General features: G+C 43.6%; 3 protein-coding genes and 1 long non-coding RNA gene across 13 annotated transcripts; 2 read left to right on the top strand and 2 right to left on the bottom strand.

Moving 5' to 3' along the window:
* Positions 1-3,926: 3,926 nt before the first annotated feature.
* LOC143819824 (uncharacterized) lies at positions 3,927-41,051 on the top strand. Of its 2 annotated transcripts, XM_077301874.1 has the most exons (5): positions 3,927-4,206; positions 7,287-7,375; positions 8,096-8,124; positions 34,778-34,900; positions 40,391-41,051. In XM_077301874.1, the coding sequence occupies exons 1-5, from the start codon at positions 4,142-4,144 to the stop codon at positions 40,529-40,531; spliced, it is 447 nt and encodes a 148-aa protein (XP_077157989.1). In that variant the 5' UTR covers positions 3,927-4,141; the 3' UTR covers positions 40,532-41,051. The 2 variants fall into 2 exon arrangements, 1 of the variants encoding a protein (XP_077157989.1); XR_013225118.1 differs by lacking the exons at positions 34,778-34,900; positions 40,391-41,051 and adding an exon at positions 20,767-20,858.
* On the top strand, positions 25,993-183,691 carry FYN (FYN proto-oncogene, Src family tyrosine kinase). 9 transcript variants are annotated; one of them, XM_077301847.1, is made up of 15 exons: positions 52,481-52,538; positions 53,090-53,222; positions 93,467-93,539; positions 107,363-107,453; positions 145,950-146,207; positions 146,730-146,826; positions 150,669-150,767; positions 151,785-151,888; positions 156,556-156,705; positions 165,564-165,728; positions 169,756-169,935; positions 172,951-173,027; positions 173,120-173,273; positions 179,535-179,666; positions 182,108-183,691. In XM_077301847.1, exons 5-15 carry the CDS (start codon positions 145,961-145,963, stop codon positions 182,314-182,316), a joined length of 1,614 nt encoding a protein of 537 aa, XP_077157962.1. In that variant the 5' UTR covers positions 52,481-52,538; positions 53,090-53,222; positions 93,467-93,539; positions 107,363-107,453; positions 145,950-145,960; the 3' UTR covers positions 182,317-183,691. The 9 variants fall into 9 exon arrangements, with proteins under 9 accessions (XP_077157978.1, XP_077157928.1, XP_077157954.1 ...); XM_077301813.1 differs by lacking the exons at positions 52,481-52,538; positions 107,363-107,453 and adding an exon at positions 25,995-26,562; XM_077301839.1 differs by lacking the exons at positions 52,481-52,538; positions 53,090-53,222 and adding an exon at positions 25,995-26,562.
* On the bottom strand, positions 46,372-51,910 carry LOC143819791 (uncharacterized). The gene is made up of 2 exons (XM_077301780.1): positions 50,147-51,910; positions 46,372-47,033 (listed from the first exon to the last, which is right to left on the bottom strand). The coding sequence occupies exon 1, from the start codon at positions 51,847-51,849 to the stop codon at positions 50,188-50,190; it is 1,662 nt and encodes a 553-aa protein (XP_077157895.1). The 5' UTR covers positions 51,850-51,910; the 3' UTR covers positions 46,372-47,033; positions 50,147-50,187.
* LOC143819784 (uncharacterized) lies at positions 115,099-120,287 on the bottom strand. Its single transcript, XR_013225087.1, has 4 exons — positions 120,103-120,287; positions 118,529-118,718; positions 116,421-117,439; positions 115,099-115,326 (listed from the first exon to the last, which is right to left on the bottom strand). It is a non-coding gene; the product is annotated as an uncharacterized LOC143819784 (long non-coding RNA).
* Positions 183,692-215,223: the final 31,532 nt, after the last annotated feature.

Raw genomic sequence — 215,223 nt, forward strand, 5'->3', positions numbered from 1 at the left:
CTTCCTGCCTCTTCCTCCCAGCATTCATTTCCTTCCTTCCTTCCTTCCTTCCTTCCATTCATCCACCCTGCTAGCGCCCGCTGTATTTTGGCTACAGCGGGCTTACTATCGAGTATATATATATATATATTTTGGTTGTTTGTTTTAATTTTTTTATGTGGGAACATAAAGTGCAACGGACGTCTATGGATGTCACCTTTCACTCCCCTCATGCCTGAATAGCAGAGTGGGGAGGACAAGGGCCTGGTAATGACAGGCAAAGGGAAGATGTGAAAAGAAGGAGGGTGGAAACACAGGCACCAGACCCAGGGAGCAAAGGTTGAAGGAAGGTGAAGGAAAGGCAACTGGACTGAGAGAGGCAGTGTTCCCTTCAATTAGACATGGTGTGGGCAGGACAGGGCAGGCAAGGGTGGGGAAGCTATCTGGCCTTGGCCTCATCAGTGAATTAGGGAAGGAGGCAGGCTGCCTTCTCTGTTGTCTCCCTCTCTGCAACTCCCACCCCATAACTGAACAGAGCAAGGAAGTCAACAAGCCCCCCCCCCACCGCTGCCATCCTTATTTGGCTTATTCCTCCCATCTCCTTTCCAGTCCTGTAGCAATCAATGGACAGGGCAGGACGGAGGAGGGAGGGAGGGAGAGAAAGCATGTTTAAAGGCTAGCTTTAGAGGCCCGGGGTGGGGGAAACCGCTCTGGATTGCTGAAGGGGGAGCCTGCTGCAATTTGCAGTTTGCTCTCTCAAGCCTTCTCCCGGCCGACGGAGCGGCCTCGCCGCATGTACGACGCGGCAAGGCCGCTCCGGCAGCCAGGAGAAGGCGGCCAGGCCCCCCGCCCCCCGAGGCTCTCTCGAGCCTTCTCCCGGCCTGCGGAGCGGCTTCACCGCATGTATGACGCGGCGAGGCCGCTCCGCCGGCTGGGAGAAGGCGGCCAGGCCCACCCATGTACGACGAGGCCGCTCCGCCGGCCGGGAGAAAGCGGCGCAGCCCACCCCTCACCCGTGGCTGTCTGGAGCAGCCAGGCGAAGCAGCCAATGGGGAGCCGCGCTTCGCTGTTTAAAGATGGGTGAAGTGACACTTTCAGTATACAGGGGAAACAACTGAAGGGGAGTTGGTATACAATGGGTGCATTGAAAGGGAGCAGTGATGTATTCCAGAGTGGGGACAGGATGGGTATGGAGGAACTTCCTCTATCTGCAGCCTTCCTTCTTCCATAATGCCATTCCCAGGATGATTCTGTGAAGAGGGTCAGTCCCCTTCTTTCCCCAGGAGGGCATTCCAGGGCCCATTCTGCACACATTGGATAATGCACTTTCAGTGCGCTTTTTCAAGTGGATTTTCCTGTGTAGAATAGAAAAATCTACTCAAAATGCATTATCCAACATGTGCAGAATGGGCCCAGGATTTTAAGGAGAACATTTGAGAGATCTGTTTTGTGTCTCTCTGCCTGCTTGGTTTTAAAAAAGAAATGTTTATATGCATTTGTACACAGGAGTTTGAAAATATTTATTTACCTGTCTCTTTGAGTGTCTACCTGTTTTTTCTGATTTTTCCAGTTAGCTCACAGCAGCTTTCATGGTAATTCTATAAAGTAAATTAAACTGATATATAGTGAATAGTTTATGATCACTCATTCACTTGCTTAGTGGGGATTTAAATCTGGATCTCCCCACTCCAGATCCATCCCCCTATATGATATAAGATAATAGTTTCATGAAACCTAGACTAATATATATATTATCAGACTAATATATGTATTATATTATATTTTGTTTCCTTCCATTCTTTTCACTTTACGTGAAATTTTATTTTATTTGTTTTATTTGATTTGATTTCTGTACCGCCCTTCCATATGGCTCAGGGCGGTTTACAGACAACATCATAGGGGATACATGGAATGGGTCAACATACAACATAGTCAATATACAACAATAACAACCCAACAGAGCTTCTAAACAACAACTTCAGTGGTCCCAACAATAACAACATACAAGCTAAACTCCCTAGAGAGGTCAGGCTGCTTCAGGCCATAGAGGGGATGTCAGAGGTGGGAGGACCTGTGGTCGGTCTCAGGCAAATGCCTGGTGGAGGACCTCCCTTTTGCAGGCCCTGCGGAACTGTGGGAGTTCAGACAGGGCCCTGATCTCTTTAGGGAGCTCATTCCACCAGGTGGGGGCCAGGATGAAAAAGGCTCTGTCTGGCCTTCGTTGAGGACTGACATGTTTGTTTGGGACTAGGGATCACGAGCCAGTTGGCAGTGGTAGAGCGTAATGCTCTTTTCGGGGTATAAGCAGAGAGATGGTCTCTCAGGTACACTGGGCCCAGACCGCATATGGACTTGAAGGTAAGAACCAAAACCTTAAGCCTGATCCGGAATTCAATTGTGTTATACGTCATAATTCTGTTACCTTGGGGAAGGTTTTTAAATTTATTTTGCTTCTTTCTTCTTGTTATCTTCATGCTCTGTGCTATACCTGTTTTTTTACATTTGTTTTCATTTTAAATTATTTGTAATAAACTGAATCTTATAAATACAGTCAATTGGGAAAATAGAATGTTTTTTTTTTAATTCTTCTAGTTTCAGAGTAGTTATGTTGGAAATCCATGTTGCTTTTGGGCACTTATGATAGTTATGGGGGAACCAATAAAGAGTCCTCTGACAGTCTACATTTTTTAAATGGTTTCCATTGTTTAAAAGCTGCAGCACAAATGAAGAATAAGCATGAGAAGAATGCAAGCTCCTTCACCCACACTGACTAGCTAACAAATGCATTTTATGGAACATAATGGATGCATGGTATACTGTAGTATAATGCAAACAAAAATTATTGTCATCATAAAGCAATAAACATGTTTGCGTGAATGAAATATCTCTCAGTAATTCAGCATGAGTAGTTTTACAGTTCAGTATTTTGGCTATTAGAGCTGGAAGTTTGGGCATGGTCAAGCTGTTCAAACCCCTATTGACTTGAGGCTAACTATGTAAGATTGCTTCGTTTTTTTATTTGCAAAGGTTTAGGATGATTGCATGGCTCACTGGGCTTAGATTCATTCATGAGTAAATCTGGTCCTTCTAAGTATAATTAATAAATATTCCAGCTGATTGAATAAGTTTCACTCACATCATTTTCTAGTACTTTTAAATAGAAGAAGAGTTAGTACTTATACACATTTAAATCCTCATTGAAATATTAATCCATGTCCTCCAATGGTTCACAGATGAAAATAGAGATACTCACGTTTATTTAAGGTTGCTAGCGTTTTAAACACAATGCTGAATATCCGTACTAATGATAGTAATGTACATTTAACTGAATTTTACCACATGGAGTCCTGGAGGGACAGCAATTTTGCATGTGCACACACATACTCTATGTCAGGGGTAGTCAACCTGTGGTCCTCCAGATGTCCATGGACTACAATTCCCATGAGCCCCTGCCAGCAAATGCTGGCAGGGGCTCATGGGAATTGTAGTCCATGGACATTTGGAGGACCACAGGTTGACTACCCCTGCTCTATGTTGTTCCTGAAGGTCTGCTGACCACTCAAAACAAAAGAATTTCCCAGTGGCCTTAAAGATGTCACCCTTTTGACTTGTCCCTTTCATTTCCCAATGCCCTAATGTTAGAGGTGTTTCCTCTTTGGAAATCAAATATGACTATGTTGGGCTTTCTAAGCCCAGAAAACCTGACATGGGCCTATCATGCATGTATCAGTTTTCAACGCAGTCAGTTCAGCAACTCTTTAAAAACGTCCTTTAAAAAAATATTTTTAAAACATTTCCTTTTTTGTGAGACTGCATTTTTTTCCCAGTGATTATGCACCTTAAAAAGTTCCTATGGTAACTCTGAGATGGCGATGAGAGTTTCAGGAGGGAATTCCGTTGCTAAGCAACATCATTCACATTCCAACTATCCACAATTAGCATTTCAATTCAAGCCAGTATCCTTAAGACAGCGAGCCTTGGTCTGAGGAAATCAAGCTATGAAGGACTGATTTTGGGGGGAAATCGCTCTGAAGTGGCTGCCAGAGAGCCGCCCAGAGTTAAGGCAAAGCCTTCTTAAGAAAAAAACATGCAGAACACCCAGGCTGTCCTCGGGCTATTATGGGCAAAGGAAGACTGTTGCATGTTCACGTGATCGCTGACAATGAGGAACCAGAAATCAGCAACAGGGGTCTCAAGACCTCCCTCCTCTCCAGTCATTGATCAGAGGTAGAGCTTTGTAGTTTCAGCAGCGTTTCACTGACATAAATACCACAGGGTAATTTCTACTAATTTACTTAGTAACACGGTTCAGTTGCCAGGGTAAATGGCTTGTTCATGTGATCGGTGATAAAGACAGTGGCAGGCACTCGAACTCCCATTGGTAGATGAAGGACTGCGAGCAGAAAAGGGGGGAAGACCAAAAACATGCTGACATTTATGCATCATTTAAAAAACTATATACACCAATATAGGATGGGGGAGACTTGTCTTGGCCAGTAGTATGTGCAAAAAGGATCTAGGAGTCTTAGTAGACCATACATTGAACATGAGTCAGCAGTGTGACTCAGTGGCTAAAAAGGCAAATGGGATTTTGGGCTGTATCAAACGGAGTATCGTGTCCAGATCACAGGAGGTGATGGTACCACTTTACTCTGCTGTGGTTTGGCCTCACTTGGAGTACTGTGTTCCGTTTTGGGCACCCCAGTTGAAGAGGGATGTTGACAAACTGGAGCGTGTCCAGAGGAGGACAACAAAGATGGTGAGGGGTTTGGAGACCAAGACATGTGAGGAAAGGTTGGGGGAGCTTGGTCTGTTCAGCCTACAGAGGAGACAACTGAGAGGGGATTTGATAACCATCTTCAAGTATTTAAAAGGCTGCCATGTAGAGGATGTAGCAGAGTTGTTCTCTCTTGCCCTGAAGGGATGGACCGGATCCAAAGGGATGAAATTAATTCAAAAGAACTTCCATCTAAACACCCAGAAGAAGTTCCTGACAGAGCGGTTTCTCAGTGGAACAGACTTCCTCGGGAGGTGGTGGGTTCTCCATCTTCAGAGATTTTTAAACAGAGGTTGAATAGGCATCTGATTGAGAGGCTGATTCTGTGAAGGGGGGGTGGCCGGTTACAGTGGATGAGCAATAGGGATGTGACGGTCCTGCATAGTGCAGGAGGTTGGACTAGATGACTCAGGAGGTTCCTTCCAACTCTATGATTCTATGATTTAAAAAAAGACCGTTCTTAGTGCTGTGACATGAGAAAAGTCACCTTAAAGCTGGTTTTAGAAGCCTCACTGATAAGATGCTGCCAGAAGGATGGACAACCTTTGCATTGTTTTCCACTCCCCCGATTACATAGTCTCAAGCCTAATCAGCACCCCCCCCCCCCCGGCTAGTATTTAGTAAGAAAAAAGACTGGGAGCTCTAACCAGATAGTTCCTGGTATCACCTCTAGATTAGCTCAAACATTTGGGAACTGCTAGCCCAGCTAAGCAACCGTAGCTCTACTCTTCCTTTTTCAAACAGATAGAGTAGTAATGTAATGAAGGCCTGATAAGGTAAAGCAAAAAAATTGTAATTCCTGCTCTGTCCCTGGTAACCAAGTCCTTCTTTTCCATGTGCCTTGAAATACATACAAAGCCATCAGGCAACATGGTTTAATAAATCCTGTCTCAAACAAATAAAATAGTTCAGTAGGATTATATTCCAGATATGAGAGTAAAGAAAAAAAAATTCCCTGCACAATCAAACCTAGCATATAGTTTCAAATCCTAGCTTCTTAATTTGTTTGTATATGTATTTCTAGAAGATTCAGGAGTTTAAAAGATTATTGGAGAAGAATGAAAGCTGATTTAACCACAATACCTTCCTGAAAGTTTTAAATAAAATGTCAGCTTTCTTCCAGAAGCTTGTACTTCTCATTAACTAAATCAGCAGACAGGTGAACAGAAGATTTTATTTGTCAAAATTATGGGATATAGCTAATCTGTTTTTTTTTAAGTGTTCTAAAACGTTTTAAACCTCAATGTGAGTTTTTACATGTATTCTGAAGTGTTGGTGTGTGTATCTGGCATGCCCTTTTTTAGCTTCACGTCTTTTTAGATATGTTATTAAAGCAATCATTTGATCAACACTTATATACAACACTTGCATTTTAAAGAGTTGGTTTGTATGGACTCACCCCCAGCTCAAAAGAAAAGATGAATGAATGGTTTAGAAGCTTTAGAAGTCAAATCATGGTGAGGGGGTTGGAGACTAAGATGTATGAGGAAAAGTTGTGGGAGCTTGGTCTGTTTAGTCTGGAAAGGAGACAACTGAGAGGGGATCTGATAACCATCTTCAAGTATTTAAAAGGGTGCCATATAGAGGATGGAGCAGTTGTTCTCTCTTGCCCCAGAGTGGCAGACCAGAACCAATGGGATTAAATTATTTCAAAAGAAATTTTATCTAAACATCCAGAAGAAGTTCCTGACAGTAGAGCGGTTTCTCAGTGGAACAGGCGGGAGGTGGTGGGTTCTCCATTTTTGGAAATTTTTAAACAGAGGCTAGATAGCCATCTGATGGAGAGGCTGATTCTGTGAAGGTTCAAAGGGGTGGCAGGTTACAGTGGATGAGAGATAGGGTTGTGAGTGTCCTGCATAGTGCAGTGGGTTGGACTAGATCACCCAGGAGGTACCAACTCTATGATTCTATGATCTAGGAGTTAAAAACTAAATTCTGAGAACTGATTTAGATCACCGATAACCATGAAAAGCTGTTGCCCATTTTAATCATTTGGCAGGACTTGACTAGCCTAATATATTCACTAGTCATTATATTTTTTGAGTCAACTAAGCAATGTAGTGATGTGCTCAAGCAGAAACTGGCCTTTATCTCCCTCCACAGTTTAGTATTCTGTCTTCTTGTACTGTAGTATAAAGCTAACTAGATAGTGAATTGGAAAGCACCATGGCAAATCCCAATTACAGGCATACAATTTTCTGACTAAGGGTGAAAAGGGTAAAAAAAAACAGATTGTGGACATGCAGAAGCCTGCCAACCAGTCTGTTTCTGGCCCAGCACCTACTTTCATCTGCTTCCAAGATACCTGCCCACTCTTGGCATGAGTATTTGACAGATTTGTACCCTAGAATCCCAGTATGACTTATAATTCTGGTGACAGAAGTAGTTTTTAAAAAAAAAAAATTATTTATTGCTGCATGAACCAATAAGAATAAGTTCTGTGACAATATATGACAGTTGGAATTTGGCAGTTAGGACTAAAAGGTTCTTTTTTGCTGTTCCTATGGCTCTTCACAATTATTTGGGGAAGACATTGCTCAGGTGGAGTGTGTGACCATACAGTGGAAAAAGGAACAGTAAGGAACACTTATGAGAACTGGCCTATTTCTTCCAAGAGAGGTAGGTAGGTAAAGATAAGAAGCTGCTGATAACGATTTAAAGTAGAACTAATTTGTGTGTGCTGTGTTGTTAAGTTGCTTTCAATTTATGGTGACTCTATGAATTAATAACCTCCATAATATTTTATCATTAACAGCCTAGCTTAGGTCTTGCAAACCAAGGGCTGTGACTTCCCTGATTGAGTCGATCCATCTCATGTGTCTTTGGACTTGTGTGAGAGAAAACTGCCTTCAGACTCCCCAGAAGTCAAAGGGATACTGGTACTTTTGGGAAGGAAAAATAGGGGGTACTAGCAGGTACTACCTGCCTTCTAGAAAAGATCAAAGACAGAAGTTCGGGTAAACAGAAACAAAATAAGCCTCAGTGCCATTCTGACAAAGATTTTAAGAAAAGAGGGCTCCCCACCTTCCCCAAAAGTTCCAGGGCTGAGAAAACCCAAAACACAGAATGGGACAGTCAGTTTTATTTTATAATAAAGAAACCACACATCTGAGAAGGAACAACACTTTATTTTGGAGGGGAAATATATCTTGGAGTGAGGAAGTGGGGGCATGGTCCATCATGCCAACTTTCAAACTCATACATAGTAATGGAGAATAATATGGTATGAAGTATCTTAATGTTGATCACAAGTGACATAGCTTTATACTTAAGGGTCTTTGCTGGTTCCTGTATGGCTGCCCCTCCCAGTCTCATTCACTTCTCATTTCCTTATTGCAGTCTCCCTTTTCGTTGATGATGGATCCAAGGTATAGAAAATCTTTAATTATTTCAGTAACTTCATTGTCAACCGTAAAGTTATGTAATTTCCCAGTAGTCATTATTTTTGTCTTCTTGATGTTCAGCTATAATACTGTTTGGCACTTTCTGCTTTAACCCTTATCAGGAATTGTTTCAAGTCTCAAATGCTTTCTGCCAATCATGTGGCATCATCTGCAAATCTCAAATTGCTTGTTTATTATATTTATATACCGCCCTCCCCAGAGGCTCAGGTTAACGTTCCTTTCAGTAATTTTTACTTCACCTTCATCTTCATTATTATTCCAGTTTTCCTTATAATGTGTTCTTCATAGAGACTGAAGAGACAGGGAAATAAAATACATTTTTCTCTGACACTTATGCCAATTGGAGACTGTTATGTTTCTCCGTGTTCTATCCTAACAGTAGCTTCTTAGCCAGAGAACTAATCTACATTACTGAGAACTAATTTACATCTCTGTAACACTTGGAGAAAGGGTCAAGAGTAGCAGAAACTTTCTGAACTCTTGAACATCCTCTTCCTAAACTAATGATCATGCAGAAGACTATGTTTGTTCAAGAGTGAGAAGGGGCATTTACATCCTTGGCTGAAGAAGAAAAAATCAATGTGATGTGGTGTTTATGAGGAATAGCATGGTGATATTGATAGATATAATGATCACTGTAACTTTGGAAGTGATAGATCTGAAAGAGGAATTTTAGATCACCAATAGGAATCTGGCAATCCTGCCCCCACAATCCCTGCTGGTGTCAGGGAGGACCGGGGAATCCTACCTCGGAGATGGTATTAATCTGATGACCCTTACTTTGTTACTTAACAAAGGAACAGGATTTTGATCACTCTGACTGATTCCACACGGAGGCGTAAAATGTGCGCCATCTCCTGTTTGCAAATGTGCAGTTGTAAGCCATGCATCTGCAAGCTTCCTGACAGGAGATCCCTCCTGTGTTTTCCTGCTGCCTTGTTGCAACTTTTTGCTTCCTGACAAGGCAGCAAGGGAAAACAACATGAACTTCTCTCCCTGCTCCCCTGCTTGTCAATCACTGCAAACCGCCAATCCCTGCACAGTGGTTGTATCAGGGATTCAAATTCCTCCCCCCCCATGAGCTCCAAAATTAATTTTAAAAATAATAAAGTGTACTTTCGCATTACTATGGAGAAACGCCACAACAATTAATCATTCCCTCTTCTTTTGGGGATACTTTGTATAATTCTACCAGTAGGAGAATTCCCAGAGGGACAGAAAGAGGCAGTGGTATGCCCGCTACTGAAAAAAAATCTTTAGACCTATGAGAGCCCAATAACTACTGACCCCCTTTTCTGGGGAAGATGGTAGAAACAGCTGTCGCAAATCAATTAACAGCATTCCTGGAAGAAACTTCGGTCCTAGACCCATCTCAGTTAGGTTTCTGGCCTGGCCATGGGGTAGAGACAGCGCTAGTCACCCTGATGGATGACTACCATCACCAGTTGGACCAAGGTGGGTCGGTGCTACTGATATTACTAGACCTCTCAGCAACGTTCAATACAGTCAGTCATGAGGTCTTAGCTCACCACCTCACTGATGCCAGAATACGAGGGACAACCCTTCAATGACTGATCTTCTTTTGGGGTCACAGACAAAAGGTCACAATAGGAGGGAGAACATCAAACCACCAACTGCTTACTTGTGGAGTTCCAGAGGGAGCGGTCCTCTCTCCTATCTTATTCAACATATTTATTTTCCCTCTTGCACAACTGGAATGGAAGTTTGGGCTGGGTTGTCATCAATATACAGTGATATCAGCTCTTCCTCCTGATGGATGGCTGCACTGACTCCCCCCCAGAAGCATTAGCCAGCTGCCTAAAAGCAGTGATGAGATGGCTCAAGCAGAGTTTTCTGAAGCTCAACCCTTCAAAGATGGAGGTCCTGTGGCTGGGTTGGAAGGGTCCATGTGAGGAAGCACATCTGCCCACCCTGGATGGTGTACAACTCACTCCACTAGGAACCTGGGCATGATCCTGGATGCATCCCTCACAATGGAAGCCCAGGTCACAAAAGTAGCAAGGCTGGCATTCTACCACCTCCGCCAAGCCAAGCTACTTGCCACCACCAACCGGCTAATGATCCCTGGCCCTAAAGAAGCCCACCTAGCCTCAACCAGGACCAGAGCCTTCTCTGTCCTGGCCCCCACTTGGTGGAATGAGTTCCTGGAGGACATCATGGTCCTGACAGACGCTGAACAGTTCTGCAGGGCCTGCAAAAGAGAGCTCATCTGTCAGGCATTTGGTTGAGGCCGAGCGAAACCAGCAACATCTACAGGGCCCCTTATCCCTCCCTCCCAGAAATCCCCTGAACCTGTTTGCACTGTTATAGTTACCTCTGTTATAGTTATTAATGTTAATATTATTATTGAGGTGGTTATACATTATGGAAAAAGTAAGCTCCCTGTATTGTTCTACATTCTATGTAAACTGCCCTGAGGCTCTAGGAAGGGAGACAGACAGACAGACAGATAGATGTTGTTGTATAGTGGGTTCGATAGGGAATAAGCGAAGCGCAGTCGTGCATTACAGCTCTTTTTATTTCTTAGAGTGATTTCAGGTTGGAAGTAACCACGCTGATTGGGGACTTGCCTGGACAAGCCCCCAAATATATACACATGGGCAGAGGTGGACACGCCCTTGGCTGAGCCTTGATTGGATTAGCGGATCCTGATTGATTTAAACTCATTGGACCCCACGGTTGGGAACCTGGCAGTTCATTGGCTGTCCTTCGGGGCTACTTGGATTCTGCTCCAGACCCCAGCCCTCTGCTACCTCGCATACACAACAGATATCTCTATTTATGTTCGGATACTTTCTGACAGGCTGGCCATAGTAACTGAACCCCGATAAGTGATTGTGTATTCACAGTAAGGTTTAAAAACAAAGAGCATGGACACCTAGCTGATTAGCAGAAGGCTGCATCATCACATGCCCCCCCCCCTCTTTCCCTGTCCATACCCCACTGCCAGAAAATGCAAAAGGGAATGTGTTTTGGCTGCCTGATCCCAAAATAACCATGCACCATGAGGAGAATATTTTAGTTTAGGAATGTAGCTTTGCAGTTCCACAGCAATGCAGACCACACCATTTTTTTAAAAATCATGATCTGGAAGTGGAGAGAGGAAGGTGGGTGTGAGGGTGGGCAAAATGCTGCCAAGACCGCTGCACGTTTCTCCCTGCACACAGGTTTGCCCCTGTTTGCTCCCTGGATTGTTGCGCAGCAGAAGGTGACAAATTGAGTTTGGGTTATTTTGCTCATTGCAGAACAAATTTGACTAAAACCTGTGACAGTCACTTGAGGTTGCTGCTGATGTCATGTGGAATCAGCACTGAAGCCTGAGAGCAATGAGAGGCTGTCCTGGGAGCGATCGAGGGCAAAAGAAGAAAGGGACGACAGAGAATGAGGTGGCTGGATGGAGTCACAGAAGCAGTCGGTGCAAACTTAAGTGGACTCCAGGGAATGGTAGAGGACAGGAAGGCCTGGAGGATCATTGTCCATGGGGTCGCGATGGGTCAGACACGACTTCGCACCTAACAATAGCACTATGGATCCAACAAGATGTGGTTTGTGCTAGCTATTTCTTTTGTTCTTTATCTGTTCTGAGATAGGATGTATTACATATAATAAAGGTATGTCTGGGTAATTTGTATATATTTTTTCAAAACTCTTGTTTTCTTATTAAAGAAACCTAAGCTTAGAGTATCTTGATAAGTTGCCATGCGTACCATTAGTGACCAAGAACAGGGCAGCAAGTGACTTGACCTTAATCTGGGACTTTGCCATAATTCTTTGTAAAACAACTACTGCATAATCAAGAGGTGCCTTTAAAGAATAACTCTGGATGGTGGTAATGGAAAGGAGGTAAAGGTAGCTGGTAGGGGTAAAAGAAACTCCCTAACTAAATCTACCCCTTAGGTAAAATAGGTAGTAAGAGGCTGCTGATCGCAACTGCTTTCTTTTGTTCATTTATTCATTAGTTAGCTATGTCATATATTTCTATATCGCAGAGTTTGGGAAAAAAACTTGTGAGGGAGCTCACAACAACTACAGCAAAAGAAGCCATTCCTGCTGTTCTGGCTGCTGCCCAGTTTCTCTGTTCTTTGCTTCCAGCAGTATAGACCCTGCTAGAGGTCCTGAGGGGGAGAAGCAGGCATATATGAATAAATAAATAAATAAAATAAACTGACCTGTCAGTCTGATGGAAAAATTTGCATGGTGCTGCCTTACTGCAAGGCTTCCAAGTCTAGAGGCTACACGATGACAGATTACCTCACTGGTTCCATGTTCCTGTCTCAACTAGGTGTGTTATTGTTTTGACTGCACTCTGTGCCTGCCAACCCACCCATCTACCTGCCTCTGCTTGCTTTTACCTTTTAAAGTCCAGCCAGAAGTGAGGGACTGAAGTTTATCCTCTAAAGAAAATATGACCCTTAAGTCTGCAGTCTTTTAGCTGGGATTTGTTTATGGGATCTTATGGGGCACTTCACTCATAAAGGTAAAGGTATCCCCTGTGCAAGCACCGAGTCATGTCTGACCCTTGGGGTGACGCCCTCTAGCGTTTTCATGGCAGACTCAATACGGGGTGGTTTGCCAGTGCCTTCCCCAGTCATGACCGTTTACCCCCCAGCAAGCTGGGTACTCATTTTACCGACCTCGGGAGGATGGAAGGCTGAGTCAACCTTGAGCCGGCTGCTGGGATTGAACTCCCAGCCTTATGGGCAAAGCTTTCAGACGGCTGCCTTACCACTCTGCGCCACAAGAGGCTCTACTTCACTCATAGTTGGCACCATAAAAATTATTATAAAAAATCATGTTTATTTTTTTATTTTCATATACGACAGGAAGAGAAGTGGTAGAAAAGTCTATGCTTTGGAGATTGCACTGAACTCCCAGTAGTTAAGTCTGAATCATTGCCTTGTTTTGAGATTTTTATTTTTTATTATATTTTTTTAGTTATTGTATTTCTATACCGCTCTTCTCTTGTGGCGCAGAGTGGTAAGGCAGCAGAAATGCTTTTTGAAGGTGTCTGCCCATGAGGCTGGGAGTTCAATCCCAGCAGCCAGCTCAAGGTTGACTCAGCCTTCCATCCTTCTGAGGTTGGTGAAATGAGTACCCAGCTTGCTGGGGGGTAAACAGTAATGACTGGGGAGGGCACTGGCAAACCACCCCGTATTGAGTCTGCCATGAAAACGCTGGAGGGCATCACCCCAAGGGTCAGACATGACCCGGTGCTTGCACAGGGGATACCTTTACTTTTACCACTCTCCCATAATGTTCAGGGTGGTTTACATTAGCGATCCCCAACCTGTGGGCCGCAGACCACATGTGGTCCTTCGACTAATTGGAGGTGGTCCCCGAAGGATGCCTTCTCCCCACCCCCCGGCCCTTTACTTTACCCCCCCCCGGCCATTTACAACACACTTTGGGTGTCATTGTCTCCCATCACTCCCAGATGGGACTATCTCGTTGCAGAGAAACAAACTCAGGGTTCCCATTGATTTGTCATTGTCATGAGTTAAAATTTCCATGAAAATAAAATGTTCCTTATGTTCATTGTTGTGGCGTGTCTGTATCTTATTTTGAAGGGATGTTTAAACATTACCATAGCAATCAGAGAGCGTTAGGTCAGTGGTTGAGAGTAGAGGAGTAAACTACCCCCCCATCGGGCCTCAGTAAAAGGCGTTGAGTGGTCCATGGTGAGTGGTCCACGGCATTGAGTGGTCCCCAGTGATAAAAAGGTTGGGGACCACTGGTTTACATAAAACATAGGGAACATTGCCATCATAATAACAGTGGGAACCAAACAGTAGGAACCCTAACTGAGTAACAATATTATAACAGTTAATGGTACAATAATAACATTATCTGCTCTCCCCCCAGTCATCTTTTCCATGTCCTGAACCCAACTGGCCTCCCTACAAGTTCTTGTTTAGAAAGTTATTATTGTACCATTAACTGTTATAATATTGTTACTCAGTTAGGGTTCCTATTGTTTGGTTCAGCCTCAACCAAATGGTGGAGGAGCTCCCTTCTACAGGCCCTGCAGAATTGTGGGAGTTCAGGAAGGACTGCTTCCTGTGAGCTGATGGTGGCTAGATACTCTCTCTCCTATAGCTACCCTCTGTCCACAACCATGGAGAAAGGAGGAAGGAAATTAATCATTTGAGGGTTGTTCCCCATATCTAGGTGTTGGCGAGCCAGTGAGCACATGATTGACTGTGTTAAACACTGCTGAAAGATCTACCCCATCGCCAAGCTAAAAACCCAACTGGAATAGGTCAAGGGCTGAAGTTTCTTCCAAGAATGTTGATATTTGATCTGCAGCAGCCTTTTCAACCAGCTTTGCTAAGTGTGAGACTGGTCAGTAGTTGTTGGGCTTCTTTGGGTCCAGAGATGGTTTTTCGGTAATGGTCATACCAGTGCCCCTTTTAATCCTTCCAGGAATTCTCCTCTTGAGAGGGAAAGGTTGATTATTTCCCGGGGGGGGGGGGGGCTATTATGTTTTGATCCAAGTGAGAGCAGAACTCTGCATTCTAATCATATCTGTATTTATCCGAAGATGTAGGACTCTTCTCAAGTATTTATTTATTCACTTCACGCATACTTCACCTTTTTCCCCAATGTGAACCTAAAGTGGCTGACAACATTCTATTTAACATCACAACATCCCTGTGAGATAAATTAGGCATAATGCGTGTGATTGGCCCAGGGTCGCCCAGCAAGCTTCCATGACAGAGTGGGAATTTGAACCCAGGTCTCCCAGATCTTAGTCTAACACTAATGCATCACATTGGCTTTCAACAGAGTCTCAGATTTTGTTTTCAATACATATATGACACTCCTCAACTTATCTATGACAGATCATCAGAATGTTTATATATTGGTACTTATGAAACAGATAAAATAGTAGTGCTACTGGTGAAGGAAAGGGCTTACACAGTAAATGGGTTACATCCTGCTCTGGATGCAGTTATATTATCATCTTCCAAGTTCCTGCTTCAGGTGCTCTTTCCATATGAGACTAGATGGGTGGCAACCCAAGAAAGGGCCATTTTGGTCAAATTCCTGAATTCCCACCCCAAGGTGAGATTAATTTGATTAATTTGTCTTCCTCTACTGCTGTGTTCTGCCAAATGTAGGGATATATATGTACACTACTAATGCACTGATAGTGAACACAATACACTGATGAAATAGACTGGCAATAGGGCATTGCTGTATTTTGTGTCATTCCTTTTTATATTTTTGTCTTGCTGAAACTTCTACTACATTATTTCAGACTAGAAAGAAAGCCCATTTTATAGCAGAATAAAATGGACGCTAGGGGTGAGGGCCGGTGGGCAGGAACTAAGAGGAGGCCAGGGCTTGTGGGCGAAGGGCGTACAGGGCGGCTACGGGGAAGAAGCAGGATGGTGTGGAGTGGAGGAGAAAAGGCAGGTAGCGGGGTAAGTCTCGGGTGGTGGGTCGTTGTTGTGGCTGTGAGGCGCGGGGTGTATTGTGGCCGTTGTGGGTTCCGGGAGGCACAGGCCTTTGGTGAGGCGCGGCTGCGTGTCGTCGCTTTGGTGGGGTGGAGAGGAGCGGGCATGTAGGTTCGTGGCGTACCTTGTTCAGTAAGGCGGGGAGGTCTGGAAGCAGCCGTCCCGATGGGGCTCGAGGATGTTCTGGCTCCGGCGGGGCGAGCTGGCTGGTCGCGGTGGCATGGTGTGCGGAGAGAGGCATTGGCCGCTGTGGCTGGGGCGGGCGGCGGCGACGGTGACTCGAGCTTTGGTGGCGGCGGTGGGTGGCATTGTCTGGTGGCGGCGCGGGGCGCTCCCAGCTGCGCGAGCTGCTCCCGAGCGAGGTGTGCGTGTTGTGGCGGCGGGTTGAGGGGACCGTTGGAAATGGGAGGGGGAGGGTTCCGCCTCCCTCATCCTGAGGCTGGCAGGAGAAGGCAGTGACGGATGTGAGCTCCGCGGCCATGGCCAGGTTCCCTGGGGTGGGAAAGGAGCAGGGACGCTGCCTCTTCGACACGGCGTCCCTGCTCCTTTCTGAAGATGGAGTTGCTGGGCCAGAGGACTGTCTCGGTGGGCTGCCTGCACGATCTGCGAGGTGAGTCCCCGGCCGGGCAGGCGAGGCTAGGCGAAGCCTGGAATGGACACTCGGAGGAGCCAATCAGGAGGCACTTTGCGCCTCTTGATTGGCCCCTTCGAGTTTTTATCCCGGACAGGTCCCGCCCTAACTCCTCCCCAACACCACTTACTCTTTTATTTAATCCGCTCCATAGGAGCGGATTAAAGATATTGCATATATTACTGGATACATATCATTTATTATTACTGTAGTCTTTTAATTTAACTTTAGATTACATGTTCTATAATTTTATCCCCTGCATTTAATACCTAGCATTACTTTAAATGACATCACAGATTTATTTCTATTCAGCTGATTTACCGTAATCCTAAACTGTTATACCCTTTTAAGCCCATTGATTTTGAAGTATGTACCGTATTTGCCGGCGTATAAGACGACTGGGCATATAAGACGACCCCCCAACATTTCCACTCAAAATATAGAGTTTGTTACATTACATTACAGTACCTGTCATTGTCAACATTGTACGGCCGCAGCGTGAATGCAGCGCCTCCAGCCTGCCCCTGCATCTCCCTGTGACCGGCACTAGTGTGCAAGTGTGCATGTGCGAGCTCTGCATAGACAAGGGGCGGGCTGGAGCGCCACTGCTTCCCGCCGAGCAGAACAGGCCGGTCACACCGAAAAGGCTGGCACCTCTGTCTTGCTGCTGATGCTCGCCACAGCCACGCTGATGACCCGCTGCGCTGGATACCACGCAATACTGGATGGTATGTAGAATGAGGTGGGCGGGCATCGGGAGGCCACTGTGGACAGCTATGTCTATCCCAACTGAAGTGCACCCGGCGTATAAGACGACCCCCCCACTTGGAGGCATGTTTTTCAGGGGGGGGAAGTAGTCTTATACGCCAGCAAATACTGTAACTCTACATGGATTGCATTAATAGTCAGTCTTGACTATTTCCTCATCCTTTTCCATATCTGTATTTACTTATCACTTATCACTCATAATAGTCTTCCACACATCTGTGCAGAATGCATATGCATATAATTATTATGTTTGTGTCCTGTCTTTCTTCCAAAGAGCTAATTCCATGAGGAAGATGAGGTAGAAAGACAGAGTTTTCACTGAGGTCAACAAGTGAGTTCAAGCATCCCCCCACCAAGTCTAGCACCCTAGCCATTGAATCCCTAGTTTTCAAAAAGCTGGGTCCAGGAACACAGATATGAAGCTCCCAACTGTGAAGATCCTGGTGATCTTTTTCCAATAATCAATCTCCTGTAAAAGCAAAGAAGTCAAATTTCAAATTTATTTGATGCAGCACTGTGGCCAGATAAAAAGCAAAGAAGTCTTTATTTACTGGAATAGAAATCAATTACAGACTAGCTTCAGGTCATCAACAGAACTCCCAGACCAGTATACAATTCCCTGTTTTAGAACCAGGCCTATCCCCCTTCCCAAGTGTGTCTTAACTAAAATGCTGAAATGCAAACTAATAAAGCTTAGTACAGACAGAAGAATTTCAGTCTCCATAGTAACCAAGGTCTTAGCTCAAATACCCCTGACCTGCTTATAAGGATAAGGTTGCAACAGTGCAGATCGATAATAATTAAATCTACCCAATCTACCCAAGAATAATTGAAGTCAATAATTGTTATTACCAGATTGTCCACTTTTGTTGTCCTCAAGTTGCCCCCTTCTTTTGCACTCTTCAATGTCATCTTGAGAAATGGGCTAATGATAAGGACTGTTGGACAGGGCTTTTCCATTGTCATCCTTCTCATTGTGCATTTTTTTTAAATAGTTCCATGGCCCAAATGGCCATCCATTTGTTTACCAGCCTGAGCTGGGAAGGATGTGATGAATCTTGCATTTCAGTTACCATACCCTAGAAAGGCCAGTAAGAGGCCAGAATCGAGGGAGTTGCACTATTCATTGGCAGGAGATGAATTGCACATAATAAGAGAGAGGAGATGGAAAAGGAGGGAACTGAGCTGGCACTCTTTTCCAGAAGGCAATCCAGTTGAGACTGTTCCATGAATTACAGAAGTTCAAGAAGCAGCTTCTTGAGATCAGCTCTTCCAAAGGATATAGCAATAATAAAAAAACATCTAGAAATAGGGATGGAATTCAGGGGCTCCATGGCAGATGAATGACACTTTAGGACAAGTGGTGGTAAGGTAATGGTGAGATAATGGAAAGAATATTGCACACTAAGCACATCATAAAACTCACCTCCAGTGAGATAAGATAATAACAATATATCAGTTCATATCGAAGTCAAAATACCTTTACTGGCATAACAAAAGTATTTATATTAAAAGACAAGGTATTTCAAATCCCAATTCGTTTGAAGAAAATCCTATGGAGGAATTTTGCAACAGTTTCAGTTACTTGAGAGTTATGATCGGATAACAGAAAATGTACTATTGTCAAGGGATCGTGCATCTTGTTCTCCCTCATGAGAGGATTTATGAACCGATCTCTAAGGTGGTTGTGCTGCTCACAAAAAAGCAGGGCATGTTCCACTGACTCGGGTTTCTTTGAATAGCACGTACAAAGTCTGTCGGCAAATGGAATTTTAGTGTAGTGACCTTTAGTCACTGCAGTCAGTAGGAGGTTTAGTCTTACAAACATAAAAAAATGTTTCAAGGAAGACGAAGGCAAAAAATACTCTGGGATCCTCCTTGCTGGGGGATAGATTTTTAAAAGATGAGAGAGAATGTTCTCTGTGCTCCAGCTACAATGTTTTGACAATCAGTGCCCAAGATTCATTGCCTGATGATGTTGTAAGCTTGTTTCTCATCAAGATTGTCTAACAGCTCAATAGACAGGCCTATAGAATTTAGATTTTTTTTGTTTATCTTCATGAACCAGGGCGATAAAAAATTATCAGATAATATAAGGTAGACTAAATTCCCCGTTGGGGCGAAGCCAGAATTCAAAGATGTGAAGCCAGGATAGCGAAGACAGTGGGATGACACCAGTCTCCAGGTATCCTGGATAGGAAAAAACACATTTGGGAAGACTCAATAGGTGATGAACAAAGGAAAAGTGCCTTTCAGCCCCCGCAGTGAGGTCTATACCCCATCCTGGTAGGGCAAAGAAAAGTTTCAGAACAAGCATGGTTTGGAAAAATTTTAATAGCGGCTGGAAGGTTTTGACCTCCCTTGGAAAAGTAGAACCTAGCTATTGTGTTTGACTTGAGAATTGTACAGTTGGATATTTGCTTCCAATGTAGGGACTATTTAAGTGTGTAGTAAAAGTGGACTTCTAAATCAATGTAATGGGTGTTTATTTTCCACTTGATGAGCTTTCTGGATTTGGAAAATATGACTATTTTAGATTTGGTGAAGTTAATCTTGAGTTGGTTTTGATTGCAGTAGCTTGAAAAAACTTGAAAAACTTTTAAGCCAACTTTAGTACAGGAAAGGAGGACCACACTGTCTGTGTACAAAAGGAGGGGGACCTGAATGCTTCCCAGTCTTGTGGCATGGCGGATTCCCATAAAGTTTTCAGCTAGATTGGATACATATATGTTAAATAGATACAGGGCTAAAACGCAGCCCTGTTTAACACGTTTGTTGGAGGATATTCTGTCAGAAAGCATTCCATCCCTGGCACTGCAGACTTGACAGCCAGTGTTTGTGTAAAGGTTATGAATGAGATGCAAAAGGTGGGTGTCTATTCCCATATCTAATAATTGTTTCCATAATCAAGATCTTGGGGTGGCGTCAAAAGCAACTTGAAGACTGAGAAAGGTGGCATAGACCTTGTCTTGTTTGGCTTATTTATTTTATTCATGATTCAATTTATTTGAGTGTATTTTGAGTATATTTTGCCGCAAGGTGGTAGAGGGTTAGCGCTATTCAAAAGTAGACTTCTCCATCAGAAAACTGATCTGTTGTGGCCCCACTTTAGTAGCTGACCACTCCACTAATTTGGAGCTGAGATGGCTGGCATAGATTTTTCCAGGGACAGAGAGGAGGCTAATTGGTCTGTATTTGGCTGGAAGGTCACCTTTTCTGAAAATTGGGATGAGTACCACTTCTTTTCCAGGAGGCAGTTCATATCAATAACAGATGCAGAACAATTGCCATGCCCATGGAAATAACAAAAATCATGCTTTTTAAACACAAGATAACTCTGGGGGAAATTAGGAATGCTATAAGGGGTTGGAAGAGCATCCATATTTTCAAAAAGAAATACCTGGTTGGTGTGCTTCCCTCCCAATGTATGGAAGATCCATATTCTCCTATAACCTGTTGATGGCACCTGCAGCCTCCAAGAAAACTGGTACTGTTTAATTCTTTGTTTATATTCCACTGCTGAAGATATATGAATATACTTTTCTTTCTTATTTGTGTATGTGAACTATGACTACCTAAAGTTAGGAAAACTGAAGATTTTAACTATCCTAAAAGTAAGGAAAATAAGAATATTTTTTAAAGTTGCTTAAGATAAAACTCCCCATTATAAACATGTGAAGATGCCTCATGGAAGCAAACCCCATTAATTGTTCTCATTCATTTCAGTGAATCTATGCTGAGGAATTTCCCAGCAGATTATGCCCTGTGATTATGCCCTTTCATCAGTCTTCATGTCAAGGAGGTTTCAGCTTTGGAACAATTTGTACAAACCGGAGCTTATGGAAGTAATATGTAATATATGTTCATTGCGGGTTATTAGGATATCTAAAATAAATTCAGCCCACCAATTTGTGATTTTATAAAGGCCTTTTATGTTGAAATTATCCATAGATTCAGTACTTTCTGACAGTTTTGAAACACTGAGAGGCAAAAACAATGATCAGCACTGTGATTGATGATAACAATGACTTACATAATACAATTGTACAAGAGGTAGCAACTAAAACCATCCCAAAGAAAAAGAAGAAGAAGAAGAGTTGGTTCTTATATGCCGCTTTTCTCTACCCAAAGGAGGCTCAAAGCGGCTTACAGTCGCCTTCCCATTCCTCTCCCCACAACAGACACCCTGTGGGGTGGGTGAGGCTGAGAGAGCACTGATATCACTGCCCGGTCAGAACAGTTTTATCAGTGCTGTGGCGAGCCCAAGGTCACCCAGCTGGTTGCATGTGGGGGAGCGCAGAATCGAACCCGGCATGCCAGATTAGAAGTCTGCACTCCTGACCACTACACCAAACTTGTGTAGTGAAAGCAAAATGGTGGTCTGAGAAAGCTTTACAAATAGCTGAGGAGAGAAGGGACATGATAGGCAACGGAGAAAGAGAAAGATACACCCAATTGAATGCAGAATTCCAGAGAATAGCTCGAAGAGATAAGAATGCCTTCTTAAATGAACAGTGCAAACAAACAGAAGAAAACAATAGAATAGGGAGGACCAGAGATCTCTTCAAGAAAACTGGAGATATGAAGAGAACATTTCATGCAAAGATGGGTATGATAAAGGACCAAAATGGTAGGGACCTAGCAGAAGCAGAAGAGATTTTAAAAAGGTGGCAAAATTATACAGAAGAACTATACAAGATCAAGCTTAACATCCCTGATAACCACGATGGGGTAGTCACTGACCTAGAGCCAGACATCCTGGAATGTGAAGTCAAATGGGCCTTAGGAAGTCTGAGCAACAAGAAAGCTATTGGAGGTGACAGCATTCCAGTTGAACTATTCAAAATCTTAAAACACAATGCAGTAAAAGTGCTACACTCAATATGTCAGCAAATTTGGAGACCAGAACATGGAATCACTGATTGGTTCAAAATTAAGAAAGGAGTTTGGCAAGGCTACATACTGTTGCCTTGACTATTTAACTTGTATGCGGAGCACATCAAGAGAAAAGCGGGGTTAGATGAGTCACAAATTGGGATTAAGATTGCAGGGAAAAATAACAACCTCAGATATGCAGATGATACCAATCTAGTGGCAGAAAGAAAAGAGGAACTCTTGATGCAGATGAAGGAGGAGAGTGCAAATGTTGGTTTGAAACTCAACATCAAGAAAACGAAGATCATGGCATCCGGCCCTCTCAATTCCTGGCAAATAGATGGAGAAGAAATGGAGGTAGTAACTGATTTTATTTTTCTGGGCTCCAAGATCACTGCAGATGGGGACTGCAGCAAATAACTTAAAAGACACTTGCTCCTGGGGAGGAAAGCTATGGCAAATCTAGATAGCATTCTAAAAAGCAAAACCATCACCCTGCCAACTAAAGTGTGTCTAGTCAAGGCTATGGTCTTCCCACTCTAATTTCAAGAGCTGGGTTTGATTCCTGACTCCTCCTCCATATGCAGCCAGCTGGGCCTAGAAATCTTCAGGAAGATGAAAGACAGGAGGAAATAGAGTAATAGAGAAAAAGATAGACGGGAAAGGAAGGCATCAGTTTTCCTGGAGAAAACAGCTGCTTTGGAGGGGAACTGGCCCTCCTACCCCCAACCCATACAACAGTGTCTACAAAGGTCACTACTGTCCGCACATTCCCATCCAACCCCACATTTTCCAAAGGCCAGATCAGTCAGGCTGTGGAGGGGTGGGCTGCCACCTTCCTGCTTTCCACATCTTCCAAAGGCTTGGCCAGGAAGGCTGTGGGAGGGGGGGGAGGCTGCCACCTTTCTCTCCTTGCATTTCCCAAAGGCTAGACAGGGAAGCCCCTTGGCTGAGAGGTCCCTCCTGATTGGGACTAAACTAAAAGGGAGGGCCATCTCCTATTGGGGGAATATTTCCAGGGAGGGGCAGTCAGGTAGGGAGTGATTTTTATGCATGCAATTTGAACTGAGTGTAATTTGAACTTACTGGCTCTCATTGGCAGAGTGATCCAGCCATACTGGTGGCACACCCCCAGGGAAGGCCAATCAGGTAGCGCGTGAGTAGTCAGTTTAGATTTTATAAGGTTTTCTGATATGCAAAACTGCCACAAGCAATTATCTTAGGTAGATAAAGTCTTGTGTTAAGATATAATTGAAATTAATCATATATTTGATTGGGCTGTTTATGACAAATTGCAATTCTCTATTACTACAGGTGCTGATAGTTCACACATAGAAATGATCTAATCCTCTAAATCAGCTAGTTTATTTGTCTAGTTCTGCATAGTACTGGGCTGTTAATTTTTGAAACACTGTTTGTTTTTCAATAGCTTATATGAAAGCCAAAGGTATTTTTCATGCATGGTTTGAAGGCTCACAGAAACTGTCAAAACAGCACGTTTCAAATGATCAAAGGATAAATGTATGTTGCTCTGAAGTTACAGAGAAGAAACTAAGAATGTGTTAAAAAGCTTAGAAATTTTAATTAATTTTGAGATAAAAGAATCACCTATATACAGCTAACAAATTAGGGCTCCTAGGCTGTAGTGCTACAAAAATATAAATACATGCTTTGAAACAAGTCCTATTGAACTCAGTGGGATTTACTTCTGAGTAAATATCCACAGGATTTTCTTGTGCAATATTCACAGTTACTGTTTTTAAAAGGAAAATACATTGCCTGCAACTATTGACTGAAAAAGAAAAGATGAAAAGCAGTGTTCTAATTTTAGATCAGGGATGACTTCTTGGGCTGGATTCCTTCCCGCGTAGCTATAACTTGCCTTCAAAGGTCCAATCACATTTTAATTGAAAAGCAATGTGCAAATTGTTGCTCACACTTCTATTCTTAAGAAACAGTGACTCTTTTATTTAAAAGACCATTTGAGTTATGAGATCTTTCTGAAAGCACACTGTTTTTCATTTTCAAACCTATTGTCTCAAACCATACAATGGCATGGACTTCAGCAACATAGTACTAAGTCATACCAAGTTTATTATACAACACAAATATCCATGAGAAGGGTCAGATTTTTCCCCCTTTTACTAGTGGCCAAAGTATACAATAGGTCTAAAGACTAGTGTCTTAGTCTTCCTATTTACTACTCTGAAGTAAGTTGAAATAGCAAATGCACAGAGTTCTGTAGCATGAGCAAAAAACATGTTTATTCTGTCACTAGAGGCATAGCCCATTGCACCCAGGAATACAACGGGTACTAGCACATACACCTGCACTGTGACCTTCCTGGGTTCCAGCCCCCCCCCTCAATCTTGAGATCCAGTGTGCTGAAGTGGTTAAAGAGTAGCAGACTCCAATATCAAGAGCTGGGTTCAATTCCTGACTCCTCCTTCATATGCAACCAGCTGGTTTGGCAAGTTCCAGCTGGGGGCCTGGAAACCTTCAGTAAGATGAAAGAAAGACAGGATGAGAGAGAGAAAGAGACAGAGAAAAAGAGAAAGAAAGAGAGGGAGGGAAGGGACAAAACAGCTGCTTTGGAGGGAAACTGGCCCTCCTACGCCATACACCAGTGTATACAAAGGTCAGTACTGTCCCCACATTTTCCAAATGCCAGGTCAGTCAGGCTAAGGAGGGGTGGGCGGCCACCTTCCCGCCTTCCACATCTTTAAGATTTATGGATGACGATGCTGATGATGTGTTGTGTGAGTTTTTGTAGACAAGACTCTACTTCAGATGTATGTTGGACTTCATATGAATGGCATGTGTGGTTCGGAAAAGTCAGATTTAAGAGTTACTAAGTTTAGTAGAATCTGTCACATGAATGGATTGCAACATCAACAACACATGGTTATTTTAGCAAAATACTTTATGGTTATGTTGCTGCAGAAGACACTGTTGGGTGAATTTCGGATTTCATAATTCTTTGTGGAGGAATTGCAACATTTTAATGAATTTTGATTTACTGGAGAATAGGAAACTGTTGCTTTGTGCCAGAGAATCCATAGCTAGTTTTTAAAAACATGATGACACAAGCCTGGATTCTTTTATGGCCATTTAATCACTGCTGTGATTAGGATTGCCAGCTCTGGATTAGAAAATACACGCAGACTTTGGGGTTGAAGCCAGGAGAGGGTGGGATTTGGGGAGGGAGAGACCTTAGTGGAGAATACTGCTATGGAGTCTACCTGCCAAAGCAGACTTTTTTTTCAAGGGAACTGATCTCTGGGGAAAAGCTATAACCAGGTTATCCCCAGGTCCCACCTGGAGGCTGGCACCCTAGCTGTGATGTCCATTTGATGGTATTTAAAATAAAAAAAGATCTGTAAAGTGGAAGTTTTCCACTACTGAGTTCCCTATCATTGTTAGTTCTGTTTTGGAGTAAAGAGGACTGCAACTTGTAAAATTATATATTTATTTTAATTTACATAGTTATAGGAGGGCAAACAGCACTGGGTGTTTGTGACCACAAACTTTGATTCACACAAGACAGCTTCCTTAACCCTTCCCGTATCTTGCGCAACCAAAAGGAAATTCACTTTTAACCCTCTACTGGCTACATTTCATGTGGCCAGGCGAACTATTTAAGCACCTCCTTGGCCAGCTAATCAAACCAACCCACACCTACACCCTAATTACTTTGATTCGGATTGCCTCTAGGCAGAGTGATGGGGATGCCAGTGGGCATTGCGGGGCAATATATGCTTGGTGTAGAGGGCATTCCTCACGATTCTCTCTGCTTAGCATAGTATCAGGCCAAAACCTGAACCTGAGAAGTCTGGCTCTGTTCCTCTGTCAGCTTTCTGTTTAGGCGTGTGGCTCAAATAATCCTTTTCCTAACGCAGCGCTGTGTCAGAAACGCGAACACACCCTGAGCTGCTGAAGTGATGTACAAAACGAAGCCCGTTGCTCCCGCCTTTCCAAGGGCTGAGCCTGCCAATAAGGATCGGAGTCCCCTCTCCCAGAGGCGCTTCGCCATAGGTCGGCTCGGGGTGTCAGTCTTAGGCCGTGCCCGTCCCCCCCCCCCCCCGGGCTTTGGGAACTGACGCAGGGGTGAGGAGGTGAGGGACGGCGAAGGAAGGCAGCGGTGTCCGGGCTTCATCCCCGCGAGCCAGCCAGGAGGCGCGCCAAAGTGGCGATGCTGCGGTTGCGCCATCTGTCAGGAGCCTGGGTGGCGGCGGCGGTGGTGGGAGGAGAGGAGACCGACTAAAGCAGCTTTTCTCTGGGTGAAAGAGAGCAACGGAAACGGAGCCTTGCAGCTCGAGCCCATCTCCTGCGGGCAGCCTTGCTCCAGACAAAGCTGCCGCCCCCTTCCTCGCCGGGCTCTTGGCGCCCTGCAGCTGCCGAGGCGGGGAGTCTTGACGTCCCTCTCTCCCCACTCCCTCCCGCGGCGTTATTTCGGTCCTCGCCTTCGTCGTCCAAGGGCTCGGCTGAGAGCCGCGAGAAATCCTCCGGCGCTTTCCTCGGAGAAGGGGCCCGGACCGCCGCCCTCAGGACCGCGCAGAGAGCAAGCGCGAGGGGCGGGGGTGGCCGCCCGCTCGCTCGCCCGCGCAAAGGTGGCTCTGCAGACCCCGCAGTCCCGCTGCGCTTCAGGTAAGGAGCACAACGCGCCTCTCGCCCTGCCCTGCCCTCCGCAGCAGCAGCACCACCACCACCCCCGGCCTCGTGGAAGGGGGAGTGGGGCATGCGCCGGCTTTTGTCGCCCTGGGCGGTTTCTCTCCCGCTACCCCCTTTGTGTGCGCACTTCTCTCTCCGAAGTGGTTTGCAACAAGGCTTTATTCATTCGGCTCCACCTTCGCCGGGCCCGGTGCGTATAACGTGAGGCTCGCAAAGGAAAGGTGGTGGGCGGTAGAAACGTGGGCGGGGTAAGCATTCGGGGGGGGGGGGTGGAAACCTCCTTGCCAACAGAAATGGCTTCAATTTGCAGAGCCATCATTTCGTTAAACGTGGAGGGAGGAGGCGGAGAGCGAGAAGAGAAGAATGATGTACATTCCAAAGAACAATATGCATTCAGTGCATACACGTTCGGCGATTCACTAGCTCTCGAGGCAAGGCAAGGGAGCCTGCTTGTCAGCATATGGCTTTTGTACCGGGGTGATTTGGGTGGAGTTGCTGTTGGTTGAAGGTGCTGTCATCTTAGCAGGAGGCTTTGGGTTTGGAAGTTTGGGGGATATTCGGTTTCCGGGATGTTGTTTGTGAGTGTGTCTGTACAGTGGGAAAGGAGAGTGCCCTCACAAAAGTGCCAGAGTCGTGCCATCAAAGCTGAGATGTGCTTATTGGTGTGAGAGCCTGACAATTTGTGGAATTGGTCATTGTTGTGACCCTGCTGGTGGCAGTGATGGTGGCTTTACCACATGATAGATTTGCAGAATATTAGGTAGCTGGGGCTTTCTTAGATTCATGGGGTATGGGTCTTTCTGAAACAAGGGTTGTTGCCCCTTAGACGGCATGATGCTGAGAGAATCTGGAATACAAGTCGAAGGGAAGGAAGGGAAATCCCTTTAAAATTACAGCAATTGACAACTCCTGGTGGGATGACATATTGTGTCATGAGAGGATCAATTAGATAATGTTCTGTGGTGTGTTGAATGTTGAAGAGCATGATAATGACTGGGATGATGTAATCCTTTAATAATTGATAGTTCTCCTATACAGCTGGGTTTTTCATACACATATGCTGCTTTTCTGTTCCTTTCGGGCCCTTTGAAAAATGTTGAAATTTTTCCAGGTCTCCACCCTCCTTAACTTGCATACAGATTGAAGATTTTACTAGCTTAAGAGGTGGAGAGGGAGACTGCTGAGATTCATACCCAGCCTTTATTTGTTGCAATTTAACTGCAAAAAGGGGGAGTTGAAGAAATGATAAATAAAAACGTCTATTCCCACCCTTGCAAATAAATCTTGTGGGGGGGGTAGTGTGTGTGACAAAGACGGTTTTCACTGAGAAAGAAGAGATGCACAAAATGCCCAAGGGTGGTGAGGTTTTGAAAGAGCTATTCTCCCTCCGAATGCCAGTTAATTTTTATCTCTTTTCCCTGGGGCTGCTTCTTTTCTTCTTTCAGAAGAAATGACTGATCTCTTAGCCTCTTTCCAGGCAAACTAAGACTAGTGGAGGAAACTAAGCATTATGCATCAGGCTTGCATCTGTGAAGTGACAATGTACATTTCACAAATTCTTCTTTTGACTTACTAAATATGACTTCCCCTATATTCATGATTTTAACAATGAAGATCCTAGAATTTGTATTTTAAAGTAGAAAATACTGTAAGTTGTTCATCCAGCAGATACAGTACAGGGGAGAATGAGGAAAACATTTAAAAACTTCCACACAATTCTCTCTGAAATCACTGTGATTCACAAGTGGAGACAGATTGAAAATTCTGCCTGGGAAAGCATGTCACTTTCCTGTCTTTATACATCCTCTACTTCCTTCCTCCAGTGACCTAAGCAATTGTTGTTTTAATTTCTTAAGCAGAACATATTCCAGTGAACATTCTCCTAGCATTTTAAACCACTTTGATAACCTCTTGTCCATGTGTGTTTGTGCATGGGTATTCTTTTCACTAAAAGTTAATGGTAAGCTTTAAAATCTCTTGAAGCAGATACTAAACATCTACTTTTTAAGAGAAAGACGACAAATGGGTGAAGGCATGTTGAACTTCCACTACTTGAAACGTTTATTCCCAGATAGGTACTAAGTCAGAAACGTATGTGGTGGACAATGTAGTTTCAGTACTCCTTATTCACATGACTCACTTTTGTTATTACACTAGACCTATTTCCCTCCTCCCCCAAGAGTGCTTACTTTACACATTGACTGAGGCATGCCTGGGTGTAAAACATGGGTCTCCTGTAATCAAATGCAGCTTAGATTTAAGCATGTAAGTGTTGGGATGCACAATTTTTGTTGGATAGCTGAAACAACCTGTTTTTTTTGTTGGATAGCTGAAACAACCTGTTAGCTATCAGATGTTTCAAATATAGTAAAGAATTTTAGGAACACAAAGCAAATAAAACATTATACCAAATAAAGTTTTGAAAGTTACATTGTTATGTTTCCAAAACTTTATGTTTAGAGCTGAGCTCCTGTAGTACCTATCTTCTCCAGAGTAAGTTTATGTTTGTTTTATTTTTACAGGATTTTTATTTGCCTTTCCTCATGGACCATTATATTACGGAACATTATATCAGCATTAGGAATCTTGAGCATTAATTTATGTTTTATTGCTTCGGCATAGCAAAATCTTGGTTCAGGTTTTTGCTATCCACAGAATAATTGTTCTTGAATGCCTTTCTTCCTGTGTGTACTCTTTGGAAACAGTTTAGCTGCTGAGCACAGTCTTTAACTAAAGCCTGTAAAATAGCCAAGTTTATAATTTGACATAATAATAGTAACTCCTTTCCTAATTTTTTTCATTGGAACAATTTCCACCATTTTCAGGTTATAACACGTTCTGTATCTTTCATGCCATTCTGCTTGATTATTAAAAGAAAGATTTTCAACTATTGCTATACTAACTCCTTTAGCATTTTTAAAAAATTAGTAATGATTTCCTGTGATGCTGTTCTGACTGATCTGAAGTATATTTCAATATTTTAAATAGCTATAGAAATGAAATGACATGGAATTTTTCTTAATTAAAAAAGAAAATTATCTTTAGAGAGACAAATGGTATGGAATGGACAAATGGTATGGAATGCTAGATGTTGCATGTGAAATCCGTTGGCAACATTTGCTAACAAAGGAGTTAGCCAGTAAAACAGGTGTTTATTATGAAGTAAACTGTGAATTTGCAGCTATTGTATGGTTTAAGAGGCAACAATTATATTGCCTGAGGAGTCTGAATGATATCTGTCTAGAGGTGGGTGGAGTACTAGAAGAGACCCTTGGGGGCAGCAGCCCTTTGGGCTTCATTAGGATGAATACTGTAATGCTAGGCATTATATGATTTGCATTGGATTTATAAAGTAATAAATATGGGACTCAACAAGTTGAAACTGCCTGCTGTCTTGAAGAGTATGCCTTACAGTTCAGTGTTTTTAGTCATCACAGTTAAAGGGACTTACCTGATACTCCTGGAACACTTAGGTTTTTGTATTCCTCCCCATGTTAATACATGGTGAATGTTTTATTATCCAATTTTTCTTGCTATTAAACCTTGGCAATAAACTGTAATGTCATATATAAATATGATTATGCATTTATTACATTGAACCAACAAAGAACAATTCTTACAGCTCTTGTGTTGAAATGAATGTAAGGAAGGATTAATGGTAGCTCACAGGTCTCCAAGAAAGAGAAATGTGGGCTCACCCACCCACCCTACATATACACACCAAATGTCCTGTTCACATCACAGGAATAATTTTGATCATTTGGTATGAAGATAGGACACTGAACACATTTATAGTACTACTAGGTATCTGATAAGTTAGAAACGTCTGAAACGTGCATGTAATGTCAGCTATTTAACTAGGAAGTATGTATTTCAAGCATGATCAGTGCAATACCAACAGCTGTCAACATAGTTGAGGCCTATAAGAAGTACAAGAAGATTATTTGTTGCATTGAGGCATTTTGGTTTGAACGTTAATATCTTTGGCAAAAGTTAGTATCAAAGTACAAAGATGAAAAGCCTTCCTGGACCATAACAACCATCTACTCAGCCTAGCATCATATGTCTTACAGTGGCCAGTAGGGATTTCAAAGAAATATTCAGATTTGGATTTAAGTTCTCTTGCTTGTTAATAATTTCTTATTGATTGTTCAATGTGCTAATGGCATGCATTCTAGTTAATCAGTTTACTAATCATGTATATTTTTTCTGTATGTTATTTAGAGAACATTTGGGAGAGGGGATGTCCCCATTCCATAGGCATTCTGTAACTCATCTGTCCACCCAATTGAGATGGATTTTTCAGAGAGCTTGGACACCACTTAAGGAATCTTCAGTGGCAAACTGCAAGCAGGGAGGTGAAAGCACTAACTTCCAATGTGGATTGGATCTGTTTTAAAATGAATATAGCAAGGGTGGCATATATACATGCATGTATGAATATCTTTGCAGTTTTGTCTAGTCAATACCTAACTTTCTAATTTTTCTGTACCAGTGATGGTGGCAGAAAAGTGCTGTCAGGTTGCAGCCAACATACAGACCTAGAGGGTTTTCAAGGCAAGAGTCGAGCAAAGGTGGCTTGCCATTGTTTTCCTCTGCATAGTAACCCAGGAATTCCTTGGTGGTTTCCCATCTAAGTACTCGCCGTGATTGACCAAGCTCTGCTTCTGAGATCTGAAAAGATCAGATTACTCTGAGCCATCCTGGTCAGATTTCATATCTGTCTACCTTCCACTTCTGTGAAACATGTGAGCAGACACATATATTAGTGAACGGGTAGATATGGATAATTGGGTCTCCCCAAAGAAATACTGTACATAGAAATGCCAGTCAGGGATGATGCTGTGTGGGAGCAATAGGTTGAATGACATGATATGCCTATAAGACACACATCTGTTGCATTCACTCTGCACCTACTGATGCTGAATATAGCCTGCCTTGGTAAATGTGCAGCAATGAAGACTTTGTTGAGGTTTAGAAATCACCAAAATCTGTTACCAAATACTTTTGAATCTTGCCATTTGGCATTGTTTGATCAAGGGCTACATGTATTTAGATACAAGTCCTTGTGCATGAAGCCCACTATTCACAAGCGTAATATGGGTTCAGTTTCAAGTTATAGGACCTGATACTTAAATAAAAGCAAAAGATTACGTTTTCCCCCAGGCTTGAAGATATGGAGGAAAATTCAGATGAGCAAGTTGGTGTGTTATTTGATTAGCTGGAGGTGAAATGGAAAGGGTTACCAGATTCTAGGAATATTGCCAAATAAGTGAACAATGGTCAGAAAAGTTGTTGGAGGCAGTTTCTGTACTGAGGTGGGATTTTTTTGATGACAGATTCATAAACTCTCATATGGAATCCATGTGAATGAAAAAACCTTTAGTAAAGAATGCTAATGTGAACCTAGGTAATTGAGAGGACTAATCAAAAGGAAGTTAATAGGGAGAATGAAATCTTGCTAGTGTGCTTGAAAATTACTCTAATGCCCAAGGTACATGTTGTCTCCCAACAGGGCAAATAACTTGCCCGTAGTGCCATTTCAGTTCAGAAAATGGAAGAGGAAGCAGCCCTCCCCTGCCATCCAAGGTCCCAATCTTAATTGGACCTCCATGACACTTTTAAATTGAAGTCCTACTGGGAACTCACAACTACAGTACAGCTGTAGGTTACAGTGATAACTCACGTTGTAACATAGTTTAGCCCTAGTTGAGACCCAGATACAATGCCTTCCTTGAATTAGGAAGGGTACTACTAACCAAATATAACAGTGAAGAGCTCCAGGAGGATGCATCTAAATTGGCAAATTATATTCAACTAGCAAAGTAGCCTATTCTAATTTAAAATACAACAGGCACTAGTCCTCTATCCCCTCACCCCGGGCAGGCTGGGCAAGGGCTAGAGAAGCCTTAGCACCCTCCCTCCCTGCCCTGGGCAGGCCTGACAAGGCAGAGAAATGCCACGGCATGCCTTCTTGGGGCAGGGGGAGGTCTGGCGGGGCTTGCCTCCTACCTTCTCCCCCCCCCACTGGGCAGACCTGCTGAGGCTTCTTCTTCTGCAGAGATCTTTTTATGTTACTATGTTGGAAGGACTAGTAATGTAGCACAATCCCCTTTTGTCTGCCCCTACCTTGATCATATTGCGGGTTAATGGTCAGGGCTAGACAAAAGTCCAAGCTTATTCCTCTCTGAGGCTTCCATTTTTCTCACTGAGCATAATGAAATTGTAGAGGAATTCCATTTGATTCTGTGTCATAGAATCATAATAGTTGAAAGGGGCCATGCAGGCCATCTAGTCCAACCCCCTGATTATTGCAAGATTAGCCTAAAGCATCCATAATAAGTTATTGGTCCAGCTTCTGCTTAAAGACTGCCAGTGATAGGAGTTCACCACTTCCTTAGGCAGCCTATTCCACTGCTGAACTACTGTGACTGAAATTTCCCTCCAGATATCTAGCTGGTACTATTCTACACATAGTTTAAATCCATTACTGCAAGATGGATGGAGGGATAGAGGGATAGGATAGATGAATAGATAGGATAGATATGATAAACAGGAGAAACATGTTACTGTGGTTGTGGAAGAAGCATCTGGTAAGGTTTACTCAGATCTCTAAATAGCTGGTTGCCTATGGAAAATTACAGTTGCTTCCAAGTAATCACTTGAGACTCCAGGCTGGATTAGGGGTTACTTTTAGATCCTTTTCAGGAAAGTTATATTAACATCACTGGAGCCTCTGTTTGGTAAATGAGATTTCAAGGGTTTGAATACATGTTATATGTTGGAAGCACTAACCTTATGGAAAGGTCTTGCAGACTGATGAACCAGACCAACGGTCCCCAACGTGCTGCCTGCAGGTTCCATGGTGCCCAGAAGCACTTTTCTTGGTGCCCACCAAATGTTTTTAGAAATTGTGTGAAGCCACGTGGTGTTTTTGCCCAGCAGGATATCTGATTTGCCACTAAAGATTTGAGTGGCTGTACAGATTAATAAAATAATATTGTTTTAGTGATAGCTGCTGCTATGGTGTCGAATGAATGGATGAATGAAATTTATTTATTTAATTACATCTGTATACCACCCTCCCTTGTGGCTCAGGGCAGTTTACAGTAAAATCCAGAGTGCAATACAGAGAACATATAATAATTGAGAACATAAATATTTCTAGTAGTGGAAACTCATAACAATAAAATGTTGAATGTTTAATGTTTAAGTATAACATTTATAACTCAATTGCATATTTCAGCACTATTCTTTGCGACATCTACCTGCAAGGTGTAGTTAGTGATGAGAGGAGTCTCTATGTTCTGATTGATAGCAATGTTTCATTGGTCTTGACCAATGAAGAGCTCCATTTTTCAGGTCTTGTGGAACAGTTTTAGTTCCCAAAGGGCCCTGTTCTCTTCTGGGAGCTCATTCCACCAGATGGGGGCCAGGGCAGAGAAGGCCCTGGCCCTGGTTGAGGCCAGAAGAGCCTTCCAAGGTCCAGGGAACATTAACTTGGAGCCTGCAGAGTGCAGTGCTCTTTGAGGGGCATAGGCAGAGAAGCGGTCCCTCAGGTCATATGGATCAAACATCAGTTAAAATATCAAATAGATAAAATAAACTATTCAAATCAGTGAAATATAAACTGATAAAAATTTTAAATTCATTATAAACTGTAGAAATACTATAACATTTATTTTTTAAAATCCTATAACAGAACTACGCAGCTTAATGGTGGCAGCACAAAATTTGGCAATATAAACAGTTGATTATTTTTGTTGCTTAGGAGCTTCTTCACCTTTTTCCCTGATGAGAGACCTAGGTATCTTTCTGGCATCAGATAGTTTTATGTATAGAACAATGAAACCATGGTGTTTCTTTTATCTTCTCTCATTCCTCTTTTTAATTACATGCTATCTCCTGTACACTTGGGTGTCCTCCACCTCCTGTGGCAGTAATTATGTGGTTGGCTCTGCCTCTTGCAGCAGCTGTATTGGGGTTGTGCCCATTACTCTGTCAGAATTGCAAAGGTACCTACAAGTTCTAAAAGGTGAGGACCCCTGAACTATAAGCACTGTGATCCAGGTGTAGGAAAGTAAGAAGAAAGATAGACATTACCGCAGGGGAAAAGGTTTTGCTTGCTGTATTTTTTAAAACTATAAAGAATCGTGTGTTTACCCTTCAGCTTTAAATATTCTTTATACAGGAAATGTTATCTTCATGTGGATACGAAATACATATATATATTAAAATAAAAGCTGAGCAGTGTCATCTCTGGTTAGTACATGGATCGGAGACCACCAATGAAATCCAGATTTGCTACACAGAGGTAAGCAATGGCAAACCACCTCTCTTTATCTCTTGTCGTGGGAACCGTATGAGGTCACCATATATCAGCTGCGACTTGAGAGAACTTTCCACTGCTGCCCTTCTCTAAACCTGCCACCTGATTAACTTTTGCAGACTGAAATCACCTTCTTCAGGACACTCTAATTTGGGACTCAATTACTCTTTCTATATAGGTACAATTTTTTGGCACAAGGTACTTTATTAGTTCAGTTGGGAATAATATATGTGTGACTGCTTCCATACACAGGTAATTAATTCCCTGTGTAGCTCTTATGGTTGCTGTGAATGCAGAGGTGATAGCAATGATAGCAGAACATTCACAACTTTTCTTAAATCAGCCTTCTGTGGCCCCCAGGCCCATTTATTTCTACTCCACTAGAGGTTTGTTTTACAAACAACAACAAAACAGATATTGTCATCTTTTGCAACAATGTACTAGTTCTGAGGTTCCTTTTTTAAAAAGATGTTTTTAGTCCTTTTCATTGCACTGAAAGGGATAGAGACTTTTAAAATAACAGCTGGGAACTAGAGGACTGTAGCAATATACTTGTACTAGAAAATAAGCCCGCTGTAGTATAAATACAGCGGGTGCTAGCTGTTAGTCCTCTCTGCCGGCGCTGGCGGCTCTGCGGGCTCCGTCGGGCTCCAGCGCTGCCACTGGTGCTGCCACCGGTGCTGGTGGTGGCTCTGCTGCCGCCAGGCCCAGCACCGCCGCCACTGCCGCCGGCAGCTCTGCCGCCTCCTGCGCAGGCGGCTCTGCTGTCGCTGCTGCTGCCACTGGCGGCGGCTCTGCCGCTGCTGCTACTGTCGCTGCCGGCTCCACCGCCAGGAAGGCGAGGCAAGTAATGGTGGCGGGCGGGCAAATGTGAGGACAGTGGAAGGAGGGTGGATCGGGAGGCATGAAGCGCCTCCCGATTAGTCAGTCCGGTGGCAAGGGACCAATTGTGAGCCGTGCTGCGCACGGCTAGCAATTGGTCCCTTGCCACCGGACTGACAATAGAAGGACCCTGCCGATTGGCCCCTTCGATTGTCAGTCCAGGGGAAGGGGCCTATCGGCACCCTTCGTCATCCCGGACAGGGCCCGCCCTCGGAGCCCTTACTGCTTTATTTAATCCGCTCCACTAGGAGTGGTTAAAGATAACATTAATGCTCTATAATGATCTGCCAATTACCAATTGTTTTAAAATCCTTTCCATGGTAGTGGGAAAATAGCAAGTGCATGGATTAAGGCAAGGGAAATGGTGCTAATGTGGGTAGATTCTGAAAAAAAAATGCACACTTTCCTGTCCATAGGTTGCCAGGCCTTGCTGGGGGGAGGAGATCCTCACTCTTGGGAGCCTTCCTCAATACTGATCAGCCAGGCAGCAGGAAAAGGAGGCCTAGGTGGTGGTATCAGTTATGGGATGCACCAGGAGTGATGTCATGACATCACTTGCAATATTAGGGTGCTCTGGTATTTGTGCAAAAATGACTTCTACCGTGTATTTTTGTCCATATACCAGAATGTCTCCATGATGCCAAACTAGACTTCTCTTTTCTCCAGGTAAGCCCCCCCCCCCCGGTTGCAAGAGAGTACCTGGTAGTCTTTCTTGTCCTTATGGTGTCTAAATATCCTTTGATTGCAAAGTTTCCAAAAAGATACAAAACCAGGTTTGGGTAACCACAGCAGAGTGGAGGAAACAAAAGCAGTGCTACTCTAAGGGTGCCAAGGCAGACCAAAACTTGAATTTAAATCACAGCTTTTCTCATGAAATATACAGAAGCAACTCTGGGAAATAACTGGCCCCTGCTTTCATATATTGCACTGCAAAAAAATGCAATTGTAAGCTATTAACTATCACAGTTGTAATATATGGCTGCAAAAGTTGGACCATAAGGAAGGCTGAGCATCAAAGAATTGAGGCTTTTGAACTCTGGTGCTGGAGAAGACTCTTGCGAGTCCCTTGGATTGCAAGACGAATAAACCGGTCAGTCCTAGAGGAGATCAGCCCTGACTGCTCTTTAGAAGGCCAGATCCTGAAGATGAAACTCAAATACTTTGGCCACCTTATGAGATGGAAGGACTCCCTGGAGAAGAGCCTAATGCTGGGAGCGATTGAGGGCAAAAGAAGAAGGGGACGACAGAGAATGAGGTGGCTGGATGGAGTCCCTGAAGTAGTAGGTGTAAACTTAAATGGACTCCGGGGAATGGTAGAGGACAGGAAGGCCTGGAAGATCATTGTCCATGGGGTCGCGATGGGTCGGACATGACTTCGCACCTAACAACAACAACAAACTATCACAATGTGACGGTAGATCTGAACTGAAGTGAAAAAATCATATAAGACATTACCTTCAGATGGAACATTATTCCAAAGAAGCTGTAGGATGTCAAAGATCAGTGCCTATGTTTCTTTTCTAGAATTTCAGTAACAAGTTTAGTGACAAGCAGCCTGTTTCTTTAGTCTCTGTTTTCATTGTAGTGGTCACCTGTGCCTGTAGATGTTCTGATGGAGTGACATGCCTTAATGAAAGGGGAGGAAATGATGCTGACTTTCCTAGAGAAGATTATGTTGGTTACTCAAGTTTTCTGTGGGAAAATGCATTAAGCATGGTGTTCCATATGAATGCAAGGACTTCAACTTGTCTTTGCAGCAGTGCTTTCTTGAACTTTCCCCTCACAAAGTTGGGGTTACGTGGAGCCTTGCATATCTGTGGGACTGCCGTTTCCTATATGCCTCCAGAAGAGAGTTATGTTCTGCTAATACGAACTTGTTGGAGATCCCTGGCCCCAGAAATATCTGACTGGCTGTGATCAGAGCAGAGATCTTTTCAGCCCTGGCTCCTGCCTGGAGGAATGAGCTGCCAATAAAGAACCAACAAAATTCTGCAAGGCCTGCAGAACTGTATTCTTCCACCAGGCCTATGTTTGAGGCCAGGATGAAATGAAGAACTACTATGGGCCTCATTCTTTTACTAGTCTCCTTTCTCCATGCCCCCCTTTTCTTTCTGTCTCCCATCTTGGTTACCCCATGTCTTGAAATGAGCTCCTCCACCAGGCATTTGGTTGTCAATCTGAACCACCGCTTCCCATTGGCCCCCCCAAGCCTCCCTCCTACAACAACCACTAAAGATCTGCTCAACCCACTGGCCTCAGTATGAGTTGAATTCAATGCTCTTCCCAGTGTTCCACCCTTCTATAATGTTATTATTATTATTACTATATTAATGTTATTGTTATCACCACATTATTATTACAAATGGAGTTACCTGTTTCTTTCCTGTTTCGACCTCTGAGCCTTCAGGGAGGATGGTATATAAATACAATAATAAATAAATATAAATAAATAAAGAAGGCATGGGGAGCTATAGAAGTGGAATCGGCATATAAATGAATTCTAAATTGTTTTATATTTTAAGATTTTAATGTTTTATGTGTTGTTGATCATCCCGAGCCCACTTATGGGGAGTGGCAGCTAAGAAATAAAAATATTGCACTCCTCCATTATCTCTGATATTAGTATGGGGAGGGATGGGGTATTTTCTCTTTGCCACCATGTTGGTATTAATGTTTTAATGGGGGGTTTAATGGGGTTAAGATTATTGTCACCCGCCTTGAGACTTCTGGAAGAGGCAGGAAATAAATTAAAATATAATAATAATAATATTAATATAAATAAATGTAAAATGCCGTATAAGAATCTGCAGGTAGAAGAAAAATCGGCCACCCAGGCACATGTGGAGTGACTCTGCTTCTTTGGAACTCTTCCTCAAGTGGCATCTGGAGATCTCCATCTATTACAGTTGATGTCCAGATGACCAAAAAAATGGCTTCTTTGGAGGCTGAACACTACCTTGCAGACGTCCCTCCCCTTCCCAAACCCTCCTCTCCCTAGGTCTTCATCCCCAGTCTCCAGGTATTGCCCAACCCAGAGCTTGCAACCCTAAATAGCACCCATGCCTTTAAGAATGAATGCTGCAAGCAATGACAATGGAGGGTATTTCTAGGCAACTACAATGGTGCTGCCAGTCTTCAAGTTTTGGTTTTGACCCAATGTATGCCAAAAGTTTGTACTTGCCACGGCTACAGATAGGATCATTTTGAATTAGTGACCTTGATAACTGTATGTGTTACCTCCTATTCAGCTATATGTTAATTTTTTATTATTTTAAGTTCCATCATTTAACAAGAAAAATATGAGAGTGCCAAACCATACTTAGTAACTTTAAGAGTTTGACTTAAATACTTCCAAGATGTAGCTTAATTTAGCTACCTAGCTGGACCTTGTCCCCAGTAAAGTTGTCAAATATGTAGAAGTCTATGAACATTGACTTTCCCATACACATTTGTGTTGCTCTAGAGATGTGTCACTGTGTAGCATTTAAAATGTTATTCTGATGTATTTGCCCTAGATGCCTTTTTAGAAAGTCTTCTAGAACTCGGTTCAGGATCAAATACAGTGAAATGTCATAAGACTTATAGAAAGTTATAATAGCTAAATTCAGCACCAGTGAGATACTACAGTTTAGGATTTTTGGAAAACCTTAAAAATAGATGAAAATATCTGATTATCTATAAGAACCTCTCGTGGTGCAGAGTGGTAAGGCAGCAGACATGCTGTCTGAAGTTCTGCCCATGAGCCTGGGAGTTCGATCCCAGCAGCCAGCTCAATGTTGACTCAGCCTTCCATCCTTCCGAGGTCGGTAAAATGAGTACCCAGCTTGCTGGGGGGTAAACGGTAATGACTGGGGAAGGCACTGGCAAACCACCCCGTATTGAGTCTGCCATGAAAACGCTGGAGGGCGTCACCCCAAGGGTCAGACATGACTCGGTGCTTGCGCAGGGGATACCTTTACCTTTATCTGATTAACAGTGCGATTCTAAGCAGAATTATGTTCTTCTAAGAACAGCTTTATCCGTGCTGTGGCGAGCCCAAGGTCACCCAGCCAGCTGCATGTGGAGGAAGAGGGGGGAATGAAACCAGGCCTGCCACATTAAAAGCTGCTGCTCTTAATCACTACACCACAGTGTTTCTGTTTAATACAGCAGGCCTGTCAAACATCCAGACCATACACTGCCACCTCAGCTGAAGTATAAAAATGGGGGGTTTAACTGGGAGAGATGATTGCTGTGTTTCAGATGACATGAAGGTTTTGACTGATAAACAATGAGCTGTAAGTGGGCTGCTTGTACAAATGGTGCCTTTCCTATATTTTTCTTTTCCGTTGAATGAGAGGCCAAAAGAAAGACATCCAAATTGTAAGATTATAGTTAGGGCTCTGTCTTTGCTTTTTCATTAGAAAGGTACCTAATAACCTGTTGATGCTTAAGTACTAGTCACCTTGGAAATGTCTTTTAAAATGTGGGAGAAAATAATTAAAAAGAAGAATTTAACAATATGATGCAGGTTGAGGGTTCTGAGCAGTTTGGAAAGGTCATTGGGTTAAATGATCTGTGGAATGACTTTCTTCTTTATTTTTTGTCTTTCAGTTTCCAAATGAAAAAAAAAAATCAATAGCTGCATCTAAAAGTGTACTTATGGCTGTGGAAGAAGGGCTTATGGGCTTCTTCTGGCTGATAAGATTAAATACAGTAACTTGCCATTATTTCAGAAGCATTTATTTCCTGTGAGATAACAGTAAGACACAATTAGTTCTGTTCATAATATTGTAAGCAGTCCAGCAATGATCAAAGAACTATTTTTCCCAAACTATTATACTCACTTCTTGCACATTATTCCCACTCTTCTAATTTATAAAAATGCCTCTCTGCTTTGGCACAAAACTGTCTAAAGCAGTGGTCCCCAACCTTTTTATCACCGGGGACCGGTCAACACTTGACAATTTTACTGAGGCCCGGGGGGGGTTAGTCTTTTGCCGAGGGACATCACCGCCGTCACCTGCTCCACTTGCTTTCCCGCTGGCGCCCCTGACTTCCTGCTGCCCACTGGGGGGGCGCTGCCAGCAGCAGCTGCGCAGTGCATGCCGAGGAGGAGCCCCAGCCATGGCAGCTGCTGAAGAGCACCGAAGGTGAGCTGGCGGCAGAGTGGCAGGGCAGCAGCCAGGGAGGAGTACAAGGAGGAGCCGTGGCCCGGTACCGACTGATCTACGGACCGGTCCCCGGACCGGGGCTTGGGAACAGCTGGTCTAGAGCAGGGGCAGTCAACTTGTGGTCCTCCAGATGTTCATGTACTACAATTCAACGAGCCCCTGCCAGTAGATGCTGGCAGGGGCTCATGGGAATTGTAGTCCATGAACATCTGGAGGGCCACAGGTTGACTATCCCTGGTCTAGAGGACTGACTGACTGATTGACTGGTGAACGCGAGAAAATTGGGTAAGGCTACAGATGTTTCATTTGACTTTAAAAACAAGCCTCAGTTGATACAAAAGTAAGCAGGCCATCCTCTTGCTGGTATACTCACTTAGATCAGGGGTGGTTACACACCGGCAAAAATTGTTCACCTGCCATGGAAGCAGCAACAAGCAGGTTAGAGATTAACAGGGATGGCATTTAAATGCTTCTCCCTACTGACATTTAAATGCTTCTCCCTACTACTCCCCTTCCTTGCAACCATGCAGGCCACTTTAATATCTGATTGGTGGCTCATATCTGATCTATTCCATAGCTGTTAAAGAAAGAAGCCCCTTTGAAGAACTGAAATGGGGAGAAAAACGGAGCTTAGTGCTTCCTCTTTTAAGGGCTATGCACATTTACAAATCATTGGCAGTGAGGAGCTATGTTCATTAGTTGCTTCACTGCGTTCCTTCATTACTTCTGTGACAGAAGCCCAAATGTGTCTCCCCTCCCATCAACTCAGCCATTCAAGTACCACTGGGCTGACAGTGATCTTATCCTCACAAGCAATGCAGCCTGGTTTATTACAAGAAAAATTAAGAGTCTTCGAACTTTTAACGCATCTTGTGTGTGTTGCTTTTGAATTTCATTAAACTAAAAATTTAAAAATCTGAGATTACATGAAACAAACTGAATTTTTACTTCTGAATACAGAGTTCCCACTAATTTGCGCAGAATTTTTAATGACATGGGAACATTAACATGATTATTTTGTTCCTTGTAAGTCTATTTTGAAAAAAGTCTCAAGAGAGAAGATAAAAATATGTGGGGTTCTTCCTGTGGGGTTTATAGATGTCATGTACTATTAAACAAACAACATTTCAAGCTAAGTATCTCACATGTGGTAAAGTAATTTAATGGCCTGTTTGCAGTCTTTCCCAGTTAATAAGAGATTTTTGTTTGACAAGAATTAATACATACAGTGTTGCCTTTACCATCTAATTAAGCAAAAATAGGCATATTTGGTTTGTAACACATGAGAAATGCAGAAACAGAATTTAGAACTAGAACTGCAGCCTTGTGACTTTCTTAAACTGTGGTTTAACCACATTTTCCAATATTCAAGTGATTCCTAAATTAAATTTATCACTGTTGGTAAAGAAAAGAGCAAAAAGATTAAAATCTTTGATTTGTCTTTTGAGGGGGGAAATGTAGGGAGCACCTACTTTCATTTTTTTTACACTGGAAGTCTTATATGAATTTAGCTATGTTTAATGTTTTACTGAAGTACAGATATGTATTGACTTAATATTGTCAGGTATGTTTTCAGACTGTCTATGTCCCCCCCCCTTTTATTTTGTTCCAAGTTATAGAATCATAAAATCATAGAGTTGGAAGGTACCTCCAGGGTCATCTAGTTCAACCTGCAGAATGTAGGAAATTCACAACTACTTGCCCACCACAGTAACCTTAATTCCATGGTCAGATGATGCACCCCCAAAACCAGACTCAATGGCCAGTCTGGTCTAAACCCCCTTAGGTTACGCTACATCTGACAAACCGTTTTGTGCACAATTGTGGGGAGGTTGGAGGATTTTTCTTTTCTACCATCTTGCGATTGTGGCTTTATAGTTTCAGGGGGCTTATGTTTTTTTTTTAATGGGGTTACTACTATGTAATCCATGTTGAGTCCAAGGAGAAAGGGTGACTATAAATTGAATAAATAGTTATCAAGCAACACTGCTGATGCATGTTCAGTGTATGGTCTAAGACCCCTAGATCCTTTTCACACATACTACTGGCAAGGCAAGTCTCTCCCATCCTATAAAGATGCATTTGACTTTTCCCACCTAAATGCAGAACTTTACATTTATCACTATTGAAATTCGTCTTAGCCCAGTTTTCCAGCTTTGAAGATCATCCTGTATCCTGATTCTGTCTTCTTTGTTTGCTACCTCTCCCAGTTTAGTATAATCTGCAAATTTAATAAGCACCCCCTCTATTCCTTCATCCAAATCGTTTAGGATTATGTTGAACAACACAGGGCAGATCCCTGAGGCAGTCCACTCATCACTCCTCTTTGAGAAGATGACAAGCCATTTACAAGCACCATTTGGGTGCGATCTGTCAACCATTTATCGATCCAGCTAACAGTAATAGGTCCAGTCTCAAAAAGAAGGAAAACACATTTCCTTAAATTCCCCCAATAGCATTAAGATCTTCGGAACAAGATCTGCTTAGGATCCTCAGGCTTGACCAGAGCCACGGCCTTTTCAGACCTGCCCCCAGCCTGGTGGGAGACCAGGGGCCTGCAGGACCTTAATCAGTTCTGTATAGCCTGCAGGACAACTATTCTGCCTGTCCTGTGTTCAGGGATCAAAATAATATTCACCAATACATGATGACCTCACTGTTAGGGGAAGGGGGAAAAAGATGGAAAGACCAGCTCTTGATCCCAAAGCCCCCATCTGGATATTTTAGCTGGTGGAATTTGTTAGTTAATAATGTTTTTAACTTTATAAAGTTGTTACCTGCTCTGAGACTTGCCTTGGTGGGATAAGAATAAAATAGCATTATCATATATACTTAACATTTTTATTTAATGAAAAAAAGCTTCTGTATGCTTTTGAAAACCTTCAGGGAGCTCACATTCTGTTTTAGAAGAGTGTTACTTTATAGTGAAGGTTATGTTTGCTTGTTCATCTAAGACCCATTGCATTAAACGCTTATTGGAAGGCCGCTAAGGCATAATCCCAGCCCTAAAAGTAAAATGTTCAAGGATACCTGCCTTTTGTAAATTAGCCTAGTTTGCTGTGAGCAGAAGGAAAAAGAGAGTTGTCCACTTTCATAGTACAGTTGTTAGTTTAAGATGTTGTAACCTTTTACTGTTAATCTGCTACTGATTCCGACCTCCTTTAAATATAGGTGAAGTGACATTATTCTTAGGCCAAATCCTTTGCCTCAGTCCCAGAGCCATCATTGGAATTTTGGTGCTGAGCAAAATTTATTTATTTATAATTGGATTTATATACCACCATTTGCCAAAAGGTCTCATGGTGGTTCACAATAAAATATAAAATCAAAGTAAAATCGCATAAAATCCCATAAATACCCCATTATTACAATAAAAAGATGGCATTCTATTCTATAACTTTCCCCGCTTGTTCAGAGAGAGGTCGGACGTTAATTCTGTAAGAGAGAGAGGAGAGAAAGACTGGCCGATGGATTAGGGATCTTGGATGGAACCCAGGCTCTGCCCTGGCCTCAACCATATGCCTGGCGGAAGAGCTCTGTCTTATAGGCCCTGCAGAAAGATGGTAGTTCTGACAGGGCTCTTAGCTCCTCCGGGAGCTCATTCCACCAGGTTGGGGCCAGGACCGAAAAGGCCCTGGCCCTGGTTGAGGCCAGGCGAACATCCCTGACAGTCAGCAGATTCATACCCGCAGAGCGGAGAGCCCTGCGGGGGGCATAAGCAATCAAACGGTCCCGCAGATAAGTAGGACCCAAGCCGCATATGGCCTTAAAAGGAGCAAATGCTTCTTTTTGCAATACTTCACTGCAGCTTGTCCTTAGTTAAATTCTATCCCATCCCCACTAAACTTTTTGCAGATTATGCCTTGCTCTTCTGTTCTTGTCTTGTCTAGCTGTGATGTAGGATGATCTACAACTACTGATAGGTAATATTTATTAAGTGACATGCTCATACTCCATAGAATACAGCTATGGGATAGCTCATGCCAAAGGAGCAGAACATAATGACAATAGAAGACAGAGAAGAACTGTGGTTCAACCAGTAAAAGGTTTGTTGAACATAGGTTAGCTTCTGGCTGAATAGTAGCAGAAAGAGAAGGAAATGTGTAGAGCATGAAAATCTTCTATAGAAGTGTGTTCTGTAGAGCAATTTGATTATAACGGATGAGTTTCTAGGAATAAGCAGAGTAATGGCAGAAGGCGATTATTATTATTTTAAACATTCAGAATTTTCTACAAATCTGGGGAGTACCCCAAGTTTGCTGAAAATTCTATTTAGCCTTCATGTGGCCCCAGTCCACATTTAGCTATCTACAGATGTGGGCCATGGGTGACTAATAGTATACATATATTTGAAATCTGAACAAAGGTATTTACAGCATTTAAGAACAATCAAAAACCTCCCAATGTGGCATTTATTCCAATTCCTTGCTGTTGAATTTAATTTTCTAGGTACAAGGAAGAGAGTGTATAACTTAGCAGTCACTCCTGACAGTGCTATCATCCAAATAAAACAAGCCATCTTCCTGTCAAACAGAAATATTCCAACTGATGATGCTAATGCATTTCCTCTTTAAGTCAAATCATTGCACCATGTCACTTGTTTTGTCAGGACTTCTAGATTTAATAAAACCACATTAACTATTTTGCGTTGTGCTGCTGTGTTTTAACATAAAAAACAAATCTAGAGTGAACTCTTCTGCACACCCTAATAGAAGAATACCCACACTAGCACCAATTGTAATACTTAAAAAAAATAATCAGGAACTTGTGAAATTGACTAAGATTTCTCCTGACTGTCAGTTTCAACAGCCACTGGAGAGAGGAGGCTGCAAGTGAAATGGTGGGGCAGCCAGGCAGTAGTATGCAGGGAAGGGTGTCATGAACTCTCAGACTGTATATCAGCCACAAAATTATGTATCCTGTTCTAGGTATAATGCTGGGTCCAGAGCTACCAAGAAGGGGGAAAGTCTTTTAAAATGCTATCTAGAGAGTACAATGACATTTAAGGGAGGAGAATGTGAATTTGTGAATGATGGCATTGCTCAAATTGAAGTGAGGGAAGATTCTTGAGTAGCCAGTAAGAACTTGAAAAGGTACATGTAAGTCCAACCCCATATATAACTGAAAGGAAAGCAATATGCAAATAATCAGTGCTGACAAGAGGAGGTGATAATCAGGACGGAATTGTGCACAAGTTTAATTGCGGCACTAGCTGATTAATGTCTTTGTGAAAACTGTCATTAAAAAAGAGAGGCATGATTATCATAGGACAGAATATGGGCTACAGCACACCGATCCTCAACTGGTATAAGAAGTTTTGGCATGGATGAACACCTGAAAACAAGCAAGTGAAATAGAATTTTAGGCAAGAGATGTGTCAGACGCACAGGAAACTCACAACAAAACTTATTCAAAAGAAAATAGTTTTATTGATTAGCACTATACGCATTGGACTGAAAGTCAAATCTGACTCGAAGCCAGATTTGCCTCAGCTTATCAATACATTTCTCCCGCCCAAAACTTGACAGTTCCCAAGGAGGGGGGTTAGTGAGAAAAGACATATGTGAAACAACAACAGGATTCCAAACTCCCATCCTTGAGAGAATTGACAACAACCCTGTGTGCCCATAACAAGATAAGGTTAGAATAACATCACTATTCTATTTTATTGCTACAAACTACAAGGCCGGGGCTAGCAGGCGCCAGGTTCAATTAAGCAGTATAACTGACATGGAGGAACTCAGGCTAATTTATGACAGAGATTCTACAATCCTGACATCCCTCCGCATTAAAACTAACTTCACTCCTCCATCTAGCCGGCATCTACCGGGCGAGGACAATCCGGGAATGCTCGATGGAAAGCCCGGAGGAGGCGGGGTGCCTTCACATTCCTTGCCTCCACCCACTCTTTGTCCCCCGAGGGGAAATCTTTCCAATCGACCAGATATTGAAGGCGACCCTTGTGCAAACGAGAGTCTAAAATTTGGTTGACTTCATAGTGGGTGTCTTTATCGATGAAAATTGGCACAGGCTGGTCTGGAGGAGGGTGCCACTCGTCAGGGACCGGAGCTCTCCGCAGCAGGCTGGAATGAAAAACCGGATGCACATTCCTATAAGTCTTTGGTAACGCTAGCTCAACAGTCACAGTATTAATCAGTTTTATCACTTTAAATGGCCCCACGTATTTAGGGCCAAGTTTCTTTGACTTCTGTTGGCACCTCAGGTTCTTAGTAGACAAATAGGCCAGGTCTCCTACTTTCCAGTCAGGTGCAGGTACTCTTTTCTTATCCGCTTGAGCTTTATAGGCTTGTTTTGCCTCCTTGAGGCTAGCTACAATTTCTGGCCAACCTGTACTGATGGTGGCTGCCCATTTATTTATGTCAGGAGCCTCAGTGGAGTGGAGCTCCCAGGTGGGGGCTGTTGCTAAATCAGTCCCATACACTACTTTGAAAGGTGATACCCCAGTTGAGGCGTGAACCCCATTGTTGTAGGCAAATTCAGCCATCGGTAATAAAGAGACCCAATTGTCCTGCTGGTGATTGATGAAACAACGTAAGTACTGTTCCAGGATTTGGTTTACCCTTTCAGTCTGGCCATTTGATTCAGGGTGATAGCCTGAAGTGAGGGCTTGCTCCACCCCCAAAAGTCTCAGGAGTTCCCTCCAAAACTTAGAAACGAACTGGGGGCCCCGATCCGTCAGGACACGTGTCGGGATCCCGTGCAGACGTACCACGTGTTCAATGAAAAGAGAAGCCAATTTTGGTGCTGAAGGCACCCCCGTGCAGGGAATGAAGTGAGCCTGTTTGGAAAAAGCATCCACTACCACCCATATAACGGTGTTCCCATGACTGGGAGGGAGGTCCGTAATAAAGTCCATAGTAACATCTGTCCATGGACGAGAGGGGGTGGGCTGTGGTTGCAATAGCCCCTTTTTCTTGCCTCCAACCGGTTTTGAGGCAATACAAATAGGGCATCCCTGCACATATTTCTCCACATCTTTGCGTAGGGACGGCCACCAATATTGTCTCCTGACTAGGTGCAGGGTTTTTACAAAACCAAAGTGTCCAGCAGTTTTTGCGTCGTGGCAAAGTTTCAAAACTTTTCCCCTGGCCGCAACAGGAACAAAGAGTCTCTCGCCCTTAAAAAAGAGCCCCCCCTTCTCAGTCAGATCAGGGCGGAGGGAGCAAAACTCCGGATCTTGTGACATCTCCTTCTGGACCCAGCCCCCTGGGATGGGCGTATCAGTCTTTACATGGCTGCGCGTCACGGCGGCCATCCCTAGTTGGGCGGGGGTGAAAACGGTGTCCACCAATGGGTCTCGTTTGCTGTTGTACTGGGGCAGGCGTGATAATGCATCTGCCAAAAAGTTCATTTTACCCGGCAGATGCTTTAGGGAGAAGTTGAAACGGGCGAAAAACTCTGCCCATCTCATTTGCTTGGCGGAAAGCGATCGGGGCTGCTTAAGTGCCTGAAGGTTTTTATGATCCGTCCAAACTACAAATGGGATCGCGGATCCTTCTAGCCAATGCCTCCAGGTGGAAAGAGCCAATTTTACTGCAGCCGCCTCTTTTTCCCAAATTGCCCAATTTCGCTCTGCCCCCGAGAATTTCTTTGACAGATAGGCCAGCGGGTGTAACTTTCCGTCCTCCCCCTCTTGGAGGATCACGGCCCCCATTGCTACATCCGAGGAGTCTACTTGTACAGTAAATTGCTTAGAAGGGTCAGCATGGGCCAGTACGGGTTCGGACGTAAACAATAACTTTAGTTTGTCGAATGCGTTTTGACAGGGGGGAGTCCACAGAAGGGGCGTCCCCGGGCGGCTCGCCGTTTTTCCCCCTTGTTTGGTTTTCAACAAGTCAGTGAGGGGCAGCGCCACTTTGGCAAAATTGGGGATGAAAGTCCTGTAAAAATTAGCGAACCCTAGGAAACTTTGCAGTTGCCTCCTGGTGCGGGGAGGTTCCCAAGCCAGCAAGTCACGCACCTTGCCAGGGTCCATCTCAATCCCCGCTTGGGAGACACGGAACCCCAGAAACTCCACCGCATCGCGGTGGAACTCACATTTAGACAGTTTAGCAAACAATTGGTGCTTTCGCAAGCGGTTGAGCACTTCGCGTACCAGATCAGCATGACTCTCAACATTCTCAGAATACACAAGAATATCATCAATGTAAACCAACACCCCTTGGTACAATAAATCATGCATAATTTCATTAATCATATTCATGAACACGCCCGGAGCGCCGGCGAGGCCGAACGGCATTACGGTGTACTCAAATTGCCCCAGGGGGGTGTTAAAAGCCGTTAGATATTCGTGCCCCTTCTTGATCCGAACTCGGTAATAGGCTTCCCTCAAATCCAATTTCGTAAAAATTCGTGCCTTCCCCAAGTGGCCCAACAAGTCTTTTATCAGGGGGAGCGGGTAGGCATTGCAGGTGGAGACCGCATTCAACCCACGGTAGTCAGTACACAAACGTAGCGAACCGTCCTTCTTTTTTACAAAAAGGACCGGGGCCGCCAATGAAGATGTGGCCGGTCTAATAAAACCCCTCGCCAAGTTCTTATCCAAAAATTCCCTAAGCTCCGCCATTTCCCGGGGGCTCATGGAATAAAGTTTGGCTTTGGGGAGTGGTTCCCCTTTCTTTAATTCAATGGCACAGTCAGTTTTACGGTGGGGGGGCAGTTGGTTGCACTCTACCTCCGCGAACACATCAGCAAAGTCTCGATACTCAGGAGGGAGCGCTGTCCCCCCCGATCCCAAAGCGGCCACAACCCCCGTCAGTGGGGAATCCCGCGGTCGAGCGTGCTGCTCGCAGGCGGGAGAGGTAAAGTCCACGGTCCCTTCTTTCCACTTCACTAGGGGGTCATGTTCCTTCAGCCAATCCAACCCTAACACACAAGGGAAGGCAGAATGAGGGGCTACCAAAGGCTGGATTTGCTCCCAATGTTTTTTTATGTCCAAGTCCATTGGGCGCGTTTTCGCCGTGGCCTCCCCTCCGGGAGCACATTTCCCATCCAATTGGGTGATGGGCAAGGGTTCCCTCAGCGGCACCTTTCCCACCCCCAAAGTCTCGGCCAGTGCCGGGCTCACTAGGGATTGGGTGCACCCTGAGTCCACGATACACCGGACCCCCACTGTTTTCCCCGACTTGGGGTTGGAGAGCTTGGCAGGTAGGAGTAGTAAGGGGGAATCACTCACCACGCGTTTGCCCCTGTTGGCGGCCTGCTGGCGGGGCGCCTTTACAGCAGACCGTCCTCGTTTCCCGACTGCTCCTCTGCTTGATCCTCGTCCTCCAGCCCGCTTCCCTCCTCCGAGTCGTCCACTGCTGGCACGGCAGCCACTGGCACCAGGAGAGACTTGGCACTTTTCTTGGGAGTGGTTTTCTTGGCAGGCTGGGCTTTCGGTGGGGCGCTGCTCACGGCCCTCGGGGTCGCTGTTGCTTTTGAGGGGCAGTTTGCGAGAAAGTGCCCCGCTTGGCCACAACCCAAGCACAGCCCTTTTTCCATGCGCCGGGTGCGCTCAGACGGCTCCAACTTGGCTCGGGGCTTGGTTTTCGCCGGGGTGGAAGTTTTCGCCACGGTTTTGCCTGCCAGGACTTGCACCATCGAAGCTCGCTCCAATCGATTTTCCATCTCCCCAGCCAATTGGACCCAACCTTCGACTGTAAGCGGGTCTTCCAGGAGGAGGCATTTGTCTGCCAGAGTAGGATTGAGGCCCCCCACAAACGACAGCACACGCTGGGGCTCCGTCCAGTCCGGCACCGAGGAAGCCAGCTCTTTAAACTCCCTGGCGTACTCGACCACTGACAACTTCCCTTGTCGGTGAGCCCTGAGTTTCTTCTCCGCGGTCTCTCGCTCGAACGGTTCCACGTACATCTGGCGCAGGGCTCTCATGAAATGGTTGTAGTCACGAATGGCTTGGGGGTGATAGCGGTACAAGTCCACAAACCACTTGGCTGCTTTGCCTTCTAGGGCTTGGCCCACGAAACGCACTTTCTCAGCATCATCCTGGAAAGTGAACCCCATTTCCATCATGTAGGCCTGGAGGTGCACCAGAAACGTAGGAAAATCGGAGGGGTCTCCGGAAAACTTAGCCTTGAATTTATAGGTGCTCCGCATCTCCACACCCCGGAGGTGGGCTGGTAGGCGCCCCGGGCCCCAATCCGCCGGTGCCGGGGCCGGTGCTGGGGGTCTTGCACCGCGGCCGATGCCTCGTCCTCTCCCCGCCGCCACTCTTGCTCGTTCCGCCACCCGGGCTGCCTCCGCTGCTCGCGCTGCCGCTCGCGCCGCTTCGCGCGCCGCTGCTGCCGCCGCCGCCTCGGCTCCCGCAACGTCCGCCGCCGCCGCCGCTGCTGCCGCCGCCGCTGCGTCCTCGCCTCCGTCCGCGCCGTCTCCTCCGGCTCCATCGCCGCCCGCGCCGCCTTCGTCCTCTCGCTCCTCGCCCTCGCCTTCTTGTTCGCGTTGCTCTCTCGCTCGAGCCTCTGCCTCCGCCTCGATTTCCAGCTGCGCCCTGGCCCTGGCCAACGCCTCAGCATCCGCTGCCGCTTGCGTGTCCGCCATGCCGTGCTCCCGCAGTGCAAGCCCACCACTCACTCGTCGCAGGCTGGTATCGTGCGCACCACCACCCCGCACTTCCTTCAGCAGGCGTTGCGTTCGGCGCTTCTCCTCCGGATCCAACCGACCCGAAAGATCCTGCAGCCAGTTAGTCACCCTGTCCAGCTTGTACTGCAAGTCCTGTGTCTCACCCACAGGCTCCAGCGCGTAGCTAGGCAGTCCCAGGTGCTCCGGCCACCTCTCATCCCCAGTAGGGCGGTCGTATTTTGACAATCGCCTGCGCTGGGTGACGTGTCGTTCCAAAAATTCCTCGGGCCCCGGGGTTGTCCCCGAGATTGCCCGCATCATGCCCGAGCTGTGCGGGCCGGCACTCGCGCCGTCGCCCTGGGAGAGGTCCCAATCCAGGCCCTCTCCCTGCTCAGAAAAAGTATGTCCCTCGCCCTGCATTTTGCAGGTGAAAGGAGTTGTGAGATTTGACTTGATGTCAGACGCACAGGAAACTCACAACAAAACTTATTCAAAAGAAAATAGTTTTATTGATTAGCACTATACGCATTGGACTGAAAGTCAAATCTGACTCGAAGCCAGATTTGCCTCAGCTTATCAATACATTTCTCCCGCCCAAAACTTGACAGTTCCCAAGGAGGGGGGTTAGTGAGAAAAGACATATGTGAAACAACAACAGGATTCCAAACTCCCATCCTTGAGAGAATTGACAACAACCCTGTGTGCCCATAACAAGATAAGGTTAGAATAACATCACTATTCTATTTTATTGCTACAAACTACAAGGCCGGGGCTAGCAGGCGCCAGGTTCAATTAAGCAGTATAACTGACATGGAGGAACTCAGGCTAATTTATGACAGAGATTCTACAATCCTGACAAGATGAGAGCATGACAGTAGCTATGTCATAAAAGGAGAGGTGACTCTTGGAGATGGCAGAGCTTTGTAGTAGCCTGGATGTGGAGAAGAGATGGGAAAGGAGAAGCTGAGTTTCAGCCTTCTGTGGTTACTTCTCTTAATACTCTTTATCTGGTAACAGTCAAGTCGTGCAGTTTTTCTATCAGAATGAGTGAATATATTGCCTTCACTTTTCTCATTTAGGAAAAGTATAAAAATGGTTTTATTTCAAAGACCATTTAGTCAAGGGAAAATTTTTGGTAGACTGACTGTGTTGTTTTTATCTTGCAGATTTAGAATCATAGAATAATAGAGTTGGAATGGACTCCATGGGTCATCTAGTCCAACCCCCTGCACTATGCAGGACACTCACAACCCTATTGCGCATCCAGTGTTATATTGTTTTGCAATTTGCTACTTTGTTAGCTACCTTGAGTCTGTGGAAATCAGGCAGGATAGCAATATTTAAATAAAAAATAAAGATTTAACTCTCTTCAACTGTGAAATGTGTCAAAAGATCAGGAAAAGTAAATGCAATAAGAATAATAGTTATTGTTTTGCTGTCAAGTCACAACCAACTTATCATGACCCCATAGGGTTTTCAAGGAAAGAGACATTCTAAGGTGGTTTGCCATTACTTGCCTCTGAGTAGTGACCCCAGTATTCTTTTTTGGTCTCCCATTCAGATACCGACCAGGACTGACGCTGCTCAAATTTTAGAAGGGGGAAAACACTGCCTTCCAAATGGGACAATTGTATATATTCACTTCACTCAATACTTACATATCCAGCTACAATCAAGTGTAAAATATGTCTAAGGTATTTTATAGCATAAGCATTTTTAGAATGTGGTTGGTATATTCTTTGGTCTGTATTAAAAGAGGCTTGTGGATTTCAGCTCACCAGAGAGGAAAAAGACATAATGGAGAACTCATGTCAATAGGATCATTTGTTGTCTCTCATGGCTGAGATGCTAGTCATGGAAACTAAATAAGCTTTTCTTCTCGAGTTCCTCATGAAGCCGCATAGTTAAGCAATGTGGGGGAAGCGGCCTATACCACAACTGTTCTGGTGATAAACAAAAGGCCAATTCTTCAAGACTAGCTCTCAGTGTCTGTCAGCAGCAAGGAAACATTAGGGGCACATTCTGTTTGAGTCCCCAGAGCTGAAAGATTCAAGCAGGTGCTAGAAGCTATTGTCATACAGTTTCTTCTGCTTCCTCTGTCTTAGCATTAGATATATCAGAATAGTAGATGTTACCCATACCCCGTTGTTCCACTAAGCACAGTCTGAGGTCTTCCAGCCTAAAAAATCTCCCTGCAACTTAAGTGGCCCTTCCATTGGAAGTGAACCGATTTGGGGTGATTCTATCATTTATGCCCACATGGAGATCTGTTGTCTGATTGAGATGGCCGCTCACAGGGCACTGTGTTCAATTTGAGAACTGACTACTGATTGTGTACAAATGAGAATTGACTACTAGAAAAATAAATGAATATTTGATTTGACTTTACATGCCTGTGGAATTCCATTTTTAACCATATTTGGTGCTGGCAGGGCATGCCAACATGTTTATTCCAAAGACTTGCATCTGCCTCTTTGTGGACTCCTTCTATGGCAAGCCCATTCCTTTTGTACAGCTTAACAGAATGATTTGAAGGTAGCCTTCAATTTTTGTTCTCAAGAAGGCATATAAAAAGCCCCCAAGACTTATCTAAAGGGGCCATTGCCACTTGCGGGAGGAACGCCGACAGGGACCGGGCTGGTGGGAGAGAACTCCCAGCCCTGGCATTCTCTGGGCAGTGTGTGCGTTGGCATGGCAACAGGGGGCGTGGCTGAGCTAGGCATCAGTTAAACGGATGGCCTGACATTGATCAGCCTCTTTTCCCCCTCAGGGCGCCTGAAGACACATTGAGCTGAGCCCCAGGCCACATTATCACATTGGTTGCTGTACGGCACTTTGCCAGCTTTGGCAGGGGCATTGGTGTCAGGCCCTGGTAACTTCAAGGGCAATTATTGTCTGGGCTGAGTGGCTAGGATGCCATGTTGCTAGAGGCTAAGTCTCATGAGAGGCCCCACTGGGCTGGATGGACATTCACCAAAAAATGGTCCATGGCCCCTTCATCTGTCACCCAGAGTTCTATGATCTCAGGTGGAGCTAAAGCCTGAGTATAGAGCTGAGTTGGGATGTGTGTTACTGATTGGAGCCCCCATGGTAGGGCATTTGTAGTTCTAGGCCCTCTATAAGAGCGATGGGGTGTACTTGTCGGACTGGGGCATGGACATCTGGCTCCATGGGATCCGACATGCTATTTTGAATTGGCTGCAAAAATGAGTTGTGGCGGGAAACTAAAGAGGTATATCCCTATTTGGGTTCAGTGGCAGAAGTGTGACATGGGAAGGATCAATTTTGGGGTGGCCAAGCTCAATGTTGCCATGCTCAATATTAAATAAAGGCTGTGGCCAAATATTTTACACCAAATTATGGTTGTCAGTGTCTTCATTAGGTGGTCAATATCAAACTGATGGTGTTAAAAGGCTGTATTTGCAATGATGTAGCAACCCTAATAGCCCAAACTAGGCTTATCTTGTCAGAGGTTGGAAACTAAGCAGGGTCAATACTTGGATGGAAGACCACTATTAATAGCCTGGGGCTATTATTATTATTATTATTATTATTATTATTATTATTATTATTATTATTATTATATTTATTTCCCGCTGCTCCCAACAAGGCGTCTCATGGCGGGTTACATAATAAAACCCCACAACAAAACAATATCCTCATTAAAAACAACACATAACCCAACAGCAAAAATCCTCCACTTCCGTAGCCATTAACAGCTGTCTTTCGGTGTGCCATAGGGGTACAGAGCTGACGATCCACCAACAACAATGGCCTGGCCAGGTGCTGTTCTCTTCTAGGGGAGCCCAGAAGATCTTCCATATCTCAGCCTGAACCATAAACCTAGCAGAAGAGCTTCGTCTTACAAGCCCTGCGGAATGCCAAAAAGGTCCCGCAGGGACCTCAGCTCTTCCGGGAGCTCATTCCAGTAGGTTGGGGCCAGGTCTGAAAAACCGTGTAAAGCCAGAGTGGGTAAGCACACTTCCTGACCTGTCTTCTTCCTTCCCAGCCATAATACCTCCATCTTGAAGTGGTAGAGTTTCAGACAACTCTGCTCGAGCCATCCAGCTATGGCTTCCAAACATCTGGCAAATGGTTCTGGGGGCCACTTCTGGCTGGCCATCCATGAGGAGATAGAGCTGGTTGCCATCCGCATATTGATGACAACCCAGCCCAAAAATCCACACCAGCTATTAAAAAGGGTGGGGGACCCCACAGGGGAGTTGAAAGAGATACAACAGCTCATTCCCCACTGCCATCCTCTGTGTCCGGTTCTGCAGGAAGGAGTGCAGCCATTGCAGAAGAAAGCAATGGCAAACTGCCTCTGCTCATCTCTGACCTTGAAAATCCGATGATGTAGAGGTTCATGGGGTTGCCACGAGTCAGTTGCCACTTGATGGCGCATTTTACCTTATATGTAATGACTGTCATGGATCACTGTGGCTAGACAATCTGGGGGGGGGGGGGAGGCACTAGTAGCCTCACTTGGTGAAGATGGTAAAACACCATGCAGGCTACTCTCATGTCCTGGGCCTCCGTTGTCAGGGAGGCATCCAGTACCACCGCCAAATTCCTGGCAGTGAAAACGCTGTTAAGCTGTGCCTCTGCCAGGGTGGGTAAATGTGCTTCCTGTCCAGCCCCTTTTCTGCTCAGCCACAGGACCTCTGTATTGGAGGGATTGAGTTTCAGGCAGCTTTGCTCTAACCCTCCAGCCGTGGCTTCCAAACATCTGGTAAATGTATCCAGTTTAGATAACTTTTTATTTTATGATTAGTTTCATGCCAAATTAATACTTTTTGTATGCAGGTTTGTTACAACAATTCTTCGTTGTTGTTTAATGCTCTTGTAAATGAGAATATGTCTGTAATTTCTTGCTCTTTCTACAGTAGTGAAACATCTTTACTCAGCAGTAACTACCATTGGCCCTTGATGCTTTGTGGTTTGGCCTATTTACTAAGCAGTAACTGCCATTGGCCCTTGATGCTTTGTGGTTTGGCCTGAAGGATCTTTTTGAGAAAGAGCATATTATAATTTTCCTGTCTTGGTAGTTTCATGATCAAGTCTAAAAGTGTGAGGTAAATGCTTAGTGAGTTGCTTCTCTGATGGAGAGTCTGTGCTTGTCAGGGATGGCAGTACTGAGCCTGATGGACCAATGGTTTGACTTTGTATGACAGCTTCATATGTTCACACTGCTACTGTAAGCATGAATAAGTGAATTTGTTTTGCTTTCTAGAAAAAAATGGAGCTTTATCTTCAGGGCAAGAGAGGAGACATTTTGTGGAATAATAGGGAAGGTGCCAGGGGAGTCAATGTAAAGATGTACTGACAGGAAGGAGGCTGTTAGGATGTGAACAGCAGCAAGAAACTAGATGAAATGATTGGGCGAATGCCGTGAATTATTTAAGAACATAAGAAGATCTGCTGGACCAGTTCAGTGGTACATCTAGTTTCTGTCAAGGATCTGCTGGCATCACAGCATCCTACCTTAATTACAGATGTGTAGTCTGGGGGGAGAATACATACCATATTTGCCGGTGTATAAGACGACTGGGCGTATAAGACGACCCCCCAACATTTCCCCTCAAAATATAGAGTTTGTTACATTATATTATAGTACCTGTCATTGTCACTATTGTATGGCTGCAGCGCAACCGCAGCACCTCCAGCCCGCCCCTGCATCTTCCTGTGACCTGTACTAGTGCACATGCGTGAGCTCTGCGTAGACAAGGGGCAGGCCAGAGCGCCACTGCTTCCCACCGAGCAGAACTGGCCGGTCACACCAAAAAGGCTGGCACCCTGTCTCGCTGCTGATGCTCGCCGCAGCCACGCTGGATACCGTATGATACTGGATGGTATGTAGAATGAGGTGGGCGGGCATCAGGAGGCCACTATGGGCAGCTATGTCTATCCCAACTGAAGTGCACCAGGCGTATAGGACGACCCCCCCCCCCCACTTGGAGGCATGCTTTTCAGGGGGGGAAAGTAGTCTTATACGCCAGCAAATACTGTATGTTGGTTTCATTTACTCTGTTTTATATTGTACTGTGCTTTTTATCTTTGTGTAGATTAATAGCTAACTCTGTGCTGTCAGGGTGGTGCCAAGACACAGAGGAGGTAGGTCTGTTATCTACAACCTGAACTTGATATGAGGTGTTCAGTCTGGCACCTGGGGGGTGACAATTGAGCCTTCTGTTCTCATGGGAATGTAGTGAGCCCACCTTGTCCAAATGGGGCTTGTTAGTGAGTCATTCATGGGTTGGGGTGATTGGGAAATATATTGGTCTGTATATATTTTAAAAATAATTTTCAACAAGAAATAGCATTGACTGAATTGCTTTATGAAAAAAACTGCTTCTGCGGAACAGACAAGCCTGGTCAATTGAGAAGTTGATGGGAATGTGATGCTTACTATGGGGGACCAACAACAAACGAGCCTCCACTTCCTTGCTTGTTCCTGTATTTTATACCAGCGGTCCTCAATCCTTGGGCCGGGGGCCGGGACCAGTCCGTGGATCAGTCAGTACCAGGCAGTGGCTCCTCCTCGTCCTCCTCCACGGCTGCTGCCTTGGCAGCTGCCCTGCCACTCTGCCGCCAGCTTACCTTTGGTGTTCTCTGGCGGCCGCCATGGCTGGGGCTTCCCCTCAGCATGGCATTGCACAGCTGCTGCTGGCAGCGCCCCCCAGTGGGTGGCGGAAAGTCAAGGACGCTGGCGGGAAAGCAAGTGGAGCAGGGGCTCAGGCGGCGGCACCGATGTCCCTCGGCAACCCCCCCCCCCAGGCTTCAGTAAAATTGTCAAGCGTTGACCGGTCCCCAGTGATAAAAAGGTTGGGGACTACTGTTTTATACCACTCTCCAGGTATTTAACAGATGTTTGAGAAGTGGTGAGAGGTGGAACTGGTTTCAAATTGTGTTTCAACTGTTTTATTACTGCACTAGATGTAAAGCCCATTGTATATAGAAATACAATGGGTGCTGGTGGCCCCGGAGGCCTTGCAGGGCTCCTGGCGGGCCCCTTCGCTGCGTTGGCCCTGCCGCCTCCCCCCTGAGGGCCCAGGTTCGACATGGTGAAAGGAGCAGGCCCTGCTCTTCTCAGCACACCGAAGCTTTTCCTCCACCCCTTCCCTCTGAGGTCCCAGCTTCGGTGTGGTGAATGGAGCAGGCCCACCGCACCTGCTCTTCTCGCCACACCAAAGACTTTCCCCAACCCCTCCCCCCCGAGGTCCCGGGTTTGGCGGTGGGAAAGGAGCAGGACCACCGCGTCAAAGACGTGGCAGCCCTGCTCCTTTCCGGGCAGCGAAGAATCTTCCCCCTACCCCCTCACCTCTGAGTCCAGGGTGTAAATTGCACGGAGCTTTTATTCCAATCCCAGGTCGATTCAGTCCCTGCCCTCTACACAGAATGCGATTTCCATTTGGATTTTGGGCGATTTAAATTTTCCATCTGCAGCAAGAAGCATTGATCCAGAGTGACCCTACCTTTATTGTGCGATATTTTAGAGTGCTTTTTATCCTCAATATTTTTCAAATCCAGATTGGGAAAGCAAGATCCTTGGTAGAGAACCTCTGATAGGCCACACCCGCTCATGTGACAAGCTTGCCTTAAAGGAGAAGCCCCTAATTTCTCTCCTGTCGGTCCTGGATTTTTTCTCCAATTGGAGTTTTTATCATGGACTCGGCCCGCCCCTTTCTCCTCCCACAATGCCATTACTGAATTATTCTTACTGCTCTGCGGAGCAGTTTACAGATTTTATTTCTATGATCAGTATTTTGAGTAGTTTATTATTGTATGTTATGTTGTGAACTGCCCTGAGCCTATTTGTAGGGAAGGCAATATAAAAATCTAATAAATGATAATAACAATGGGGCATAGAGGCCAAAATCTTTCCTCAGTGTTGTTTCTTAGAACTGACATAGAGGTTTTCTCTTTTTCAGCATGGATGGTTCCTTTAGTCACTATGATTAGTAGCCCATGATGGATCTATCTAAATCCCCTTTTAAAGCCTTCTATGCTGTGGCCATCACTACATCAGTTGGCAACAAATATAGTTTTCAAGTTCTCCAGAACTTTTGATCAGACAGAATGTTACAAAGTAGAAGGTGAAGGGCAGGAGAAATAGCTGGCTATAATCAGGCTTGGTCCTATAAAATTGTGAGCAAGCATTTTGTCCTATAAAATTGTGAGCAAGCAATTGTGAGCAGATTTTAAATGGTGATAGTGCCAGGATGCATCCTTCTGAAGAAGAAAAAATTGAAGTATTTAATTTATAAGTTTAAAAAACCCTTACACATACAAATGTCTCTGTAACATTAGATGGTTTGACCATAAGTTCCCCTGCTGTCACTTGTTTTCCCTGTAGTTGCACAGTCATTGCAGGGGACTTATTTCCCCAAGACCACTGGGCCTGAGTTGAATTGGTACCATGGCACCAAGGGAGGAGGTACCTCAGCCTCCCCCACAGACTGAGCAAAACCAGAAGGATATTATTCTACATATACCTTTTGGAGGCTGACTTGTTCTGTGTTGACCCAAAATAAAAGATAATTTTAACATTCTAGTTTTAATTCTGAGCCAGTTCAGTAAATGATGTGTTGATGAAGGAGGAAGAATTGCCGGACATGGTCTGGAAACCAGTGGGATATCAGCAGGGCATGGACATGGAGGGAAGCCATTGGTAATGCTGTGACATCACTTCCACGTAACATCACACCTCTCTAGGGATCACTAGAAAATTCTGTGGCAATTTTAAAACGATATTTCCCCCATTGTTGCTCTAAACCTACCTTTATCAACTTTTTTACCATTGAGAAACCCTGAAACATTTTTCAGACTTTGAGAAACCCCAGAAGTGGTGCAATAGTGTAGAGCATGGTTTGGGACAAATAGCTGAGTTTATCGCCACCCTTTACCACCCTCTCCAGGCCCATCATTTGCCATGTTAGGAAGGGGGGCAGGTCAACATGACTATAAATGTTTAACAATTTTTTAAAATATTTTTAAATTAATTTTACTACCCATTCAGGAAACCTTTTCAGGGCCCTCAGGAAACCCCAGGGTTTCACAAAACCCTGGTTGAGAAGTCCTGCTCTGAACAGTGGTGAGAAAAGGGATCTAGGGAGGGAAATAGAAAATGAATTTGTATTCATATTTTGACTGTTTAATTTCTATTCAAATCTGCTTATACAAATCATTTGATTGAACTATATGGGCACTACATCAGTTTTCATCCTACATCAGGGAACATTAGGAATAGTTTCTCTTTGAAGGTAGCACATTATCTCTTCGCGACATACCAGTATGGTACTACACATTTGCCATGCTCATGCTCGTCTACTAATGAGCTTATTTTTTTAAGGATCAGGGTGTGAAAGATACTGGCCTGTGTATTTGTTTTGGTTCCCTCTGGTATTTTTGGTAAACATTTTAAAACATAAAGCCATAAATAAGAAATAATGATGCTACTTATTTCTTGATATGATTACTACATAGTGTTCTACTCTTGTTGACTAGATCCAAGCACTTGCTTGTATTTTAATACACTCCCAATCTTTCCTGCTCAGCATTTGTTTTGTGAAATGGATATGTTTAAAACTTAAACTACAACCAAATGAAAGTTAAATTTGCAAGGAAGCTAAATGGCATAATTTTACTTTATGATGTTTCTTTTAATATTAATAAAAGACTTGGATTTAAGAACTGCCCAAACTTCAAAAGGCCCAGCTATATTTTTCAGAAGCAAGTTTAGCTTTGGACAAAAATGAAAGGGCTGTATGTTTCTAATTGCATGGGCCAAGTTAAAAATATCCTTGGAGGTTGTTAACATGACAGCTGAATTTATGCTACAAATCTATCCCTAGAGCCTATAATCTTACCAAAAGTTATTATAGATCTCTGTGACTTTGTCTTTGAAATTAATGTTCAAAAGAGGATATATTTGCACAAGTCCTAGATTACTTGAATGGCAAACACGGGGAATTTCATTTTTGTTAGAACTTCTAGTATAGATTTTTGTTGGCATTGGGGAAGGGGATTAATAATACAGAAAGAATTCCGATGCCCGGAGTATGTTACATGAGTTTCCTAGAAGAGTGTTCTGCTTGTGCATAAAAATTCATTTAAAATTAGAGATAATTAATCCTACTAAGTTGTATTTTAAAATTGCACATGTCTTTCAGTTGCTCATCCTGGTGCTCTCACTTCTGTAACTTAAAACTTCCCCAGGACTAACTATCTCCCCCAACAGATGTTCAAGAAACAAATGTTATTCCTATTTACTGATTAAAACTGAATGAAAAATCATTTGTCATCATCAGTCACAATTTACTGATTCATCTGGAAATCAGATAAGCAAGAACAGTGATTTAAGCTGTGTTGGGTCCTCATGGGGGGGAAGCAAGAGTATAAAGCATAATAATAAGAAAGTATTGTTTATACAAACACGCCGCAATTTAAAATGTGGCTCTTTTTAAAATAAACCATGGGTACAAGCCAAGCATTATCAGCCAATTATCTTTTATTAAGTGTTTTGCCTAGCATATGATTTTAATAGCAATTTCATAAATACTTTGAAGCGTTTGCTTCCACCCACCCCGCTTGCAGTAGACATGATTGCCAACTTTGGCTTGGAAAATTCTAGAAGATTCATGGAGAGTGCTAAGCAGGGCAGAATTTGAAGATAGTTTAGCAGGGATGTGATGTCATAGAGTCCACCCTCTGCAGCTGCCATCTCCTCCAAGGAAACTGATCTCTGCAGTCTGGAGACTGCATTTGTAATTCTGGGAGAAGTACAGGTGCCAACTAGAGGGTGATAACACTAGACAGTGTCAGGTCAGGAAAGTCTTTGATTTAGCCTTTTGTCTCAATTATTTTTTCCACAGTTGTTTTAATCTCTCTGGCCATAGGGATATCAAAGGAAATGGGAAATGCTGCCTGCCAGTGCCATCATAAGCAGAATTTAAACACTTTGCCCATTAGAGTCAGTTGGTATAGAAGATTGTAACTTTGTTTAGGATTGCATTGCATTCATCTTGCTTCCTTTTGAAGACTTGAGTATCATATAAAAAAATCCATTTGCCCCACCTCCTCCAGCTTATTATTTCCTTTTAATATCAGCCTGTATTAGGATTGCCAGGTTGCAACTGGGAGAAAATTGGAGGCTAGTGTGACAACACTGCATCACCAGCATCCAGTGAAAACTAGAAATGACATGGCAGGCACTCTAGTATTTAGAACTAAGGTAAATTCTGGTTGCCATAGCTGTTGCAAAATGCTAGAACATCTACCATGTTTCTTCCAATTTTCACCAGAAATGTCACAATTGTGCTGCCATAAGGCCAGTACTCGTCCTTCACCCATTTCCTCTGTTGGAGGGCAGCAAAACAGAAAGCTGGGAGGCCTGCTGCTGTAGCAGGGGGCCTGGCATCCCTAACCTGCTTTGACAAATAGGGCACTGAAGCAAGAAATGTACTTCTGTGCACTCCTCCTTGTGAGACTGGTGGAAGACTGATGCATGCAGTTACAGCCAGCTTCTGATAGGAATTACAGAATGTGTCTATATGGATGCAGCCAAAGGTTGCATAGCTAGGTTATCAAAGGATCGTAGAGATTTCTTCCAAGCCTTGTTAAGGAATTTACAGTCAGATTAAAAATAGCAAATCTGAAAAGGTATTGTCTGGCTAGGGTTTTTGGCTTCTTAAGATGATTCCTTTTTGTTTTTATAACTTTACTCATCTGGGAGAGCATTCACACTACCTACGTATAAAGCTGGATGAATTAAACCAATGTTGTGAAAGCAGCCATTAAGCTATTGAACTAGTTTCTTCTGGGAAGAACTGCTTCCATCACACAGTAGTTCCTTCCAGGAAAGAAAATAGTTAAACAAAAGTTATTTTGCACTTTTTTTTTAAAGAGGGTAGAAGGCTATATCACCAGAATTCTTTTTACTGACGAGTGAGTAGGAAAACTTTCAGCATTTTACCCCTCCCAATGTAGACCTCTGATTTGCCCCTCATGTTATTCATGAGGGTCCATTACAAGCAACATTTTGGTAAGCTTGGTAGTCTACAGTAGGAAGGAAAGGTCATTGGAGCCAATATAATTTCTAAGGCTAGTTTCAGATGTAGCACTTAATAATGTTTAAGGAAACTTAAGTGTTAGGCATACAGCCGAATAACCAAATGATGGTTTTATGTTAATTCCCATCCAGATGTGATTTTAAATGCATAACCCTATATGTACTGCCTAAGTACATAGGCTGCCTAAGGAGGTGGTGAACTCCCCCTCACTGGCAGTCTTCAAGCAAAGGTTGGATACACACTTTTCTTGGATGCTTTAGGATGCTTTGGGCTGATCCTGCGTTGAGCAGGGGGTTGGACTAGATGGCCAGTATGGCCCCTTCCAAGTTTATGATTCTATGATTCTATACCCCCCCTAAGTTTATGCTATTTTGTAAATATATTTGCACTAATAAGTTACACTTACTACTAGTATATAGTTCTGTGCTTTGTACTACAGGCTTGTAGTGATCACCATACCATAGAAGCAGGAGTGATGAGCAGAAAAAAATCAAAAGCAGTGATGTAACTCCTGCTGTCAGGTCCCTGTTGAACAATCTAATCTGCTGCTTAGAATCAGGATTTACAGGAAGAGCATAAACCATCTCTGATGGACAGCACTTTGAAAGCCGGATTCCGAGTGCTAAATTGACAGAGACCCATTAGGTGAAGGGTTAAACTCTTCACTCAAGGCTGTTCCCAGTGCTCTGATTGGCCAGTAACATCTATGAGGGAATTGATATTAGGGCTGTGTGCTGAGAGAGGGTTATTCTGACAGAACCTGTGTCTAGAGAAGACCTTTCTGTTCTTTAGATATATAACTTGAACTTTTAGGAAAATTTTATTCAGAGAAAATATTCTTAACTAATAGTCTGAATTCAACATTTGTAGACAGTTGGGAATAATGGGATTGACATTTGGCAGAGTGTTTTGGGTATTAGTGAGATTCCCAGTGCAGGCCAGAGGAAAGGGGAAGAAATATTCTAGGGAATGAAGAAGAATCCCTGCCCAATAAAAAGGGGGAAATTGGTTGAAGGTTTCCTTGCACTGGCATGAAAAGTGGAAAGAAACTTGACTGAAACTCCTCAGAAGTTAGAGGGAAACTGGTGATTCTGTGAAGGGAAACTGGGGTACTAGCAGAGAGTACCTGCATTCTAGAAAACCAGACGAATTCAGAGGAACTCAAATGACAAAAGAAAATCTGTAACCGCTCCTGCAGAGCGGTAGTAATAAAACCCTAAGGGCAAGTTGGGAGGAGAATGGGGCGGGCGCCGTCCGTGATAAAAACTCGGAGGGGAGAATCAGGAGCCACAAAGCGGCTCCTGATTCGCCCCTCCGAGTGGCACTCGGGGGCCAAGCGGCCAATTGGGAGGCGCGCAAAGTCGCATCCCTGTTGGCTGCTTGGCCCGTCTTCGTCTCTGCACTCTGCCGAGCCACGCGTCCTCGCCTCACGCCTTCCCCGGGGGCGAAAGGAGCCAACACTTGATGCTGCCCTGCCTCAGGATGCCCGCTCCATGGCCACACACTCGAGGTAAATGCCTGGCCAATGCAAAAACCCCCTCAAGACACACCCACTCCGCCGCGACTACCTTTCCCTGCCTGTTGGGACAACCGCCTCCCCGAACGCTGTCCGCCGCTGCCTTCTCTCGCTGCCTCCCCCTTCCACCGCTCTGTTACGGCCCGCCCACAGCCTCCTGAATGCCCTTTCTACACCCAGCGCCTCAGGGGCGCGCCCACCTGTGCCTCGCCCTGGCCTAGCCCCGCCTGCGCTGCCACTGCCGCCCACGCTGCTGACTGTGCCCTCTTGCGCATGCCCACAAGTTGCGAGTCTGCCCCCACTTCCTGGGACTGCGTCCCCGCGCCAGCGCCTGTTGTGGAGACGATCGCCAACGACGCTTCGCTGGTAGGTGCCGAAGCCGCGACTGACTCCCACCCCTCCTCAATGCCTTCCCTTCCCCCTCCACTGCTACCCCGGCTTGGCCCACCATGTCAATGCCCAGCCCTCGCTGGCCCCTGGGGGGGCCATGCCCTGCCCCATTCCAGCCCCATCTGGCCCCCCTTGACCCGCATCGTCGCGCCAATCCCTGCTGCGCCTTGTCTCGCGATCCCCAACACTGCACAGGTTGCTGGGAGAGCCACCCCTGGTTGCAACGCCTGCCTCATGACTTTGTCTCTCCCTTCCAGTGCTGGCCCACCTCCCACGACCTCGCCAACGCATCCACCTCACCCCATCCTCGCACCCATAGCTTCTCTGCATGCAATGCCCCCAGCCTCCACATGCCCATTTTTACAAATGGGCTTTATTACTAGTATAGAAATATTTTATTAAACGCAGAAACAAAAGTCTCTCAGAAAGAAAGAAAGAAAGAAAGAAAGAAAGAAAGAAAGAAAGAAAGAAAGAAAGAAAGAAAGAAAGAAAGAAAGAAAGAAAGAAAGAAAGAAAGAAAGAAAGAAAGAAAGAAAGAAAGAAAGTTCTGCAATCTGTAAAATAACTGATTTTACATCAAAGCTTTATCTCATTTTCCTCAGTGTGGGAAAGTATGAAGGAGGCCCGTCATAACATCATTTGCTCATATTCTATCACAGTACAAATGTTGGTATATAGTCCTCAAGCACTTCTTTAACATTTGCAATATTTTCCTGGAGTTAGATGGAAAGGAAAGACACAGGAAAGTGTTATCCACATACTGTGACACTGTACTCCAGATCTTCTGACCTGAGGATTCTCCTGTTCTCCACTTCATTTCTTTTTTTCTGATACACTGTTGGGCACCTTCCATCTAATCTTTCCTTTCTTCTGTACCTTCTCTGGTGCATTTTGTTTACATGGAAAGGCAGGGCACAGCACTGAGGAAAGGACTGTGCGGCCAAGAAAGCATTATCAGCAGCTTACAAAGAAGGCAATAAAGCATATCTTAAGATAGCCTTTCTCAACCTTTTTACCATTGAGAAACTCCTGGAACACTCTTCAGGCTTTGAAAAACACCAGAAGCAATGTCAGCAGGCCATACCTCCCTGCCATGCCCCTGGAAGTCACATGTCATCAGAAGTGACATCATCCAGATACTCCGACCATATGTGACATCATGCTCCCATGCCCTCCACCCCAATGCCAGAAACAGGCCAGTGGCCTACTCCACTGGGCTGCAAACAGGGCTGGAGCAGGCATCCACCACTCCCGGCCACACCCCCCAATGAAGTTAAGATAAAATGAGAGAACTTACCTCTCCGGAGTCCAGTCGTTACTATGTGCAACATGTTTCAGCCATCAAGGTTTCAGCCATCAAGGATTCTCCCCTTTCCACCTCCTCCAGACTCATCATTGGCCATTGGGGAGGGGGGGGGGTAGATCACCATGACCATATACGGTCATACCACCTGATAATATTTTTAAATATATAAAAATAAACTCCCTTCCAGAAGTTAAAATGTATACAAATCAATTAACCTTTCCAGGGCTGTTGAGAAACCCCAGGTTTCACAGCCCCCCTGTTGTGAAAGCCTGCCCTTAAATGCTGTTGCTCAGAGGTCAGGAGGAAGCAGTACATGGTTCAAGAAGTGCCAAGCCTAGAGATACCAGCAAAACTCTGAGGCAACATTGTGTTAGTTGAATCCTTATAGTTCTGTTTAGAGGCAGCACATTTGAAGCCCTGGGAAGCTAAAGCAGAACTTCTTTGCATTTAATACAGGAGTTAGGTTGGGGGTCATTTGTCTTGAACTGGCATTTCTGTAGAAAACAACTAAACAATAAGCCAAGCCAGTACCAGATCTGAGATATTCTCCTTCAGGCAAGAACCTTTATTATGTCTTGGTTATCTTTCAGAGCTTCCCCTATAGCAGTTTACAGGCATAAAAACCTATGTATGTATACTTAGAAGTAAGTAATAGACAAGAATGCATGTAATTTCAGCCTTGATCAAAATACTTGGTGATTGCGGGTATCCTCTTAGAATGTTTGTCATGCACATCTGGGTAATGCTGCTAATGGCAACTGCAGTCTCGTCCTCTGTGTGTTTTTCTGCGGCACCATGTAGAGGCAGTGTCAAAAGTGGACACGGTGATGAACAAAAACAGGAGTGTTGTAGCTGCACCTTAAAGGAAGCCAAGCAGGGCTCAGATGTAAGAACTTTTAATCTAACTGTTGAAGGTCTGCTTTATACCAGTCACCTAAGTCATCCCTATAAATGCAGTAATTTTATTCAGCAACATATTATCAACCATCATTTAAGGACTTGAGTTGTTTTATTGAAGGAGCTGTAGAAATTTTAGTTCTTTTGAACATTTATTATTGCATCTGTGGTTTTTTTCCCCTCGTTCTAATACATAAAAGCAGATTCATGTGTGAAGGATTGAGGAAAGGTGTAAGGCTATCAGGAGCATCAAAGAAAAGTATAGAAGTTCTGATGGTAGAATAAGGGGCCTGTGCCACTGGGGGAGATTCTGCACGTTCCTGTCTGTTCAGGATTCACAGGGTCAAACTAGACATGATGGCATCCATGGTCTAGCCTGTGAATACTGTAGCCATTCTCAAGTGATTTAAAAATGTTGCAAGGATCTGATCCTTACAATTGCAGGCTAAGGTAGACTTGTCCTCTGTCCTGATGCCTTCTCAAGTGTCAAAACAGTCAGGGGCAGTGGTGGGATCAGATATCATCACATCAAGTTGGTCTACAGTCTCAACCCGATTAATGTTTTCCTTCAGAAGAGTTGTTGGATTATTTGTAAGATAGGACCTTTTGGTGAATTCAAGGTTTCATATGTCACTTTTGAATTTAAAGTAAGATGTGGTCAGTTTCCATAATGAACAGAGTGCATTTTGGTATATCATCTGTGTTTTGTATATCATCTGCCCCATAGCTTTAATGGATTGGTAATATTATTAAAATTGTCCAAGGTGTGCTATGATAAAAGAGGATACCCAAAGTTGGAAAAGATGTTGTGTTGTTGTTATTGTTTTAAATCTTATGTTCAACACATTCCACAATTAAATCATTAAAATTCAGTGATCAGTTTCCTAGTTTTAATCAAATAGTGAGATTCATATTTTCTTATTACCAAATATAGCTTTTGTAGATCTCTTCTTTTTGATGAGCTTTCTTGTAGTGGCTACAATAGAGAAACCAATAACAGATCCTTGTGCTAAATACTTTTGAACTAGTAGCTAGCTTCCCCACCGTCAAAATTCTACTGATCCTATGTGCTTTTTGTTTAGGCAGTTTAGAATATCTTGCCAGTCTTGTAATGTCAAAGCAGAGTAGAACAAGGCTGACATTTGGAGTACATGGTGGCGTTTTCTCTCTCCCTGTGGTGTGACACAGCAATCTTTTGATCATCTACCAAGAGAAAAAATTGCCTTGTTTGAAATGGCTTTATGAAAGAGATAATGCCTCTGTTTTTAAAATATGGCTTACTTTAAATAGTTCAAGCGCAATTATGTAAACTGAAAAATTCAAGTCAAATATTTCTTTCGGCTGTTGATCTGGGGCACTTCAGTCTATGCTGCTTATAGGCTTTATTATTATGAATTATATATGTATAATATTTATATTGTTTATATTTTTATTATATGTATATATTTCTCTACACAGACTCAGGACTGGTTACATCAAACAATGTATTCTTTTAAAAAAATCATTGTCAGATCAGAAAGTACTTAAAGTTCAAAGCTGTGGTCTGAGTTTCCTTTTTATTACTGCTTTACTCTGTAAATCCCATTGAAGCCAGTGGGCTTTTCAGAGTTACAGCCCAGTTTCTAATGTGCTTATTAGTTTAGCTTGATGGCAAAACATAATGTAAAGATTCATTGGAATGTGTAATGCAAATTATTCTGGTAAACCACCAATGCATTAAAAACATATAAGGCAGCTTAGATACAGCATAATGCCTAGTAGAAGGCTCTGGGTAGGAAAGAAAGGCTGGAGGGGATAGTTATGACCTAACAAAGTACTTAGTTAATTTAGTCCAGGCTTTAAAACCAATTTGTTGTCCTCACAAAATTCTGTGAGTTATTCCCATTTGTCATTTTGTGCTCCGAACCCAAATCTTCAATTCTGCTTTGTTTCCTAGTTTTGTGTTCTAATCATCTATGATTATCAGCATATCTAGATGTGTGACCAGTTCCGACTGACTACTTCCATTAAAGATTCCAATTTCTTATCAGCTTCAGTAGCTGGGACATAAATTTGAATGATGTTTATTTTGATTGGCTTTCCATGAAGTCTGACTGATCAGACTTTGCACTATAGTTCCTGTCAGTGCTATATCCCACCTCTCTATTAGAGCAACTCCTTTTCTTCTGTGTTTATCATTCCTTGAATAACAGTCTTTGTAATAGTCTGATCCAGTTCACTTTAGTTCACTCACTCCCAGGAGTGCAATGTTTAAAACTTCTATTTCTTGTTTTACTATTTCAAGCTTACCTTGATTCATACTTCTCATGATCTGTCTTCCCATTATATGTATCAAACAGCTTTGGACTTTCCTTTTGCATCCATTCACATCACCAACTGAATGTCCTTTTGGCTTCGGTCTAGTTCTTTTATTAAGAATACTAGATAAAAAGCCCATTTTGTTTCTTGATAAAATGGGCGCTAGATGGCTTGGGGCGGGTCTGGGAGGGCGCAGAAGCGTCTCTCCTGCCCCCCCTGGTCTTGGGAAGGTTTCTGCGGGACCGGGGTTTGTGTCAGGGAAGTGGTCCTACCATCTGTGTCGCGTCGGGGGATCGCTGGCTGGTGCAAGGTGGTCGGCGACGTGGCTGTGGGCGGCGGCAGGCCAGGCACAGTACTGGGGGTGGCGGGCCAGGCACGGCGGTGTAGACGGGCAGCTCAGGCTCCGGAGTGGGCGGCCATGCAGCAGCGGCATGTTGGGGGGGTGAGGCTTCAGGGGCCGGGTGAGCGTGGAGCGGCTGGGTGGCGGCTCCGGAGTCCACGGCGCCATTTTAGGTGGGGGAAGGCTGTTGCCGTGGCGGCGGCGAAGCGCAGGGTAAGTGGGGAAGCGGCGGCAGAAGTTCGCGGGAGGCAGAGCTGGGCAGGTGTGCGGGTGGAAAGGAGCAGGGCCGCCACGTCTTTGACACGGCGTCCCTGCTCCTTTCCCCGCAGTGAGGCGGAGGCAATGGCGGCCAAGGGGGCTTCGCGCGCCTCCCCATTGCCTCCTTGGTCCAGGATTGACACTCGGAGGAGCGAATCAGGAGCCGCTTTGCGGCTCCTGATTCGCTCCTCCGAGTTTTTATCCCGGACAGAGCCCGCCCTAACTCCTCCCCACCAGCCCTTAGCGTTTTATTTAGTCCGGGCGGTTTAAAGATATTGCTAATTGTAGTTGTCCACCGTTCTTCCAAAGTAGCTGATTGAGTTCCACCTGACCCAGAGGTTCCATTTTTCATTTTAGATTGTCTTGTCATAAGGCTTTCAAGGTAAGAGATAGTCAGAAGTGGATTGCAATTGCCTTCTCCTGTGCAGTAATAAACAGGGTTAGCTGAACTAGCACTGCTGTTGTCAGTGAAAGATCCTCTTCCAGTGTCATCTTCCACTACCACTGCTGCACAACAACTATCCTTCAAGGATTCCTCTGCCTCCATCAACACTGGACTTGTCTATTCTTTTCTGCTAATATGGCTTTTGATCCCTGAAGGGGATGGATGAATCTTAATCTGGTAATCTTAACTGCAACCATTCCATTACAAATGACTCTGCAGAGTCTAGACCCTTTACAGTATTGCTGTCAACTTCACTAACACACACAAGCTTCCTCACCACATTAACATTTGTTTTAATAGTTTACTGATGTGATATTTCCATAAGTGTCTTAGGTGTAAAAGAATACAGGATATAAATATTTTAATAAAGAATTGTGAGCTGTAAAACATGTAAGCAGATCACAATTGCCAATGGCAAAAGAAAATCAAGAGAGAAATCTTTCTTAACAGTACTTATGAGAAGTTCTCAGTAGAGCTGTCTCTGCACAACAGGCTGTGAAACCACAATAAAACTCAAAACCATCAGCAGCATCCGTTTTTGCTGTTTCAGCTACAGGTAGGGGATACAAGTGGGGAACCTGCAAGGACTTGCAGGAGGCATCTCATTTCTCCATGACCCTCTATTCTTCCCCCTTCCTGAAAGCCCCCACAGCCTCTTCCATATTCCTGCTCTTTCTAGGACTGCCAATCAGGATAGCTCTTGGAAACACAATGAATCTCCCAACTACAGAGATCAGTTCTCCCATTGGGGTTGCCAGCTCCAGGTTAGCAAATTCCTGGAGATTTGGGAAGACAAAGTTTGGGAAGGGAAGTGACCTCAGCTGGGTATAAAGATATAGAGTCCCACTTCCAAAGCAACCATTTTTTTCCAGGAGAACTGATCTCTGTCATCAGTTGTAATTCTGGGTAAGCTCCAGCTTCCACCTAGAGATTGGCAACCCTAGTTACCAGGGAAGAAATAGCTGTTTTGGAGGGTGGTGTATATGACATTATATCCTTGTGAAGTCCTTCCCCTCCTCAAACCCCACCATCCCATATTCAGGACTCCCCCTGTGAGGTAGGTGAGGCGGAGAGAGTCTTGAGAGAACTGTGCCTGGCCTATGGTCACCCAGCTGGCTATATATCAGTGCTCCAGATTAGAGGCTGCTGCTCTTAATCACTGCACCAAGCTGAGTCTCCAGTTGAAAAGTGGCAAGCAGCCAGGCACAGTTGGGTCATATCAAGTCTTCAGAGGTTGTATCCAAGCCTAGGCTTGCCAGCCTCCAGATAGGACCTGGAGATCCCTCAGAATTACAGTTGACCTCCAGATAACATAGATTTGTCCCCCGGAGACAACGATATCTTTTGAGGGTAGACTCTGTGGCATTCTATTTGATTATTCTCCCTGTCTTCTCTGTCTTCCTCCTTCCCTGTCTTCCTCCTTAGGTTCTATCACAGAATCTCCAGGAATTTCCCTAGAGCTAGTAATCCTAATCAGGTCAGGTCCCAATGAGTCCTCCCTCAAAAATCAAAATGAGATGGAAACTACTCTGCCTTCTTCCCCTGCCTTTACACTTACCCAAACCCAGTTTTATCCCTTTAGATGCCTTGAATTGATCTAGATGTACTCAAAACACCTGAATTTATGTACCAAATCTTGGCTCCAGTTTTGTATGTAGATTAATATTGTTCATGTGATTGCAGATTAGCTATGTGGAGCCAAAGATATGAGCAATTTTGTGAAATTATTTTAATTGTTCATATGCAGGCATTAGAGCCTCTTGTGGCGCAGAGTGGTAAGGCAGCAGACATGCTGTTTGAAGCTGTGCCCATGAGGCTGGGAGTTCAATCCCAGCAGCTGGCTCAAGGTTGACTCAGCCTTCCAAGGTTGGTAAAATAAGTACCCAGCTTGCTGGGGGGTAAACGGTAATGACTGGGGAAGGCACTGGCAAACCATCCCGTATTGATTCTGCCATGAAAACGCTGGACGACGTAACCTCAAGGGTCAGACATGACTCAGTGCTTGCACAGGGGATACCTTTACCTTTTTATGCAGGCATTGCATGCCAGAATCTTTTGTCTACTGATATTAGCAAGAATAACACTATGCTGCTTTAAGTTCTTTCTTGTTTGGGAATGCTACTGGAGTAGAAACTAAATCTATTTTCCAGCCGCTAATACTCATGCCTTCTGTATAGTCCTGTTTGCATTCAGTTTCTTAGTTATGCTAAAATGTGTTGGACAGCAGGAAAGTTTGATGGAGTTTTGATCAGAGCTTTATGCTCATAAAACATTTCATATATAAATCAATGATTTCCACATACAAATAAGTTATAATCTCTTTCTAGTCATTTCTTGTACCAAACTGTTCATTTACTGATAGTATATGAAGTAAAACAACAAAAACTTCATTTACTGAGATTTAATTTTCTAATGCTGCCATTTAGCAGATGGGTCACAATCAGTCACATTGTAAGTAAGAGTGAAAATATAATTATGTTACAGAGAATGTAAAAAAAAACCCTAATTGAGCATATTTTTAAAGTGCTATAGTGCCAGGAAGTGTCAAAGAACATTTGGACACATAAAAATACCTCCAGCTGCTGAGAAGAGAGAAAGCCCAGTTGAACTGTATTTTGGCCATTAGGCAGGGCCAGAAAACAAATACTATTAATCTATTATTTGCTATGACACTTTAAAAAAGTTGGATAAATGTAACCGGTAAATGATTTTTTACAATGCAATCATATGCAATTTTATCTGGAAAATGTATCTTCTATGCACGTTCTGCTAATAATGTTTGAATCCTTTCCAGTCTGGTTTCAGGCCAGGTTATTAGACTGAAACACCCTTGGATGTCCTGGTATATGACCTGTGGCAGTAGATGGACAGAGGGAGTGTGACTGTTGATTTTCCTGGACCTATCAATGGCTTTGTATACTACTGATTAAGGTTGCTTTTTGGCTTACCTTTTTAGGCCTTGACTGAAAGGCATCATTTTGCAGATGTACTGATCCTACATGGAAGGTAGGCTTTAAAAGATGGTGTTGGGAGACTGCTGCTCAGTGTTTAGTCTGTGAGCTGAGGCTACCCAAAGATTTGGACTGTGATTCAACCAATATACACTCAAGTTGTATCTTTCACTTCCAGGGAGCTTTAGAAACGCTGTACCAGTTCCTGGAAGCAGTTCTACAGTGAACACAGGCTAATAAACCATAGCTTAATTCTTAGAAGATAGTAGTGCTACTGGTGAGCAGAAGGATCTGACCCAGGATTTTAGGAGTCACTCATTCTGAATGGGGTTGCATTCCCCTTGAAGGAACAGGACTGTTGTTTTGGACATACTCTTGGGACAGCTGTGTCCAGGAGTGGCTTTTTACCATATTTGATTGGCTAGCCAGCTAGACAAGTGAGGACCTGCAAGAAACTTGCAGGAACAACCATCCTATTCCCTTCCCTTTCCTTTCTCCCAACTCCTTCTCTCACTTTTCCCCCTCTCATTCCCTGCCCTCAACCTACCCCCTCCCTCACACACACACACTTTCATCTTTTGTCTTCCTGTACAGTCTCACATTGGGAATACACTTGCACAGGCCGGCTGTGGACATTTTCTTCCTAGCATCAGTATTCTCCTAAAATGGGGGTGCCCCATCCCTTGGAACCAGAAGATATATGGTTATTTTTTAATTTCAAACATCACATGCTCCATAGGTGGGGAACCTCTCTCCCTCTTTTGTCACCCCATGAGTTAGATGCTCAGAGTGATTGCTCCAGTGTGAAAATATTCTTTATCACATGTTCAGCACTGTTCAGGCTATTTTGATGGACAGTTATCTGCTTACTTCTAGAATATTAAAATTCCTTCTCTAGAACTGTCAAATGTGGCTTCTGGTTCCTGACGGTGACTAAGGCTTTGTTAAAAAAAAAGTTCACAATGCATGACCCAAAGGCCCACTTTTGATGAACATGTACTGTATTTGAATTGTTTGGGCGAGCCCAATAATGTGGGCATGTGTGAAGATTGCCAAAAATGTACTGCTAAGGCTTGGTCTGATAGAACCTCCCAGTTAAAAGCGGGTATGTGGGAAAGGGCACTGTCAGCACCAGCTCCTTCAAAAGGGAGTCCCTCAGTATCAGTTCCTGATTCAGTTTTATCAGCTCCATCCATGCAGGCTCCAAAGTTGAAGAAAGGTTCATCATCTGTTCAGTCAATACCAGTGGCTCCCACTGCTAAAACTTCACTTTGACCACCAAAGTGAGCTTCTTCAGTGGTGGCTGAGGGTAGGAAGAGAAACTCAAGTGAAGTGTTAAGAGTGTGGAATGTCTAAATTTGAGCCTTTTCCAAAGAAGCCGAAAAAGGCTAGGCACAAGGAGAAGAGGGATTTGGCTCTGCAGGCACCTGCCCGATCCCCTCCTACCCAACCCAACCCTGAATAGGTGCAAGCTCCCCCTCCAACACTATCACCAGGCTTGGAGAGACTGCCCCCATTTTCAAAGGTCAGCACTGACAGATCCAAGATTCAGACTGGGCATGGAGGATTTTCAGGAGATAAAAGAACTCCCCCGGAATGAATTCATCTGTTTAGCGGGTCACCAATGTATCCTTCTGAATAGGATTATCAATTGAGAAACCCTAAGCAAGGCCAGTGTTTGAAGAAAAAGAGTTCTTATGTGCCGCTTTTCTCTACCCGGAGTCTCAAAGCGGCTTACAATTGCCTTCCCTTTCCTCTACCCACAACAGACACCCTGTGAGGTGGGTGAGGCTGAGAGAGCCCTGATATCACTGCTTGGTCAGAACAGCTTTATCAGTGCTGGGGCGAGCCCAAGGTCACCCAGCTGGCTGCATGTAGGGGAGTGCAGAATCGAACCCGGCTCACCAGATTAGAAGTCCGCACTCCTAACTACTACACCAAGCTGTCTCACAACACAATTCTGAAAGTAAAATGTTTATTCTGTGGTGTGCATTGTGGAAGCATCTGAACCACCTCCTGATCTGTCCCCTGCATCCCCAAGCACTTTAATGGATTTAAGGTACTTTAATAAGTCAATCAAAGTTTCAAATTTTGTGAACCATAATTACTCGCATATAAGCCAATCCCCATATAAGCCGAGGCATCTAATTTTACCACAAAAATCTGACTCTCATATAAGCTGAGGGTGGGAAATGCAGCAGTTACTGGTAAATTTACATTAATTGAGGCACCAGTAGGTTAAATGTTTTTGAAAATTTATTTCAAAGAAAAACAGTAAACTAGCTCTGTAAGTGCAAAAGAGGGCCAACAAACCAGAGCAGAACAACAGTATCCAAAGTTGGCAACCTATTACAATAAGTACAACAGCTACCAAACTGGGAGAATGGACTACTCTAACTACAATTGCAGTGCCCCCCCCCAGAACAAAACACTGAAATAAAGAACTATAAAACTCAACACTGAAATAAAGAACTGTAAAAATCAACTTTTAAAAGAAACACAACACCAAGAAAAAAAGGCAAACAATGCAGCCCCTCAGAAAAACAGAAGAAATAAACATTAGGAGAAACAATAAATCCCAAAGCACCCCCAAAACCCACCCCACCCAAGAAACCAAAAGTAGTTTAGAAGAAGTGAAGGCAAAAGGAAAAAAAAGATCAGAGTCCCTCAGTCAAACCGTTGCTGTCTACAAGCAGCCACAGCAAGCAAGCTTCAGCTTGCAGAAGGCTTGCAGAAGCAATGTAAGGATTGGCTGGCTGGGAGCAGGCTGTTATTTCAATTACCGTATATACCCGCATATAAGCTGAGGAGCATTTTTTCAGTTTGAATAGTGTGCTGAAATACTCTGCTTATACACGAGTATATATGGTAGTCTCATTTGTGTCAGTCATTGAGCTTTTAACCTTAAGGAGCTGGTTTGTGGTTTTAGATCTGAATTATGCTTATTTTCATATCCCTATCCATAGATCCCACAGGAAGTTCCTTAAATTTAAGCAAGGTTCAATAGTTTTCAATACAAATTTCAACCTTTTGTGTTGGCTGTGACCCCTAGGGTGTTCACAAAGCATATGGCTGTAGTCATTGAATATTTTAGAAGGACATCGAATCTAATCGAGCCGGTTTGGTGTAGTGGTTAGGAGTGTGGACTTCTAATCTGGCATACCAGGTTCGATTCTGCGCTCCCCCACATGTAGCCAGCTGGGTGACCTTGGGCTCGCCACGGCACTGATAAAACTGTTCTGACCGAGCAGTGATATCAGGGCTCTCTCAGCCTCACCCACCCCACAGGGTGTCTGTTGTGGGGAGAGGAAAGGGAAGGTGACTGTAAGCCGCTTTGAGCCTCCTTCGGGTAGGGAAAAGCAGCATATAAGAACCAACTCTTCTTCTTCTTCTAATCTAAATATCAAATAATAATGCCTTCAAAAGAGTGAAAACATTATCTGTTCCACATAATATATTTCTGGTAAGGGCTTGAAGAAGGAGCATGTCTCATGGCTTAAGTACCACTCAGAGTGGCTGTCCTGCCCCTGAGTACCTCCTCCTCCAACCGGCTTCCCTGTCTGGCCAGCAGCCAGCCAGTTGCCTTCTGACCATCGCCTTCTTCCACTTCCCTCCATAGCTCACAGACTGCAGATTCCTGCCGTGTGAGAGCTGCCTCTGCTGGTGAGTTTCCTAACAGCCGCCTGCAGCCTTTCCAGGTCCTAGGGAGAAGGGGAGGCCATTCACAGAGTTCTTTCATTCCACTCCATCCCAGTCTAGCACCCATTGTATTCCTGAGTGCAATGGGCTTGGCCCCTAGTATGAAATATAATTAAGCAAACATAAGCAATAAACATATACATTTATACATTTGTATAGAAAAATTCAACAGGTGTAGTACAAAGAATTAGTCCAAACAGAGGTTCAACAGCACTGACAGTCGGTAAAGAATACCCAATGCTTGCTAGGCTTAATGGCCTCTACTACAATGCCACAGAACTCAGAATGCATACGTTTCAGATCTGGTTTTTGAAAAGGTTTAACCCAGAGGTAGATCCTGTAAAGCAGATTTTTTGTTCCAAGGCAGGTTTTACATTCACTGAAATAGTGGTTATCAGACCAGAATTTCTTTCAAGGGGTACAATTTTGGCTCTGGCTTCCACAATGTACCCTTACCATGGATGCATCCCTCCTGGGTTAGGAGGCACCCTGTGAGAGAAAGGATACACAGGGTTGCTGGGATGACACCCAGCGGATTTTGCATATTAAACCTTTAAAACTCTGTGCAGTTTGTCTTTAACTTCCTTTGCAAATGCTGTCTGTGGCAGGAGGGTTCTTGTTCAGATATACAACATGGCCATAATCTGTAACCGCTCCTGCGGAGTGGTAGTAATAAAGCCATAAGGGGTAGGTGGGAGGAGAAAGGGGCGGGGCCCCTCTGAGTGTCACTCTGAGGCCAAGTGGCCAATTGTGCAAGGCTCCCCATTGGCCACTTGCCCCGCCCTGGACTGGCCACTCAGAGGGTTTGCCGCTGGGAAAGGAACAGGGCCGCCGTGTCGAAGATAAGTTCAGATGTCAAATCTCCATGTGTGCATGCATTTAACAGCTTTTCATATTAATGTAGATAGACATGACTTTTATAAGATTAGTCCGCTGTCTCATTTTTTACAGTTTTAAAAGACATACTGCAGTCCTAGGAACATGTTCCTTTGAGTAAGCTTCACTGAATAAAATGGGACTTCCTAGTGTGTTTAGGATTGTTCCCATTAGCTCTGACTACTTTATATATGAATGCAATGAACTTGAGTCTTCGTTTTCATTCTTCACGTTATGAGTGCTCTTTCTTGTGTATGAAAGGTTATTCAGTGCATGCACAACCCCACAGTGTGGCAAATAACACTCTTCCCAAAGCCATTTCAGTTTGCAAAAATTACACAGGGGAGAGGTTGGAATCTATCTTCTTGTGGTGCCCAGTCCTGATCCAAATCGGGCCCTGCAGCATTTGGATTAATTTTCTGCAGCTGCTGTGCGGCTGCGAAGAAAGTGAACTGAGTTGAGACGAACCCTGACCAACTCATGGCCAAAGCCATTTAAATAATGATGTGGTAGATGACAATCCTTTATCTATCTTCTACACAGAAAGCACTGCCGCACAGAAAAAGTAAATATTGTGTAACAGTTGTATATGTTTATTTCTTGGAGGATAAACATAAATGTGGAGAAAAACTGTGACCAACTGTGTACAGACATAAATCTGCATGCAATTACCACTTGAGATTATCAGAATGTTTTTGATACTGTATGTGTTGTGTTTTTTCATACTCTGGTTCAGGCTTTCTCAACCAGGATTTGCTCAACCCTGGGGTTTCTTGACGACCCTGGAAGGGTTTCCTGAATGGGTGGGAGTTAATTGATTTTTGATAGATTTTAAAATTTTGTTAAACATTTATCAAGTGATATGACCATATGTGGTCATGTCAATCCAAGCCCCCCCCCCCTCCCAAAACAGCCAGTGCTGGGCCTGGAGGGGTTGGGAAGGGGAGGGACCCCAAATGGGTGTATACACAGCTATGCTTCCCAGCCATATTCTGCACAATTGAACCACTTCTGGGGTTTCTCAAAGCCTAAAAAATGTTTCAGGAGTTTTTCAGTGGTAAAAAGGTTGAGAAAGGCTGCTCTAGTTGCCTTCTAGGCAGGAAATGTATAAATGCTTGAGGGGGCCCACAATCAGATTGTAATAGAGCACTCAGGCAAACCGCAAGCACTCTTTATCTAGAGTGATGAAAAATATCAGCCCACTTGGAAAATATGAAGCAGTCTCTATGTCAGAGAACTGCATGTATCCGGTAAGTACACTATCATTTCTAAGGCTTATTGTAAATATAAGTGAATCGTAGTTCTTACTTTAATGGGTGGATACTGATTTTAGTGTTCCAGTTTTAAAAATTATTTGTTAATTGGGATGAATAACAATGTTTATGTTAAGAAAAATAACCCACAACACATTTACTTTGCTGTTCGTTTTCTAAGAACTGTTGTAACTTGTGCATGGAGGGCAATAGTGTTCCTGTGTAAAGATCAGAGGGTGTCTAATCAGATCTTGATCCAGCTGACCAGAGTGATTCCTTATCATAGTACTACAAAGAAACTGAAATGCAGTCCTGCAGTTGACCTGTCCATTTTTTCTGTATTTTCCAGTTCATTGGAGAAATTTGACTGAGGAAAGACATTTGAAACCATCTTAAATAACTATTCTTAAACAGAATGACCATTTTAAAATAATAAGAAATGTCTTCAATTTCTGTTAAGCTGCTTTTCAGATGAAATGCTGATGCAATACAATATTCAAAGCTTACATCTGCTTTTATAGCCATGGGGGTTCTCACCATGACTTACAGAAAAACCTCACAATCAAATCACAATCAAATCACAACAAATCTCTAGTGCAGTTAACAGAAACCACAACAACTGGTATCAGAATACAAACTGATAACCAGGGGAAAGTCTACATAGACAGCTATCTGTTACAAATTAACATAACAAGCAGGCATGACTATCTCTGTGTGCAGCTTTAACCATTCCATAGTTGCATCTCTGAGATCATTCTTTGATTCAGGGTTGGCATTGTACATAGGGCCACCTCTGATCACAAGTATACATAGTTGTATAGGGAAGATGATGGTTCTAAAGTTGCCCTGTTTTTCTAGCCATGCAGCTTTAGTGATCGATACTAGAATTTTGGATTGTGTTCAAAAATGCATTGGAATTCAGAGTATAGTGCTCTAAGCGAAAGAGTATTGTGTTTTCTGTAGTCAAAAGTTCAGCTCTATATTATAACATTGCCATAGCTGACAATTAAAGACATTTGAAGGTTGTTCCCTGGTTTTGAGCTTGTGGTCTGTTATGTAGTAGCTGAAGTCTCATAGCTGTAGTCCAGTGGCTCCAGTTCATGTTCTGTGCTTGGTATACAAAGGCTCCTGCTGTCCATTCTCTCCTATCATAAGGAGGAATGAATTGGAGAAGCTCTCCTATAGCACTTTTCTGCATAGAAAAGAACGGAAAATTCAGAACTTTGGATAAAGCCCTTAGTGGTTTCAAGAAATGGAATTGTTTACAATCTGAACTTGCTCACAATTTGAATATGTAAATAAATTGTTCCTGGGGAAGTGATGCCGTCATTTGCACTGGTCACTTGCTGTGTGGCTCATAACAGACAGATTCTTAAACATTTTGCTTAGATGATTGATGAAATATAAAGTTACTGAAAGGTTCCTGTCCTTATATACTAAGGTGACCAGATTGTCCCACTTTCGCAGGGACATCTGGGGCACATGGCTAATTGTACTTATGTTGTAAATAAAACATATATATTACAATACTATTTTTTGCGTTCTATGCATTCTATGGAAATTTTGGTTGCTCCAAATTTTTAATCAAGAACCCCTCCTGGTCAATGGTGTCCCGCTTTACCAATGTTAAAATCTGGTCCTCTTACTATGATGAAATACCCCCCCCACACACACACACACACACACAAACACATTTCAAAGTGCTAGTGATGCACACCGTATACATCTTTTCATTATAATTCTAGCATATTGCACCAGAGTGTGACAGTGAAAGTCCAAATTATACTATTCTGGTATGTAAACTGATTCTGTAAGAATAGTACTGTGTTTTGAACATCAGTGGACTTAGGAGCACAGCAAAATCCTGTGTTTTGGTGGAGATGGAGAAATGTGTATAATGGAAGAAGTGCTTATAACTTGTTTGAGATTCAAAAGGAAGTTTGCAAGTTGTGGAATTCAATTTGTTAAAATAGTCCATCACTGAATGTAGTTCATGTCTATGGAAATTACTATAAATAGCTCACTGTATTAACATAATCATTCCTTGAAAAAAATACTATAAATAGGGTTTTGTTCCAATCTACAAAACGCTTAGTGTGTGCTTCTCAAATAATGTATGTGTCTTTGACTGTGAGCACTTGGCTCTTTCCCCCCATCTTAGCAGGAGGGAAGTGGTATAATAAAATTGACATGGTTATTTAATGAAATTAACATTTTTCATAATTTTGGGATATCTGATGTTAGAATTGTCCAGAGTAATTCTTCAGGTAGGCTAGCTAGAAGTGTAAACAAAAGAATGAAAATGCAGTCATATCCATTCCAAAACTTTTGCAATTTTGTTTTAATATGGGGTAGAAGTGAATCAGTAGCTAAATAAATTTAAAAGGAAGCTAAGATATAATTATGAAACCACACAGACTCATGAATTAACTTTTTTTCTTAATAATTATAGATGGGTGGCAGGTGGAAGTTACAATTCCATAGATAAATCCATTGACTTTTTTTATTCCCCATAAATTCTGCAAGAGGGAATATGACAGAAATACCTTGGGATTGATTATGTATAAAGATTAGTTTTGCTGTCTCCAAATGACACTCTCCCGATTTTGATTGCTTACTTATACCTATGGTAACACGTCAATGCATATTGTACTAGAACTGTTTCAGAACTGTTCACAAAAAATTAATTATGAATCTCATTAGAGTACATGCAATATTGATGCACAGTTAAACTCTTAATAGCAAAGCTATTAATGGAAGAAATGTTCTGGATTGCAATCCTGCATTTTTTGTTGCAATTCGTCTTAATACATTCCATTTTATAACTGTATACAGAACTTGTTAATGAGTATCCATTTGATACTTTAGAAGCTGTTTCAGTGCTGTTTAGTTGCGTTTACACTACTGTGAATAATGTATTCTCTTCCCCCAACACCACTTCCAGATATTTCTTGTAAATGTCTTGTGAACTACTATTGAGATGTGGTTTATTCATTTCTTGGTTCCTGATCAGACTGCAATTTGTTGGCAGTACCCACATATCTCACTGCTCAAGGGCTTGAGTATACAATGAAAATTTCAAGTGAAATGTCAATCATGCAGGGGTTACAAGGCTGTATTTTAAGAGCATGTTCTACTTTTAGTGTGCTTTACATTTGACAGGTATGACAACACTTATTCTCTCTTGTGTTCACTGCTGTCTTCTAAACGGGAGTGAAGAAGAAGCCAAGGAAGTAATAATTGATGAAAAAATGTTCAAGCTGTTTCTATTGCATGGCTATTTGATACTGCTGTTCTATATCACTGCATTTTCCTTCAGCTAGAAATTGTCCTGTAAAATCGACATTCATAGCAAAATCAGTTATTACACATTCCTACAAAACAAAATTTGAGAATATTTCACAGAATCATAGAGTTGGGACATACAGACCATTTAGTTCGGGCTTTCTCAACCAGGGTTTCTTGATGGCCCTGGAGAGGGGTCTCCTAAATCAGTGGTCCCCAACCTTTATTAGGCTGGGGACCGGCAGGGCATCGGGCCGCGCCCGCGGGGACCGCGCCCGCTGATCGGGCCGCGCCCGGTTGCGCCCGCGGGCCGCACCTGCGGATAGGCCCGCACCCGCGGACCGGGCCTCGCGGGCGCGGCCTGCATGGGCGCGGCCCCGCCCTGATTCCCTCTCCCCGCCCTCCCGCAGTAAGTAGCTTCCCGGGCCGCAGGTTGGGGACCACTGTCCTAAATGGATAGGAATTAATTAATAATGGATGCTTTAGGTTGATCCTGTATTGAGCAGAGGGTTGGATTAGATCAGCCTTCCAGAACTTTTTTACCATTGAGAAACCCCTGAAACATTCTTCAAGCTTCAAAAACCCAAGCCCCCCCTCTCTCCACCCGTTTCAGGCCCATCATTGGCCATTTTGGAAGGGAGGGTCGACATTTATTGGGTGATATGACCACCTATTGGGTGATATGACCTCCCAAAAAGGCCAATGATGAGACGGTGGGGGTGGAAGGGGCCCTGGAGATTTTTTTTGGGGGGGGGGTAATCTTTTTGTTTTCTTTTCAAGTGCATATGCATGCCACAAAGGAGGGCAAATGTTTTCTGTATTTTTTCAGTATAAAACTAGACTAGGGTCAGAGAAGTGCATTTTTCATTAAAGCAAGTTGCTGTAGCAAGTTGCTACAATTCGTCATTGTAGAAACCATTTGTCAATTAACATACAGCCACACCTCTCATTCCTGGCATTTAAAAAAGGAAAGGTGAGCATTTTTGTATTACTGCCATACATGTGCTCACTGCTTTTCTAGTGTGCTCCATTTGTGCCTAGCAAGCCTAATAATACTTGGAGTATATATAATGCTTTTAGGGTGCAGTCTTGTTATTAATACAGTAGTGCAATAAGGATTATCAGGACAGTTTTGCGCATTGAAAAAAATAGTGTTACACCAGCGAAATGCTAAAAAATAATGCGCCTCCAGCAGGACCAGATTTTCCTGTAGGCTAACTAGGCTTCAGCCTAGGGACTCAAGATCAAGAGGGGCCTATATTCCACATTTTTATAAAGGTTAGTACCATCCCAAAGAAAAAGAAATGCAAGAAATCAAAATGGCTGTCTGAGGAACCTTTACAAATAGCTAAGGAGAGAAGGGAAGTGAAAGGCAAGGGAGAAAGAGAAAGATACACCCAATTGAATGCAGAATTCCAGAGAAAAGCTAGAAGAGATAAGAATGCCTTCTTAAATGAACAGTGCAAACAAATAGAAGAAAACAATAGAATGGGGAGGACCAGAGATCTTTTCAAGAAAATTGGAGATATGAAGAGAATGTTTCATGCAAAGATGGGTATGATAAGGGACCAAAATGGTAGGGACCTCACAAAAGCAGAAGAGATTTTTAACCACATCCCTGATAACCACAAAAGGGTAGTTACTGACCTGGAGCCAGACGTCCTGGAATGTGAACTCAAATGGGCCTTAGGAAGTCTGAGCAACAATAAAGCTAGAGGTGGTGACAGCATTCCAGTTGAACTATTCAAAATCTTAAAAGACGATGCAGTAAAAGTGCTACACTCAATATGCCAGCAAATTTGGAAAACTCAACAATGGCCACAGGATTGGAAATGGTCAGTTTACATTCCAATCCCAAAGAAGGGCAAAGCCAAAGAATGTTCAAACTACCACACCATTGCACTAATTTCTCATGCTAGCGAAGTTATGCTCAAAATTTTACAAGCTAGGCTCCAGCAATATGTGGACCGAGAACTTCCAGAAGTAAAGGCAGGATTTCGAAGAGGCAGAGAAACTAGAGATCAAATTGCCAACATACGCTGGATCATGGAGAAAGCTAGGGAGTACCAGAAGAACGTCTACTTCTGCTTCATTGATTATTCTAAAGCCTTTGATTGTGTGGAGCACAACAAATTGTGGCAAGTTCTTAAAGAGATGGGAATACCAGAGCATCTTATTTGTCTCTTGAGAAATTTATATGCAGGTCAAGAAGCAACAGTGAGAACTGAACATGGAATCACTGACTGGTTCAAAATTGAGAAAGGAGTTCGGTAAGGCTGTATACTGTCGCCTTGCTTATTTAACTTGTATGCGGAGCACATCATGAGAAAGGCGGGATTAGAGGAGTCACAAATTGGGATCAAGATTGCAGGGAGAAATATCAACAACCTCAGATATGCAGATGATACCACTCTAATGGCAGAAAGTAAAGAGGAACTAAAGAGCCTGTTGATGCGGGTGAAGGAGGAGAGAGCAAAAGTTGGCTTGAAACTCAACATCAAGAAAATGAAGATCATGGCATCCGGCCCTCTCAATTCCTGGCAAATAAATGGGGAAGAGATGGAGATAGTGACAGATTTTATTTTCCTGGGCTCCAAGATCACTGCAGATGGGGACTACAGCAAAGAAATTAGAAGACGCAGGGAGGAAAGCTATGGCAAATCTAGACAGCATCCTAAAAAGCAGAGACATTACCCTGCCAACAAAAGTGTGCTTAGTCAAGGCTGTGGTATGCCCAGTTGCAATGTATGGCTGCGAAAGTTGGACCATAAGGAAGGCCGAGCGTCAAAGAATTGAGGCTTTTGAACTCTGGTGCTGGAGAAGACTCTTGCGAGTCCCTTGGACTGCAAGGCGAACAAACCGGTCAGTCCTAGAGGAGATCAGCCCTGACTGCTCCATAGAAGGCCAGATCCTGAAGATGAAACTCAAATACTTTGGCCACCTCATGAGAAGGAAGGACTCCCTGGAGAAGAGCCTAATGCTGGGAGCGATCAAGGGCAAAAGAAGAAGGGGACGACAGAGAGTGAGGTGGCTGGATGGAGTAACTAAAGCAGTAGGTGCAAACTTAAATGAAGTCCGGGGAATGGTAGAGGACAGGAAGGCCTGGAGGATCATTGTCCATGGGGTCGCGGTTGGTCGGACTTAACAACAACAAGTACTAATCACAACATGTTTCATTTAACATATTGATATATATCACAGTAATGGTGTATTTTATTATCTCTCATGAAATTTACAAACTTAAAAATGGGAAGTGGAAGGGCCACATAAGTGGAATAGTATAGGGCCTCTTTTCATGTAAATCCAGCCCTGGTCTCCGGCCATTCCTCACCTTCTGGCTCTCTCACTTTCATCTGCCGCTTTCTCACAGCACTCTGCATGCCGGCTTGAAATGGCGGAAGTGAGTAACATGCTTTATATGCAACTCTCTTCCACCTGTCAGTCAAATCAGGCAGCCAGTCACCTTTCTCCATGTTTTAAAGGACCCATGATGGCAGCTAATGTTCAATATGCAGAAGTAAACTTCTCCATTGAAATGCCTATGCATCTAATCATAGATGCATAGTGCTTTTTATAATGCCATCCCTTATGGAATTATGAACCTTTTAAAAGTTAATCTCCTGCTCGATTTTGGGGGGTGGGGGACACTTTAGGGAGGTATGTGTTGTGTTTTAACTGGGAGGGTTTTTTTTTTTTTTTTGCTTTGCCTGCACGATTTAATACCTAATCATTGCTCCAGGCAGTTTACTTTTAAAAAAACGTCCCTGGGAGAAGAGGGATGTGGGTGCGAGGGGGGAATTGGAGGCTGAGATAACGCTATTTTGGCTCCACACACTTCCTTAGCGTGTGGCTTGCTGGTTGTTCTCTAGCTTGTGCTTTTTAGTTGGGGAAATCTGCTTTATGCAATTTCCCCAGCTAGCGCTTTGAAATGGAGGTTGTAGCTACTGGTTTGCTGCTTGGCTGCTGGATATTGGCAACATCGTTGTTGTTGTTGTTGTTGTTGTTGTTAGGTGCGAAGTCGTGTCCGACCCATCGCGATCCCATGGACAATGATCCTCCAGGCCTTCCTGTCCTCTACCATTTCCCGGATTCATTCCAGGTTCCTATGGAATAAAAATCTTTACAGCATCGGACTGTCTTTTCGCCACCAGTTACTTCCACAACTGAGCGTCCTTTTGGCTTTGGCCCAGTCGCTTCATTCATTCTGGCGCTACTCATACTAGCCGTCTGCTCATCCCCAGTAGCATATTGGACACCTTCCGACCTGAGGGGCTCATCTTCCGGCGTCATATCGTTTTGCCTTTTGGAACTGTCCATAGAGTTTTCATGGCAAAGATACTGGAGTGGTTTGCCATTTCCTTCTCCAGTGGATCACCTTTTGTCAGAGCTCTCAGCTATGACCTGTCCGTCTTGGGTGGCCCTGCACGGCATAGCTCATAGCTTCACTGAGCTACCCAAGTCCCCTTGCCATGGCAAGGCAGCGATCCTTGAAGGGGGGGGGGGCAACATCGTGCAAAACGCCAAACATATGGTGTCTGCACAAGGTGAGTATTTCACTATATTAATTGGGTGCAGAATGGCCCTCTGCGAATGTTGTTAACCTTCTATTAATGATGGAAGGTGCTGGGAATGCTTTGCCAAAGTTCATAATAGAAGATTCAAACTGTGCACCTCCTTATTTATTTTGGTCTCTTGGGTAGCAATCCTAAAAACCTGACTTTGGTGGAATTTATGTCTGAGCATACATGCTTAGATTTCACTCACGGCCAAAATACTTCTGTATACATTCAGCATTTTCTGAGAGAAACTCATTATTTGTTCAGAACCGTCACTTGAGTTGTCTAGACATTTTTGGCTCATTGTTTTAACAGCCTGATATACTGTTATGTTCAAATTTTGCTGGCATTTTATTGTTTCATTGGAACTTATTTTATACTTGTGATATGATGATTATTTGAAAAAAACTACCTACATATTTCCAGCAACAGTCTAAAACATCCAATGTGAATTTGTTCTTTTAAATTCCATGATGTGTTCTGAGAATGGTGGGCTCTATTTTTGGAAGGCTTGTGGCCTGCTCATATTTTTCTGCATAATTTTTTGCATTTACACATTTGTACTCAAAAGCTTAATAAACTTTCTTTTGCATGAAATCATAAAACAGGCAGGCAATAGTGATATGATAGAAGTCTTTGGTTGTATATAAATGCCCTTTACTAAAAAAGCCATTACTGGACCCACGGGACCCTGACAACTACCACCCAGTCTCTTGCATTTCTGGGTGAGGTGGTGGAGCAGGCCGCAGTGGAACAGCTCCAGATATTCTTGGAAGAAACCTTGGTCCTTGATCCATACCCGTCTGGCTTCCACCCTGGCCATAGGGTGGAGACTGCACTAGTTGCCTTGTCGGATGATATCCGGTGCCAGCTGGACTGAGGCAGCTCAGCCATTTTTGTGCTTTTAGATCTGTTGGTTGCATTTGATGTGGTCAGCCACAAGATATTGGCCCACTGCCTCAGCGGGACTGGAATTAGGGGACTGTGCTGCAATGGCTGGTCTCCTTCCTCTGGAACCAGACACAGAAGATGGCTTTGGGGGAAGAGCTGTCAGACCCCTGTGGGCTCCCTTGTGGGGTGCCGCAGGGGGCAATAATCTCTACCATGCTTTTTAACATCTATATACACCCTCTAGCCCAGCTGGTCCATGGCTATGGGCTGGGTTGTCTCCAATATGCAGATGACACCCAGTTTTACCTCCTAGTGGATGGCCAGCTGGACTCCCCCCTGGATACATTTGCCAGTTGTTTGGAAGCAGTGACTGGATAGCTCAGGCAGAGTTGTCTGAAACTCAACCACTCCAAAATGGAGGTTTTGTTGCTGGGTAGAAGAGGGCAGGATCAGAAAGTGTGACTTCTCTGCCTGGATGGTATGTAAACTCCTGCACCAGTTGCCAGGAATTTGGGGATGACCTTTGATGCCTCCATTTCCATGGAGGCTTAACTCACGAAAGTAGCCCATCTGGCGTTTTTCCATCTATACCAGGTGTGGCTACTAGTATTCTACCTGTCCTCCGACCACCTGGCCACACTGATCCATGCAACAGTCACTTCCAGATTAGACTACTGTAACTCACTCTATGCGGGCCTGCCCTTGACTTTGACCTGGAAACTGCAGGTCAAAATGCGGCGGGAAGGGTCCTCACTAGAACACCATATAGGACCCATATTCAGCTGGTGCTCAGACAACTGCATTGGTTACCAGTCTGCTTCCAGGTTTGTGATAAGGGTTGTTTTTATGAGTTTTAAATGGAAATGATTGTTTTATTTTTGTAAGCCACTGTGAGACTTTCTGAGAGCGGTGGTATAAAAATCAAATAAATAAATAAACTAACTAACTAACTAACCTCTATCTGTAGGTCAGGTGCCATCAAAAGGTATCTTTGGTGCCTCTCCAGTCAATGTGTTCTGTGGGTACCTCACCAGAGAAGAGTATCTAAATATATGAGGCTCATCAAAAAGGCCACTGTCAGAAGCCAAGTGGCTCAGGCCAGCTACATGCCTCAGTGGGGTTGAGTCCTTCTTTTCCATGCACCTTTTTCTAGATAACAAGGGGTCATCAAAGTTTGCAGGATCAACCGTATTTGGGCTATGGAAGAGCTCAGCAGTCTCCTTTGAGTCAGTGAGAGAAGTCAGTCCTCTTCAGTCTAATCACCATTTAAAAGCGGCTGCCACTCTTTTGCCTCATCTGATTGCCTTAGACACTTGTCACTTGTTCCCACTCTCTTTTCTCTGAGACTCAGATAACAGAGCTGGAAGCTGGGGGAGCGAAGGGGGAAGATTAGTGCTTAAGAAGATAAGGCAGTAATTACAGTGGTAATCTAGATAAGGCGTGAAGGATGAGAAAGTGAAAAGGAGCTTTGTCACCAATGCTGGTTTCCCTTTAGAGGCAGGAAACAAATTGAAAAGGTGACTCCCAAAGACAGAATACAGGAGGCAAAGAAATTAGTTCCTGGCTCCCTGAAATGGACAATGGGAATCACCCTTTCAAGATGCCATTCTTTCCCCAGAGAAGGACCCTTCACAGTGAGTATCCAATGGTCCATTCCAAAATGTGCAAAAGGAAACACTGGCTGCTGATGCAGCAGCACTGAATACACAAAAAGTTAATTCATCAAGGAATCCATTTTGCTCTGAGATACAGCAGAACCAGAATCCTGATCTGTAATCAGTGAATACTTAAAGGTTGTAGTTCAGCATGCCTCCAATGTAAACTGTACCGGTAAGGAAACAGAGACCCAGACAAGTGCGTCTAGTCTAGAAATGGATAAAGGCTATAAAGAACTTTAAGAACTAGTGATGCTTCAGCTGCCTACTGAGGTGTCACGTCACTCCGCCTACTCTAGTGAGCGATCCAAGTAAGCCCACTTGCACTAGAGCCCAGCTTTGGGATCTTCAGGAGTGTGGAAGGTGTGTAATATATTGACCCCTTCCATCTTGCCATACTAGGCTAGAATTCAGCCTCTCCTGCTACAGTTCTGATTTTTGCTTTAGTTAGCGGCCAAGTCAGTTCAGCGTTCAGTTCAGTGGATCGAGGACTTTACGTCTTTATCAATATTTGAATGTATTTATTTATTTAGCTTTTTATACTGCCCCTCCCTACGGCTCTGGGCGGTTTACAGAAAACATTTTGGAACATTTACATGTTCCATGCATGACACATAGACAAGACATATTTCCTTATATTTATAAATCTTTTAAAGACTCATATGTGTACCACTGTTTTTTATAGACTCACTAGCTTCAAAGCCCATTCCTAAGAATGAGCTTTGAAAGCCCCCCACCCCGCTGCCACGGCCGCTTACCCATGGCATGCCAAGTGCGCCCGATCCTTGGCTCCCTCTCCCTCTGGCACTCGGCGGCTTCCCCCCGGCCTGCCAAGCACACCTCACAGCTCTTCGAGGTGGCGGGTGTGCTTGGTGGGACGCAGGGAAGCCATTCCTGCCCCCCCAGTGAGTCTGCGGTTTCCATGCAGCCCGCCAAGCACACTCAGCGCGTCTTCAAGGCGGCGGGTGTGCTTGCCAGGCTGTGGGGAAGACTTCCTCGGCCCCCTCCCTTCGGCTAGTCCACGCCTTCCGTGCAGCCTGCCAAGCACACCTGGCACATCTTCAAGGCAGGGGGTGCACTTGCCGGGCCACAGGGCATCCCCAGCCCCACCCCCTGGTGAGTCCGCATCTTCCCCGTCCCCATCCCCTCCTCATTGGAGGGCCCATCGTCGGCATGGTGCCCGGGTGGTGCCACGGCCGCTGGGGAATGGCCTGGGCAAGCAGGAGCATCGGCTGCATCCGGCAGCTCCAGGAGCCGTCCCAATCTGGAAGCGCCCAGCGTCTGTATTGGCCCGCGCACTCGGCTCCTGGAGGCGGGCGCTCCAGGGGCTATCTGGATTGGGCCACTGACCCGGACACCACCTGGACAGGGTGGCTGTCCAGGCCCAGACAGGGCAGCCAACATGGCTTTTTCAAAAATATAAGAGCCGCTAATGGTTAAGATATGTACAACTGTTATACTTTTGTTTCTACTTTATATTATACTTTTTCCTTTCTTTGTCCTTTTTTATTAGTTGCTGGATTTTGAGGGCCTTTTTCCTTTCCTGTTCTTATTTTTTTGTTGCTTCTAAAATAAGTTTTTAAAAAAGTTTTTAAACTTCAAACATTTCAAAGGATCGTAAATACCATTTATCACTGTACTGATACTGACGAAACAGCTATGAACTACCTGAAATGATGGTATTTAATCTATGTACTTTTTCAATTTACGTGACTTGACAGGCCCTAGTTGGAATTCTACATTCTCCCCAACCTCAACCTTTTCCCAATTGTGCTTGTTATCTTTTCTGATTTATATAGCAAAACACAACACAGGCTCTACACTCTTCCAATGGCAATTACCAAAAACTGTTATGACAGTGTTACTTGTCTACTCTGCAAGCTATTTTGTCTTTGTATACAGCCAACGGGCATAACTGGAGATAGTTGTCATGAGAAATTTAGCTAGGGTTGGCAAAGCAGTGGCATTTGTCAATTTTACCCTTATTGCTTCCTAAATTGCCTCTGAGTTATGTCATGTATGTCATTCTATCTTTCAGTAACTCTAGTTAATTGTTTCCACTTATGTGCATAGTCTTGTTGTTTTTCTTATGTGCATTTTTTAATCCTTCACATTAAAATTATGGAGAAGCATCTAGTATCAAATAGTTTCTACATCTCCAATTTTCCTAAAAGATAGATACTAAATATGTGGGTGATGTAATTTAGCAACGTTCACTGAACATTCATAAAGGGAGATTGCCTGCTGGCCGAAGGATTCCCAGCTGTGGCTTGGGAAATTCTTTGGGAGGGAACTCAGTGGGAATGTAATACCATACAAAACTGCCATTTCCTTCAGGTGAACTATTCATTTTGGTCAGTTGTGGATCCAGGAGAGATTGTCCTTTCTTCCAACAGCCACACTTTCTGCAAAAGTCCTTCGGGGGGAGGCAGGGTATAAATACAAAAAAGCTCTGCAATAAATTCTTAGTCAACTTACCATGCAATCATGGTATCTTTCTTGGTATCTGTGCATCATTCTTGCACAGACTTTCTGCAGATGTTTAGATGAATGTAGTATCAGCAGGTGCACACTGGGAGCCAGTGGGGTGTCATAGTTAAGAGCAGTGTACTCTAATCTGGAAAACTGGGTCTGATTCCCCACTCATCCACATGAAACTAACTGGATGACCTTGGGTCACTCACAGTTTTCTCAGAGCTCTCTCAGACCCACCTACCTCACTGTCTATCTGTTTTGGGGAAAGGAAGGGAAGATGATTGTAAATCTCTTTGAGACTCCTTCAGGTTGTAAAAAGCAAAGTATGAAAACCAACTCATCTTCGGCCTTTGGTCATGATACTAGAATACACAGCATATATCTGAAGAGGTTGTTTGTGTTATTGCAATCTATGAAATCATTTTTCTGAGGAAGTCTGAAGGAATTCTATAATTAGTACAACTTTTGCCCTGTTTCCAAAGCTTAACCATTTGTGCATGCAAATTCTGTTGGTTTGGTAGTAATCTCCAGGTATACCTTTACAAGGAAGAAAAGGGAGTAGTTATGAAAGAGAGATAGTAGCAACTGTATATTTAACAATTTTAAAAATTTAAAGTCAGCATTATACATGGGTGCCAAACCCCAGCCGCATCATAAACAAGGTATAGTTATATCATGAGATTTGTCAGAGATAACCATGTATTTGGACACTATGTGCTGGTATGGAAGATCACAATAGAAGTATATGACTGAGCAATTCTTTATTTTTATTGCAGGACTAAGTCTTACAGAAGTACTTGAAAAATGTGCTGAATAAAAGCTTGCTGTGTTTACTGGGGGAATATTCTGGTAAGCAACTTTGTAATTTATATATTATGGTTTGGAACCAGAGAATGAAACACTATATCTCCCTTCTCCTACTACAGCCCACTGATTTCAACAAAATGTTGGCCATGGGTGAGGGGGGATACGGCACTCTGAGGAATGGACTACTACAGCTCTTAAAGAAATGGTACCACCCAACTATATAAAATGGTATTTTAAAATTACTTTGTAACTAGTGGTATGGGAATTGACATGCAATATATGTTTCTCATCTTTTATACCCATCTCTCCAAATTGAACTCATTGCTACATACAGTTTTGACATATAAAAATCATTTGACATATAAAAATCCTTTAAGATGACCCATATAAAGATGTTCTCTTTAGAAGTTATGAAGTCTTCAATTTTTTCCCTTCATTTTCCCAACTTGATGACTGAACAGAGAGTAATTCTTGTTTTAGATGAAAGGCTTGGGAAGATTTCTTCGCTTGGGATGACAGAGATTTGGAAAGATTTGCCGCAACCATTTGCTATAAAAATGAATTAGTGGGAGAAGACAGGGAAAAAACTCCAAGACTAATTTATATAGCTATTGTATCTAAAACAAGATAGAGTATTGATTTGGAAGATCTTTCATTGAAATAAATGAAGCCTCTTCTAAAATGTGAGTGCTTCATCTCAGTTCAGTGAACTGCGTATGTTGTGAGCCAAGAAAGCCAGTTACTCAGAAGTCAGCAATGAGAAATCGCTAGTAGTTCTCATAGTGTTTATTCATTAACAGTAATTGGAAGTTGGATGAGTAACTCCCTGGTTTTTCTGGTTTTAAGGGCATCTAGGTTCCCTGTGTCTTTCTCCCCCCCATTCTCAATGTATTGTCTTCGTCCAAGCTTGGATGAATGTGCGTTCTGTAAACTAAGTCTCCTTTGTTGTTTTTCTTTTCATTGCATTCAGCAAAGCTAGTTTGTGTCCTTAACTGTGTGAGGCACAGTTAAGGCAAATTTGAGAGCCCCTGCCATGAGCACTTTTGCCTTTTCTATAATCAGTTGACCTATTGCCTGATAGTATCTGTTAGTGTTGGGATTAAGATAATTGTACATTCATTACATTAAAGAGGGGCACCCTTTGTGACTAAATTTAATTCAGGTAGAAGAAGCTGTTCCTTAAGTGAACACCTGGAGGTAAAATTCTATCTGTTTTAATAGTCCATCTTTGATAGCCAAATTAAAAATGTATTTTTTCACGTATTTCACGTAAAAAATGTATTTTTTCACGTATTTCATGTGTAAAACTGGTCTAATTTTTACGTACAAGTGACCAAGGGAATGGTGCAACCTGACATTATCTTGCTGAGGTTTCTTGCTTTGAAACATTTATTTTCATCTATACTGGCTCCCTTTTGTATCACAGCTAGGCTGTGGTCCCCAACTTTTTTATCACCGGGGAGCGGTCAATGCTTGACAATTTTACTGAGGCCCGGGGGGGGGTAGTCTTTTGGCGAGGAACATTGCCGCCGCCTGAGCCTCTGCTCCACTTGTTTTCCTGCCAGTGCCCCTGACTTCCCGCCGCCTGCTGGGGGGCGCTGCCAGCAGCAGCTGCGCAGTGCCACGCCAAGGGGGAGCCCCAGCCATGGCGGCTGCCAGAGAGCACCAAAGGTGAGCTGGCGGCAGAGTGGCAGGGCAGCCCCTGAGGCAGCAGTTGGGGAGGAGAACGAGGAGGAGCCACAGCCCGGTACCAACTGATCCACGAACCGGTACCGGTACCGGTCTCCGGACCGGGGATTGGGGACTGCTGCTTTAAATGATATAGCAAATTGTGATAAAGGAGGATAGGAGGTTTTACTCCCATCATCCGTGCATTCATCTATCCATCTATCCATCTATCCATCTATCCATCCATCCCCATTTATATCCAGCCTGTCACCTATGTCCCGGGGCAGCTAACAACAATCCAGTATAACAAGCATCATTAATAAAAGAGTTCCCATTAAAATATAAATAGTAAACAATTCTACATCCAGCAGCTGATAAAATACAGAGTTCCATCCTCCTTGGTCCCAAGGGTGGGAACACCCTGTTACCCAGGAGCAGTTAATGATGTTGCCATAGTGAGGTGGGGGGGTGTATATCCGGGAAGGCCCATCAGGCTGCTGCAGTATAGCATGCAGTGGGTGAGCTGGCCTCAGACAAGGGCTTGGCTAAAGATATCCATTTTACAGGCTGTGTAGAACTGCTGGAATTCAGGCAGGGCCCTGATCTCGCTAGAAAGCTCATTTCACCAAGCTGGGACCATGGCTGAAAAAGCCCGGTCCCAGGTTGATGCCAGACAAACCTCTTTGTGGCCAGGGATCACAAGCCTGTTGGCATTAGCTGAGTATAATGCTCGTCAGCGGGTGTACTCCGATAGGCAGTCCCTGAGACCCAGACTGCAGATGGCCTTAAAATCAGGGTGCATCTCATGAATTCACCTTATCCTTTTTTCTCCATGCCATCTCAGCTTGCCTGGCCTGTTGATGGAGAACAATGTAGTGGCACTAGGAAGCAACTAAGAACAGAAAAAATGCTTGCAGTGTCACCCATCCATCTTTAGTTTTCTGTATCCTCCCCTCCAGTGTATTATGGACATTGTTCTTCCCAGAACATTTCACATGTGCCAGATGCCTCCATGTTTTCTGTTCTCCCAATTACATTCTGGAAATTGAATTAAATTGAATTGCCAGCCCAGCTCGAGGCAGTTCAGAACAAATAAAACAACACTTAAAATGCAGAACACAACCCACCCTCACCCACCTAGCCTTCGTGTACACAGTGGATTACATATGCCACCCCAGATCTATGGTGGGGTGCTCAAAGGAGGGACCCAGTTGATGTTCTACCAGCTGGCCTCAACCAAATGCCTTGTGGAAGAGCTGCATTTTAGAGGCCTTGCAAAACTGTCCCGGGAACTCATTTGACCAGGCCAGGGCCAGGACGGAAAAGGCCTTGGTCCTGGTCGAGACCAGGCATACCTTTCGTGAGCCAGGGACCACCACCCTATTCTGATTCGCAGAGTGTAAAGCTTTGCTAGGGGCATAAAAAGACAGACAGTCCCACAGGTAAGCTGGGCCCAGATTGTATATGGCTTTATGGTCTCTGGACAGATTACATCAGCGGTCCGCAACCTTTCGGCTGCTGTGGACCGCTGCTCCGGAGTGGGGGGAGAGGGCGGCCCGGGGGCCCGCGCACACGCGGCAGCCCCAGCGCAAACGCGCGTGTGCGGACTGCCGCGCACGCACGTTTGCGCCCGGCAAGGACGCAAACACGCGTGCGCGGCAGTCCGCGCATGCGCGTTTGCACCGCCGCCATGCTGGCGGCCACGGCTCCCCCTCCCAGCCCCTCTGGGCCGCCAGCAAATGGCCGCCAAAGCAGCCGATTAGCTTGCGGTTCGGCAAGCTTCTCTTCCCTCCCCTCCCGAGACAAGAAGCTTGCTGGGCCGCGAGCTAATCGGCTACTTTGGTGGCCAATTTGCTTGCGGCCTGGCAAGCTTCTCGCTTCGGGGGGGAGGGAAGAAGGAGCCGTGGCCCGGCGCCAAGGCCTTTGTGGCCTGGCAGCGGACCGCGGGCCGCGGGTTGGGGACCACTGGATTACATGATTGTATGTTACTATATTTTGTATATATAATGTAAGGACTGAATCCAGAATAACATTTCAATGAGTTCAAAGACTTTCTGTAAAGTGGGACTTTTCCTCTCCTGTAGCATCCCAAAATCTACCAATGGAAGGTAAAATTCTGCCCGACCTTCCACAGTTCCATAGGGCCTGCAAAAGGGAGCTCCTCCACCAGGCATTTGCTTGAGGCCGACCGTCTCAGAACACCTGCTGGTCCCCCCAGACACCCTCCCATGACTGCAGTTACTGACCTCCCAATGTTGTTGTTATTTATACTACTAATATTCTTATAGATTGTTAAAATGATTGTTGGAAATAATGAGGTATTGAATCATAGAATCATAGAGTTGGAAGGGGCCATACAGGCCATCTAGTCCAACCCCTGCTCAACGCAGGATCAGCCCTAAGCATCCTAAAGCATCCAAGAAAAGTGTGTATCCAACCTTTGCTTGAAGACTGCCAGTGAGGGGGAGCTCACCACCTCCTTAGGCAGCCTATTCCACTGCTGAACTACTCTGACTGTGAAAATTTTTTTCCTGATATCTAGCCTATATCGTTGTACTTGAAGTTTAAACCCATTACTGCGTGTCCTTTCCTCTGCAGCCAACGGGAACAGCATCCTTCCCTCCTCCAAGTGACAACCTTTCAAATACTTAAAGAGGGCTATCATGTCCCCTCTCAACCTCCTTTTCTCCAGGCTGAACATTCCCAAGTCCCTCAACCTATCTTCATAGGGCTTGGTCCCTTGGCCCCAGATCATCTTCGTTGCTCTCCTCTGTACTTTTTCAATTTTATCTATGTCCTTCTTGAAGTGAGGCCTCCAGAACTGCACACAGTACTCCAGGTGTGGTCTGACCAGTGCCGTATACAATGGGACTATGACATCTTGTGATTTTGATGTGATGCCCCTGTTGATACAGCCCAAAATGGCATTTGCCTTTTTTACCGCTGCATCACACTGCCTGCTCATGTTTAGTTTACAATCCACAAGTACCCCAAGGTCTCGTTCACACACAGTGTTACCTAGAAGCGTATCCCCCATCCAGTAGGCATGCTTTTTTTCTGACCCAGGTGCAGAACTTTACACTTATCTTTATTAAATTGCATCTTGTTCTCATTTGCCCATTTTTCCATTGTGTTCAGATCTCGTTGAACTCTGTGTCTATCTTCCAGAGTATTTGCCAGTCCTCCAAATTTGGTGTCATCTGCAAACTTGATGAGTAGTCCCTCCACCCCCTCATCTAGATCATTAATAAATATGTTAAAAAGTACCGGGCCGAGCACCGAGCCCTGAGGTACCCCGCTACTCACCTCTCTCCAGTCTGATGAAACACCATTGGCAACAACTCTTTGAGTGCGGTTCTCTAACCAATTCCCTATCAACTATCTGAAAATCCAGATTGCAGTCCTTCAACTTATCCATCAGAACATCATGGGGAACCTTGTCAAAAGCTTTACTAAAATCCAAGTAAATGACATCAACCGAATTTCCCCAATCCAGCAAACCTGTTACTTGGTCAAAAAAGGAAACCAGGTTGGTCTGGCAGGACCTGTTGGAGACAAATCCATGCTGACTTCCTTGGATCACCAAATTGTCCACCAGATGTTTGCAGATCGCTCCCTTTAATATCTTGCTCCATTATCTTCCCCACAACAGAGGTCAGACTCACTGGTCTGTAGTTTCCCAGGTCATCCTTCCTCCCTTTTTTGAAGATCGGAATAACGTTTGCTCTCTTCCAGTCCTCCGGGATATCTCCAGTCCTTAAAGAGGTTCCGAAGATGATGGACAAGGGCTGTGCAAGTTCTCTGGAAAGTTCTTTGAGTACTCTTGGGTGCATTTCATCTGGACCAGGGGACTTGAACTCATCCAGTGCAGCTAAATGCCTCTCGACAACCTCTCTATCCATGTTAACCTGCCACCCAGACACTATCCTTTGGCTACGGCCATCTCTAGATGTGCCTAAACACTTTGACCTGTGGGAAAAAACAGATGTAAAATAGGCACTAAGCCTTTCTGCTTTCTCTGCATCCTCCGTTAGAGTTTGTCCATCCGCACCCAACAGTGGGCCTATTGCCTCCTTTACTTTACGTTTGCTCCTCACATAACTGAAAAATCTTTTCTTGTTACAATGGGCTTCCCTGGCCAATCTTAGCTCACTCTCAGCTTTGGCTTTTCTGATGATTGATCTACAGTGCTTAGTAACCTGTAGGTACTCTTCTTTAGAGCTCTGTCCTTCCCTCCATTTCCTGAACATTTTCCTTTTCTTTCTTAGTTACTCTTGAAGTTCATCCAAATAGGCTTCTTAGAGCTCCTGCAGTGTTTTCATCTTTCTGGGATAGTCATTGATTGAGCATGCAATAGCTCTTGTTTGAGTAGCGCCCACCCTTCACATGCTACCTTCCCTTCCAGCATTCTTGTCCATGGTATGACACTCATCATGTCTCTGAGTTTATTGAAGTTTGCCCTATTAAAGTTTGCTGGAAGGGGCTCATGGGAATTGTAGTCCATGGACATCTGGAGGACCACAGGTTGACTACCCCTGTTCTAGGGATTTTACTCTCTTGTGTTTCCCTTTTAAGTATTCCCCTCATTTTTGTTAAGTACCTTCTTTTGAAATTAAATGCTACAAGTTTTGAACTTTAGGGGTATATTTCCATTAACATGGTGCAACAACAAATTGTTGCAACAACATCACCTCTCCTATAAAGTCTTGAGCTCTACTCAGAACCAAGATCACCACCTCTTTGGCTCTGTTGCAGTTTCTGTGTGATTTTCAAATATCTATTCTGATTCTGAATATACTCCCAAATATAAGGGTATTTTTTGGGAATATAGTTCAAGCTCACACTCCTATTTTACACTGAACATTTTGGGAGTTGTGTGCAAAATCAGACAGTAGGGTTACAAATTACTCTTGGATGAGACTAAGGTCAGATGAAGAGAAAATTCCTTTCAATGGGGAATCAAGCTTAGGTGGGTTCTCCACTGTCCACCCACAGAGATATTTGATAGATTGCTTGACAGCCACCCAGATGTCAAATCTGGAAACTGATGTTAGCAGCCTTGGTTTGTAAAAAGGGGTTTTGGTCAGCCACAGCATACCTGCTGTTCTCTTTCTTGCTGGGCTCCATGAGCAGCTCTCAACCTACCACTGCCAACAGAGAAGGCCTTAAATGTGAACCTTCCCTGCTGCCATGCATCCTACTATTTCCATACTATTGAAGCGTTCGTATTCAAAAATAATCATTTTCTATATAACTCCCCAGGTTATTGAGAGCCAAGCTATGCAAATAAGTATACTAATTTAAACAACGGCATACATTATGACTTTTGAATTTAGTATTTGAGAATTTGTCTGTTCATAATATTACACTCATACCAGTCAAGTGTCCACATTTTATTAAAACATGATGAGATCACATTTATGAGATGCTGCGTGACTACCTCATGAACTGCATACGTAAGTAACGGCAAAGTTAAATGTTTAGCTTTGGAGGAAAATACACACCCACCAATATGGGCAAAGTAGGAATATGGGCATAAAATGTTTTTGTATCTATTGTTTTAATATTTGTTTTATCAAATTATTTTTACACTAGTGAGAAAACCCACTGCAGCCCTAAATGCAGCGGGCGCTAGTGGGACGAAGGTGTGTGGGGGAGGCAGCTCTGCCGAGATGCGGAGCAGCCGATCTTACCTCGCCCACCTCTCCCTCCCAAGGTGGAGGCATGAGTGCACGTTGCCCTTGGGGCTGGCAGGCCCAGGGCTGGTTGCTGCTGCCATCACTGCTACCTTGTCCCCAACCTGTGAGGCAGTGCAGCGACGGCCATGACCTCCTCCCCGGTGGCTTCTCACAGGTCTGGCCACTGCTGCTGCCAACCCCACGCTGCTGCCATGGGCTCTCAGCACCTCCTCCTCTCTCGGTGGTCTCTGTCATGACTGCCTCCTCGCTGGTGCTTCTACGAGCTCCTACTGCCCACCATTACCTGGGTGGGCCAAAGCAAGGCTTATGTGGGGCGATGGCTGTGGAGAGGCTTGCGGCCAGCGAGGGAGGGTGGTTCCTCCAGAGGTTGGCCCTGATTGACCCGTGGAGCGTGTCTGTCCGGCAGGAAAGTGAGACCAGACACTCTCAGGGCCCTGGACATGCTCTACCCACTGGCCCTTTTCCCAATTATTATAAGGCCACAATGATTAGGATTGTTGTGACCTGCTATAGATCTTGAAATGCTCAGGAGAAAGACAGGCATATAAATATTTAAAGTTAATTACAAATATTTATTTATGTGTCCTATGCCCTCCAAAATTCAGTGCAAAATGATGAAAAAGATCTCGTATTTTCCTGTCCTTAGTTACCTAAATATACTGGGATAGGTGGCTGGTGACTTTGTTCTTGGGGGTGGTGCCATGGCTCTGTGGGAAGAGCATTGCATGCAGAAGTTCTCACATTCAATGACTAGCAACTACAGTTAAAAAAAGCAACTCAAGTATAAGGTGATATGAATGATCTAAGCCTGAGACCCTGGAGAGCCACTGTTAGGAGAGTAGACAATACTGATATTAACAGATGAATGGACAGTATAAGGCAGCTTCACATGTATGCTGAGGTATGAAAAACAGAGAAGTGGTGTTAGTTCCATTAAGACATGAATCGGCTAGTACACATAGCAGCAAAAGCAAGGACTTTGATGCATGTATTACTGAATATTTGCAACCATTTGCATAAAATAAAAGGTAGTATAACAATACAACAAGAACAAATATACAGAGAAGAGAATACTTCACATTTTGAAGTACTGTAACGTGTGCATACACATAAACTTTCTGACACCATTTGGATAGGTAGCAAAACGTAATTTGACCTTTTTACAATGCCAGTAGCATTTAATTTGATTATCCAATATACAGAACTGGCAATAATGCTAATTACCCATGGGGTTTAAAGCAATCAAACTACTGATGAGAAAACAGAGTGGCACATGTATCTGCATAGCGATATCTTTTGTTGCACTGTTTGAATGAAAAGTCTGATCTTGAACAGCAGACCCACATCCACATCTGTCAAGGGATCACTGCTGTAATTTATATACAGCAGAAAAATTAGTATCTATGTGAAAACTAAGTTTGGCTTTGAGACTCCTGGTAGAGAAAAGCGGCATATAAGAACCAACTTCTTCTAAATAAGGAGGGGCAAATCAGGCTAGTGCAAGTGTAGAAGAGGGAATTTCATTTGCATCCCCTAGGATGCATGGCATTTTATTCAGGAGGGGTTCTTTGGCGCTTTACAAAAGCTCTTTCAGGCATGCAGGAAGCTAGTGGGAAAGACAGAGACAATTTGTTTATTTAAAAAGCTTCTATGCCACCTTTCTACCCAAACAGGGTCCCCCCAAGACAGTGAACAAAAAACAGTAAGACATAGCGCACACAACACATCCAGGGCAGGGACAGTAACAGTTACTGGGAGGATACCAAAGAAAACAAAAGTTTTCATCCTTTGGCAGAAAACAATAGAAGAAGAGAAATAAATCTTCAGCCCCTCTTTTGCCAAACTGGGAAAGCTTGCTTTAGTTGGATGTTCCTGGAATCATAAGTGTCCAAATATTTGGAATATGACTATTATTAAATAAAAATGTTTGTCTAGTAGCACTTTTAAGACAACAAAGTTTTATTCAAGGGTCCATTCCGCACAACCGTCTATGTAGCCAAATGTAAGCGCTATTGTAAAGCACTAGAATTAATAGCGGCAGGTCTTGATAATGCACATAGCCGTTCTTACCACAAAAAAGGGCTCTCCCACCAGCACTGTTTTCATTACCCACAAGTTACAGGTCTCGCTGGAATTGCAACAAAGGAGGTGATATTTTTCTGTGCTTTTTCCTACCCCCGGCTGTCAATCAAACAGAACAGCCAATGAAGCTTGTTCATGCTCCCGAAAAGCCCCTTTCCCTTTAAAAACCCGAAAACACCAGTAGCAATGAATATTTGTTCATTCAATGTCTCAGAAAGACCTTTTTCGCTGGCGTAGGAGCTGGTGCTTAATTGTTTACACGATTAAGCTCAATTCCCCACTCCCCGTACAATTTCTAGCCGAAATTACGAGTAGTGTCGAATAGGGGGTTGTAATGTGCTCGGGAACTATAAAGACAATTGCAGAAGGGAGCTTGGTTTTACTGTTAAGCACTTCTGAATTGCTTGTGGGGGGACTTCAGCCAGAGAAGCCCCGATTATTCGTTGCTTTCGCCGGTTTAAGGGGGAAAAAATGGTGATCACATCTCTGGAAGTGTGGGGGGAGAGCTATGGAGGGACATTCCTTCTAACGCTATTTTGAGAATGCACATGTCTTTTTTGGATGTGTTGCAGGTTGTTCTCAGGAGTTTAGTGAGTTTTTTAGGGGGACAATTCCCTGAAAAGCGCTACATCAAAGAGCTTTTTGCGAGAGTGTGGCAGGAGTGTTGCAGATTGCATACGATGTCGTGCATAACATTAAAAAAACAGCGTTATGCAACGGTAAGACTTCAGCGACATTAACACTGTGTGGAACGGCTTAAGGTATGTATCTGAAGAAGTATGTGTGCACATGAAAGCTCATACTTTGAATAAAACTTTGCTGGTCTTAAAGGTGCTACTGGACCCAAACTTATTCTGCTGCTTCAGACGAACACGGCTACCCACTTGAATCTATCTGGTAAATAAAAATCCTTAGGCAGAGATTATACCTAACATTAACAGGGAAAGCAAGTTTTGGGTTAAGATGTACACACAGGCATGCTTTTAACAAAGTAATGCCTGCCTCACGAAAATATAGGGTCCACCTGTAAGCAATGTCCCTAAATCTGAAATCTGTCTTTCTACTGGCAATGTCACTATTGCTGAGAAATAGAGGGTTTTTATCAAAGTTCATTGGGAACTAATCAACTAAACCAAGAGGAAAGTTGTAAATTATACTGTCAGCTTATAAACAATATACTTATTTAATTTATTTAAATTATTATCTACCTTAAGCCGTCAGAACACAGCTGATATAATTTTGTATCAGCCTTTTCCTGATGGCTTAAGGTGAATAAAATTTTAAAATATTAAATTCTGTTCTTACAGGAAAACAATTATACATTAAGAAACCACTATTAAAACTGTTATTGTGAAATAAGATAAAGATATTACAGCACTGGAAAATGTACAGAAAAGGGCAACTGAAATGATTAAGGGGATTGAAGAAATGCTAAAGAGGTAAGGGTTCTTTAACGTGGAGAAATAATGATTGAGGTGTAACATGACAAGTTTACAAAATTAGGTATGGGAGAAAGAAGGTAAAGAAACACTTACTATACTATACTAGGGGCCAAGATCTTTGCATTCAGGAATACAATGGATGCTAGATTGGGGGGGGGGCGAACTCTGCGGATGGCCTCTTCCTCCCCCCCAGGACCTGAAAAGACTGCAGGCTGGGGGTCCCCGGGCAGGGAACTCACCGGCAGAGGCAGCTCTCATGCAGCAGGGATCTGCAGCCTCTGAGCCTCAGAGGGAAGAAGAGGGAGGAGGGAGTGGTCAGGGGTGGGGGATGGAAGGTAGTTGGCTGGCCACTGGACTGACAGGAGAGCTGGTTGGAGGAGGCACTCAAGGGCCGGACAGCTACCTGAGTGGATCTTAAGCACTGAGTGACACTTAAGCCATGAGACACTCTCCTCCTCCAAGGCCTTACTAGAAATATATTATATGGAACAGATAAGAACTCATGGGCACTCAATGAACTTAATGTGCAATAGATTTAGAATAGTTAAAAGGAAGTATTTCTTCACCCAAAGAGTCATTAACACGTGGAATTCACTGCTGCAAAAAGTGGTGGTGGCTACTAGCATAGACAGCCTCAGAAGGGACTTGGATAAGCTTATAGAACCGAAGTCCATCAGGGACTATTAGACACAACATACACTATGTCTGGGACATTGATGCTCTGTATTCTTGGTGCTTGGGGCAACAGTGGGAGGGCTTCTAGGGTTCTGGCCCAACTAGAGTTCTGGCTCAAATTGCCAACATACGCTGGATCATGGAGAAAGCTAGGGAGTTCCAGAAGATCATCTACTTCTGCTTCATTGACTGTTTGGCAGGAACCTGGGGAGATTCATCAGGAGAGCTTTAAACTAAAGCCACAAGGGGAAGGAGATGATCAACATAGGGAGTGTATGGAAGGAAAACGATCGGGGGCAGCCCAACCAGCAAGGCCAGCTCATAGGGAACCAAAAGTAAAAGGATTCAGATGTCTTGATACGCCGAAGCATGGGCAATAAAAAGGAAGAACTGGAACTTCTCATGCTGATGGAAAGGTATGATCTAGTAGGCATCACAGAAACTTGGTGGAATGATTCTCATGACTGGAATGTAATGGTGGATGGATATGAACTGTTCAGAAAAAACAGAATAGATTGAAGAGGTGGAGGAGTGGCATTGTATGTGAGGAAAGGGCTTACCTGTCAGGAAATTCTAGTGAAGGAGAGCATATCTACAGTGGAAAGCATCTGGGTGAAAATAAGCGAGGGGAACTCAAACAGTGTGGTGGTTGGTGTCTGCTACCGACCACCTGACCAACGAGAGGATGTGGATGCTGCACTTTGTGAGCAGCTTGAGAAAATATCCAAGCGGCAGGACCTTGTCATCATGGGTGACTTCAATTTCCCAGATGTGTGCTGGGAAACAAACTCTGCGAAGCGTCCTCAGCCATGCAAGTTTCTGACCTGCCTGGCTGACAATTTCATTTATCAAATGGTAGATGAACCCACAAGAGGTTCAGCCATACTGGACTTAATACTGACCAACAGGCAAGAGTTGGTGGATGAGGTGAAGGAGGTGGGGACTCTAGGGGGAAGTGACCATGTCCTCATAGAATTCCTTTTGAGATGGGGAGCCAAGGAAGCTTGTAGCCAGATGCGGATGTTGGATTTTCGTACGGCAAACTAAACTCAGAGACATGATGAGTGTCATACCATGGATGAGAATGCTGGAAGGGAAGGGAGCATGTGAAGGGTGGGCGCTACTCAAACAAGAGCTATTGCATGCTCAATCAATGACTATCCCAGAAAGACGAAAACACTGCAGTAGCTCTAAGAAGCCTATTTGGATGAACAGAGAACTTCAAGAGGAACTAAGAAATAAAAGGAAAATGTTCAGGAAATGGAGGGAAGGACAGAGCTCTAAAGAAGAGTACCTACAGGTTACTAGGCACTGTAGATCAATCATCAGAAAGGCCAAAGCTGAGAGGGAGCTAAGATTGGCCAGGGAAGCCCACTGTAACAAGAAAAGATTTTTCAGTTATGTGAGGAGCAAACGTAAAGTAAAGGAAGCAATTGGGATAAATTGAAGGACTGCAATCTGGATTTTCAGATAGTTAGGTGGATAGGGAATTGGTTAGAAAACCTCACTCAAAGAGTTGTTGTCAATGGCGTTTCATCAGACTGGTGGGAGGTGAGTAGCAGGGTACCTCAGCAGTGGAATAAGCTGCCTAAGGAGGTGGTGAACTCCCTCTCACAGGCAGTTTTCAAGCAAAGGCTGGATACACATTTTTCTTGGATGCTTTAGGATGCTTAGGGCTAATCCTGCGTTGAGCAGGGCGTTGGACTAGATGGCCTGTATGTCCCCTTCCAACTGTATGATTCTATGATTCAAATTGTAGTCCATGGACATCTGGAGGACTACAGGTTGAGTACCACTGCCCTAGAGTATGTTTGGGAATTACTTAAAGGTAAAGGTATCCCCTGTGCAAGCACCAAGTCATGTCTGACCCTTGGGGTGACATGCCCTCTAGCATTTTCATGGCAGACTCAATACGGGGTGGTTTGCCAGTGCCTTCCCCAATCATTACCGTTTACCCCCCAGCAAGCTGGGTACTCATTTTACCAACCTCGGAAGGATGGAAGGCTGAGTCTACCTTGAGCCGGCTGCTGGGATTGAACTCCCAGCCTCATGGACAGAGCTTCAAACAGCATGTTGGCTGCTTTACCACTCTGCGCCACAAGAGGCTCTTGGGAATTACTTAAGGCCACACAAATTGATGCCAAGATAGAATGCATACCCCAGGTATAGGAAAGGCACTGTCAAGTCTAAAACAATATCTGCATGACACAAGTCAAAGAAAAACATGCAAAAATAGTTTGAGGGACAGGTTGCTAAAATCATCAAAACCAACAATAAACATTTCTTTAAATCTATCCAGGATAGGAAAATAGCCAGAAAAAAAGTTGGGCATTTGGATGATCAAGGAACAAAGGGATTGCTCAAGAAAGATGGAGAGATGGCAAAGAAGGGTAATATATGTTTGCTTTTCTATTTACTGTGGAAGGTATGTGGCATGTACCCATGCCATAGCCACTATTTAAGGAAGGGGGAGTCTAAAGAATTGTGTCACATTGTAGTGACAAGAGATAAAGTTCTAGACATACCGGGAAAATTTTAAACCCATAGGTCTTTAGGCCCTGATGACATATACCCAAGAGTTCTTAGGGAACTCAGATATGGGATTGTTGGCCTACTAACCTGTATATGTTATTTATCACTTAATTCAGCCACTGTGCCAGAGGAGTGGAGAGCAGCAAAAGTTACACCAATTTTTAAAAGGGTTTAGAGGAGGAAATTACAGGCCAGTTAGCCTAATGTCCATCCTAGACAAATTAGTAGAAACTGTAATCAAAGATAGAATTACTGGGCACATTGAGGGACAAAGTCTGCTGAGGGAATATCGGCATGATTTCTGCAAAGAATCTTACCTCAATCTTATGGAGTTCTTTGAGAAAAAGAAAAGTCATATGTAGATAATGGTGACTAAGTAGGCTTTTGACATGGTACCGAACCAAAGACACCTCAATAAACTCAGGAGTCATGGAATAAGAGGATGGGTTCTCATATGAATTAAAAATGGGTTAAATGACAAGAATCAGAAACTAGGAATAAAGTTGGTGTAGAAATAAATATAGTCTTGTAACAGTAGAGGGAAGTAAGCAGTGTGGAGGATCAGTATTGGGGCCAATACTATTTAATTTGTCCATAAAATTATCTGGAACTAGGAGTGAGCATTGTAATGGCAAGTCTGCAAATGCTACAAAATTATTCAGGATGGTCAAAACCAAGGATGACTGTCAGGAGTTCCAGGAGGACCTCTACAAATTGGGTGAGTGATGCAGGTCACCTTACACTTAAAGTATATACTAATACTATACCAAGTATATACATATATATACTAATAGGAACTGCTTGACTTGTCCCTTTTCTGCACACCAACTAAAGGTTGGGCCAGCTTGTCTGGCGGCAGGGCTAATCCCCACTTCCATATGATGTTGGTGCCCACCCAGGCCTGGCCCAAATCAAATCCTCCATTGCCCCATGACAAGAGAACATGGATTCTTCCTGTGTTCCCTTCCCTGCTGTGGGTGTCAATGGGGACTTTAATTGGCATTATTGTACTGACTTGGTTTGATTTATTTATGTTATTGACTTGCACTGTTTTGTTGATATATTTACATTGGTATCATTTGTGGGTTTTTTATTCTTTTATAATTTTATTATTTATTATAATAAAAAGCATTTACAGAAAGGTAAAAGAGAAAAAAACGACCAGCTGATAAGTAATTATTATTACATAGTCTATACATCATCTATACTAGTATGCCATACATAGTATAGTCTGATATTATCTCAAGAAATATGTAGTCAGTTCCCATTGCATATTAGTCCTAACCTGACAGTTACTGCTGTCTTTCTTAAGAAAGTCCAGGTAATCACTCCACTGTTCGTCATATTCTTCCGGTGGTTTCTTCTTAACCATGTTAGTGAGTCTTGCCATTTTTGCTAAGTCCGCTAATTTGTCAAGCCATGTAGAAATAGTTGGGGTCTCAGTCGCCTTCCAGTGCTTCGCCCACACCAACCGTGCCGCCGTAGTTGCATGGAAGAAGAAGATTCTAGAAGAACTTGGTAAAGCACTTGGGTGAAAACTTAGCAACATAGATTAGGCTTCATTGGCTATCGCATTTTAAATATTTCCTGTAGCACCATATGTATTTTAGCCCAATACTTTTTTGCTTTCTCACAATTTCACCACATATGATAAAAGGAACCTATTGCTTTATTACATTTCCAACATTTATTATCAAACCTATCTGAGATTTTTGCAATGACCTTTGGAGTAATGTACCATCTATAAAACATCTTATACCAGTTTTCCCTTAAAATCTAGCTGTTGGTTTGTTTAGGAATTTTGGTCCATACTCGTTCCCATTCCTCCATAGCAATTATGGAGCCCAAATTTTGCATCCATTTAATCATACAGTTCTTTACTTGTTCCGACTCATGTTTCAAAAGTAGTTTATAGATCTGGCCCTGTAGGTGTGGTTTTTTGAGCAGTAACATGTTTTCGAAATCACTAAGAGGCGAGTTTTTGTCCACTCGAATCTCAAAGTCTGTTTTTAGTCTAGCTTTCAGATGATTGTGCTCCATGGTATCATTTGTTTATGCTTTTTAAAAAAATGTTGTGAGCTGCTGAGATTGGATCTGGCAAAGCAGCATATACATTTTCTAAATTAAACAAAACATTGAACTAGTATTAACAATAAAGATTGGGGGATTGTGGAGAGAAAACCACACAACTCTTCTAGTCTGGTTTTCTCTCTCCTAGTATGTGCACACTAAGATTTGCTCTAAGGAATGCCCCATATCCCACAACCCTTATTAAATACACAGGAAGTATAAAGATGTGACAGCAAAGGGAAGTTGTGTTGGCTCTTCAGCTGAATGAACTTTCAAAATCTTCCTAAAACAAGGTGCAATGAATAGCAGAAAGTAGGAAGACTGAGCACAAGCGCCAGTTGTGATGATCCAGTTTGGCAGCAACACTTCTAATTGGACAGTGTCCTCATCATGCACATCGCTGCTGACTCATACCAGCCAGGAGAATTACACTATACAACGTACTAGAATAATATGTCAGCCACTATGGCTTCCAATTGATCCTAAATGTAATTATTTCTGCTTGATTCCTGTTCTAACTTCAGTAAATTTTGGAGTGTGCATTCTTCTTGGCCAGAGTTGACTGCAAATAAATCTACTAAAATCATTAAGCTGTTGACTTCCTTCAGTTTGGTGATTATCTAATGCATTCAGGCTGCATATGTTGACATATATGTTCATGCTCTCTCTTAGAGTTAGAGAATCTTGTGTGCCAGTATTTCACCTTTTATTCATAGCTTAAATCACTGTCAAAGTTGACTTGGTTTATAAATCATATGTTTGTATTTTATTAAGGCCTTCAGGAGTTACAAAAAATTGCAAGCAGACAGAAGGCAATTACAGGATTCCTATTTAATGATGTATTTGAGGGGCACTGGTTTTAAATCAAGATCTAATTGTCAAGATATAAACCCATTAACTGCAACCTTGTATGATTTATTTTTCTCTAGCTTGCTTGGATTAGAGTAAGTTTTGTCAAAAGTGCAACTTTCTTTCCTCAGACTTTGTGCTTTACTCACTGCCTTATTCATCATCATTCTGGTCTATATTGAACACTATATTATCTGGATGATTATCTGAAGTTTTCATTAAAACTTTGGGTGCCTAGTGATCAGGAGAGAGGCTTCAGGCAGCTAATCATGCAGTGTGCTTCTGCCTGGGTTTTTTCTTCTCTGCTCTCAGAGGTCCTGGAGGTGACTGAGACCCCTGTCTATAGGCTGCTATCCTTCAGCACTCTCAATTTCCGGACTTTGGCTCCTCATCTGAGCCTCTCGGGCTTCTGGTTTGGTAGCCACAGCTGGCTTAAAATCCCCTGATGATCCATGGAAGTCAGAGGCCCTGGAAACCTCAGGATGTCATGGTTCTGCCCTTTATGGGACCTACCCATGATGTCCTCATCCTCTGTTGAGGAATAATTAGCCCCAGTATGGAAGTCATGTGCAAATGCTGTTCTCTTGCATCAAATGTATGACGTCATACATATAGATACATATTGGAAGTATAAAGATAGCACACAACACTAAGGTGGATGAACTTAGCTTTGATGCTTGTCTTGTCTAATTTTTTTCCACTACTGTGTATTGTATACAATTAATTTCAGCTAGCTCAACTGGTATTTTATATTCATTTTAAGAATACATTTCTTTTCCAGTTTCCATAGATTAAACACTGGCAGTACAGCATGGTAGAATGTTCATGCCATCTTAGCAATTTTTGTACGTCCTATGAGTTTCAGTTTATAATAGCTAATTCCTAGGGGGGAAATGTCCATTGCTTAGTAATAATTTCACTGAATTCTATAAACATGCACTATCCACCATGCACTCATTCTAAAGAGTTTTTCATATATTGCACAATAAACCCGTGACTGCTGTTGTGTGTATATTTCTCAGGAACTATAGTCAGGTTCAGTGGTTTAAGTGGTGTACCTGTATAACTTAAGTGGCATGACATGTTCATTCATCTATGATATATGCCTGATATAATTTGTGAAGTTTCATTATGCAATGTTATTTGTGTTCACTGGTACAATTATCCTAATCTTGCAGTCCCTATCAAGTACAAGAGTTTTAATGCATGTGAAAGAACCCTTGTTTTTGCAACATCTTTAATTTTTTTATTAATTGTTGGATTGATTTTTACCCCTCCATTCCCCCAAGTGGACTCAGGGCAGCTTACAATAAAATTGGATGCAAAATAAGTAATAAAACATATGTTTAAAAATCTGAATTTAAAATTCAGCTAATCTAAGTGAAGATAAAAAACCCATTGCCATCACTTCTTACAAATTTCTGCCTGGAAAAGCGTATAGTGTATTTAGATGTTACCTGTAGGTGGACTTTCAGGCAGAGATGCCAGTATCTTCTCAGTGTTAACTCTGGCCTCCACAGTCAGCCTAGTGGATAAGTCCCACAGGGTTTGGCAGAGCGTTCCACCAGGGCGTTGCTTCAAATGAGAGAGCCAGTTCCTACATTTACAAAAGGCGCTTGCGTAGATCCTTTTCCCCTACTGAGGAGAATGTGAAGTCTGCTTCCCCAGGGTTCCTTGGAATTCTTCAGAGTATAAGAGGATCTGCATGAGAAATAGTGCACTTGGGATCAGCATCCAAGCCAAGCACAGCTGTGTACCTACCAAGGCTTGCTGTCCTGATAGCCTGTTTTGCAACTGTAATGGTGGCATTTGAGAAAACACGTTCCAAGTGAGCAGCTGCTCATTAACAGCTGATATTTATACCCCACCGTTTAGTACTCAAAGGAGTCTAAATGTGCCTTACAACCACCTATCCCTCCTTTCAACACAACAAACGCCCTGTGAGGTAGGTAAGGCTGAGAGAGCTCTGAGAGGACTGTGACTGGCCCAAGGACACCCAGCTGGCTATATGTGCACAGCCAGTAATATTCTGAGGCAAAGCTTGCCCTGTGTGGCTCCAAATTGCTGCTGAGCAGGACTTTCTGTGTTAAAAGAGTCAGAGTGTTGTTGTTGTTGTTGTTATTATTATGTATTATCCGCAAGAGCAAGAACCGCTAACCCAGAGAATGGAGTTTGATTCCCCATTCCTTCACCTGCAGCCAGCTGGGTGACCTTGAGCTAGTCATAGTCCCCTTATAGCTGTTCTCAAGGAGCAGTTCTCTTCGAGCAGTGGTTCCCAACCTTTTTCGGGCTGCCTCCCCCTTGACTTCCAGGCTACATGTGTAGTGCCCCCCCCCCCACATACAGACACATACCTCTTTCCTGGTATTTTCTGCAAATTCAAAACACACTATATTGCCCACACTTTGGGTCCTCATTGGAGAGAAAGACAGACGGAGAACGAGAGAGAGAAAGAGAAGCAAACAACAGAAAACCCCATGGCCAGGAGCAAGAAGCAGGCTTTTCCAGCCTCCTGAATATAGAGTCTTTGGTGGAAGGGTTGCTATCCCTGGGTTATGAAATTCCTGGAGAATTCCTTACTTGCCCCCCTTGGATCCTTCCACCACCACCCAGGGTGGTGTACTTCCCACTGTGGGCATCCCTAAGAGTTTTCTCAGCTCCACCTATCTCAGAGGGTGTCTGTTACTAGTGAGGAATGGAAAGGTGTTTGTAAGCCACTTTGGAACTCCTTCAGTAGTGAAACACAGGGCATAAAAGAATTATTTAAAAAACAGCATTTATTCTCATGTGGAGGTGTGAGGGATCAAACCTGTTCTCCAGATTAGAGACCACCACAACCACTACACCAAGTTTACTGTCTGAAACAGGAAGGCCTGCTCAGCAGCAGACTGGAGCTGCCAGGGCATGCTTTGCCTCAGAATATTACTGAGTGTGCAATAGCTTCCCCAGTTATCCACTGTTTGCCAACAGCTGCACTTATATTCTAAAATGCTTAGGAGAAACTCTGCTTTAAGGGGAGGAGTTTGGGATTGGCTGGATCACCTACCAGTCCTCTACTGACTGCCCAGATGAATTTGCTTGAAGCAGCTCTTCCAAGCATTTTAGGATAAAATCACAGCCATCTGCAGGCACAGTGTTTTGGAGTAAGACTCACCCTCTCTTTTGTGCAGACATGAAAGGAGTTCTTTGGCTTGAGAGAGACTAGTGCCTTTGCCCTTTTCCATGAAGTAGCTCTTTGTTACTGCCATTGTTTCTTCCCCTTATCCACCTCAGCTGTAAAATATGCTATGTATGCCATTGATGACTATCCCAATGTCACTCAGCAAGCTTTCACAGCAGAGTGAGATGCCATCCTGGCTTTTCCAGTGCAAGAGTGGGGGTGGTTCAAAAAACAAGGTGTGAAAATTACCCAATTGAATCTGGTCACCTCCCTGGACTATAAAGACTTGGGGGCTTTCCGCACCGGGATCCTTGTAGCAAATTGTTTGCTGAACGAAAAATCGCCATTTAAAATAGTGCAATTCGTCATTATGCATACCTGACTTTGTAGTGGAATCCAGTTGCGTTTCTATCGTTTCCCACAAGCTTCCGGTCTCAGCAAAAATCGCTAGAAAGGAAGCGCTATTGCCGAGCTCGTCCCGCCCCTGGCCGTCAAGCAGCCAATGGGCAGCCGTTAGCATGCTCCCAAACAGCCCCTTTCCCTTTAAGAAAGGTTTTTTTTTTTTTAAAAAACACACCCATTGCAACGAATATGTGTTGATTCGTTGCAACGGAGAGACCCATCAGCTGGCAGGTGTGTTTGAGCTGTCGTTTCATCGTTGCCACGCTCCCCCCAAGTGAAACCCCCCCCCCCCTCACGGGCCCGATTTTCGGCCGAAAACAGTGTAAAAAATAAAGGGAAAATACATCAGCAAACGGGCTTGTCTGTTGTTTGTGCTTAGTGAATAAACAGCTCTGGGGAGGGACTGAAGCCGGGGAAGCCTCTAAACAGGCTTGCTGGTGGGTTGAACTTCGCTCGCTCGGAGAAAAAAAAATGGCGATCGCTTCGCCGGAAGATCAGAGGAGAGAGCCAGGGGGAGGGACTTTGTAGAAACCACAACAATGGTAATGCACAGAACTTTCCCGCTAGTGTTGCAGATTGGTTGCAGGAGTGTAGCGCTTTCCGGAGGGTGATTCCACTTTTGGGGATTTCCCTGAAAGCGCTACAAGGAAGCGCTTTTTGCGGATCGGTTTCAGGTGTGTGGCAGATTGTCAACGACGTTGTGCATAATGGCAAATCAGTAGCGTTTTCAATTAGCAACCATTGTGCGATTTTGAAGGTGTGCGAAAAGCCCCTTGGAATAGCTCTGGGGTGCCGTTTTCCACTCTGCTCTCTGAGTTTTGCATGGATAACAGGGTTGCTTGTTGTTGACTTATCGGTGTTGCTGAACAGCTCTAAAGTCTTAAACTTGCTTCTATCTTTCAGTCAGCTTTCACAGGCTAAAGTATTATTAGTCTGTCTCTTTATTCTGTTTCTTGTGAAGTTTGATTTTTTCTTTCCCCAACTGTTTTTCAGAACTTTGCTTTAGTTTCAATCCAGTTTTATTAGATCTGTAGGTTCAGCAAGCACAGACAAAGTACCTTTGGCAATTCTTTTTTTAACACCAACCAAAAGAACGAACACACAATCCAACACACTTCTATATACTGCGGGCTTCTTGCCAAGCACCCCGATTGGCTCTTAATGAGGCCTTTCAATTGGACAATACGTGAGGTATTTTATTGGCTGCAACAGACAAATAGGAGTGGCTGCTGATTGGATGCTTACAATACCTGCAAAAGAATAATTGCAAACATGGTTCAGTGTCTACATACACAATAACTTGCAGGCCTACATTCTAGCCCTGATCTTCTTTGGGTTTTGTAGAATTTTCTCCTCAGTATTTTCACATTATTTAGACCTTCTTCCAGTATCCTTCCAGTATCTTTATGCTCTAAGCATTCAGTTTAGTTCAGTTTCTCTGCTCTAAGTTTTTCTGATCTCAAATTCCAGCCCCCTGTGTTTTAGGCCAGTGTTTTGTTTTGATTTTTTTCCCCTGTTGTCTATAGCACATTTAAGCTTCCTTTTAGTATTTTCTGGTAAAATCCTGAAATTGTTCTTTTGCCCTTATGTGTATTTTCTAGGTTCATGACCTTATTTTTAGTACATTGCACTTCAGTTCTGTGTCTTTCCACTTGACTTCTGCAGGCAAGGGCAGTATGCAGCTACAGGTTACTAACCGTGGAACTTTGGAACAGCTGGATTTTTTTCAACTGAAGCCTAAGAATAACAATCATAATATCAAAATGCACTGTCTGACCCATCCACTGGAGCAGCCTTTCTCAACATTTTTTTATCATTGAGACACCCCCAAAGAGAATCTTGTGTACCAGCATTTCACCTTTTATTCATAGCTTAAATCAGCCTTTCACAACTTTTTTAAAATCGGCCTTTCACAACAGTCCTCAGACTTCAAGAAACCCCAGAAGTAGCACGATCCTGCAGAATATGGCTGGAGAGCATAGCTGAGCACATGCCCGCTTGGGGCCCCTCCCTTTCCCACCCCTTCCAGGCCCATCACTGGCCATTTTTTTGAGAGGCGGGTCAACATGACTGTATATGGTCATGTCACCTGATAAACATTTAATACATTTTAAAAATATATAAAAAATAATTAACTCCCACCCATTCAGGAAGCTCTTCTAGGACCACCAAGAAACCTCAGGGTTTCACAAATCCGTGGTTGAGAAAGGCTGTATGACTGGTGTTGCCTCCAAAAAATTTAGTAGTCATTTATAAAGTGAATGGCTTAATGAGATAGTTGAAGCAAAGCTTCCAAAATCAGCCAAAAAAGTGGATGGTGAGGTTGGGTGATATATTCACCTACCATGACAGTTGTGCAATAGTATGTGAGATATGCCAGAAAAGTGGTACTCCCAGTGATTCAGCAGGTCTTCTGTAAGGCAGGCAGAATACCAGGAAGTTGTTGCAGTCTTTGAATGTAAAACAGTGGCTTTCAAGGCATTGACTGAAGTTAGTCGGTCCCACTTTGCATTGCAGGCAGTGATTAGAAACTAGGAATATGCACCAAAGAAAAATTCTGTACCGTTTAGATTCAGCCCAAAATGATTATGTTATACCCAAAACACCTGAATTATAACAATAATTTTATGCTTGGGGATCACCACAACATGAGAAACTGTATCAAAGGGCCGCGGGATTAGGAAGGTTGAGAACCACTGCCTTAGAACCTTTGGCTAAGTGCCCATTAGACAAACTGTCTACAAAAGTGGCTAGGAGAATTAGCAAGCTAGCTGCTCTGATGGTAGACCCTCCGTTTTTGAAATTCTACTTGGAGTAATTTTACAGCTCAGCATCAGATTCCTACCTCAAATACTGTCCAAGTTTCATTTGTTCCAGGTGATTTTCACCCATTTTCTTTCCCAACCCTACTTCAGAAAACAAGAGGTCTTTACACTCTTTAAATGTAAGGGGAGTTTTATTGTATTGTCTTAAGAGGACATTAGAGTTCCGTAGGGATAAGACATTATTTATCTTCTTTGCTGAGCCTAATAAAGGGAAGAAAGTGTCCTCCCAAACTTTATGTAGATGTATAGTGGGCACAATCAGGGAGTGTCATCAGTCAGGTGAGTTGCCATGTTCATTTCAGCTGTATGCCCATTCTATGAGAGCAACTGCATCCTTCACAGCTTTTCTGAATGGAGTCCCTTTGATGGAGATTTGTTAGGCTGTCACATGGTTATTGGCAGAAACATTTACATATCATTATGTACTGGAACGGCAGGTGAGATGAGAAGCTCAAGTTGAGAAGGCATCCCTATGCTCCTTGTTCAAGTGATGAAAAGCATGCCATACCACGTGGTTGAGTAGCTTGCTAGAATCCCCCTGTGCGATTACACAAAAGATCAAAGATAAAAACAGGCTTGCTTACCTGTAACTTTTATTCATTGAGTTATCTTCTGTGCAGGTACACATACCCTCCCTCCAGCCCTGTTGCATGCACTTTTTTGCAGCATTATAGATAAGGAGGGTGAGGAGCACATGGTTCCATGCTGGATACTCTTCTGATTCACATGCATAGCAGCCCCTGGAGACTGTTGGCTATATTACATCTCCAAGGCAGGCCTGCTCATGCTTAGTCCCCATGTGTGCCTGCACAGAAGATAACTCGATGAACAACAATTACATATAAGCAACCCTGTTTTGTATTCACTATTACCTCTTTTGTAGTGAAGGCTTTGTTCAGAAATTAGCTATTTTCCAGTAGGACTCCCTTAGAGAAATATTACTATAAAAATCTGGTGTGTGGGGGCTTGCCAGAGGCATAGAGTTCTAAAAAGTGTACACATATGCTCACCAAACTGCTGTATGCTGTATTGTAGTTAGTTTAATGATCCTGCAAACCCTATTAATTCCCACCCATACTGCTTTGCAGCTTCTCCATGCTGTCAAGTTATATGCTCAGCGATTCTGAGTTAAGCCAAATGATTCCACAGTGGTTGTATCAACTGCTTTTCAGTCAGTATTCATTGCAAATAATTTAGTTAGATTGCAGTTCTAGTCTCTTGTCTCCTTTTCCATTTTCCACTGTCCTGGTATGCACATTTCACTACAGGGTGATTAATTTGCTATGTATTATGTACATCAAGGTCAACAAATATATTCTCTTCTGTGGAGAGAATTTTTGGTGCTTTATCCAGGATTTCCCACTACATGTAGTGTTTAAACAACTTTGAAAACTGCTTCAGAACAAAATTCTTAACACATCTTTGAATTTGGTATTTTTCAGTTGATTGACTATCTGGTTTATTGATGTACTAGATTAGAAACTAAGCCCGCTGTACTCGAAATACAGCGGGCGCTAGCGGGGCTGGCGAGTTTGGCGGTATGGCGGGGCCAGACCATGGACCCGAGGCCGGGCGGTAGGCGGCCTGTGAGGCGGCGGTGAGTCATCCTGCCCGCCCCGCGGCCTACCTGGGTTTGTGAGGGCGAGGCAGGAACTGGCGGCGGGCGGGCTGGAGGGCAGGAGACAGCTGCTCGGGCGAGTGTGGAGGGGCTCTGTGCAGCTCCCCGAGCTGCGGGCGCCGGGTGGGCGGTGTGGCCTCCACTGCCGCTCAAGCATGGTGCGCTGCTAGCCGCACCTGGCTGCGTGGGCCGGCGGGCCCTGAATAAGATATAAAGAAACATTATAAAATCTGAAGAGACTACAGCAGTGACTCTTTTTAGCTAAATAATGCCAACAGAAATAAAGAAGCTTGGAAAGAATTATAATATGGTTCTTTTTGTGGAGTAAGGTTACCAGGCTCTCCAGCCTTTCAGTCAGGGTTCTCCCTGGCAACTGGCAGGGGATGGGGGAGGGCTTATGGGAGCAGCAGAGAGGCCCAGCCAACATGCAGTGGCATGCCCATGTCACTTCCCTTGTGACTCAGAAGTGACATCATCACATCAGGGCAGTGCTCTGGTATTTGTGCAAAGGCTCTATGCTAAATTCAGCTTCTATCATAATGTTTTTGTCCAAATAACATCACTTCTTGATCACATGGGCTGGAATGGAAACATGTCACTGCATGTTAGATGGATCTCCTTCTTTGAAGAGGTTACATTTCCCTCACTGGCAAACTAATTGATGGTGGACCAGTGGAGCCTGGCAGCAAGGGAACCCTGCCTCCACTAGAGGTTCTGGCAACCCTGTGGTGGAGTAATTTCACATTACTCTGAAATGTTGAGTAAGAAGACTAGGGGAAACCACAAAATGAGCAGGAGGAGGGAAGAAGAAGGGAGAAGTGTGTGAGGGAAGCAGCAGCAAAATGACAGAATCAGGCAACTGTAACAGGAACCATAAATGCCTTTTGCATCAGAACCTACAAGTATCTACAGATATTCTTCACTATAAGGTTTTATTTTACATCCCTGAAGTCAGAGAGCATTTTCAACTTTCTGTATTGCCTATTTAAAATGAAGTATAAATTTTAATACAGATGAAAAAGATAGTGTCTCTCTTGTCTGCACAAACTATTTGATATAATTACTTTTCATATCACTCATTACTATGAGGTAGGGGATGTTTTAAAACCATTTGAGTAAAAAGACAAGATTGGCAAGACTGTTAACCTAAGTGTTGGTGTGGTGTTTTTCTCACGCTTAAATGTAACATAGCAGTTACTTTGTATCACCCAATGTAAGGCTAATTTGCCTCATTTGAATCTAAAAAGAAGCCCACATCCTTCCTGTGCCCTTCAAAGAATTCTAAAAGGCTCTGCAGAGAAAACAGATGTATGGGTATGTATCACTTACAATTAGGGGTGACATGATTCGGTTCAATGTAGAACAAAATAAGGAACAAAACCTCTCATGCAGAAAATAGGATACTAGGAAGATCAGGAGAGCTGAAGATACTGGGCATTATTCTGTTTACTACTTTGCTGCAGTAATTGAAACCCTTCTCCACAGAATAACTGTATGTGAAGTCATCACTACTGAGACATAATGAACTGAAGACAGCAACAATACTTCAGTTTATCAAAGTTGGAGAAATTATAGAAACGTACTTTTTTCTTTTGAATATAATCCCCTCCTGGAACAGGATCAGGCTAGCCTGGCCTTATCCAGATCAGAGCAAATCCCCTCTTGCCCCCTCCCTAAAACCCCCAACTTCCAACAGTGCTTGAATACTTGGAAATGATCTGAGCTGTTGAATGTTTAACACTTTATAGCATGGGGCACCACAAATGGTTGTCACAGGAGCCAAGGCCAGCCAGGTCACAGCTTACCAATAGTCACACAGCTGTGATGTCAGCAACTACCAAAGCAACACATTTTAAAACCTGCACAACCAATAAAAAACCCCACTTTCTAAAAATATTTGATGGGCAACAAGAAAGATATTGGTAAGTACCATGGTGCCCTTAGGCAGCTGTGTTAGCTACCCTTGCTTTATACTAAGGGGGGGAAAAGCCCACATCTATATAATTTTACAATGCTTTAGAGCAGGGATTCTCAGCCTATGTGCCAGGACACAATGGTGTGCCATTTTTACACCCATGGTGTGCCACAGTGTGTTGGGATTTAAAAAAAAATTACTATTTTAATTTTTAAAAAACCTGTAGCCTGCCTATAGCCAGGTGCTAGGCTGCAGAAGGCTCCTGGCAAGCTTGGGGCCTTGAGTGGTGGGGAGACGGGCCTTCCATGGCCTGCTGCCTACCCTGTGAGCTCCGGGCCCTGGGTGGCTGGGAGAGGGGCCTTCTGAAACTCCAAAAAAGTCTGTGTTTACAGTGAAAGCAATGTATTATTGGGTTTCGCAAGGATTGATAATCCCAGGTGTCCTATTCAATTATTGTTATTGTTGTTGTGTGCCTCCACAGTCTAAAGCAGCGGTTCTCAACCTTACCGCTGCGACCCTGGTGGGGGCGGCCCACACATACGCTGGCACACAAATATCAAGGCAGCGTAGAGGTGGCTAGTGCCATGGCTCAGCCACCTTCGCTGGCTGCCGGCTGCCAGCTTTCGCCCGCTGCCGCCATGGGCCACAGCTGCCATGGTGGCCAGCAACCTAGAGACTCAGCGGAAGGGGCCAAGGTCTAAAGGTTGAGAAAGGCTTCTTTAGAGAGTTCAGAGAATTATGCATACTTTCTCGTGTTCTAATTATCACAGCAGAACTTTAAGGTTAGTCAGTAAAGAAAAATGATATAGTACCTTAAAGAGTTGCTTGATTTCACTTTTCAGTTGCTATGTGTTTGCTACATGTTGCTATGACTGTTTGGAATTCATCTATATATAATGCTTGTTTCCTAGTAATTCTGACCTCAGTAATCTAGGTGTCGATTCACACATTACAAAGTCCCCGTGGACAAGGACTTCCAATCAGTTGTGTCCCTTTCCTGGAGTCCACTAAGTGTTTTTAGAAACTGGGTGAAGGTTTTGCGCAACTGGATTTCTGTTTTACTATTGGAGAAGTAATTGACCGAGCAGATTTTAAAAACTGTTCTGGGCAGCACAAGTATCTTCAGTGTGTGACTGAAGGTAAGCTGTGTTCATGCAAAAAACAGTTTTAAAATGTTCATTTCAAAAGGCATACTATTAAGCGGAGCGAGTTACACATAACCTTACTTTCTGACATTTTCTGGTTGTCTCCACCTCCCAGCCTCAGCCTGCTGGGGGTAAAACAGTAATGACTGGCAAACCACCCCGTATTGAGTCTGCCATGAAAACGCTAGAGGGAGTCACCCCAAGGGTCAGACATGACTCGGTGCTTGCACAGGGGATACCTTTACCCTTACCTTTTACCACCTCTTGCAGTGGCTGTTTTGTTTTTGCACCCCACAGAATCAGAATTTCAAAGGTGCCTGCTTTAGATGATTTTATATACTTTATTTTGCTTTCTCTTCATGCCATTCTAGTACATGTACCAAAAAAGTAACAGTAAGATTTTAACAATGAATCAGACAAAACAAAGTTTGTGTCCAGTGGCACCTTTAAGTCCAACAGAGTTTTATTCAGGGTATTTGTGTGCGCGCACACTTCTTCAGAACAACGAGTGTGCATTTATACAAGGTTATACGTTGAATAAAACTTTGTAGATCTTAAAGATGCCACTGGACTCAAACTTTGTTCTGGTGCTTTAGACCAACATGGCTACCCACTTCAATGAATCAGACAAAGTTTATTTGAGCAAGCATTTTACCATTCAATGCACCCAGTCCTAACAAGCCATAGACTGCCACTTGTTTAGGTTTTACCTGTCCCTGCTTCAACTAAAGAAAGAGAAAATACCAAGGGTCAGCACAGACCATACTGCTATGAGAGTGAAGTAGAACTTTTATACACGGCGGCAGCTATCCCGCGTTGCTGCCATGCCATTCCCCATGTACGTATGGGGGTGGAGCATGCTGGGCTGCCCTGGCATAGCGTGCATGCTTTACACCGGGGCCAGGAGGGCCGGATCGCTGCCGGCCGAGGTAACCGTAGCGGCCGGCGGGAGGTGGGGAGGGGCTGGGGGAGTGGGGGCCAGGCCCCCTCCACATGCACTGGTGGGGGCAGGGGGTCACCCCTGCTAGCTTCGCGGCTCCACGGAGCCTGCAGGGGCGTGTGGTGTCCCTTCAGGGACAGCACAGGTCAGGGCTGGGCGGGCTGAAAGACCTGGCATTGGCGATTATACATTGCGCCGGCCCACCTCAACCCCTGCCAGACCCCGGCGTACCCAGGAAGCTGTGGAAGTTCCCACGTTTGCTTAACGTGAGCTTTCCATAGTCCTGGGCTGGGATGCGCCTGCACAAATGGCAGTGGCGAGCATTATCGGGGATTTTCCCCGAAGCACTGCCATCGCCAGCGCGGGCATTATGGCCCCTGCATAATGGGCCGTAGTGTGGTTTTCCTAAATAAATCTTCAGTTGATATTGTCTGGGTATAATCTGTCCTAATAGAAGAATCATTATTGTTTGGTTTAAATAAATTGATATTAACTTTTAATATCTATCAATAAAGCCACCTACTAAATCTCAAATTAATGTTTTTGAAGCGATCCTGTTAATGCTTTAATCCCTGCTAAGAAATCACTGGTCTAATTGGGCACAATCAAAAATACATATTCTGATTACTTTCATATGCATCTAAATTCTTCTTAGAAGCCCCTTACCCACTATCTCTTATGACTTTAAAAAGTAGTTTTGGAGGTATTACCATTTCTTCCTCCTAGTATTGACCAGGGAAAACTAAATGATGAATTTACTATAAAATATAATTATGGCTTAAAACAATTGCAGTGGCAAAAGCATGTTTGTTTTCCACAACAAAACAAGAAAGCATTTGATATCTCGCAGAGTATAAGTTAAGATGATAAGCAGAAGGGCCTAGAAAGTCATGAAATGAAGTAGGTTTGTGATAACTGAAAATGAACCCACGTATAACTTTCCCATTCTGAATCAGAGATCAAGGTCAGTGCTAGCATGTCTGACTGGCAGCATTTGTTTCATGTCTCAGATCAACCACTACCGGTTTATTTTATAGGAAGATGGTACAAGGAGCTTTCTGCATGCAAAGCCGACTCTCTAACACTGATTCATGGCCTGATCTCTAATAAGAGAGTAGAGTGTACTCTATCAGATGCATAAGTCCCAAAGGAAGACTTTTTAAGCCATAGTCCCAGGATTGTATAATTACATCCTTAATCAAATTTGCTGATGAACTTCCCTGATCGTTTAGAAGGGCATTTGTTTAAAAGGACACTTGGGAGCTGAGGCCTTTGTGTGTTTAATACTGCTGGGGTTTGGATATCTTATTTCTATCTCATTCCTTTTATCAGTTATATGTTATATGATTTTAATTACTGTGAGCCATCTTGTATAGGATTAATCAGTATATTGATTTAGGAGGAAATAATTTTGGAAGATCCCAACTGTCTTTATTCCTGTTCCTTGTCAGATTTATTGTGTGGTTTGTCAACCAGAAAACTGTTATACTCATTAATGTGTGGTTAGCTTCAAGTTAAAAGGAGAATTTCCGATTCAGTAATTAAGAAGACAAAGAAGAGTTGTTGGTTTTACCCCGCTTTTCACTGTCCGAAGGATTCTCAAAGTGGCCTTGCCTTCCTCTCCTCACAATAGACACCATGACCTTTTCCATACGAGGAATTTGACCCACCTTACCACTCATCCAGTGGAGGGGCAAAGTCCTGGTTGTGTTTGACATAGATGTTGGGCCAGGGCCGTCCCAGGCATGGCCTAATTCAGGCCCTCCATTACCCTGTGGCAAAGGGATGTGGATATATCTGTGATCCCTTTTTTGCCCCAGACAAGTCCAGGTGGCAGGGGAAGAGTCAGGTCGTCCAGGCCTGGCTCCTCCCCCAACTATGGCATCCCTGAAGGGACAAAAATGCCCCGGGCAGATGGCACAGCACAGTGCCATAGAACCTCCTGGGGATCTTTTTTAGGAGTGTGGTCTTGCATCCCTCACAATACTGCATTCCTAAACAAAGACCCCCACAGCGCGGCAGGACCTTGTCAACTTGGCTCCATTGCAGGAGCACGAATCCAGAGTAGATGAGATGCCACTGACAAAATTCTCCCCCATGCAGGAATAGGAAGAGGCAGGGCAATGTACCCCAGCATAAACACCCAGTGGCAGCCTAGCACACTGGCCTGGGTGTGGAAAAGGACCCTGTGAAGTAGGTGAGACTGAGAGAGCTCTGATATGACTGATTGATCAGAACAACCCTATCAAGCTGCATGTAAAGGAGCAGGGAATCGAGCCCAGCTTACCAGACTAGAAGCTGTCACTCTTAACCACCACACCATGTAGGCTTCAGGTTTTTAAAAAACATTGAAATTTAACTGCTTTTCAGCTGTAACTCTGTTTCTGGGGTAGTTGATTGCCTGCAACTCCAACACCTCAACTTTGCAAGAACCCCAAATCACATCCAACTTGTTTTACTTTCAACATGGAATAAAGATGGAAACCTACTTTATCCAGTTCATGGGCATTTCAGAGAGGTTATGAGGATGCTAGAAAGTCTGATGGCTGTTATTTATATGACCACTTATATTCAGTTGCCAAAGTCAGTTAAAGTGCACAAATTTCTCATCAGAAGGACATAAATAAGTATAAATAATTGTCTGTTTAAAATTAATGTAAGCAGTACGTGGAAAATAAATGAAAAGTGAACGTTTTTATACATTCATATCTGATAGAATTGGCATATGTTCTTGTCGTTGATAGTCAGCACCAAAGTACCAAATATCTGATAAGAAGCAAACCTTAGAACTGGTAAAGGTAAAGGTAAAGGTATCCCCTGTGCAAGCACTGAGTCATGTCTGACCCTTGGGGTGACGCCCTCTAGCGTTTTCATGGCAGACTCAATACGGGGTGGTTTGCCAGTGCCTTCCCCAGTCATGACCATTTACCCCCCAGCAGCAAGCTGGGTACTCATTTTACCGACCTCGGAAGGATGGAAGGCTGAGTCAACCTTGAGCCGGCTGCTGGGATCGAACTCCCAACCTCATGAGCAAAGCTTTCAGGCGGCTGCCTTACCACTCTGCGCCACAAGAGGCTCATTTAGAACTGGTAGGGAAAGGTAAATGGGGAAGAAGGACATATATGGAAACGGGAAAGAATTGAGCCATATTGTAATGGAAGAAGTGAGTGAGGACGCAGGCCATATGGGGAACAATTTGCAGAATGCTGTGGAAATGAAAGTGCAGAATAATTTGTTGTGACTTTTGCTAAATGTTTCCAAATACTGGGTCTGAAGGAGATGGCAGAGCTAATACTACATTGCCTAATAATTTTAATTTTGCTTATAGAAATGTCATAAAAATTTTTTGCTACTGTCTTCTTAAAAACTGAATGTATCCAGTGATACCAATGATCAGTGTAGAAACTGGGTAAACATTTTTGCTAATTTTACTTCTTACATGTGTTCAACCTTGATCCATTTGTTTTATACAGTCACTTTTAAATATGTACTGTATTAATAGCGGCACACAGCAATGGAATGTATACTGAAACACCAGTATGTAAATAGGAAGTGGTAATGGCAACTATTCTTTAACGTAAAGAACAGTTTACGGTCTTGTGAATAATATCTGCGCAGTTCTTTCACAAATCCATCTTTTGTATTCTTTCTGGGATTGAAATGAAACTTGGTTTAAGAAATATGTATTTGTTGGTGATAGTTTGAGATAATCTTGGATCAGTCTTAGCTATCAAGACCTCATTCTTAGGTAATTCTAGTGAGGTGGGAGACCATTCTTTTCCCAAAACGTCCAGGACCCAATTATGGGGGAAAGAATGCATTTTATTCATTTACAAATGGTATACCCCTTCTGCTCTAATCAGAACCACCAAGGCAGCTAATAGTTTAAAAACTTACATGATAAAACTATTTCTTTTAAGAGAATTCAAACCAAATAAAAATACATACCGTATATACTCGCATATAAGCCGAATTTTCCAGCACAGTTTTTAGCACTTAATACGCGGGTAATTGATTAACAGCCTGCCCCCAGCCAGCCAATCACAGCATTGCATCTGCAACCAGAGCTCTTTGCAAGTGAGCCAGTGGCCTCCAGTTAAACTTTGCCTTCTGCAAAGATCTTAAAAAGTAAGCTCTTTGCAAGTGAGCTAATTGCTTCCCGCTAACCATTTCCTTCTGCAAATATCTTGAAAGCTTACTCTGGCAGCTTGTAGGACATCAATGGTTTGGCTAAGGGATTCTGATTTCCCCCCCCCCCTTCTTTTCCTAATCACTTATTCCAAACTATTCTTTTGGTTTCTGTGGTTGGGGTGAGGTGGGTTTTGAGGGTGCTTTGGGATATACTATTTTTTCAGTGTTTCTTCTTTTACCTGAGGGGCAGCATTGTTTGCCTTTTCTTCTTAGGGTTGTGTTTCTTTTAAAAGTTTATTTTTACAATTCTTTCTTTGAGTTTTCAGTTTTACAGTTCTTTCTTTCAGTGTTTTGTTCTGGGGGGCACTGTATCCCCCAGTTGGGTATCTGTTGTACTTGTTATAGTAGGTTGCCAACTTTGGGTCCTATTGTTCTGCTCTGGCTTGCTGGCCAGGGGGGGGCACTGTTTGGTTCTCCTGCCAGAGCTGTTTTCACAGAGCATTTCTGTCAGTGCTCTCTCAGGGTGTCTGGCATCAAGAGATGAAGGGAAGGCAATTGTAAGCCGCTTTGAGACTCCTTTGGTTAGTGAAAAGCGGGGTACAAAAAACAGCAGCTATTGATCCTCTTGACTTTTCTGTATTTGTTGGGAGGGAGGCTGGATGGGAAAGAAGAAGAAGAAGAAGAAGAGTTGGTTCTTATATGCCGCTTTTCCCTACCCGAAGGAGGCTCAAAGCGGCTTACAGTCGCCTTCCCATTCCTCTCCCCACAACAGGCACCCTGTGGGGTGGGTGAGGCTGAGAGAGCACTGATATCACTGCCCGGTCAGAACAGTTTTATCAGTGCCGTGGCGAGCCCAAGGTCACCCAGCTGGTTGCATGTGGGGGAGCGCAGAATCGAACCTTGCATGCCAGATTACAAGTCCGCACTCCTAACCACTACACCAAACTGGCTCTCTTGTGATGATTGTGATGATTGAATATGGATTAAGCACTTAGGCCACCATGTAAATTTACCAGTAGCCTGCTGCATTTCCCATCCTCGGCTTATACGTGAGTCAATAAGTTTGCCTAGATTTTGTGGTAAAATTAAGTGCCTCGGCTTATACGCAAGTCGGCTTATATGCGAGCATATACGGTAATTTAAAGAAGTAAAACTAAACTAAAATGCACATATACAAGCAAAAATTAAAACAAAGGCCTATCTTTCTGATGTGCTTCCTCCCAAATCCCACCACACCAGGTTCTACCCACCAAAGCTCTACGAATTTCCTAAGAGGGAGTTGGCATCCCTAGCTCCTACAGTCCACTTGGTACAGTTCACTTGGCTGCAGGAGTCAGCTGCAGTTGAAGTTTCCAAATACTTTTCAAGGACAGCCCTACACAAAGTGCATTGCAGTGATCTAATCTAAATGTAACCAGGGCACGTGTTTTACTGTTACCTGGAATCCAGATCAGGGAGGCAGCCAAGTTGGAAGCCTATTATATTGTCAGTTAATATTTTAAAATGTAACTCTGTCTTTATTAATGAGATTTGTTTTTATTTTATTATTTATTCTATTTATTATCCTGTCTTCCCAGAAGACCAACTCAAGGCAATATACAGCATCAATAAAACAGTAACATTCAAACAGTACATATTAAAACCATTTTGAAATATATTTAACTAACAGCAACAACAATTACAGCTAGTATTTCTAGTGCTGTTCCTTTGAATGGGTCTGTTTAAGATGTAGACATGGGAGTGTTTTTTAAAGAAGGGTCCATTAGATGTTATCGGATCACTGGGCCAAACCAAAAGCCTGGTAGAAGAGTTTTGTCTTGTAGGATAACATGGGAATGACACATTTTACATCTTAAAACCGCCCGCGGCATCGCGGGTGCCGCGGACTAAATAATTCGGTAAGGGCAGAGTAGGAGGAGTTAGGGTGGGCTCAGTCCGTGATGAGGAAGGGTCCCGATTGGCCCCTTCCTTTGGACTGGCAATCAGAGGGCCCAATCGGCACGTGCGAAGCGCCTGCCGATTGGGCCCTGCGATTGCTCGCCTGCCACCAAGGGAGCGCGCGGCTCGCAGTTGCTCCCTGGCCGGTGGCCTGGCGCGTCGGGAGGCGCAAAGCACCTCCGACGTGCCAGGCCGCCGGCCACGGAGCCCCCGGCAGCCGTGCTGCGCGCGACTGCCGGGGGCTCCCTGGCCTAGCACCCGCTATATTTTTAGTACAGCGGGCTTGATTACTAGTCTGAACAAAGCCATAAAGGCTTTGTGGGAGGAGTTAGGGTGGGCTCGGTCCGGGATGAGGAAGGGTGCCGATTGGCCCCTTCCTCCGGACTGACCATTGGCCCGGCCGATTCCCACCCTGTGCAGTTGCTCCTTTGCCGGCGACCTGACACACCGGAGGCGCAAAGCGCCTCCGACGCGTCAGGCTGCCGGCAAGGGAGCCGCCGGCAGTCGCACAGAGCACAGCTGCCGGGGGCTCCCTGCCCAATGGCCTGATGCGGCGAGAGGTGCAAAGCACCTCTCGCCGCATCAGGCCGCCGACCAAGGGAGTTCCGCGCGACTGCCGGGGGCTCCCATGCCTAGCGCCCGCTGTATTTTAGGTACAGCGGGCTTAATTACTAGTATTTATATAAAATCCAAGTAATGCTGGAATAACATAGGCCCATGCAGGACTGAAGCTGGCATAGCAAAGTGCCACAATGTATGTTTCTCTTACATAGTCTGATATTCTTTGTATTATCACAGCAGTACAGAAAAAACAACAAAACAGTTATTGCTACAAACATGATATGACGCAACTGTCTACATTGTTTTAAGTATTGGAAATTAGTTTGAGTAATTTTAAGCCTCTTCATTATAGCTGACTCAGAAGAATCCAAGATACTGACATCCATGCCACCTGTTGGTAGAGACTGGCAAATTGAGAAATCAGAAGTTATTGTTTGTGAGAGCAGGAACCATTAGTCTTTGAGACTCCAGATTAAGAACCCTATTGGCAATTAGCCCTCTTGGAAGTTTGCATGCATTTCATTAAAATATCTATTTTATAATTTTTTATCAGGAAAAATGTTTTCACAGTCAGAGTAGTTCAGCAGTGGAATAGGCTGCCTAAGGAGGTGGTGAGCTCCCCCTCACTGGCAGTCTTCAAGCAAAGGTTGGATACACACTTTTCTTGGATGCTTTGGGCTGATCCTGCGTTGAGCAGGGGGTTGGACTAGATGGCCTGTATGGCCCCTTCCAACTCAGTGATTCTATGATTCTATCTTAAACACATGATTCAGCTTTCAGATAAAGTATATTTCCACTTATTTATTTGTCTTTATTGTAGCTTTTATAGCTGCTGCTTGTTATTGTGCTGCCTGGGATTCATTCCAGGAATCAAAATGAACTAGAGACAGCAGCTGCCACAGGCCAAACAACTCCCCTCCTCTCCAACTCGGCTACTACCCACCCATGCTCATTGATGGGACTGAAGCTCCTGGCAATGGTCCCACATGAAGGAGAACAAAAGCTCACACTGTGTCCTTGAAGCATACCAAATGTACACACTGGCAGATGGGTTGCTGGATAGGGAGATTCCTGCAGCTAAAGAACTTTTCTTTATGATTCCTTAGGGTTACGGGTTCCAGCCTATTTACTAGCATTCAGCTTGCAAGTTGAATTTAGCCGTTCCAAAACAGTGTGTGTGTGTACCACACACATACTTTTATGTGTACCACACACATACCTTATGATTATTTTAGCTGAAGATAACATCTTATAAAATAGGTATTAACTGGTGGCAAGCCTTATGTCACTTTATTTTATTTTATGGCTCCTGCATTCTGAACACAAGGTAGCCACCTAAAAATGCCTTTGTGGTCATCTTTATCCTATCATGGGTCAGTCAGGACTTAGCAACGTGGAGGACTCTTCAGAGGAAGAAGGGACCAGCAGAGCCAGGCCAGAGCCAGCAGAAGCTGACAAACAAGAGGAGGAGGTGCAAGCATGTCAAGACTTACAGCCAAGAACTCCACCTCTCAGCTCTGATCCACAAGATGAAAGTCAGCTGCCTGTTCCCAGCGCTTCAGGGTCACCTGCTTAAGGCTAGATGTCAGCTACCTACTGAGAGAGATGATATCCTGATGCAGGATTGAGTCTCAGCAGCTGGAGAAATGTAAGCAATGAGGCACAGATTATGCAGAAGCTAGCAATTGTTAGTGATTGGAATAGGCTGCAGCATTGCACGCTGCATAAACCTTCATCTTTGGATACTCAAATAAGCTAACTGGATCTGTGAATGGGCAAAACAGATCTTTCCACAAGCCTGAAAGGGGCCTGAAATTTAGAGAAAAAAATATGAAATCTAAAATAAAAAAAATACACTGGGCAGTTTTTAAAAGCTGAAAATGATAAAAGGCACCCTTGTGGGGTGCCTCAGGGGGGCGATACTCTCCCCTGCCTTGTTTAACATCTGTATGCACCCTCTGGCCCAGTTGGTCCATAGTTATGGGCTGGGAAGTCACCAGTATGCGGATGACATGCAGCTCTCTCTCCTGATGGACAACTGGCCAGATCTTCCCCCTGAAACATTTGCCAGTTGTTTGGAAGCAGTGACTGGATGGATCAGGAAGAGTCACTTGAAACTCAACCTTTCCAAAATGGAGGTTATGTGGCTAGAAAGACGGGGGGAGGATCAGGAAGTGTGTTTGCCCCACATGGATGGGGAGCAATGGACAGCTGCACCATTGGCCAGGAATATGGGAGTGGAGGCTTTCCATGGAGACTCAGATCATGAAGGTAGCATGGACAGTGTTTTTCCACCTATGCCAGGCACGCCTACCGGCACCCTACCTGCCCCCTGAACACCTAGCCATAGTGATCTATGCAACAGTCACTTCCAGATTAGACTTCTCGCTCTATGCGGGTCTACCCTTGTCCTTGACCCGGAAATTACAATTGGTGCAGAATGTGGCTGCACAGGTCCTCACTAAATCATCTTGGAGGACCCCTGCCCAGCCATTGCTGAGGCAGCTGCACTGGCTGCTAGTTTGTTTCCAGATCAAGTTCAAGGTTCTGGTCTTGATCTTTAAGGTTATATGCGGTTTGGGTCCTACTCACCTGAGGGACCACTTACCTTCTTATGCCCCCGCAGGGCACTTTGCTCTGCTGGTATGAATCTGCTGAAGATTGCAGGGCCCTGGGAATTGTGTCTAGCCTTGACCAGGGCCAGGACCTTTTCAGTCCTGGCCCCAACTTGGTGGAATGAGCTCCCAAACGAGCTGCATACCCTGCTGGACATCTTTGGGTTCCACAGGACCTGCAAGATGGAGCTCTTCTGCCAGGTGATGATGCGTTGTACTGTCTTGAGCTGAGAGCTATATGTAACCACTAGTGGTGTTCTGTTGTTTCCTCTTTTGGGTCTGTCTTCTAACAGGTTTTCTCTTGGTATCCTTCTGGCTTTGTTAATCTGTTCCTTGACCTCACTAGCTGGGTACTTTAGTTCCAAAAAGGTTTGTTGTAGATCATTTAGATGGGAATCTCTGTCCGTGGGACTGGAGCAGATGCGGTTGTAACATAGGGCCTGGCTGTATACAATGGATTGTTTGGTATGTTTAGGATGGCATCTGGAGGCATGCCGGTACGTTTATTAGTCAGTAGGCTTTTGGTATAAGGTAGTGGTTACATATAGCTCTCAGCTCAAGACAGTACAATGCATCATCAGTGACTTACAACCCCTACTAGAAAATAACAGTTTTTCCCAAGCACTGGGGGGTAAACCTTTTCTTTCACATAGACAGCCCCTCAATCTCAAACAGCTTCTCACCCACAACAATGCAGCATCAAATGTGAACTGGTACTAGAGCTTGCAGCAACACACCCAGATGCCAACTTTGCTGCCATATACACTCCAATGCCACAATTACTGGACCTAACAACATCACCTATACCATCAAAGGCTTATACACTTGCTCATCTTCTAACTTAGTATATGCCAACAAGTGCCAACAATGTCCCTCTGTTCTCTACATAGGGAAAACAGGTCAGACCTTCTGCCAAAGAATTAATGGGCATAAGTCTGACATCAAAAGCCACAAAATTGAAAAACCTGTAGGGGAACACTTCAGCATTCCAGGACATTCAATAGGGGATCTGAAAGTAGCTGCTTTATTGCAAAAGAGGGGGATTGTAGAAATGCAAGTTATTACAACACTCAATACTTTGACATACCCTGGACTCAACAAGGACAAAGGTTTTTTCATCTCACTATGCGTGCTAACCTTGTTTAACTTGTGTATCCACATTCCTCACAATTTATTTTAATTGGGATTATGTGACTGTTAGTAATAGATAATGTAATTTTGAATTCAACTCTCTGGTCCCAGGACAAGATAGCTGCCAGCTCAGCTTCTACTTGTAATAATGTTTCACACTAGTGTGGAGACAGCTGGGGCCAGTAGTAAATGGTATTGTGGAAGCCATTGATCACTGGCATTGACAGTTTTATTTCTCATATATGCTTTTGTGAACACTAACTGAATTCGAGGGGTCTGATTGGCTGCTTTAGCAAAGAATTATCATATGGCTATATTTGGATGCTGTGACACAGTTTACTAATGTAACAGGATTAGCTTTTGCTTATATATTCCCACTGTCATGATGGTCAGTTCATAGTCTGAGGAAGAGTGCTTGCACTCGAAAGCTCACATCTTGAATAAATCTTTGTTGGTCTTAAAGGTGCTACTGGACTCTGATTTTATTGTGCTACTTCAGGCCAACACACCTACTCATTTGAATCATCTCTGGTTGGCTACTTAGAACATACTTAATAGTAGGTATAGTAGGAAATTCTTGTTAATATTATGAACAGAAGTGTGGGGGTGGAGAGTTAACGATTTCCCATGATCTGTCAAAGTAGTAAAAGGATTCTCCCTCTCCTTTGCTTGCAAGGTGATAGAATATTAATTTGATTTAGTGGTTCCACTTGTAGAACGGAAGTTGGAAAGCATAGGTGTGTACATGCCCACTCAGGGCACCTCCCCTTCCCATCTCTTCCAGGCTCATCATTGTGAGATTTGCAGTTGGCTGAGTAATCAGGCTCCACTGGCAGGTACAACTTTTATTGTTATCTATACACGTGTGGAAATGAATGGGAAAATAGCCAACTCTACAGTTGGAAAGATGGTACAGTATATTATGTTTTAATTTTTATTCTTCCATAAAATCATAGAATCATAGTTTGAAGGTACCTCCAGGGTCATCTAGTCCAACCCCCTGCAGAATGCAGGAAATGGCCACAGGATTGGAAAAGGTCAGTTTACATTCCAATCCCAAAGAAGGGAAATGCCAAAGAATGTTCAAACTACCGCACCATTGCACTCATTTCTCATGCTAGCAAAGTTATGCTCAAAATCCTACAAGCTAGGCTCCAGCAATATGTGGACCGAGAACTTCCAGAAGTACAGGCAGGATTACGAAGAGGCAGAAGAACTAGAGATCAAATTGCCAACATACGTTGGATCATGGAGAAAACTAGGGAGTTCCAGAAGAACATTTACTTCTGCTTCATTGACAATGCTAAAGCCTTTGATTGTGTGGAGCACAACAAATTGTGGCAAGTTCTTAAAGAGATGGGAATACCAGAGCATTTTATTTGTCTCTTGAGAAATTTATATGCAGGTCAAGAAGCAACAGTGAGAACTGAACATGGAATCACTGATTGGTTCAAAATTGAGAAAGGAGTTCGGCAAGGCTGTATACTGTCGCCTCGCCTATTTAACTTGTATGCGGAGCACATCATGAGAAAGGCGGGATTAGAGGAGTCACAAATTGGGATCAAGATTGCAGGAAGAAATATCAACAACCTCAGATATGCAGATGATACCACTCTAATGGCAGAAAGTGAAGAGGAACTAAAGAGCCTGTTGATGCGGGTGAAGGAGGAGAGGGCAAAAGTTGGCTTGAAACTCAACATCAAGAAAACGAAGATCATGGCATCCAGTCCTCTCAATTCCTGGCAAATAGATGGGGAAGAAATGGAGGTAGTGACAGATTTTATTTTCCTGGGCTCCAAGATCACTGCAGATGGGGACTGCAGCAAAGAAATTAAAAGACGCTTGCTCCTGGGGAGGAAAGCTATGGCAAATCTAGACAGCATCCTAAAAAGCAGAGACATCACCCTGCCAACAAAAGTGCGTTTAGTCAAGGCTATGGTCTTCCTAGTTGCAATGTATGGCTGCAAAAGTTGGACCATAAGGAAGGCCGAGCGTCAAAGAATTGAGGCTTTTGAACTCTGGTGACTCATGTTCAATGTATGGTCTACTAAGGCTTCCTAGATCCTTTTTGCACATACTACTGCCAAGACAAGTCTTCCCCCATCCTATATTGGTCTATGATTTTTCCTACCTAAATGCAGAACTTTACATTTGTCCCTATTGGATTTCATTTTATTCATTATTCATTATTCATTACTGTTTTGACCACCATCGATCTGTGTATTTTGGGGTTTGATGTATGTAATTTTGATGGGTTATGGGGTTATCTGATGTTTTTATGCTGTTTTATTGGATGTAAACCACCATGAGCCAGCATGCTGGGTTTGGCGGTATATAAATGTAATAAATAATAAATAATAATATTGTCTGTTTCTGTGTTTCTGGTCTCAGTTTAAACCCTAATACTGCTTGGAGCCCAATACAACAGAAGGATTGCTTCTTCCAGTATGAGTATATATGCTAATTGTGACCTATTTCTTTTGCAAAGAAGAAGAAATACTGAGTAATGCTTTAAGTGATTCTGTACTTTAGATCAACAATATATTTAATTCTCAACATGACTTCACCTGAAGATTGGAGCTGGGCAACTGCAACAATATTGCCAGCCTCCGAGCCTTGGTTTCTCTCAATAAAAGGAGGAGGGCACAGGCCCATTTCTAGGGTTGTTTTTCCTTTGACTGAGGATGTTAGATTCAGGCTCAGCTGCTCACTATTATTCAACAGCAGCCATTATACAGAAGTTGGGTTGTCAGCTCTGGGTTAGAAAATACCTGGAGCCTTAGTATTTGGTGGGATTTGGGGCAAGAAGGGAATGGAGTATAATGCTATGATGTCCATCCTTTAAAGGAGCCATTTTCTCTGATCTCTTTTGTCTGGAGATGACTTGTAATTCCAGAGGATAAATGAAGTATAAGGTAAAGGTAAAGGTATCCCCTGTGCAAGCACCGAGTCATGTCTGACCCTTGGGGTGACGCCCTCTGAATGAAGTATAAATGAAGTATAAATGAAGGTAAATATAACTGAAAATGGGAGGCAAAGAAAAGGTAGATTGTCTGGTAGGTTGGAAGGAAATAAGGAACACAGAAATGTGGGTGGATTAGGGCAGTGGTCCCCAACCCCCGGTCCGGGGACCGGCACTGGTCCGTGGATCATTTGGTACCGGGCTGCGGCTCCTCCTCCTCCCTGGCTGCTGCCTTGGGGACTGCCCTGCCACTCTGCCGCTGGCTCACCTTTGGTGCTCTCCAATGGCTGACATGTCTGGGGCTCCCCCTGCTGTGGCACCGTGCAGCTGCTGCAGGCAGCACCCCCCAGTGGGCGGTGGGAAGTCAGGGGTGCCGGTGGAAAAGCAAGTGGAGCAGGGGCTCAGGCGGCACCGACATCCCTCAACAAAAGACTACCCCCCCCCCGGGCCTCAATAAAATTGTCAAGCGCTGACCGGTCCCCGGTGATAAAAAGGTTGGGGACCACTGGATTAGGGGGCTGCCAGAATGAAGGAAGGAGGAAGTAGTGGGAGAGGGGATATTGGGGGAAATGAGATCCCCCCACCTGCCTTTGTGGGTCCCTTCTTGTATCACCTAATGTAATCTAAACCTGTATTTTGCTTGTTTGTTTGGGAGGGTATTTGTTTTTGATGTAATATCTAGAAGTGATTTTTGTTCAGTCAACATCAGTTTGCTGAAAACCAACAATTTCCCCATCTGATAGATTTCTAATGCACAGATTTGGTTGTGCCCACTGATGCACTGCACTCTTTTTGGTATTTCAGTTACTCTTTTTTCCCACTGGGCACTGTTTTGTTCCTTGACTGAAATTGGTACAAGCAAAGAGAGTAAAAAAGAATTCTCTATTTCTAACAAAATAAAAATAAAAGGCCCTAACACTCACAGAATTAGCTGGCAATAGAACTCTGTACAAACTAGGATGAGTGGCAAAGTGGCCTTTTGTTAGGAGTTTGGAGGTGAGCCTCCTCCTCTTTCATTTGCTGCACTGGAGAGTTTTTGATCATGCCTGCTCAAACAGCCACTTTGTGCTAATGTGTTTTCTTGTGGATTTGCCAGGTGACCCCCTGACTCATGGGCACCAAGCCAGTTCTATCACAGTGACTGTTCCTGAAACAAGTACAGCAAATGAAGTCAGGTTTTTTTTGCTACTGCTGTCCAGATGGAACACTGACTTTCCTGTTTCTTTTCAGCTGGTGGTGAATATATCCTAGAGGGTTTTCAAAAAAATACTGCCTCAGTACAGAAATGTGAGAGATGGTTCTCTGAATAACAAAACTAGGAAGACAGCTTTTGATGAATGTGTGTATATTTCCTCTTATTAACTCACATCCCTATATTTACCCCTGATGATACTCTCTATTAGAAGAAGTCCTTTCTTGTTACTTGAGCTTTCTTCAGTTTTTGTCAGCTTTTCTCAGAGTTCTTTCTTAATATGTATCTTTCTTAATATGTTTTATAAGATACATCTGAAATGGCCAGCTTCGTGACACAAATACAACCTACATGCAAATAGCGATCAAGTGGCTTTGTTCTTCGTTTTTCTGGAGTACACACCCACATGATCTGGACTGTGTATTATTATCTTGTTTTGTAGTTACTGGTCAGACATCACAAATATCTCAAAAGTACACCTTATTGCTGAGCCAATGGCCCAAAATGCTGAACCCTTTGTTTCATAAAACAGGAAGCAGCAACTGGGAAAGCACAAAGAAATTCAAGGAAAGAAATCTACTTATATGATACAGTATTAACTCACCGCCTTGCCGGCACTGGGATATGGGAGACAGTCCTCCAATGGCTGATCTCCTTTTTCCAGGGTCATGGACTGAGGGTAGCAATTGGAGAGAGGCAATCAAGCTGTCACCATCTCACATGTGGAGTCCCACAGGGAGCAATCCTCTCTCCAACCTTACTTAACATCTTCACACAATCTCTTGCCCAGCTGGTGCAGAGGTTCAGGTTGGGATATCATCAATATGCAGATACCTCCCATACAGATATTCCCATACAGATAAATACATCAAGAGGCAATACTGCATTGACCAATCTATGGGGTTACAGTTGGTATATTAATGTTTCAGTTATTACTGCTGTTGTTACTATTGATTGTTACTGTTACTACAGTTACTGCTCCTATCACCACTACTACTGTCTCTATTACTGAATGTACATTGTACCTGTTCATGTTCTGGGTAAACCACCCTGAGCTACATGGGGAGTGTGGTGAAACAAAGAAAGATTTTATATATTCCTTCTGGGCAGTTGTTAGGAAATTGTGGCCAAGCAACAGTCTTTTCTTGTATATCATTTACAAAGCAGATTGGGATGAGCAACAGGTATCCCTTGGCAATACCATGAGAAACATCTAGGCTTTGGAAGTTCAGTCCCTTAACTGAAGGGGCTTTCCCACTGAGTTGGGTCTATGGGGGGGGGGGTGCCCAGTGCACAGCTGTTCCTCTAGAAGCTAGCCCCTTTTTGTGAGCAGGAGGAAACAACAACCAATTACCTCTTGGGGGGAAATTATTCTGCTTTGAGGTTGTTTTTTTTTTCATATTTCTTGAGGGACCTGGTCTGAATTTTTCTAGTTTTTGTTCCTTTATTTCTGTGTAGCCAAAACTATGGGAAACGTTTTATTAATTGACGTCATTTTTGTGTTGTGAGTCAATCACTGTCACCATATTGTATGAGTTACCACGTAGCTGGGGGAGCGGGGAGTGGAAGCAGGAGAGGGAATAAAGGTTACCTAAAATCTAATGTCTCATACATCCAGACATTGTCATGTCAAATAAGAAAATGGGAAATGTTATTATTGATTAAATAATTTTTACTTACTTGGGAAGGTTGAGGGACTTGGGAATGTTCAGCCTAGAGAAAAGGAAGTTGAGAGGGGACATGATAGCCCTCTTTAAGTATTTGAAAAGTTGTCACTTGGAGGAGGGCAGGATTCTGTTTCCATTGGCTGCAGCGGAGAGGACATGCAGTAATGGGTTTAAACCACAAGTACAATGATATAGGCTAGATATCAGGGGGGGAAATTTTCACAGTCAGAGTAGTTCAGCAGTGGAATAGGCTGCCAAAGTAGGTGGTGAGCTCCTCCTCACTGGCAGTCTTCAAGCAAAGGTTGGATACACACTTTTCTTGGATGCTTTAGGATGCTTAGGGCTGATCCTGTGTAGAGCAGGGGGTTGGACTAGATGGCCTGTATGGCCCCTTCCAATTCTATGATTCTATGGTTCTATGAATATGGAACACACCATCTCATATATAGGGAATCTCATAGATAGGGAATATGGCACACATCATCTCATATATTAAAAGATTTCAAGTAGAAATCTTTGGTTCAGATATAATCTGTTGTTCAGACTATTGAACAAACACCAAGCAAGAGATTAAAATCTGTTGCCTTAATACTAATTCTGATTTCTTTGGTTCATTATGGTAGTATGCACTAGTTGTTGCAGTTGTGGCTGGTGAAGTCATTTTAGCCCAATAATGGTTATAGATTCACTAAAGTTGAATTTATGGAAACTTGATGGCGGGGGTTAATTAGCATTTCTTAAGTGAAGGGATAAACTCCAGAAAAAACGATCCCAAGATGTAAGGCTGAAATATTTAGATAACCATCTAATCCAGTTAACTGAGCGATGTCTGAGATGTGAATGCTAGAATTTCAGGAATACAGCATCAGGTTGAAGACACTGCCTAGCCATTGCTTTTGCAGCAAGCAAGACACTGGTTTTCATACAGCATGCAAATGAAAGGAAGCCCAAGAGGACTTTTGGGGCTGTGGATGCAGTTGTTCCTGTCTTTGCTGGAGAGACAAGTGAATTTGAGCCTCTGCCTACTTCTTTGTGGCATGGCCCATCAAGATCACACTCTCGATGGCTAACAATAATGGTAAACAGCCACCCAATGTAGTCTTCCGTTTGTGCGGGCTAGATGACATACAGTTTGTAGTTTGTTTGCATTGTGGATATTTTGGGGCTTCCATCTATCTATATTTGGATCACTTTCTAAATTGGTTGCACTTGAGTATTTTGTCATGGATTCCCTAGCCTGTTTGGCTCAGCTTTTACATCTCAATGTCACAGCTGTCATCTGTAAATTAGGCAAAAAAGGTTAACTATAGAATGTGTATGTGAGATTTGAACTCTACTCTGTAGAGTAGAGGGACTACTCATCAAGTTTGCAGATGACACCAAATTGGGAGGTCTGGCAAATACTCCGGAAGATAGAGACAGAGTTCAACGAAATCTGAACACAATGGAAAAATGGGCAAATGAAAACAAGATGCAATTTAATAAAGATAAATGTAAAGTTCTGCATCTGGGTCAGAAAAATGAAAAACATGTGTCCTGGCTGGGGGATACGCTTCTAGGTAGCACTGTGTGTGAACGAGACCTTGGGGTACTTGTGGATTGTAAACTAAACATGAGCAGGCAGTGTGATGCAGCGGTAAAAAAGGCGAATGCCATTTTGGGCTGTATCAACAGGGGCATCACATCGAAATCACAAGATGTCATAGTCCCCTTGTATAAGGCACTGGTCAGACCACACCTGGAATACTGTGTGCAGTTCTGGAGGCCTCACTTCAAGAAGGACGTAGATAAAATTGAAAGGGTACAGAGGAGAGCGACAAAGATGATCTGGGGTCAAGGGACCAAGCCCTATGAAGATAGGTTGAGGGACTTGGGAATGTTCAGCCTGGAGAAAAGGAGGTTGAGAGGGGACATGATAGCCCTCTTTAAGTATTTGAAAGGTTGTCACTTGGAGGAGGGCAGGATGCTGTTTCTGTTGGCTGCAGAGGAGAGGACACGCAGTAATGGGTTTAAACTTCAAGTACAACGATATAGGCTAGATATCAGGAAAAAATTTTTCACAGTCAGAGTAGTTCAGCAGTGGAATAGGCTGCCTAAGGAGGTGGTGAGCTCCCCCTCACTGGCAGTCTTCAAGCAAAGGTTGGATGCACACTTTTCTTGGATGCTTTAGGATGCTTAGGGCTGATCCTGCGTTGAGCAGGGGGTTGGACTAGATGGCCTGTATGGCCCCTTCCAACTCTATGATTCTATGATTCTATGATTCATTAACTAGCTTTCCTGAATTATTTTCCCTGTGTGTTTTTGAGTTATTAGAAAGTCTTCCCTGGAGTCATTGATTCTCTGTGAGTTTGCCTCAATTGTTACTGTTTTTGTAAAATGAGTCTATTTTTCTAATGCCCTTGGAACCACTATTTTTCTATTGTGTTTCATATATATGTTCTAAATGCCCCTTTTATACAGCTAAACTCACCTGAAGGTTTGCTTTAAATACACATTAGTCCTTGCTAAATGCTTGAGAAAAAGTTGTAATTATGAATTGTGTTACATTAATCTGAGGTGGGCTGACAACATTTGTAGATGCTCTTGCTTAGTGGAACTTTCTAGTAATTCCTCACATTAGAGGAATGGAGTTTTCTGTAAGCTTGGCCTCTCACTGAGCTAGTACCACAATATCATCTATGAACCTATCTACCCATAGGTCATATAAATAGCTCGGTCATATAGGTAGAGTACCATGACCTATATGAGTACCACTTCTTTGGGAAGCATCATGAATTCTTTTACATAATAATGAATCATGTTTAACCTTTTTTCAGGGTTTTGCATCCCAAGTAGGATTTTGTTTCTCTCAGAGCCTGGTCTCATCCATTAAACATTCATATAGCACAGTAAATGGGAGGAAAGGCAGATCAAAAGATTATAGAAATGTATTTAAAGGTCTAGAAATGTATTTTTCCTTTTACTGAATGCTGCTGCCCAGGTGTGCTTCAACATCATAACATGATTTTTTTCTCTTTTAAATGTTTGTTTCAAAAAAGTAAGCATCACAGTAACAGTGCGCTTGAAAAACAGCAGGCTCAAGTTCTGTTCAGTGCACCAAGATATCCTAGTAAGCAACATATCCTAGTAAGATTATAGCAATGTATAGTAAAGGTAACACATATAAAAAATTCAACCAAATGAAGAAAGTAGAAGTAATTAAAATAAGAAATGAAGGGGAAGAGGCAAACAAACGAAAAAATATGTTGCTTGCAATATGAACTTGGTTAGGTGATCTTCACTAGTCAAACTCTCAGCATACCCTGCCTGACAGAGTAAGCGTAAAATGGAGAAGAGAAAACAAAAAGCGTTGGGGGAGGGTAAATGCCAGGTATAAATGAAGTGAGTAAATAACTTCCAAAGTTGTGTATTTTTATCTACTATGATTGGCATGATTGGCACCTCAGTATAGACAAACCAAATGTGTTGCTGTTATAGTCCACTTTAATAAACCTACTCAGAATTTACTACTACTCAGTAGTAAGATCAGTCATCTACTAACATCATACATTTATTTATTTAATGTATCTGTGCCCTACCTAGAAGGAGGCAATAGCAAACCATCTTGGAATGTCTCTCGCTAGGAAAATGCAGCTGCAGCAGGAAGAGTCAGACTGCTGCCCCCAAATTCCTCACCACCCCCCTGGATCCTCTCACTACTCTGGGGGGGGGGAGTGTATTTCCCATTTTGGAACCCCTACTCTGGAGCCTTCCCTTGCTGAAATATGCCTGTTTCCTTATATCTTATTGAGGGAAGAGATTAGACACTTCCTGTTTTTTTTATGGTGGAAACTGGGAATTTAGAGAATCTGCTCATACTGCCATCACACCACTATAATTATATCGGTATTTTAATGCCTTAAAAAAAACAAAACTAAACCATTCCACTTCAGGGTGAGGGAAGAGGAGAGGGAGTGGCTTGACTATGCTGACCATCCATTCATCAAAAAAGTGGGCTGGACGTGGATGGGAGTGGGCAGGACAAAGAAGATTGGCAGTAACATTACTCACAGGGAAAAGACTCAAATGGGCTTCCAGGGGAAAATTCAGGTTAAAAGTGTATACATTTGTTTTATTTATTTATTATTCCATTTATAGTCTGCCCTTTCCCAAAGGCTCAAAACTGATCTCAAAAGAACTGGGGGGGGGGGGGACAAAAACCATGTAAAAGCTAAGGGCACAAAAATCAGGGAATAAAGCAAAGCATTATGAAGTCAGAATGATGGGGAAAACCTATACAGAAAAGTCCAGAGTAAACCAAATGTGCACTCAATGCTTCTATAAACTTAAATTAAAATTTTAAACCTCATTTTCTGTGGAGAAGTGCATCAAGATTGATCTTTTTATAAAAGTTACTCATAATATTCATAACAAATTATCCAACAGTTATATGACTTGGCAATATAGAGATCTGAGGGGAAGTATGTCATTTAATAGATTTACTCTAAGAAACCTGTTTACTGTAAGTTAAACAACACAGATTGTTGGATATAAATCTCCAAAGGCTCTAGTGTAAATGATCTGCAGATTTTGTTGAATGATATCATCATTGCTGGTTGAAATATGCAGGTTTCTGGCTTTATGAAGCATTAATGGCTATGCTTTGTGTAGAGAAGCCATATTAAAGGCAAAAAACAGCCTTATGCTCAATATAAAGCTGTGAATGGAGATGTAATTATATACAAAACCCCTAGAGTCTTTTTGAATCAAGCCCAGCAATGTGCTTTTAGTTTCTTCTGAATCTTAACTAGCAGCCGATGATATCATGCTTAGCTGGTGTCTTCAAGCGAGGAATGGAGAACCTTTTAAAGTATTGGCTTGAAAAGAAACATGTAGGTTACACCCTCTGTCACATCTTACAAGGTCCTGTAATCAAGCATCCTTTATACATGTACAGCCCACACACTGGAGCCAAGTAGGAATTGACTATAGAAAAGGGAAATAACCTCTCCATCAGACTTCCCTACCCACTCCTCCTAATCGCAAAGAAAACACACACAAGCAAAAAACAAGTAAAAGAAAGAAATTGGCTACAATCCATTCATTTAAGACCTATCTATTATACTGATGTCACTATTAACTCTCTTAAAAACCTGAGTTCTTAACATTTGGATGGCTTGTGTACGTATTCATTGTTGCCGTAGTTTTCCAAGATGCTTATTGATTTGGCACTTGTTCTTAAATGACTGCTTTCTTTGTCCTTTTTTGTTTTTGGCAAGTTGCAGTTAATAATTCACATTCTTGCTTGCTCAGCATGTGAACAGTACTTTTGAGTCAAATCCTTCCCTTCCTCTGCAGTAAAGCATATCCTTGCTAAATTCAGAATCTGACATTTTATCAAATGCAATTAAAGTGGTATAAGAGACAGGGCAAAAGTGAGAATAGTACAAATGAGAGAGAAAATCTGTGCCTTGATGATATATTTCCCATCTAGGTCTTAAAGTCAATACAATATCCTGAGATTCACCTGATAGGAGTGGATAGGCTGGAAGTTGAATCCTCACCATGCTTGTCAATGCCTCTACAAAGATGTGGGATGCTTCTGTCGATGGGTGGTGCAGACATGGTGTGTGTGGGAAACAAAGCAGGACAACAGCAGAACATTTTCATAGTCTGAAATAGATTAAAGGTGGCCTAATACCACTAGATTCAGAAATAATTAGAATATAAGAGCATAAAAAGAGCCCTGCTGGATCAGACTGGTGCTTCATCTCACCCAGCATTCTGTTTAACATGGTGGCCAACCAGTTACACTGGAGTGCCTGCAAACAGGGCATAGAGGCATTCCCCTAAAGTTGCTTCATAGCCTCTGATATTCAGAAGTTTGCTGTCTCTGTCTGTGGAGGTTCCCTTTACTCATTAGGGCTAACAGGCATTGATGGAGCTGTCTTCCATGGATCTATCTAACCCATTTTAAACAAGGTTATGCTTATGTCCTTTATTCATTTATTCGTTCGATTTTTATACTATCCCTCACTTGGCATCTCAGGGCAGTGTACATGGAACAAAGAACTTGAAAAAAATAGACTGTAACACTGGTATCATTTGTAAACAATTGAAAAAGGAGATATAACAACAGATCACAGAGAACAGTCTAACAGATGGGGTCATTTGGTCTCAGGTGTTGTAGTCTCCTGGCAGTTGGTCTGGGTCCTCATTGTCGGTTTCATCCCAAGGCTGGTGGAAGAGCTCCATTTTGCTGGCCCTAAAGGACTGTTTGAATTCTGGTAGGGCCTTGATCTCTTTGGGGAGCTCATTCTACCAGGTTGGGGCCATGGAGGAGAACACTCTGGCTCTGGTCGAGGCCAGACAGATTTCTTTGGGGCCAGGAATTACCTAGTTGTTGGAATATAGAGAGTGAGTTTGTATAGACCAGGGGTAGTCAAACTGCGGCCCTCCAGATGTCCATGGACTACAATTCCCAGGAGCCCCCTGCCAGCATTTGCTGGCAGGGGCTCCTGGGAATTGTAGTCCATGGACATCTGGAGGGCCGCAGTTTGACTACCCCTGGTATAGACAAACAGATTGCCCTTGAGGTATGCAGGACCCTGACTGCATATGGCCTTGAAGGTCTGATCTGGTATTCAATTGGTATAGGCGTTACTATACTCACTGGAAGTGAATGTCACATCTTACAATTTAATTCCTCATTGGGTAATATTTCCTTTTGTCTGTCCTGAACTCATTGCCCATCAATTTCATTGGGTGCTTCTGAGCAGAAAGGTCTGTTTAGCCACAAAAGCATAATTTTATAGCCCTATATCACATCCCCCTTTAGTTGTCTTTTTCCTTAACTGTAAAGTCCCAGAGTCTTCAGCCTTTCCTCACAGGAAAGGTACTCCAGCCTCTTAATCATCTTGGTTGCCCTCTCTGTACTTTCACATCCTTTTAATTTGCAGTTTATCCTTTGTGCTTATCTGTATTTTAGCAATCCAAGGCCCGGCATAAGCAATATAAGAAGTGCGCTTTGGCTGTGCCAGAACTGAGTATATCTCTTAAAAGAATCTACTTTGGTGACCTATATTTTTTACTGAAATGCAGTAGTCAATCTGAAAGTTCAAGAAACTGCTGTTTATGCGGTTAACTATTTGATGCCTGTGAGCTTCCTAAGACAAGTTTCAGTCTATAGGGATCATAGTATGAATACTAGGAGCTATGTTAACAAGCAGTATATTTCCTTTTTATATATTCCAGGATTTTAGATAATGGGCTGTGTGCAATGTAAGGATAAAGAAGCAACAAAACTGACAGAGGAGAGAGATGGCAGCTTAAACCAGAGTTCAGGTTATCGTTATGGGACAGATCCAACTCCACAGCATTACCCAAGCTTTGGCGTGACTTCAATTCCAAATTACAACAACTTCCCCACAGCTGGAGGGCAAGGATTGACAGTCTTTGGTGGTGTCAACTCCTCATCACATACTGGCACTCTGCGTACAAGAGGTGGAACAGGTAAATCACAACAAGTGCATCCCTTATCTATATATATATATTGGCCATAAAGTTGCAGCTGACTTTTGGAGAACCTGTAGCATTTTCAAGGCAGGAGACATTCAGAAGTGATTTGTCATTGCCTGCCTATGCATAGATACCTTAATGGTCTCCGGTCCAAATACTGAGTAGGGCTGACCCTTCTGAGTTCCAAGATCTGATGAGATTGGGGTAGCCTGGGCTGTCTAGCTCAGGGCACAAGCATGTGTACCCATTCATACACAGTCTTCATGTACATAGGCACTACTCACACTCTCATATACACATAGGATTCACACTTGCTAGGGATTATTTATTTGACCTTGGAGGCAAATTGTGACAAAAACATTGCTTTGTGATATGTGTAAAAATTAGCAAATTCTGAATAACAGCAAAAAAGCTTGTTCATAGATTGTTGCATAAGCTATAAACCATCTCTTTTCTTTCCCATTATGCTGTACTAAGTCTCCAATGGTATAATCACAGTTATATATCTCTCCATAGGTGTAACTCTTTTTGTGGCTCTATATGATTATGAAGCAAGAACAGAAGATGATTTAAGTTTTCATAAAGGAGAAAAATTTCAGATACTTAACAGCTCGTAAGTATATGTTCTTGCATACATTCTGATAAATAAACAAAGTGACCTTTAATGTAAACAACATCAATTCACTCAAATCCTCTGGTTGTGTTTTTGAAGCAAGATAGAAACTGGAAATATGCATCTTAGGTTAGATTACTTGCTTTCACTTTTTTAAAAAATTAAGCAAAATTTCATCCACGATTCCATTGTTACATTTCTTTGGACCTTGATATGCCTTCCACTTGAGTTGTAAACAGTTGCTGAATTTCATGAGACAGTTGCTAACAGAAATACAAATGCAGTAATGCCTTTTTTTGTGTGTGTGCTTATGTTGAATAAATCCATTATCAAAAATGCAGTAGATAAATAAAAGTTGTAATCCTAGCAACTCCTCACAGCTTATTCGGTGGGGGGGGGGGGAGAGAAGGATTCAATCATGATAAAATATCACAAAGCAACTTGGCCATGATCCGGCATGTACCAGCAGGAAGGTTGGAAGACAGGTAGTTGATGAGGAAGAATGAATGAACAAGGGAATGAATCAATCTGTCCTGTTTTCTCCTGTATTTTGCTGTATGTCATGCCTTATATTATTGACACCTCCTGGACATATCCAGAGGCCCTAGTTTGGAGAATCAGGTTTGAATCCCCATACCTCCTCCATAGGAAGCCTTCTGGATAACCTTGGATCCGCCTCAGTTCTCTCAGAGCTCTGTCAGGCTCATACCATGAAAGGTGACTGTTGGCATGAGAGGATTGTAAGTTTTGAGAGTCCTTACAATAAAAAAAAGTGGGATATAGAACTCATCTCTTCTTATTTTCAGTATAATGTCCTCTTTTTTTGCTGAGAATAAAGACGATATTGGTTGCATTTGCAATAGTTCTGCCATTAAATGAGAACACGGGGGGGTTCCCCCAGCCTGGGAAGCACAGCCACCACGTCAGCGATGCATGCAGCGTGCTCCCCCAGTCCACAGGAGGGGAGGGGATTGTGGGGGAGGGGGAGGGTCCACCGACCTGGGAAGCACAGCCGCCGTGTCAGTGATGGGTGCGGCGTGCTTCCCAGGTCCGCAGGAGGGTGGGGTATCGTTGGGGAGGGGGAAGGGGAAGGGTTCCTCGAGGGCGGGGGCCTGCGACATGCCTTGTAGGCGGATAACCTTGGACCTCCCCTAGTCCATACCCCGACCTGGGAAGCACAGCCGCCGTGTCAGCGACGGGTGCGGCGTTCTCCCCGGGTCTGCGGGAGGGTGGGGGAGCATGGGAGAGGGCTGTGGGAGGGTTTCCCTGGCCCGGGAAGCACAGCCACCACATGGGGTATCGTTGGGGAGGGAGACGGGGGAGGGTTCCTCCAGGCCGGGGGCCTGCAATGTACCTTGTAGGCGGGCAGCCGCATAATGGCGGCAGGTGCCCGAAGGTGTCCGAGTTGCGGGGCGGGGCGGGAGGCGCTGTGCACCTCCCGATTCATCAGTCCGAGGGCAAGGAGCACTGCGCTCGGCTGACGATTGGCCCCTCTGCTTGTCAGTCCGTGGGCAAGGGGCCAATGGGCCCCCTTGCCCATCACGGACACAGCCCATCACGGACCCTACTCCTCTTAGCCTTTTATTTATATTGCTCCCGCGGAGTGGTTACAGATGGATTTTCCTAGAAAAGATAGTTATATAGCCCTATTTTGTGGAGAAAGTACAGTCCAAGATTAGTTGGGTACTATATGGCACAAAATGTATGTATTAACCACTATTATATAAGCAACTTATTAATGTTCCCCTGTAGACAGATGTGATACAAAGGCATCATCTATTGCTTATATAGGGCTAAATTATTTTAGCATGACTCCCTGTGAGCTTGATAGCATGTAGTACCCTACATGTTGTTGTTGTTGTTGTTATGTGCGAAGTCGTGTCCGACCCATCGCGACCCCATGGACAATGATCCTCCAGGCCTTCCTGTCCTCAACCATTCCCCGGAGTCCATTTAAGTTTGCACCTACTGCTTCAGGGACTCCATCCAGCCACCTCATTCTCTGTCATCCCCTTCTTTTGCCCTCGATCGCTCCCAGCATTAGTCTCTTCTCCCTACATGCTATGTTTTAAATTTTTCATTTCTGTGCCATTTCACTTCCTGTATGCTACACTGCAACGGTAACGACTGGGGAAGGCACTGGCAAACCACCCCGCATTGAGTCTGCCATGAAAACGCTAGAGGGCGTCACCCCAAGGGTCAGACATGACTCGGTGCTTGCACAGGGGATACCTTTACCTTTACGCTACACTGCAAGTGGCTATTCAACACATGTCTTTAAGACACCTCAGCAGATGTTTCTGAGGGTTTCAGTTTGGAAAAGTAACTGAAAGCAGGGGTAGTCAACCTGTGGTTCTCCAGATGTTCATGGACTACAATTCCCATGAGCCCCTGCCAGCAGATGCTTTGGCAGATGCTGGCAGGGGCTAATGGGAATTGTAGTCCATGAACATCTGAAGAACCACAGGTTGACTACCCCTGACTTAAAGCACACAGCATATGTGCATATGTCTTATGATTAGAATAATATTATAAGGAGCCCAACATATGAAATATAAATGTATTTGTTGCCTCTTACTTATAAACCCCTCTTCCATATAGCTTTTCATGACCACCTGCAATATTTGTGGATGTGATAATATATCTCCATCTAGTGGCATTTTTGGAAAATACACCAGTATAGCAAAATACAAAGCAATGGCAAAGAGCTCTCTGTGTTGTATTAAGACTGTATGGCTAAAGACTTATTTTCCTGTAGGAATATCACTACCATGTAGGAATACTTGCATGAGGTGAAATAGACACAAGTGCTTTTATCGCATACTATAGCATACAAGTAATTTACCCAGATTTTCCTATAAAGAAATGACATTCAGCACTGATTTAAATATCAAATGCAGTTTAAGGTACGTTGTGATGATCTGCTTTTAAAGGGGGGGGGGTACCCCAAAATTATACCAAGTGTATACAAGGCGTTGGTCCTTTCTAAAAATCCTTTAAAACAGTGCTTCATACTTTGTGAAAGGTATTAAGTTTCATTGTTCACTGTTGAGTGTGATGCTATTGCTGGGAGTTAGGTGTATCTCATCGACAAACTGTTATCTTCGTCTTCATCTTCAACCAATGGCATAGAATCATAGAATCATAAATCATAGAATCATGGAAGGGGCCTAGTCCAACCCCCTGCTCAACGCAGGATCAGCCCTAAGCATCCTAAAGCACCCAAGAAAAGTGTGCATCAAACCTTTGCTTGAAGACTGCCAGTGAGGGGGAGCTCACCACCTCCTTAGGCAGCCTATTCCACTGCTGAACTACTCATGTCTGCTGCCCAAGAGATTGTCCTGGCAGAAGAGGTAGGGGAGGATTTTGCTGCCCCTCCATGTTTAGAGGCATTGGATGTCAGGCTCTCCTGACTCTTAGAATCAGTTCCTCGGTGATGTAAGGAGCTATGGAGGAAGGTAACACAGACAAGATTTGTATTCATGAACATCTTCTGGATGCAGTTCACAAGATCCAACCCAATTAATACAGTTAATTATTCTCATGGTTTGTGTCATTGCTGAGTTCCTATTTTCTATTAATTTCCAGAAGAGGAATTTTGTTGTAGTATCTTATCATTATGCATTCTGTGGACACAAGATATGTTCCATCAATTCAACAGGCTCTTATATCAGTAGAACATGCTTTGCACTGTGAGAATTCATGATTCTGAGCTGCTTGTGGACACAGGGTACCACTCTTAGTGAGCCTGTAATAATGAGAAGTCATTAAAAGTTATGAGCAATTGTAAATTCAGAGGTGACTTTGGCTTCCTGTTAATGCTCTCTCCTCTTGTCTTGCAGGGAAGGAGACTGGTGGGAGGCCCGTTCCTTAACTACAGGAGAAACTGGTTACATACCCAGTAATTATGTGGCTCCAGTCGACTCCATCCAAGCAGAAGAGTATGTTCTTTTCATTTTATGGAAGGCTGATTAATAATTCTGTACTTGAAGACAGTGCAAGGGCACAGTTGTGATAATGTTCAAACAATGTAACATCACATTAGGGTTGGATTTTTTTTTTTTTGGTCTGTACTGATAAATGATTAGGAATTATTATTTAATGCCAGAGTGAGGGTGGCTCTTGTACTGAAGATATTGGTGGCAACCTCTTGCCAGAGTTTTGTGGGTGGTTTTAGGTTAGTCTTCCTGATTGATATTTACAGAGCGCTTGAGTTTGTGAGGGCACTTCTTGAAAACTGGCTATTAAAGTCATCCTAAAAGTAAGCTCCCCTTTGGAAGATTATTAGTATGTCCCTATTACATGGGGCATTTTTTTCACAATGTCCTTTTTCAGTTACATGTAGTTCATGAACTGGCCCGTACTTAGCTTCTGCCAGTCCAGCCACAATTATTCCAGTTAGGCTACTCTGCATGAGCCTGCCTTTGAAGACATCCAGAAAGCTTCATTGGACACAAACACGCCTGCTGCCTGAACTCAGCTGCCCAGAACATGTAATCCCAATGCTACATCAGTTGCTCTGTGACCTGTTAGCTTCAAAGCCCAATTCCAAGTGCTGGCTGTTATGATGAGAGACCAGGGGCCTTGCACTAAGTAATCTGCTCTGTCTGTAAATTAATCTGCATGCTTCTGTGTTAAGGATTTTCAATATATCTCACAAGTTAGAACTTGACCACTGTCATCAGCAAAACAGCAGCACGGAATTTATATTTAATACTTTTTAACAATAGTTTTTAATTCTTTTGAGAGTAAAAATGGTCTATACCAACTTACTCTCCACAATACATTTTTCTATTGTATTTTCAGGACACAAACCTTACATACGCTCCCATAATCTTTAAAAAAAATCTGTTTATAAAGCTGTAAATATTAAGCAATGCTACTCATATTCTTGCATTCTGATTTCTTAGAGGCTAATAGCTTCAAATGTTATATTCGCTACATCTTGGTTTGTTTAGATGGTACTTTGGCAAGCTTGGACGAAAGGACGCTGAGAGACAGCTGCTGTCATTTGGTAATCCACGAGGGACCTTCCTGATTCGAGAGAGTGAAACCACCAAAGGTAACATGACCAGTTGCCTTGTTGCTAAGCACACAGGCAAGAGTATACGTTTTTGAGTTGTCAGTCAGTATCAAATGCTTCCTAATCAGACATTGATTACTTTTTTCATGCAACCTGCAATAGCAAAATGAATCTAGCATAATTTGTTGATGAATAATCACCAAATCCAAATCATAACTTCTGCGGACCTTAACAATTTGAGGGGGGGGGATACAGACCAAGATTGACTGGTTAAAACTTTGCTGCAAGTGCACATGAAGGGGAAAGTTGAAAATGAAGAAGGGGTCAAATCAAATGCGTGACTCTTACATTCTGCTTTAATTTGCTTGAGTAGTGAGGAAGCATTTGCTGATAATGAGGTTTAAGTAGCCCGTGGACCATCTGTTGAGGAGTATTCTTTAAAAATTGCGCATACTAAAATTGTTACTTACCTCTGGTTTTATTCAGCATTTGCCAATACAGTGCTTTCTTTGATCTTCAATTACTGAAAGTTGTACCAATTAATATTCAGCCAAGTAAAGTCCTCTTTTAATAATCATAGAGTTGGAAGTTTCTTGGAGGTAATCTAGCCCCATAGCCTGCTAAAAGCAGCAATATGCAACTAGAGTATCTGAAACAGATGGTCATCCAGCCTCTGTTTAAAGATATTTAGTGAGGGAGAATCCACCACCGCACGTCAGTCTGTTTCACTACTAAATTACTCTTACCATTAGGAAATTCCTCTCAATATTTAGCCCAAATAAGCTTCCATGTAATTTGTACACATTCTAATCCTGATCTCCGGAACAAGAAAAAACAAGTCTGCTCTCATCTTCTCTGTGACAGCCTTCCAGATATTTGAAGTCAGTGGTCTTTTATTTGTCTTTTCTACCAGCTAAATATACCCAAGTGTTTCCTCATGGGGCTTGGTTTTCAGACTTCTTGGTTTCCAGACACTCTAGTTTATTCTCCTTATGAGGAAGTCCCAAGACTGAACACAGTACTCCAGTTGAGATCTGGCCAGTGCCCAATAGGGTGGAATAAGTACTTATCTTGATCTGGACCTCCTGGGTTTCTGATATTGCAGCCCAAGATTTTTTTTAAAAAACATTTACATTTAAGGTCAGTGTGTCTGACGAGGACTTAGAAGATTCAGATTCAGATCCCCTATTCTGTCTTGAAGCTTGCCAAGTGGCCTTGTGGGAGTCATTTTCTCTCATCCTTGTCCAACTCACAAGATTGGTGTGATGTAAGGAGGGAAACAAGATGTTTATCACCCTGAGTTCCTTGGAAGAAGGGAGAACAAATATATGCTAAAGAAGCCCACTGCTTGCTCCAGTTTAGCTTGTGCTGAACTAAGACGCTTATACTCTTTTCACATATATTGCTGCCAAGCCAAGTTTCCCCATCCCATACTTGTGCTTTTGTTTCTTTGTTTATATTTTCTTTGTTTGCCGTTTGCATGCCTCCCTGTTGAAATGCACTGTGTTTGTCTTGATCTAGTATTTCCAGCCTGTCAGGATTAGTTTGAATCCCAATTTAGTCTCCTTTGGTGTTTTCACCCAAGTTTCCAGCTTTGTGTCATTCGACAATTTGATAAGCATCCCCTCTATGCTCTCATCCTTACACCGCTCCAGTGGAGCGGTTTAAATAAACGCCTAAGGGCTAAGTGGGAGGAGAGTGGGCAGGCGCTGTCCGTGATAAAAACTCGCGGCTCCTGATTCACTCCTCTGAGTGGCACTCCAGGGCCAAGTGGTCAATTGGGAGGGCCGCAAAGTGCGCCTCAACATTGGCTACTTGGCCCGTCTTAGGAACACCGTGCCGCTGACTCCCCAGTCCTCCCAGGCAGCCAATCTCGCTGCTGCACCCTCCAGACAGTGAGTCCTCTGCTCTTTTCCAGTCGCCCACCGACGGACTTCGCCCAGGGACCAGATGCCTGCCGGGGAGGAGTGTTGCCCCATGCTGCTGCGCCCAGGGAAAGCAGCGCGGATGCCACATCAAAGACACGCCACCCGGGCTTCTTTCCCTCCGCCCAGCAACAGCCCTTGCCCGTCCAGGGAACTGGCCGCTACCCCCCACGCATCTCCCCAGCTGCCTCTCGACCGCCACCAACTGCGTGCTTCCCACCCTGACCCCGCCCGTCCCTTGGGGGGCCCCCACCCTTCTCCCAGCCCGTACTTACCGTTTTCTGCTTTGCTGGCTGCTCCCAATGCTCGCCGCCGCCACCGCAACTAGGCCGTGAGGCCGAGAAGACCACTAGAACCACGCATACGTGGCATTCCGACACAGCGCCCAACCGAAGGCACCACCAGCAACGCGGACAGGCCTTGCGGCGCGCCCGCACCCTGCCGCTACACCCCTGCAAAACACACATGCGTGCAGCCCACTTGTGCGCATGCGTGTAGCCTGCTGCCATTGCCACACCGCTCGCCTATCTTACTAAACTTCACCGCGGTGCTGCCGGCCCTCATCTGCCCATTTTTACAAATTAACCTACCGTTGCTCAATCAAATATGAATTCACCTGAAAGTAGAATCATCCAGCCCATGTTTACCCACTTGTTCAGAAGCATACCGTGGGAAACTGTCAGATGCTTTGCTGAAATCAAGATATATTATATTGATTACATTCCCATAGTCTACCAAAAAGGAAATAAGATTTGTCTGCCTAACTTACTCTTGCTAAACTCATGCTGGCAGCTAGCAATCAACACTTTCTTCTCTAGTTGCTCACTTAATAATCTGTTCCATTATTTCCATTATTTTACCAGGCATCAGCATTAAGCTGACCAGTCACTTTTTCAAAAACAGAGACAACATTTGCTTGTCTCCAGTCTTCCATGACCTCACTCATTTTCCCACAAATTCTCAAAGATTAGAATAGAGTTTCCAGAATAACATCTGCAAGCTGCTGTAGTACCCTGAAATGCAGTTCAGCTAGCCCTGGAGACTTGAATTCATGTAGTATTGTTACCCAAATTGCTGGGGAATTATGAATATAGCAAGAGGCTGGGTAATGCAGGATCTTTACTACCATTTTTTTACGGGGTCCTTTCCCTGGAAGAAACCCTTCTTAAATGAAGAAGACAATTAAGCTTACACTCAGGGGATTTATTTGGGGAAAATATCAGGGTACATTCAAAACACACACATAAGCAAAACCATACATACACAAAGTTCTACAGGGGGACAAGTTCAAGATACTGCACCTTTCTTGGATCCAAGCAGCCCAGACACAGGGTTGACGACATCAGGGGTGGACAGGATGCCGGGTGTGGATAACACAACACACACACACAGGGTGTGTGCAAGGCTTGATATAGTGTTTGAAATTCCCGGGCCAGCCCCAGAGTCTGCCCACTGGGAAGTCCGTAATTGTTGATTGGTCTCCGATATTATGCGTACCTGATAGGTGAGTTTGAACTGTGATGTCACTAGAGTGGGAGGTGTGGAGTAATCTCATCAAGTAGAACAATACCTTGGCTAGGTGTAATGTGTCGCTAATGGCCCTGTCTTTGTTTTATCAGGAAGAACTGGGGGGAAGACATTTGGGGATAAGAGATGCTGCTAGACAGAAATTACACTGGACAAGATAGACAAAAGAAGTTGCAGCTAGTACCTTGAAGGGATATTCCTTTCCTTTAGATAGTCTAATGGTCTTTGGCTGGGGGGGGGGTGTGATTTAGATAACGTGCACATTTAGCTCAGTCAGTTGGGCAAGGAGGAAATGTAAGAAATCTAGTGAAGGCCAAACAAGATGGAGACTTAGCCTGGCTTCCTAGGTTTCTTAAGGGGCCCTACTGACTCCATAGTCAGTCTCTGCCAGGCTGGTTTCTGTGTGTGCCAACCTGCTCAGAGTCCAGTCATGGGCTTCTGTGCATGAAGGTATCTCTGTGTGAGGCACACTTCCATTATGGGCTACCTCTAGGGCAGGGGTAGTCAAACTGCGGCCCTCCAGATGTCCATGGACATCTGGAGGGCCGCAGTTTGACTACCCCTGCTCTAGGGTAACAGTATAACTAGATGTTTTCTGCTTCCTTTGCTGCAAGTCACTCATGGTATGTTCTGCTTTTGGACATAATTCCCCATGTAGGAGAAACCTTGGTTAATTGGTTTGCCTTGTCTTTATTACCAGTGAAGATATAACTACCTTCTCCAAAGCATCAGGTGTACCCCTTCCTTGTTCTTCTTGCTTTGCATTTAACAAGAAGCACTTGCAAGTCTTAGCTCTTTCTTTAGCCTTCCTGATACCACCTTTGCAGGTTTGGATGATTCTTTTGTATTTTTCCTTGGTTATATATGCCCCCTGTCATGTCCAATACATTTAGGTCTCAGTTAATTGGGGAATTTCTTATGTAGCTGCATCAGGTTCTTTAGATGTCTACTACTTTGTGCTTCTGAATGAAACAATTTGTGCTCGTGCTTTCAGAATATCTTATTTCTTTTGAATTCATTTCTCTCTTTGGATTTAAAACCATACCTAGTTTTTCTCAGAGCTCCCTGAAAACAGCACTCCTAAAGTTCTGAGTAGATGCTCAGCTATTCTCTCTCTTCCTGTAACCCTGAAGTGGCATAATATAAATGAGAAATGCTTTTCATATCTATGTCTTAAATTAAATGGTTAATAATGACATTGTACAACCCTATTTTTGTTTTTCTAGTTCAGCTTTTCTTTTCCTTGTTTAATAGGTGCCTATTCATTATCTATTCGTGACTGGGATGATATGAAAGGAGATCATGTGAAACATTATAAAATTCGTAAACTCGACAATGGTGGATATTACATTACAACTAGGGCACAATTTGAAACACTTCAGCAACTTGTTCAGCACTATTCAGGTAACTTTGCGAATATGTATTTGTTATATTCTCACTTCTTTTAAGATACAAAATATTTTCTGTGGAACTATTTCGGGAGAAAATGTTAAGGAGCTTAGTATCCTTCACTGAATTTATTGGCCTTTCTAATTTATTTAGGTTTGTATTCCTTGCCTTTCTGTTCTAATCTAAAGGATACCTGAGGCAACCTGTAAACAAGAAAATATACACAGTAACTAACATGTTGATCCATTCGAATGTATAATATATAAAGGAATTATATATATTTATATTTAAATATACATAAAAACAAAAAAGAAATAGTAAAAATACTGGGTTGGTTCCAGCATTCCTGTTTGGCTACTGGCAGAGCTTTCCCATGATGCAAACAGAGTATTCCACTGGCACAGGGCATCTTGCACAGCCAACACACCTTGCATCCAAGAAAAACTCCACCATCTTTAAATATTGACTCTTTAAATATTGAGATTTATTCAACCTAGTAAGGAAAAGAAATACATTTTGCAAACCCGTTTTTCTTTCCATAGCTGCAAATGATATCAGAGAAGAAGATCAAGTTTGTTTGCAGGGCTGTTTGAGGATTAAGCCCTTTTACTTCCTATTGCATACTCCATCCTATAAAGTAGTGGTCCCCAACCTTTTTGAGGCTGGGAACCGGCGGCAGAAAGCAGGGCGATTGCCCAGCCGCGCCCGCCGCACATGCGCGCCCGCGCATTGCACATGCACAGTCAGGCTGGGCATGCACACATGTGCAATGCGCATGGCGGCACTCTTTTGGCTGTGCACGTCGCATATGCGCATGCACGGCCCGACCGCGCATGCGCAATGCACAGACGTGGCCCTGCTTCCCTCTCCCCCTCCCACAGTAAGAAGCTTGCCGGGCCGCAAGCTTGCGGCCTGGTAAGTTTCTTACAGTGGGGGGGCGGGGAGAGGGCGCCACGGCCCAGTGCCAGGGCCTTCGTGGCCTGGCACCAGGTCGCAGCCCGGTAGTTGGGGACCACCGCTATAAAGGACCCTGTGCAGCACCTGTTAGCTTTTTATTAGTTCTGGGAACAGCACATTATAAAAAGCCACAACATCATCCTGATTTTGGTCTTTAGATTTTAAATAGCTAGTTGGGTCCCTCACTTTTCAATAAAAATTGTTTGTCATCATTTACACATGGGAACTGTGCTTGACCAGGCCTGCCTTGGAAAGGTTTAGTAACTAAAAGCCTCTTGGCCCCATTCCAATGACTGCATGCTCCAGCACCTCCAACCTTCAGTTCCTCTTTGGCCACCAAAGTAATTGGTGGCTCATAGCTTTGCTTCATTGAGGAACAACTTGGTAAGAAGATCCAGACCGTTACAGTGGCTCAAAAAGCCCTATTTAAGAAGTGCACTAAGTGCAAGGCAAAAATGCTTCCAACAGGTGAGCATAAGCTATGCTTTTTTCTGTGAAACATAAAACAAAGGATAGAATTTTAAGCTGCCTTTATTCAGATTCCCCAGGAATCATTGCTTTCCTGATCCTGGAAGGCTTGGAAGAATTAATTAATTAAGCCAAGAACTCTGGCAACATTCAGCATCTATCCAACCTACTTTTAGAAGACTGAACACTTCTACAAGGTGAAAAGTACCCATTTAATTATTTATCAATTCATCCCCTCTTTAGATTGATTGGATTTATTACCCTCCGCTATCAGGGAACCGTCTCACAGCAGATTACAATCAAAGATAAAAACACCACATAAAATAGAAATGTTAAAAACGCAACCACTATCAATACTCAAAAACTGGCAGCAAAAAAAGTAAAAAGTTCATCTCCTCAACCTCTCCCCTCAGCGTGTCAGGGAAACTCCCAGGCTGTCACCCAAATGCAGGAAAGAAAGTTGTTGTTAAATATGGATGAGCCCCTAGATCTTCCATGTCCGGTCCTCAACCAAAAACCTAGCGGAAAAAGTAGTAGAGGAAATGCAACCCAAAGGGAAGCAAGGCTACCATGCTGCACCCATTGATAAAGAGGGAAGGAAACCGGACACTTTGGTCAGGAAGCTATATTTTTCTGCTTTATTGGAATTTAAGTTAGCCAATTCCCCAACAATAATGACTGAATACCAGTTGTTTCTTTCGGAATGCATGGTCCTATTCATTGAGTTTTGCCAGAGGATAAGAGTCAGCAGAAATCTGTCTATCAGAAGCTGCAAAATTGTCCAAACAACAGATTCATGCCAGCAAACACTGTAGGCTCAGCTCTCCATGCCTTAGACCATTTACGCACTGGGAACTTCACTGCCCCAGCTCCCGTGCAGGAGCACAAATCAGGGGTGGATGAAGTGCACCAGGCCAAATGCTCCCCCGTGTGGGTGCAGGAAGAGGTGTGGCAACCTGCCACAACTAAAACTCCATCCTGCAGCCTGGCATGAAACCTCCAGTGCATAAACGGTCTTAGCGAGCTCAGTTATATTGAGACATCACTCCTGGTTTGATTCTTCTTCCCAGAATGATCCTTTGCAGCCACTAGAAAGCTGGATTATGATTGGAAGTATTGGCTGGGGCCATCAGATTTGGAGAGAGGCAAGCTAAATTTGCTAATAGTTGGCATCACATTACTTTGGACCTTTGGGTCCTGCAGATTTTTGGGATGGGTTACAGGCTAGAAATTAATTCCTCACCACCACTAAGCTCTTAGGAGCTTCGGAAGCTCTGGTTCAGAAAGCACCAATTGAGGAGGTACTATACCCAGAATGATCTGTTCTTGTATGTTTACAGTTGACAAAAAAGATGAGGGTTTAGACCCATCTTAGATTTAAGAAGGTTCAAAGTTTATTTACAGGTTTCACATTTTAGAATGGTTGATGTTCCTCGCTGCTCTCAGCAAGCCAGCTTGTGGCGTGTTACATAAAAAATAAAACCCCACATAAAAAGCTAAAAACCATCCATCTTCCCCATTGTGATTGACTTGAAATATGCTTATTTTCACAACTTGATTCATTTTGCAGACAGAAAGTTCCTGCAATTCAGATATGGTGACTGTGTTTTTCAACACTTCATCTGTCTTCGATCTGTCCACAAACCCAAGGGTGTTCACAAAATTTATCAACCCAGTGATTGTTCATTTAGGGTCGAAAGGATGCAACATCTTTCCTTACCTTGATGATTGGTTGTTAGTAGCTAATACAGAACAATGTATAGAGCGTTGTAAACTGCGTAACTGGTAAATTGGGAGAAATCCCAACTGTAACCTTCCCAGGTGACTTAGTTCATTGGAGTGAGTCTGCATTCATTACAGGCTAAAGGCTTGTTCCCTTTAGAAAGAACTGAACAAAAATTAAGGGTTTGGTATCAGTTTTTCCAACTGAAAGATTTCAACCATTCAAACAAATACTGAAATTGTTAGGACTCATGGTGTCATCCACTTCAGTGTTGTCTTTGGCCAGGTTACGCATGAGGTGTTTCCAGTTGTGGTTCCTGTCATACTACAGGGTTCAATGCCATCCTCATTGGCATAAGTGTTCCATCCCCAGAAAAGTCATTAAATCCTTGCAGTCATAGGAAGAAAATAAAAATTTTATTTAAATATATAGCTTTTGGCACACGCAGTCATGACATTACTTTGATGAAGGATGCATCATTGGGGGGATCGGGAGCCCACTGTGGAGGACTCTCAGCACAAGGGCTCTGGTCTGAGCATGAGAGAGCCTTGCATATTAATATATTGGAATTAAGAGCAGTAAGTTTTCCCTTACTTGTTTCTCAGATACTGTTTGAAACCAAAACATCATCTTGCAGATGGACAATGTGGCCATGATGTTCTGTGTCAACAAGCAAAGGGTCACAGGGCCCAGACTAATGTGTCTGGGAGCTGTGGTGATCTGAGATACCATAGTAGAATTAGGAGCAGTTATTCATGCTATTCATATTCTGGGAGATTCATTCAAGCAGACAAGCTCAGCAGGGAAGTTGCTATTTCCCATGAATGGGTTTTTACATACAGCCATGAGATCAATTTTTGGCATGCTGAGGCACACAAGAAATAGCTCTGTTCACAACAGAGTACAATGGCAAAGCAGTGCCGTATTGTTCCTGGCAGGGGAGGGGGAAAGGGTTGTTGGGAGACACCTTCCCAACCATGTGGGAAGGAGCCCTGTTCTATGCCTTCCTGCCTATTCCCCCTGATACTCAGAATTCTGGGATTATTCTCATTGTCTCCTTTTGGCCAAGACAAATCTGACTCCACACATGAAGATTTGGTATTTTCAGAAGTAGTAAATACAGTCCTGCTTAATGCAAGGAAGCATAGTACTAGGAGATCATATTCATATAAGTGGAAGAAATTTGTTTCATGGTCTTCAGACAGACAACAACCTCTCCCTCAAATGCACCTTTGCTTTGACTATTTACTCTCATTGACTGTTTATGCACTGAGACCTTCACTGCCCCACCCCCTATCAGGAGCACAGATAGGGGGTGGATAGGTGCACCAGGCCAAATGCTCCCCCATGTGGGTGCAGGAAGAGGTGGGGCAACCTGCCACGATTAAAACTCCAGCCTGCAGCCCAGCATGAAACCTCCAGTGCATAAACGGTCATTGAAAGGACAAGGTCTAGGTCTTCTCTGAAAGTAAACCTAGCTGCAGTCTTTTATTTACATAAGTGAGACTCTATTTGCACATCATTTGTCAAAAGGGGCTTAAGAATTTGTGTCCCCTTGCAGATCCTATAATCCCACAATGGTCTCTATCATTAGTACTGGCTGAATTGATGTATAAACCATTTGAGCCGATAGCCATGTTTATTGGAATTACTAGCTCTGAAGGTTAGGTTGTCAATACTTCAGCTACAAAAGTGAAGGAACTGGCCACACTAAGAGTAGACCTTCCATTTCTAAAGTTTTCTCCTGAAATAGTTATTCTAAGGCCTAGTCTAGAATTTGTCCTTAAATTATCATTGAAATTCCATATGCCTCAAGAGGTGATCTTATCTGTGTTCTTTCCAAGAGCCGAATCAGAGGAGAAACTTCTTCATACTTTAGCAGAGGAGCAAGGAGAGGAGAAACTTCTTCACAATTTACATGTTAGGAGGACCCTTTTATTTTATTTGTCAAGGACCTCAGAGTTTAGAAAGGAAGCAACTTTGTGATTTTCATCAGCTGGCAGGTCTCGCAGCTTTATATCTATGCATGGCAAGTCCCAATAGAGGAAAACATGCACCCCACTCAGACCCTCTCACGGTTGATTGTTGCCACCATAAGGAAATGTTATGAGACAGCTGGGAGGGAATCTCCCATGGGAGTTAGGGTGCATTCCACCAGGGCTGCGGCACCATCCACAATGTTTCATGTTGGGGCCGCAGATCTTGGAGATCTGCAGAGCTGCCACATGGTCTTCCGCAGACACTTTGTGCATCATTATGCCTTGGATATCCAGGCCAGAAGAGAAGCACATCTAGGGAAAGCTGTTCTACAGTTCATATTCAAGTGAACAGAGCATGTCCGCTCCTCCTGTTGAGTGACTTTCTAGTATCCCCATACATGAACTGCACAGAAGATTGATGATGAAAACAAGGTTGTTCACTTCTAACTGTTGTTCATCAAGTGTCTTCTGTGCAGGAACACATATCCTCCCTCTAACTCCACTACATGCTCTGAGCTTCAGCGGTGCTAGAGGTACTGAGGGTTGAGGGTGCTGCTATGTGGGAGCATGTGCTCATTGGGACACGGCCAAGAGTTCTACTTCAAGCACACAGTGCCCTCCAGATGCTTTTAGCTACAAAAACCTTTCTGAGGCAGGCCTGGGCAAGCGCAGTCCCCATGTGTGAGCTGTACAGAAGATCAATGATGAACAACAGGTACAGGTGAGCAACCCTGTTTTATTTTTGATTAGAATAGCAAATGCTTGTTATAAATCTAAATAAATAAAATAAAATAAAATAAATAACTGATGAAAGATTTACAGCCTGTTTTCAAACGCTTGTAGTCTTGTAGTACCTGTGGAATTTGTTTCCAGATATGGTTGCAAACCTCCAGGTGAGGGCTAAATATCTGAACATCTGAAATTACAGCTCATCTCCAGATCACAGAGATCAGTTCGCTTAGATAAAATGGATGCTCTGGAGAGTAGATTCTGTGGCATTGGAAACTATTGATATTCCTGTCCTCCCCAGGCTCCATGCCCAAATCTACAGGAGTTTCCTAACCTGGATCTGGCAACCCTGTCTCTCCATCCCCTGCTCTTAAGAGCTTTCCCTTGAATTGCAATGAAGATGCCGTAGAGGCCAACATGTTTTATTAAAATCAATTTTTGCCAAATCTGTGCTTTTATGTGGATAGAAACACTGCATTATCAACTATTTATGTGGTATTAGGATAAAAATATTTGTCCTTTAAATACAGTTCTTATTCATTACTTAGAAATGCAGAAATATGTTGTGGATTGTGATTGATATGGAGCCTTCAGGGAGGGCGGTATATAAATGTAAATCAATCAATCAATCAATCAATCAATCAATAAATATTAATGCCATTCCATGACTTGGCTGATTTCTTCCTTTATACCTTCAATGAGTTTCTGTTACTTATTTAGTGCCACATTAAGACTCCTTTTTAAATATATGTTTATAAAGAAGATTAGATGATAAAATGGGTAGAAACAAACAATTTTTAAAAATTGAGATTAACATGTATTTTCACTTTAGAGGGCTCATATATGATTTGCTTTACATCATTCCTAGCTGTGAAATACTTTTTAAAATATATGTTTTAGAATGTTTGTGTGTATGTTTGAAAACAGAGAAAAAAGAGTTCTAAAAGGATCTATTATTTGTTTCAATAAATGATTACTCTGGGGTAATACATCTATAACAAAAAATGTTGAATGTTTTTTTAAAACATAGTAAACATCTATCCCACATTGTTTTATTTCTGTGTAACTCTGTTTTATTTCTGTGTAACTCTTGGTCTTTTCTTTCTACTTGTTCTAAGGCAGGGGTAGTCAAACTGCGGCCCTCCAGATATCCATGGACTACAATTCCCATGAGCTCATGCCAGCGAATGACAGCAGTTTGACTTACCCCTGTTCTAAGGCTATGCTACTTAGAAGACTACTTGCAATTTATGCCTTGCCTATTTTATAAATAATAACACTGTATATAACTCTCAATTGTATTGCAAGACTATGCACTCCTGCTTGCTTCTGCTTAGACTTAGAATGTTTTACCTCTTATCTTGGTTGTTCTGTTGGTGCAGTGCCAGAACATTAATCCATAGCAGATTTTACAGCTGGTAGAAAAACTGTTGCTAAACAGGCATTTGTTTCTGTATGGCGAAAGACTGTAGGTCTGCAGAAACAGATTTGACTAGTTATTTCAAATCAAAATGTGAATAGCACTAGCCAGTGAAGTGTGACGGAAAACAGTAAATGGACACTGCTGAGCAACAATTGAGAAAGAAAGAGACCTGCATTCTTATCTGTTCCATCTGTCAGAGGCAACCAAAGCAGGTATAGTGTTCACAGCACCATGCAGGTACACTGCTGATAAACAGCCAGCAGTGACATGTATGGCAATGGGCTAGTAACAGCATTACCCCATTTCCAGACAGAGCACTGCCAGCCATTTATCAGCAGGGTATCTGAATAGTATTTGCTTGAGCCACTTCCTGACTGCCTCTGCAATCTTACTGAAATTATTTTAAGGAACACTTGTTGAATCGTTCACTGTCTCTCATGTTGCTAGGCTGTTCTACCATTTTATTGATATTATTAGTTTTACTGATTTTATAATATATTATTACATTATTTGGTTTTACTGCATGCTGTTGGTGGACAATGTAGTTAATGGAGTGGGTCCATCCATCCTCTAAGAATCCTTCATTTAGTGGAAGAGTCACAAGTTGCTGGAGGGCTCCTTAGGCTGGAGCAGGCTTTCTTAACTAGGGTTTCTTGGCAGCCCTGGAAGGTTTTTCCAAATGGGTGGGAATTAATCAATTTTAAAATATATATATATTTAATTTTGTTAAACATTTATTGGATGATATCACCATATATGATCATGTCAACCTGTTGTCCCCCCCCCCCCAGTGGCCAGTGCTGGGCCTGGAGGGGGTAGGAAGGGGATGGGCTCCAGGTAGGCATGTACGCAGTTATGCTTCCCAACCATATTCTGCAAAATTGTGCCACTTCTGGGGTATCTCAAAGCCTAAAGAATGTTCCAGGCTGGGCTGGAGATAGACTTCAAACTTTGTTCAGTAGACTGGCAGGACAGGGTAGGATGGGGGAGATCCTAAATCAAGAAGCTTGCAAAATTCTCTTCCCTCTCACTTAAGGCTCTGCAGCAATAGTTCGTTGCTTTATACACCACTTCAATGGCCACTGGTGAATTTATCTTCTTCTCTTCAATCCTGGCTATACATATGGTTCCTCTCACTCTTCCTGGCATTCCCCTGTTCCTTTTTATATCTCTGCATGTCTCCATTCTCCACCACTTTTTATCTAGGTTCCTGCTTGGTCTGTTGATCATTAGGCCCCCTCTATCTTCTTTTCATTAACTGCTGCTGGTGGTGGTAGCATTCCTTCTATAGGACCTTCTGCAACATACAACTTTTATAAGAGCTGGTGAGTTCAACTATGGTTGACAGATTCTTCTGCCTTCTCTGTACTTATGTGACATCCTCAGACAATTTCTATTCCCAGTAGTGTTCAAAATACCCCTGTATATTTTCAATCAAGTGTTTTAAGACTGCTGTTTATTTATCCTCAGGCTTTTGTTTCAAATGCTACTAACAGATAATGAAACTTGTTTACTAGCACTGTTTTCTTGCTTGCTGTGTTTTTCATGTTTGTTACTCTTTTCTTTTCCCTTGGCTTCACTTCTGCTTCATCAGAGAGAGCTGCAGGTCTTTGCTGCCGCTTAGTAGTCCCTTGTCATAAAGGAATGCCAAGGCTTACTGATCTGTCAGTCAAAACCAAAGATGTCTGGGAAATTCCACGAGAATCACTGCAGTTGATCAAGAGACTGGGAAATGGGCAGTTTGGGGAAGTATGGATGGGTATGCAGAGCTAATATTACTATTTTCAAATAGGCTCACAGATATGGAGGCAAGATGGAAGATGGAATGTGGAAGCAAAATGAAAAATAACCAACAATATCAAAAAAGCACATATCTTTAGTGACTTAGTATAATATGCACTTGGCTTTACAAAGCTTTAATTCAAAGCACTGAGTAATTTTTTTAAGGAAGTTGATACTGTATGTCCCTGGATGTACCTATCCGGTTTGACAAGCTTCGCACATTCTAATCGGTTATACAAAGGTTTAATACGGATATGGTCATTAACTGAATGTGGGCACTGAATGGCATAGCATCTTCCATCTTCTCTAGTGCATGCATAGCCACCTTGATTATGAGTATTTCATTTATTAATTTCCTTTCCTGTAGAGAAAGCTGATGGTTTATGTTTTAACTTAACTGTGATTGCATCGAATTACACTCCACAAACTGTCGGATTGGCTAAGGATGCATGGGAAGTTGCACGGGATTCATTGTTTCGGGAAAAGAAGCTGGGTCAGGGCTGTTTCGCTGAAGTGTGGTGTGGTAAGGCAGTGAAAACTGTTTTCTTTGGGATCAATTACTGCAAAGGTCATGAAAAGTCAGTTTCAAAACTTTAAGTCTAAATGAAACCAAGTAATGTGATGTAGCCAAATGTAGTTACCGTTTCTGATATGGTCCATCAATAAGGTGTCTCTTGATTTCCAATGCAAGACAAATCCAGAATTGCTTGGGTTTAAGCTATGATAAGTCCTGCATCATTGCTGCACTACAAACATTTCTTCACCAGTTTTGCCAACTGGAGGGTTGGATTTAGCGAACTGAGCTCTCCCCTGTCTTCCCCCACTTTGGAAGTACCCAATATCACTCAAGAAGCTGTTTCAGCAGGTCAAGGCTTGCAGCAAGTAGGATTGCATCTGGAGTGAAAAATCCCCAAAAACCATAGATTCCCTTCCCAGATGAAGTTCCTTCCATTTGCACATTTTGAAGTCAACCTATAATTCTATCAGTGCAGTTAGCTGTACAGTATATATACTTAATATTAAAGCAAGATCAACAAGTTCCTATATTTCATCAAACTATTTAGTCTGAAAAATGGTAGATAAGGACTGGTGCCTCTGGTTCCCATTACGTTTTATGGAACTAAGTAAATGATACATAATTTAGACCACGGGGGTATACAAAACTAGCCCCAGATACCAGGATATTTTTTTTTTACTTAATTTTATTTATAACCCACCTCCTACCTTCATCAGGGTCACTAAGGCAGCTAACAGATTTTTAATAATAATAATAATATCACATCATTGAACAGTTAAAACCAAAGCTAAAATACATGCACAAAAACATTAAAACACCAGTTAAAAATTGTGAAGGAAGGAGAGATAACTGAATTCAATAAATAACTAAATAATAAATAACGCCAAATGAAACAAAAACAATTCACCCACTGGTGGAAGATTTCAATAGAAGTGAACAGATGAATTTTTTACAAGAGAGTTCCAGATGCAGTTACTTGACTTATCACTTAACTGGTTGTAATAAGTGACTGAGTGGAAGAGTGCCAAAGAATAGTATCTGTATCACTACAAGTTCAAAGAGTAGTAGGATATAAATTAAATGTGGGAGAAAGATATAAATAATACTAATCCATCTAAGCAGTATCTCCATTTTCATCTTTTTATCTCATGTATGTGAATGGCTTTAGTAAACCTCTGTGTCTGTGAAAAAAAGTAAATCACTTCCCTGGGAGGTATTATTGCAACGAGAGCAAAACCTACCTACTGTGTGTAGTATTTGAGTGATCAGGCACTCTAGCTGCCATTTACCACTGCAAATAAAATTGCTGCTTCAACCGTGTATGGGAAAACAAACTGCATGCACTGGCAATTATAATCAATTCAGGTTTTTTAAAATCCAGTCCGTTGATTTCTCACATAAATCTAAGTTCTTCCCATTTCCCAAATTTACCCAGAAATTCAGAGATAATGTTTAGAAACATTTGGGACTGTAAATAAATCAAACATCACAACCAATTATTGAGCTGCGGTAGGTATAGTTCTGTTCATTACCACATGCTCAGGTGCTGGTTCAGTGCACAACTAATTTGGACTTGGTCAGTATATATTTTCTCTATATGTTACCTTTCTCAAAGAATACTATTTGGTATGTTTTTGCATAAACAATCTCCATAGGCTTGGATCCTGTGAACAAGTTCCATGCATTTTAGACAGCTTCTGCCACAGAGTTCACTACCTCTTGGTAGCACTTAAGTTAATTCTATGATTCTAAGTTTCTGAAAGATCAGTGATTTTCAACGAACCCTTGCACAAATAGTAATACTAGTGCAAGAGGGAGAGGTTGCATAGTGTGCATGAAAATAGTTCACAGGATCCAAGGAGAATTCTGAGAAATTGTCTCAAGTAAAAACTAATTTTAGCACTGAAACATCAATCAACATTAATTTAGTCAAATTAGAGCACAGCTGATAACTGCCTCAGAAACTGAATGCTCTTGTAATAATGGCATATAAACATTATTTGCAGTAATACATACATGGATACAGGATCCAGTGGTTTTTGAACAGAGTTCACAGAAGCAATTTATTGTCTTCCCCTCTAATCTTCACATCTGCTAAAAGCAGTTGCTGGCATTCCAGGATCCTCCAGAACAATATGCCATAGAGTACAAAGAGGGCGAATGTGTAGGAATCTTCCTTCTTCAGTCTTGTGAGAGCAGTTGTACTTTTCAAGGATTATGTTTTGAGAGAACTTCAGGAGAAAAGTTGCTAAAAGTAAACTATACCTATTGGATTCAGTCCTTTGCAGGAAATCATGAGAACCTCAGTTTTGCAAAGTAAGGTGGTACCTTTCCTTCCTCAGCCTTTTCCAGTTTTGTGCAACAATATTTGCACATACTGGGCTGTATCCAAACCAAATTTTCCAGTGTCAGAATGGAACTTTTCTGCCTCCATCCTGCTGCAGACTAGGGATGTGTACAGGGGTGGTGGGGGGGGGTCATTTCCTGACATTTTGACATTTCCTGATTCAGTACAACTCGAATCAACCAAATAACTGATTTGGCATATTGATTCAAATTTAGCTGATTTGGAAACCTCAAACTGATTCAGCTAAGACAGCCTCCAGAGCTGTTCTCAGCTATCTGGCAGTGTTTAAATGTCTCTCTGCAGACCGCTCTGATGTTACAGAGACCAGGCTCTGTACAATCTGGGAGCAGGGAGGGCGAGGCATTTAAAGACACCACTAAACAGCTGAGCCTAAAGGTAAGCTATTTGGTGCACTCACTCCCTGAGACTTCCACAGCAGGAGAAGAGTCTGAGGGCATTTAAAGGACCCACCAAACAGGTGAAATTCAGGATCAGCTGTTTAGTGGGCAATCAATCAGCTCAATCAAATCTGAATCAACTTGGGTTTCTCTGATTCAGCTGGTTTAACTTTATAGGAGGCTTGATTAGGCTTGGATAAGCCCAAAAAGTACTCAAATTAGCTTTGATGTTAGAATTTTTGGGCTTACCTGAGCCAAATCACCCACCCCTGTTGCAGACCACTGTTCTCCGTAAAATGGTGCTGTTATGGGGCCCTGGGGATGATATGAGGGGGGACCTGAGAAATGGCATGAAAGAAGTCTACAGAAGGAAAGGGTAATTGAAAGAATGTATCAATTTTATCTGGATACAACCCCATATTTAGCATCTAAGAAACATTTTAACGATTTCAAAATATGCAGTACTGAGTTTTAACAGTTGTTTAATTTGTTCCATTTTTATTACTCCCTTTCTCTAAGAAGCACAGGGCTGTAATTTTCTATACAGCAACACTATTAGGTTGATTAGGGTGAGTTATAATTACTTACATATGGTCATGGGTCTATTTTGCTGCATCCTGAGCCTTCGGGGAGGGCGGTATATTAATCTAATATATAAATAAATAAATCTTTGTTCAACACTGTGGCAACCACACATCATGCAAGCATTGTTCATGGGATCTTTCGTCTATCTATGTTGTAGGTACTTGGAATGGAAATACTAAGGTGGCAATAAAGACATTGAAGCCTGGTACAATGTCCCCAGAATCATTCCTTGAAGAGGCTCAGATTATGAAAAAGCTGAAGCATGACAAACTTGTCCAGCTTTATGCTGTAGTGTCTGAAGAACCTATTTACATAGTCACAGAGTACATGAGTAAAGGTAAGATAAGAATAGTTCCTTGGTTTAATATGTTTAAACTGACTTTAGATGGCTGAAAATAAGGCAAGTACTTGCAAGTTATTTGATGCAGATTTACTATACTTTGGACCCATTGTTGCTACTGAAGTTAGAAGTTGTAACTTAAATGCATATTATATAGAATGATTATTCCAGTCTCTTAATTTATATGCTTACTAGAAAATAAGCCCGCTGTCTCCTAAATACAGAGGGCGCTAGCACAGATGAGATCCTTCCCGGGGCAGCCTGCAGCGTTTCCCGCGCCCCCCCCCCACAGTCGAGGGCGGGGATGTGGCGGGCCAGGAGGCTTCGGTAGCGGCTCGGCCGCGTGCTGGACGGGCGGGGCACAGCCTACCGTTGTTGATGACGGTGTAGATCGGGGCTGGAGTGTGCAGAGCAGCGATCGGGGCCGGAGGGTGGTGGCTGACGTCCGTAGTCAGCGGGCAGGCGGCAGGCGGCAGCGGCTGGCCCTGCCGCCGCTCTTGGAGCTGTGTGCCTCGGCGGCCCATGCTGTGTTGGCGGCGGTGGCACTGGCGCATGGTCCGGGGGCAGGCAGCCCCGGTGGGCACCCGTCTGTGTGCGGGCCAGCGGGGAGGCGTCTCGTTGGCGGCCGGTGGCGCTGCAGCCGCCGCTGCGTCCAGAGCCGCTGCTGCCACGGCGACCAGTTCCTCGGAGGCTGTGACGTGCCCTGGCGAGGCGGAGGTAATAGCGGCGGGCGGTGGCATGCTAGCAAACTCGGAGACGGGGAGCGGGTCGCACCTCCCGAGTAGTCATTCCAGCGGCAAGGGAGTCGGCGAGCGTCCTCCCTGGCAGCCATCCGGCGAGGATGGCTGTTCGGGCGGACTGCAGAGTTGGAGGCGCGGTGTCCGGGAGGCGGGCCAAGTGTCCAATAGAGAGGCACGCTTTGCGCGCCTCCCAATTGGACACTTGGCCCTGGAGTGCCACTCGGAGGAGCGAATCAGGAGCCGCTTCGTGGCTCCTGATTAGCTCCTGCAAGTTTTTATCCCGGACCGAGCCTGCCCTAATTCCTCCCCACCAGCCCTTATCGCTTTATTTAGTCCGCAGCGCCCGTGGCGCCGCGGGCGGTTTAAAGACTAGAACTAAAGCCCATTTTATAGTGGAATAAAAGGGGGGCTAGGCAACCCTCCCCAGGGAAGCCTTCGCAGGGCAAAGGCTTCCCAGGGTGTGGGTGGGCGCAGGCAGTTGCCCGTGATCTGGGGCGTTTTCAGGGGAACTGGGACATGATCGCCACGTGGCGAGGTGGCAAGGCTGTTCTCGGGGTGGGGAGAAGGCCGCTGGGCAGGCGGGAACCTATTTGCGATGTTGGGCGTTCTCGCATCCCCGGGAACAGCGTTGTGGTGGGGGGTTGGGCGAGAGCTGGGGCTGTAGCGGCGCGATGGTCAGGGCAACCAGGCATACGCGGGAGTCCGTGCATGCGTGGTTCTGTGCCATGGCGGAGGCGGCGCAGACCGTGCTGGCTAGGCCAGGCTCAGCGCAGCCTGGGCACAGCGCTGCGGCAAGGGGAGAAAACGTGCGGCAAAGTGGAGGACAGCGTGAAGGTAAGAAGGGTAGTAGTGAGGGGCCGGTGAAAGGGATGGTCGGGGTGGGGGTGAGAAGGGGCGGGAGGGCGGCGGCTCCAGAGATGGCCGTGAGCGTCGGGTCATCATGGGGGGGCCAGGGCACGGAAAGTGTTGGGGGAATCGAGGGGGTAGGTGCCGGTGGGTGGGTGCGTTTTGTGGGCGGGCAGCAGCGGGGGCGCGGAAGGTTCAAGGGGGGTGAGTTGGAGTGGGTGGGGGCATGAGTGCAGGGGGCAGGAAAGGAACAGGGGCGCCGCATCTTCGACGCGGTGTCCCTGCTCCTGTCCCAACGGGGAGGAGCGGTTGCCAGGAGGACTTACCGGCTTGGAGGTCTGTTGCTTCTGTGCGGTGAGTCCCCTGGCGGCCAAGGCGAGGCCGGGGCAAGCAGCGCTTCGCGCGGCTCCCTATTGGCTGCTTGGCCCTTGAGTGCCAAAAACTCGCCCCTCCGAGTTTTTATCCCAGACAGGGCCTGCCCTAACTCTTCCACCGCTTTATTTAATCCGCTCTGCAGGAGCGGTCAAAGATGGAGTTGACTAAACAACCATAAATTTTAAGAGTATTTGTTCATTAACTCCTTTACGTTGTAATATTAGTTATCCATCTTACTAGCTGGCCAGTTTATTTTAAAATCGCTTCAGATTATTTAATCTGTGAACGTATGAAATGAAAAGCCATCCTGAATCAGACAAGTGAATGGCCCATATACTCCAGCATTCTGTTTCCTGCAGTGACCAACCAATTGCCCTGTAAGAAGGAAGCAGGAAGACAGTAGCCTAAAATTTTCACTGCTACTGCCTCTTAGCAATTAACATTCAGGGTTATACTGCCTCCAAATATGAAGGTTCAGTTCAGGCATGATTACAGACAGCCATTAATGGACCTTCCAAGTTTTTTGATCCCTGGCATCGCCAATTAAAATGATCAGTTATTTGGTGATGTGAAAGACTTCTGTCTGAGATCCTGGAGAACCACTGCCAGTCATGGTAGACAATACTACCTTTGATAAACAAATATTCTGATTTGGTATAAATCAACTTCCTTATTCTTATATGATTTTACATTGATTATCTCACATAAGATGATCTCACTGATAATGCTAATGGAGCGATTCCTTTGAAAGAAAACACGTATTAAGCACTAAGAATATTTAAACTCAGATGTGCAAGTGTTAGAAAATATGAGAGGTTTTTAAACTATGAGATTTGGTTTTTACTTAGTTGAATTAATATGTCATTCCTCCTGTAGCTTAACATTTTCATTAAATCTTATTTAGTAGTTGAGTGTATTGCATTTTAAAAGATCTTTTTTGACACTGCTCATAACTTGCATCTTTAAAATCCAACTTCATTTTAGTCAAAAATATTTCTTCTCTGCTTCAAAAAGGAGCTACATTTCTTTATGTATTAATTTTGTATTGCAGGAAGCTTGCTAGATTTCTTAAAGGATGGAGAAGGAAGAGCCCTGAAATTGCCAAATTTGGTGGACATGGCAGCACAGGTAAACCCTGAGTATATTTACTTACATGTAGCAATCTCAAATTTCTGTTTTCTTCAATAAGGAGAGTGCATTGTGTATTATACATCTAACAGGTTGCTGCAGGGATGGCTTATATTGAACGAATGAATTATATACACAGAGATCTACGGTCTGCAAACATCCTGGTAGGAAATAGTCTAATATGCAAGATTGCTGATTTTGGATTAGCAAGATTAATTGAAGACAATGAATACACAGCCAGGCAAGGTAGGTTCAGCACACAGTGTAATTGAGTGTATACATGTAATTAAATAAATTAAATAAACATTTATTACCTTTTTGGAAATGGTTGACAAGCTAAAAATGTTGATGATTCTTTGTGCTTAGAAATCTAGTGAAAAGAGAATGTAAATCACTATTTGGTTTATGAGTAAGTTAGAGAATAGCAAGGCTGTTTATGAGAAAAAGAGATGTACATGTCATTTGTTTGATCCATGTTCCCTCTTACTCATTTGGACTAGCAGGCTTCAGTCAGAAAGACAGGTGCACTGTTGAAATACCAGAAATTGGATGCCAGAGGATAAAAAAGAATAACAGCTTATAGATTCACAATTAATATGATTTCCTGATTAGAAATAGAGGGAAAATGCCATCAGGGCTTCAAAGAGCCACCCAGAACTGTCTTATACCTTTCATAATAATCTTTAACCCGCTCCGCGGATTAAATAATTCGTTAAGGGCCCCGAGGGCGGGTCCTATCCGTGATGAGGAAGGGTGCCTATAGGCCCCTTCCTCCAGACTTGTCAGTCCGGTGGCAAGGGACCAATTGCGAGCTTTGCGCAGCGCGGCTCGCAATTTGTCCCTTGCTGCCAGACTTCGCGCCTCTTGATCCACCCCCCTTCCACTGCCTCCATGCGGCCGGGCGCCGCCATTTTGCTTCCAGCCTGCACACTCGCTGCCACGCACAAGGCCCAGCCACCGCCAGCCGCCATGTCCCTGTCACCGCCTCCGCCTCCGTGAACAAGAACGCCCACCACCGCCCTGCTGAAGCCTCTCCAACACCTGGCCCCGGCCCACACGCACGGGACCGCCCTGCGCTGCCACCCGCCGCAGCTGCACCCGCCCGCGGAGCTGCTCCCAACTGCGCCGCCGGCCCCTCCACCGCACGCACATGCCCCACCCGGCCTTGGCCCTGGCACGCACAGTTGCAGCGCCGCGGCCAGCGCCACACCCACCGCCGACGCCTCCTGCTGACGCCACCAGCCACGGACCAACCTCCTGCTGCTCCGGGTAAGAGGTCGCCCACCACGCCAGATGCCCGGTCCCAGGCCAAGCCGCCCCTGCCCCAGCACGACCCACCAGCCTCCCCAGCCCCGCTAGCACCTGCTGCATTCCGACTGCAGCGGGCTTATTTACTAGTAATAAAATAAGAGGCTTGTTTGATCATACCTGAGCTCTCACTAGTGCAGTAACTTTTGGGAAGCCCATCAGCAAGGAAATAAAGGCAATAGTCCTTTATATATCCCAAATGTAACATTGAATATCAATAAACTGATAATATCCGTCCCATCCCCAGACATGTGAGGGTGGAGGCTAGGTCCTGTGCAATGCCAGGTCAATTAACAAGACTTTGACCCTGCAGGATTATTTCACAGAATTTCAGGTGGACCTAGCTTGCATGACCAAGACCTGGGCACAAGAGGGCAAGGCAGTTGCCCTGAGAGATCTAGCGCCCCTTGGGTTCTTGGTCCTCTACCACAGTGATCCCCAACCTGTGGGCCGCGGACCACATGTGGTCCGTCGACTAATTGGAGGTGGGCCGCGAAGGACACCTTCTCCCCCCCCCGGGCCCTTTACTTCATCCCCCCCCCCGGTCCTTTACAACACACTTCAGGTGTCATTGTCTCCCATCACTCCCAGATGGGACTATCTCGTTGCAGAGAAACAAGCTCAGGGTTCCCATTGATTTGTCATTGTCATGAGTAAAAATTTCCATGAAAATAAAATGTTTCCTATGTTCATTGTTGCGGCGTATCTGTATCTTATTTTGAAGGGATGTTTAAACATTACCATAGCAACCAGAGTCAGAGAGCGTTAGGGCAGTGGGCCTCAGTAAAATTGTCAAGCATTGAGTGGTCCCCAGTGAGAAAAAGGTTGGGGACCACTGCTCTACCAGTCCCAGCTCCGTGGTAGGGGAAAAGGGTGGCTATCCTAGTCCAGGAGGCTTACTCCTACAGGGCTCTCCCAGTGCCATCAATACCAGGAGTCAAGTGCTTCGGCATTGGATGGGAGTCGGCCAAGAACTTGGCCATCTGGTTGGTGTACCATCACCAGATGCCCTGTTGAACCTCCTGGAAGCAGAAGCTGCCTAGACGCTGCAGTTCCCCAGGCTGATAATCCTAGGTCTCTTCAACGTCCATGTGGACTTGTCACCTCCAGGTCATGGTTCAAACCTGGTGTCAGCCATGGCAGTACTAGGGTTCTCGCAATTTGTTGCCGGTCCCACCTATCAAGCTGGCCAAATGTTAGATCTGATCTTTGGTGTTGGGCTAGAAGTAGAGCTGACGGCGATGAACATTGTCCCATGGTCAGACCACTATGACCTGTAGACCTGGATTCAGACACCACCCCTGCCTTGTTTGGGCGATGGTGTATTTTAGCCCACTTGCAGACACTTACGGATCCAAATGGATTCCTGAATACTCTGCAGAACCCAGCCCCTCCAGGTGAGCTGTGGTTGCACTAGTGGAGGACTGGCAGTCCCACTTGTCTGATGTCATCAATGAGATCACCCCTAGACCCTCTCTTCACCCTCGCCTCAAACAGGCTCCATGGTATACCGGGGAGCTTCAGGAGAGGAAGAGGAAGGTTAGATGGCCAGAGCAAGTATGAATACTTGGGATGAAGCAGAACATCCTATCGCACACTTATGAGGGCATATGGAAGCGGCAAAATGTGAGTTTTATGCCACTGCCATCGCATCTGTGAGCTCTACCTAGTCTAATTGTTTTGGGTAGTTTAGTCTCTTACCATCTTCAAGGAAGGGTGCCAAAATCATAGTCAATAGCATCTTAGCTATGAGGCATTAGCAAGCTTTTTCAGCGCCAGCTGGATAGGGTGGTTCAGCCATTCTTAGAATGTTAAGATCTGTTGGCTGCATTTGATGTGGTCGCCCATGAGCTCTTGCCTCACTGCCTTGCCGGGACCAGGATTCATGGGACATCCCTTCAGTAGCTGCTGTCCTTACTGTGGAATTGGACACAGAAGGTTGCAGTGGGGGAAGAGTTGTCACACTCATTCCCACTCCCATGTGGAGTTCCTCAGGGAGCGGTTCTCTTCCTCACGCTTTTTAACATCTTTATGCACACTCTGGCCCAGCTGGTCCAGAGCTTTGGGCTAGGCTGTCATCAGTACGCTGATGACACCAAGTTCTATCTCTTCATGGACAGCCGCCTGTATTCCTCCCCAGATACATTTGTCAGCTGTTTGGAAGCTGTTGCTGGATAGCTCAGACAGAGTCACCTGAAACTCAACCCCTCCAAGACAGAAGTCCTGTGGCTGGGAAGGAAGAGGGCAGACCAGGAAGCATGATTGTCCAGGCTGGCCAGGGTGCAATTTAACATCTCACCCTGTGCCAGGAATCTGGGAGTGATACTTGATGCTTCCCTTACTATAAAGGCGCAGGTCACAAGAGTAGCTCAGTTGGCATTTTTCCATCTTTGCCAGACAAAGCTACTAGCACCATACCTGTCCCCAGAACATTTGGCCATGGTGATCCATGCAATGGTCACCTCCAAAATTGATTTCTGTAACTCTCCACATGGGCCTGTTCTTGTCCATGATCTGGAAATTGCAGCTGATGCAAAATGCAGCTGCAAGGATCTTCAGAAGAACACCTTGGCGGGCCCATATCTAGCCAGTGCAGAGGCAGTTGCATTGGCTGCCAGTTGCGGCCCAGATCAGGTTCAAGATTCTGATATTAACCTTTAAGGCTTTTCACTATCTAGGACCCACATATTTGAGGGACTGCCTGTCGCCTTATGCCCCCTGCAGGGCCTTGCACTCTTCGGGTACAAATTTGTTGGTGGTTCCCAGCCCACGGGAAGTGTGCCTGGCCTCGACTAGGGCCAGCACTTTTTCGGTCCTGGCCCCAACCTGGTGGAATGAGCTCCCAGAAGAGCTGAAGTCCTTGCAGAACCTTTTCTGGTTCCACAGGGCCTGCAAGATGAAGCCCCTCCATCAGGTCTTTGGTTGAGGCCAAGGCATGGAAGATCTAGGGGCCCCTCTACATTTACAGCTACATCTACATCTGATAATATACTTAATCGGCACCCTGGAAGTCTGACCCTGGGGGGGGGGGGGATGTTGGATTTTTTTATATACCATCTTATTCTCACTGCCAGATTATGTTGTGGCTTTAATGTTTTATCTTGTGGAGATCTATTTTATGTTATAACCCACACAAGACATATATTCTATAGTGGCAGGTAATCGAACAAATCCTTATCCATGGTTCCTCTTTATATTTGTGAAATGCCCCTGTGGGAGGAGTGCGTCCAGGGTGTTCAAACTCCAATAGGGGCCAATCAGCTGGCTGGCCCCTATGCTCACCGCCTTCCCTGGCAGCCTGGCTACAGACGAGCCTGGCTGCCAGGGAGCGCACATCTCCACTGCCCGGCCACCTGCAGCCCAGCCTAACATTAGGTATGTCGAGCAGAAGGCATCTCCATTGCTTCTCCAATCACAATATGCCTCCCTAAACGCCACCCTCCCTTCCTAGCCCCACCGCTGGAGGACCACCACAGATTGCAGTTAACCGCCCTTGTGCCTCCGGGACTGCACTTCCTCATGAGCCACCCGCCCCACCTCCCGGCCAATGCTGTGGGCACAGACTATCCATCCCCTTTCTTCTTCTTGTACAGCAACAAATTATAGTCTTTTAGTACAGCTGAATTTGCAATCCATGGTTTGTACTTAGTCAGTTCAGATTTTATGACAAACTGTTGATTGGTCATAAACCTGGAAAGCTAATTAACTTACCATGCATTGAGATACAAAGGAGGGGGAAGAAAGAATATTTGAACCTTGAGTGTCACCCAGGCTCATTCAGATAGCTGCAATTGTGAGTTGTTATTATTGTATTTACAATTCTTATGAAATTTGAACCACCACTAAAGTAATAGGAGCTTATCATGTTTCTCAGTCTTCTTTTGAGCACCTCTGGAAATCATAGGTAATGTCTAACGCAGTGGTCCCCAACCTTTCTGAGGTTGGGGACCGGCAGGGCATTGGGGCGCAGCCCGCGGGCCACGCCCACACATCTGGTCTAACGTAATCCAAATGGAAGTCCAATTATTCTAATTAAAGTGTTAAAGGGAAAGAAGTTGAAATAATAGAGCTTTGTGACACAGATCAACAGGGGCATGACCAGTAGAAGATTTTCTAAAAAAATTCCTACTGTTTTTCAACATTTGTACTTTCTGTCACTAATGCCTTTTAACTGCTCAGATAGTTCTGCAAATAATGATTGCTTTGTTAAACAGAGCTTGTTTCATTTATCAGCAGTTTTAATGTTTTTGTGGCTTTCTTCAGTATGCCCTCTTCTTCATCTTCTTCTTAATTACTGTTTCCACAACAAAAATCATAAACAGTAAGTCATAAATGTACTAAAGGGAAGCCTAAGATTTGCTACCAAAGCGATTTTACCACAGCTGCCAAAACTTTAGCCACATGCAAAGTTATTGGTTAGGGTTCTCTGCCTTTTATCACAATGTTACAATCTCTATTAGAGCAGCAGCCTAGGTATAAAGTCTTACTCTACAAAATTAATTACTAATTTTAATTTTTTAAAATCTGTGCATCTCTTTGAAAAGATTTATGATATCAGAACCAACTATGTAGTAAAACTAAAGTAGAAGATATAATAATGCAATCTTCCAAAGGTAGACTAAATACACAGTTCCTGAAAGATGGTTGACACTAGATTATAGCAAGTCTCTATATGCCCTAGCTGTCCTAAATTATTGAACTGAAGGCAGTCTCAAGGGGGTGCTCTTGTCCCTCTTAGATATCACAATAGGGAATGATCCATCCTTTTAGAAATAGTTTCTGAATACTTGAACAACAATTCAAGACTTTCTTATATTCCATGTACAATCAGGTTTTTCTTCATAAAACAGCCCAACACTTTAGGATATTGTGTTTATAACAAATAGGATTTCCACAATACAAAATGTACTTTTGTGTAGTGGATATTGAGAATTCCAGCTTCTGTTGATTGTAAACTTATCTAAGAATCTTTATTGTTATAGAGATGAAAGACATTGTGGCAGATCTAAATAGCTGGGGTTTAGAGTCCGGTAACAAAAAAAAGGGAATTATTTCTTGAGGCTTATGATTTTACAGAATATAAAGTTAAAGCTTTTATTATTTATAAATCAGGCAGTTGTGGTTTTTATGTCACACCCAGAAAATGAAGATCGCCTACTTGTCACATGCCTCAATGGTAGCTTGTTTGTTTTCTCTTAGGTGCAAAGTTCCCCATCAAATGGACTGCCCCAGAAGCTGCATTGTATGGAAGGTTTACAATAAAATCAGATGTTTGGTCCTTTGGAATATTGCTGACAGAGTTAGTAACAAAAGGGAGAGTGCCATATCCAGGTAATCAAAGATGCCAGAATATGTCAAGATAAACTGGCATCTGTTTGGTGGTTGGGAAGTTTACCAAGCACTCTACAGAGGTGTTCCTAAAAAGCATTTTGTGTTTGAATCATACACAATGGGGAGAAATTTCATCCAGCACTAGGTTTTACGATCAGAATCCAAAGATCTGGGACAATCTTTATTAAATAGCATCTTGTTCTCATTTGCCCATTTTTCCATTGTGTTCAGATCTCATTGAACTATGTCTCTATCTTCTGGAGTATTTGCCAGTCCTCCCAATTTGGTGTCATCTGCAAACTTGATGAGTAGTCCCTCCACCCCCTCATCTAGATCATTAATAAATATAAAAAGTACCGGACCGAGCACCAAGCCCTGAGGTACCCCGCTACTCACCTCTCTCCAGTCTGTTGAAACACCATTGACAACAACTCTTTGAGTACAGTTCTCTAATCAATTTCCTATCCACCTAACTATCTGAAGATCCAGATTGCAGTCCTTCAATTTATCCATCAGAACAATATGGGGAACCTTATCAAAAGCTTTACTAAAATCCAAGTAAACGACATCAATCGAATTTCCACAATCCAGCAAACCTGTTACTTGGTCAAAAAAGGAAACCAGGTTGGTCTGACAGGACCTGTTGGAGACAAATCCATGCTGACTTCCTTGGATCACCAAATTGTCCTCCAGATGTTTGCAGATCACTCCCTTTAATATATGCTCTATTATCTTCCCCACAACAGAGGTCAGACTCACTGGTCTGTAGTTTCCCGGGTCATCCTTCCTCCCTTTTTTGAAGATTGGAATAACATTTGCTCCCTTCCAGTCCTCCGGGACATCTCCAGTCCTTAAAGAGGTTCCGAAGATGATGGACAAGGGTTGTGCAAGTTCTCCAGAAAGTTCTTTGAGCACTCTCGGGTGCATTTCATCTGGCCCAGGGGATTTGAACTCATCCAGTGCAGCTAAATGCCTCTTGACAACCTCTTTGTCCATGTCAACCTGCCACCCAGACACTATCCCTTGGCTACTGCCATCTCTAGATGTGTCTAAACCCTTTGACCTGTGGGGAAAAAACAGATATAAAATAGGCACTGAGCCTTTCTGCTCCCTCTGCATCCTCCATTAGAGTTTGTTCATCTGTACCCAACACTAGTGATGTTCTGGCTCAAGCAGGGTTGCCTGTAACCCAATCTGACTACATAGGAAAGGATAAGACCAGCAAGTATACCTCCCCTGTCTGGAGGGGATGCAACTGGAGATCTTGCCCTCAGCCAGGAATCTTAGTACACCGTGTCTTTGGAGGCGCAGGCCACAAGGATAACCCAACTGACATTTTTCTGTCTTCTCCAGGCAAGGCTACTAGCGTCCTACCTGGCCCCTGAACACCCAGCCAGAGTCATCCATGTGAGGGTCATCTCTTGATTAGACTTCTGTAACTTGCTCTATGCTGGCCTGCCTTTGTCCCTGACCCAGAAATTGCAACTAGTACAAAATGCAGCTGCTAGGGTTCTCAAAAGAACACCTGGGAGAGTCCATTTCCAGCTGTTGCTGAGGCAGCTGCGTTTGTTTCCAGTTGAATTCCAGATCAGGTTCAAAGTTTTTGTTTTGGCCTTCAAGGGCATCCACAGTCTGGGCCCAGCATATCTAAGGGACCGTTTAACTCCCTATGCTCTTCGCAGAGCTCTTCACTCTGTAAACTCTAACAGGTTGGTGATCCCTGGCCCACATGAGATACACCTGGCCTGGCCTTTTCGGTCTAGGCCCCTACCTGGTGAGATGTGCTCCTGGAAGAGGAGGGCCCTGTCGGAACTCTTCTACGGGGCCTACAAAATGAGCTCTTCTGCCAGGCATTTGGTTGAGGCCAGGGCAAGGAAGATCTGTATGGCCCCTCCTCCAAATGTTTTAATCTCTTAACATCTAAAAAACTGTTAAACATCTACACCTACCTTGAGTCTGGAGCCAGGTCAATTTGATGAACCTAACGGGGATACTGGGTGGGTTGGGTTTTTATTAATTGTGTTGTGATTTTACTGTGATTTTATTACTCTGTTGTGAATTGGCACAAACCAGCTGGCCTGAGAGCGGTGGTCAGTAAGATGTATGGACGGACGGACGGACAGACAGACGAACGAATGAATGAATGAATACTGTCTTCTATTTTTGCTAGTCTGATACAGGATAACACACTAGGAATTTCACACTCTCTTTATTGAGAAGGGAGGTGGACTAGACGTCCTACAAGAAGCTTTCCAATACTAGAACTCTATGAGGTTCTAGAACTTTTGTATTATGATGGTCTAGCACTGGTAACATTCCTATTGTACATTTGTTTGCTTGTGAATTATGAATTTAAATACACAATAGCTGGTGTGATATTTTAACTGTTGCAAAAGTTCAATGGTATACATTACATATTTATTTATTTCTGCCTTTTATAGGTATGAATAACCGTGAAGTCCTGGAGCAAGTAGAACGAGGTTATAGGATGCCATGCCCTCAGGATTGTCCCATCTCCCTGCATGAGCTCATGATCCATTGCTGGAAGAAAGACCCAGAGGAACGCCCAACTTTTGAGTACTTGCAGGGTTTCCTTGAAGACTACTTTACTGCAACTGAACCACAGTACCAGCCAGGTGACAACCTGTAAATATTTGGTCTGTGCAGACTTCCACTATCAGGTATCCCACTCACCACTGACATACAGTGACTGACTGCTCCCAGGAGCAGCATCTTACAGCACCAGGTTGTGTTGGGTCCTGAAGACAAGACCTTCTAACTACCTGCCCAAAAGATCTGAATGTCTTCTATGAACAGAAAGTGAACATTTGGTTTTGTTTTTAATCAAAGACTCTGAACCTGCATTGTTTGATGTTATGTACACTGCAAAAACTTTGTTCAGTGTAAATAGTAATTCAGTGCCAATAACTGATCCTAGTGCTTTCCTTTTTTAAAAAATAATAATAATGCAAAACTATGTGATTTTAACTAGTCTTTTCCTGATTCACCTAAAAGTATTATTTTCCAAAAGTGGCCTCTCTTTCTCTACATTTTTTCATGTTTTAACAAAATAAAATCAGGATCAGTGTCCTGGGTTTTTTTATTTGTTTTTGTTCTGTTGTTTGCTTTTTATATATAAAATGTATGTAAAAATATTCATACTTGTATATACTAGTTAGTGGGTGCTATTGCAGAGGAAACTCATTTCAAAAACTGATTAGCCATGCTGCAAAGCACCTGAGGGGGGGGGACTAATTTCACCATAGCCCTGAAACACTGGTAAGATTCTGAAAGCCCAGTGAGATTTTGACTTTTGCCAAGCATGACTTTTTTAATTGGATTGCACTTTTGGGTTTGACTATATACCTGTAGGTTGTTGTGACTTTTGATCTTTCAGAAATTATGTGCAGAGTTTCCAGCAACATTTGACAGCTGCGTGATTTGATTTTGTGATCAAGATTAAAACAAACTTATTAAAGCAAGGAAACACAATTACCCATTGGGACTGGAAGGTTGAAACTGCAAGTACTTTCTTGTATCAAAATATGTATGCTGAAAAATTTCAGATTTTTTAAAATTTAATAAACATTGCAACCACATGCAAATAGTCTCAACCTCATAGCATTTTAGTCATATCCATCTGCCTAAATATTCATCAAGCATCAGCTGTAAGCTTTTGCGTGTACCATTTCCCATTGTATAGTGTTGTTTTAGATGTCCTGTACTGCTAATGATAATTACTTTCAATATGTTGGCAAGTTTTCCAGTGGAATTACTATGCACATCTCTCATGGGAAATGGGAGAAAGGAAGTAGGGGAATGCACACAAGTATTACTATTTTTAGTTGTCTGTCTGTAGCAACCTTGAGTTACTTACTTCTAATCAAAAGAAACAAATCTCCCATTCTCTTAAGTTTTTAATACTTTTAAAGTCTTAATTTCATTTCATTTTGTTGTTCATTTGCAAGATTACATTTTGAAAATGTTTAACTGTCTTAATTTAGTAATTAAAAGAGAGCAATTTACATTTGGATTTTGTTCTTTCATTTAAATGACAGCTGGGTGATATTTCTAACAGAGGATTAAGAGGATCCTTGGCCGTTTGGCTCCTGAACATCATTGTTCATTGTTATGAAGCTAACAAAAAACATCTGGATTCAGCCTAGGAGAGCTGTGAAGATTTTCACTCTCATTCTAAAAAATTTATTATTCTAGAATGACTTTCACTAAGCATTAGACTGAACGCATAGTTAAGTGTTAGAACAAAAGACTGTCTCTCTCCCACCCCCCTCCAAATTGACACTTCAAGAGTTCTATCCCAGTTAGGTTTAATTAAATCTAAGTGAAAATTTTAAGAAAAGAGCATTACAAGAAAGCATTACAAGCATTATGAGAAACATTAAGGGTAGGATGCTTGCAAGAGCATCAGTAGGGGTCACTGGAACTTCAAAACTACAAGAAAAAGTTCCTTGGTGTAATAATACTATGGACATCAATCTTAACAAAGCTCTACCACATTTTCTGGAAGGCAGCTATCTGCCAGGAGAAAGGAACAAATCTGATTCCATCTCCTGACGAGCTAGCCAACAGTACTGCTACTAATCAAATGAAACTTAGTATTCTAAGAACACTAAATTTGTCTGTGTATTCATTTCTCCATCTACCTATAGAGATATAGATAATAGTATGTCTCCACCTGGAAAAGCCCCTCTGTTTCTAATCAACTATTTCTCTTAAAAATATTTTTAAAATACAGGGATGTATTTTTCCTAGATTAATTTGCATTTTGCGCATATGATAGAAATGTTGGGTAGTTTTATTGTTTGAATGCTTTCTTTATTGCCACTAAATCCTCAAATTAAAAAATTTGGAAAGTTGAGCCATTACAGGAAATATACATAAAGTATCTCTGTGAATTTGATTCCTTACTCACCACTCTCAGAATTAGCTCGCAGTAGGTTACAACAAGAATAAAACCCCAATACATAAAAACATAAAAAAATAAAACCAAATCCCAACTTACTCTGATGACAACAAAAATAAAAAACCCTCCTCCACCTCCCATGTCTCCCCTCCATCTATAAATTGATATTTATTTGCTGCATTCATGACATTCCTTTTTGCTATTTTCTCTATTTATTTTTAATTGTTGTTTTTAGGTGCGAAGTCGTGTCCGACCCATCACGACCCAAATGATCCTCCAGGCTTTCCTGTCCTCTATCATTCCCCAGAGTCCATTTAAGTTTGCACTGACTGCCTCAGTGACTCCATCCAGCCACCTCATTCTCTGTCGTCCCCTTCTTCTGTTGCCCTCAATCGCTCCCAGCATTAGGCTCTTCTCCAGGGAGTCCTTCCTTCTCATGAGGTGGCCAAAATATTTGAGTTTCATCTTCAGGATCTGGCCTTCTAAGGAGCAGTCAGGGCTGATCTCCTCTAGGACTGACTGGTTTGTTCGCCTTGCAGTCCAATGGACTCGCAAGAGTCTTCTCCAGCACCAGAGTTCAAAAGCCTCAATTCTTTGATGCTCGGCCTTCCTTATGGTCCAACTTTCACAGCCATACGTTGCAACTGGGAAGACCATAGCCTTGACTTGACGCACGTTTGTTGGCAGGGTGATGTCTCTACTTTTTAGGATGCTGTCTAGATTTGACATAGCTTTCCTCCCCAGGAGCAAGCGTCTTTTAATTTATTTGCTTCAGTGCCCATTTGCAATGATCTTGGAGTCCAGGAAAATAAAATCTGTCACTACCTCCATTTCTTCCCCATCTATTGCCAGGAATTGAGAGGGCCGGATGCCATGATCTTAGTTTTCTTGATGTTGAGTTTCAAGCCAACTTTTGAGCCAGTTTGGTGTAGTGGTTAGGAGTGCAGACTTCTAATCTGGCATGCCAGGTTCGATTCTACGCTCCCCCACATGCAACCAGCTGGGTGACCTTGGGCTCGCCATAGCACTGATAAAGCTGTTCTGACCGGGCAGTGATATCAGTGCTCTCTCAGCCTCACCCACCTCACAGGGTGTCTGTTGTGGGGAGAGGAATGGGAAGGCGACTGTAAGCCGCTTTGAGCCTCCTTCGGGTAGGGAAAAGCGGCATATAAGAACCAACTCTTCTTCTTCTTTTGCACTCTCCTCCTTCACCCACATCAACAGGCTCTTTACTTCCTCTTCACTTTCACTTTTCACTTTTAGTAGAAGAGCTTAATATACCTCCCTAAATGCTCTTCTTTTTAAATGGATGATTCCAAAATATTCATAGATATGTTTTGCTACCTAGTGTGGGTGGGATAATCTCATGCTTAGTTCCTATGTTAGCTGTGTAAGATTTTTAATTTTCTGCTGAAAATGATTTTATAATGTAATTTCTTATTAAAGCAGGATGAATGAGAAGCAAGATTCTTTTCAAAAGACTTTCATAATTCTTCTCTTTGAAAGGGCAGACATTCTTGCAATCATATTTTATATCTACTTTGTTTTGAAGAAATTAGTGAGGACATCTCTAGCACTTAGTATGCTTTTTGTACAAGGCATTGAAATGTTTGGATCTGCCATAATTCAAGAGGATTGTTTATTTAAACCCAGTTTGACAGGAGAGTCTGGAATAATTCTGTTAATATCAGTTAGTCAATGAAAAACTGAGATTATATGTGATATATTCCATTATCAGTAGAAAATTAAGACTTTAATATATACTGGTACTTTCACCCAGTTATGATATAGTAATTTAAATCCAATATAAGGTCATTCAAGGACATCTGCAGGGAAGGGAATAAGAGATCCAGATGACAACTTCAGCTGCACCCCTTAATATGGATACTTTCTGTGCCATACCCCGCCTCCTTTGAAAGGTAGGATGCTGTGTCATGCTGTTTTGCCTTTTTTTTCCAGCTCTATTACAGAAGTAGCCCTGGGAAATGCATCCCTAGGGGCTACCGTACTTCCTCAGAGGAGCCTTAGCGTACTTGGGGCATCACAGATTGTTTGGAGGGGGACATGAAACAATACTACCCTTTCTTGGTGTTTAGACTTTTTCTAAGTTAAAATTGTCTGTTGTGTCATGGTTACCAGATACACCAATATGCTCTTAGTGGGCTCTGAGTCACTTACACAACATACTAATAGCAGTGTAGGCTTGTAATTGTCTGTCTGCATGATCCACATGCAAATGCAGGCCAGATTAACATTAAAAGATATTTAAAAGGGACTCCAGATAGCACTGAGCCCTCATTATGATTGGAAGGCACACAAACAACAACCTTGATGAATCTGAGCCCATCTAGATCTAGCCAGTGCCTTGATGGGTGTCCTCCTGACTTCCCCATTGGTTTTATGATGAATGGAAGTAGGATATACTTTTAACAAATGAATTGTATAAACATTTCCGCACCTTTTAAATACAGTGTAACTCTTACCTTAAGTAATCGTTATATTCTGGCCCCTCCAGATGATGTCGCCAACATCCAGTGTCTGGGCGGCGTCTGGCCAGCTACATCCTCCATTTTAAAGTGGTAGTTGGTGAATCCCAAAAAGTGGATTCACCAACATATGTTGCACTGCCTAATGGAGAGCAGTCAGCAGACCACCAGCCAAAGAAAGATATGGAGGCTCAAATGCGCAAGGCACCTGCCTTGTCCCACTCATGCTCCCCCCCCCTCTTCCAGGCGATGGAAGAAAGAACTTTTTCCAAACACCTCTCCTTTGAAGAAGCCTCCCCATCAGATCATATGGGGGGGGCCGGGTGCTCTCTCCTCTCTCCCTCCCTCGACAGGCAGGGCAAGGAGCCGCAAGCCCACAGCAAGAGGCAGCCAGTCAGCGAGAAAAGCCTCCAGGCAGGCTCCCCTACCACTCACAGCAAGGGAACTCCGTGGAGTGTGTGTGCAAGTGTGTGTGTGCATGCTCGTAGGGGAGGGGAGGCAGCAGCAGCAAGCCCTCATTAGGTAGTGTGTGTGCACGCACAAGGGGAGAGGCAGTGGCAGCAGAACGGAGTTGTTGTTTGTCAAGTGAACTGTCTGAGGCAACAAATAGTCGTTCAATCGTATACGCAACAGTAAAAAAAAATTATCCCAAAAGTTGTAGCAAAAAACATGCCTCTCTAAGCTCTCCCTCTCCCCCCCCCATAAGAAACGACATTTAAAAAAAAAAAAAAAAGAAGCAAGCCTTGTCATTCCACAAGTGGTGGCCATAAAGAAGCACTATGCATCTATGATTATGGACTATGCATCTATGATTAGATGCATAGGCGTTTCAACGGAGAACTACTGATTTGAAAAAAATATATGATTAGATGCATAGGCGTTTCAATGGAGAACTACTGATTTGAAACAAAAATTATGATTAGATGCATAGGTGTTTCAACGGAGAACTACTGATTTTAAACAAAAATTAGCGGGTATTGCGGGCCCTTCAAAGCATGGAGAGAGGGGATTGGCTGCCTGGCTTGAGTGACAGGCGGAAGAGAGTATCATGTAAATCGTGTGTTGCTCTCTTTCACCATTACCAGCAGCACTTGTGGAGGGGTAGAAGCACGAAATGACGGCAGAGAAGAGCAAGACAGCAAAAAAGGTGATGAGGGTCTGGGAGGCGTGATTATATGTAGCGTTATACCACTCAGCTGGCATGACGCTATTTTTACCCATGTGCAGAAATGCCCTATGAATTGGTCACAAGTTTGGAACAGCAAGACCAATAGTGTACAATTATATAGGTTAAGCAGCTTATTTTTAGCAAGAGCCTTTGCATGGAACAGTATGATTTTCTAGCGTTTGGTATTTAGGAGAATATGAGTGGTTTTTATAAGCCACTTTTCACTACCCAAAGGAGTCTCAAAGACCGTTTATGCACTGGGAACTTCACTGCCCCATCCCCCTATCAGGAGGACAGATAGGGGGTGGATGAGGTGCACCAGGCCAAATGCTCCCCCATGTGGGTGCAGGAAGAGCTGGAGCAACCTGCCATGACTAAAACTCCAGCCTGCAGCCCGGCATGAAACCTCCCATGCATAAACGGTCAAAGTGGCTTACAATCACCTTCCTTTTTTCTCCCCATAACAGACACCCTGTGAGGTGAGGCTGAGAGAGACCTGACACAACTGCTCTGTGAACTGTAATAGGGCTGTGACTTTAATACTTGAGTGACTGTAATTGGAGTTCAGATTTTAATCAAAGAAGCTTGTTTGAGTGGTTATAAGGGCTTTCTTGTCTTGTGTGCCTCTAAATGCTTCCACTGTCACACATCCAAACAAGCATAACAAATCTGGATGTTTACTGAGCCTCTAGCAGACCACAATGTATAGCTGGTAACCTGTGTTCAACTTTGTAGGTCACAAGTTTGGAGGCTTAGGATAATCTAAAGACAATAGGTAAGGTATAGCTGATCCCTAAAATATGTCTTCAAAACCTACCAAAACAATGATACGTAGAAAATGGGGTATATGCAATTGCTCAAGTAATTCTATGGAAAACTCCTCAAGCAGATGGAAGGAGGCAATGAAATGGGTGCCAAGTCCCAACTCCTTTTGTTGGAAAAGGAAGCTTTTATATTATCAGTTGCAGCACAAAGAAGACATTCAATCTTCTTAAATAATCAGCAAATATTTTTTCCAATGCTACAATGTCATAGCATTGCCATAGTCCCACTAGAAAGCAATTAAAATTATTGTGACTAATAGACACTGAATGTAGTGTTAAAAGGCTTTATGTTTCTTTAATAATTGGAATATTATACCATACATGCTTACCCAGTGTGCTACTTAACTTGTCATAATTAATAGAGAGAGGCACAAACTGGCTCATGAGCCAAAATTCAGTATGAACATGGCCTAGTTCATAGTTCCCAAACCAATGTTGGGGGAAGGTGCTTTCTACAAACATTTACTGGACTTTTGTCCAGTTCAGTTTGGCTGTTTGAGCCATTTAAAATTAACAGATGAGCAGGGCATCCATTTCACTCCCCTCCTCCTCTCCTCAGCCATTTAAGCCTCCTTGAGTGATCCCTCCTGGAAGTTCAAACTGGCCCATACAGTCCAGGAAAATTCTGGCCTGTTTCAGTTTGGGGTTCACTTCAGGGGCTGCTCTGAAGCCCAAACTGGAATGTTTTGGTTTGTGTCTATTTCTAGTATTTACATTCTGAGCAAAGTATTTTTTTATTGTCCATTTGATCTCCTTTGCTAATAATCTTCTGCTTTATTTCGTACATGTGTAGTATAATGGGGAGAGGGTCTCCGTGTATTCTTCCTAGAAATATTATTCTTGACCACAGTTATCTCCAGGGGTAAGAGATCCCACATGGTTCTATGTGTAATTACCACTAGTTCATTCATTTCTGAGTAGTAATGCAGGTAGTAACGAATTATCCTGGGAGCCAAGGTAAAATTCCTGGAGACTTGCATTTTCTATGAAGCCTCCTTTAGATATTTGTTGGTAGAGAGGTCAGTCCTCTTTTAGAAAACCTGAAGAAACCATGTTAAAAAAAATCAGAAAAGGACATTCAGAATGCACAAAGAAATTTTATTCAGGTTAGGATTTGGCTCATTTTGTTAATTTTTTGCAAGGGTTCATTCATACTATACTGTTTGAGTTATATTATTGAGTTCTCACCTATAACTTTGATATATAACCTTCTCTCAAGGGATCCTGCCAAATTGTAGACCGCGAGGAAAAAAGAGTCTGTCTTTTGTAAACCATTGAAATTTCCCCTTTTAGAATGGACAGATGTAGGAATTAGTTTTTTCCTCTGTCTTTTCCCATTATCAAGATCCTGATATATGCAGGAGGTGGAGGCTTATTCATGAACAGAAATAGTAAGGCCCACTGGAGAGCCAGTTTGGTGTAGTGGTTAGGAGTGCGGACTTCTAATCTGGCAAGTTAGGTTCGATTCTGCACTCCCCCATATGCAGCCAGCTGGGTGACCTTGGGCACACCACAGTGCTGATAAAGCTGTTCTTACTGAGCAGTGATATCAGGGCTCTCTCAGCTTCACCCACCTCACAGGGTGCCTGTTGTGCGGAGAGGAACAGGAAGGCGACTGTAAGCCGCTTTGAGCCTCCAGGTAGGGAAAAGTGGCATATAAGAACCAACTCTTCTTCTTCTAAACCACAAGTCATTCACACAAGCCTTGCACAAGGAATATTTGTTTTAGCATTTTTCTTGCATCCCAAGCCTAACTTAACTCAGGTGTGCTTGCTTGATAAAAATTAGACTGAACCGCAAAGCATAGTGTACAAAGATTAGGTACATGTTTGCAAAGTGTGTGTGTGTATATTGATATTACATATGCATGTGCTGACAACGTATATCAGATCACACAGATTTGATATTTCTGTTTCTTCATCCTGTGTCTTAAAAAATCTTTGGAAAGCTTTTGCAGCAGGCAGGTGCCTGTCGTGAGTTCAGGAAAACGGATCCACGGCAGAACTGGTTATTTGGCTGCACCACAACAAAAAAGGGAAGCAAAATTTTTGCTTCTTACTTTGGAGAAGTACAGTCCAAAAATGCTTTATCCCCACCCTCCTTCTGGCACAAATTCTACCATGTTTCTAGCAAGTGCAAGCAAGGCATTTTCAGGCCTGATACATGGAGATGCTTCTGGCAAGAACCTCTCTACTGACATAATGTAGAAGAAGAAGAAGAAGAAGAAGAGTTGGTTCTTATATGCCGCTTTTCCCTACCCAAAGGAGGCTCAAAGCGGCTTACAGTCGCCTTCCCATTTCTCCCCCCACAACAGACACCCTGTGGGGTGGGTGAGGCTGAGAGAGCCCTGATATCACTGCCCGGTCAGAACAGTTTTATCAGTGCCATGGCGAGCCCAAGGTCACCCAGCTGGTTGCATGTGGGGGAGCGCAGAATCGAACCTGGCATGCCAGATTACAAGTCCGCACTCCTAACCACTACACCAAACTGGCTCTCAAGTACCTAAGTCAATGAACAACCAGGGGAGAAAATGCACTTTCAGTGCTCTTCGGCAAGTGTTTGCAAGTGGGTTTTGTCATTTTACACTGTAAAATATAGTTGCAAAGTGCTCCAAAAGTGTGTTGAAAGTGCATTATTCAATGGTGGTCTAGATGGTTTGGATGTGAAAATCAGGAAGTAATATTCAGACTACTTATTTTAACCTACTATTGAGGTTAAATAAGGCATATTCATCTTGGATTGTTATTACTTTCAGGAAACATACCTTTAATAATAATTCAAGTAACACACTTTATTGGCTGTGCCTATCAATACTTCAATATTTAATTTGACTCCAGTGGGGCATTTTGAGGACTGCACAATTACAAGTGATCCCTTTGATTACCTTGCCATTCAAGGCCTGGGTACAGTATACTGCAGAATTAATTGTTACAATAACATACATTCAGGATGTGCTAGCTTTTATATAACACTGTACTCATGTAACACGGTGCCCAAAATGTTCTCCAAGAAAAAGCAACTCACTGTCAAACTTGCTGACTTGAAATCTGATAATGACATGCAAATGATTTAAAGGTTACTACGTCACTTGGGCTGACAACATTTCCTTTGAATGCTAGCCAGGAATTCAAATAATCAGATTTACTGCAGCACTCGGGGATCTGAGCTCCCGATCAGTGGTAAGGTAATAATTAATTTAAACTGGGCACTGAGAACAGTGAACACTTGCTAGAGAAAAGCTTTTGACAGTATCTCAGTAGCCACATTGTTGAATTCAGCTTCCCAAATAATTTTTAAACTAAGGCTGGTTTTATGGATATAATTCAGAAAGTAAAAGGCTTTATCAAATAAGCTGCCAGATGTTTTTATGTACCTTGTAATTTGACTACTGGTCTAGTACCGTAATAATAAAGACTTGACTTGAGAAAGTAAAAGGCTTTATCAAATAATCTGCTTTTTAAAATGTTTGAAGACTTAGGGATTGCTTGATGAGAAACTCAGTGACAATTTTACCTGATGAAGGTGCAGTTCATTTTACATTGATTTTATATACTCTATTGGAGATAAATTGAAAACAGTACTGAAATTACGTTATATTTAATCATGGAGTGCAAGACTGTAACCTATATTCATGAATCAATGTTGACCTGACTCAAGGTGTTTACAAATTAAATATCAACAATGGAGAGAGGTAAAAAAGGAAACTGATAATAGAAGAAAGGCTAAGTTACCTGAGAGGGAGTGTTCAGGCTAACAAAGGATGCTAACTATGCAGTCATATATTTTACTTTTGATGATAAGATGTACTTAATATTTAAAAAAAAAAAATAGGTTGTGTTGTTGTTATGTGCGAAGTCGTGTCCGACCCATCGCGACCCCATGGACAATGATCCTCCAGGCCTTCCTGTCCTCTACCATTCCCTGGAGTCCTTTTAAGTTTGCACCTACTGCTTCAGTGACTCCATCCAGCCACCTCATTCTCTGTCGTCCCCTTCTTCTTTTGCCCTCGATCGCTCCCAGCATTAGGCTCTTCTCCAGGGAGTCCTTCCTTCTCATGAGGTGGCCAAAGTATTTGAGTTTCATCTTCAGTATCTGGCCTTCTAAAGAGCAGTCAGGGTTGATCTCCTCTAGGACTGACCGGTTTGTTCGCCTTGCAGTCCAAGGGACTCGCAAGAGTCTTCTCCAGCACCAGAGTTCAAAAGCCTCAATTCTTTGACGCTCGGCCTTCCTTATGGTCCAACTTTCACAGCCATACATTGCAACTGGGAATACCATAGCCTTGACTAAACGCACTTTTGTTGGCAGGGTGATGTCTCTGCTTTTTAGGATGCTGTCTAGATTTGCCATAGCTTTCCTCCCCAGGAGCAAGCATCTTTTAATTTCTTTGCTGCAGTCCCCATCTGCAGTGATCTTGGAGCCCAGGAAAATAAAATCTGTCACTATCTCCATTTCTTCCCCATCTATTTGCCAGGAATTGAAAGGGCCGGATGCCATGATCTTTGTTTTCTTGATGTTGAGTTTCAAGCCAACTTTTGCACTCTCCTCCTTCACCCGCATCAACAGACTCTTTAGTTCCTCTTCACTTTCTGCCATTAGAGTGGTATCATCTGCGTATCTGAGGTTGTTGATATTTCTCCCTGCAATCTTGATCCCAATTTGTGACTCCTCTAATCCCGCATTTCTCATGATGTGCTCTGCATACAAGTTAAATAGGCAAGGCGACAGTATACAGCCTTGCCGAACTCCTTTCTCAATTTTGAACCAGTCAGTGATCCCATGTTCAGTTCTCACTGTTGCTTCTTGACCTGCATATAAATTTCTCAAGAGACAAATAAGATGCTCTGGTATTCCCATCTCTTTAAGAACTTGCCACAATTTGTTGTGCTCCACACAATCAAAGGCTTTAGCATAGTCAATGAAGCAGAAGTATACGTTCTTCTGGTACTCCCTAGCTTTTTCCATGATCCAGCGTATGTTGGCAATTTGATCTCTAGTTCCTCTGCCTCTTCGAAATCCTGCCTGTACTTCTGGAAGTTCTCGGTCCACATATTGCTGGAGCCTAGCTTGTAGGATTTTGAGCATAACTTTGCTAGCATGAGAAATTAGTGCAATGGTGCGGTAGTTTGAACATTCTTTGGCATTGCCCTTCTTTGGGATTGGAATGTAAACTGACCTTTTCCAATCCTGTGGCCATTGTTGAGTTTTCCAAATTTGCTGGCATATTGAGTGTAGCACTTTTACTGCATCGTCCTTTAAGATTTTGAATAGTTCAACTGGAATGCTGTCACCACCACTAGCTTTATTATTGCTCAGACTTCCTAAGGCCCATTTAACTTCACATTCCAGGATGTCTGGCTCCAGGTCAGTAACTACCCCACTGTGGTCATCAGGGATGTTAAGCTCGCTCTTGTATAGTTGTTCTGTATAATTTTGCCACCTTTGTTTAATCTCTTCTGCTTCTGTGAGGTCCCTACCATTTTGGTTCCTTATCATACCCAACTTTGCATGAAACGTTCTCTTCATATCTCCAATTTTCTTGAAAAGATCTCTGGTCCTCCCCATTCTATTGTTTTCTTCTATTTGTTTGCACTGTTCATTTAAGAAGGCATTCTTATCTCTTCTAGCTTTTCTCTGGAATTCTGCATTCAGTTGGGTGTATCTTTCTCTTTCTCCCTTGCCTTTCACTTCCCTTCTCTCCTTAGCTATTTGTAAAGCTTCCTCAGACAGCCATTTTGATTTCTTGCATTTCTTTTTCTTTGGGATGGTTTTAGTTGCTACCTCTTGTACAATGTCGCGAACCTCCGTCCATAGTTCTTCAGGCACTCTGTCTATCAGATCTAATTCCTTAAATCTATTTGTCACCTCTACTGTGTATTCGTTGGGGATATGATTTAGTTCATACCTGAGTGGCCTAGTGCTTTTCCCTACTTTCTTCAATTTAAGCCTAAATTTTGCAACAAGAAGCTCATGATCTGAACCACAATCAGCTCCTGGTCTTGTTTTTATTGACTGGATAGAACTTTTCCATCTTTGGCTGCAGAGCACATAGTCAATCTGATTTCTGTGTTGACCGTCTGGTGATGTCCATGTGTAGAGTCGTCTCTTGGGTTGTTGGAAAAGAGTGTTTGCTATGACCATTGTATTCTCTTGACAAAATTCTACCAGCCTGTGCCCTGCTTCATTTTGTACTCCAAGGCCAAACTTGCCTGTTATCCCAGTTATCTTTTGGTTTCCTACTTTAGCATTCCAATCCCCCATGATGATAAGCACATCATTTTTTGGCGTTGCTTCTAGAAGGTGTTGTAGGGCTTCATAGAACTGATCAACTTCATCCTCTTCAGCAGCAGTGGTTGGGGCATAGACCTGGATCACTGTGATGTTGAATGGTTTGCCTTGGATTCGAACTGAGATCATTCTGTCGTTTTGGGGATTGTATCCCAAGACTGCTTTTCCTACTCTCTTATTGATTATGAAGGCTACTCCATTTCTTCTGCGAGATTCTTGTCCACAGTAGTATACCTGATGGTCATCTGAATTAAATTCACCCATTCCTGTCCATTTTAGTTCACTGATTCCTAAAATGTCGATGTTCAGTCTTGTCATTTCTTGTTTGACCATGTCCAGCTTACCTTGATTCATGGATCTGACGTTCCAGGTTCCTATGGAATAAAAATCTTTACAGCATCGGACTGTCTTTTCGCCACCAGTTACTTCCACAACTGAGCGTCCTTTCGGCTTTGGCCCAGTCGCTTCATTCATTCTGGCGCTACTCGTACTAGCCGTCTGCTCATCCCCAGTAGCATATTGGACACCTTCCGACCTGAGGGGCTCATCTTCCGGCGTCATATCGTTATGCCTATTGGAACTGTCCATAGAGTTTTCATGGCAAAGATACTGGAGTGGTTTGCCATTTCCTTCTCCAGTGGATCACCTTTTGTCAGAGCTCTCAGCTATGACCTGTCCGTCTTGGGTGGCCCTGCACGGTATAGCTCATAGCTTCACTGAACTACGCAAGCCCCCTTGCCACAACAAGGCAGCGATCCTTGAAGGGGGAAAAAATAGGTATCCTCAGACAAAGATCAGGGCATAAGAGACGGCTAGTGAGAGCAGACTTTTGAATGGTAGCAGTATGGCTTGAGATGTGATGCTTCATTCAGACGTGTAAAACACCACCTAATGCTGTAGTCATCTAGTGTTTGTAAGGCATATGTGAACTAACTTTTAGGAAAACATAAATATTAGTGTGGCAAAGTGCCTTACACCCAAAAAATTACATGAAAGTTGACAACACTTGGGTCTTCAGAGGGTCAGAAGTTAAGAGGCACCTTTTATATAGCCGAAAGGGGGAAGTGCACAGATGGTAAGTGGGGTGGATATGATTTGTCTACCAGCACCAGCGCCATCCAGTTCCATAGATGTGCAGATGGCCCCAGGCCTAGAAGAACAAAGGGTAGAATAATCAAATCAAAGCCACAGATCAAATGGAAAACACCTTATCTATTCCTAGGGACAGGGAAAGAATGATGACCCACAAGGAGTGGGCAATGCAAAGATTATAAAATCCTGGACAGAAAAAGGGAGCTCTCTTTCTCTCTGAACTTTCTTGGTGATCTTTTGTTCTTACTGGGAACCATCTCGCTCCAGAGCAATGGCAGTCATGACCACATATGGCTGAATAAAGGGCAGAAACCCAACACTGTGACACTATGTTAAAAGATAATTTCAGCAGTATGCATCATCAAGAGTAAATAATGTATCCTTGTTCTAATCCTCTTTAAGGATATAGACAGTATTATGGATTAAGAGGATTGCATTTCAATTGTTTTCTCTTGTTTTTTGTTCATTCCATTATAAATATAAAAAGCTCTGTATGATGGTTGTTTATAAAGTTAACATTTTGACCACAGGTACACTAATCTCTTTATATACATTGAACCCTATTCGGTCATGTTTGTCAGTGAAAAATAAGGGGAAGGAACTGTGGTTGATCCCCTCATCACCAGAGAGCACAAGTGTATTTGCTTGTTCTTGCATTAGCTACAGTGAACAAAATGGGAGATACATAAGCTTTAGTAATATATATATATATCTATCTTAACACCGCCCGTGGCGCCACGGGCGCCACGGACTAAATAAAACGCTAAGGGGTTCTAGGGCGGGATGTGTCCGTGATGAGGAAGGGTCCGGGTTGGACCCTTCCTCTGGACAGACAATTGGTCCCTCCGAATCCCAGCCCCAGGAACTACGAGCCGCGCGCAGCGCGGCTCGCAGTTGCTCCTTTGCCGCTGACCTCACGCATCGGAGGCGCGAAGCGCCTCCGATGTGTCAGGCCGCCGGGCAGGGAGCCCCCGGCCTGACGCGGCGAGAGGCGCCCCGGCAGTCGCGCGGAGTGCAGCTGTCGGGGGCTCGCTGCCCAGGGGCCGCCACCTCACAGAGCCGCCGAGAAAAAAACGCCGCCCGACAGACACTCTCAAAAAACGCCGCCCGACGGATCCCCGAGCCCCAGCACCAGCCGCGTCCCCCAAGGCCGAAGAAAACCAAGCGTAGGGCAAGGGGCTGCCCAGCAGGCACCTCCCCGGGGCTGCGTCTCCTCGCCCACGCAGCCTCACAGAGCCGCCGAAAACAAACCCCGCCCGACGAAGGCCCCGCCGCCTGACGGAGAACAACGAAACAGGAAGTGCCTCGCGCCCTTCCCGCGGCTGGATCCCCGAGCCTCAGCAGCAGCGGCGTCCCCCATAGAAAACCAGCAGAGAGGCGTCGGGGAAGGGGCTGCCCAGCCGCCGCCTCTCCGGGCCTGCGTCTCCTCGCCCACGGACCTTTGCCTCCACCCACGGCGCGACGAGCGGACCTTAGCGACGGAGTCCGAGCTGCCTTCCCGCAGCCGGACCCACCAGCCCCAGCAGCAGCAGCAGCTACGTCCTCCGAGCCAGCCAACAGCCGCTGAGAAGCCTCGGCGAGGGGGCTGGCCAGCAGGCGCCTCTCTGGCCCGTGTCTCCTCCATGGTGCCCGGCCTCCTCGGCCACGCCCGTGCCTTTAACGGCCAGGAACAGCGCGAAGCCGGTGAGTATACCTCGCGTTCTCACTCGCCTTCGGAAAGAGGACTGCGGCGCCGCTTTTCGGGGGGAGGCTCTAGGACAGGGGGTGGGTGGGACTGTGTCCCTTACCCTTCCCCTTCCCCCTTCTCCCCTTTCAAAGCCCCTTTTTATAAAGGGGCTTTGAAACTAGTATATATATAATTTCAACATAAGTACAATTTGCCAGGTGCCCCTACATGTCCAAAAGTGGGACAATCTGGCCACCTTACCTTTAGACAACAGTACAACTAAGGGTGTTTGAGTACTAGTCTTTCAGCAGGAGATACTCCAGATGACTAGTTGAAGGCAGCATGAGAGAAGCAGTTTATACTGGAAGTAGGAAACAAACCTCACTGTGATTGCCATTGAGCTTCCAAGCTCCCACATGGGCAGAGACAGGAGGCCTGTGAGTCAATCTCCCTACAATTAGCACAGCATCATCTTTGCTTATCTTCACTGCTGTGCAAGATCTGTTCTATGGGGATAGCCCAGGCTAGCACAATTTCATCAGCTCCCAGAAGCTACACATGGTCTGCCCTAGTCAGAACTTGGATGGAAAACCACCAAGGAAGTCCACAATTGCAGCTTGGAGGCAGGCAATACCAAACTACCTCTGCTTGTCTCTTGCCTTGAAAATTTAGTGTTACTATAATTCAACTGCCAACTTGACAGCACTTTCCATCACCAACACTATGAAGTTTATGATAACTTTTTAGTTAGATCCACATAGAAGCAGCTCACAAACTAAATTTTTCTGTGTGGGAGTACAAAGTACAAGCTATTGAGATTTGTGAACTTGTCTTGTTTGCAACGTTACACTCCTCATATTTTATGTTTACTTTACTGTTATATCAAGTAAGGATTCTTATTTATTACAAATTCTACCCAAACATTGCTAGAATTTACTGTAATTGCAAAAATGGAGTTGGAACCTCATCATACACACACACACTTTTGGCAATTTCATAAACTGTAAAGGTGTTAAAATAAATCTCACTATTTAAAAGGTGACTAGGAGTCTTTTAACCACGTCGTGCTTATGAACATATATTCAGAAAATAAATAAAAGATGAAGAGGATAGTGGAATTTTGTACCATATTTGAGGTAACATAGCACTACTGTTCAAAGACCACACTGTTCTGATGGAGAGAAGACAGGAGCGGCAGACCAGCTCCTGGTGTTCCTGGAGGAAACTTCAACACTCGATCCATATCAGTCAGGCTTCCGTCCTGGCCACAGGGTGTTGGTCGCCCTTTTGGATGATCTCCATCACCAGTTGGATAAAGGTGGGTCAGTCGTACTGGTCCTTTTGGATCTGTCAGCGGCCTTCGACATCGTGGATCATGAGTTACTGATCCACCGCCTCGCTGGCACAGGGATACAGAGCACAGTCTTGCGCTGGATACGTTCCTTCCTCCAGAACCAGACCCAAAGGGTAGCGGTAGGGGAGGAGTTCTCGCAACTCCCTTGTGGGGTCCCTCAGGATGTGGTCCTCTCCCCCACATTGTTCATCTTCATGCGCCCTCTGGCCCAACTGGTCTGGAGTTTCAGGCTGGGCTGCCATCAGTACGCTGATGACATCCAGCTCTATCTCCACCCGGACTCCCCCCCCCCCGGAACCATTTGCCAGATGTTGGAAGCAGTGACTGAATGGTTCAAGCAGAGTCATGTATAAGATAGTTACCTTTATGGACCTTTGATACTAATAGACCCAAATTATATGGCTTAAAATATAAAGTATAAGGTATATAAAATATAAGAAATAGGTAGTGGGTTGAATCCCTTGTTTGTTTGTTTGTTTGTTTGTTTGTTTGTTTGTATCCCTGGGGGGAAAACCAATTCAGAAATAAGTTTACTGAGGAAGTAAAATATGAAAACGAGGTTTTATACCTAGGAACCCGTTCTGAATAAAGCTTTTTGCCATTGCCAGCTTGGAAATTTCTTTCTGTTTATTCATTTTCGACTGATGGGTTGTCTCTGCTTGTATCAATCATATTGTCGGCAGGAAGAGGAGAGATCCTTGTATGTACTAGTGTGCCCACAACACTCTTGTGCACATGGTTGATCCTATACTTTCCACATGCTGCTATGGGATTTCCCCACAAACAACATCCTGCCTTGCATACAATTTCTAGTTCAGAAAGACAAAAAACACCTGTATCTATCATTCTAGAGTGGAGCATCCTCAATATATAATGTCTAATCTTATGTTGAACTTCACAGTAGCTTTTCTTAATGGTTTATGCTCTTCTTGATTTTAGGAATGGGTTCACACGCACCCCAGCAGTATATTCCCTGCTGCCTCTTACCACACCATAGCAGCTCTTTCTTTGCTCGTGAAGCAGGATTTCTGAGCACGCCTCTCTGTCCTATTGTTTATTTTGCTCTACTTAATTGTCAAGCGTCTGCTGAATAATGATCAATGAACAGCTAATTAAAAGCAAGAGGGAATAAACCTAGCATTAGTTCATTGCTTATCTTAATTAAAGAGATATGTTTTGCTGTGGGGAAAACTTTAATAAATAGTGAGAGGTTTTTATCATTAAGAGAGAATTAATTGGACGTTACTTATAAATTAACATAGAGGCATTGTGTTCATGCTTTTGTAGGTGTCTCAGCAGGGTGCAATGCGAACCCTGGGGCCTCAAGGGGTTCAGCTGTCTAGGAATTGCAGCCAAAATTTAAACATTTTGATTTCTTTATTGGTAGAAAAATGGTAAAGGAGTAACAGAATATTTCAACTAAAAACAGCATGCAGTCTTCATTTTATAAAATAGTCTTCTCTTTTTTCTATGTCACAGGTCCTTAGAAAATTTCAATGGATATTAGACTTGCAATAATTTCCAAATCAATAGATTCAGAGTACAGCCATGTCTAAATATGTTCTTCTTGTTGTTGTTGTTGCCAGATTAGGACCAACAAGTGGGCCACAGCTTGGACCTAAAATAAGAGTTCTGTCATTATCATATCCTTTATTTTATTTTTATTTTTTTTACGAGAGGAGAAACAATAAAACAAAGCTGGAAGATTCAGTTGGGTAGCTGCATAGTGCATTGGTGCCTTTAAAATCAACAAAATTTGTTTCAAGGTATAAGCTTTCATGTGTATCTGAAGAAGTGTGCTCACACATGAAATCTCATAGCTGGGATGTAAAATATTTGATCTTAAAGGTGCCACTGGACTCATAAAGCAGTTAGTGTCAATCTAGGAAGGCCAAATCTGGGTTGAGAAATTCCTATAGATTTGGGGGTGGAACCTGGGGAAGGTAGGGTTTGGAGAGGGTGTTCAGCATGCTATGAGGTTATCCAGTCTTCCCTCCAAAGCTGTCATTTCTGCCAGTGGGACTGATCTCTGTAGTCTGGAGAGTTGTAATTGTGGAAGATCTCCAGCCTACACCTGGCAACCCTAAGTGGTTCTCAAGTCACAAACTAAAGTTAACAATGCTGCTGAGTACAGAACAGGCTCTGAGTAGAGGGCAGTTGTAAGCCTCCCAACTGCATATGCCAGTGAATCTTCTGGTTCAGAACTTAAACATTCAGGGGAAGTTTAAAATGAAAAACCAACAGCATAATTCCAATTTTTGTATATGTTCTGCTGAAGCAGGTTTACAGCATGTTTATCTCACTGAAAGTTCTACTGCTCATTTCTTTTGTGTGTCATCTTTTTACAAAGATGCAGTTACAGGTATGTCACTTTGGCTTTTCAACAGGAATGTTCTTTTTACTGTTATGCATACTTTATCTGAATCGGGGGGTAACTTAACTGAAATCACATGAGATCTGATTGTTATTTGTACATGCTCGTAGGAAGTCTCAGTCAACAGAGGCTGTTCACCCAGAAAGAGACTTGGTTTGGCAAGCATTTCAAAAAAAAAGAAAACTCCAAATAAAAAGAAATAGGTAAGAAAAGTTAAGGAGTCGTGGTTCTTTTGTTGTTGTTTTAATTTTTAATGGCATACCTTACAGCTTTCCAAAGAAGTGAAAACATTCTTAAACAGGGAGGGGAGGGGGAAACAGATATGTTAAAAAAGAATGGATTCTATGCAGATTCTTGAATGAGGTCTTTTCTATATGTTTTGGTTTTTCTGTTTTTCTTTTTTTGTCTTTTAAGATGCTAGTGATGCTAGTGCACCACAGAAATATATTAAACTAGAGGCTAAGCCCATTGCACCCAGGGAAACAACGGGCACTAAGATGCACACCTGCACTGTGGCCTTCCTGTTGGCTGACAAGAGAAAAAGCCCAGTGTACAAAAAACATAAATGCATACTGTACAAACAACATAAATTATTATTAAATACCATATAACATTATTAAATAATTCTTCACTTATTGGAACTTATTGGAAAAGATTCCATTACACCTATACACAGGAATCTAAATCTAAATGATACAAAACAGCATACAAAACCACTATTCACTTATACAAGAATTATATAACACATCTGTCACAGGCATTTTTAACACACATATCACATAATGAGTCCATAAAAAATTAGCATGATCTTCTAACTTCCAGGTCATATTGTGCCTGTTAAATCTTCAAATACAGTGCAGGAACCTCGCAGTTGGGATGCCCAGAAGATACCAGGGAAAACTCCTGTTTCACACAGGCTTTATCCAGGGGACAAACAAATCATCTGTGCAAAGACAACAATAACATTACAACTTGACATAGAGACATATTAATAAAAAGAAGGAATTTCTTAGACTTCCCTTAAAAGATTAGGTTTTAATAATAATTTTAATTTTACAATTTCCTTAAATCCAGGGCAAAGGGAATATGAAACCTTTTGAAACTATTACCAAATTCTGTAAACTCTTCTCCAAATAATCCTGATTGAAAAAAAACTCTGCTCCATTTACTTCATGTAAAATGAAAAAAGGAGGGAAAAACCTCTTAGAAAAACTAATAACAACATGAACAACAGGAGATAAGAAACTACATTAGTCACCTCCTTTATACTCACAAATTGGTAGGAATACTTTCTCTCTGAGTCAAGAAGACCCCGGCTATTTACAACCGACTGCTGTTCCAAAAAAGATGTCTTTCACTCTCCACTATAGCCTACCTAATTCACATTCTCTTTATGTCCTAAAATATCCTATACCCAGGTGTTCTTAATTAAGACACGAAAGGCCATCTATATGGTGTCTTAAATAAAAGTTATCTATAATAATTATAACATTACATATGTTGTTGTTATTGTTGTTGTTGTTATGTGCGAAGTCGTGTCCGACCCATCGTGATCCCATGGACAATGATCCTCCAGGCCTTCCTGTCCTCTACCATTCCCCGGAGTCCATTTAAGTTTGCACCTACTGCTTCAGTGACTCCATCCAGCCACCTCATTCTCTGTCGTCCCCTTCTTCTTTTGCCCTCGATCGCTCCCAGCATTAGGCTCTTCTCCAGGGAGTCCTTCCTTCTCATGAGGTGGCCAAAGTATTTGAGTTTCATCTTCAGGATCTGGCCTTCTAAGGAGCAGTCAGGGTTGATCTCCTCTAGGACTGACCGGTTTGTTCGCCTTGCAGTCCAAGAGACTCGCAAGAGTCTTCTCCAGCACCAGAGTTTAAAAGCCTCAATTCTTTGACGCTCGGCCTTCCTTATGGTCCAACTCTCGCAGCCATACATTGCAACTGGGAAGACCATAGCCTTGACTAAACGCACTTTTGTTGGCAGGGTGATGTCTCTGCTTTTTAGGATGCTGTCTAGATTTGCCATAGCTTTCCTCCCCAGGAGCAAGTGTCTTTTAATTTCTTTGCTGCAGTCCCCATCTGCAGTGATCTTGGAGCCCAGGAAAATAAAATCTGTCACTATCTCCATTTCTCCCCCATCTATTTGCCAGGAATTGAGAGGGCCAGATGCCATGATCTTCGTTTTCTTGATGTTGAGTTTCAAGCCAACTTTTGCACTCTCCTCCACCCGCATCAACAGGCTCTTTAGTTCCTCTTCACTTTCTGCTATTAGAGTGGTATCATCTGCATATCTGAGGTTGTTGATATTTCTCCCTGCAATCTTGATCCCAATTTGTGACTCCTCTAATCCCGCCTTTCTCACGATGTGCTCCGCATACAAGTTAAATAGGCAAGGCGACAGTATACAGCCTTGCCGAACTCCTTTCTCAATTTTGAACCAGTCAGTGATTCCATGTTCAGTTCTCACTGTTGCTTCTTGACCTGCATATAAATTTCTCAAGAGACAAATAAGATGCTCTGGTATTCCCATCTCTTTAAGAACTTGCCACAATTTGTTGTGCTCCACACAAACATATATATCCAAACATTACATATATCCAAACATTACATAGATACTAGGCCAATAGCCCATTGCATCCAGGAATGCAACGGGCGCTAGTGGAGGGGCCCCCGTACAGTACTTGCACCACCCTACCTGAGTGCACGACTGGCGGCGGGTTAGGTGTCAGGGTGCCCCAGGCGCCGTGGGAGCATCCTCTACAGCGGCTAAAGAGCATCTGGCCACGAGGCTGTGTGTGTGCCTCACAGCCAGCTTCTGAGGGCGGGCGCTCCACAGGCCAGCAGGGGGCTATTTCTAGACTTCCCACAGCCCCCTCTCCAAGAGGTATGCAAGGGCTGTACTAGGTGGCAGCTCATTCCCCCCCCCCTCCATGTTATCCAAGTTGAAAGAGCCCAGGATACCAGGGCAACTTACTGGCAGCAGGGCATGCTCTGAGGCTGCCTCCTCTTCCATCCAGAAAACATCTGAAACTGGCAGGAAGTTGGAGGCACATAGCTGACTTTTTATTAGCCATTCCTGGCTGAGAGCTCCCTCCTGATTGGGGCTAAACTACCAGGGAGGGCCATTCCTGGATGAGGGCCATGTCTTACTCAGGGCAGAGGCTTTTCCTGGCTGCCCTGGTTCCCAAAGGGCCAGCAGGGAGGCATTTCTGGGTCTCCCACAGCCCTCCCCTCCAGAATGCATGCAGGGGCTGCCTCAGGATGCAGTTTGCTCCCCCCATGTCCTCTTGAGTTGAAAGAGGCCAGGAGGCCCAGGCAACTTACTAGCAGCAAGGCATGCTCTGAGGCTGCCTTCTCTTCCACCCAGCAAACTTCTGAAACCAGCAGGAAGTTGGAGGTGGATAACTGACCCCCTTATTAGCCCTTCCTAGCTGAACACTCCTCCTGACTGGGGCTAAACTACCATGGTGGGCCATTCCTCAGTGAGGGCCATCTCCTATTGTGGGAATATTTTGTGGGGGAGCAATCAAGTAGGGAGTAAGTTGCCTGCATGCAATTCGAGCTGATTAGCCCTCATTGGGAGTGTGCAAATAGAACAGATAGGCATTCATTTGCAGAGTGCATTTTGAACCGATTGACCCTCAATGGCAGAGTGTAATTTGAACAGATTGGCCCTCATTGGTAGAGTTCAATTAGAACTGATTGATCCTCGTTGGCAGAGTGCAATTTGAACTGATTGGCCCTCATTGGCATTCTGTCTATTGGCAGCACACCCCCAGAGAGGGCCAATCAGGTCAGGAGTGAACTGTCAACTTGTTTAGTGTTAATTGAATATTCCTGGGGAATTAAAGTATGCCATCCATGGAAGAGATTTCCCAGTTTTTCTATGTCTCCCTAATCAGAATTACATCAATTTAAATCCACTGATTTAAATCCACTGATTTAAATGGGCTCAGAAGGATATAACTGCCTAGGATTGTCCTATAAGAGCACAACCCTTTCTTCTTGCCAAGGTGTCTCTATTAGGGATTAGTACTTCTGCCAAGTCTGTTGTATCTGAACCATTCATCACACACTGAAATTAAGTTTATGAAGCTGGTTTTCTCATTTTAAACTTCCATGCCAGGTACAGTTTCAGATGCAAAATTTCTGTGCATGAGGTTGTTACCAAAAACAGATATCTTGAGTTGATTTTTTGAAAAATCTAAAATTAAGGCACACAAGGCTTACTTCACACAATAGGAGTAAAACCAGTCTGAAAGTAGCACAACAAAATATGAGTCCAATAGCACTACACAATACCAGCTTGGTGTAGTGGCTAGGAGTGCGGACTTCTAATCTGGCAAGCCGGGTTTGGTTCCCCGCTCCCCCATGTGCAGCCAACTGGATGACCTTGGGTTCCCTACGGCGCTGATAAAGCTGTTCTGACCGAGCAGTGATATCAGGGTTCTCTCAGCCTCACCCACCTCACAGGGTATCTGTTGTGGAGAGAGAAAAGGTAAGGCAACTGTAAGCCACTTTGAGACTCCTTCAGGGAGAGAAAAGTGGCATGGCATATAAGAACCAACTCTTCTTCTTCTTTAATACCAACAAAGTTTTATTCAAAGTGTGAGCTTTCAAGTACATGCACTCTTCCTCAGACAACATGCAATGGAACAGGTATCATGAAAGTACAAATATAAGGAGAAAGTAAATTAGTAACAAATTAGTAAACTGTATCATAACATCCAAATTGTGCAATATGATAATCCCTTTCTAAAAAGGCTACTCACTGTTTATGGTTCAGTTGTAGTTCACAAAAACATTGGAGAAATAAAAATGTCAAAGTTAGTAATTAATGGTAGGCACTTTCCTAGTTGTGAAAAGAAATAATTAAAAGAGACTAGTTGCTTGCCCCATCCATCTCCACTCAAGTGTGGAAGCATCCCCACAAGTGACAAGCCGTGCTCGCAAGTTATCTAGTTGGCTAGCATGCTCACAGTAGTCCTACACAATAGTATAGAATCAGAGCTGGACTAAGACTCTTAACTATAAGAGTTCCTTAACTATATCAGATTTAAGAGGCCCACAGCATTACCAGGGAAATGATAATTTAATCATTGTAGCAATTCTTTTACATTTAAAAGCCCCTCGTAATCCAAGGACCTAAATTGTAGTTTCTTTAGCTTGTGCATAAATTGTGCTATGCCATCACACCGTGGATTTGTTCCCATGACATTGAGTGAATTGTGCAAAGGGTATCAGTCATAATAAAAATTGTACAGGGTGTTCTCATCTCACCTGCATAATAACTAAAGGCTTTCCCTCAAATGTCTGGGTTTATTGACCAATGGTTTCAGGTAGACTAAACTATTCTACTGGTGCATATTAAATATTGCCAGATTAGTCATAACTGCACAGAATGTAAGGATATTCCAATGCCAAAGCACCTGGATTATGTTATAGCACTAGATTCCTTGCTATTTCCCTCTCTTTTTCATTCTTTGCTACCCTCGTGTACCCTTCCAACATCTTTATCCGCTCTTTCTATTTTGTGCGATTGTTACAAGGCTGAGTTTTAGAACTATGATCATACCTTCCAAAGTAAAAAGCTAAGAGAAGTTGGAATGCATACAAGTAAAGTGTGCTAATATAACATGTTCAATTGGCAAGGTCATAATTTGCGTGACTTTTGCAGTCCCCATACTTCGCCTACTGTTTTGAACACCATTCAAGGGGGTGGCTTTCGGTTTCCATGTTTTATTTTCCATTCTGCTTGAGCGTACATTTAACCACCATTTTGAAATCTGCATGCTGAGGTAGTCATCAACCAGGCTGGTTGTTGGTTTGTTGCCTACAGCCTGTGTAAATTCAGTACATTCCTTGTGCCAGTGGCATTTCAGAGTATAACAGAGCATCAGCTTTTGCCATGTTGGAACACATTTTCTGCTCCATTCATTACCTTCTGGGCATTAGAAACTAGCTAGCATGTGTTCTACCAGCTCACACCATTAAGGGGGAGGGGAAAATAAACTCCTGCTGCTGTCGTGAAACTGCCTAGAAATGAAGCTGGTAAATAGTTCATGGTTTCAACAGTCATTGAAGGGAACGGGAGTACTTGCACTCCCCTACCCCCCAGCTAATCCTCCTAGGAGATTCTGAAACTGTTTACTTATATTAACAAGGGCACACAGTGAGGGGTTTGTCAGAACAGAACAAGAAAAATTATTTCCAGTACCAGAAAATATGTGAAATAATAGAGACAGGCCCTCTTCAGTATATCCGTATAGCACATTGTTCTCCTACTAATGTGGCTTCAGACATTCTATAAAGAGAATAAACTGAAGCAACACTTTCACAAGTAGTTTTTTTTTAATAGGTTTATTCTTCAGTCTCAATCTACCAGGATGGTTAACAATAATCTCAAAGCAAAGTGTATAATAGCAGCAGAGTAAAGCTCAATTAATAACATTTACCTAATGATCAAAAGTTGCATAAAAACCAGTCTAATTTGGATGTGATCAGACAATATGACCAAGTCATTATGCTCAACATTTGCACCTGCAACGGCCACTGAACTCACACAATGAGTTTCTCTGCATGATGGTGGACATTCTTATAGGGTCGCAATGCAAACCCACCACTTCACAGAAGATCCTAGAGATCACGCAGTCCCAGTTAGGGAAATTCCCGGAGATTTGGGAATAGGTCCTGAGATAAGCACAACAAGGAAATGATGCCACACAGTTCTACCCTCCAAAGCTGCCATTTCCTATAGGGGCACTATCTCTGTAGTCTGGGAATCAGCTGTCATTCTGGGAAGATTACAACACTACCAGTGGTCTTTCTGCCAAGTCCCAGAAGTGCCTGTCTGCTAAGCTTTTCTCTCAGTCTCTTCAACAATCTAACCCCTCTTCCTTTCTTCACACACAGGAGCACATCCACTGAAACCAAACTCCAAACCCATTGTGGGAGGTGTTCCCTGTGTTGGTTCCTACTCTCAAGTCCCTTGCAGAATATTCACAACAAACACATTTTATCTGTCCTACATGGGAAACCTTTGTTCTTCCAGTCTATATTTCCTGTTCAAAAGAACATGGAGCCAGGAAACCGTCGCAAGGCCAACAACAGTGAACAGCATTCCTCTTTGGCTGGCATATTTCTTCCCACAGAGCCTGGAAAGCTTCTGGGAACTATCAAGGAAGCAGCAGGCAGCTGTCAGCTCATAGCGAGAACTCTGCCTTGTATCATCCTCATTTTTATTGTTCGGAAGATTGCCTGAGAAATAAACATGCAAGGTTTACAAAAACCTAAGAGCATTTTTAGCTCTAGAATCAGCACATTTCCCCAGTTTCAACAGAGGAGGCAAATCTAGCTCCCCCATGATAATTAATGTTTTTTTAAAAAGTGTTTTATGACCCTTTTATTAATTAATGTTACTGTTATTATTATATCTGCATAGGATTTGGCAGTATGGTTTACAAAGTTAAAGCCCATTACATTAAATGGATTTTGCTCTTTAGGAAGCACATTTATGACTGCAGTCATAATTTGCAGAATGGGATACAACTCTATGTTTCAGGACCTTATGACCATGTGGTTGACAAGTTTTTCCTGATGTCCAGAACTGCTTCCCTACTGATCACACTGGTCTTGTGCAACTTTCCTCATACCAATCTGTTTTTTATGAGTGCTATCTACTAATTAAACACATTTAGTTCACTAATCAACTGCCTTTTATGTGATTTAATACATTAATTGATTAAATTTAAATGGATTTGCATATCAAGAAAACCTTATCATAGCTTTTTGTAGGATGAAAGTGTGAGATAGCTTACAGTTTAATAAGCAGAAACTCCATGTCATTACTAGAAGAAAATAACACTTTTATTATTTTGTTTTTAAATTTCCTCTTACAATTAAATGTTTAATCATAATTAAGTACTAGTGCAGTAAAAACAAAAACAAAAAAACCCTCCACACACACAAAAAAATCCTTATTCCCAGACAACTGTCCATAGAATTGCAGCCTAAGCTTTGATCTTGTAATGCAAATGCATCTGGGAAAAAAAAATATTGATCAGGGTTGGACTTTGTTGTTGTTAGGTGCGAAGTCGTGTCCAACCCATCGCGACCCCATGGACAATGATCCTCCAGGCCTTCCTGTCCTCTACCATTCCCCGGAGTCCATTTAAGTTTGCACCTACTGCTTCAGTAACTCCATCCAGCCACCTCATTCTCTGTCGTCCCCTTCTTCTTTTGCCCTCGATCGCTCCCAGCATTGGACTAGCTCCCCCATCCTCCCAGGGTTGGATTAGCGTTGTGTAAATTTGCATAGGCTTGAAAAGCAAAATAGATCACCCCTTACAGGGGAGCCAGTGTGATGTAGATTAGAGAATCAGGCTAGGATCTGGGAGATCACAGTTTAAATCCATAGTCTGCCATGGAAGTTTACTGAATAATGTTGGGCCTGTCATACTCGCAGCTTAAGCTACTTCACTGATTGATCAAGGTGGGTAGTCTTGTTTGTCTGTAGCAACAGAAAAAGAGTCCATGAGCCTCTTAAAGACTAACAAGATTTGTGAAGGTGCTCACTTCTTCAGATACACCTGAGGTTTCTGACTCTGACCATTTCTGCACGGAGGCATAAAATGAGTGTCGCCTCCTGCTTGCAAATGCATGGTAGTAAACCACATGTTTGCATGCTTCCCGATGGGAGATCCCTCCCACGTTATCCTGCTGTCTCATTGCAGTTTTTTGCCTCCCTACAAGGCGGCAGAGAAGCCGGAAGCATGGACAATCCCAAGTTTCCCCCCAGCTCCCAGCTCGGGTTGTCAATCAACACAAGCCATTTACCCCTTCACAGCGGTGGTTTTGAGGGACTCAAACTTCCTCCCCCCTCAATTTAAAATACAGAGCACAGATGCTAAGCTTCTTCACAGCCCCCGATTATACCCCACTGCCAAACAATAAAAACAGGAATTTGTTTTAGATTGGGTTGCTGTCTGATCCTAATATTACTGTGCACACTGATGAGAACGTTTTATTTGAACTGAGGGCACGTCCCAGAGCAATGCAGACTGTGCCATTTTTAAAAAACAAAAAATGTTGCGATCTGGGAATGGAGAGGGGATGTGAGGGCGGGCAAAACACTACCAAGACTGTCGCACATTTCTCCTTTCAGACAGGCTTGCCCCGGTTTGTGCCCCAATTTGCAGCACAACAAGAAAGGGAGAAGTGGATTCTATCGCTTTCCTTCATTGCGTGGTAAAAAGGACGAAAACTCATACTACCTACTGGAGAGCTATGGGTTGCTGCCGACGTCATGTGGAAGCAGCATTAAAACCCACGAACAACCCCGGGCAGGGGCAAATTCCTTGTGCGAAAATGATCTCTATCTCACAGTTATTGTGAGAATAAAATGGAGGTGAGAAGAATGAAGTGATCTGCTTTGGATCCCCACTGGGGTGTAAATTAAGTTACTTAGACATACTGAAGCTATCTTCAGAGGATTATGGGTCTGAAACTTGCTTTCTAAAATGGAATCTGCATGCCGTAATGCAGGGGTAGTCAACCTGCGGTCCTCCAGATGTCCATGGACTACAATTCCCATGAGCCCCTGCCAGAAAACGCTGGTACAGTTTTCAGGGTTTCTTGATGGGATCCATGACAGTTAAATTCAATTGACATTATTTACCTTTGTAGTATGGCATTCTGGAAAATACTGTATACTGAAAGAAATTTACATTCAAACTAATAGATGACTTTGTACTTCATAAGGCCATGCAGCATTGCAGCTAGCAGAATGAATATGCAAGATGAACAGAGAAATATTGCTAGATAGCTATATGCTACGCATCAGCAGGACTTAAGCAGGCAATCTTTAGACAGGTTTGAACAGTCTGGCTGTTCTTCTACTTCTATGCTCAGGGAGAAATCAAAAGTGCCTTCATATTTCAGACACTGGATCAGATTTTCAATATCTGATATCATTTCTGCCTACCTGAAAAAGTCCCCAGTTCCAATATTACCACTCTGTCAGAGACCAAACCCTGGGTCCCTTTTTACGTAGGCACGTAGCCCTGTGGGTCCTTGAGGTTTAAATGCACACAAATAAAGCAGAGCTTGGAAAATATATATATAAAGGTTTATTAAACAGGTTTTAAAAGGATATCACAATGCAGTACAGTCTCTATAGCATAGCAACAGAGAAATGTAAAAGCTAACTTTTCTATCTAATACAATTAGTAGCCAGTATTAGATGGCACTTCTTTTTGCTGCATAAAAATCCAAGCTGTAGCCTAAAAGATTCTATACATTGCAGCCTATCATGATGTAGCATAAAATATCAAAGCATGGCACATGCATAAATTTGGCATGGCTTCCTTCTGGTCTATAGGCTTATTATATTATTTTGTACTCTGGCACAGGTGGCTTCGTGGAGCCAATCAGGAATTTCCCCTAATGGAAATTTCCAGAAGATGTTAATGTCTACTCCTAGTTCCCCCCTCTCATCTGGTTACACAACTCAGCACAAATTCTCGTAATTAACCAATTACCACATTCTTGAATCTGGCCTTGAAAGTGATAAACATGGTGTCTGCAGGATACTTGCTAATAATCATGTTAATCCTGAAGGGAAATTAAAGTGCTTTGCCTCACTTTCAATAATATCAGCATTGGGAATTCTGCTGGGGATGCAGGAATGACTAGAAAGAAGGCAGCACATCAAAGCCGGTCAGGCACACCTGCCCCTTAAACTAAATAAATGGTGGTAGATGTGGTCTCTGGAGTCCAGATGCCAGATCTCTTTCCCATGTCCTATAGCAGCCAAGCCTCATGGAACTCTGAAGAACACACTAGCTGTGGCCCAACCCCTACTCTTTAGCTGCTCTGCAGGGAGCCTCAGACACTTCCAATGCCCAGGGTGCCTTAAAGGGATTGTAACGTGACCCCAGGGCTCCCAGCAGGACACAGCATAGGTCCAGATCCTCAGCAGGCCCATAAATGGCCTGAAGATTGAATATGACATGGACTCTTGCCTAACAAGGAAGTCCAGGGATAGTTCTGTACATTTTCCTTTGGGCTGTAAACATGGTCTCTAGACTCTGGGGATCAGGTCTACTGTCCACAAGAAATAATGTCTGTCATATGCCATGTCAATCATGGTATTAGTCTCCTGAGCTGGACGTGTACTCCTGCCTACCCCTCCCTTCTGGTATCTCTTTGTTCTTTGCCTGGTCCCCTGGCTTCAAAGAGCGCTGTTGTTATGGAAATGTCTTATCTCCTGTTCTCACTTAGAATGTGGGGGCTATGTATGTTGTTTTGCCATCTGGGTGTTAGCTTAACGGTTTCCAATATTCACATTCTCCTGGTTCCCCCTTCATGGGAATGAACTTTCCCACACAATTCTGGGGGTGGGGGGTCTGAGTGTATAACTGCCCAAGCTTTTCGGGGCGAAGCATCTTCGACAATCACCTTGCCTGTGTATGATTTCTTTCTGATATTTACCTGATGTACCTTCAATAAAGACTAACTTCAGTTTATGTTTCACTGCCTAGGACTCCTGTCTGTTGGTTCTGAGAGGAATGTTGGACTGCATCCATTGGGTTGTGACAATGTCCTTTTAAGCCATAGGAAATAATGGGAAGCATTCACTGGCAGGGGCTCCTGGGAATTGTAGTCCATGGCCATCTGGAGGGCCGCAGTTTGACTACCCCTGTTCTAGAACAATAACAATGCTCCCAATATTTTTATTAAAATAATAATTATGTCATACCTAATTTTCCAATATGAATTTTAAAAAATCCATGTGCACACCCTAGTGCCTAGCCACTACTACTTCTTATTATTATTTTTTAAGAAAGCAGTCTCTTTGAGCAAAGGAGGGGGTTGTTGAAAGGAAATATAGGTTAATGCTTTCCTCATTGGTGATTTTTCTACTAAAATTGCACTCTACCAGCTCCTTTCCCTGCTACAGAGCTCTTGATATGATACATTGGAAAGAACGCTGAGTAACTTCAGATGACTCATGTGGGTGCTAACAGCAGCAAGACCAACCACATGCCCACTAGACCCCTGCCCATCATCGCTACTAAAAACACCAGATATAAGAATAAGGGGTCCCCTACGGGAGATAGTCAACCTCTCCCTGTAAACAGGAGAATTTCTGGAAGGGCTAAAAGAGGCAGTGGTTACACTCATTGCTGAAAAAACCATCTCTGCACTTGTGGGAGCCCAACAACTGCTGCCCCGTCTCGCACCTAGGGTTCCTGGGAGAAATGGTTGAAAGGGCTGTCACGGACCTAATATCAGCATTCCTGGAAGACGCTTCAGTCCTAGACTCATTTCAGTCAGGTTTCCAGCCTGGCCATAGTGTAGAAACAGTGCTAGTCACCCTGACGGATGGCCTCCATCACCAGTTGGACCAAGGCAGATTGGTGCTGCTGGTACTACTAGACCTTTCAGCAGTGTTCAACACAGTCAAGCAAGACCTTCTAGTTCACTGCCTCACCAATGCTGGAATACGGGGGACTGCCCTTCAATGGCTTGTATCCTTTCTCCAGGGTCGCAGACAGAGGGTAGCAATAGGAGAGAGATCATCAAGCTGCTGCCAGCTTACACTCCCACAGGGAGTGGTCTTCTCTCCAATCCTATTTAACATCTTCACATGCCATTTTGCCCAACTGGTATGGAAGTTCAGGCTGGGATGTCACCGGTATGCTGATGACACCCAGCTCTTCCTCCCTGGTTCTCCTCCAGAAGCATAAGCCAGCTGTCTGGAAGCAGTGGCAAGGTGGCTGAAGCAGAGTTGTCTGAAGCTCAACCCTTCAAAGACAGAGGTCCTATGGCTGAGCAGGAAAGGTCCAAGCAAGGAAGCATGTTTGCCCAACTTGGACAGTGTGCAGCTATCAACGGCTTGCTCTACCAGGAACCTGGGTGTGATCCTAATGCTTCATTCTGAATGGAGGCTCAGGTCACAAGCATGGCTAGCATTCTACCACCTTCACAAAGCCAAACTTGGCCCCGGAACACCTAGCCACAGTGGTGCAGACAACGGTCACCTCTAGACTAGACTTCTGCAACTCTCTCTACAGAGGCCAACCCTTCACTTTGGGTAAATAAATAAATAAAGCCAGCATGGGATGGGGAGACTTGGAGCCCAGGTTTCCCTCTGATTCTCAACTTGGGTTGAAAAGGAACTGGTTAAGAGTGGTGTGTATTTCTGGAAGTCTCTCTCAGCTAAAACCTCTCAACTCTCTCAGAGTTTATTTTCAGTGTGCTACTCATCCTTTGCTATGCCTGCAGGAGGTTGCTGGTTAACAATGCCAGAAGGGAATTTTACCCAGGGCTTTCATTAGCTCTGAGGCCCAGCGGATTTTGCACATCCCATAGGAAAGTGTGTG

Source organism: Paroedura picta, chromosome 1, assembly GCF_049243985.1.
Source record: "Paroedura picta isolate Pp20150507F chromosome 1, Ppicta_v3.0, whole genome shotgun sequence".
NCBI lineage: Eukaryota > Metazoa > Chordata > Lepidosauria > Squamata > Gekkonidae > Paroedura > Paroedura picta.

What these genes read in the sequence shown, in the direction of transcription:
- FYN (XM_077301813.1), top strand. Translation starts at nt 145,961, where the DNA reads ATGGGCTGTGTGCAATGTAAGGATAAAGAAGCAACAAAACTGACAGAG. An exon ending in ACTTGTTCAGCACTATTCAG is followed by an intron (nt 156,706 to 165,563) that starts GTAACTTTGCGA and finishes CTGCTTCATCAG; the next exon opens with AGAGAGCTGCAGGTCTTTGC. An exon ending in AGGGAGAGTGCCATATCCAG is followed by an intron (nt 179,667 to 182,107) that starts GTAATCAAAGAT and finishes TGCCTTTTATAG; the next exon opens with GTATGAATAACCGTGAAGTC.
- LOC143819791 (XM_077301780.1), bottom strand. Translation starts at nt 51,849, where the DNA reads ATGATGCGGGCAATCTCGGGGACAACCCCGGGGCCCGAGGAATTTTTG.
- LOC143819824 (XM_077301874.1), top strand. Translation starts at nt 4,142, where the DNA reads ATGAGGAACCAGAAATCAGCAACAGGGGTCTCAAGACCTCCCTCCTCT. An exon ending in TCTCCAGTCATTGATCAGAG is followed by an intron (nt 4,207 to 7,286) that starts GTAGAGCTTTGT and finishes TATTTGGGGAAG; the next exon opens with ACATTGCTCAGGTGGAGTGT. An exon ending in TCCAGATTTGCTACACAGAG is followed by an intron (nt 34,901 to 40,390) that starts GTAAGCAATGGC and finishes TTTGTCTTTCAG; the next exon opens with TTTCCAAATGAAAAAAAAAA.